This window comes from Lepus europaeus, chromosome 23 (genome assembly GCF_033115175.1).
Source record: "Lepus europaeus isolate LE1 chromosome 23, mLepTim1.pri, whole genome shotgun sequence".
Classification (NCBI taxonomy): Eukaryota; Metazoa; Chordata; class Mammalia; order Lagomorpha; family Leporidae; genus Lepus; species Lepus europaeus.
Genome location: NC_084849.1, coordinates 18705402 through 18988861, shown reverse-complemented (window position 1 = coordinate 18988861; position 283460 = coordinate 18705402). Strand labels below are relative to the sequence as shown.

At 56.3% G+C, this 283460-nt stretch overlaps 3 protein-coding genes and 1 pseudogene across 6 annotated transcripts; 1 reads left to right on the top strand and 3 right to left on the bottom strand.

Annotated features, from left to right (window-relative positions):
- The first annotated feature begins 48891 nt into the window (after nt 1-48891).
- Nucleotides 48892-56125, top strand: LOC133752027 (PRKR-interacting protein 1-like; annotated as a pseudogene).
- A 4893-nt stretch (nt 56126-61018) lies between these two features.
- Nucleotides 61019-70065, bottom strand: CRYBB2 (crystallin beta B2). The gene is made up of 5 exons (XM_062182587.1): nt 70012-70065; nt 66500-66618; nt 64465-64597; nt 62864-63006; nt 61019-61187 (listed from the first exon to the last, which is right to left on the bottom strand). The coding sequence occupies exons 1-5, from the start codon at nt 70063-70065 to the stop codon at nt 61019-61021; spliced, it is 618 nt and encodes a 205-aa protein (XP_062038571.1).
- An 8922-nt stretch (nt 70066-78987) lies between these two features.
- On the bottom strand, nt 78988-84071 carry CRYBB3 (crystallin beta B3). The gene is made up of 5 exons (XM_062182419.1): nt 83713-84071; nt 82280-82398; nt 81206-81338; nt 80354-80496; nt 78988-79153 (listed from the first exon to the last, which is right to left on the bottom strand). The coding sequence occupies exons 1-5, from the start codon at nt 83785-83787 to the stop codon at nt 78988-78990; spliced, it is 636 nt and encodes a 211-aa protein (XP_062038403.1). The 5' UTR covers nt 83788-84071.
- A 3403-nt stretch (nt 84072-87474) lies between these two features.
- Nucleotides 87475-280526, bottom strand: KIAA1671 (KIAA1671 ortholog). 4 transcript variants are annotated; one of them, XM_062182721.1, is made up of 13 exons: nt 280481-280526; nt 227502-227644; nt 223975-225441; nt 221856-221943; nt 215878-218472; nt 209871-210005; nt 110565-110683; nt 103779-104031; nt 102132-102306; nt 99683-99810; nt 95350-95495; nt 93719-93801; nt 87475-91801 (listed from the first exon to the last, which is right to left on the bottom strand). In XM_062182721.1, the coding sequence occupies exons 3-12, from the start codon at nt 225384-225386 to the stop codon at nt 93723-93725; spliced, it is 5130 nt and encodes a 1709-aa protein (XP_062038705.1). In that variant the 5' UTR covers nt 225387-225441; nt 227502-227644; nt 280481-280526; the 3' UTR covers nt 87475-91801; nt 93719-93722. The 4 variants fall into 4 exon arrangements, with proteins under 4 accessions (XP_062038705.1, XP_062038708.1, XP_062038707.1 ...); XM_062182724.1 differs by lacking the exons at nt 209871-210005; nt 215878-218472; nt 221856-221943; ... (1 more) ...; nt 227502-227644; nt 280481-280526 and adding an exon at nt 195840-195947; XM_062182723.1 differs by lacking the exons at nt 209871-210005; nt 215878-218472; nt 221856-221943; ... (1 more) ...; nt 227502-227644; nt 280481-280526 and adding an exon at nt 162049-162568.
- Between the last annotated feature and the right edge of the window lie 2934 nt (nt 280527-283460).

The window sequence follows — 283460 nt, the reverse complement described above, 5'->3', positions numbered from 1 at the left end:
TGCCAGCATCCTACCCGAGTGTGCCAGTTCCAGCCCTGGTTACTGCACGTCCCATGCAGCTTCCCATTAACACCCCCTGGGAAAGCAGCAGCAGATGTTCCAAGGACTGCGGCCCCTGCCACCCACCTGGGAGACCTGGATGGAGTTCCTGGCTCCCGACTTCAGCCTGACCCAGATCTGGCTGTTGTGACCATCTGGGCACTAAACCAGGGCACGGAGGCTCTCTCCTTCCTCTAACCCCCACCCCCTAGACGCTCTGCCTTTCAAAGTAAATAAATCTTTAAAAACAATGCTCACCTACCAAGATTATGTCCTTCTTCATCTTCCCCTCCTCCACTCACTGGAATAGCGGCTCATCACATTACGCCCCCAATACTGTGGCTGTACAGGGGCCTTTGTTACGTGACGAGCTTTGATTTTCACGGCCACTGTAGAAATGTCTGCTTCAAGGGGATCCACCAAGGCTCCAAAATTCACCAGCACATGCAGAGGCTTGGAGCAGTGGCTATCGAGCTCTGGAGGGGAGCTCTGGGCAGGAAAGTGCTGGGCTGGGGGCAGGGGAACGGACTGGTTAAAGTGCAGATTCCTGGCCCCAGCCTCAGAGACTCTAACTTGTACCTGCATCTGGGACAACTCTGAAGCAAGAGTGGAGTGGTCATTCAAGGGTCTGACCTAGAAGCTCTGAGGACGAGACCTTTCACTCAAAGACACTCACAGGGGCCGGCGCCATGGCATAGCAGGTAAAGCTGCCACAGGCATCCCATATGGGCACTGGTTCAAGTCCCAGCTGCTCCACTTCCAATCCAGCTTTCTGCTATGGTCTGGGAAAGCAGTAGAAGTGGCCCAAGTCCTTGGGCCCCTGCACCCATGTGGGAGACCCAGAAGAAGCTCCTGGCTCCTGGTTTCAGATCGGCGCAGCTCTGGCTGTTGTGGCCAATTGGGGAGTGAACCAGCGGATGAAAGACCTCTCTCTGTCTCTCTTTCTCTCTCTGTGTAACTCTTTCAAATAAACAAATCCTTAAAAAAAAAAAAAAGACACAGAAGCTACTCATGTGTTTATAACATGGGGATGTACTACAGGATAACATGTGCTGTGAACTAAATGCTTGTGCTTCCCCAAAATTCAGAGCCTGAAGTTCTACATGATGCTATGTGGCAGGTGCAAGGTCTCCCTTGGTTTAAGATAACGTTGTGAGGGTCGGGCCCTAGTGATGGGATCAGTGTCCTTCCAAAAGGAGCCAGGGCTCTTTGTCTCCCTGCCATGGGGGCCACCTGCCAGCTGCAAGGAGAGTCCTCACTGGAGAAGCGGATCTGCCAGCACCTTGACCTTGGGCTCCCCAGCCTCCACACCCCTGAGAAACAAACTCCTGCTAACTTAAGCCACCCAGCTTACAGGATTTGGTTATGACAGCCTGAGCTGACCAAGACACTGGGGGGTGTGAGTATGGGAATGACACAAAAGGAACAGAAGCCAGCTAAAATCTGTGACAGGGCCATATCACCTAGCAATCAAAACTCCAGGGTCAGGGGCCAGCACTCTGGCATAGTGAGCTAAGCCTCCGCCTATGCCACCAGCATCCCACATGGGCACTGGTTCTAGTCCTGGCTCTTCCACTTCCAATCCAGCTCTCTGCTATGGCCTAGGAAAGCAGGGGAAGATGGCCCAAGTCTTTGGGCCCCTGCATCCATGTGGGAGATCTGGAAGAAGCTCCTGGCTTTAGATCAGCCTAGCTCCAGCTGTTGCAGCCATTTGGGGAGTGAACCAGTGAATGGAAAACCTCTCTCTGTCTCTCCCTCTACCTCTCAAATAAATCTGAAAAAAAACAAAATTTTTAAAAAATGACTCTCAAGTTCAGGCCATATAATACAGTCAGGGATAACTGTTTGCTGGTTTTATAGAAAATACCTTCTCTGAAACTCAAGTTTGAAAACTCATGACTATGCCACTGTGGCAGAACTGTTTAGACTGCGCATTTTGTAGAGGAAACTCTTGTTCGATCAATACATTCAGGCTCCGATTCTGATAATCAAGGGCTTAACTTCTCCTCTGAGCATCTTAGAGCAGAAACATCCATCGATGCTGGGGACATCTTCGGCTGTAATTCTCTCAGACTCCCAGGCCCACACAGGCACACGCGCTCCAGACTGCAACCAACACTTCTCGGCACCCCCGGGACCCCTGGCCTCTGCCGGCCTCGGGACCCTTGATCACCGATTCCATTTCGGCTCCTAGAGGCTGAACGCCGTGCCCGGGCTCTGACCACCTCCACGTGGGGAGGGCTCTGCAGCCCTCGCTCACCGCCCTGCTCATGCTGAGGCTTAGAAGCAGTGACGTGGACTGAGCAGGTTTAGACAAACAGTGCCTACCTTCTGCAGCGAGCCTGTGACCGCTGTAGATCAGGAGTTGACACATCAGTTCCTCTCCACTCATCCTTCCAGGCAGCTGGTCTTAAAAAAGATAGGGGCCGCCATTCAACCCAGCAGTTACGATGCTGCCTGGGACACCCTCGTTCCATGTTGGAGCGCCTGGGTTTACCTCCACTTCCAATTCACTTCCTGCAAATGCATACCTTTGAAGACAGCAAGTGATAGGCTCAAGTACTGGGGTCCCTTCCGTGCACATGGGGAATCCAGAAGGAGTTTCCAGCTCTGGCCCAGCCCTGGCTGTTGCAGGCATTTGAGGAGTTAACAAAGATCTCTCTTTATCTCTCAAGTAAATGGTAATTATAATTGTCCATCAGCATCCACAGGGGATTGGCTCCAGGACCCCCGCAGATGTTCAAGTTCCTCTTATAACACGGCATAGTAAGGGCATTTACATAGAACCCACATACATGTTCCCATACACTTTTTTTTTTTTTTGGACAGGCAGAGCGAGACAGTGAGAGAGAGACACAGAGAGAAAGGTTTTCCTTTTCCATTGGTTCATTCCCCTAATGGCCGCTATGGCTGGTGCACTGCGGCCGGCGCGCTGCGCCGATCCGAAGCCAGGAACCAGGTGCTTCCTTCTGGTCTCCCATGCAGGTGCAGGGCCCAGCACTTGGGCCATCCTCCACTGCCTTCCCAGGCCACAGCAGAGAGCTGGACTGGAAGAGGAGTAACTGGGACAGACTCCGGCACCCCAACCAGGACTAGAACCTGGTGTGTCAGTGCCACAGGCAGAGGATTAGCCTAGTGAGCCACGGCGCCGGCCCTAAGCTCCCATACACTTTCAATCATCTCTAGATTACTTGTAACACCTATCACAGTGTCAGTGCTATGTAGATCATTGCTGTACTATTGCTTAGGGAGAATGGCAAGAATGAAAGTCTGTGCCTGTTCACTACAGATGTAATTTCTTCCAAATATTTCAACTGTGGTTGCTTGAATCCACAGAACGAACCCATGTGTTTGAAGGGGCAATTCTTTTCCTGCTTCTTGCTGAAACCCCATTGTCTGGTACATAATTGGTGCTCAATGAAGGTTGGATTTGTATATGCAGGGTTGGTCATCCCCTTCTCCCATCATACTCTTTTGCTAGCCTAATCCAGGCCTCAGAATTCCACATGTACAAATGGGAGCCCACTGATGGAAATAAACACATGCCAACTCTTCTGTGTTTTTCTCCCCACTGGCTCTTAAAGACCTCAGCTCTTATAATCTCCCCACAGCCAAGTCTTTAAGCTCCTCTTCAGGGTTGGCTCAGATGGGCTTACAAACACAAGCAGAGTGTCCCTTGCTGAGCAGGTGGGAACTGCTGTCCTCACCCAGGCCCATGTCTTTGCTGGGTCCTTGTGGTACCATCTTTGGTCTCTCCCAGCAGAGTGGAGGGCACACCCTTCCCCTTACGGTTGACAGATGCTGAAACAGTGGGCTTGGCCCCACTAAATCAAAAGGTCTTCTTGGAGCCCTCTCACCAACTCCCACTTGCTGCCTTCCCCACCCTGGATCCCGGACATGAGTCCACGGACTTGGCCAAGGTAAGAGACCAGAGACGGTCATGTCACTCCACTAAGAATCACATCTGCTGTTTGGTTCTGTGATGTGGGACTGGAGCCGAGCTTGCCCTGCCACATCCCTGACTATGTCCAGAGACTCCTGGCTATACCCAGAAATGGCCTCACTGTGTATCAGACCTGCCTGGAAGTATAATTGCTTCTCAGTATCTCTGGAAGACTGGTTCTAGCGGCACCTGCCATGGATACCAAAATCCAAGGTTGTGTAATCTCACACAAAATAGCGCAGGGTCTGCATAACCCATGCAATCCTCCCAGATACTGAAAATCACCTCTAGCTTCTTACAATACCTGAGACAATGGAGAACTACAGATAGTTGTGATATTGCATCGTTCAGGGAATAAAGACAAGGAAAAAAATCTGTGCACACACTTTATAGATGCATATACCTTCCCAAATTCTTTTTGGTACATGGTTGGTTGAATCCAAGGATATAGAATGCATGGAGATGCAGGGTTGATTGTACCTGGGCCTCTGCAGTGCGCACATCTGAGGCCTCACCTGTGAGGGCTACACCAGCAAGAACGCCTTGGAGGTGTCAGGTACCTTCTTGGTGGACAGGGAGGCTGATCAGTCCACGCTGATTTATCCAGGCCTTCTCTTGCTAAATCTGTGAAATGCAGCAATTCTTCCAGTCCCTCGGGGTGGTCCAGAGGATGAAATTGAATAAAGGATTTAAAAGTGCACACATGAGAGCTCTCATCTCCCAGGTTAACTTAGGCCCAGCACGTTAATAACCCACAGTGCTTATAAACACCTCCTGAGAACCCATCTAATTACCTAACACTCCTGCTTCTCCCAGGAGCCCGTGTTCTCCTGAGAACCAAGGCTAAGGACACTTTATGTGCATTTGCGTATTCAGTCCCCAAAGCACGGTTTGTTCAGAGTAGACCAGAGTGATTGATCACCGAATCCAAGCTGAGGCTCACTGTGCAGATACTATCTTCCCACAAGGCTTTGCATCTGGTATGTTCTGTCCATTATGTCTTTCAGTCTTCGCAGTCTTGTTACAAAGAAAGGACTAATTTTCTTCCCACGTGAGGAAACAGGCCTAGAAACCGGTTCTGGGTTCCTCAGCAAGCAGGTAGCAGAGGTAGCATTTGAACCTGGCCCTCCCTGTGAAGGGCACATAAACATGTTTCCTACCGACAGATATTATTCATCTTTGAATCCATAACCTGTGACAGTCCCTCCCGGCACATAGAGGATGACAAGTGCATGTTTAATGAAATGAGTACAGAAGAAGAATTGCTAGCAAGTAAGAGACGCAGATTAAGAAACAGATTGATGTTCTTGAAAGCTCTGCCGGGGCGGGAACAGCATCTTATACTTCTTCTGAAGCTCAGACATTGATCACATAACCAAGCAAACAGTAGACACGCTACTCTTACTGGGTTGGAGCAAACAGACTGCTATGTGTTAAAGTGAAGGATTCTTACTGATGACCTTTCTCCCAAGGTCATGCACATGACCTTCAAGCATCTCCAACAACATCCGTTTAATGTCCCTGGCACAGAAAGGCCAACAGGCTCAACATCGAGGTGACATTCCCATGGCTTGCTTGTTGCCAGCACTGGCTGTGACTTATCCCATCTTTCCCAGGTCAGCTCGCGTTAGAAATCCAAGAAGCTCAACCATCCTCACAGACGAGAGTCTGAAGGCCAGCAGGATTTAGAAGCTGGGGTGGGCATGTGGCCTAGTGGTTAAGATGCTGGTTGGAATGACCGTAGCCCATATGAGTGGGCCAGGGTTTGAGTGTCAGCTCTACTCCCGGTTCAAGCTTCCTGCTTACACACCCCAGAGGGCAGCAGATGAAGGTTCAAATGGTTGGGTCCCTGCCACCCACAGGGGAGACCCAGCTTGAGTTCCAAATCCCTGTTTTCCGGCTTCCCAGTCCCTTCCATCTCATCAAACTCGGAGAGTGAACTGGGGGAAGTGGGCACCCCTTCTCTCTATCCCATCAAATTTTTGTTTAAATCAGAGGAGCTCTCTGTTAAACACAAAGAAGAACTTAGAAGCCGCACTGCATAGTGACAGGCAATCCAGGTGGGACGGGACTGGAAATCGGGGCACCTCCTTGTCAATATTCCCCAGGCAGGAGCTCTTCCACGTGACCTTATTCAATATAACATCAAAAGGGAGGCTGGCCTATTAGATCTTAGTTAAAAGCACTGATTATTGCAGGCACTCAAAAATTTCATTATGTGGCCATTTTGCCCGGAAGGGCAGGCCCCATGGCAAGTTCAGAGAGCAGTCTAAAGTGGAAAGTGATCAGACCGGGAATGAGGCGGCTTGCACCCCAGTCCTAGCTCTGCCACTAAAAGGCTGCATGAACCTGGACCCAGGGACTCGGTTTCCCCATCTACTCAGCAAGAGGGCTGGACCCGAGTGAATTCTTCATTGGCTTTGAGTCAATAACTCTACTCAGGATTTGGATTTGGGAAGGGGTAGGAGAGAGAGAGGAATAAAGAAGGGAACAGTGGTGTCCTGGAGTCAGCACGTTCCAGCCTGTGCTCATCTCAATTCCAAAATGCTGTGACATCATAAAAAAGAGAAAGAGAGAGAGAGCAAGCTTGACATGGGCCAAGGTGGCAGTGTTGACTCTACAGAAACTACCACCTTCCTGGTACCAATTTTCCATGTTATTCAACTTGCTGGAACATTTGAAGCAACTAGCTTGTTTTATATTTGGTTCACAGTTTTGGAGGTTCGAGACTGGGCAGTTCCCCTTGGTCTGGCCCAACAAAGGCAGTGAATGGGACTGATGGAGCAGAGAGAGAAGTTGAGCCCCACTCAAGCCTCACAACCGACCATCTCTCAAGAGCTTCCTTTCAAGGGCATGCTGCCCTTGACCTCAGGACATCCCCCGTAGGCCCCACCTCCTGAACTCCAACCCTCTTAGTACCTCTACCTTTTGACTTTGGGGTTTAAATCTCAACATGAGTTTGGGAGCCAACCATGTTCAAACTGTAGTGTAAGGTTTCGTTTATGAGAACCAATTGTTAAACACGTACCAGCAAGTCACAGAAGCGGCAAACGTTGACTGTGCACCTGGCGTGAGCCCAGCACCTCATGTACACCACTCTTCTAGTCTTACTTTTGCATGATGAATGTTGTAAGGCTTGAATGGGTTCAGCAACATCCCAGCGGCTCTCAACAATTAAGAGATTGAGGCAGGCTTAACCGAATCAGAAGTCCCCGGCCGTTTCTCACCAGGATCCTGGCGTCTCTGCCCTTGGAAAGCCCCACATGCAGCTGGGCTGCATCCCTGAAAGGTACCCTTAGGGGTAGGGGGATGTTGGATGACAGAAAGCGTTCGTTCCTCACGTTTCTCAACCCAACTGAAACACTACGATCTTCAGCTGCCTTGAAGATTTCCCAGCTCACTCTGTCCATCTCAGATGGGCCTGGGTTCCGCTTTTAAATTCCATTCTCCTGGCAGCTTGCCATGACATGAACTTCAGCCCAATTATTTTGAGTCTTTGCAAATGTCAATTTAAGGGGATTACTTGGATGCTGAAGGTCAATACTATCATAAACTTACTACTGTGAAAAGCTGCTAGATGGATGTGCCGTGAGCCAATCAGAGGGCATCGCCATGGGAAACCCATGGTTCCCGTCATGGACGTTGTTTTTGATGAATGGTTTCACAGAAGCCCATTCAGGAGGTAACTAGATCCTTTCCTGTGAGCACACCACTTATTAAGGGCTTACCTCCCCAAAGACCTTCCTCCTTTTTCCTTCACCAAGAGAAAATAGCTCTCAGCTGCCTCTTGGATAGCAACTAAAGAGAAACATGTGATGTGGGTCTTTTATCAAAGGTGTTTCAGATAGAGTGCCCCAGGCTTGGGACGGGCGCTTGACCAAGTGGTTAAGACACCAGTTAAAATGCTGGCATCCCACGTTGCAATACTTTGGTTCAATTCCCAGCTAGGAATCCCAGCGTCCCACTAATGCACACCTGGGGGAGTAACCGGTGATGGACTGAGTAATTGGATTCCTGACACTCACACAGGAGGCCTGGGTAGAGTTCCGGGCTCCTGGCTTCAGCCTGATGCAGCCCTACGGGACTTTAAGGAGTGAACCAGGACACAGGAGCTCTCTCTCCCCCGCCATCTCTCTCCCACTCTTTAGTAAGGCAGCACGCCTTTATTAAAATAAATTGAGCGAGCAGCAAGAGTGATTTTGTTTTAATGGTCCCTGTAAGCGCAAGGCAACTCATGCACCTGCTACTTATTCAAGATTGAATCAAGGTGAGATTATTGGTTTTTCCGTGGCTACGAGGACACTCTTCTCACTTCACACATGACCGACTTTTAATCTATGGCCGACATTCGATACCTTTCCAGCAGAAATGGTTCAGTAAGAAGTCAGGCGCTCTCTGGGAAATGTCTCTCTGGAAGCGTACTGGGGATTTAATTGAGTAACATTCTCCTTGTACCCTATCTCTTAAATTATGTTCCATTAAGCTCGACGAGCCCAATTAAGTCCATGTGGGCGGAAATGTACATCACCTGCATTGTCTCCTGGCCACTGTGGCTGGAGGCCCATTTATAGCATTAGCTTGGAGGGTTTTAAAGAGAAGCAGTCTCTGGCTCCTTGGTAATGAGTGGAAATATTCAAGGAAGAGAATTTCAGCTTGAAAGGTGTGTGGCTTGTGGCTGGAAAGGGCTTGGGGTGCACCCCAAGCTTAGCGAAGAAATACGAGGACTCTAAATGGATTTTGTCCCAGACTTGCTGTGGGGGTATAGCCCAGGCACCTACACGTGATCAGGATCTCAGCTGCTGTGTCTCTAACATGTGGGGGCTGGACTTAGCAAGGACGGAAAAACCAAATGCTTTGTGGCAAGGCAGGGAAGTTAATGAGCTCAGAGAGCTGGACTTCTTAAGGAAACCAGCAAGTCCGCATCACCTTACAACAGGAAGAAGTCGACAATGATGACCACACAAATGACAGTAGGGATGTTTGTTTCTGTTTTGAAGGTATATTTGAAAGGCATGGTGGGGGGAGGTGTTAGCAGGGAATGAATCTTTAATCTGCTCATTCACTCCCCAGATGGCCACAACAGCTAGGGCTGGGCCAGGCTGAAGCCAGGAGCCCAGAGCTTCACTGGGTCTCCCACATGGGTAGCAGAGACCCAAGCACCTGGGCTACCTTCTGTTGCCCTGCACTAGCAGGGAGCTGGATGAGAAGTGGAACAAGCAGGACACAGACTAGCATTGCAGGCAATGGCATCACTCACTGTCCCACAACACAGGCACCAACAGTGGTGACCCATTCCAGGCACTACCCTAAACCTTTCACTAACTCAAGGGTTAATGAGTTAATAGGTCCCATCCCCCTTTACAAATGAGGAAACCGAGGCACAGAGCTGTCCCAGAGTCCTCTGCAGGCAACATTGTGAATACACTGCCAAGTTTCAACCTCTGCTCTCAGCGGTCTTTAAAGTCCTTCCAGCCCTAACAGTCCAAATCTCAATGAAAAGCAGTCTGTGCAAAGTAGGTGCTCAACGAAGGTCAGTCAAGCAAGTATCCAGGAGTCAACACTAGGGAACAGTAGCGTTTGGTGAGCAGTTAAGGTGTCGCGCTCTATGTTAAGGACCCGCAGACATTCGTCTGATAATCTCTCCATTCCCTTTTGCAGTTGAACTGGAGGTTCTGTATACGACTGACAAGGCCAAGGTCACAGAGGCAGGAAATGGCGAGCTGGGGTTTCACTCCAAGTCTAAACTACACTGCAACCTGGAGAACGGCTTGGCAGCCTGTGGCCCGTGAGCCAAACTGGGCTTGCCTGCCATTTTTCTAAGCAAGGTTTCATCTGAACACAGCCACACATTTATTTATGTGTTGTCTGCGGCTGCTCCTACACAACATTGGCAGAATGGAGTTGTTGCCACAGAAACAGAATGGCCCACAGAGCCTAAACTATTCCCCATCTGGCCCTTATGGAATGGGCTGCTGACCCCTGGACTGGAAATGCAAAGGGACCGGCAGAAAGCAGCAGAGACTTTAGCAGGGCCCTGTGAGGTCCGTGATGGTATCTTTAAGAAGTGCATAGAGAGGAAGGGGGTGGGGAGGAGGCACCGTGGCTTAGTGAGTGAAGCCACCACCTGCAGTGCTGGCATCCCACATGGGCACCGGTTCGTGTCCTGGCTGCTCCACTTCTGATCCAGCTCTCTGCTATAGCCTGGGAAAGCAGTAGAAGATGGCCCAAGTCCTTGGGCCCCTGCACCTGCATGGGAGACCTGGAAGAAGTTTCTGGCTCCTGGCTTCGGATTGGCACAGCTTCCACCGTTGCAGCCAATGAGGGAGTGAAACAGCGGATGGAAGACCTCCTTCTGACTTTCAAATAAATAAATAAATCTTAAAAAAAAAAAAAAAAAAAAAAAACGGAGGAAGAGGGAAGGTATTTGGAGCTGTGGTTAAGATACCTCTCCTTGGAACGCCTGCATCCCACTTCAAGGTGCCCGGGTTCAAGGTCCAGATCTGCCCCCAATTCAGCTCCCTGGTCACGTGCACTCTGGGAAGCAGCAGGTGAGGACTCGGGTCCACCCACACGTGAGACCCAGATTGAGCTCCTGGCTTCTGCCTGACCCAGTCAGGGGCAGCTGCGGAGTGCAGCAGCGAATGGGAGATCTCATTTGCTCACCATTCTTTCAAATACATTAAACTAATTTTTTTAAACTTTTACGGGGGAAAGGGAATTCAAAATTTGGACAAAAACTCATCTTGGGCAAGACAACTGTGGCTGTGGAGGGAAACCAAGCTGCCAGGCAGTTATTCTGGGCAGGAGATGGCATTTGTAAAAGGCAAGAGATTGCATCAGACCCTGGGCTGATGTTGAAAGGGGGGTTCTGGTTGTTCGCTCTGCCAGCCTCTACTGGATGCCCCAGGACGAGCCCAGCGATGAAATACGCTGAGGCTTTAGGAAAGGAAGTGGGGCTTCAGATGGGGGGAGAGCGTTCCTGCATTCACTCACATTCCTCAAACATTCGCTCATTCCCTGTGTGTCAGGCACCAGAGACAGCACTGAGTGGGGGAGAGGGCGGGGACAGCGAATGACGAGAGCAGGGCCTACAGAAACCTGAGAAAGGTCTAGAGTGGGCAGAGGGAAACCCCAGTAGAAGAGAAAGCATCAAGGGAAACATACAGAGGAAAGAAGAGGGAGTGTTGGCCAAGGCCAAGGCCACATGGAAGCTTGAGCTGCGAGCTTCAGCGTGAGTGATCACCCTTCACTACTGATCCTTGCAAGGTTGACCGGCACTGTTCACAGCTCTTAATCCACTATGTATCTTTAAATGCCCAGAGACCACGTCAGCTTCTCACCACTATGCCTAAACACCTAAGACCAGCTACTTATCCAGTAAGGAGGCTTGTTTTGGCTCATCGTTTTAGGAGTTCCGTGGGCCCTGTTGGTTCAGCCACCTGGTAAAGGTGGAGGATGACCAGGGCAGAGCCACGCGCAGGGACACACTCATTGGTGAGCTGGGATACAGAGAAAGCATCGAGGCCCAACTAGGGCTCTACAGCCAGCCCTCCTAGGGGTGGAACCTCCCAAGGGCACGCCCCCAGGGATGGCCGCACCTCCTCCTCAACTCCATAAATGGGTTAGCTTTTCACTCTTTTAAAATATCCTTAACCTATGACTCCAGAGTTTAAACATCTGAGCACCAGCCAAATCATGTTCAGAAAGAGAGACTACGCGGTACTCAGTTCTGAGTAGGAAGTACTCATCTCCTACTTGCCGTGTGCAATCCCGCCCCAGCTGGTGGACACAGAATCAGGCCATGAGCAGAACATTTTCCATCATGGGTATTTAAGAAAAGAATGAAAGAAGGCCAATAGTCTATGGAAATGAGATCTATAGTCAAAGAGCAGGGCGAGCGGTGTGGAATCCAGAGGAAACCAGATGATGGTGACGACAACGATGATGATAACAACTACAATGCCGTGACGGTGGTGGTGACCATGGTGGTGAGCGTAGGGATGACGACGGTAATGGTGATGATACAGCAGTAGCTATGGCAGCAAACCACCCTTTACTGAACACATTCCAGGCGCTATGCTAGCTGGCTTTCCCAGCACCGTCTCTGAACCCTTCCAGCATCCCTGTGAGAGGCATTACTTTTATCTGCAATTTTTGGGGGGTGGGGGAGAGGAAAAAACTGACGCTCTGAAACAAAGCCACTTCCCAAGGTCAAAGCCAGCGGGGGGCTGGGATCTGATTCATCTATGAGCCCTCTGTACAAGCCCAGAACCAGGAAGCCAGTGGCCCTCTTAGGTCCACCCCAAGGCCATTTGCATCATCAACACCCAAAGCAGTGGTTGTTTAAAATACAGATCTCAGGACCCCCACTCAGATACACCAAATCCGTGGGTCTCTCTGAAGGAGAAGAGTCTGAGATCGCACTGAGAACCAGATTCCCTGGATGACTGGATGTGTGCTAAGGCTTGGGGATTGCCCAACACCACTCTGGTTCCAATCCAGTTCTTAAGTGTTCCACAGGCAGACTTCAAAGCGCGCACAGCCTACTGATGATCAACGGGAGTGCAGTTCCCATGTTCTCTCCCCTTGGGGCAGCGTGCCCTTTTCTGCCCCACTGACCTCAGCCTAGACCATTTGATTTACTGTGGCCAATAGAGCGTGAGTGGATGGGATATGTTGGAGCCTTGAACCCTGTTTGTGTAGTGTGGCTGCTCCTCAAACCTCTGCCATCCCCACAAAAGGAAAAAAAAAGCTCCTCACATAGTAGCTGTCCCATCTGGACTCCAGAATCAGACACATGGAACACAGTTCAACGGTTCCGAAGCCATACACAGCCAACCCACAACCTGGAACAAACATCAAGCCAACTCCTATAGACACACGGGCAAGAACAACAAATGCCTGTTGTTGGCCATCGAGTTTAGGATGATTTGTCACCTGGTATAATTGTGGCAACAGCTGACTAACACACTTAGAGTTGTGTACCCTGTACTCATTTTCAGATTGTGGATCCACTTTCCTGGAGAGAGGGTATGTTCACCTTCTAGCGAATTCTCCAGACCAAGGATCCCCAAAATGGCAAAGCCATCGATCTACTTCCAAGTCATTTCCAGTTCTCCCAGACTCCAGGATTTGAGAATGAGTTGCCCCTGCCCCTTCTCTTCTCTCAGAATGCAAATGTCTTTGTAAGCCTTGAACTTGAAGGGGTTCAGCTCGATTACACTACAGAAGTCCTATAAAGAAGGCCTGGGTGCTGGTCCTGGGACCTGCTCACACACCCTTGGGCTCTATCTCAAGGAAATGAAATGAGAACTTAAGAAGGTACAAGGGATCATTCTGCAAGATTTTCCTTCTCTTATACCTTACCCATTTCCGTCTCCAGTAGAAGGAAATTTCTCTCCACCTCTGTGAAATAAATATAAGCAACGGAGTGTTTCACCAGGAACATGACAAATTAAAAATATTACGCCCTAGGCTGGGTTGGTTTCTATAGAAATATATACAGGATCTTTGTTCAGCACATAGTCATGAGAATTATGTTAACATATCACAGGACATTAATTTTTTTCAAGACCACGGGGCAATATTTTTAGGAATCTGTGAATACACGATTTACACGTTTTGGGCCTGTGGGCTGTAAAGTGCCAGCTCCAAGGACCCACAACAGAAGCAGCAGGCCCTGGAGGAGGATGTGAAATGACACAGCCACGGCTCCATTCGCTTTACGTCACTGCTCATATATTACCCCAAGCCGGAGGCCAGGCAAGCCAACCTGTCAGCAAGCCAGTGCCGGCCTCCTCCCATAGGCGGTTATCGCTCAAGTATTTCGACACCGTTGGGTTCTGCCCGGTCAGACACACGCAACTGAACTTGAACCGAGTCCAGCTGGCAGGGACTTCTGATTGCCAAGATGACCTGCTGCTTTCAAGGAGAGAATTGAAACGATGATTAATGAAGCGGTAGGGCAGAGAGTGAGAAAGGGCGGATGAAATCGCACGCTGTAACCCAGGGCGACACTGCAGCTGGAGGAGGGACTCCTCGGGGAGTATGGGAGGACCTGAGAGGGCTTGGATCCTTGTGTCCCCTTAGACTCCGCACACCCCTCGTCCTCCAGAGTTTGGACACATCCTTTGTTTGTTGGTGAGGTTCCACAGCCTAGGTTTGAGTGCAGAGCAGCACTGGGCAAGTTGCTCAACCTCTCTGTGCTCCTGTGACACCTTACAAGATGGGGATAATATGCCTCCAGAGTTAGAGGAACTGGTGAGATGAGCAGCATATGGCCCCGGTTAAGAACTTGGCCTCCTGGGGCTGGCGCCACGGCACAGTAGGTTACTCCTCCGCCTGCGGTACCGGCATCCCATATAGACACCAGTTCTAGTCCCGGCTGCTCCACTTCCAGTCCAGCTCTCTGCTATGGCCTGGGAAAGCAATAAAAGATGGCCCAAGTCCTTGGGTCCCTGCACCATGTGGGAGACCAGGGGGAGGTGCCTGGCTCCTGGCTTCGGATCTGCGCAGCTCCAGCCATTGCAGCCACTTGAGGGGTGAACCAACGGAAGGAAGACCTTTCTCTCTGTCTCTCTCTCTGTCTGTAACTCTACCTGTCAAATAAAATAAATAAAATCTTAAAAAAAAAAAAAGGAACTTGGCCTCCGGCTGTACCTAAATCCCAGAAGACAGTGCACCCGAGGGCAAGGTATATTAACCTGTCTGCTTCAATTTCCTCCTGTGTAAAATGAACACAACCATCCTTCCTATGTTGTTCTAACTCGTCAGGAAGCTTGTCCTGGTGACTTCACACAGTCAGCACCACTGGCTCTTCCCCTAGGACCTGAAGCTTTAGTAAGCCCCCCAGGTGGTCCTGCGGAAGGCAGGAGGAGTACTGTACACCTTTAAGAAAAGCTGCTCTACATACCTGGATAAGCGACTTCTGCGCCAGTTTTCACGTCCATCCAATGGGGTTTGGATGAAGACGGTCTCAGCTGCCCTTTGAAAGCCCTGTGGTTCTGTGAGTGTGCAAGTGGCCCAGCAGACAGCGCCTCCTACCCAGGCGGCTTTACACACACTGCTCCTTCTGTGCAGACCGACTCTCCCCTTCCTGTTTCAGGAGTGTCTGCTGGCCCTCCATGTCTTTCCCTCTGCAAACGCCCTGTAACCCATCGTCCACGTGAAGGCAACGCATTACGACTCTCGGCTCCCCACTCTTCCTTAACCATCAGGTTCTTCTTGCCCTCACCTTCCTGTGCTCGACTCACGGGCTGCACGGGGATAGATTTGCTCATCTTCCACTTTGTTCAGGTGAGTTTGGCTCAACTTTGTTTAATTCTCTAGAGGACTAGGAGATAGGTACGGGGGACAGGCTGAGATGCTCCAGCTACTACTGGGTGAAATGAACAGAAGTACAGGCAGCAAGGAGACCAGCTCGTCTAGCTTGGTGGAGAGTACTGTAAGATCTTATTTTATTCTGGCTTAGGGTTTAGCGCAAGGTAAGTGTTCAATTAGTTTTCAGAATGAAGGAAAGGATGGATGGGTGGGTGGATGGATGAGCGAGCAGATGGAGAGATGGGGATCTATGTGAGCATATGGATGGGAAATGGAGGAGGATATGGGTGGGTGGGTGAATGGGTATATTGGTAGATGAGGTGTGTATGCGTGTGTGTGTGTGTGTGTATGTATGGATGGGTGACTGGGTAGATGGCTGGATGAACACATGCGTGGATGGCAGGATGCATGTATGTGTATAAATGTGTCTAACTGTGTATGTGAGTGAGGGGCAGAAGGGTGGGCAAGGGGTAGATGCGTGCCCAGGTGGGTGGGCAGACAGGTGGATGGGAGGGTTATATATGTGTGTATGTATACACGGATGGATGAGGGAAGGGGTGGGCAGGCAGGCACGTAAGATCAGGGAATCAGGATGAAAAATGAGATGTAAGGAAGATACCAGGGCCCAGGGCAGTGATCAGAAATGCAGGAAGCCGAGACACCAGAGAGGGATGGTTCACAGTGTCTGAGCAGCAATTCAGAGAATCCAGTGAGCCGATGCCAATGACGGCACCATGGTGAGGTCCAGGGTATGCTCTTGCTCATGGCTGATGAGCATGGTCCAAGGTTCACAAAATGGGCCGGGAAATGGGCTCAGATCAGTCTTGGGGGAAGTCAGTTGCTGGTTCCTTGCAGTCCAAGATAACAGCAGAGGTGAGAACAAAACCACCAAAATCCTGGTGATCTCTGCCCAGAATGCCCTGGCTCCAGTCCTCAAGCTCCACTTTTCAGATTCCAGTTTAGACCTTCCGTGACTACCCACACCCCCAACCCCAGCCAGGAGAGGAGCCCCTGTTCTCTTAGCACTTCTTACCCTGCCATCATTGCCTTTATGCCAAGAGTAAATGATGCATTTTTATGTCAACTGCTTTCCAACTCATCTCGTGCCACAAATCCCATAGTGCAAAGGTCCTGCCTGCAGTCCCCTTGCTGCATCCCTGGCACCAAGAACAGCACCTGCAGTCCAGTGGACCCTCGTCACACACTGTTGCCAACATCTGCATAAACACCCAGGCCAACCAACGTGGCCCAAGAGCTAGATTGCAGGACCGTTTGTTAATGTTCAACCATACGACTTTTCCAAAATACATCCTTCCCTCTCCGTGAGGATTCTAGCCACCCCCACGTTCAAAGGCAGTGATTTTCAATCTTTGCTGCATACTGGAATCTCCCAAAGGGTTTGCCAACCCAGAGTCTGACTTCCGGGGTGCAGCCTTGGCATGGGGAATCGGAGCTCCCCAGGTGATCCCCAGGTGCAGAGGGGAATGAGGCCCACGGTGCTAGAGACACGTCATCTCTGACCTTCTCTACTCGCATAGTCACTCAATGCCTACTTTAGAGATCTGGGCCTCCAATGTTTCTCATGCACTTATTTTGCTACCCAAATCATGGAATGAGGGTTGCAAAATAGCAGTTACATAGCCTTTTTGATCTAGGTGTATGATGAGTTTTCAGAATTCTTTCCGGGGACAAACATTCTCTTTGAATAAAAAAAATCCACCTCACTCCAACCCCTTCCATTAAAAAAAAAAAAAAAAAGACACTGATGAGGCCACTCCATGAACAGCTATAATCAGAATACATCAATTTGCACACAAAATTACTGAAATCACTCCAGCATCTTTCATCACAGTGGGAGGTGGAGGGGTGGGGAAGGGGCAGCTGCAGGGGTGGACGTAAAACCAGGGCTCGAACCCATGCCGGAAGCAGGTACAGTGCCCCTGTGGCCTTCAGCCACCAGACATAAGCTAGGACGCAGTCAAGTGGCTGGGGGTCAGTAGCAGTTCCCTTCCTCCTGTGGGTCCCAGATTCTCCCCATGGTCTCCCGTGAACGGTCTCAGAATCAGCTCAGGAACACCAAGGCTAACAACGAACACCAGGAAAGACATCGGAAGCAGGGGTTTTCAGCATGCATGTTTACAGGGGTGGGGGAAGCCAAGTCTCAGTGCTTATTTTAAAAAATTATTTTATTTTATTTATTTGAGAGTGAGGTCTTCCATCCACTGGTTCACTTCCCAGATGGCCGCAGCGGCCGGAGCTGCACAGATCTGAAGCCAGGAGCCAGGAGCTTCCTCTGGGTCTCCCATGTGAGTGCAGGGGCCCAAAGATTTGGGCCATCTTTTACTGCTTTCCCAGGCCATAGCAGAGAACTGGATTGGAAGTAGAGCAGCCGGGACTCGAATCAGCACCCATATGGGATGCCGACGCTTCAGGCCAGGGCTTTAACCTGCTGTGCTACAGTGCTGGCACCTCAGTGCTTATTTTTTGAAATAGGATTTTGATTTTAGGACAATTAGATTTTAGACAGTCAGGTTTAAGTGAGAAACACATCTCCAAGGCCATTTACTGAACCCAAATTGGGTAAAATGTCCACTAGGAAAGAAAAGGAAGTGAACATGGATTTGTAGCCTATCAAACCTGAACATTGTGCTAAATGACTGACAGGCATCGACCCATGGAATGGCCCACCACCACTCCAAGACAAAGCTACTACCACTGCCCCATTTTATGGATGGAGAAACTGAGGCTCAGAAAGCTGAAATGGCATGCCTATCCTCCTGCCTGCCAAGCCGCACTCAGCACTGTTTGTCAAACAAGGAAGACAACAGGTACCTCACATGGCCTCAGCATCCAACACCGCAGGCTCTTGACTTTGTTCTTTGCCTGGAACAACCTTGGACAACTGTTTCTTCAGAACTCCTTTCCCAGGTCTGCGGGGCCATGGTCATACTGCTCACATGGCGGGGTGACCCTGCAGGGCAATGCCTGCCAGCACCCCAGGCACAAGGGGGTGCACAGAAGATGTTATTACAAATGAATACCGGGCAAGACCTTGGGAGTGCAATTAAGACCTGGGTTGGAACACCTGCACCCTGTAGACCGCCTGGGCTTGAGTCCTGCCTCCACTCCTGATTCCAACTTGCAGCTAATGCAGACCCTGGGAGGCAGCAGGTGATGGCTCAAGAAATTGGGTTCCAGCCAGCCACATGGGAACCTGGATGGAATTCCTAGCTCCCAGGTATTCAAGGACTAAACACACAGATGAGAGCTCTGTCTGTCCATCTCTGCCTCTCGAATACAAATTAAAAAAAAAAAAACGAATGTGGTCAAGACCTTGAATGCTTAAGAAAACAGCCGCACACTATCTCTTCGAGCTGCCACGTACGGTAACATGTGAGTAGGGAAGACACAATTTCTGCCTTCTAAGAGTTCACAGCCTGGAATATGAGAGAAGGAAACCCCTGGAAACACAGCAATCAAAAGAGACCATAGACAATCACACATACAGCTTAAGAGTCTCAGGTCAAGGTAATGATTAAAAGCTTGAGACAGATACAGCTTCAGGTCTGGTTTGATGAGGGGATATCAACACTCTAAAACCCAGTTGCATCCTGTAACAAAGGATTTGTCGTGCTATCTTTGTAATTCTGAAATCAAAGGTACAATTTAACCTACCCACCACGTAGTTTAGTGGAAAACTCAATAGAGTGTCCAGTCTGCAACATAAAGGATTTAAAGTAAAAATGTATATCTCACTATATAAAGGTTGACATACAACTCCACTAGAAGATATAACAAAGAAATCAAAACTTGGATCTTTAAGATGTGTGGCATGCCGGCGCCGCGGCTCGCTAGGCTAATCCTCCGCCTTGCGGCGCCAGCACACCGGGTTCTAGTCCCGGTCAGGGCACCGGATTCTGTCCCGGTTGCCCCTCTTCCAGGCCAGCTCTCTGCTGTGGCCCGGGAGTGCAGTGGAGGATGGCCCAAGTGCTTGGGCCCTGCACCCCATGGGAGACCAGGATAAGCACCTGGCTCCTGCCATTGGATCAGCGCGGTGCGCCAGCCGCAGCGCGCCAACCACGGCGGCCATTGGAGGGTGAACCAACGGCAAAGGAAGACCTTTCTCTCTGTCTCTCTCTCTCTCTCTCTCTCTCACTGTCCACTCTGCCTGTCAAAAAAAAAAAAAAAAAAAGATGTGTGGCATGATACTTAGCTGAATATTGTCAGCAATTTTATTTATATTTAACAAATTAAAAGTTTAGTGGAGGTATATTTATATATCTGAGTACACCCCTCCATCTGTCTCGCAGGAAATTAGCATTTCCTGTTAGAACATCTCCTGGTTTTTTCATACTCAGAACTTCTTGGAACATATGTGTCTCTCAATATATGTTGATGTTTATATGGGGAAAATTGTATTTATGTCTCCAAAATTTGATCCAATGTTATAAACAAAATGCTACACACAACTCTGATGCATGGAATCACAGTATGAAGACCACACTCAGTGTCCACAGAAGAGACACGAATCTCCTACATCGCCACTGAGACAAGCCGTGTCACCGCGAGCACACCGCGTTGTTTTCTATCACCTTTGTTGAAGCATAGTTTACATACAATAGCCTTTACTCCCTTGCAATTCAAGGAGTTCTGACAAGCATATATGCCTAGGAAATGAAGTCCCAGAGAGCACACCCACCTCCCCCGAGACGTCCTTATGCCCTCTTGTGGGCCATCTCCTACTCCAGCCACTGAGCCAAAGCTATGGATTCCCAACAATGATACTATGGGGGGATGTTTTAGGCATTTTATATCCTGAATGAGCGTTTGTCATACATATAGTCATATAGTCATTTTAATGGTTTTAGTTACATTTTAAGAATTGGTTGGAGACTTGGGGTTGGTATATAATGCATTATAACACATCATAACTTTTTATTTTAAAATAATGGAACTAGGCTTTCTGCTTCTGGGAAGATGACGTAGACACACTTTTCCCCATTCCTATCATGATGTCCAGTTTAAAATGCTGGTCGTTTATGTAAACCAAATGTCAGAGGACTTTGGAAGGCAGAGAAAAAAGGCAGACTGGCAAGAGGACTTGAGAGTTGGGTAGCAAGTTCTTGGAGGTTGCTTGTGGCTTCGTATATCCAAGAGTCTAAAATGAAGAAATGGACAACTCAAAAACTCAAAAAAAAAAAAAAAAACAAAAGTAAGAAGCCCCAACAAAATCCTTTTCTTCCTACTCAAAGGACCAAGGACCAGAAAAGGGGCTGCCTAATAAGACAAAAGATGTTTAGACAATTATCACTCTGTTGCATGCAAGTTTAGAAAAGTCTGAGACCTAATCCACCAGCAAAGACCAAGTGGGGAGCCTAGACTTACACCTCCTGAGGCTGTGACATGGTAGGGACAGCCACAGAGGAGGCCTAAGGATGGTCAGGACTTCTGCCCTTGTCCAGTGGTGGTAATGAAGCCACTCCCACCTCAGTGCTAGTAGAGCCCAGAAGGGAAGCTGTAACGCCTAGCACTATCTGGTATTAACAAGGAAGCCATCCTCCTTGGGTGTCAGGGCTAGGAAATACAAGACTTCTTCCCTCTTTGGGTGATGACTTGGTGGTGCCACTTATCCTACCAAAGCAGTAGAGAAATACAGCCAAAATAGGGGGTTTTTTTAATGAGATAAATGCCCAGGTTTTCATTAAAAAAAAAAAAAAAACCCTCACTGGTATGGGCATTTTGCCTAGTGGTTAAGCTCCCTGGTGGGGCACCTACATCCCATCTCAGAGTGCCTAGGTTAGGGTCCTGCATCTGTTCCTAATCCCAGCTTCCAGCTCATGTGCAGTGTGGGAGGTCAGGAGACCTGGATCGAGTTCATGCCCCCAGGCCTCAGCCTGGTGCAGCCCAAGTTCTTGAGGACATTTGAGGAATGAACCAGTGAGTTAGAGCACTACCTCTCTCCCTGGTTCCCTAATAAGTAAACTACTAAATAAAATATTTAAAAATCACTTGTTACACCCGGAATCAGGATATCTCAATGTAAATGACTAAAGACAATAAATGCCAACACCAAGATGAGAGATGTTACAATTGTCTCACAATGATTAAAGAAATCATGATAAAAATGCCTTGATGAACAAGTACAAACATGCTTGAAGCAAATGAAAAAACCAGAAAAGGAGCAGATATAAGGAAGTAACAGATGAGAATTATAGAACTAAAAAATGCAATAACTGAACTAGAAAGTTCAGTGGGTCAACTAACATCAACATGGAGGAAGCCAAGGGAAGAACCAGTGAACCAGGCTACCACACAACAGAAATGACTCAATCTGAACAGAGAAAAAGTAGACTGAAAAAACCATTGGGGTCTCATGGACTTACGGAACTATAACAAAATTTTAACGTTTGTATCTTCAAAGTCCTGGAGGACAGCATAAAGAGAGGTTAAAAAAATACTCCAACGATGGTTGAAAGCTTCACAAACCAGCCAAGGGACACAGGTATACCAATTATAAACAAAAGATGTCATAATTAACTGAAAACTAAAGATAAGGAAAAAATTTGAAAGCATCAATAGAAAAATGATACCAACAAATGGGTGAAATTTTTGTAATGACAAATTTCTCAAACTACATATACCAGAAGAAAATGGCATGGTATTTTTCAAGTACTAAACAGAAAAAAAACCTGTTGACCTAGAACCCTATACTCCGCAAAAAATATCCTCCAGAAATGGAGGAGAATCAATAACCTTAGATGAAGGGAGATGAGGAAAAGCTGTTATCAGAAGACCTACCTTAAAACAATGAATGGCACACAAATTTTCTAAGAAACAATAAAACAAGGAATGTTGGAATACTGAAAAGGAAGTACAGTAAGCAAAAACATGAACAAAACAATAGGCTTCCTGTCTCAAGTTCTAAATGGTGTTGGCAATCGAAGCACAAGTTATACCACTTCTAAATGCAGGTAGAAGAAATAAGACAATTCGAGTCCTCCCTTGGCATCCACAGGGGATTGGTTGCAAGACTCCCTGTGGATATGAAAGTTCACAGCATTTTGAGCCATATATAAAACGGGGTGAGGGTAGCCTATAAGCTACGCGTATCCTCCTGCATCACGTAAATTCTGTCTAGATCACTTACCGTGCCTAATGCAATGCCATGTAAATCATTTTATACTATATTGCTTAGGAAATTATGACAGAGTCTTGACATCTTAACATGTTCACTTTTAAAATACTTTTATGCAGGGTTGAACGTGCGGATTGTAGTCTGTGGAAATGGAAAGGGGCTGACTGTCCACTGTGAGCCGGGGAATGAAGGAGCATAGGGAGAGGCAGGGTTTCTACACAGCACTCAAACAGACACAGACTCACGAATGGCACTTTTATACGTATCATCTGATTTTTAACCATGACTGAAATGTGATACATTCATGCACCTCAAGACTCTGGGGCCGGTGCTGTGGTGTAGTGGGTAAAACCACCACCTGCAGTGTCAGCATCCCATATGGGTTCTGGTTCAAGTCCTGGCTGCTCCACTTCCGATCTGCGGTGGCCTGGGAGAGCAGTAGAAGATGGCCCAAGTGCTTGGGCCCCTACACCCATGTGGGAGACCCAGAAGAAGCTCCTGGCTCCAGATTGGCCCATCTCCAGCTGTTGCAGGTATTTGGGGAGCGAGCCAGGAGACAGAGGTCCTCTCTGCCTGCCTCTGCCTCTGTAACTCGGCCTTTCACATAAATTAAAAAAAAAAACTTAAAAAAAAAAAGACTAAGTCCCATTAAGTACAGAACCACAGAGAAATCTCAGATATGATGTTAGGCAGAGGAAGTTGGTGTCTAAGAAGCACAAACTGTAAGGTTGTTTCTAAATTTCATATAAATGCAAACAAACATGACCAATGCCGATAGAATTCAGAATGGTGGTTGCTATGGGGGGTATATTGACTGGTAAGGGCACAAAGGAACTTGATCTGGGAATGAGGGAACTTTCTGTACCTTCTTCCAGGAAGTGGCTATGCAGATGTCTGTATGGATGCTCCTTGACTTCAGAAGGGGCTACGTTCTGTTCGGCTCATCATAAGCAGACAACATTGTAAGACAAAAGGCATTTACTACAGTAACCTGTGGAACACAGCTTAGCAACACAGTGCACTTCGGTGCACAGTTTGCCCTTGGGACTGCTTGGCTGACTGGGAACTGTGGCTCACTGCTGCTGTCCAGCATAGCATAGAAAAACTGTACATTTCACACGTCACTCACTTGGGGAAGATCCAGATTCATAATCTGAAGTCCAGTCTCTGCTGTGAGCATGTCGTTTCTGCACTGTCATAAGTCGGGGACTCTCAACATCCGGAAAAGTGGTTGAGTAGCTGCACTTAGAATTTTTACCACATAAGGATTATGTCCTTACAAAGAGGGGATTACTTGTCAGTCAACAGGAGGTGCCCTCATCCTTCATGAATGTGACAGCCCAAATGCAGACGCACCCAGACAGGCTGTGTCCATAATCCAAATACCAGCAGTGGCATGGCCATGGGGCATGTGGTTTCCCCAGTGACACCTGCTCAGGATAAAACAAGCAATTCTTCGAATTCCAGTTTCCTTTCCAGAAATTCTGTGTAGATTTAGAGTAAGGGGAAAATATGGAGTTCAGCTCCTGGTTCAAATAATTACAAACCAAGGTTCAATCAACTCAACACCTGCTGAGACATTTCAGTGTTCCCAGACAGTTCTTTATCATGCAGGATGCCCGGTGCCCTTGGTCCCCACTCAGGAATGTTGGAATGCTTCAGTACTTCTTTCAAAGTCAAGGTTTCCTAAAATCTAACATATGTACAAAAAGCCCAAGTTATGAAAGAGGCGCCTTCAAAAAGCTCGCAGAAAATGGAATTAAGATCAATTATGGGCCGGCGCCACGGCTCAGTAGGCTAATCCTCCGCCTTGCGGCGCCAGCACACCGGGTTCTAGTCCCGGTCAGGGCACCGATCCTGTCCCGGTTGCCTCTCTTCCAGGCCAGCTCTCTGCTGTGGCCAGGGAGTGCAGTGGAGGATGGCCCAAGTTCTTGGGCCCTGCACCCCATGGGAGACCAGGATAAGCACCTGGCTCCTGGCTTCAGATCAGCGCGATGCGTCAGCCACAGTGCGCCGGCCGCAGCGGCCATTGGAGGGTGAACCAACAGCAAAAGGAAGACCTTTCTCTCTGTCTCTCTCTCTCACTGTCCACTCTGCCTGTCAAAAATAAAAAAAAAGAGAGATCAATTATGGTGGGGGCTGGTGCTGTGGTATAGTGGGTAAAGCGGCCACCTGCAGTGCTGGTATCCCATGTGGGCACCAGTTCAAGTCCCAGCTGCTCTTCTTCCAATCCAGCTCTCTACTATGGCTGGAAGAAGCTCTTGGCTCCTGGCTTTGGAACGGTGCAGCTCCAACCATTGCTGCCAATTGGGGAGTGAATTAGTGGATGGAAGACCTGTCTCTCTCTGCTGTGATCAGAGTCAAGAGTGAGCCGTCTGTGTGCCCTCAGCAGCCCTCCTGTGTTCTTTGCGGTAGCTAAACACAACCTCTGTTGTGACTTCTTTCCCCACGGGTCATTTTTCATTTGGTTTTGGGCTTTATTCAAATACTTAGACTCTTGGCCGGCACCGTGGCTTAACAGGCTAATCCTCCACCTTGCGGCACCAGCACACCGGGTTCTAGTCCCGGTTGGGGCTCCGGATTCTGTCCCGGTTGCCCCTCTTCCAGGCCAGCTCTCTGCTATGGCCCAGGAAGGCAGTGGAGGACGGCCCAAGTCCTTGGGCCCTGCACCCACATGGGAGACCAGGAGAAGCACCTGGCTCCTGGCTTCGGATCAGCGAGATACACCGGCCGCAGCGGCCATTGGAGGGTGAACCAACGGCAAAAAGGAAGACCTTTCTCTGTCTCTCTCTCTCACTATCCACTCTGCCTGTCAAAAAAAAAAAAAAAAATACTTAGACTCCTTCAGCAAATACTCTTTAAAAAAAAAAAAAAAGATTCACTTGAAAGGCAGAATTACAGAGAGGCACAGGCAGAGAGAGAGAGGTCTTCCATTCTGTGGTTCACTCCCCAAATGACCACGGCTGGGCTGATCCGAAGCCAGGAGCTTCTTCCAGGTCTCCCACGTGGGTTCAGGGGCCCAAGCACTTGGGTCATCTTCTACTGCTTTCCCAGGCCATAAGCAGGGAGCTGGATTGGAAATGGAGCATCCAGGTCTCGAACCAGTGTCCATATGGGATGCTGACGCTGCAGGCCAAGGCTTTAACCATAGCGCTGGCCCCAGCATATACTCTTGTGACCGGCTTCTCTCACTCAACATTTTGTTTGTGACATTCCTCTATGTTGTGCAAAGCAGTTGTGTAATATTTGATTGTATACAAATACTGTAACTCCATCACTCATTCTATCCCTAACGGATATGTAATTTTTTTCTTTTTTGGCTGTCAGAGAAAAAAGCTGCTGTGCGCGTTCTTGGGCATGTCCTCGGTGGACATACGAACGCATTTTTATTGGGTATTTACCTAGGAGTGTAATTACTGGATCCTAGGGCAGGTGCCTCTCTGACTTTAACAGAAAATGCCTAATTGTTTTCCAAAGAGGTCCAGTTGGCCACAGCCTCAGGACAACCACAACCACCTGACGTCTTCCAGATCCCACCTGGGAGGTGGCAATGCCTTCCGGAGCGTGCACTGGACAAAGGACGCCCCAAGGACAAGGCTCCCTATTTTTTCCCTTTTCCCCCACTGTGCGGCTTCAGCCCTCAGAGATGCTTCCTGTGTGTGATGGCCAAGCAGTTCTAGGCAAGCCCCAGGTTTTCCTCCTCGCCATACCAAGCTGGTAGAAAGTGAGACCTTTCTTTCCCTTTTCCTCACCCTGCCCCCAGGCTGGATCCAGGGATTGGCTCTTATTAGTGTTTCTCACCTGTCTACATAAACCAATCAGTGACTGGGGCGGGACTAGCACATTTCTCCCCTAGGAATGGGGCTGCCAGTCAACTCCACCTCATGGTCTTCCTCTGTGAGGGGTGAGGAAGGGAACTTAGAGGAGACGCGGGATGGCAAGAACATCACATCCCCTACAAAGGTCATATGCTACACTGTGGGGTGTGGGCAGAGCTCTCCAAGAGCCTGAAATACGGAAGACTTCAGAATCAGGCTCCAAACAGAAGTTAGGAGGCAAATCTTAGAGGCTGACATTTACTAGGAATAAATATAAGGCTTTATACTTAGGTCTTTAAAATGGCACAAGTACAAGGCTGATTTCACAGACGCTCCTATGAGGAAGATAAGCAGGCTTCTGTTCAGGTTACAACGAAGACACCTCAAGAGTGCACTGCCATGGGCACACGAACTAGAGGCTTCTTATCCCCGCGAGCGGACCTACAGGGTCCAAATGAGGGAGGTGACGATGCCATGCTTGGAACGCTGGATTCTGTTCTGGACTTGCTCAGATGATAAAGGAGAGTATCCATGGGGCCAGCACTGTGGCACAGTGGGTTAACACCCCGGCCTGCAGCGCCAGCATCCCTTATGGGCGCTGGTTCGAGACCCAGCTGCTCCATTTCCGATCCAGCTCTCTGCTATGGCCTGGGAAAGCAGCAGCAGATGGCCCAAGTCCTTGGGCCCCAGCACCCACGTGGGAGACCCAGAAGAAGCTGCTGGCTTCAGATTGGTGCAGCTGCGGCCATTGTGGCCAATTGGGGAGTGAACCAGCAGATGCAAAACCTCTCTCTCTCTCTCTCTCTGCCTCTCCTCTCTCTGTGTAACTGCGACTTTAAAATTAAAAAAATAAATCTTTTTTTTTTTAAAAGAGAGTATCCAGGAAAATTAAGGGAGATGTCACCAAACTCGTGAGACGTGGTTGCAGGAGCTCGGAATGCCTCACTTTAACAGAGGGAAGTCCGAAGCCTGGAGAGAGGAAGATACGATCACCGTCTCCAGATCTGGGAGGGGCAGCACCTGCAAGGTCAGACACCTGTCAGTTCTGTAGGAGTAAGGGGCGTAAACTTCGGGCTCCACCTGTTCACGCAAGGACGAAGGTTCTACCAGCTGTCCAAAGAGATTTCTCAGCTCTAGGTGAAGCCCATTGATCACTTATCAAGAACATCACATGTTGGTTCTACACACCAGAACGATGTTTGTGTGAGTTCAGCTTTTCCCAAGGTGTGTTCCACAGAAATATAATAAATGAGGTTGAATATGGCTTTGAACATTAAAGTCCTCATTGTCAGACTTATGCTATATAACGAGTATATAAAAGGCACCAGGAAGTCATTCAGAGAGCTTGTGAAATGTTCATTACATCACGAATTTTGTTATATTACAGCTTTCATTACAATGCTTTGGACCAACATGTCTTCCTCCAGAGCCTCCTGCTTACATCAGCTAATACCTCTTAGAGACAATATCTCGTGTGACAATTTGAGAAACACCGGACTTGACCTTAGAGTTCTGACTGACCCTTAAGACCCACAGCTTGGCGAGATGGCCGAGTCTGTTAAGAACTGTGCATCTCTCTCATTCTCCCTCTTTCCTTTCCACTGTACCTACCGTCCCATTCTGAAATTCCTCCCAAAGCTCACGGCTCACTCCGCAGTAACAGCGCAACGTGCCTCAGCTCATGCTGGGTGCTGCACCCATCAGTTATACAGCAAAGACGTGAACAGCTCAGAAGGAGGATTTGTTCAGCTCCCCAGTCTGTGTATCCGGGGTTGTGACCGGCCGTGTAGCAGGCCAGATAGATTGATCTGGTCTGGTCTTGAGTCTCTGGTGCACTGCTCTCATCCTTTAGTACCCTAGTTGTCATCACAGTGATCCTTTCCTATCCACAGTTCCCATGGTTTCAGCTATCCACGGTCAACTGCAGTCCAAAAATAAATGGAAAATTCTAGCAATAAACAATTCAGATGTCTGGAATTCCAGGCCACTCGGAGTAGCAGAATGGGATCTTGCATTGTCTCGCTCCGTACCTCTGGCATCTGAGTCACCCTCTGTCCAGTCTGTCAGCTGTATACACCACCTCCCCACTAGTCACTCAGTCGCTGTCTCAGGACGGCAGTGTTGTGTTCAAGCAACCCTGCCTGTATTTATGAACGGTCCCATTGCAAGAGCGGTGATGCTAGCAATTTGGATAGACCGAGATAAGCCATCAAGTGGAAAGGTGAAAGTACCATATTTTGAGAGACAATTTGATGATATATGGTTACACATGTTCTGGTTCATTCTAACCACTAACACTGACATGTATGCATAAGAAAACCCACAGTATACACAAGGCGTATCTATCAGCTTTATATCATTTTTAACCTAGCACAAGCTACTTATGAAAGAAAGAGGTCTATTTGGCTCACTTTTTGTAGTTCACAGTCTAAGATTAGACAAGTCCCAGGGGTCCAGTGAGGCCAGAGGCTGTCAATGGTGGAACACAGGCAGAGAAGTGACCATACATCGAGCCAGGACACAGAGAGACAGGGAGCAGGCTCATCACCTGTGTCCATGTGGGCTCTTGTTCAAATCTGCGATGGTCCAGCCCCGGGGGCTCCAGCCTAATGTAGCTGCCATTAACTCCAAACATTAACCCATGAACCATTAACATAAGATTGTAGAGCTCAAGCCTACAACATAGGGGCCTTGAGGGGACACCCAACTAATATCCGAACCAAGGCACAAGCACCCACTGGGCATCTCAGAACACACCTTCCATGGACTACTACATCCACACGGCAAACACAGGATTTAATAAGCAGCAGCCTGCAAGGCCTCTGGAGACCTTGGGCTGTCACAGTTCTTATCCATAGAGTGGGGAAATGGATTCCATTTCTTGAAGCCTGGTGCTTCAAAGTCTCCATGCCAAGAGTGTGGGTACAGGGAAGTCATGATTCAGGTTAATTAAGTAATCAGTCTACAGTAAGCACCGAAGAAAAAATCCCATTAAGTTCCTCCTTTGACTCATCCCCGGCCTCACAGTCACAACCCACGCCCTGTCGAGTGTACATATATGATGTCCGACCCACAGTGAGCTGCCTACTGTGTACCATGCATTGTATCGCATGTAGACATAAGGGAATAACAGTAGCAGCCCATGCCCACAAACCGGGGGGCAGGGCGGAGGCATCAGGCCCACCCACAAAAGCCAAACGACACCTACCGTGAGTGATCACACACACATCGTAGTGGCAGCACAAGGAGTAGGATGCGTCCTGTCAAGGAAGTCAGGGGAGGGGGCACGAAGAGAGCTGGGCTCTGGGATGCGCCAGGACCTTCTGGGAAGACTAGGTGGGGAGGGCATAGCCAGGTAGAGGGAACCACACTCAGAGGTGTGAGGTTCAGAAAGCAGCAGGTGCCGGGGAAGGGGTTGGGAGATGAGCTTAGGAGGCAGGGACCACAGAGCGCTGGGGTGAGGCTCAGGGAGGGGGGAGGACTTGGACTGCTGGTTGGAAGATAACGGGGAAGGGATGACTTCTGCCTGAGATATGCCAAGTGTGAGATGCTGATGGCATCGGGGGTGCATTGCTCCTCAGATCCAAACTGAGGTGGCGGCTCCGAGTGCTGAAGGCGGAAGCTGTTCAGAGCGCAGGGGGCCCGTGGGCTCCTGGAACACGGATTCGGTCCCCTCTGGGAGTTCCCCACTCATTTCTGAATCTCTCCATTGGCATTTCTTTCTCTTCCCACACAGACACCTTGGAAGTCAGAGCCCCATCCTCCCCCTCCCCAGGAGGCAGGCAAATTAAAATATTCCCTGGGAGGGAGAAAGGGGTGGGGAGGAATCTGCTTTTGGAGGGACAGTGCCTCAGACCCCAGCTAAGTGCCCTTGCTCCCCGCCACCCGGACATGCACACAATCCACGTCTCCTGCGGCCACGGACGCCAGCACTTCCCCATCTCTGTGCAGATCTGTGTTTTTCTCTCAGGGCCATCTGTCGCTGACTCTGCTATAAATCTTGCTGTGTTTCCTTGCCATATGGCATAATTAATTACTTCAAGGCACAAAGGACCCCACGGCTCTGCAGGCCGGGAGCCAGCTGGCTCACAGAGGAGCAATTTGCCGTGACGGGGCATGGCATGGCCACTGTGCCCTGTCGACCGGCTCCCCCAGCGGGGCCTGGGCTGGCTGAAGCCCCCCATTCGCTACAGAAGCCTCTGCCACCAGCTTGGCAGAGGCAGGGTCCCTACAGTGACACAGGGACACTCAGGCACATGAAAAACACAATCTATTACCACAGGAGGAAGTGTACATCTATTGATTCCACTGGGACCCCCCCACCAACAACAACCTTATTTATCTGTGTCACTTAACCACTACGTCCAGAACAATCTGTCTAGGCCACTCGGGCAGTGGCTCATTGGACACCCAGATCTTTGGCAAACTGCACAGCCATGGGCAGCCAGGACCTGGAGGCAGCCCCTTCCCCTCTGATGATTTGGCCTTTGCCCCTGCAAACAGGAAGGATGAGAGATCACCCAGTTCCCTCCCAGCGCCACAACTCCTTCAGTCAATCAACAACCACCTCTATACCAAATGTGAGGTGACAGCTGTGATCTGCCAGATGTAGCCCCTGCTCTCAGAGGGCTCTCTCTGACACGATGACCACAAACATGCACGAGCCATGTCATGCAACACACACACACACGTGTGCACACACATGCACGTTCACACACACACACGGACCAAATCATAACAAACAGTGGCCAGTGAGACAAGAGATTGAACAAGGTAGGGACTAATTAACATCAGGGGAACCCCTTCTGGAGAGAGGACTCACACTGAGCTTCTATGAGTATGTGACCGACTCTTTGTTACACACTCCTTCAGCTGTCATTCACATACTGCTGACATCTATCTTTTTAATTTGGGGCCAGTGCTGTGGCATAGCAGGTGAAGCCACAGCCTGCAGTGCTGGCATCCCATATGGGTGCCGGTTCAAGCCCTGGCTGCTCCACTTTCCATCCAGCTCCCTGCGATGGCCTGGGAAAGAGTGGAAGATGGCCAAAGTCCTTGGGCCCCTGCACCTGCGTGGGAGACCAGGAAGAATTTCCTGGCTCCTGGCTTTGGATCAGCCCAGCTCCAGCCATTGCAGCCAACTGAGGAGTGAATCAACAGAGGGAAGACCTCTCTCTTTCTCTCTCTCTCTCTCTCTCTCTCTCTCTCTGCATCTCTTCCTCTCTCTGTGTAACTCTGACTTTCAAGTAAATAAACAAATCTTTAATAATAATAATAATAAGTGAACTAGCAGATGAAAGAGCTCTCTCTCAAAAAGAAGTGTATAATTCAGTGGTCTTTTAAAATTTTTTTTAAATTTCAGAGTCAGAGAGAGATCGATCAATCAATCACATCCACCAATTTTCTCCCTAAATGCTACAACAGCCAGAGTGGAACTAGGCCCAGCCTGGGGCTGGGAACTCCATCCAGGTCTCCCACACGGGTGGTAGCAACCCAGTTACTTGAGCGATCACCTGCTGCTTCCTAGGGTCTGCACTGGCAGGAAACTAGAACCAGGAGCCAGAGTTGGGAATTGAACTTGGGCATTCCTAGGTGCGATGCCAACATTTAAAACTCTCGGCTAGGCCGGCACTGCAGCTTAATAGGCTAATCCTCCACCTTGCGGCGCCAGCACACCGGGTTCTAGTCCTGGTCGGGGCGCCAGATTCTGTCCAGGTTGTCCCTCTTCCAGGCCAGCTCTCTGCTGTGGCCAGGGAGTGTAGTGGAGGATGGCCCAAGTGCTTGGGCCCTGCACCCCATAGGAGACCAGGATAAGCACCTGGCTCCTGGCTTCGGATCAGCGAGATACACCGGCCGCAGCGGCCATTGGAGGGTGAACCAACGGCAAAAGGAAGACCTTTCTCTCTGTCTCTCTCTCTCTCACTGTCCACTCTGCCTGTCAAAAAAAAATAATAATAATAATAACCTCTCGGCTAAATGCCCACTCTGCCACTGTTTTTTTTTTTTTAATGTTTTTGCAGGGCTATGCCACCATCCCCACAATCTAATTTTAGAAGAATCATCAAGCTCCAAAAAGAAACCTTGTAACCATTAGCAGTCAACTCTCCATTCACCACCCCTTACCCCCCTGCAACAGTGAACCTTCTTTGTCTCTATGGATTTTCGAGTGTATTCTGGACATTATAAAGGCAATCACATGGAACACAGTGTTTGGAGACTGGTTTCTCTTGGGTTTATTCACACAATGGCATGTATGCAAACAACCTGTGATTCTGGGTCAGGATTCCTTTGTGTGGATATAGCACATATGACTTTTTGGGCTTTTGTACTTTTCAGCTATTTTGAATAATGTTGCTGTAAACATCTGTGTGTGAATAAATTCGTGTTTCTTAAGGCAACAACACTTAACCTGAGAGCAGCAGGGTAGGAAAGAAGCAGTGGTGCAGAGGGCTGGGAGAATTATCCCCTGCTTAGAGAACAGATCCCTAGGTGGGTTCCTTTTATGTCCCTGGGAGCCTTTGTGTCTCACAGCCTGCAGAGGAAGGAAAAGAGCATCTTTAGCGAGCTGCACACAACTACCTCTCTGCTGAGCCGTGTAATCTGTTTCTGTTCAAAGGGGCCCTGGTCAGAAGATTGGGCAAGTTGGGATGATTCCTGTGGTCCCCACAATTTTGGGGGGAAGGCAGACAGGACCATGAGCTGGAGGAACTGAATGGAGCTGTTCCAGATGACAGCTCTCTTTGGAGCCAGTGGGGTTTGAGTGACAGGGCCTGGCACTGGCATGTGTGCATGCAACTACCCTCCAACTCCCACAAAACTCAGCCTGGTTGCCTGGCATCAGGTATCTTAGCTTCTCTACTGCCTTGGCCACCACTGAGGTCTCGTTCCCTGGTCCCTGTGTTTGTGTCTAACGCAGCTTTCCCTGGATCAACCGGGCATGGGGGCAGAGGGCTGAGCTCGCCCTGGCTAAGACGTCTGTGTGAGGGTCCCGAGGGTGGCCTTGCCAAGTGCTGCTCCAGGGAGGGTCTTGCAGAAGGGTAGACCCACCCAGCTGGCCTCGCAGAGCCTGGAACCAGATCATAAAGCCAGAAAGAGGCACCTGGCCCTGGAAAGTGAATTCCTGGGCTCCCTTCAGCAGCCTCGTGGCCCACTGTGGACCCTTTTCATAGTTGATGCTGGCAACACCAGCTAACACATCAGCATTACAGGCAGGATAAAGCAGGAACTGGCAAAATGATTCACCTCCAAGTCGAATTTGCTTCTTTGAAGGAACTTAAATGGGATGTCCACTTAATTTTTACTTACATCACTATTTGTAGCCAAATCTCTATTTCTTGGGAAGCCAGAACACGTGCTTAAATTGCCAGGAATATTGATGAGCCCTTCAGTAGAGGGTGGCTGTCACCCAGGGATAAGGGAGGGATGGCCAACAGGAAGCCAAAGCCTTTACCACAACATCTTAGTCTGGTCAGCTCCTTTGAGGGGATTCCTTCACTCACCCAACCTAAATTAACACTCCTCATGCTAAACCTTCACTCTGATAGTGTTTCCTAAGACAGCTCAGCCTGGGACTACTTATGTATTATTTTCTTTATTTATTGGTTGACTTCTCCCTAGAACTAAGCTCAAAGAGAGAACAGAAAGTGTCTTAAGTCCTCATGACTCAAGTTAGAGATTCATGCAGATCTGTGGGTGAGCATTAAACAGCCCCTCTCCCAAAGGGTAGCTGGGAGCCCCAGATCAACTCCTGAGGGTGCTTGTTGAGCCCAAAGCCTGGCACTGGCTGGTGGTTCACTGCACCATCAACCCCTCCCTGCTGTCAGCATGGCTCCAAGACCAACTTCTGCCAGTGGAGTGAATCAGGAGTGACAGGAGCCACTTCCAGGCCCACCCCCAAACCTCCTGGGCGCCTTCCAGCCCTCTCTTTGGCCAAGGACTCGGCAGGGGCATCTTAGAACATGGGGAAGTCTGGTTCCTCAACCTCTGCAAGGAACAGAAGCCCTCCCCACACCGGGCTAGGACAGGGATGAGGAATGAGCCTTCATAACGTGACATCCCCCCACCCCGAGGTGTGGCAGACCCTTGCAACGCAAGCACTCCTCAAGCCTTTCCCGCATCACCACCCACCCCAGATCGCACTTTAAGACAGCCACGCCTTGCTCCACGAGCCTTTGGGTCGCTTTTTGCAGCTCCTCTGCCAGCTCTGCCTGTTCTCATTCACACGGCTACATCTGGTCCACGGCTGGCTGAGCGGCAGGGTCCAACACAGCCACGCTCCGTGGCCGGCAGTGGGTGCGGATGTTTGGTGGGACGTCCCATTTCTTCCATGTGGCCTCTCAGCCAGCAGGCCAGAGTAAGCTTCTGTACTGCCTGGCAGGCCCCAAGTTCCCAGAGGGCATAGAAACTTCAGCGCCCCCTAGCACCTGGCCTGGGAAAGCACGCGGCATGGCCTGTGCCACACCTGGCTGGGGAAAGCAGAAGAGAGACCTGAGATGGGGAGACTCACACAAAAGAGCGTGCACCCAGGGGCAGAGACTCTCGGGAGGGGGGTAGGTGGGGTCATCATTGCCTTGGTCAGCCACTACATAGGCTGAGTCTTCTCCCCCAGCCCCACGTCACCCTCACCTCCAAAGCCTTCCTTTGCTAACACTTGGCAGCAACCCAGAAGTTAGTGGGACCCGCAGACAAAGCTCACGAGCGAAGGGACTGCCCTCCCGGGCTTGGCTCGGGGCCCGGCACTCAGAGGGAAGGTCAGCTGCTCCTGCTGGCGAGAGGTCTCAGACAGCTGCTAAACCAAACAAACGCACGCCCACCTCCACTGCCACCCGCGCCGTCGGGACCGCGTCTTTCCCGGAGAGACAAAAGGCTTCTCTCTGCCGTCTGACATTCTGTCCTGTATAGCACAGAACCCAACAATAACAGAGAGAGGGAATGAATGAGACATGTGTTCCTCCTGTGTAGCTCCCGTTCAGCCACCCATGCCTTGCACACCCAGACTCTGAGACACGCATAAAGGGCAAGACTTGAGATCCAGGTCTGTAGAAGTCAGAGTTTATCTTCCTTCCACAAATCAGCCCACCCCTACACCATGAATGCACCCATCCACCCACCCACCCCTGGTGCTCACATCCGTGCATCCGCCCACCCTCCCATCTGCCCACCCATCCACCACCTATTCAATGTTTGGCAGTGCCTTCTACCTGCCAGGCACCATGTCAGGAACTCACTCACAAGCAGACCCATTAGCAACCTGCCTGCCCTTATTGAGTTTACAGTCTGGAGAGAGATTCAGACAATAGCAAAGTAAACAAAGCAGTCGATGTTAGAATTGCTTTGGGGGAACATAATAAGCCCCTGCCCAGAGGATACCGATTTTCTGGCGGCAGATAAGTGCTGTAAACACATTTACCGTCTAAAATAACTCTCATCGCTACATTATGAGGCTGTTACTTCTGACATTCCTGCTTCACAGAGGGGCACTTGGAGCTTCGGACTAGTGAGGCAACTTGCCGTAGGTCACACAGCCGGCAAGTGGCAGGGCTGGAATCAGTACCCAGGTGCACCTGCTGGTCACAGTAGAGCATCGGGAGAAGAAATCTCTGCATGTGGAGCCTTCTGCTCCTGCCTCTGTCTGAGCCATGTAGAACAGCAGCGTTACGGCGCACAGTCACCCTCTCTCTGCACCTCTTGTTCTAATGACTCAAACCTCCAGGAATGGGAGAAACTGAAACCCAGCTTGTCTGTGCCAGGCCCCAAGGCAGCCATGCCTTTTGCTGGACTCCTATCCCTACCCCCAGCTCAAGCCCTTCACAGCCATCAGCAGGGCAGCCACAGACGCTCAGAAATGGCCCTCACAAACAGCACACACAGGAAAAAGGGGCAGGCAGGCACCACCAGAGCCCATCGGGACACCTGTCCGAATTCCAGAATCAGATACCCACACCGTCACGGGCTTGCTGTGCAACCCTGGGCAAGCCACTGCCTCTCTAGATCTTTGGTCCCCACATGCAGAGCCTGCTGATGGGGCTTGTGCCAGGGGAACTCCCTCATCCAGATGTTTCTGAAGACCCGTATGTGCCAGGTTTTATGACGGGCACTAAAGAAGTGACTGTGTCTGGAGTTACAGTCCCAAGAGAAAGAGCACCCAGTGCTATGGGAATTAAGAATGGGCCACCTAGAGTAAGGGCTACAAAGGACTCGCCGAGGCGGTGGCATCACAGCCGAGACTTACAGGAGGGTTAGAAGATAACAAGGTGCAGACAGGGAGAGGGGATCCTGGGCACAGCATCTGCGAGGGTTCCGAGAGGAGAAAGCTTGCTGGGGACAAGGACCTGGGAAGCCACCTGTATGGCTCTCGCGTGGAGGGAATGACGGGGCCACTCACAGGGAGGGCAGGGTCTGAGTCGTGCAGGGCCTTGGAGACAACGGTGGGATTTGGGGGCTTAAGCAGAGGGAGGGCCAGAGCCACGGAATCCCCGGTGGCCCGAATCCTCACGAAACGGGCATCAGAGTCCTGCTTGTCAGGCAGGGGCTGAACAGAGCGAGGCCAGGTGGGGCTTCGGACTGCAGACAGGAGCTTGACCCGGGCCGGCCTCGAGGCCTAGCAGGCTAAGCCAGAGCTCGCAACATGGATTTGGTCCTGGCTGTTCCGCTTCTGATCCAGCTGCCCGTTACCATGCCTGAGGAAGCATATGACGGCTCCAGTACTTGGGCCCTGCCCCCATAGGGGAGCCCCAGATGGAATTCCAGGCTCCTGACGTTGGCCTGGTTCAGTCCTGTCTGTTGTGGGCATTTGGGGAGTAAACCAGCCGATGCAAGATCTGTCACTTTACCTTTTTTAAGATTTTTATTTATTTATTTATTTATTTGACAGGCAGAGTTACAGACAGTGAGACATTCCCCATATGGCCGCAATGTCCGGAGCTGCGCCGATCTGAAGCCAGGAGCCAGGCGCCAGGTGCCTCCCCCCAGTTTTCCATGTGAGTGCAGGGGCCCAAGCACCCAGGCTGTCTTCTACTTCTATCCCAGGCCATAGCAGAGAGCTGGACTGGAAGAGGAGCAGATGGGACTAGAATAGGTGCCCATATGGGATGCCGGCGCCACAGGTGGAGGATTAACCCAGTGCGCCACGGCGCCGGCCCCTGTCACTTTACCTTTTCAAGAAATCTTAATAAACTTGCTTGACCTATTTTGTGATGTCCCCAGGGTTGAGTTCATCTGCTGGTTCTTTCCCCAAATGGCTACAATGGCTGGGGCTAAGCCAGGAACTCCATTCTGGTCTCCTACATGGGTGGCTGGGGCCCAAATCCTTGAGCCATCTTCCCTCTGCTTCCCCAGGAACAATACCAGGGAGCTGGGTCAGAAGTGGAGCAGCGGGGACTTGAACTGGCACCCATTTGGGATGCTGGCATCACAGGCAGAGGCTTAACCCACTGCACTACAACGCCAGCCTCCAAGATTGGGTTCTGTAAGAAGCCTGGCCTAGTGGACGGGAGAACACGGGCAGTGGCTTTAGCCAGAGCTAGGGCGTTCACACTACAGCAGAACAGGACCCAGAAGGAACAACTGTATAATTCATCTACCCTCTCACAGTCGGTCTGGGCCCTAATCTGCTGATGCATCAACTGCAGGTGACAGAGAGCCTGATTGAGAAGATGGAGTATACTCAGTGTCTGTGTTTGAACAGCCTGGAGGAAGGCCTTCAGATACAGCTTGATCCAGGAGCCTCAAATGATGTTTCTGTTCTCTGTTTCTCAGCTCAACTTCTTTGGAGCTGGGCCCATGTGCAGATCCCACATCAAACATAGCATTGGCAGCCTGGCATCCCATCTTCATCCCCCTTCCATCAGAAATGAGGCCCCTGCCTCTTCTCAGGGCCTCAGGCCACACATAACCTGACCGACCCATACTTGCACATGGGAGACTGATCAGTGGCCAAGGGAACAGAACGGGTTCATTGGCTTAGCCTATGTCCTACCAGCGTGTCCCACTGCCTCTGGGAGGTGGGGTCCCCATTCTTCAAAGAAGCATGTGGGGGCCAGCAAGCGAGGTGAGAAGAGCCACACACGTGGGCCCCGAGGAGGGCGAGGATTCCAGGCAGGGCCTCCCCAGCAGAGAACAGGTTGCTTGGTTGGTGAACTTTGAGATGAAAGGCGACATCATTGCCCAGGGCCAGCAGCTGGTCAGGAAGACAAGGGCAGAGCGAGAAGAGCAGAGTTGCAGGCCGGGGAGTAGAGGGCTGGAGGAAGCGCCGGCAACTGGGGAAGCTCTGAAGTCACGTACTGAGCTTGGGGAGATCAGGAGTGCCCCACGCGGACAGGCTGCTCACAGCGACTCAGGGGAGCATCCGAGGCAGAAACAAACAGTACCCTGGGGACACCAGAGCTCCTGGATCAAGCGATACCTGCAAGTCCACTGCCTACGGGACAGGCAGTGTCACATGGTCCCTGGGTGCTCCAGCATCGCCCTCCAGCCGCCCAGCCCTGGACTCAGGAACCCGGCACTTCCCAGGCCGCCGATGCCCTCCTTGGCCTCTTCCAGATCCGGGTGCCCCTCTCCCCATCTCTTCCTTCCCAGAATGACCACACATCCAGTGTGCCTGGCCGGCTGCCGTCCACGGCTCGTGCTCCTGTGTAACTCCCCCTTCCATTCTCAAAGTGGCCCGGCTTGGGCGGGTGATGAGCTGCAGTCACCCCACACGCTCTCCCCCTTCCAACAGCCATCGCGCGCGCCGCTTCTCTCACAATAGCCCTGACCGTCCCGAGAGCGTGAAGACGCACACCCAGACAACCCGCTCATTCTTTCCTGGCAGGCACAGCCCTCACCATCCCTCTTCATTGATCCTCCCGGAGCCTTGTTTATCAGGCTTGGGAAGGGGCCTTTCCTACAGGGACAGGTGCAAAGACCCCTCCTATGGGGGCCAAGAAAGGACTGCCTCATGCAAACACTACAGTCCCAAGAGTTGCCCTGCCTCCCCCCGTGCCTGCCCCGTCCCCATTTTGCCCCACAATAAGTCCCCTGTTGTAAGGTAACTTGTGTGGGCCTCTTTTTTTCCTGCAACAAAAAGAGGTGCACCTAAAATAGGACAGGGCCCGGGCCCACGGCCAAGTTCGGATGAGAAACTGGGTCAGGCAGGGGAGGGAGCAGCAGGCCGGCTCCTTGAGGACGGGGCGCTTCCTCTGTGCCAGGTGCTGAGCTGCACCCGGGGCCGTCGCGATCTCATGACACCCTCCTTCTGCCCCGGGAGGCAGGCACGATGACCTCTAGGTCACAGGAGAGAGGACACAGAGGCGGACAGAGTGGGGATTTGGGGCTCACGTCCCCGGCCTCTCAATCCCGAGCTGCACACTGGGGCACCGCGGCAGACGGCCAGGCTGCAAACGGGGAGCTGGAGTCTCAGCCATCTGGCATCTGAAGCTCCGTCCGTCTCTCTTGGCCCAAGCTGGAGCCCCCTGGCACAGACACGGCTGTCCTTTGCTGCGCTGTTTTATTTTATAAAGCGAGTTTTAAGAGAAGCAGCCACAGGGTAGAATTTCAACGCAAATGGGCACGAGCAAGACACAGACACGTTCGCTTCCTTCAGGCATAGCTGGATCCAGTGCTCACGTGATGGCTCCCCAACCCCACGCGGCTGGCCCTCCATTCTGTCTCCACACCTGTCTGGAGCCCTCTATGAAGCAGTCCCAAGCCTCATCCGAAGTGCTGGCCTAGCTCTACCAGCTACCATTCATCTACCTATCGCCTACCCCCTACATAAGGACTGACATCTTTGTACCAACGATCTCCAACCTTCTCCCTGTCCCTCTCTGTCCCCTTCTCTATCCATACAGGAATCTAGGGAAGGATTTGGAGCAACTCTGATTGACACACCCACCCCAGAACCAACCACTGGTCCAAGAAGACGAGGACAAGGGTGTTAGGATTGGCTCCGCCCAGCCACGGGCCCTCAAGGAGCCTCAGGGTGCTGTGGGGAGGGTGCGAGACATGATTCCATCAAGGGTGGGCTGTGAGTGGTCAAAACCAATCCATCCACTCTGCTTGGAAAGATACAGGACAGGGATAACCAGTTTATAAAGAAGATCTTAATGCACTTTTCCTTTTGTTTCCCTGAACAAAGCTTTTGAGCAGTCAAGCCCTAGGCACCCATTAGTCTGGGAGCGATTACAATTTATTACCAGACATGCATGCCTCGTGCAAAGACAGAGGTGATGTCCAGCTTTTTGACATTTCAAATTAGATTCCGCGCCAGGGTGCAGCCTGGAGGAAGCCGTCTCCAGGGTCCTCGGCGCTCAGCTCATCACTAACCGTGCCAGGCGACTTCGCTGTCCCCTGGGTCAGAGAGGCCATTCCATCTAGGAGGACCATTCGGCCAACTCTCCAGTAAACGGAGACCAGGGTGCAGCCCACGTGGAACTTAAGTCAGCCCATTTCCAACATTAGCTTTGTGGGGAGAAAGGGGAGCTACGGGAAACACCTGTGCCCGTGAGGCTTCTCCACAACACACATCAATCATTTTCATTTCTGAGCACCTGTGGGCTCCTGGCAAGAATCCTGTGCAAGAACTCCCTCGTCTTTCACTCTCCCCCCAGGAGATAAGCATCTCCATCAATCAGAACTCTTGATGATGAACACAGTCTGGTTTATGATACTGGGTGATGCGACTGGGATCCTATGGGGGTTAACTTCATGTCCCACCTTGACCGGGCCACAGGGCGCCCAGATGTGTCTGATAATGTTCTGAAGGAGACAAACACCGGGGTCAGGGGACTGAATACAGCATCCAGCAGGCTGAGGGCCTATGTAGAACCAAAAGCCGATCTTCCCCCAAAGAAAAGCGAGCTCTTCCCTCGGGACCGGTCGAGCAGGAACACAGATCTTCTCGTGGCCTTGGACGTGAGCCGAAGCATCAGCTCCTCTAGGGTCCTGAGTCTCCTGGCTTCTGGGCTGGAGCTTCCCCTGTCAGCTACTCTGGCCGTCAGATCTTCATACTTGGACTGGAACTACACCACCGGCCTGGTCTGCTGGGGTCTCCAACGTGTTGGCTACAGATCTAGAGACGTCTCAGCCTCTATAATCATGGAAGCTGATTTCACTCACGTGTGTATGCACACAGATGTTTGTTTCCCTGGGGAATTCTGGCTACTATAGCACCCCCCTCCCCAGTACAAAGGATATCAGTATTCAGGTACAGCTGTATCCAGGAACTTAAACAACATCTTAAGGCTCTATCACCTCTTGGCAGGCCTTTGACAAAATTCCTTCATGTAGTGACGTGACAGTTAACCCTGGCAAACTGTCTCATGTGTTTCTTTTTTTTTTTTTTTTTTTAATTTTTGACAGGCAGAGTGGATAGTGAGAGAGAGAGAGAAACAGAGAGAAAGGTCTTCCTTTGCCATTGGTTCACCCTCCAATGGCCGCCGCGGCCGGTGCGCTGCAGCCGGTGCACCGCGCTGATCTGAAGACAGGAGCCAGGTGCTTCTCCTGGTCTCCCATGGGGTGCAGGGTCCAAGCACTTGGGCCATCCTCCACTGCACTCCCTGGCCACAGCAGAGAGCTGGCCTGGAAGAGGGGCAACCAGGACAGAATCCAGCATCCCGACTGGGACTAGAACCCGGTGTGCCGGCGCCACAAAGTGGAGGATGAGCCTGTTGAGCCACGGCGCCGGCCTGTCTCATGTGTTTCTAAACACAGTGTCTATCTGATGGGCATCACCTGGGTCACATGTCTATCCCTGAACCAATCACTGCGGCCGAGACAATGCACTGCAACAGCAGGACAGCTGTAGGCCGTGTGGTGCAGTGAGAACTGGCTCAGAGAATCCAAGCCACAGGTCTCCTAGAAGCCCCGCTGTGAGTGAGCATCATTGCCAGGATTCAAATCAAGGTCTGTCCAGGAGCTAGCCACTGCTCTCCCCCTCGGTCCCCACTGCCAATGCAGCAGCTTCCAACACCCCCGACCCTCAGTCACTGCGTGCAGGAGGCAGTGTGTTAACCACTCACCATGCGCCTGGCCCCGAGCAGGGGGCAGTTCGGTGTGAGCACCCCCCCCAAAAGGGACACCATGCTACAAGCAGCCCTTTTTCCAATGGCCCCTCAGATCTTTATCGGCATCCATCTCCCTACCGCAGCTCCGAGGACTCAAGCGACAAGCCGAGTCCGCCAGGGAGTTGGCTCCAGTCCCCACACAGCTGTCCCCATCCTCTGAGACGTTTTCATTCCCTTGGAGAGCTGCTCAATTTGGACAGCTCAGGAACAGATGTTTCTTAACTACAGTTTACCAAGAGTATTTCTGGGCCTCTAATCTTGGTAAATTGCTGGTGCTCCGGGAAGACGACAAAGCAGCTTCTATCTAAGCCTCGATTGTCACAATGGGCCTTGAAATGACCTCTGCAGGCCGCGATCAGCTGGGCACTGCATGGAACCATAGCTGCCCGTCAAAGCAGCCCAGAAGTCGGCCACCTCGACAACGATCGTCTCAAAGTTTCTAGAAATCGGCAGTTCAGGAGCACTGCGGGGCTGTGTGGTTCTGACCCACGGTCCCTTAAGTCACAGGATGGCAGCCTCAATGCTTTCTGGCCAAGCGGCTTTGGGCAGTGACTACACCTCTGTTTCCTTAACCATAAAGGGGGCATCACCATGGTACTTACCTTATCAGGCGGCAGGAGGGATCTGGTCCTTTGAGCCAAAGTCAAACCCCTATGCCTGACCTACTTAAAGTGATTGACGTTAGCTAGCATTGGGACTACAGCCAACCTTTGCACCCTAGGGGGATCCTCAGATGCCCAAATGCCTCATATATAGAAGGGTATAGTATCTGCATAGAACCCACACACACCTTCCCACACAGTTGAAGTCTTCTGTAGATGATTTACAAGGCCTATGCTATGTGAATAGTTACATTGTATCATTTAGGAAACAAGTAAAAGTCTGTACCGGTTCATCGCAGACACCCACTGCGGACCTCACTGCCTAACACATCAGCGACAATGAAACACTTTTCCCAGCATTTGCCAGCTGTGGCTGGAGGCCTCGTGCAGTCCACAGAGAGGGAGGCCACCTGTGAAGGAACGGGCTGGATCCGAACTGCTGTTCCTGGCGGCACCTACAACGGAAGCAGACGCTAAAGGTCTCCCACCTCCACCCCAATCCTCTCCTGGCTGCTTTGCATACTGGGATATCTTAGGGAGGTCACCCAGGAAATAACGTCTTTGCGTTGAAAGCCAAGTTTGGGGCTGGCCACCTGGTGCAAAAATTAAGACGCCACTAGGGATGCCCACGTTGCACGCCACAGCACTGGAGTCTGCCTCCCAGCTCTGCTTCCCATCCAGCCTCCTGCTAATGCGCGCGTAGGGGGGCAGCGGGGGTGGCTCAAGGACTTGGGTCTCTGCCACATGTGCCGGAGGGCTGGACTGGGCCTCCAGCTCCTGGCTTCAGCCTGGCGCAGTTCCTGAGTGCTGCAGGCATTTGCAGAGTAAACAAGCAGGTGGAACTCTCTCTCCCTCTGCCTCTCAAAATAACTTTTAAAAATACGAAGTCATCAGAGCCGATGCTCTTCAAGAGCCTACCAGCTCTACCTCTTGGGATTGTATCTCAAGGACTCAGCTGAGCAGTGACTACCAAGTACCAAGGTGACAAGCACAGCCCCCAGAGGCTTCAAGGGCAAAACCAGAGCCACTCCCCGGCTCCAGGCCCGGCACTGAGCCGGCTGCACTGAGCCGCCCCCAGAACACCGCTCTCTGATGGTTCCTCTCCTCCATACCTCGCCACACTCCGTTTCCTTTTGTTCATTGGAAACCCTGCTTCTTGGCTCCCACTCGCCATCTGCCAGGGGAAAACCTCCCAGGGGTGGGGTTGGGGGCGGGGATCCCTTTCAATGGGGAGATGTACCATGAAGCAGGGCCACTCCGCAGAGGCCTCCCTGCAGGAGGGGTCACCACAGGGGTGCTGGCTGGGGGAAGGGGCTTGCCGCCACCCCCACTTTGATCTTTGATTTAGAGCCATTTCCAGTCCGCAGCTACCACGCTACAGGAGCGTCTGGCGGCTGCTCCTGGGAAGTCACGTGCAGGACGTTTGTGCCGGTTCCACCTGACCGCATGAACACTGCAGGGGCCAGGTGTGGGGTCTAAGCTGGGAGGGTGGGACAAGGGCAGGCCCTGGAGAGCTCCAACAAGGGCCCCAGGACCCCACCTGGGACGCTGCCCGTTCACGCGCTGTGTGACCTGCAGCCTCTCCACCTCTCAGGGCTCCGAGGAGGTGACAGAAGTTGCCTGAACAACCTCGCTAGGTGGAGGACAAAGATAAAGAATCTGTGCCGAGGGCCGGCGCCTTGGCTCACTTGACTAATCCTCCACCTGCGGCGCCGGCATCGCATATGGGCGCCAGGTTCTAGTCCTGGTTGCTCCTCTTCCAGTCCAGCTCTCTGCTGTGGCCTGGGAAGGCAGTGGAGGATGGCCCAAGTGCTTGGGCCCCTGCACCCATGTGGGAGACCAGGAGGAAGCACCTGGCTCCTGGCTTCGGATCGGCGCAGCACCGGCCGTAGTGGCCATTTGGGGAGTGAACCAACAGAAGGAAGACCTTTTTTTTTTTCTCTCTCTCTCTCTCTGTCTATAACTACCTGTCAAATAATAAAAAAGAATCTGTGTCGAGTGTCCACTCTGCATCGCCCATCCCATGTAGTCCTTACAACCACCTCAATTTGCAGAAGGTGAGACCAGAGAGGTCCATGGATGTGCTCAAAGTCACACAGCCCAGGAGAGGCGGTCCACCCACAAGTCCATTCGAATTTTCTCCTGTGCTCACTGGTAACAGCATGATAACTAGTTATTTTCATTTTATTTGAAAGTCATAGAGACAGATCTTCGATCCACTGGTTCACTTCTCAAATGCTCACAACAGTCAGGGCTGGGTCAGGTTGAAATCAGGAGCCCAGAATTCCATCCAGGTCTCCTACATGCATGCCAGGGACCCAAGTACTTCAGCCATGACCTGCTGCCTCCAGAGTGCACATCAGTAGACAGCTGGACAGGAAGTCAGGTAGTTAGGACTTACCCCAGGCACTCCAACAGGGGAGGCGAGTGAAGCAAGTCACGTCCTAACCGCCGCACCAGATGCCTGCCCCAGCGTAACCCGAATTTCACGTCTTGGCACCATTCTGTGTGGTTCAGGTCCACCAACATGCTAGTCCTCACAACAACCCTATGACATCACTACTGCCCGGTCTCATGGAGGAAAGGAGCCAAGTGACGTGCTTGGTGACCGAGCCCACACATATTAGATTTGGGATTTGAACCCGGCTGGCTCTCTGTGACACAAGCAACCATACACTCAAGGAGAGGCTAGATTAGGCTTTGTTCATATGTGGGAATTTATTGCAACACACACTGGAGCAAACCTAGGCGCCCACCAGTAGAGGGCTGGATGAACACCTTGCATTGTGTCTAGTTAACCAAACACTGTGCCCCAGCTCAGGGCAGTGACCTCAGGCTCTGTGTTATGGTAGATTTAAGCCTTGTAAACACAATGAAGGAAAGGAGGAATCTGCTCAATGATATGTGGAATGTGTTTATGGAAAATCTGGAAGAACTATACCTATGGTTTAGGAATAGGCTCATTTATAGTAAAAGTAGAAAAACATACCAGGAGTTGCTCTAAAGCAGGACAATGAAAATGAATGGTTTTGGGGTGAGGAGGAGGAACACAGGGACTTCCACTGCATCTGTAACATTTGCTTATCAAAGAAATGTCTGAACCAAGGAGTGGGCTCACGTGCCTTGACAAGTGTCCAGCTCTGGGCTACGAGGCACACTGCACCTGGACAGGAATGCTGCAAGTCCCCATGGGAACACACTGGGGAAGCCCCACCCATCCCCAGCAGTCCCCTGCCTGAAGTCCCCACCCTGGGCACACACAGCCAGGGGTAAGGACTGCAGGTACCTATTGCACCAAGTGATGCCCCTGCTCAGGATCCTCCCATGGCTCCCACTGCGCTCAGGATCAAGCCCCTCCCCCCCCCCAGTGTTAAGAACCTGGTCCTTGTTGCCTCCCCAGTCCCACCTGCAGCAGCCACACCCAATGTCTTTTCCCCCACCTGGATAAATATGCGTGTGACCCCCCCTCCCTGGTGTGGAAAGCCCCCCATTGCTGCCAGCCTCGTTAGTCCAGTGCCTGGAGCCAAACCCCTCACCACAGTGTGACACTCTGAAAGACTGTGCCATAGAGGGACCCCTGCTGCCTCCGGCTGACTGGATGGGCACTTTTTTCTACTTCCTCCACCTCTCCTGCACTTGTTTGATTGTCATTATCTTTCACGTAAAACTGAGGGGAAAATGCAACTCTTTATTCAAAAGCAAATTAACGCTACCACAACAATGTAATAAGACAAAAGGACAAAATGGCGCTGTTCTCATTTAGCTGACAAACATTCGCTCTGATAACCAAGTGATACCCAGTCCACCAGCACTGCCGGCCCTGCCCCCTCCTCTGACAGCTTCCAGGCCAGGAGACAGGCAGACACACCCAGACTCTATCCACTTCCTCCTCCCAGGACTCACAAAGAGAAGAGCCCTGGGATGCATGTGTGGATGTAGGTGCCCGTGCAGGCACACACAGGGAGAAATCTAGAATCCCATTCCTATTTGTGCCCTATGTCCACCTTCAGTCGAGTTGCTATGTATACAAATGCATAGCCAATGCACATGGACTTCCTGGGTGTGTTTTTAGGTGTCCATGTCTCAACACCAGCTCAATGACTAAGTCTTACCCTCCAGACCCAAGTCCCCCACCTGTAAGATGGGGAACTGGACCCCTCCAGTCCTGGCCATTTGTAACACCTGCCTTCTGTACTTCACCCTGAAGCCTCACCTCCCTGTCTGCAACACTGCCTGAAACCCCACAATTTGTGACCACACCCACTACCCTCTCTAAAACCATGAGGGCTGGGGCTGGGGCTGGGGCTGGGGCTGGGGGTGGGGTGCACTGCAGCCCCACTTCCATTCCCAGCTTCCTGCTTGTACACGACCTGGCAGGCAGCAGCTGACGGCCCAGGTATTTGAGTCCCTGCCACCCACGTGGGAGCCCCAGATGGTCTTCTGGGCTCCCAGCTTCGGCTTGGCTCATCCCCAGCTGTTACGGGCATTTGGGGAGTGGGCTAGAGGATGGGAGATCTGTCTCTCTGCCTTTTGAATAAGGATTTGTGAAATACGAGGACACCCCAAAAAGCCCATGGGAAAGAGATCGAGATGTACGTTTATGCTGGTTCAGCAGAAAATCTGCAGTCTGTACAGAGCCTTTGTCCCCACACACACACTTGCCCGTGCACGTTTTTAACACCCCTCATGTGGCAATGCCCGATGCCTACAGGTCTCTGCCTGGAGCGACTTTGCTCCCCAGGAGATGTTGGGCAATATCTGAAAACATTTTTGGTTGGCACCAACCTGGGAGTGCCCCGGCATCCATGGGGGGAGGCTGGGGAGTTGGACACCCACAGGCCCCCAGGAAGGGTGGGGTCGAGGAGCCCCGCCTCGAATGAACGTGTTCCTTAGACGCCTTCCTCTATCCACGGCTGGCACGTCCCAGGGGCACCCAGGGCAGCAAAGGGCATGAACCACCTGCAAAGAGGGAAATGATGGTTCTTCTGCAGCAGGTAGCGCACCCATCACCTTGCATCTCCCGCCTCATGTGCCCCATTTCCACATGGGAACATCCGGCACCAAGAGCCGCTGGGATGGGTTCCAGAGCCTGGCTCTGGTTGGTTCCAATGGGGACCGACTTGAGCAGGAAGCATTTGTGCCACCAAGTCGACCTCAGAGGATGAAGGATCAGCACAAAGCAAGAGGGACAGGAGCTTCCATTCCACTGCTGGGTCCTTGCGAGACCAAGCCTGACCTCCCCACGACCAGTATCCAAGAGCTGGCCTGTGAGCCCACGTGTGAACACTCGCCCACCGTCCATCCACCCAATCAACATCAACCCTCAGCTATGTGTGAGGCTCAGCAGATACACCGACTGGAAAAATCAGGCCTGCTGTATCCCCTAAGGAGACCCCAGTCCAGAAAGGAGAGGAAAATGAACCAAGGCAACCATGAATCTTTTTTTTTTGACAGGCAGAGTTAGACAGTGAGAGAGAGACACAGAGAGAAAGATCTTCCTTCCGTTGGTTCACCCCCCAAATGGCTGCCACGGCCAGCGCACTGTACCAATCCGAAGCCAGGAGCCAGGTGCTTCCTCCTGGACTCCCATGGGGTGCAGGGCCCAAGGACTTGGGCCATCCTCCACTGCACTCCCAGGCCACAGCAGAGAGCTGGACTAGAAAAGGAGCAACTGAGACAGAACCGGTGCCCCAACTGGGACTAGAACCCGGAGTGCCGGCGCCGCAGGTGGAGGATTAGCCTAGTGAGCTGCAGCGCTGGCCCAAGGCAACCAACTCAATACCAAACAGTGCTCGGGAGCAGGGGCTCTAAGAGAAGAAAAGCACCCTGCATCAGAAAACCGGCCCAGCCTGCGGAGCTGAGGATGAGGCTGGGCTGAGATACGCTGCTCGCCTAGGGCTACTTAGGCCATCCAGGGAAGGAAGGACACAGCTCCAGGCAGGGGACACAGCTGTGCAAAAGCCCTGTGGCTAGCAGTTTCATCGTGCATACAATGGACCGAGAAAAGCTGATGTGGCAGGAGGTGGAAGAGACCAGGTGAGGTTTAGCGCACACACGCAGTTCTGTGGGCCCATGACTGGGGTGACGGGGAGCCACGGCAGGTTTAGGCCCGTAGGGGTTCAGAGGTCATGACATAACAGTGAGGTGTGCCTCAGTGGGTTTTCAATACAACAGGGAAATCACATTAAATAAGTCACCCAGGTAGGCACCCAACCCAGCAACTAAGGTGCCTGCAGCCTGTATCAGAGTGCCTGGGTTCAATTCCTGGCCTTGACTCCCGAGTCCAGCTCCCTGCTGATGGACCCTGGGAGGCAGGAATGAGGGCTCAAACATTTGAGCTCCTGCCACTCCCACAGGAGACCTGGTTTGAGTTCCTGGCCCCCGTGGGCATCTGGGCTGTGAGGCAGCAGATAGGAGCACGTAACTCTCAAATAATCCCACTAACCACTGATGGACCATCATGGGGAATGCCACGCGCGCATTTGCAGGGGTGTTGATGGAAGGAGAGACCCTCGGGATGAAGAACGACACAGCTGGGGCTCCCGCTCGTGCCCAGGCCTCCATGCAAGCACTCACTGCGGCTCTACCTGCACCAGGTGCGGGAGAAACACGGGCAGCGCCGAGCCCAGCTGCACGGAGGCCAAGAACCTGAGCGCAAACGCACAGCGCTTCTCATCACCGGGCTCTGAAGCACTTGAGGGCTTCCCTGGAGAAAGAGGGTTCTAGAAGGTTCCTTTTAAAGCTGGGGAGGGGCATTCGCGCACCGGCTGCGTGCGGCTGCATGAGGGATGGGGGTGCAGAGTGGCAAGCCCACAGCATCTCTGGCCTCGGGAAGCAGATTGCGAAGAATCGAAGAATCCCAAGAGCAAACAGGGCCAGGGCTGAATGGCAGCTGGCGTCTAACCGCGGGGTATGCAGGCTCTGCAGGGGATGGGGTCCAAGACCTCCTCCACCCCCACACAAGAAAAACCGCGAACGCTCAAGTCTTTCACGTAGAACAACATAGTAGTTCCCTAGGACGCACATGCGCAATCCTTCTCCCCGCGGTGCCCAACGCCACGCCCACGCTCGGTAAAAAACAGTTACACCGCATCACTAAGGGAATAATGGCAACGAAAGCTAGCCCGTCTGCGTTCAGCACAAAAATGCGGTTTTGAGTTTTAAATGTTTTCAACCCGCGGATACAGTGGAGGGAGTTCAAGGCTAATGACCACGCTGAAGCGCTCGCTCCGAGGCTGGAAGAAAAGCCCCTGCCCCATGGGTTGGGCATGGCACTGCTGCCTTGGAAACCGGCGACGCGGCCCTCGGGCTGGGCTTTGCTGGCTCCCGGGTGCCGGCAGAGAGTGGGAATGCACACCCAACCCATTTAACTTTGCTTCCTTTAATGGAAAGAAATCATCACTCCATGCAAAACCGTGTTAACCATCGTGTGCATGGAGGGCAGCTTTTCGCAGACACACTAAATACCCGACATGAGTGACCAAGGAAGAAACAGGGTGCAGCTTGACTCGTGGTTCCTGAGGCTCACAGACCAAGACAGGACGGTCATGTGGGCCTGGCGACCGCCGAGGACAAAGAACAGCGGAACAGAAGCGGCTGGAGGCTCCCCCCCCCAACCTCGTGAACCCCGGAAGCAGAGCGAGACAGGAGCCCGCGCCTCTCGGCTTTTATAGCAGCCTCTCGGGAGCTCCACCCACCCAGGACCTCCCAATCGCCATCATCGCGTGAAGCCCCCACTCTCTTTAGCGCTGATGGCTAAGGGCCTGGGGTGACAACGCCTGTGTGCGCTCGGAGCCCAATCCCGTTCCTGAGCTCTGAGAATGCCCAGAGCTGTGGATTCCAACCCCTAGGCCACTGGCACTCAGGCACAGGGTGCAGGTGGGTGGGGGGCTCGCTGAACTCAGATCCCTGCCAACGCCCCGCCCAAACCCAAGACTCTGGCTGAGCAGGTCTGGGAGGGCCTGAGAACTGGCATTTCCAGCCAGCTCCCTGAGGAGGCTCAGGATGGTGTCTGAGGACCCCAGGCCGAGGAGCACAGCCCTGGCGCACCCAGAAGCCCCGGCGCACCCAGAAACCCCTTGGCTCCTGACTGTCCTGCCGCCCTGCTGCACCCGGTCTCCCTAGTCTCACAAGAGGAGCAGGCAAGTCGCCCAGGGCCACCCCCAAGGTCAGAAGCCTCTGGACTCGATTGTGCTTGGGAAGAACGTGGTGCGGCCTCCGAAGAACCAGCTACGCCAGACTGCACTTGTGCATCGCCACCTGGGAGGTGGTGGGCACACCGCAGAGCGCCCAGATCCCGCCCACCTGCGGTGCCTGTTTCCCCCGCCAGCACTGCACTGTCAGGGGTAGGGGGGTTATACTTGGTCAGATGTCACCCAAGACAAAGTGCTCCTATCTGCTCTTACTTCCCCCAGTGATTTATTTATTTTCACAAACGTGAATACCATAAATTTATATTAATAAAACAGCTTTTTTTTTTTACAACTTTCTCTGAAAAGCAGAATCTCAAGAACAGAGACAGAGAGAGAGATCTTCCATCCACAGGTTCACTCCCAAGATGCAGGCAACAACCGAAGCTGAACCAGGCCAAAGCCAGGAGCCAGGAACTCCTTCCAGGTCTCCACATGGGTGGCAGGTGCACGAGTACTTGAGCTAATCAATAATTAATCAAGGCCGGCGCCGTGGCTCAACAGGCTAATCCTCCGCCTTGCGGCGCCGGCACACCGGGTTCTAGTCCCGGTCGGGGCACCGATCCTGTCCCGGTTGCCCCTCTTCCAGGCCAGCTCTCTGCTGTGGCCAGGGAGTGCAGTGGAGGATGGCCCAAGTGTTTGGGCTCTGCACCCCATGGGAGACCAGGATAAGCACCTGGCTCCTGCCATCGGAACAGCGCGGTGCGCCGGCCGCAGCGCGCTACCGCGGCGGCCATTAGAGGGTGAACCAACGGCAAAGGAAGACCTTTCTCTCTGTCTCTCTCTCTCACTGTCCACTCTGCCTGTCAAAAATAAAAATATATATATATATAAATAAAAAATATATATAAATAAATAATAATCAAAATATAAAATTCTGAAAATGTCAGAATCTGCTCTTACAAGCTAGGCGTCGCTTCTAGAATTCCCCAAGACACCAACGAAAATCCACAGATGCCCAAGTCCCTTGTGAAAACGGCCTAGCCTTCCCACAGAACCTGCACTAGCTCCTCCCTACTGAAAACCACCTCCAGGTGACTCAGAACTCCCAGTACGAGGTAGGCACCCTGCATTGCATTCTCTGGAGAAAAGCAAGTTCTCACATGTCAAGTACGGACACACGATTTTTTAAGAAATTATTTCCAACCCGTGGTTGGTTGTGTCCACAGGTGTGGGACCAGTGGAGAGGAAAGCTGACTATGTGAGCCGGCTCCAGCCCCCACCGCCCAGAGTTCAGCTGCAGCCCCAGCAGAACCCACAGGCTCCCACGGACAAATCCCCGGGTGCTGGCAGCCACGTGTGTCTAAGAAATGCAGTCCCGTGGGAATTGGGACCTCCTACTCCCCAGCTCAGGAACAGGCTGTGTACAAGGCCAGCATGGCCTGGGCTTCCTGCCTCTCAGGGTTCAACATCGCTCAATTCACTGCTCCGCCTCCTGCCTCCACTTACCCCTGCCTCTTCCTGAACCGCCCTCCACCCCCAGGTACAAACACCGTCCTGCTCTTCAGGGGCTGAAAGCCACAACTGGTGATTTCTGATTTCTGCCCATTTTCCAGTGGGAAGACTGAGGTCAGGAGAGGCCGGTGATGAGTGCGAGATGGCCTACAAGTTCGGGGCAGAGCAGGACAGGGAACCCCAAGGTTTGGGTCCCCAGGGCAGGGTGAGCCAGGGCTGGGGACACACTCATGTGCCACTCTGCACCCGCACGGACGACACCTTCTCCTTGTCATTTTTTTTCCCCAATAATCTCCACAATCCTGCCCTTCCTCCGCTTCCTTTGGCACTGTGCTTCGTTTTCTTATTTAAGTCTTTCAATGTCTCTTATACCATCTGACAGACGAGGCTCAGAGAGGTAAAGTGACTTGCTCAAGATCACACAGCTGGGAGCAGCAAAGCCAATATGAAACCCAGATCTGTGAGAGACAGGAGCCCTAGTAGAAGGGAAGGTGACGTCACTGTCCTCTTTACAAAGAGCATGGACTCCAGGGATGGGCGTCGTGGTACAGTGGGTTAGGGAACCTCTTGGGACACCTGCTTCCATGTCACACAGTGCCTGGGATCCAGCCCTGCTTCCAATCCAGCTCCCTGCTAGTGTTTCTGGGAGACAGCAGATGATGGCCCAAGTCCTTAGGTCCCTGCCAGCCCAGTCGGAGAATCAGATGGAGTTCTGGGTTCTGGGCTTTGAGCTGGTCCAGTCCCAGCTTTTGTGAGTATTTGAAAAGTGAATGGAAATAGAGAAGATATCCTTCTGTCTCTCTGTGCCTTTCAAATAAATAAAATGGGATCTTCAATTATTCTGTATGTCATATTCATTAGAAGGCAGTTGTCAAGGAGCTAGCATTGTGGGCTCGCAGGTAAAGCCGCTGCCTGCAACTCCAGCTTCCCATGTGGGCATCGGTTTGAGTCCCCACTGCTCTACTTCTGATCCAGCTCCCTGCTAATGTGTCAGAGAAAGCAGCAGAGGCCACTCAAGTGCTTGGGTTCTTGCCACCCATGTGTAAGACCCCAATTAGTCTCCTGGCTTTTTTTTTTTTTTTTTTTTTTTTTACAGGCAGAGTTAGATAGTGAGAGAGAAAGGTCTTCCTTTTTCCATTGGTTCACCCCCCAAGTGACTGCTATGGCCAGCGCGTTGCGCTGATCCAAAGCCAGGAGCCAGGTGCTTCTCCTGGTCTCCCATGTGGGTGCAGGCCCCAAGGACCTGGGCCATCCTCCTCTGCACTCCCGGGCCACAGCAGAGAGCTGGACTGGAAGAGGAGCAACCGGGACAGAATCCGGCGCCCCAGCAGGGAGGGACTAGAACCCCGGGGTGCCAGCGCCACAGGTGGAGGATTAGCCTAGTGAGCTGCGGCACCGGCCTAGTCTGGCTTTTGCCATTTGTGAATCGAACCAGGAGATGGAAGATCTCTCTCTGTCTTAATGAGACGGCTGCTTCCAGGCATCCTATTGTGTAGACCCTTACCTAAGGGATGTTTTTCCAATGCATCCCAATAACTCAGAACCTAGCAAAGTGAAGCTAGACTTCCCCCAATAAAGCTCAGGTTTCTAAGTAGAAGGCAGATCCCTAGGGCCATATTCTAGTCCCAGAAAAGTGCTCTCTCATTCAAGAGAAAGGAAGTCACACTGTGCATAGGGTCACCACAGGCTAAACAGTAGCTAAGGACATTTCCAGGAGTGGTAAGATTCTGTGGAATGTGGATTCCAGGAATTAGACTGCAAGCCTCTGTGTAAAAATTAGAAGGCCCTGACACAGACACTGGTGGACAGGGGAGCTACAAAAGATGTTCCGAAGAATTCTGGAGCTTCAAACAGAAGGTCCAACATTAGGAATCCCCGAATAATCCCCTTCAGACCAGTCGCAGCCTAAACGCAAGGGACCTTAGCAGGTGCTACTGAACCCAACTATGTCGGCGGAAAAAAGGGCTAAACTTCTACATCTTGCGTCTTCACAGGTCAACTCAAGAGCTGCCTGCTTATGCCTGTGACCTCTCCAAAAGACAGAGCATTAGCGAAACTTTTGCTTTTGTCACATCCAGACGGCTGCACCTTACGGCAGACAGGCTGTACCTGCCTCTGTTGATTCTCTGGGAGCTGATATTGGCAAGACAACTCCTTAACGGGTTCTTCTACTATAATTCTCTGTGCTCAGGCTAAATGGTTCTCTAATCCAAAAAAAGGCAGCCTATCACCACCCACTATCTGGGGGCTTCTAAGCTCTGTTCTTTCCATCTTAAGGGGCACTAACTTACAATCGGTTTTGTTCGATTTTGCTTATGCTAATTGACAAACTTGTAGGTTTCTGAACCCAAGGACTTCTCAGAGTAATGATGAACATGCAGGGGACACAGCCATTGGCTATGACTGGGAGCTCCAGCTCATGAAACAATTAGATGAGATAGAGATTTCCAGACCCAAGACAGGCAGGGCCTGCGCCTCTGATCAGCAGGAAGCAGCTATAGGAAATATGTTTCTCCCCGCCCCGCAACGTCACCTTAAGATTAAGGCAGGGAATCTCTGAGGGTGGAATGCTATAGGCAGGGAGACAGGATTAAATTGATTAGATTTGTGAGCTGGAAGAGCACGCCGCCCCCACCCCCTTTTGTGATCATAGGCCCCTCCCTGGCCCACCCAACCACCAATCAGAGACCATAACCACTCGCTTTGGAAGTGAATACAAGGAAGGCCTGGAGCACCTGGGCACATTCTTCATCTGCCTCTGGCTGATTCAAGTCACTGGGGCCCTGAAGCTGCAGCAGCCACAGGTGAGCACCTGGGGAGGGGGTAGGGGCCAGCATAGACAGGAAGGAGGAGGTGGGCGGGCTTTCCCCTCCTGCCCTTGGAGACCCCGGCCACCCCTGTGGTCCGGCCCTGCCAGAGCCTGCTAGGTTGCCGTCAAGGACTGACAAGACAACTCCTTGATATAAGTGCGCGCCTTTGCCACTACTCACCGCGGGAAGCGGGGGGAATCTGTCGTAGGGAGCTCAGCCGACCCCTGCGTGCGACCACCCAGGCCCAAGGAAGAGCCGCAGACGTTAGTTATGCCCAGGAATGGGGCAGAGGAGCAGAAGCTCACGCTGGAGAGGCTCACGAGGAACCCGGATAAACCTGTTCCAGCTCCTGAGAGGAGGAGTGAGTGGGCGCCGCGACCTCCCCTGGAGTTTGTCCGAAAGGTGATGGGTTCGAGCGCCGGGGCCGGCAGTGGGGAGTTCCACGTGTACAGGCATCTGCGCCGCAGGGAGTACCAGCGACAGGACCACATGGACGCCATGGCCCAGAACCAAAGATTGGATGTGGAGTCTCAGAAGAGACTGGAAAAGAATAAAATGGCTGCCGAGGAGCGGACAGCAAAGCGTTGGAGAAAGCGCCAGAAGTTAAAAGAGAAGAAATGATTGACAAAGAGGATGAGACTGGGAGCGAAAAAAAAAACAGAAAGAAGGAGCCGGTCAGGCCCAGGCGCCTCGGTCCAGGAGCTCTGAGGAGGCGTCAGGAACAGAGGAGGAGGGAGAGGAAGACGAGCCCAGCTTCATCATGGGGCGATGACAATGCAGCTGTCTGGACCTGGCTCCATCGTGCCCAGGGCTCAGAGCACCCAGTACTGTGCTGGGTACCGGCGCACCGTCCTGATGGGTACCGGCGCACCATCCTGATGGGTACCGGCGCACCGTCCTGAGGGTACCGGCGCACCGTCCTGATGCGTACCGGTGCACCGTCCTGAGGGTACCGGCGCACCGTCCTGATGGGTACCGGCGCACCGTCCTGAGGGTACCGGCGCACCGTCCTGATGGGTACCGGCGCACCGTCCTGATGCGTACCGGCGCACCATCCTGATGGGTACCGGCGCACCGTCCTGATGCGTACCGGCGCACCATCCTGATGCGTACCGGCGCACCATCCTGATGGGTACCGGCGCACCGTCCTGATGAGCGAGGGCAGCACAGTGCAGCTGTTCCTGAGGAAGGCACTCGCGATCTTGCGCCAAGACTAGAGAACTCGGGTCGGTGGGCGCGGAGCAGATCCTGTTCGTCCAAGAGGACCTGGTCATCCCTGCCCCTCCCCGCAGCTTCTACGACTTCCTGGTCACCAAGGCCCAGGGAAGGAGCGGGCCGCTCTATCTTTGAAGTCCAGAGGGACGTGCGGCTGCGGGAGAAGGCCCAGCCCCACGCCCGCCAGGTGGCGCTGAGGAGCTGGTAGAAGAACAAGCACATCTTCCCCGCCAGCTGCTGGGAGCCCTACGTCCCCGTGAAGAAGTGGACAAGGGCAGGATCCGGTGAGCGTCCTGGGAGGCGGCGTGGTCTTCCTGCCTCCGTCCTTAGGAGGTCGAGGGTTCAGCTTGGCTCTCGGTTCTGGAGCACAGTGAGCCAGGAACTCCCAACGCCGTAATCAAGTGAAGCCCCCAATCTTTAGCTCAGTGGTTATGGGCCTGGGGTGGCAACGCCAATGTGCACTCTGGAAGCCCAATCAAGTTCAAGAGTTCTGAGAAAACTCTGAGCTGTGGATTCGAACCCCTAGGCCACTGGCGCTCAGGTGCAGGCGGGTGGCAGACGCCCTGGGGGGCTTGCTGAACTCAGATCCCTGCCAACGCCCCGCCCAAACCCAAGACTCTGGCTGAGCAGGTCTGGGAGGGCCTGAGAACTGGCATTTTCAGCCAGCTCCCTGAGGAGGCTCAGGATGGTGGTCTGAGGGCCCCAGGCCGAGGAGCACAGCCCTGGCGCACCCAGAAGCCCTGGCGCACCCAGAAACCACTTGGCTCCTGACTGTCCTGCCGCCCTGCTGCACCCGGTCTCCCTAGTCTCACAAGAGGAGCAGGCAAGCCGCCCAGGGCCGCCCCCAAGGTCAGAAGCTTCTGGACTCGTTTGTGCTTGGGAAGAACTTGGTGTGGCCTCCGAAGAACCAGCTACGCCAGACTGCATTTGTGCATTGCCACCTAGGAGGTGGTGGGCACACCGCAGAGCGCCCAGATCCCGCCCACCTGGGCTCCTGACTCCTGGGCCAATGCTACATCATCCTGGGGGTGGGAGTGGGTGTTGTACTTGGATCTCCCTGCAGTAGATGTCACCCAAGTCAAGGCCCTTCCCGTTTTTTCTTCCCCCTAGTGATTTATTTATTTTCACAAATATGAATTCCATGAATTATCGTAATAAACACAGCTGATTTTTTTTTACAGTGTTCTCTTATTTATTTGAAAGGATGAATGACAGATTGGAGAGTCAAAGAGAGAAAATGTTCCCTCCACAGGTTCACTCCCCAAACGAAGGCAACAAGCAAGGCTGGGCCAGGCCAAAGCCAGGAGCCAGGATCTCCATCCTGGTCTCCCACGTGGGTGGCAGGTGCACAAGTCCCTAGCTGTCCTCTGCTGCTCTCCTGGGCGCATTAACAGGGAGCGGAATCGGAAGCAGAGCAGCCAGGACTCGAGCGGCACTCACCCTCTGCCCCACCACCTTGCCCCTGAGCTTATGTTTGTAATTGACACAAGATCTGTGCATCCTTGGGAAGCCCAACGTGATGTTTGCTTCATGCCTGTATCAGGCAATGCTTAAACTCCGCTAATTAGCATATCATAATCTTCAGATGTTATCGTCTCTTTAGCGTGAGTCGGTTCCAACCCTTCTATTCTGATAGCAACAGCGCATTATTGTGAACTGCATCCCCTGACCTCTCCTCGTGCTGAAACCCCCTGCTCCCTGGAGCTCAGCTTGGCAGGTGAGCATCCAGGACACACTCCTGGCAGCTCCCTTCTGTCTGCCAAGGGTGCTCCCAGCGAAGCAAGCACACAGGCGCCACCTGCTGTCCATACACAGCAAACGCCTGACCAACATCAAATGCATAGCAGAGACCAGGGGCCGAGCCTTCCCCTTCTCCCTGCAGGCAGCTACCCCTCCTCCCCCACCTTCATAGGGTCCCTCTCTGGGGGCTTGGGCAAGAGTGGGACCTCTTATGGTGTACACGCAACAGCTTGTTAGAAATGGGGGGCAGGGCGAGGCTGTGGTGTAGTGGGTAAAGCCACCGCCTGCAGGGCCAGCATCCCACATGGGCACCAGTTCGAGTCTCAGCTGCTCCACTTCTGATCTGGCTCTCTGCTATTGCATGGGAAAGCAGGGGAAGATGGTCCAAGTGCTTGGGCCGCTGCTCCTGCATGGGAGACCAGAAGAAGCTCCTGGCTCCTGGCTTCGGATCAGCGCTGTTCCGGCCATTCGGGGAGTGAACCAGTGGACGGAAGACCTCTCTGACTCTCCCTCTCATTGTCTGTAACTTCAAAATAAATAAATTCTTTTAAAAAAATGTTTACCTGGAGCTCACTCTCAGGCCCTGGGTGCTTCCCTAGGACTGGCCTTGCTCCCCAACACCACCAAGAATAGGGCCCCCCCAAACTCAGAGCTCTACAGCCCCTCAGCCGGCTCCTCCTCTGCCAACTTGGAGTCCCCCAGTCCAGCATCAGGGAGTGGGGAGTGGGCCTGGGCTGGGGCTGGGGCTTGGCCGAGGTGCTTCAGCCAGGAGGGAGCCCCATCTGGGGACTTGACAGTGTAGGCGGTGACAGAAGAAATGAAAAAAGTGAGGACAAGCAAAGGTGGGGCCAGAGCAGGACCCCCAGCTCCAGGAGGACCCAGGGAGAGGGAGGGCGCAAGGGAAGGAAGAGGCAGAAGGAGGGGAGAGGGAGGAGAGTCAAGAAAACTTGGGGTGAGGTGGGTGGGCACTCAGCTTCTCCGCTTCCTGCGAGTGCACCCTGGGAGGCGGCAGGTGGAGCCCCAAGTCCTGGGCTCCTGCCACGCATGTGGGCACCTGGACTGAGTCCCAGTTCCCAGCTTCAGCCTGGTTCCGTGCCAACAGTTAGGGAAATTAAGGGAGTGAACTAACAGAAGATGTCAATAGCTCATTTCCCCTTTCAGGAAATAGGTAGAAGGGAGATAGATGATTGATAGATGATAGATAGATAGATAGATAGATAGATAAAAAATTATCATAGAGTAACCAAACACCCAGCAATTATCCTGCTAGGATTTCCCTAAGAGAAGGGAAAGTGTGTGTGTGTGTGTTGTGTGTGTGTGTTTGCGGGCACACGTAGCAGATTCACTCACAATGGCCCAAGGTGGTGTCCACCCAAATGCCCGTCAGCTGGGGCACAGTTGAAGGCATGAGGCACAGCCATGGTGGCCCGGCCGGATGCTACATGGAGGACCCTGATATGGTGCTGTGCTGCCACCTGGTGCCAGGAGGAGGACGTGGCTCCTGAGGCACAGAAGGAGGGTGCTGTCCCCAGTGAGGGGACAAGGGGGGGAGAGGCCATGGGACCCCCACACCCGTCTGCATCAGGGAGGGACACAGAGAGCTGGCAGAGACTGAGGGTGAGGTGAGAGGCACAGGAAAGAGAGAGGCCGGGACGCAGAGAGCCTGCGTGGGAGATGCCCCAGGTGGGGCTGCAGAGAAAGACAGTGGGGGGGGGGGGGGCGCTGTAGAGAGAGGAGAGAGAGAGAGCAGGTGGGTGACGTGAAATCAGAGGCTGAGGGAGGTGGAGAGAACAGGGGAAATGGAGAGGCTTGCAGAGATAGAGACAAGTGCAGGGAGACCGTGAGAGATCGGTGTCCCACACCCGCACCCTGCCGTGTGGCTCACCCCGGCCTCTGAGCCGCCCTCCACGACTCCACTGGGAGCAGGATCCCACCGGGCCATGCCCGGGCTACACATGTGTGAGCACAGGACATGGTGGCACCAGCTTTACCACTCAGTTTGGTGTGGGTGCTAGGCAGAGTAATAGACAACTGGGACCTCTTGGCGCCACCTGCTGTCCATACACAGTCATCGCCGTTCACCATCCTTTGATCATCCCCAGTCTCCCTGGATCTTGCCCTTGATCAACCCTTTGATTTTTGGACCCTAAAGTCCTCACCCCACCTGGAACACGGGAACACACACACACACACAGACAAGTTACTGTGACCTCTCCTTGGGGTGGGGAGGAGTCACGGGATTCTTGGCATCTCTGGCAGAGCCTTGAGGCAATGATTCTCAGAACAGGGAGAATGGCAGGAAGTGGATGCAGGCCCCTTGGGGTCACTCTGCCCAGCACCACAGAGAGAGAGCCCAGGGGTGAACCAAGACAGCCATGCAGGGGACAAGAGGTTCAGGAGTCAGGTGAAGAAGCAGAGGCTCAGAGGGGTTGGATGACACATCTGAGGTCACACAGCCACGTTGCTGCAGAGCTGGCTCAGGGAGAGCCCTGTTTCCCTGCGTAGCCCAGACACAGCTACATCTGTGTGTGTGTGTGTATGTGTGTCTGTGCCTCTTTGCACTCACACACTCATGCCCACACCGCACCTCCCGCAGGGGATGAGAGACAGGCAGCACACAGGTTGCAGGTCACACTTTATTCGCTCGCTGGGAGCTCTGCAGGGTCCTGGCTCCTGGGAGGGAGGAATGGCGGAGGCGTGGGGGGGAGCCCTAGTTGGTGGGATGGAAGGCGCCCCGCTGGTGCCACTGCATGTCGCGGATGCGGCGCACGGACTGCACCTGGGGGTGGGGGGCCCCAAAGTCACTGCTGTCCTTGTAGTCTCCCTTCTCCAGGAGGTACTGCAGCCCGCGGTAGCCAGGGTACTGGTAGCCAACCCACCTGCAGGGCCGGGGGGGGGGGGGGAGGGAGAGAGAGAGACTCCTTCAGGCAGTAGGAAGGGTGATTTCCCCCTGATGCTGAGCAGCACGCCCCTCTCAGCCCCTCCAGCACCAAGCTTCTGCTCTCCTCCTTCTCCTGATGGGGAGCTCACTCCCTCCTACAGTGAATTTTGTCTGAAGGCCTGAGGGTAGGATCAGACCAGGAGCCAAGGTGCTCACAGAAGCTTAGAGGCAGACAGGTGCTGAACCGCACAGTCCACCGCGCCCCGGGCCATCTCCGTAGACACCTCCAGCTCAGCGTCTCCACCTTGTGCCCCTCCAGCCTGCACTCCTGCCCCGTGGCCTTTGTGGACTCTCTCCCACTCCCCCCAGGGCCTTTGCACACCCTGTCCTTGCTCCCTGAGAGGCCCCTCCTCAGCCTCGGCAGCCCTGCGGTTCCTCCTCCTCTGGGAGCTCAGCTCAAGCGCGTCTTCCTTGAGAAGCAGCTTAGATCGCTGGGGGTTCTTCCAGTGACAACTGTCGCTCCCTCCAGCGTGTCAGCTGCCCAAGCAGCCACCTGATTGCTGTCGCCTTCCTTCACCTAACCTAATGACTGGCACACGGCAGTACTGGCAAATCAAGCCAATGAGTGAGTGAATAACGGGGGACAATCAACACAGAATTTGGGGCACTATTGCTGGTGTTTGACAAATGCCCAGAAGCCAGCAGCTGTGACAATTGTGGCTCTTGGGGGTTGCCAGGGAGGAGATTGGAGGGGGTGTGGGGGCGATGGCGGGTGGGAGGTGAGCCCTGATTGGTACTATCTGCCCATGGCTGTGGTGGAAAGACTTCTCCTGGGGCTGGCCTCATGCAACCGTTGATTCATCAGAACTAAAACTCTGAAAATGTCAGAATCTGCTCTTACAAGCTAGGGATCACTTCTGGAATTCCCCAAGACACCAAAGTCCACAGATGCCCAAGTCCCTTATAAAATGGCCTAGCCTTCCCACAGAACCTGCACCACCCCTCCCTACTGAAAACCACCTGCAGGTGACTCAGAACTCCCAGTACGAGGTCGGCACCCTGTGCGTGAGGACTGCATTGAATTCTCTGGGGAATAGCAAGTTCTCATCTCTCGAGTACGGGCAAAAAAAAAAACTATTTCCAGTACATGGTTGGTTGCGTCCACAGGTGTGGGACCAGTGGAGAGGAAAGCTGACTATGTGAGCCAGCTCCAGCCCCCACCGCCCAGAGTTCAGCTGCAGCCCCCACAGAACCCACAGGCTCCCACGGAAAAATCCCCGGGCACTGGCAGCCACATGTGTCTAAGAAATGCAGTCCCGTGGGAATTGGGACCTCCTACTCCCCAGCTCAGGAACGGGGTGTGTACAAGGCCAGTGTGGCCTGGGCTTCCTGCCTCTCGGAGCTTCAACATCGCTCAATTCACTGCTCTGCCTCCTGCCTCAACTTACCCCTGCCTCTTCCTGAACCGCCCTCCACCCCCAGGCCTGCTCTTCAGGGGCTGAAAGCCACAGCTGGTGATTTCTGATTTCTGCCCATTTTCCAGTGGGAAGACTGAGGTCAGGAGAGGCCGGTGATGGGTGCGAGATGGCCCACAAGTTCGGGGCAGAGCAGGACAGGGAACCCCAGGGTTTGGGTCCCCGGGGCAGGGTGAGCCAGGGCTGGGGACGCACTCACGTGCCGCTCTGCACCCGCACGGACGACACCTTCTCCTGGTAGCCGTGGGCGTGGAAGCTGGGCACGTCGTCATCTATGATCTCCATCTTCTTGCCCGTGAAGTTGGGGTTCTCGTAGAGGATGATCTTGTGCTCCTGGCTGTCCTGCGGTGGGGGTGGTGGGGAATGAGTGCAGGGGCTCGGGGCTCTGCCTCCCCACCTGATCCTCATGGCCCAGAGCTGGCCTCAGCATGTCCCACCTGGGACCCTCTGCCCAATACGCCTGCATGGGGGCCCCTACGACAACTGCCTCTGGACAGCGGCTGGTTGCTGAGCTACGGGGACATAGCACACGCAGCCACGTTCTACACTTGGGGAATGGCGGATGCTGCATTGTCCTCCTCCCTCTTACAGGCTCAGCTCCCTCTGTGGTAAGCACCGGCCATGATGCACTCACACACACGCCCCGTACGTTCCTGCACAGGCTTATGGCGCCTCCAGCAGACACGAGAGGTCATTTTTTTCCCATCGTTTCTGCATCTCTGTCCTTCCTCAGCTTCCTATGGCATTGCACTTCATTTTTAAGCCTTTCAACGACTCTTACACCGTTTGGCAGATAACAAGACGAGGCTCAGGGAGGCAGAAGGAGTTGCTCAAGATCACACAGCTGGGCATGGCAAAGCCAATATAAAACCCAGATCTGGGCCGGCGCCGCGGCTCAATAGGCTAATCCTCCACCTGCGGCGCCAGCACCCCAGGTTCTAGTCCCAGTTGGGGCGCCGGATTCTGTCCCAGTTGCTCCTCTTCCAGGCCAGCTCTCTGCTGTGGCCCGGGAGTGCAGTGGAGGATGGCCCAAGTGCTCGGGCCCTGCACCCCATGGGAGACCAGGAGAAGCACCTGGCTCCTGCCTTTGGATCAGCACGGTGTGCCGGCCGCAGCAGCCACTGGAGGGTGAACCAACAGCAAAGGAAGACCTTTCTCTCTGTCTCCCTCTCTCTCACTGTCCACTCTGCCTGACAAAAAAATAAAAAAATAATAACCCAGATCTGTGGAATGCTGTGTCCAGTGGTCCTCCTTCTTCCATCCCAAACTCTGGGAGGGGCTGGCCTGGGCTTGGGAGATTTGGGGATCACAGCTGAGAATGAACACCCCAGTGAGAATCAGGACCAGGCATCCCTGAGCGCTCACCCTGGCCTGAGTCTCCCTGCTCCTCCCCTCCCCCAGCATGTGTTGTACTGTTTATGACAGCTATGGTAGATTTTTGAGTGATTTCTCCATGACAGGCGTTGTACGATCCTAGGGATCCCCATCTGCATGGAATAGGATGTGAACAGTGCCCCTCCCCCAACCCGGAGCACCTGTAGTCCTGTGAGTGGAGCCCCCTGGAGTTGTGCAATGTGACAGCCCTCAACCCAAGCCTACTGCCATCTCAAGACAATAGCTACGAATGTGCCCGTGTCTCAGAAGTGGAGACGGAGGCTGGCTGCAAGCGAAATGACTGTGGCAAGGCCGCATGGCGGGGAGCTTCAATGTTAGAGGCGATGGCTCCTTTCTGGTCCTCGGACCGGACCGCTGGCCCCAAGATAGCAAAGAGACAAAGTGGGACGAAGGGCGGGGGCTCACCACTTTGATGGGCCTCAAGGAGCTGAGGGAGTCCGTCCTCCGGCTGCTGGTCCACGAGTCCCAGCGAGGGTACTCGCCCTTCTCAAACACAAACTGCTCGCCCTTGCAGTTGGCTTGCTCGTAGCCCACCCAGCTGCAAGAGAGGCCAGGGGGAGGGGCAGGTCATTCCCATCCCAAGCATCCTTGGATACTCACTCTGCCCGGCCAGCAAGGAGTAGCAGCCCCACCTAAAACGGAACACAGGGATTCCAAGTGCAGGGTCGGTTCAGTTCTCCAGAACCCGCTGCCATGCCACCTTCAACCATCTGCATCACAGCTCGAATGCCGAAAACACTGCCCCTCCCAGACCCCTGGCAATGAAGCCCGTGGGATGCTGGCAGATCAATACCTAAGATACCGATGACTCGGACAGGTGGCATGTGCCACCTCCTATGGTGTCCATCTCGCAGGATGGCAGCTGTCAAGCTGGTAGTGAGACGTCGGTGAGAGCAGGGTTGGGACGAGACGGGCACAGCTGAGCACCGGCTCCAGCCCCACACTGTGTCTGAGCCTCTGCCCGTCGCCAACCCCAGGCCCTGTCGCTAGCTCAGCTTCCTCTTCAGTTCCTGTCATTGGTCGCCTGACTCACGCTCTACACAGAAAGCCGCCTGTCTTTGAGATGCCCAGTAGATGAGATGTGGGAGACTTGCTCTCCAAGGGGGATGGGTTCCAGGACCCCCTACAGACACCAAAATCTGCAGGTGCTCAAGGCCCTTAGGTACCAGGGGGCGGTGTCTGTATGGAACCCAAGCACACCCTCCAGTGTACTTGAAATCCTATCTAAAACGCCGAAGACAAAGCAAGTGCTACGTAGACAGTGGTTACTCTGTGTTACCTGGGCAACAGGGACAGAAAAAGAAGTCTGCATTGTTAGCCCAGAGGCAAGGGTGTTTCCCCCAACAGCTTCAGCTGGCAGGTGGCTGAATCCATCACGTGGAATCTGCAGCCACAGAGGCAAGGGGGAAAGAGGACACAGCAGGCACGAACCTAGCATTCTGGGGCCGGTCAGCACAGACGCAAACATCTCAGTGTGGCACAATCAGGGCAACCCAGAATGACCATCCGGGGCCCTAGTAGAAGGGGAGGTGACGTCATTGTCCTTTTTGCTAAGAGCTTGTACTCCAGGGTCGGGCATCGTGGAACAGCGGGTTAGGGAACCTCTTGGGACACCTGCTTCCATGTCACAGTCCCTGGGATCCAGCCTGCTGCCAATCCAGCTCTCTGCTAATGTCTCTGGGTGACAGCAGATGATAGCCCAAGTCCTTAGGTCCCTGCCACCTTGTCAGAGGCTCACATGGAGTTCTGGGCTCTGGGCTTTGACCTGGTCCAGTCCTAGCTGTTTGAGTATTTGAGGAGTGAACCAGAACAAGGGAAGATTCTCTCTCCCTCTCTCTTTAGAAAAAAAAAGAAGAAGAAGAAGAAGAAGAAGGAGAAGGAGAAGGAGAAGGAGAAGGAGGAGGAGGAGGAGGAGGAGGAGGAGGAGGAGGAGGAGGAGGAGGAGGAGGAGGAGGAGAAGGAGAAGGAGGAGAAGGAGAAGGAGAAGGAGAAGGAGAAGGAGAAGGAGAAGGAGAAGGAGAAGGAGAAGGAGAAGAAGAAGAAGAAGAAGAAGAAGAGGAGGAGGAGGAGGAGGAGGAGGAGGAGGAGGAGGAGGAAGAAGGCAGTTCCAAAAAGTGCATGCCCCTGCCTCAGGGCAGCGGCCCACCCCGAGTCTGGCTCTCCCCCTTTGACGCTTGGAGGGCTTGGCCATCCTCACCCTGCAGAGGAGGGAACCGAGGATCAAAGGGGACTCTCTTTCTCCAACGTCACACACTCCAGGGCTGGACCTCAGATTTGAACCCAGCTCCAACTCACTCCAAACCTGAATTCTCGCCTTGGCTATTGGACGCAACTCCCGAGCACATGATAGCACAGCGTGAGAACACAACAAGGGCCGAGTCCCCCAACTCCACAGCCCGATTGCCCCTTCCTGGCCAGGTGAGGCCACCCAGGTACGTACGGTCCAGCCTGCACCAGGACAGAGCCTGCCTTCTCCACGCCCGTTTCCTTGAGGTTGGGGCAGGGTCCATTGAGCTCATGCGAGTGGCCCTGGAAGTTCTCTTGTTCAAAAATGATGATCTGCAACAGGAGGAGAGAGTCAGACCCCCGTCGCGATGGCCGGGGAGGGAGAGCAGAGCCGGGTGAGTGAGGAGAGAGTGGGGAGAGCCTCGGGAGATGATAAAGTGTTCGGCTCTTCGGAGTCATGAACCAAACACAAAGTCAGACAGTCCTGGCTCCGCTCTGAATCCTTAAGCCAACATTTCTCCTCTCTGAGCCTCAGTCTCTCCTCAGTAAAATGGGCAAATTCACAGGGTTGTTGGAAGGGTTCAAGGGAGCACCAAGGTAAGCAGCATTTGATGGGCAACTTTCTTTACCACGGCATAAATTAAGAGACAGATGGGGGAGACCAGGAAAAGCACCTGGCTCCTGCCATCGGATCAGCGCGGTGCGCCGGCCGCAGCGCGCCGGCCGCGGCGGCCATTGGAGGGTGAACCAACAGCAAAGGAAGACCTTTCTCTCTGTCTCTCTCTCTCTCTTACTGTCCACTCTGCCTGTCAAAAATAAAAAAAAATAAATAAAAAATAAAAAGTAAAAAAAAATTATAAAAAAAAAAAGAGACAGATGGGATTAAGAGATGCCTGGGAGTGGGTAAGTGGCCCAGCTGATCCTGGGGCCCAGGCTTGTCTGAATAGCACTTTGCATGCCCTCCCATGAGCTCCAAGGCTCTGGGACCCTAACATATTTCCCACCAGGTGCTAGTGCTACCAGTCCATCGACCACACCATGGGACACAGGTACAAAGGCTCATGGTCTGGGGTCAGGGCTGTACCCAGCGGGTAAAGCCACCACCTGTGATGCCAGCATCCCACTGGGGCACCAGTTCAAGTCCCAGCTGCTCCACTTCCAATCCCGCTCCCTGCTCGTGTGCCTGGGAAAGCAGTAGAGGATGGCCCAAGTCCCTGGGTCCCTGCACCCATGTTGAGAGGCCTGGAGGAAGCTCCTGGCTCCTGACTTCAGCCTGGCCCAGCCCAGGCTGTTGTGGCCATCTGGAGAGTGAACCTATGGATGGAACATCTCTCTGTCCTTGTAACTCTGCACTTCAAGTAAATAATCTCATGGTTTGAACTTTCCTTGCTCAAACTGGACCAAGGCCAACACACACACCCCCTACTGCCACTTCCCCCACAGAACTGTGCATGCCCAAGCCCTGTCTTCACACCTCCAAGGATAATCCCCGGTCCCTGCGGCCCTCCCTCCAGATACTTCCTAAGGGGTCTTCACTCCCTGGGCCTCCCCTGGTCCATTCACCAGCCCCTGGAAAGGGGCTCGCGGGACCCCTGTGTGCAGAGCAAAGGGGCCCAGCTTACATCTTGCAGCCAGGTGCTAAGTGGGAGGTCACCTGGCCCTTGTCAGGATTCCAGTGAGAATCTGGGGACAGAGCTCCCCCAGGCCACCCAGGGAGCTGCCTCGGCTGGGGGTAGGGGGCAGCACTGGGTCCAGGGCCGTGGACTCCCAACAGGGGTGGCTGCAGAATGCACGGTCAGCACTGGCTGGGCGGGTGAGCCTCTCTCTCCCAGGCCAGGGATTAGCCAGATAAAGGCAGCGAGGGGAGCGGCCCACAGAGCTTGGAGACACATTCCACGGGCTCAACACAGCGTCCAGGGTCACTGACCTGGCCAGAGCCGAGGCTGGGATGTCCCCCCAATTCTGAGAGCGGCCTCACGACTCTGAGCCTCAATGCCTTCATCCTAAAGTGGAGGTGCGTGCCTATTTCCCAGCGCTACTGAGAAGTAATAATAGGGGGACGTGGGGGCTCCCTCACTACGAGGGTACTTCCAAAAGTTCCCAGGAAAAGGGAGACATGAAGTGTTCATTTGGGTGCAAGAAATTCGGAAACCCAGGCATGGTTTTTCTACCATGTACATATTTTTTTTTCCATGAATTTTTTTGAAGATTCCTCATATGCATGGACTTCAAAAACATGTTTACAACAAAATAAACTGATCTATTGATTGAATTCTGCATGAGCTCTTTGGAATGCCCTGGTTCTGTCCTGGCCTGGGGTGGGGGCTGTGAGGAAGGTCGGCCCCCCTGTGCCCATCAATGACCTCGGCTTCCGGGGGGCTCTGTGCTATTGTTGTTACTCATCCATGTAACAGGCGCTTGCGATTCCCACGTTACCTAATTCCTTCCACCTGCACTGCCCCACACGGCAGCCGTGAGTCACGAAGGACCACCGGGCGCGTGATGTACAGTCTACTCTAGTTCAGGGGTGCTATCAATATAAAATACACAGCAGAATCGAATAAGCGAAGAGTCCCCAAATCATTGTCATAGTATCTACACAGTACAATGCTCACTTTTGAGACTTTAGATTTAACAACGTATAATAGGAAAATGGACACCCCTGTTTTATTTTTACCTTTCCGAAGGTAGCTACCAGAAGGTGTGAAATCACACACGTGGCCCACGTGATGCTGTTGTCGATGGTCTCTGCTTTCCACCTGGCCTCCACACTGTCCTTCAGCTCACCCAGTTCACGCCCACCCTAAGGCCTTTGCATCTGCTGTGGCCTCCGCCAGCATGCTCCCCCGACCTCCACCCACAGTGCTCTCACAGCTGCTCCTGCCCGGATCCAGGCCTCCTCCCTGAGGCCTCCCCTGACCACCTGAGTGAGCATGTTTTCTGATTCTCCCGACTCTCAGGAGCCTGTCTTGCCACAGCACTTTTCCTCACTGCCACACTCACTACCTGGAGTCAGGTGCGCCTTCCCTCGATTGCTCTCTGTCCTCTGGGGAGTGGGCCCTGCAGGCACAGAGTGAGCAGGGGCGGGGCTACATCAGCCTCGGTTTCCCCAGACAAACAGGCCGCTCTGGCTGGAGTCGGTGCCCAGGACTCCCGGAGCTGAGGCCCGGCAGCGCAGCCAGTGGGCATATGGCTGTGGCTAGAGGTTTGGAGATAGCTTGTAGATGAGAAGCTACTGGCCCGGGGACAAGATCCCGCACCCCTGCAGGAGGCAGGCAGGGGGAGACAGCAGAGACCCTTGGTGGGCATCAGGTGCACTCACGCCACGGACCGGGGCTTAGGCTGCGTCTCGTTTCGTGGCCTCTTCGTGGCATTTTCTGCACAGTGATTCCGACTCTCCCCGTTTTATAGAGAAGCGACAAACTGAGCCTCAGAGAGATCAAGAGACTGGCCCGGGTGACACAGCAGGTGCAGCGCTGGGAGCCACGCCTCACCTCCCGATGGGACCGCCCCACCTTGGGGAGCCCGTGGGCGACAGGGCGTGCAGCAGCAGGCGTGGCAGAGACACCCAGGTCTCCGAGGCCCACAAGGACCTCCGGAACCAGCTGGGGAAACTGAGTCACACAGAGGGAAGTGAAGACAGGGCACGCAGCAGGAAGGTGACAGAAGGGAAACCGAGTCAGGGCGAGGGGCACGGCTTGCCCCCCACACACACACAGTACTCACCTTGGGGTTGAGGGGCTGCGGCTTGCCCGCCTGGGTCTGGTGGTCTGAGGCCATGGTGGACTGTCCCGTGCAGGAAGGACCTGGAAGACACAGGAAGCGGCAGTGAGGTCACCGCTACATCCTGGGCTTTTCTGCCCCTGGGGGGCCTCAAGGTCACCCCCACTGGTCCTGTTCCTGGTCCCCTGGCTTCAGGCCAGCCAGGCACTGAGGGGCCAGGGAGCCACCGCCTGAGCGTCCATCCTCGGCGGCACCTGTCCGTGTCCAGACCAGCTGCGGGGACAGGAAGTGAGGTCCCCAGTGCACCCCGTCTGTCAGCTCGAGCAGGGGTCACACAGCTCGCGGACCTGTCGCAGGACCAGGCTTGTGCCCCAGGACAGACATTTCTTCGTGAAAAGCAAACCACGTCGGGTGAACGGAACCCATGTTCTGGCCGTGTCCAACCATGTCCCAGCTGCCAATCTGGGGACTCAAATGCTTCCCTCTGCCCCCTCCCCCTTGTCCCCCACCAACCCCAGCCCAGAATTCTCCCCACTACTCTCGTTCTTCCTGCCCTCCCCAGCCCGAGAGCCCATCAGTGACAGAACGCATGGTAGAAGAAGGCAAAAAGATGGCAGAGTGCCGGCATTCCAGGCACCACGGCGGGCCATGGGACAGAGCGGGCTCAGCCCCCACCCGGAACCCTGTGTGGTCATCATTGCTGTTCTCAGACCAAAGAAGGTGGCACTCAGTTGGTCCCCCACAGGGCACCATCCCTGCCACGGGCCAGCGTGGAGGCCCCTGGCAGGTCTCCCCTCATACTCTGCCTCAGTGTTCTGTCCTGTGAAATGGGGCCAGTAGCATCTGTGATGGGGTTGCGAGGATTCAATACCTGATGCTTCCCAAAACCACCACGCACTGCAGCCACTGACAGCCAGGTGGCGCTCTTGGGGTCATTCCCACCAAGCTTTGGTGGTAGAGAAATCACCTGTAGCTCAGAGCTCCCGGAGAGAGCTTCTGTCTGGGGCTGGGCACACCTGGAGGTGCCTGGTACTGTCTGTGGCTGTGCAGGGAGCTGACTCACCAGCCTAGAACCCACCACCGATGCTGAGCACCGTCCAGCTCTTGCACACTCCTCGCCGGCTGCTGGCAAAACTGGGATGCTGAAAATCTGCTTAAAATTAACACAGAGCACTGCCCAGGAACCCCCTCTGCACGAGGCCCTGAGCCGGCCACATCACCCACCTTACCTCTGGTCCTCACAAGTGGGGACGTTTAACGAGCCCTCTCCCCATTTCACAGAAAAGGAAAACTGAGGTTGAGCACGCTGGAGTTTCTGCCCAAGGTCACCTTGTCAGAAAACGGCAGCATCTGGACTCGAACCCAAGACCCCCATGCTTTGCCACAGAGGCCAAGGATGAGAAAGAGAGAGTGAGAGAGCAAAGGCAGGACGAGGAGAGGCCTCCTTACCAGCAACACCAGCCCCTGCGAGTGCCCGTGAAGCCCAGCGGCCTGGAGGTGGCATTTATACCTTCCCCAGGAGCGGCCGTGCCAAGACGGGTGACCGCTGCGTCCCCGTGGAACGCAGGCGAGAATGCTGGACTAAGCCCGCACCCAAAGCCCGGTCAGCAAATGCCTGCAGACATTGTGTCTCTGCACAATAATGTCATTAGCTTTCAGATCCGGCCGCGCCGGGCTGGTCAGGCGGCTGGGAAAGGAGAGCCCGCTTTGCACGCTCAGCCGTCCGGCTGCCAGCGCCGGGTTCACGGGGGCGGTCAGCCAGGCCCCGGGGCGCGGCCCACAGGGGTGATCTCAGTGGCTCCAGGAACAACCGAGCACAGGAGGCTGGCTTGGCAGACAGCGTCCCTCGCCCAGCCAGCCGATCACTCGGTCAACAAATCTTTGTGGGGTGCGCACGTGGTGTGGAGCTCTGTGCTAGGGGTAGGGGTATGGGTTCGGGTCAGGGTGGGGGAACCTCGTCCAGCCCAGGTTGCCCAAGAAAGCTCCAGGGAGAAGGAGAGGCATCAGCAATGAGGAGAACCTGGCTTGGGGTACTGGGTACGGGTCGGGAGGGTTCGGGGTACAAAGGGTCACCATGCAACAGGATGCGAGGTGGGGCAGGACCCAGGAGGCCAGCAGAGGAGCATGACCTTGACCTTCAAGGCCGCTGGCTGCCCCACATCCGATGTCCTGAGTGGGTTCCTTAGGTCTAGAAAGACCTCTCTGATCCCTACCGCTGACCCCTTCTCTGCCTGTGGCCCCTTAGCTTTGACTGAAGTCCCTCCAGGGCACAGGTCATCCTTGCAGCCCAGGTTATCACTTGACCTTGAACTGCTGGTCAGGTCAGCCAGGGAAGAAGGCACAGCCCTGAGGCTGAGAAATTGGGACAAAGCAGAGACTAGCAGCTGTCCGCCACCTTCCCTTCCCTAACACACACACACACACACATTTGTGATGCACTGGGGTGTCTGGGAGAGGACCACGCCCTTTGCCTCTTGCAGTTTCTGGGATTTCCTAAGACCCCGGGGTGCTCCCTGTCTCGGGAATGCAGCACTGCACTCTCGGCCGCTCCTCCCCTCCATGCACCTCCGCCCACTGTGCATGCCTCTTCCCATGCCTCAGTTTCCAAGTCGCTTGGGATCAGGGTCTACGCCAATGACCTCATCTGAATTCAATACGCTTTGGGGGGCCAGCACTGTGGTGTAACAGATAAAGCCACTGCCAGCAGTGCTGGCATCCCATATGGGCACCAGTTCAAGTCCTGGCTGCTCCACTTCTGATCCAGCTCTCTGCTATGGCCTGGGAAAGCAGTAAAAGATGGCCCAAGTCCTTGGGCCCCTGCACCCATGTGGGAGACCCAGAAGAAGCTCCTGGCTCCTGGCTTCAGATTGGCACAGCTCCAGCTGTTGCGGCCATCTGGGGAGTGAACCAGCAGATGGAAGACCTTCCTCTCTCTCTCTCTCTCTCTCTCTCTCTCTCTCTCTGCCTCTCTGAAACTCTGCCTTTCAATACACAAATAAATTTTAAATAAATATTTTTTTTCTTTGACAGGCAGAGTGGACAGTGAGAGAGAGAGACAGAGAGAAAGGTCTTCCTTTTTCCGTTGGTTCACCCCTCAATGGCCGCTGCGGCCGGCACACCACGCTGATCCGATGGCAGGAGCCAGGTGCTTCCTCCTAGTCCCCCATGCGGGTGCAGGGCCCAAGCACTTGGGCCATCCTCCACTGCACTCCCGGGCCACAGCAGAGAGCTGGACTGGAAGAGGAGCGACCGGGACAGAATCCGGCACCCCGACCGGGACTAGAACCCGGTGTGCCAGTGCTGCAGGTGGAGGATTAGCCTATTGAGCCGTGGCACCGGCCAATTAATAATTAAAAAAAAAAATCTCCTCTGGAAAGACGCTGATCTCCCATGTGGCTCCTGTGCTGCTTTCCCAGGCGCATCATCGGGAGGGGGTGGGGGGGTGGATCAGAAACAGAGCACAAATGGGATGTGAGTGTCACAAGTGGGGCTCAACTCTGTGCCACCATGCCAGCCCCATAACCATCTCTGTTTTCTTAAAATTTATTTATTTATTTGAAAAGCAGAGTTACAGAGAGAGAGAGAGAAAGTCTTCTGTCCGCTGGTTCACTCCCCAAATGGCCGCAACAGCCAGAGCTGGGCCAGTCCGAAGCCAGGAGCCTGGAGCTTCCTCCGGGTCTCCCACACAGGTGCAGGGGCCCAAGGACTTGGGCCATCTTCTACTGCTTTCTCAGGCCATAGCAGAGAGCTGGATCAGAAGTGGAGCAGCTGGGACTTGAACTGGTGCCCATATGGGATGCCGGCACTGCAGGTGGCGGCTTTACCCGCTATGCCACAGCGCCGGCCCCTTCGCAACCACCTTTGAGGTAGGCGTTGTTTAGTATTCCCCGATACAGGTGAGGAAGGTGAGGGCCAGAGATGTTAAGTAACTTTTCCAAGGTCACACAGCCAGGAAGTGGGGGGACTGGCATTCTCACTCAGCTCCCTCTGACTTCAAAAGAAATGCTTGTAACCTTTAAACTGTACAAGCAGCCTATGGGGAAATGGAATTAAAAGATGAGGTTGATTTTCTGTGAAATTGTTTGAGCCTCTCAAAAATTCTTCCCACTGGGCTCCGGGGAGTGCAGAGCAGCCCCTGTCTCCTCCTGCCCTCAGTCTCCCCATCAGAGACGAGGTCCTTGGTCCCTGCACCTTGCACCCTCCTCCTGCAGGAAGTGGGCAGGGCTCCTATTGGCTGAGCATGGCAAGGCACGCTGGGGATGAGTGGGCTTCTTTTTCTCATCCATTTTCACAGGTAGGTAAACAGGCTCAGAACATGCCCCCCCCCCCCCGAAGTCTCACATCCAGAGACTGGTGGAGATAGGATTCGAACCCAGACCTCAGGATCTGTAGACTACAAAGCTTTCGCCCTTCCCTCCTCCCTCCCTCCTACCCCAGCTTCTCCCCCTGCAAGCAGGCTTGTGGCCATGTAAATATCTCAGCCCACGGGTCCATGGCATTCATCCTTAATGCTTGTCGTAAAACGAGCTGATTGTCTGAAGCCCTCGGCAGAGTTCCTGACCCTTAGCGCTTGGGAACTGAGCTGTTAAATTATCCATCCCAGGACATCCGTGTCGCCTGCTATGTTCTCAAAGCCTCCTTCCCATTTCTTGGTTTCCCATCCCCAACCTGAGTCGGTGCCAGTGCCGCCCAGGGCATTTCTCTATTCTCTCCCACTCATTCATTTCTGTGTCCTCGTCTAGACCCTGGGCTCCGTGAGAGCTGAGCCCCAGCTCGGTCGTCTCCACCGCCCCAGCGCCCGCTCAGAGCTGGGCACAGGGTGCTCAAGGAGCATGCGTGGACTGGCTCGATGACCTCCTACAAAGGAGCTGGAGGGGGAAAGTGTGCCCTGGGCGCCACCAGAGCAGACCCTAAGACGAGAGTTCGGGTGCAGGCAGCTTAGGGGGCAGGTGACCCCGGGAGACACCAGGAAGTGCGGAGAAGGGAAGGGAGGCAACTAGGGGCGGCAGCCGATGCAGGTATATCCGGGCGTGGCAGAAAGTTCATGGGAAACAAGAGGGAAAATTGGTGTATATTTTTGTGGGAAACTTTTTGAAATCCATGCAGTTGAGAGAGTTCATGGAAAATGCATAAGCTACGCATGAACTTAATTTTTGCACCAAAACCATCTTAAGCTACTTTTTCCTTTTTAAGTCATTTATTTATTTTCATTGTATCTGGAAGGTACAGAGACAGACAGACACAAAGAGATCTTCCTTCCACTGGTTCACTCCCCAAATGGTCACAACAACCAGGGCTGGGAACTCCATCCAGGTCTCCCATGTGGGCGGCAGGGACTCAAGCACTTGAGCCATCACCTGCCACCTCCCAGGGTGCACATTAGCTGGAAGCCAGATCAGAAGCAGGGCTGAGACGGGAACGCGGACACGCCCGGATGGGGTGCAGGTGCCCCAAGCAGCCTCTTGGCTCTGTGCCTGTCGCACAGCCCAGCACACGCACTCTGACCCTTTGTGCTAAGCACTTCGTGCAAAGTGGCCTCATGCTCATAGTTGCAACAACCTTACGAGACAGGTGCTCCTTGACCTCCATGCTACAGGCGAAGAAACTGAGGTTCAGGCAGCCGAAGTGATTTGCCCAAAAATGACCAGCTAGTGGGGGAGCCTGGAAAGGTCCCAGGCAGTGTAGAGCGAGCTCAACCCAGTCATCACGCCTCCGGCAGCCTCGGTTCACCCTACTGCCCTGACCACTAGCAAACCCTGCCCCCCCAATTACCCTGCAAAAGCCACCTCCTGGCCCCAAACATCATCCTCCTACAACTGAGGGCACTCTTGTTCTCTGTCACACCCAGGCTCTGCATAGAAGACACAATCTGGTCCAGGTTAGAGGCAAGAGCAGGCCTTTGGAGTCAGGTCAAATCCCAGCTCTGATCCTGGCTGGCTGTGTGACCCGGGCAGCTGGCATCCTCTCTCTGAGCGAAAGATAACAGGCGGGAGTAACTTGTAGAGAGCAGAGAGAGGGTCACTGCAACTTTAAGACTTTGTACAGAATCCCTCAGGCATCTGTGGCCACCGGAGACTGCCCTGGGTATGGGGGTGTCCAGCCGACCCCCTCACTGCCTAGAACACGTGACCCTACAGTGAGTCAGCCTCCCTGCACGCCTTCCCTTCATGCTGATACCCAGGAGCTGGTCCTGGGCATCTTTGTGTTAACTGAGAAGGGCGTGGATGGCTCCCGGCCCAGGGCCTAGAACGCGGCAGGTGGCCTGCACCGGGAGCAGCGGGAGAGTCGGCAGCATCAGGCGGGCTGAGCGCAGCATCGGTAGCTGCAGAGTGCAGAAACACGGGCTTTGGCGTCAGCCCTGGTGTGAGTCCTGGTCCCACCCCCGCGAGCTCGCTGGGCCTCGGGTTCTCTCTCTCTGCAAGTGAGGGCCCTACCTGTCTGTGGATTAGCAGGTGAGACAGCGTGATTGTGGCTCAGCAGCACCCTCTAGTGGCGAGTATTATTACGGTGGAAACAGCTGTGTTTTTCCTACCCTATTTCCCAGGTGAGCCCTTGTCTCCAGGCAAACCTCAGTGTGTGGGGCTCAGAGAGACGTTCAGCACCCAGGGTTCAGGTCTCAGCTCTGCCACTTGTTATCTGTGTGGCCCTAGGAAGAAGACGCTGCCTCTCCGAGCCCGGTTTGCTTATCTGTGAAATAGGATGAACCGCCATGCCTCCCTCCCAGTGACGTTCTTAAGATACAACATACAAAGCCCTTGGCACTGGGCCTGGCACCCATCAAGCACAGATATGTAAAGCCTAATAAAGTCACCTCCTGTGAGAGAGAGGAAGGGAGTGTCCCTGGGGGGAGGCAGGGGTCAGAGGGGGGTGCTGACATCCTCACCTGGGGTGGGGGTCACCCCTGCCTTTACCTGTAGCATTGCTGGGCACCTCTGGCCCCTTCGAGACAGACGCCCACCCCAGCTGATACCACTGAAGCAAAAAGTCACGGTGGCTTCTCAGCTGGACCCATTTTTCTTAACTGTGAAGTTGGAGTAGCTGAAAATGGCCGCCCCTGCTCCAGGCTGTGGAGGCTGCGGTGGCCCAGATGGGGAACAAAGTCTGGGAAGCAATGCAATGCAAGGTCCCCCGTAGAGGCAGGGGGTGGCAGGAGGGAGGGTGGGGTGGGCTGGCCCGGGAAGCCAGCCTCAGCTGTCTCAGGTGGGACATCCCCTCCTCTCCCCAGCAGGGGGCAGCAGTGACTCACTTAGGCCTGGCACGGCCCCCGATGACTGCCACCGTCCACGTGAAGCCACGGAGGCCAGAACAGTGGTCAACGGCGGGGGCCAGGATGGGGGCTCAGTGCCAGGCCACAGAGGACCTCGGGTGGGGAACGGAGACACCGAGGCAGGGAAAAAGAGGCTGGGGCTCCCGGCACCTGCCCTGGGCACCACAGCCAGAGAAGACCCCAGCTCACGGCACTCAGATACTCCACAGCTCTCACGTACCACAGAGAAGACAGAGCCCATGGCAGCCGGGGACCCCGCCCCTGTCCTCTCCCTCCCACACCAGCCGGCCTCTTTACCGCTTCTCCACCACCCAGGCACACTCCTGCATTGGGACCTGGGCACCGCTACCCGTCTGCCTGGAATGTTCTCAAGTCTCGTTGCTGTCTAGCTCAGATGTCACCTGCTCAGGACAGAGTTCCCTGGCCGCACCCCCATCACCTCCGTGGTCCTGCCTGGATCTGCTGCTCATCTGCTTCCCACCGTGCTGTGTTCCAGATCTCCTTGTTTGTTTCTTTTCCATCTCTCACATTGCGGGTGAGAAGCTGGGGACCCCCAGATGGGACCTGCCTTTCGCTGACTAAATGAAAGGCTGCAGGGGTCAACCAACCCATGGAGAGAGGAAGGGAGGAATGATGAATGACGGGTGAATGAGAGAAGGGAAGGATGGGTGGGAGGATGGATGGATTGAATGAATGGGAAGATGGAAGGGTGAGGACGTATGAATGTATGGATGGATGGGTGGATGGGTGGGTGGGTGGATGGGTGGATGGGTGGATGGGTGGATGGGTGGATGGGTGGAGAGGCAGGTGGATTAGTGGATGGATGGATGGACGGGTAGATGGGTGGGTGGGTGGATGGATGGATTGAATGAATGGAAAGGTGGAAGGGTGGGGATGTATGAATCTATGGATGGATGGGTAGGTGGGTGGGTGGGTGTGTGGATGGATGGGTGGTGGGTGGGTGGGTGGGTGTGTGGATGGATGGGTGGGTGGGTGGGTGTGTGGATGGGTGGATGAGTGAGTGGGTGGATGGATGGATGGATGGGTGAGTGGGTGGATGGGTGTGTGTATGGATGGATGGATGGATGGATGGATGGATGGATAGATGGCTGGCTGGGTGGGTGGGTGGATGGGTGGGTGCATGGATGATGGATGGATGGATGGGTAGATGGATGGGTGGGTGTGTGGCTGGGTGGGTGGGTGGATGGGTGGGTGCATGGATGATGGATGGATGGATGGGTAGATGGATGGGTGGGTGTGTGGATGGATGGGTGGATGGGTGGGTGGGTGTGTGGATGGGTAGATGGATGGATGGAGGGAGGGAGGGGCAGATGAGGGATGGGTGGGTGGGTTTATCAGCAGATGTTCAGACAGTGGCCCAGATGCAGACAAGCTCAGGATTTGGGGGGAGACTGATGGGTGTGATTCCACTTGGAAGGAGTGGCGAGCCGAGCCTGAGCTCAGCTGTTGGCCCTTTCCCGGAGTCCTGAGTGCCCTGGAGCCCCTGTGCCCCGCCCGCAGGCCTCGCCCAGCCCAGCAGGAAGTGACGCAGAGGTCCATGGCAGGTGGGGGACTGGCCCCAGGCTTTATTGAGCGGATCCCGGGGGAGGGGGGACAGGCCGGCCCGAGCCCCAGCCCTGGAGCCTCCTCTTCTTGCCCTCGCTGCCGCCCTGGGCAGGCGGGGGCCTCTGGGGCCTGGGGGCCGGGGCCCTTCAGCTGCTGAGGAAGCAGCCCCGCTTGTGCCACTTCTGGTCGCGGATGCGGCGCACGGACTGCAGCTGCGGCTGGTTGGCGTCCCACTCGTTCCAGTGGCGGTACTCGCCCCGCTCGAACACGTACTGGCGCCCACGGTAGCCTGGGAACTCATAGCCAACCCACCTGCCGGGGACAGCACCACGGCGGGGTGAGCACCGAGCCTCCTACGGCCAGCGTCCCCCACCTGCCTGGATTCCTCCCTGGCTCCCCGGTGCCCGTGGCTGAATCTACTCCCCGTGCCTTGCTCACAAACCTCATCTCCCAACACGGTTCCTTCACACGCTACAGCTGCATCAGAGCACACGCTACATTCTACGTCTCCACACTACACACCTGTACTCCATCTCACTCTGGCTTCTCCTATCCTGCTCTCCTCAAACCTCTGAGCCTTGGCACGTGCTGTTCCCTCCGTCTGGAACACTCACCCCTACTTCGTCCTTATCCTTGCCCCCTCGTTCGTTTGCATCCTTTTCAGCTCTCTCCTCCCCCAGGAAGCCCTCCCTGACTCCTCCGAGCTGAATTAAGAGACCCTCCTCCCCTCACCCCAGTCATGTCCATCACAATGCACTGTGAATGCGTGCTCCTTGCCTCTTGAAGGCAGGAGCTGCTAAGCTCTGGGCACACACACCCCTTCCCTGTACCTGGCACGTAGTTGATGCTCAGTACAAAGTTGTTGAATAAATTACCATCAGGGAGAGGTGGTACCTCGCAGGGCCCAACTCCAAGCCACAAGCTCATAAGTGAGATGCAACCACTAACAAGTGAATGGTGACCTAAGGTTGCATCGACAGTGGCGTGAGGTCTAGAAGGAAGGAGGTGATGGGCTACTCTCCCGCGTACCAGGGTTGTGATAGGAAAATAATCCCAGGGGTGCAGGAGGGTGGGCACCATGGGGGCTCCCGGTGGGGCTCGGGGCAGGGCTGGGTGGGCAGAAGGGGCGGCTAGCCCTGGGGACCAGGACGCGTCAGTCACAGAAGCTGTGAGCATCAGGCAGCCAGGACGCCCGTGCCCTGTATCAGAGCACCCAGGGTTGATTCCCAGCTGTGTCTGGCTCCTGGCTCCAGCTCCCTGTTAATGCAGAGCCCCGGAGGCAGGGGTGATGGGCTCCTGCCACTCACACAGGAGACCCGGATGGAGTTCCCAGCTCTCAGCTTTGGCCCCAGCCAGGAGCCACAGCGAAGCCCTCGGGGAGAAAGTCTGATGGCATCTGCACCTGTCTCTGTCCCTCTACCTCCCGCACAGGAAGTGGGGGGGGGGAGTGTGTGCCAGAGGCGTGGCCAGCTGGAGGAGGGGTCAGGGCGAGGCTGAGGCTGGGTTCCTTACGTCCCGTTGATGGCGCGGATGCTGGCCACGCGGTCCTGGAAGCCATGAGCCCACAGGCTGGGCACATCGTCGTCCACTATCTCCATCTTGCGGCCGCTGAAAGCTGGGTTCTCGAACAGGTGCAGCTTATGCTCTGGGCCATCCTGGGGGTGGGACAGAAGGCTGAGCGGGCGGCTGCTGTGGCCTGGACGGGGCTGAGGGAGGTGCTGGGGACAGGGAGGACCCCATACATCACCACCAAGTGGCCCCCAGCCCCAGGCCCGCTGCGGAGGGGTAGGGGACTCCGGGTCCCTGCCAGCCCTGGCCCGCTTGGAAGTCTCAGGGTACGAAACTGAAAGGGGGGTGCCGGGGTCTTGCTGGTCCCTGTCACTTCACAGATGGGGACACCAAGGCCCAGGCAGGGCAGGAGGCGGCCAACAGGATGAGGTGTGAGCATGACCCACGCTGGGCCAGTTTGCCCCTTCCGTCGCCCCCTGGGGTGGTGTGACAAGGAGAAAGGGCTGGAGCAGCCACCGAGGTGGACCAAAGTAGGTGGCATTTTACAAGGCATCATGGGAGGAGTTGGAGAAGGCAGGTGAAGAATGGACGTGGGGACCCCAAGACTGCAGCACGTGGCCTCTGATCGTAACAGGGTGGCACGTGTGGTCCCACGGCCAGGCAGCCCGATTCAAGACGGGGACCCTGGCACCCCAGCACCCAGTCAAGAGCTTGCTCCTCCTGGTCCCACTGCAACACGGAGGCCACAAAGAGGAGGGGGTCTTAGTTCAAGGCCAGGTCCTTGGCCAAGCCCACCCAGGAGCGCGGCTGCCCACTCGCCCCGCCGCCGGGCCCCGGGGGCAGGGAGGCACTCACGATGTTCAGAGGCCGGAGGGACAGCAGGCTGTCGCTGTGGCGGCTGTTGGACCAGGCGTCCCAGCGGGGGTAGTCTCCCTTCTCCAGGACAAACTGCTCCCCGCGGAAGGCTCTGCGCTCAAACGCCAGCCACCTGCAGGGCGAGGGACCCGGGTCAGCCATGGCAGGGGACGGCCCCAGAGCTGCTGCTGCTGCTGCTCTGTGGATCGGCACCCCCTCCCCCAACCGATGCCGGGTCCTGCAATTGGAGGGGTTGCTGGGACATCTGGGGAATTGTCCAGGACCCCGGGCCAGGAAAAGCCAATCTAGGGAACAGCAACTGAGAAGCCGTTTCACGCCCAGCCTCTGGGGGAGGTGTGGGGTGCACCCCTCGCACCAGCCACACCCAGGAAGCATTGCACAGGCTGTTTGCTCCTCCCTGCCTGCTCCCTCATTCCCATTCTTCTTCTCTCTCTCTATCCTCTCCCCTGCCTCTCCACTTCCCTCCCTCCCTCCTCTCTTCCTTCCTCTTTCTCCATCCTTTCTCCCTCTCCTCCTCTTCCTATCTCCCCTCCCCCGGTCATCCTGTTCCTTCTCACAAAACTCTGGAAACTGCACCATTTTTATGCCCATCAGACAGCAAACCAACTTGTGCACCGTCACCCTGCAGGGGAGCGCCAGGGCCCCGGCACCCCCGTCTGAAGCTGGGAATGCAGAGCCCAGCTGGGACACCTGCTTGCTTTGTGTGCATGGACAAGACACGTCACCTCCTTGGCCACTGTTTGCTCACCTGTAAAACACAGCTGAGGCGACAGAGTGCGGGTGACATGTTAGGTGTGAACAGGGTCCGGGCTCACTCGGCAATCACAGAGCTGCCTTTCTCTGTCCTCGCCCCACGGCCCCCTGCTCTGTGTCACAGACTCCAGAGCCACTAGGATGCTAAGAGAATCCCAGCCCCGGCATCCCATTGGACAGAGGGAGAAACTGAGACCAGAGAGGGGAAGGGAGCCGCCTAAGACCTCACAACTGATCCAGAGCTGCAGACTCCCCAGAGGCTCAGGACTTACAAGGAGGGGCTGGGGCCCCGGTACTCACGGTCCAGACTCCACTTGGATGGAGCCCACCTTCTCCAACAGGCTGTCCGTCAGGTTGGGGCACTCGGCTGTGATCTCGCACCGCTTGCCCTGGAAGTTCTCTAGCTCATACACGATCACCTGCAAGAGCAGCGTCCTCAACGTCCCGCCCTGGCTGGGCTCCCGGCCCCTGCCCCTCCTCTGGGCCTGAGAGCCTGGTGCCACCTGCTCCAGCCATTCTGCTTTGCAGCAGCCTGGAGCAGGCATCGCGGCAGGGCTGCACTGCCCCCTGGTGACCAGAGAAGGAAATGCTTCTGGGAACCTCCTTTAAACCAGAGCTTGCAACTCAGAAATTGCTGGTGGGAGAGGGAACCCAGCAGGAGAAGCAACCCAGGAAAAGATCACTGGGACACTGCGTCGTCGCCTCTGGCCAAACTTCTCACCCCCCCCCCACAGGTCAAAGGACACTCCCTAGTGTCCCCTAGTGGCCACCTCATCGTTGACCATCACCTGCCCGGTGCTCAGACCCGGAGTGTGCCTCTCTCACCTGCCCAACAGCACAGGCTGTTTTGGTATGAGGTCCCGGGGGAACATATGTTCTGCTCATTTAACAGAGGTGGGGGGCGGGGAGAGACCCAGAGCAGGTAAACCACTTGCCACAGGCTGCGCAGCCGGGTAAGTGGAAGCACTAGGGTTCAGTGAGGGGCCCCAGGGGTCCCCACACTCGCTTGCACAGGCACAGGCCCACAGCTGCCAAAGGGACAGCAGCAACTTGTATCCCCCTGGTGGACAGCTGCCTCTGGGGGGGTCACCAAGCCTGCCCGGTACAGCCCCCGTGATGGAGCCCAGGGCCCCGGCCAGGGCTTGTCCAATTTCACCCCAGAATCAGGCCCAGAGAGAGGGGCGGGCCTCCTTGCTGCTGTCCCTCCCTGGCCCCCTGCGCTCTTGCTAAAGCCGCCAGGACACCTTCAGAGGTCTCCATGGTTTCGGGAAAGGCGCCGAGGGATGGTCTGGGAGGGGCAAAGCCAGCACGTTCTGGCACCACCTCCAGCATTCCATCTGCCACCCTGGGCCCCTCGGCCACCTTCTGGGCTTTGCCATGGAGCTTTCGCACCAGTGCTGGGGTCCAAGGAGGGTGGCTGCTGTCCCCATTTTAAAGGTGGGGCTGTGGAGGCCCAGAGAGGGCGTGAAAGGCAGGAGAGTCGGGGCTTGAAGTCACATCCCCTGAACCCTAGTGCGAGACAGTAGGACGTGGGTGGCCAGCTACATGCGGCTGGCCCGGCCGTGGAAGGGGGAAACTGGAGCACGTTTGTGGGGTGGGGGTCTCCTGCTGGCCCACTGGCTGGAAGCGCTGCTGCTGTCTCCTGGGAAGACAGCCTGGCCGGGACACCGACCCTGAACCCGGGAGCCCCCCCGCTCCGGCTGCAGTGCCCGGCTCCCCCTCCCGCCCAGTACCTTGTAGCTGCCCCCAAGTCCGCCGTGGCTCTTGCCCGCTGCCGCCTGCTCCGGCACTCCGTGCTGCTCTGCCATTGCCCCAGGTACACCTCTGCCTCAAACCAAAGGACATGGGGTCACGAGGTTCACCCAGGCACAAGCGGGTACTGCCATGCCTGGGGTCTACACTGGTGGTCCATGAGACACCGGTGTCACTCATGGCCGACATGCTGTCACTCATTCAACAAACACCCACTGAGCGCCTACTGTGGGCCCTGGGGAAGTCCGTGGGGTCAGGGTCCCATTTCACAGAGGGAATCGCCGAGGCCCAATGAGAGGGGGTGGCTCATTTCCCTGAGGCACACGGGGAGGATGTGGCCCAGCCCGGGGCCTTCTCACCCGATGGTTCCCCTGAAATCCCCTGAGGGCGGGGGTCTCTGCCGCAGCCTCTCCCACCTCTGGCTTTGTCCTTCACCGTGAGGACCTACATAGTCCCAGGCCATGCACCCAGTGACCAAGGTGGACAGGAGGCCATGGGGCACAGAAGTGGGAGGTGGACAGACAGACAGACATCTAGAGAAAGCACGTGTGAGACCCGGTCCTTGGGCCTCCGCCGCAGGCCAGTTCCTGGGCCATCGGTTCTTCATTCTAAGAATGCTTATTGAGCATTTCCTGTGCACCTGCTGCGCCAAGAGGCACAGCCACAGATGGACGCTTCTCCCTCACCACTCAAGGGGTCGCCATGCGCCCACAGGCCACTGCAGTGGTCATGTGGCTGGAGTCTCAGGACCATTGCACACATGTGCACATATATGCACACACACTCCCCTGGTCATGGGACAGCACGCACACACACGCACACACGCACACAGGCACACACACCCTTGCCCACTCAGGCCCCCACCGTGGTACCCACTGCACCCACATCTACACCCCACATGGCCCTGTCCCCCTCCGCAGCTCTCAGCATGCCCCCTGCTGGCAAGCACAGCTTCGTGGCCCCTGGACTTGACAGACCCAGCCCTGTCCGAAGCCTGTCTGCTCTGTCTGTGGCCAGCCTCGGCGTGAGACAGCGCTGGGTCCAGCCCCTAGGTGACGTGAAAAGTCCCACATTCATCCGCTTCCCTTCCTCAGAGTGGCTCAGTCGGCCCCAAGCACACGCCCAGGGGCCCAGATCCTGGCCACGACCCCCCGACACACGGACGGTGCAGGTCCCCAGCTCCTAGCCTGGGCTTCCAGGCTGTCTGGGTTCTCTTGCTCGTCCCCAATCCCCAAGTGACCCCCCCACCCCGTTTTGGCAGGGGGCCAGCCAGGACCGCCCCATGGAAACAGCTGAAGGTCTGGGCCCGCCAGGGCAGCTCCGGCCTCCCCAGCCCCGGCCCGTCCCCCAGGGAACCTGCTGCTGTCGCCTCGGGAGGAACACGGGAGCCAGGAGCGTCCGCAGACCCAGTGCCCTGGCAGGAGCGGCCTATTTATGGGCGCTTTCTGACAGGCCAGCACATCCTGGCCTGCTGAGGCAGCGCCCTGTCCACCCCATTCTGTCCAGGCCATTGCACTCCAATAGTGTGTCCAGAGAGGCCCCAATGACTTCCTGGGGGCAGTGGACCTCATGGGCTCCGCAGGGAGCTCAGCAGGGCCGGGCTGGGGGCGTCAGGGTGCAAAGCCCTCCGGGGCTCCCCTCCCCACCACCAGCGCTAACCCCCATCCTGGCTGTCTCAGTGCCATCGTCTTTCTATTGGGGTGTCGGGCACCTCTGGGAAAGCCTGGGTTCTGAGACCAAGAGACCCCAGGCCTCTCCACTTTCCTCGAGCCACAGGCTCTGGATTTGATGTCCGATCACCCTAAAAACACACCCTCCGATTTCATATAATCCATGCTTTTCCCAGAACGCTGCATCAATCCCCCATTGATTTTCTACATTATCTGCAGACAGCAGCTGCCACTTCGTGAAGACCCTCGACATGCAAATCACAGCGCCAGCCTCCTCAGTGTATGTTCAGTCCCCATGGAGACGCGGTTCTTCTTTAGGATGTAATTATTTATTTGAAAGGCAAGGCGAGAGAGAGAGGGAGAAAGAGAGAGAATCTTCCATCCACTCAGTCCCCAGAGGGTCTCAATGGCCAGGGCTGGGCCAGGTTGAAGCCAGGAGCCAGGAACTCCATCCAGGTCTCCCCCGTGGGTGTAGGGGCCCAAGCCCTTGGGCCATCTTCTGCTGCTTTCCCAGGCGCATTAGCAGGGAGCTGGATCGGAAGTGGAGCAGCCGGGACTTTCTTAATCCACTGCACCACCACGCCAGCCTCCCTCCCCCACGGCGAGCCATCTTTAGAGTTAAGATCCCCATTTTATAGATGGAGAAACTGAGTTCAGAGAGGGGAGGTCATGTGCCCAGACACACACAGCAGGCTGTTATCCTCCACAGAAGATCATCAACATCACCTTGCTCTGCTCCCCCCAGGCCCCCCAAAAACTCCATAGACCTGGGCGTTTTTCATGTGCCTGGCAAAGTACAATGTGCCTATGGCAGAGGTATTATTGTATTATTGTAGATGGTCACTGGATGGATAGTGATGGAGGAACAGGAGGGTCTGAGGCTCAACAAGGTTTTCTTTGGTGGCTGAAACAGGTTGAGTATCCCTAAAAATGCGAAAGTACAAACTGCTCCAGAACCTGGAACTTTCTGTGCCCTGTTGTCCCCCCCACACAGACAGTGACAGGTCACAGGCAAAACACAGGTGCACTAAAAACACCGTACAGCATAGCATTCAGGCTGTGTGAAACAATGACCTTGGTGTGTGGACTTGGGTCCCATTCCCCAAGAGATCTCATTATATAAAAGTCAGTATTCCTGAATCTGGGGGGAAAAAAAAGTAAAATCCAAAACACTTTCCGGTCCCAGTGTTTTGTGTAAGGGATGCTCAGTCTGCATTAGCTTTGGGGGCTAAAAACACCAGAGTCAGCATAAAACCCAGTGAGCCCACCTGCCCTAGAGTGGTGGTCGGCCATGGTGGGCGATGACATCTGGGGTCAGGCAGACCGGGGTGACCTTGGGTGTCTTAGAGCCACAGTCTCCCCAGTCCTAGACAGAAATCTTCTCTCTCCTAGAGCCACTGGGAGACCAGGTAAGCAAAGCACTGGACCTACTGACAGTCACTTTGTTCTTTTACCTTCCGAGGACCCTGCCCACTCCCTCCCCTTCCTTGGGATTCAGTTGTCTCGGGCTGGCGATGTATGGAGGCAGGCAGGGGTGGGGACCCCATGGCATCCTCCTGTCAGATCCTTTAGGACCTACTATGTGCTCAGCACTTTCATGTACCATGTCGCCTTAACCCAGCACTCCCAGCACTACCGCCTTTGGGGTGGATCGGTCTTTGTACTGGGGAGGTGCCGACTTGTGCACCTGCAGGAGGTAGAGCATTGTTCTTAGCTGCTACTCACTAGATGCACGAGGTACCTTCTCCCCTCCTGGTGACCACCTCACGTGTCTCCTGAGGGCACAACAGCTGCCTTAGGCTCTTGCCACTAAGGCCACTAGCACCACCCCGGCTTCATCCCTAAGGTCCCAGAGCCAGCAGGTGGCAGCACAGAGATTCAGTCTGAATGGACATCCTGCTTGGTTCCCACGGCCCCCTAATAGGGTGGCCTCCCCTCTGCTAGGACCCCAGCCACCCCCTCCCACCACGCAGCCCACAGCTCAGCACAGAGCGAGCGACAGCCAGCCAGCGGCAGGGCGTGCGTGCCTGGGAGACTCCATTCACTCACACCCGGACACACTGCCTTCTCCAGTGCAACTCCTGTCAAAGCTTTATTTGCTGTTTCCGCAGTCTGGATGCCACATCTCTGTACATGCAAAGGTCACCTCGATTCCTCGCAGCCGGCCAGTTCCCCAGCTGCTCCTCTGTGCATAGGAAAGCTGTTTGCAATTACAAAATAGAAAAGCACTTAAGACATCCAATACCCTGTGAGGTCCACGGAGCCCCCACGTATTTTTGTTTAACATTAAAAATAGAGGTTTTTTTTTTTCCCCATGACTTCTCAGTCGTACGCTTAGGGGTTCTTTCTGGGACTGGACAAAGTGCCTCTGGTTCAGAGTTCCGACAGCTTGTGGATTCCTAAGGCAAGGACGCTGGATTTTCCCACACACAGAACTCAAGTGTGTTTTTTCTGTCATGACTCAAGTCAAGGGACTGAGCAAAAAAGTTAGGAAAATATATACCGTATTTATATAGAGGCATTTATATAATTTCCACCTCCCCTTGTCTGGAGGATGCCAACCATCCGAAGTGCAGGAATTCCAGGGGAGTGGTGTGAAGTAGGAAACAACACAGTAGAAAATATCTTCTCTTACACAATATATTACTTCCGTGAGCCCCCTCTGTGCGGGATCTGTAAGGCCGTGTGGCGTGAGATCATTAAAAAACTCAAGTTCTCCTGTAGGCAGCAGTATCACGTTCTGCTGGCGTGGACACCATGGGGGCTGTCGAGGGACTGCTGGTGCCCGAGCCGTGGAAGCGACGCGACAGCGCGGGTGCTGACGTCCAGGGCCCTGTGACCGAAGACCTCGGGCGACACCCTGGCTTTCTGCCCCACTCTCTTTCAACAGGAGCCAATCCAGACGGCAGAAAATTCTAGAAGGGGATGGGTGCCGAGGGAGACGCAGAGTGGTGAAGATTCAGCCCACGTGTGCTTGCGGCTTTCTTTGTGGCTCCAGCTTCCAACGCCTTGGCCTGCCTGGAATTCCAGCGTCGCACACATGCTACAGAGGCCGAGCCCAGGGGAGAGCCCCTGTGACACCCGGAGCGGGTCCTGCCTGCTCCCAGTGGCTCCCTCCTACCCCCACGGGATGGCTGCTTTCACGTTCTCACACGTGGCAGGGGGGGAAGGCACATTCCAGGCTACCCCACAGCTCTCCATCACCATAGGGACTGCCCCCAGCTTAAGCGTCCAGACTGGGGGGGGGGGGATGCATTGTTAGCTCTGTAATTACCCAGTACCCAAGGTCACCTGGGGGCATCACGGTGAAAAATTGCCAAGTGCAAGAAGACCGCATTAGGATTTTCCCAAATCCGCGGTTCAGTCTCTAAGGCTGCAGAACCCTGGCTTCTGCCCATCTCTGTCCTCGCTCCTTTGCAATAACCTGACATTGGCTCACTCCTGGGGATGCACCAAGGAAAACTCATTTGCCTAAACCCACGTGCCTTGGTCTATCCTCCTGAATCCTGAAGCTGGGGCTGCTGGGGGGGGAGGGAGAGAGAGAGGGAGAGGGAGAGAGAGAGGAGAGGAGAGGAGAGAGGAGAGGAGAGAGGAGAGTGAGTGAGAGAGAGAGAGAGAGAGAGAGAGAGAGAGAGAGAGAGAGGGAGAGAGAGATCGTGCATACATAAGAGTTTGCCTTTTGCATAAGATTCTCATTTGTGGAGATGAAAGCTCCAGGGTGGGGGTGGGACAATTGACGTGATGGGGCCCAGATGATTAAGGCATATTAAGTCCATTTAAAAGGAGACATTTTCCCAAGGGGGCTCCAGACAAATCTAAGAATGCTTAGCCCCAAAGAGCTCACCCAGTGTAGAATGAGGAGAAAGAAGGAACCTATCTGACCAGCTATCTACAAAGGCCCCAGAGCGTCAGGGGCTGCTAACGTCACTGCACTGAGCACAAGCAGGAGGCACCCGTGTGCAGATGGCCACTCCTGACCCTGGGATCGTCTGCTCTGTGTGGCTGGAGGGGACGAGGGTGCGAAACATAAAAGGAGGTAAGGACTAAAGACCTTCGGGACTTTCCCCAGTCAGGTTCAAGGGGTGGACCCGATGCATCCTGATTTGCTTGGAATGAAATCTGTATATCCCATCAAGGTGTGAGGGGCTCAGCAGAACACCTGCAGGTTAATTTCTCCAGGCAGGTTTCTTTTTCTATCAGGGTACTTGGAGGCTTCAGAGTCTGCACAGCGGGGTATCAAGGTGCTCCAAAGTAGGCTTCACCCATGGCCCCGGATGGACTGAAGGGGCCTTTTCCACTAGAATGATGGAAAAGCAGCAGCCACAAAAAGAAGTCAGGGTTCCAATAGTGAGGTGCATGTTCAGTGAGGGGGGGGGGAGCCCACTGATTCAAAAAGACACTACCTCGAAAAGGTGACAAACATGACCTGATCTTTTTAAGATCAGTAAGCAACAGAAGCGGTTCCTGAGAACTGACTGGCTACTAGGGGGATGAAGAGAACACAGAGTTTTCCCCAAAGCAGGAACAACACATCCCCCTACAGATGCTGGCAGTCCAGATGCAGGCCCCATCCTGGGACAGCGGCCAGCTAGCAGCCATCAGTAGCCAAAGCTGAGCCAACAGGACTCAGGTCCCAAGGCTGCTGTCCCTGGTGCTGAACACCAGCTCCTCTGTGGATGTACAAGTGTGGGAGAACCTGGAGGGACCCAGGATTGCTCTCCACCCCTCAGCTCAAGACAAGAGGCAGCAAAGGGAGATGCGTGCAGGGTGGGGGAGAAAGATGAGATCGGTTAGACAAATAAGGAGGAGGGAGACAGGTCTGACACCATTTGCAAATAACGAATCTACCAAGAAAAACCTCTACCTCTAGGGAAGTCAGCGAGGGGGACACTCGGGCCCCCTCCTCTCCCAGACAAGCCTGTGTTGGATGTGGATCTACAGGGAAACTCAGCCGAGGGCCCCTCAGCAAGCATGTGCTGCCCTACGATCTGTTGGGGGTTATCACCCCTGGGTGTCTCCTGACAAGGTTGGCTCAGGCTCTATGGCAACTGCAGGCACAGCAGAGGCCAAGTACAGCCAGGCTGTCTGCTGCTGCTGCAGGGGGCTCCAGGAGAGGGGACTGGCGCTGAGGATTTCCAGAGAGAAGGGCAGAGCGGAGGGTGTCGGGAGCCCTCCGAGGTCTTGGAGGGTCCCGGGAAGGATATTGACAACAGTAGGAAAAACAAAAAACAAGGTAAGGCAAGGCTTGCACTTCGTCATTCATCACCAGCATCCAGCATTCCGGGTCCTGTGTCCCAGGATGGGGCGGGGAGGGGGGTTCCCTCCAGCAAGATGACCACTTGGACCAAGAAAAGCAGAGCTGGGGCAGGGGCGAGGCGTGACTGAACAGGAAGTATCCCTCACTCATGCACTTGTTCCGAGGTGGACCTGCAACGGCTTAGGCCAGGCTGCGTTCAAGACCAGACCAGAGCGGAAGATTCGAGGGCAGGTCTGACGTCTGAGGGCCGTGGGCACCTCCAGTCGGGCTGTAGTTTATGGACCCTCGAGGCCTAAAGAAGCCAGAGGTCAGATGAAAAGAAACCAGGGAAACAGACACAAAGCTGGGCTGGGGGCTGAGAGAGTCTGAAGGGTCCGGGTACTTGGAAACTACGGATGCACCTGCCTTCCTGCCTTCGATATAAACACATACACAGCCCAAGGTCGAAGAGGATGGCCTGAATCATTGCTGGATCACCTTCGAAAGCACACCAAAGTGACACACAAATGACTTGAGTTCAGCTACGCACGCACGCGGCCCCCACCAGAAGGAGAAATACACTTAAAAGAATCGGGGGCAGGGGATGTGGTGTCTGCTGATCCCTTGAGGGGAAGAACGGACTGGTCAAACAGAGCAATCAGAAATGGCACCCCGTGGGGGGCGCCTCCACCAGCCCCAGCAGGAAGCGAGCGGTGTCATGTTCCTGGGAGACAGCCTTGCTGAACATCGCCGGGCCCTGGGCTCAAACAGGAGCGGTCACGATTCGGGTGGGTTGTTTTCCTCCCCCCACCCCCAGAACTGGAGGGGATGAAGCAGCCTCCTGCGGTGTCCCTGGAGCAGGGGAAGGGGTCTCAAGTGAGTCGAGATGCAAACGTTCTCATCGGGGGCGAGGCCACCGGCGCCCGTGTCTGGCCGGCGGGGCTTCGTTCCCAGCTGGAGGTGCCGTGTGGGGCAGGGAGCAGGTGCTTGTGGAGGGCGGGCCTTCCTGTCCAGATCCACGGAGAACCTGCTGAGGGCGGGGGGCTCCACCCGTCGGGGAGGGCCCAGGCACGTAAGCGTGGTGCAGGAAGGGTGGCAGCTCGGCCTGGTTGGTGAGTTTTGACACTTAAGGCTTCTGTTAGTCAGATGTGACATGGTCTCGGCCTGCAGAGGAAGGGACAGTGCTGTGTCAGAGGTGGGCACGGGTGGCCTCACTCTCCCCACCCCCAGGCCCTCCAGCCTGTGCTGATCTCCCCCAAGACAGCCATGCCCACGTGCCAAGGGCCAGGGTAAGGACGTCTCAGGGGAGAGGTGGGCTGTAGGGAGCTTGATGCAATGCATCAACTGGAAACTTAGGGTCAGGTCAGGGTCCCTGGCTCTGCATCCATGGAGCCAACCAATCTTGAATGGAAAATATTTAGAATGAAGAACTGTGTCTGCATCAGAGCTGTAGGGTTTTGTGGTCATTGTGCCCTAGACAATATGGTATAACACTTATCTACATCGCATTTGCACTGTATTAGACATTGTAAGTCATGTTGGGATGACTTAGAGTGTAAAAGAGTGTTGGGAGCCACTGGGTTGGTTTCCCTGTATAGGCCTCTGTTTAGATTAACCTTCAACTACAAATCACTAGAAAGCCCTGTTTGTACAGATCACTGATGTGGTTGGCACTTGGCCTTCTGGCTTCGGCGCCCCCTGACCTCACGACCTCTTGTATCTTGATAAGAGTATTTGGTGGCTGTAAAACCCCGCGGTAACTGCCCTTGTCAAACTGATGTGGATTTAAAACTCCTGTAAAACCATTCCTTCGACCTATGTTGTAAGAGGACCCCTGCTTGCCCTCGACTGCCACAATCCTTGCCTTGTACCCTAGAAGCCGCCTCCTTCTCCAATAAAGTGAGACCTTGATCAGAATACTGCCTTGGTCTCCCTTCTCGTGTCTGGTTTGTCTCTCCATTCAGGTCTGCCCTCCTCGTGTCCTAGTTAATTACCCCGCGGGCCGGGGCAAAAGAGGATTGTGGAGGTTATGTGCAAATGCTACCCTCTTTTATACAAGGGACTTGGGCATCCTGGAGTCTGGTTATCTGTGTGGAAGAAGGGGGCCCTGGAACCACCCCTTGCTGATACTAATGGGCGACTACATTTCCAAGTCATTCTTTTTTTGAGAGACAGAGAGAGAGGGAATCTCTACCCACTGGTTCACTCTCCAAACGCCCACAGCAACCAGGCTGGGCCATGTCAAAGCCAGGAGCCAGGAACTCAGTCCGGGTCTCCCAGGTGAGTGGCAGGGGCCCAACTCCTTGAGCCATCACTGCTGCTTCCTGGGGGCCACATAAGCAGGAAGCTGGCGTCAGAAGCCGCAGCCCAGTACTGGCCCAGGTACTCTGACACGGGATATGGGCATCTTAACCACCAGGCCAAACTGTCACCTCCGACTCGTTTTTTGATTACACAGGATGTACGTGAACATGTAACGGCCGAAACATTTCAGGTCAGGCTAAACTCCCATGTCTGTTTTTTATTTTATTTAGTGAAAATTTTTTTATATTTGTTTTAAAAGTATACATTTTATTTCTCTGAAAGGTAGAGAGAGAGAGAGAATCTTCCATCTGCTAGTTCACTCCCCAAATGCCTACAACAACCAGGACTGGGCCAAGATGAAGCCAGGAGCCTGGAACTCCATCCGGGTCCTCACGTGGGTGCAGGGACCCAGGTACTTGAGCCGTCAGGGTCCACGTGGGGTGCACGTGGCCCAAGTGGCATCTTAACCGCCGTGCCGTGCGCTCGCCCCACTCTGTCATTTTAGAAAAGAGAACTGAGATGCAGCAGCAAAGGCAGGCCCGGGGCGCGAGACCAGGGCCCGGGCTGTCTGCCCCTCTGCCCAGTGCCCGTTCCGCCCACCGCACATGGCCCAGCTGTCTGCCAGTGAAACCGAATCATCACCAGTCCCTTGGGAGGAACGCAGCACGCCCCGCCCCCGCCCCTCCCTTTCTAGAGCCTTCCCCTCCTCCAGGCACAGCTCCCAAGTCTCCAGCCCGGGCCTGGGCCCCCCGGTGTCCCCAGCGGAGCCCCTCATACCTGGTCAAGCTTGATTGTCATACAGGCTTTGCCTCTTCTTGGATTTCAGCTCCCTTAGCCACTGCGGGGAGGGCTCCTCCGAGCTGAAAGCACAGAGCCGGGGAGAGTCAGCTGTGAGCAGTACTGGGGGTCCCTGCGGGTGGGGCTGTGAGCCCCCCGGCCCTCCACCCACCAGGCCAGGGCTGGGCTGAACCGGGCACTCACAGGTGGCCAAGATGCCTGCTCCCGTGGTCGACAAGAAAGATGCGGAAGTCAGCCACGGCGTTCCACAGTGGGGAAGGCTCAGTAAACCTGTTTGTCCACCCCCACTCTGCTGGCCCGGGAGCCCCTCTGAACGCCTTCCTGCCTACAGTTTGCTAATGAGCCCTTCGACTGCCTCCAACGGAGGAGCGGACCATGGGCCTGAGAGGACCGGCTTTAACTTTGCCGGGTGTGGGTCAGCTGCGGCTCTAAACTGGAAACAGCCACCCACCGCTGACACCTAATCGGAGGCCCACTGTGTTCCAATAAAGCTTTATTTACAAAGCCACACAGTGGCTGTCGTCTCCTGCATTAGAGCCCCAGTGGCACAGGTAATCCCCGGGCCCCTGTGCTGCAGGCACCCATAAGAAGCAGGGGCAGGCGTCTGGGTGGTGGTTAAGATGCTGTTGGGACGCCCGAATCTCACATCAGAGCGCCTGGGTTCAAGTCCTGGCTCCGCCACCAAGTCCAGCTTCCTGCGCACGTGCACCCTGGGAGGCCGCAGGTGGTGGTTTGAGTACTTGGGTCCCTGCCACTCACACAGAAGGCCCAGGCTGGGTTCTCTGCCCCTGGCGTCAGCCCAGTCCAGTTCTGGCCACTGAAGGCATTGGGAGAATGGCATGTGGGACAGGGGCCCTCCCTGTCTGTGTCTCACTGATGTAAGACACAAAACAGAAAGAAGCCCCTCTCCCCTCAGTGAGCGTGTCCTCCCATTCAGTCCCACACAGGGGCGTCGGGCAGGTGCATGGCTTGCTTCTGCCTCCCCAATGCCCAGAGGGCTGGGACGAGGGCACCCGTGTCGCAGACAAGGAGACAGGCTCAGCGTGACCCAGTGACTTTCCCCAGCTCACACAGCTCTGGGGCCACCTCACCACCAGACTGTGTAGCCCCTGCTCCTCCCCCGGACCCCAGCTGCTGAGACGCCGCGGGGAGGGGGCAGGAGCCATGTGTGTGCACCCCCAGCCAGGCCAGCAGCAGCTGTCCCCACCGAGGGCGGCTGCCCGTGCTGCCCTGCCCTCACTCTGCCTGGCTGCAGCCTTTGATCCACCTGCCGGGGTCTCCTGAGCCTCCTCAGACAAAACGGGGGCGGGGGGAGGAGGAGGAGTGAGAGTGCCTCAGTTTCCCCACCAGTGCAGGGAGGGCCAGACAGGAGCAGTAATGTTCCCATGGAGCCTGATTTCCTGTATAGGGGCCGGCGAGCGGGCAGAGGAGAAGCCGTCGGCCCCATCCCAGGTCTCCAGCCCGCCTCTTAGAGACTGGGGGGTCACAAGGCTGATAATTAGGGTTTTTAAGAGGCTGGAAGTCTCTGCCCACCTCTCAAGCATGGGAGCCCCCTGGAAGAAGACCCTGAGCTTGGAAGGGGAGGAGCCCCCGCCCCCGAGGCTGCTCACCTGTCATCCTTCTCCATGCTGGAGGGCAGCACTCGGCTGCCCAGCACCCCCGGCTGGAAGGGGGTCTTGGGGGTCTTGGGCTGGGGGGCCCAGCTGGGGGTCTCGCCGGGACCATCAGACACCTCGGGCCTCTTGTGCAGCTGAGCCTAGGGAGAGAGGAGAGAGGAGAGTCGAGTATGTAAGGGCCTCCTGAAGGGGAAGGGTCACATCTGGTGACCCCATCGGGCTGCAGCCGACTTGGGCAGAGAAAAACCAGAGGCCGTGCTGGCGATCCAAGCCCCTGACACGCCCAAGGTCAGCCGTCTCCTGTGACGGACAGAAAGCCACTCTGTGTGGCGTTCCCAGGGCCCACTGCCTGTCTACCTCCCTGACAGCCCTCCGCCCTGCAGCTGAGCCCCATCCCTGTGGCCAAACAGAAACCTCTGAGGGCCCCAGGTTCCCACTGGAAAGCAGCAGAGAGCCTGGCTGTGAACCCGCGTTGGAGGGCATTGCTGGGAGCACAATGAGTTCAGATGTATATAGAGTGCCTGGGGGGCCGAGGGGCCAGCGGTGGCTGGTGGCATTCGTGTCCCATCACCAGCTTCCTCACCAGGCTGACTGTTCCCGCATGCTCACCAGGCCCCGGGGGACGGTGCCCTGTGTAAGGAACGTGGCACCTGTCTGCTCACTCCACGTGCACAAGACCCTCCGGGGAGGTGGGGACTGGCCCACCCATCCCACAGAGGCAGCCCGGAGTTCAAGGGCTGAGCGTTTGGCCCAGAGTCACGCAGTTTTCCAGGTCGGTGCTTAGCCTAGCAGTTAGCACAATGGCTCAGATGCCTGCATCTCATAGCACAGAGCGCCAGGGTTCAGTTCCCGGCTCGGGCCTGACTCCAGCTTCCTGCTAGTGTGGACCCTCGGAGGCCGCAGGTGATGGCTCCATGGGTTCAGTTTCCATGACCCACACGGGAGACTTGGAGCTCTCCGCTTCGGCCAGGCCCAGCCCTCCCTGACGACCACAGGCACTTGCAAAGAAAAGAACTGGGGTTCAGCCCTTGTCTGCCGGGCTCCCAGCTCCCGCGCTGCTTCCAGAACAAGGCCCGCTGCCTCCTTCGGTCGGAGGGGAGCCCCGAGCGCTGCCAGCGGCAGAGCGACCACAGCAGGAGCCTGAGTTAGAGGCAAAGGAGGGCCAGGGCCTGGCTTTCACGGGGCGCATTGCATTCAAGCTGTGCGCAGTCCCTCAGGGATCCCCCAGGGGGCGCCTCCATCACCACAGCCTGTCCTCTGCCTCCCTGGCAGGCTGCCTCCTAAGATCATTTCGTCCTGATGCTTTAAAAAAGCCAAAGCCAGAAAGCAGCTGGAAAACGCGCGCACGAGGGGCCTGAAGCGGATTCAGAGCCGGGCGTGCACCGGCTCCTTATTTACCCAGGTTTTGGTCTTGCTGGGGGTGAGACAAGAGGCCCAACCCCATCAGAGGTTTCAGTGGCCTGCGAGGATATCTAGGACTGACACCACACAAATGACCTTCATTTCTGCTGCCTTCATTTCTCCTTCAGCAAAATGAGACAAGAGTGACCTCGGGGGCTGGCGCTGTGGCATAGCCGGCATAGCCGGTAAAGCCTCCACCTGCCGCACTGGCATCCCATATGGGTGCCAGTTCAAGTCCCAGCTGCTCCAATTCCCATCCAGCTCTCTGCTATGGCCTGGAAAAGCAGTAGAAGATGGCCCAAGTGCTTGGGCTCCTGAACCCACGTGGGAGACCTGGAAGAAGCTCCTGGCTCCTTCCGGAATGGCACAGCTCTGGCCATTGTAGCCATTTGGGGAGTGAACCAGCGATGAAGACTGCCCCCCCACTTCTCTCTCTCTGACTCTGCCACTCTGTGATTCTGCCTCTCTGTAATTCTGCGTTTCAAATAAATAAATCTTTTTTTAAAAATGACCTTGGGCAGTTTGCTGGGGACATACAGCATGTCTGCAGGTACCTGACGCCTGGCGCAGAGCAGGGGCATGCACGGCCCCTCCTTTGTCTACATTCGGTCCCTTCCCATCCCAGCACTACAGGATAAGCCCCCAGAAGCCTAGAACAGGGAGCGGGAAGGTGGCTCAGCCCTTCCCCCAAGATCCCGTAATCTGGTCAAGAGTAGAGTGTGTCGCGACTCAGTGCTGGCTTCTCATGTCAACTGACACTGAAACCACCACTTCCGGCACCCAACTCCACTTCCTGCACCCACCTCTATTTCCTGCACCTGCCTCCACTTCTTGCACCCGCCTCCACTTCCTGCACCCACCTCCACTTCCTGCACCCGCCTCTACTTCCTGCACCCGCCTCTACTTCCTGCGTCCACCACCACTTCCTGCACCCACCTCTACTTCCTATGCCCACCTCCACTTCCTGCACCCACCTCTACTTCCTGTGCCCACCTCCACTTCCTGCACCCACCTCTACTTCCTGTGCCCACCTCTACTTCCTGCACCCACCTCCACTTCCTGCACCCGCCTCTACTTCCTGCACCCACCTCTACTTCCTGTACCCACCTCCACTTCCTGTGCCCACCTCTACTTCCTGCACCTGCCTCCACTTCCTGCACCTGCCTCCACTTCCTGTGCCCACCTCTACTTCCTGCACCCACCTCTACTTCCTGCACCCGCCTCTACTTCCTGCACCTGCCTCCACTTCCTGTGCCCACCTCTACTTCCTGCGCCCACCTCTACTTCCTGCACCCGCCTCTACTTCCTGCGCCCACCTCCACTTCCTGCACCCGCCTCTACTTCCTGCGCCCACCTCCACTTCCTGCACCTGCCTCTACTTCCTGTACCCACCTCCACTTCCTGCACCAGCCTCCACTTCCTGCACCCGCCTCTACTTCCTGTACGCACCTCCACTTCCTGCACCCACCTCTACTTCCTGCGCCCACCACCACTTCCTGCACCCACCTCTACTTCCTGTGCCCACCTCCACTTCCTGCACCCGCCTCTACTTCCTGTGCCCACCTCTAATTCCTGCACCTGCCTCCACTTCCTGCACCCGCCTCTACTTCCTGCACCTGCCTCCACTTCCTGCACCTGCCCTCTTTCACTTCCTGCGCCTACCATCACTTCCTGCACACCCCTACTTCCTGTGCCCACCTCCACTTCCTACACTCAGTTCCACTTTCTGTGCCCAGTGTTGCCTCCTATGCCTACCATTACTTCCTGTGCCTAACTTCACTTCCTGTACCTAACTTCATTTCCTGCATGCTTCCACTTCCTGCTCCCACTTCCACTGCCTACACTTAGTTCCATTTTCTGTGCCCAGTATTGCTTCCTGTGCCTATCATCACTTCCTGTGCCTACCATCACTTCCTGCACGCCTCCATTTCCTGAGCCTACCACTTCCTGTGCCCACCTCCATTTCCTGAGCCTACCACTTCCTGTACCCACCTCCACTTCCTGAGCCTACCACTTCCTGCGCCCACCTCCACTTCCTGTGCCCACCACTTCCTGCACCCACCTCTACTTCCTGCACCCACCTCCACTTCCTGCGCCCACCTCCACTTCCTGTGCCCACCACTTCCTGCACCCACCTCTACTTCCGGCACCCACCTCCACTTCCTGCGCCCACCTCCACTTCCTGCGCCCACCACCACTTCCTGCACCCACCTCCACTTCCTGTGCCCACCACTTCCTGTGCCCACCACTTCCTGCGCCCACCTCCACTTCCTGTGCCCACCTCCACTTCCTGCACCCACCTCCACTTCCTGTGCCCACCACTTCCTGTGCCCACCACTTCCTGTGCCCACCACTTCCTGCACCCGCCTCCACTTCCTGCGCCCACCTCCACTTCCTGTGCCCACCACTTCCTACACCCACCTCTACTTCCGGCACCCACCTCCACTTCCTGCGCCCACCTCCACTTCCTGCGCCCACCACCACTTCCTGCACCCACCTCCACTTCCTGTGCCCACCACTTCCTGTGCCCACCACTTCCTGCGCCCACCTCCACTTCCTGTGCCCACCTCCACTTCCTGCGCCCACCTCCACTTCCTGCACCCACCTCCACTTCCTGCACCCACCTCCACTTCCTGCACCCACCTCTACTTCCTGCGCCCACCTCCACTTCCTGTGCCCACCTCCACTTCCCACACCTACCTTCCTAGCAGCCTGACTCCTCAAGGGTCTCAGGATGCCACAGTGGTTCCCTCCTGCTTCCCTGACTCCCAGCACTGGGTGCCTACAATGGATGATTGGCCCCATTTCACAGCCGGGTCCACTGAGGCCCAGCTATGAGACCGCACAGAGCCGCAGAGGAAGGGGAGGGGGTCCCTCTGCAGCCGCAGCTGGGGAGCAGCCCAGGTACAGGCGAGAGCTGCGGTACCTTCAGCACTGCTGGATCCACCCCTGGGAACATGGGCATTCTCTGAGGGCGGCTGACAGGCATCCTCTCGGCCCTGGGCGGCTTCTCCTCCTCCTCGTCGGACTCCTCCCTCCGGGGCGATTTCTCTTCTGTCGCAAAGAAAAGGGCCCTAGAGTCACTGGCCGCTGCCACTCAGGGCGGTCCTGTGTGCCAGCTGCTTTGCACACGGCACCTCCTGTGCACCCCGCCACAGCCCAGCACGACATCACAGGCCCATCTTACAGACGGGGCCGTGCAGGTGCCTGCCGTCACAACCGCTCTTCCTCACAGCTCGGCCTCTTGCCAGAGATGTTGAAAAGAGGCAGGGGGGCCGGCGCCGCGGCTCACTGGGCTAATCCCCCGCCTGCGGTGCCAGCACACCCGGTTCTAGTCCCGGTCGGGGCGCCGGATTCTGTCCCGGTTGCCCCTCTTCTAGGCCAGCTCTCTGCTGTGGCCCAGGAGTGCAGTGGAGGATGGCCCAAGTGCTTGGGCCCTGCACCCCATGGGAGACCAGGAGAGGCACCTGGCTCCTGCCTTCGGATCAGCGTGGTGCACCGGCCGCAGCGGCCATTGGAGGGTGAACCAACGGCAAAGGAAGACCTTTCTCTCTGTCTCTCTCTCTCTCACTGTCCACTCTGCCTGTCAAAAAAAAAAAAAAAAAAAAAAAGAAAAAGAAAGAAAAAAAGAAAAGAAAAGAGGCAGGGTGGTTTACTCCTAGGGAGGGCTCAGACAGAGCCACCCAAGCCGGGGAACCAGCAGACAGACAAAGTGCAGGGCCCACGTTCTCAGCGCAGGGATCTTCATGAGCATCACTGGAGGGCTGCCCAAGGGGAAACTGGACAACGGAACACCTGACTCCAGCCCTCCAGGAGTGGAGGGAGAGGCACTGCATGGACGGGAGAGGGGCTGGTCCCCGAGGTGTGGACGCTCACACGGACGGGGCATAGGGCTGGTCCCTGAGGTGTGGACGCTCGCATGGTTGGGGCACAGGGCTGGTCCTCTGGAGTCCCCAGGCTCAGCAGGGAGCTGGCTATTGCTCAGAAAGTGTAACTCCCAGCATCCCCTGGGCCCTGGCTGACTCATCGAGGCTGATGGGAGCCCATGGAGCTGCTGCCATGCCCCGTGGGGGATTTGTGTGCCTTTGTCCCTGAATCATCCTCACTCGCTCCAAGGAGCTTGGGGAGCTTGGTTCAGAAAACCAAGAAAATGTGCAAGGAAAGCATCACTAGGGCACTTGGCATTTCCTTGAGAAAGAGAAACGCCAGGGTCAGTGCTGTGGCATAGCCAGTAAAGCCACCACCTGCAGTGCCGGCATCCCATATGGGTGCCGGTTCGAGTCCTGGCTGCTCCACTTCCTATCCAGCTCTGGGAAAGCAGTAGAAGATGGTCCAAGTCCTTGGGACCCTGCACCCATGTAGAAAGACCTGGAAGAAGCTCCTGGCTCCTGGTTTCAGATCAGCACAGCTTCGGCCATTGCAGCTAATTGGGGAGTGAACCAGCGGATGGAAGACCTCTCTCTCTCTCTCTCTCTCTGCCTCTCTGTGTAACTCTGACTTTCAAATAAATAAATCTTAAAAAAAAAAAAAAAAAAGGAGAGAAATGCCACGGGGCAGGGGAACAATAACCCTCCATGCATTTGTTTAAGGTACTTGGTCAGAGGCAAAGCCCCTTACCCAGCTCAGAGCCAGGTCTGACATCCAACTGGGGGCCACGTCAGACCCCACAAGTGAACAAAGGCACCTGTGGTATCCGTGTATGCAGAGGCTGGGGCGGTCAGCCACTGGTTTCTGTTACAGGAAGAGATTCTTCTTCTTACCCACGTTCTGTGGTTCCCCATCTATGCATGAGGTCCAGCTCCTCAGAGAAGCACGAAGGGCCTTCACGCTCTGCCCCTGCTCATCTTTCCAGCCTCAGTGACAATGAAGTCCTGGAGGAGCCACTGCCACTCACACGCAATGTTCTTTCTACATCTCTGCCCCTTTGGTTCTGGTGATATTTCCACCTGGAATGCCCTGCTCTAGCTGATTTGTATCTGAAAAATGAGATCCAGCTCAGGTGCTGAAGTGGAACACAGCCAAAGCAGCACTTTGAGGAAAATTAATAGCTTTAAATAATCAAGAAAAAAAAAAAGATTGATAATAAATGAACTGATCTTTCAACTCAACAATCTAGAAAAATGACAGCAAAAGAACCTGAACAAAGTATAGGAATGAATTTAATAAAAATACAAGCAGGAACAGTGACACCCTATTAAGTTCTATCTTTGTCTCTCACAATTCATGAGTGTCAATATCTTATCCCAGAAATGTTCTTTTACTAATTTCTGATAAACTCTGCAAAACAAGCAATCAGCTTCCTATGTGACTGTACTCTCGTGTCCAGCCTCTGACTTAAATTCTCCCTGCTGTTCCGTGAGGAGGCACGGCCATACCTGTGGAGTCCTTGAACATCCACATGTTGTCAGTCTCTTCCGCCAAAGGACAGCCACTCTCCGATTGGCTGAACCGGCTGCGCCGCAGGGCGTGGGAGACGGGAGCCCGGTGGCGGCGTCTCTTGCTGAGCTGCACCCGGGTCTTGAGAGCACTTGAGTCAAGAACGGAGGTTTGCTTTGGGGGCAGAGCAAGGGAGCCATCAGCCGGGGGTATCACAATAGTGGGAGTGGGTCGCTCTATGGAGGGCGGTGCCCGGGCCAGCCTTCCCACAATTCAACAGTCAGCTAAACACTACCTGAGCCTGACCTCCCCCGGGAAACGTGCTGCACAGGCTGCCACGAACCCAAGGAGCTGAGTGCCCCAGCACAGTGGCTGGGCACACAGTGGGCACACAGTGGGAATGCCGCTCGCCCCCTGGTGATACACGAGCACGCGTGCGAGCTAGACCAAGGCTTGGAACACAGCAGGAGCTCAACAAACGTGTATTTGCTTGTTGACCAAATAACTGAATACATCATCTACCCAAATCCTTACAAGTTTTTGTACAGAGTTCACAGGCAAGGAGGCTCTCGGTATGCACCCTCCCCCGCCCACCATCACCAGGCTGCAGGAGGCAGGAGGCAGGGGGTGGAGCAACCTGCTGAACATCAGGTCCCCAGGGCTCACAGCCTGAGCAGAGGCTGGCAGAGGGTCACTGGGGTCCTCCACAGTGGCCTCCATTCCCAGGGGAGCTGGGGGATGGGTAGCACCTGCCCTGTGCTGTCCTGCGAGATGGGAGTGAAGCACTCACGGGGCTGCGTCTCAACCCTGCCCCATTCAGATCCCGGCTGTGTGTCCTTGAGCGATGAACGTACCTCTCTGATCCTGGCTGTCCCTACTGATAAAACAGGGACAAGCTGTGTGTGTCCCCTTCCCAGTGGGGGTGAGAAAATCCTTGCCACCCTCGCTTCAGGCAGCGCCCGACCTGCTCACAGCTGAGAGCCGCTCCCACGGTACACCGGTCTCTCCCTGGCACACCCCTGTTCTCGTGTGAAGTTCCCTTCTTCCTCCTAGGTCTACCCTGGAGAATCCTGCCACTCGACGCCTCCCAGATCAGCGCTGATGGCTGTTTTCAGTGCCCTGCTCCCTGGAGGTGGCAAGTGACGGACACCCTGCTGGGGGCTGCGGAGAGCTGACATTTGCCCAGCAGCTGTGTTCTCCTAGGGGCTGCTCCTGGGGACACCCCCCCCCCCCATGCCCATGCTTGGGGTGCAAGGGCTTTCCCTCTTGGAAGAGCCACACCAGGAAACGCTGCCTACAGCAACACACCCAGCAGCAGGACCCTGAGCCAGCCCCAGGCTCCTCACGCTCGGCATTACAAGCCTCGAGGCAGGACCTCCCAGGGCAAGACACCAAGCTTCCTGCCTGGCCAGCCAGTTCTAACTTGCACGCACTGACTGTATTGGAGCCTGTGAGGCCAATCGTGCTGCGTACAAGTGGACAAGGAAACAGGCTCAGTGAGGGGAAGACATTTGCCCTAAGACACACAGCTCACGCACAAGCAAGTCTCATCTCTGCCCCGAGCACAGAAGTCCCTCATGTACAACCCCCCCCCCCCAGCAGACACTGGGGCCTCCCTTCGCTGCTCCCCGGGCCTCAGAACTCACATCGATGAAGGAGAAGTCGTCGGCTCTCCTGGCAGGGCCGGTCTCTGGGCCGGGCGGCCCCTCGCTCCCGTCAGTGGAGTCCAGCTCGGCGCTGGAGCGGTCCACGCTGGTGCTGCGCTGCTCCCTGGACGAGTCGTGTGGCTCCGCAGCCGAGGCGGTCTCCGTGTGGGAAGACAGGGAGGACAGGCGGCTGCTGGGGGGCTGCTTCCACGCCGTGGCGCTGCTGTCCGGGGACGGGGACTCGGAGGCCACGCTGCAAGGAAGGGAGCGAGCAGAGAGCTTCCAGTACAAGAGGTGGCAGCAAACACAGCCTCAGGCGTGCTCCCTACGCCAGCCAGCAAGCGATGGACCGAGCATCCCAGCCCCACAGCCTCTCTGGCAGTCGCACACAACGTGCCAGCCAGGTGCGGGAACACCTGGACAGGTGCAGAGTGGGCGGGGTCAGTGCTGTGCCACTGCAGACCCCCTACCCCGGGGCTGTCCAATACAGGGGGCTCCTGGACCCTTGTGCTTGGACCATGCTCCGCTGCCGTCCCAGGCGATTTGCAGGGAGCTGGATGGGAAGTGGAGCAGCCGGGACTGGAACCGGCGGCCGTACGGGATGCCGGCACTGTAGGCAGTGGCTTTACCCACTGTGCAACAATGTGGGGCTGCTCCTGGACCCTCATCACATGCCAACAGCTGAAGTGTCCTGTGACTATCACGTACACACTGGACACTTTGAAGGAAAACCAGAATGCAAGCTGTCTCTTTAGTAACTTTTCATGCTAACTGTATGGCTAAATGATCATACTCTGGAACTGCTGGTTTCAAAAATACACCATTAAAATTAATTCCATCTGTTTCTTTTCCCTCTTTGATATGGCAGTTTTGGGCCATTTTATTATTTTTTATTTTTATTTAGTTGAGAGAAAGAGAGCTCCCACCTGCCACTTTACTCCCCGACTGCCCACACCAGTGACGGCTGGGCCAGGACAAAGCCAGGAGCCAGGAGCTCCTCCCAGTCCTCCGTGTGGGAAGCGGGAACCCAACCCCTTGAAGGAGCACCCGCTCTGCCTCCCCGGAGTGCACAGCGGATCCGGAGCAGGGCTGGGACTCAGAGCCAGCATTCTGCCGCGGGCCGCGCTGTCCCGCGTGGCGCCTGAACCCCGCGTTCAACATCCTCCCTTGAGGGCAACACTTCCTTTTGTTGCAGACTTTCAAGCAGAGTTTCTGACACCCACATCCCCTTGTGTGGATGGAGTCTGGGCCAACAAGGACCTGGGCAGAATCTGGAGTGAGCGACATGGGGTGGGGGATGGGGAAGAAACAGCTCCTGAGCGGGTCAGGACAGGCTACACAATCCACAGGGTCCAGGGACGCCCAGACCAAAGAGCTCCTCGCTCCACAAAACCAAGACACTCAGAGGAGGCTGCGTCTGGCCCAACCGTTGGACACCTGCATCAGTGCCTGGGGTCCATTCCCAGCTCCGGCTCCTGCCTCCAGCTTCCCGCCACTGGGGACCCAAGTTATCATGTCCCTGGTACAGAGACCGGGACCGAGTTCCCAGTTCCTGGCTCCTGGCTTTGGCCCCGGTCCCGCCCTGCTGCTGTGGGCATTTGAGGAGTGAACTGGGGAATGGGAGTTCTCTGTGTATCTCTCAAAAGAAGAAGAGAAATGAAAACCTTCAAGATGATGCCAGCAGAGCAGGAGCGCCAAGTGCAGTCCTGCGCACCTGCCTGGGCTCCCTGCCCTGAGGGTAGCAGAAGCGACCCGATTTTGTGGATTCAGGAATCCGCAACCTGGCACACTGGGGAGAGACGCACCTTACCCTTAATCCAAGGGAAGTTGGGTCTCTTATGCATGGCAGGTGGAAAAAGACCCAAGCCCATTTCATTTGAATTTTTAAAAATAAGATGATCCCAGCTGACACGGGGTTATAAGCATTTTAAAAAATGTGTCTTAAGCGCTCTTCCCTAAGAGCCACATCATCCTGTCCTGGACTCTGATACCCACAAGGTGCCTGGGCTGCAGTCTTAGGATCAAGGGACCCTGGGTAGCAAACGGCCTGACCAGGGATGCCCCCAGCAGCGGGCGGTCACGGCCCACACTGGCACCCACTCGCGACCCCAATCCCGCTCAGCCCAGACAGACGAGCTCCAGCCACGCAACGAGCCAGGTTGTCTGTGCTCATCCTAGGTTTCAGCCCGGTTCCTCACAACCTACACTCGAGCCACCCAGCCATCCAGAGCCCCCGGTGCACGCCGGGATGACACGGACAGGTGCACTCGCACGGTGCACGCCGGGATGCCACCGACAGGTGCACTCGCACCGCCAGAGCCTTGTCAGGAAGGGGCTAGGCCTGGGAAAAGTGAGGGCGGAGGGGAAGGACCCACTGAGGCCAGGGCACGTGAGCGCGCTGCAGCCCGGCCTTCTCGGGATTCTGCACCTGCTACGGGAGGTGCCCAGGCCTGGCCGGGATGCGCACAACGACCGAGAGAGACGCAGCTCCTACACTGAGGGGGCGGGAGCTTCAATCCTAACGCGGAAGAAACATTTCCAAGTTGACCAAAACGACTGATGGGCACTGGCCAAAAGTAGCTCGAGCCATCGGCCCTCAGTGGGTCCCGCGGGTGGCCGTGGGCTTTATCGACAGCCCGGGCGGCATCGGAAAGCAGCGTCCAGCCCAGGGTGAGGCGGTTCCCAGCAGGGAGAACGTGGAAGCAACGAGGATGGAAGGCGGTGGACGAGGTGCGTGGCACTTGTCCATTTTCCTGCTGTGTTCTCGCCTCCACTTCCGGTAACAGAAGCTCCGCCCCATAGGAATCCTGCCCAAGATGGCGGCCCACGCTGCTCCTCCCACAGTTCTGGTCACTGGGCTGGACCTCGACATGTGACCCAACCGAGCCAATCACAGCAGCCCTCTCCTGAGCTGCGCCACAGTGATTGGTCCAGGCGTGGTCATGTGACCCAAGCCTGGCCAATCCCGGATGGTCCTACCAGAGTTTTTTTCTTATCCTTTTGCTTTCCTGGTATCCAAGCCCTAGTGGGTAGAGTTAGTGCCACCCATGGCCCCGAGACTGAGGCTGCTAAGCAGAGAGGAGGAGAATTGAGAGGGTGGGGAAGAGACAGGAGGACACCCCGGGACAGCCCAGCCTCCTCCCTCGCAGCTCCCCGAGTGAGTAAACCTCCCATTTCCCGCCTCCCATCAACCTCAGTTTCTAGTCTTGTGGCCTAAAGCATCCCTATACAGGGTGCGGGGACCGTATCCCTTCCGTGGGCTGTGTGACACCAAGGGGGCTGGGTCATCCTCGGGACGCAGTCTGCGGCCCACTGTGCCTGCCGCCCGGCAGGAGGAAGCTGGGGCACTTCATAATTTTCTTTTTTTTGTTTGTTTGTTTGTTTGACAGGCAGAGTGGATAGTGAGAGAGAGACAAAGGTCTTCCTTTTTGCCGTTGGTTCACCCTCCAATGGCCGCTGCGGCCAGCGCATCACGCTGATCCGAAGCCAGGAGCTTCTCCTGTGTGCTTCTCCTGGTCTCCCATGGGGTGCAGGGCCCAAGGACTCGGGCCATCCTCCACTGCCTTCCCGGGCCACAGCAGAGAGCTGGACTGGAAGAGGGGCAACCGGGACAGAATCCGGCGCCCCGACCAGGACTAGAACCCGGTGTGCCAGCACCACAAGGCAGAGGATTAGCCTGTTGAGCTACGGCGCCAGCCCATAATTTTCTTTATCTCGGAGACTAAGGAGGCTGGTGAGAGAGCAAGCCAGAGACAGCTCCAACCCGCTGGTTCATTCCCCAAAACCCTGCAGTGGCCAGGGCTGGGCCAAGGCCAGAGCCAGGAGCCGGGAACCCAACCCAGGAACCCGGGAACCCGGGAACCCCACCTAGTGGCAGGGACCCAGCTCACTGAGCCATTACCAGTGACTCCAAGAGTCATGTTAGCACAATCAGCAGAGCCAGGATTCGAACCCAGGCATTCCGACATGGGCCATGGGCGTCCACACTGGCGGCTACACCACCATGCCAGATGCCCCACGAGCACGGGTGTGTCTCATGGGAGCCATGTTGCATTCCTGTTGGACAACATGGATGCAGAACAAATGACTGAGGATGAGCAGGGGTTGGGGGGGGGGGCGGTCTCCTGCATCATCCCATCTGCTCATTCATTCACTCACTCAACCCTTCAGTACAGGGTTTACGGAGCACTCACTACCTGCCAGGCGCCGCTAACCACCATATCGCACGTCCTCTCCACAGTCGTATAAGGAATATGTTGTAATCCACAGTCCCACGGGGTAGGATTACATCATGAAATTAAATCTGAGCCTGGTTAAAGACAAAGTACAGAGATGCAAAATCATTCGCCCAATGGGGCAGAGCTGGGGCGGAGTCCAGGCCCTCTGCTATGCCTGAACTCTTCCCATGAACACGCCCTCAGAGAAGTGGAACTGCCCACGATAGAGCATTCATAAGCAAACCAGGCCAGGAACTGTCCCTGCCCAACACCTGCAGGAAAGAGGCATGTACCAGCTCCACGGCTCACTAGGCTAATCCTCCGCCTGAGGCAACGGCACACCGGGTTCTAGCCCCGGTTGGGGCGCCGGATTCTGTCCCGGTTGCTCCTCTTCCAGGCCAGCTCTCTGCTGTGGCCCGGGAGGGCAGTGGAGGATGGCCCAAGTGCTTGGGCCCTGCATCTGCATGGGAGACCAGGAGAAGCACCTGGCTCCTGGCTTTGGCCGTAGCGGCCATTTGGGGAGTGAACCAAAGGAAGGAAGACCTTTCTCTCTGTCTCTCACTGTCTAACTGCCTGTCCCCCCCTACAAAAAAAAGAGGAGGTGAAGCCCCTGGGGCGTGGGAAGCCCATCCCTTGAGAAAAGGGCGGGGGGGGGGGGGCTCACCTGTCTGGTGAGCCTGACCTGAGACCTCCAGCTGCGCTCTTGAGCTCAGCTTTCCCCCCAGGTGCACTGGCACTCCACCACGCTTCTGTAAATGCTGCAGTAATTTCATTACCTGGAATACTGGAGGCCGCTGGGGTTGTAGGGTGGGATTTAGTTAATCCACAAAGGACAAGGGAAGTACCAGAGCGGAGGCAGCAGAGGGCGCCACTGTCCAAGGTATCACTGCGCGGTAATTTCCCAGGGACGGTCCAGGGACGGCAGGCGGCAGTGCCTCTGGCAGACAGCAGAGGGCGCCCGCCCCAATAGGTCCGGATGTGCGCTCCTGGGTGTAGGGTGGCCCTTCTCCTATGAGACCCTGGGAGCCCCTCCCTGCCCCGGCCTCCATCCCCTCCAGGTCTCCAGCCTAGTGCTCTTGCTGAACCCAAGAACGTTCACTAACTAAAACCCCTGTATTTCACGGGTTAGTGGGGAAAAGACTTTTCTTAGTAGCCTAAGAAACTTTTGTTTCCATTTTTATCTTTCCCTTTTTCAATTCCCTCAGTTTCAACCCAACTGTCAGCCACAGCTCTGGGACGTAACCCGGGTGCAACCACTCCTGATAGCAGGGGACACACACCGTGCCCTGGACCGGTCCTTGCCTCTGTCTGAGCCTTGGTCTCCTCTCCTGGCGTAGGAGACTGAGTTGCAGAGAGACCTGGCCTGGAGCCATCGGCAGAGGAAGGCAGGAGCTGCAGACACAGTGGATCCAGCCCAGGAGGGTCACGAAGCCATCCCCTGCCCCATCCCACCCAAAAGGGAGAAGAAAATCTATACTGGGGGATGATGAAAAAGCTCCCACTATGTGCTAGGAACCAGTGGCCACATGGGTTACCCTAGCAACCACCCCAGCAGAGTGGGAGCCTCAATGTTCTCTCCGGTGAGATGGGGTGAGAGGATCCAGGTGTTAGTCGCTTCACTAGCCCCGCCCCTGTCTGGAGCTGCCCAGAGCCCCCTCCTCGCCAGGCTGACCCTGAGGGCCCCGAGCCAGCCTCGCTGGAGGCAGCCACGCAGCGTGTGTGTTACGAAGGCGCTTCAGAAATCCACAGGAAGTGCATTTCATTTTAAAGATGGGGCTGGCTAGGGCTGGCTAGGGCTGGCTAGGGCTGGCTAGGGCTGGCGCTGTGGCTTGGTGGGAAAAGCTGTTGCCTGTGGCGCCAGCATCCCATGTGGACGCCAGTTCGAGAACTGGCTGCTCCACTTCCCATCCAGCTCTCTGCTGTGGCTTGGGAAAGCAGTAGAAGATGGCCCAAGTCCTTGGGTCCCTGCACCCACGTGGGAGACCCAGAGGAGGCTCCTGGCTCCTGGCTTTGGATCAGCTCAGCTCTGGCCGTTGTGGCCAATTGGAAAGTGAACCAGCAGATGGAAGACACCTCTCTTCTCTCTTCTCTCTCTCTCTCTCTCTCTCTCTCTCTGCCTCTCCTTCTCTCTGTGTAACTCTGACTTTCAAATAAATAAATCTTAAAAAAAAAAAAAAAAGCGATGCCTGTGTGTGGGGAGCAGGGGTGGTTTTCATTCTGATTGTTCTATGGTGGTAAAACGTGTGCACACGACACTTGGTTCACCATGGGTGATATCTAGGGCATCTACCATGCTCTGCAGCCCTCACCACTACAGTGTTCTAGAACATTCTCAGCATCCCCAAAGCAAAACCAGGACCCACTCAGTAGTCACTCCCAGCCCCTCAGCTGCTTCCTGTCTAGGGATTCGCTCACCTTGGACAGCACACACATCCTTGTCATTATAAACTTTTGAGGACTTTGTAAATTTCCAGTAAAATAGAAATCAGGAGACGAGTGGGTTGCATCAAGCCCCCTCTCTCACCCCCCACTCCTCCCGGGAGCCAGGCCCCCAGCACGCACGGCCTACCTGTCCCGGCCTTGGCGCTGGTCTGTCCACGTCCCATACTGGCTGTCGGCCTCGTTGACGAGGGTGTCGGTGTCCTTGGCCTCGGCTGTCCTCCTGGAGAAGCATTGCTTCAGCTGGCCCTGCAGGGGGCGCACACAAGAGGGGATGCCCGTCAGGAGGCGCCCAGAGCCCCGGGCTGCGGGCACAGCCGCAGCTCACTCCCTGCCACCCTCCCAGGTGGGCCCAGCCGGCACGTGTCCATGGAGCTGCTGTCCTGGGCTGTCCCAGACATCCCCGGGAGTGGTCACCGCATCTGGCACGCAGGGCCCTGCTGGGCATTCACTGCCCCTCGTCCAAGTTCCTGGCGCCCCCGCACACCCCAGGGCAGCCTGACCAAATGTCTCCCACATCAACGTCCCTATGACCCACGCGCCACCACCACACATCTCCCGTCAGCGTCATCCAGGGCACTGAGCTGTTGACATGGGATCACCTCTCCAGCCTGCTGCAGTCCTGGGCTAATCCCAGGAGGCAGAGCAACCCATTTTACAGATGATAAAGCAGAGGCTTAGAGAAGAATGAAGTGACACGCCCCATGGGAGGATTTAAACAGGGGTCTTGGACCCCACGTCCCAGATGGGAACCCCTGCGCTCCCCCACGGCTTTGGTGCTGGGCCCCTCAGTGCCTGGTCTGTTCTGGGTCCCGGCCCCGGGAGGGGGCAGGCAGGAAGTGCGAGGGCTGAGCCAGGACCTACCTGGCACCCAGCAGGTAACCTGAAAGCCCTCACCAGGTGACTGAACCCCAGGGTTTCCTTCTACATCCCGTCCACAGAAGGAAAGCCATTCCATGAACCTCAGAACCAGCTGCCACGGAGGCGATGGAGTGGGGAGAAACTGGGAGACGCTGGAGAAGCTGGGATACGGGCTCTTGGCCCAGGGACAATGTAAATGGCCTTGGTGGCCTGGGCATCGGATGGCACTCCCAGTCATTCTCCCCAGGACGGATGTGGAGATGGGGGCCAGGGGTCACAACCGCCTTGGCCCCAACTCCAAGAGGACCACCTGGGAGCATCTTCACTCCCCGCATCCCACTGGCGCTCAGGAGGCAAACTGGGCTGGCTGGAGCTTCTCCCTCTCTTCTCCTGCTCAAGAACCTTCACAAGCTCCCTACTGTCTTCCCACTGAAAGCCAAGGCCCCACGGCTCCTGCCCAGCCCCATCCCTCAGCCTTGCTCCAAACAAACGCCTACCCCACCTCCTCCCTGGCCATACTCCCCTCTGTATCCCGCACAGGCCTCGCACGTCTTGGCCTGCATGGCTTTGCTTGAGCCCTTCCCCCCTTCCTGCCCGCCCCCACCCAGAGCCACTGCACCTGGCCATGCCTCTACTTCCCCCTGGACGCCTCATCACTTGCACCAGGTCCAGTTTTTACTTACAAACTATTTACCCAACAAGGATTTACTGCGCACCTACTGTGTGCCAGGCATCAGGGAACCGGAAAGGGGCGGCGTCACAACACACAGCCCCAGAGGCACCCTTTAGGGCTGGGGTGTTCTGCCACCTTTGCTCCCCACGTGGCGTCTGCCTGGCACATAGTAGGTGCTTAGCTGGTGGAGTTGGGATGATTGACGGGGGAGCCCACTTGCTGCTCAGCTTCTCTGGATGCTTAGCTGCGCGAACCTCTGTGGAGGGCGTGTCGGGGGAACAGCCTTGCTGTGTGGCCTCAGCGGGGCAGCCTCCCTCTCTCAGCCACAGGGAGGCAGTGGGGTCACCCCAAGGGCATGGATGGCCCGGCACTCAGCAACCACCCAAGCACTGCCCGGCTCCTCCCCTGTTCTTTATCTCACTTTCTGGGGATGCCCGTGTACCTCTTGCCACGATGGGAAGTGGTGGCAGGGATGAGAACTCAGGCTGAGCCCTTGGTCACTGCACCAATGCAAGTTCCAGGTAAACACGCAGGAATTCCCAAGAACACTTGAGAGTGACACAGAATAACTCCCCGCCCAGACGGAACCCCGGGACAGTCCCGCTCGAAAATTTCCCTGGGTCAATTCCACTACACCCTCGTCGTCATCCCACGGCTGAGACGACTCCGCTGCACGGCTTCGGCGGGGTTCACTTAGCGCTATGATCAACAACTCGACGCACATCCCAGAGGCGAAGCCAACACAGCCCCGTGCTCCCTCCCATAGGAGGAATTCCTAAGTACAGACGGGCCGGCCACAGGGCAGTGGACTTGGAAGACTTTGCCTCCTGGTGAGTTCGCCAGCCTTGGGACAGCCCCCAGCTCCCAGCCGTCTCAGGCAGCTTGTGGGGCTCGGGATGGAGTCAGTGCCCATGGCGGGCACCTTCCGTGCCTTTGCCTTGGAGGCATGGCACCCTTGGCAGGATCCTCCCTGGAGCTCAGGAATGGAAATGATCGCCCGGGAGTGCTCCCAGCTGCTGGCTATTTTTTTTTTTTTTTTTTTTTTTTTGACAGGCAGAGTGGATAGTGAGAGAGAGAGAGAGAGACAGAGAGAAAGGTCTTCCTTTTGCCGTTGGTTCACCCTCCAATGGCCGCTGCGGCCTGCACATCTCGCTGATCCTAAGCCAGGAGCCAGGTACTTCTGGTCTCCCATGCGGGTGCAGGGCCCAAGGACTTGGGCCATCCTCCACTGCCTTCCCGGGCCATAGCAGAGAGCTGGCCTGGAAGAGGGGCAACCGGGATAGAATCCGGCACCCCGACTGGGACTAGAACCTGGTGTGCCGGCGCCGCAAGGTGAAGGATTAGCCTGTTAAGCCACGGCGCCGGCCCGCTATTTTTAAAGAGGTGATGGAACCGGCCACTCAACAGCTTAATCCCCACCAGGGGTCAGGTTCAGAGGCCAGTGGCGCTTCCAGTCCTTTGTAGTGCTGCAAGCTGGACCCTCAGCCTGCCCCTGTGTGTGTGTGTGTGCGCTAAGCCCAGGGGGAAGGCAGAGAAGCAACAGCTTGGAGCCATTTCACAGCTGGGGCTGGGGGCAGGGAGGGGGAGGCGGGGCTTGCTGTCCCTACTCCGCCCCAGCTGGCCAAGTGGCTCCACCCATCCAAGCCTTGGTTCTCTCAGGCTAAAGCGAGGGCTCTGTGGAGGCTGCAAGGAGAAAGATCTCTGGAAAGTGTGAGGCCCAGCGCCTGGCCTGCAGCAGGTGCTCCTAACAGGTGCACCCAACGGGAGCTGCTATTTTTAGAACACCTTCACGCCCTCCCCAGAGTCAGGCAGGAGAAGCGAGACTTGGCAAGGTGTGCTTCTTCCTGGGACCTCACACACCCTCCCCTGCCACCCCCAGGATGGAGATGGCCCAGGCCCAGTGACTGGGGAGGGGACCCACAGGTGGGGCTCTGGGTCAGCGCAGGGTCTGTAGGATCCCGAGGGTGGGGTCTGGGCTTGCTCTGGGCAGCCCTGGGCCCTGTGGTGGCTGGCCACAGTCTGGTAGATCCTGGCCATTCACCCAAGGGCTAGGATTCAGGCTCAGGAGTCCAACATTCCTAGGGCAGGGAAGGACAGGTCTTTTCCCTCCACGGGCCTGGGATTCCCGAGGGCAGCATCTCTCACCACCTCTGTCTGGAATATTCCACCGGCCCCAGGCAGCTCGCCGCTCCTCTCCCCACCCCTGCCTGCCATGTGCCCTATCCCCTTTCTCCTCCCCTAGACGGCACCCTGAGCCTGCAGGGCCCTGCTCCACACCCTGCTGGCCTGGCTCCCCGAGGCACTCGGGGTCAAGTTCAACACCATAAATGCCACCTACAGGGCCCTCAATAGTGGGGGACTTGGGAGGTCTTCTGCTCCTTCAGGGTCACTCTCCTGCCTCTCCTCTCTCTTCTCACCCTCTCCCAGGGACCACCAACAACCACCAACATCAACAACTACCAACAACCACCACCAACATCAACTACCAACAACCAACAACAACCACCAACATCAACTACCAACAACCAACAACAACCAACAACATCAGCTACCAACCTTTCTATAACTTTCAACAAGTCAGATTTTCAAAAATTAGCTTGAAGGCAGTAAACAAGACAGCCTGAAAACCCTCAGATGAAGGGAGGCAGTGGAGCTGTATTGGATCATTCCCCGATTTGTCAGCCATCCCTGGTCTACACACCAGCCCTGTCCGTTGGCAGACAAGAAATACCGAGTCCTCTGAGACCTGGGAGCCCCCACTCCTGAGTCCGGGCAGCCAGCTCTCCTTTGCAGACACAGGAACTGAGACCCCGCAATAGCAGCGGAGAGCTGTGGCTCTTGGCTCTCACAGCGCGGGAGACACGGAGCTGGGAGGTGGAGCCCAGCCTCTGCCCAGCTCCTGACATCCTCCTGGCCTGGCCTGTTCAGGAGGCGCTGATGAAGGAGTGGACGTTAAATGCTCTGAAAAACCTCAAGAACTCGGCAGGCTGCACACCTGCTTGCTTGGTCATCCCCACGGATGCAGAGAGAGCACTGGGTAAGATCCAGCACCCCACACCCTTCGTGATGAAAACCTGCCACAAGTCAGGTACAGAAGGAACGCCCCTCCGAATGATAAAGGCTGCATGCCACAAGCCAACAGCCAGCACCCTGCTGGATGGGGAGAAGCTGAAAGCACCAGTCTGGAACAAGACCAGGGTGTCCACTCAGCCACTCCTATTCAGTAATGTACTGGAAGTTTTAGCGAGAGCAATTAGGGAAGAGAAAGAAACAAAGGGCGTCAGAATCGGAAAAGAGGAAGTCAAAGTATCTGTGTGTGCAGATGACAGGAAGTTGTACGTGGAAAAACCTAAGCACTCCACCAAAAAGCTGTTAGAATCGATAAACCAATTCAAGTTACAAAATAAACATTTATTTTAAAAAAGCATTTTTGTGCACTACTGATGAACTCACAGAAAGAGAAGTCAAGAAAGAAATCCCATTCACAATAGCCACACAAAAAAAATCAAATATTTAGGAATAAATTTAACCAAAGAAGTGAAAGATTTCTACAATGAAAATGATCAAACATTGATGGAAGAAATCAAAGACACACAAAAAAAAAGGAAAGATATTTCCTGCTGCATCAGAAGAATCAATATCATTAAAATGTCTTTAGTACCTAAAGCAATTTACAAATTCAGTGCAATCCCTATCAAAATACCAATGGCATTCTTTACAGAGTTAGAAAAAACAATCGTATAGTTCACATGGATTCATTAAAGACCCCAAGTAGCCAAAAGGATCCTGAGCAAGAAAGCAGAGCTAGAGGCATCACAATATTTGAGTTCAAAGCTACAGTAATTAAACAGCTTGGTACTGGCACAAAAACCAGAGATCAACGGAACAGAACAGAGAGTCCAGAAATTAACCCACATCCATACAGCCAACTGATGTTGACAAAAGTGCTCAAACCATATGGTGGAGTAAGGATAATCTCTTCAACAAATGGTGCTAAAAAAAACTGGATGTACATTTGTAGAAGAATGAAATTAGATCCATGCTTCTCACCATATACAAAAATCAACTCAAGATGGATCAAAGTCCTAAACTTAAGATCTGAGACTGGGGCCGCCGCTGTAGCGCAGCAGGTTAGAGCCCTGGCCTGCAGCGCTGGCATCCCATATGGGTGCCGGTTCTAGTCCCAGCTGCTCCTCTTCCGATCCAACTCTCTGCTATGGCCTGGGGAAGCAGTGGAGGATGGCCCAAGTACTTGGGCCCCTGCACCCACGTGGGAGACCGGGAAGAAGCTCCTGGCTCCTGGCTTCGGATTGTGGCCATCTAGGGAGTGAGTGAACCAGCAGATGGAAGATCTATCTCTATCTCTACCTCTCTCTGTAACTTTTTCAAATAAATAAAATAGATCTTTTTAAAAAAAAGACCTGAGACTATGTGATTGCTGGAAGAAAATGCAGGGGAAACAGTCCAAGACATTGGTGCAGGGGACAACTTCTTGGACAAGACCCTCAAAGCACAGGCAGCAAAAGCCAAACCAAACAAGTGGGACTATATCAAACTCAGGAGCTTTTGTACAGCAGAGAAAATGACCAATATAGCAAAGAGATCTCCAACAGAATGGAAAAAATACTTGCAAACTATCTGTCCAACAAAGAATTAAAATCCTGAATAATCAGCAACTTAAAAACTCAACAACAACAAAAATAACCAGTCCAGCTAAGAAATGGACAAAGGACTTCAATAGACAGTTCTCCAAAGAAGAAATACAAATGCCCACAGGTATATAAAAAAATGCTCAACATTACCAGCCATCAGGGAAATGCAAATCAAAACCACCATGAGATACCACCTCACCCTTGTCAGAACAGCTAAAATCCAAAACACAGAGTAACAAATGCTGGTGAGGAGGTGGACAAAGGGGACCACTAACCCACTGATGGTGGGAATGTCAATTAGTTCAGCCACTGTGCAGAACTGTGTGATTTCTTTACAAACTAGAAACAAGCTTGCCATATGATCCAGCAATCTCACTACTGCACGCGCGCACATGGGTGTGTGTGTGTACACAAAACCCCTGCACACAAAGTACCCAAGAGTTACCTGCACCACCACATTTATAGCAGCACCGTTCACAATAGCCAAAATTTAGAACCAACCAAGGTGCCCATCATCAGGCGAACAGAAAAAGAAAACATAGTGCTTATGTGTGTGTGTGTGTGTGTGTGAGTATACAATGGAATATTATTCAGATATAAAAAAGAATGGAATTCTATCATTTGCAGCAAAATGGATGCAACTGGAAGACAGCATGTTGAGTGAAATAAGCCAGACCCAGAAAGACAAATACCGCACGGTTCTCCCTCGTGTGTGGGAGCTAAAGTTTAAAAACCAAACAGACAAGGAAGAAAGAAAAAAGAAAGAAATGTCTGCTGTGTGTATCAGTATTGCCGCAAATGTAGTTTTGTAAAACTTTCCTAAAAGTCTTGTCAAACCAACGGTTAATAAAGTTATACTACTATAGCTTTAATGATCTCTGGTTACCTTAAAATTTACTGTACATGGGTGGAATGGTCATTTTTCCATTCAATTATTGTTGATAGCCTTTGTCTATATTCCCACTAAACGAGGGTCTTTTTGCTTTTTATTGGTTAGACTTCCTAAGTATTAGCCTTTTTACTGTAGTGTAATTTTAAAATATGGTATTTTAAAAACTAAAACAAAAGAAAGGGAGAAGGAAAAATGGTGAGAAGGAGAAAAGAGGGGGAGGGAGGAGGGAATATCATTATGTTCCTAGAACTGTGTCTACAAATCACACTGAATCTGTTAAAAAGCAATTCAAAATTAAAATAAGAACCATTTGCTTGGACTACCTCACCAGTCCCCCTCTGGGCCCTGTCTTACAGGCAAAGGGGCTGACTTGGCCAGGCCCTGCTGTGGCTGTAAGCACTAGGTTCAAACAAGCCATAACGCGGGTTCTCAGACCTAAAAGGTGCATACCCTTGGCTAGGCAAGTTTAATGCTTCAAAAATACTTATTTATTTGAAAGATTCAGTGATGATGAGAAATCTATCTTCCATCGGCTGGTTCACTCCCCAAATGCCTGCATCAGCCAGGGCTGAGCCAAGCCAAAACCAGGAGCCAGGAGCTCCACCCTGGTCTCCCACACAGGTGGCAGGGAGCTGGATTGGAAGCGTGGAGTAGCTGGGATTTGAACCAGCGCTGACACAGGATGTGGATGTCCCCAGCTGTGGCTTAACCTGCTGCACCACAAGGCCGACCCTAAAGCAAATTTAATTCCAGAAATTTTTCTCAAATCATTTTTGCCAAGATCTATGAACACAGACTGTTCTGGCAAGATGGGTTATCACTGCAAAATACTGAAACCAATCTACATGTCCAGTAATGTGATTCCTAGTAAAACAGGGATTTGACATAAAGGAATAAACACAGCCAAGGAAGATAACTCTTGGGAAGAATATTTACTGCACACAAAGATGTCTGTCATATACATTTCTCAAAGCTCTGGAAAGATAGAGATGAAAGATAACTTTATGTTGACACAGAAAGTTTTTGAACTCTGTGCATAATTTTTTATAATATGTCTTCAAAAATTTTAAGCCTTTTTTGCAGGCACAGATCCCAAAATTTTTTGCACCAAAATAAACTTATCTTCCCCTTCTATTTTCCATAACTTTTTAAATTACCCTGGTACTAGCAAAGGTAAAACATTGTAAAAGGTAACAAAATAATGGGTGTTGTGATACCAGATTTGAAAAGGCAAATACCTGAGACATACAATGAAGCAAACACCTGGGGGCTTCCTGGCCACCTGTCCCCAGGGGTGCTGTCTGGGGGTGACTTCTTGGGCTGTCATTTTATTATTGACGGCAACTCAGCTTTGTGTCCCCACTGGTAAACTTTATATGCCAATATGATCAGGTGATAGAACTGAATCCTAACTCCTTGTACCGTCCTGTTGTTCACAACAGCAACTCAGGACAAATCAGAAGGGCAGGCGTTGTGGCACAACGGGTTAAGTTGCCACTTGCAAAGTTGGCATCTTTTTTAAAAAATATTTTTATTTATTTATTTGAAAGTCTGAGTTACACAGAAAGAGGAGAGGCAGAAAGAGAGAGAGAGAGAGGTCCTCCATCTGATGATTCACTCCCCAATTGGCTGCAACAGCCAGCCAATCCGAAGCCAGGAGCCAGGAGCTTCCTCTGGGTCTCCTACGCAGGTGCAGGGGCCCAAGGACTTGGGCCATCTTCTACTGCTTTCCCAGGCCACAGCAGAGAGCTGGATGGGAAGTGGAGCAGCCAGGTCTCGAACCAGCGCCCATATGGGTTGCCCACACCTCAGGCCAGGGTGTTAATCTGCTGTGCCACAGTGCCGGCCCCAAAGTTGGCATCTCTTTATGAGCCCTGGGTTGGAGGGCCGACTGCCCTACTTCCTACCCAGCTCCCTGCTAACATGCCTGGGAAAGCAGCAGAAGACGGACCAAGTGCTTGGGCCCCTGCACCCACAAGGGAGACCCGGATGGAGTTGCCAGCTCCTGGTTTCAGCCTGGCCCAGCCCTGGCTGTTGTGGCCATTTAGGGAGTGGATGGAAAATATCTCTCTATGTCCATTCCTGTCTCCCTCTCTCACTTTCAAATAAATCTTAAAAAGAAAAGAACAAATCAGAAGGGGGCCCCTGATTTGTTTGTCTATCTCAGAGCTCTATAAATCATTTCCTAGAGGTGTCAGTGCTGTGACATAGTGGGCTAAGACACCACCTGCAGCACCAGCATCCCATATGGACACCGGTTCGAGTCCTGACTGCTTTCTGATCCAGCTCTCTGCTATGGCCTGGAAAAGCAGCAGAAGATGGCCCAAGTCTTGGGCCCCTGCACCCGCATGGGAGACCCAGAAGAAGCTCCTGGCTCCTGGCTTCGGATTGGCCCAGCTCCAGCCGTTGTAGCCATTTGGGGCAGTGAACCAGAAGATAGAAGACCTCTCTCTCTGTCTCTCCCTCTCTCTGCCTGTAACTCTCTCTCTCAAATAAATAATAAAAATCTTGTAAAATACCATTCCCTGGAGTGGCACAGATTTGGACTTTGTGGGCCACTTCTGCTGTTCCCACAAAAGCAGCACAGAGTAATCTGTAAACGTGTGGCTGTGTTTCAATAAAACTTTATTTACAAACGAGGCAGCTGGCGAGATCTGGCCTTCAGGCAGCAGTCCACTGACCCCTACCTGGGACCCGAGGGTTAAGACTGCTTGCTGCATGAAGACGCTGGGGCCTAGAACACGCCTCCAGGAGCGGTGGACAAGCATCCGCCGGAGAACTACGTTTCAGACAGAAGTGTGTTTCATGCCGTGAGTAGGGGTGAACTTCTTAACCAGAATAAGGCAGCGATAGGAAGCGTCTTTGGAACCTTTGTAGAAAACACATATTATGAAAAACCTATGCTTGGGGCTGGCGCTGTGGCATGGCGGGTAAAGCCACTGCCTGCAGGACTGGCATCCCATATGGGTGCCAGTTCAAGTCCCGGCTGCTCCACTTCCAATCCAGCTCTCTGCTGTGGCCTGGGATAGCAGTGGAAGATGGCCCAAGTCCTTGGGCCCCTGCACCCGCGTGGAAGACCAGGAAGAAGCTCCTGGCTCCTGGCTTTGGTTAGTGCAGCTCTGGCTGTTGCGGCCAACAGGAGAGTGAACCATCGGATGGAAGACCTCTCTCTCTCTCTCTCTCTCTCTCTCTCTCTCTCTCTCTCTGCCTCTCTGTAACTCTGACTTTCAAATAAATCAATCTTTAAAAAAAGAAAAAGAAAAAACTATGTTACAAAAAATACTATGCCTGGCCCTCAAGGTTTTTACTACTAACTTTTAAAAATTATTTGAAAGGCAAAGAGACAGAGAGAGAGACACAGACAGAGATCTCACATCTGCTGGTTCACTCCCTGAACGCCCACGACAGCCAGAACTGGGCCAAACTGAAGCCAACAGCTGGGAACTCCATCCGGGGCTCCCACATAGGAGGCAGGGACCCAACTCCTTGAGCTGTCACAGCTGTCTCCTGGGGTGCACATTAGCAGGAAACTGGATGGAAAGCAAAGCCGGGACCCAAACCCAGGCACTCCCATATGGGATGCAGGCGTCCCAGGCCGCATCTCGAGCAGTCCGCCCAATGCCTGCCCCAAAATAAACTCATCTTCCAGCTCCATTTCTCCACGAGCTATTTGAAGGGCCCTCGGATAGCTGGGCAGCGGCTGGGGAAAGAGAATATCATGCTCGCGTGTATCTTGGGGTGCTTGACACGTGCACCTAGGGAGGCACCCTGGGTGAGGGCAGCACAGGGCGACCCAAGCTGACAGAGCGCTTCCGAGCAATTCGAGAACTCCGATCCCCTCCCCCAAGCGACTGCATCCTCCCAGCAATGCCAGGAGCTCTGAGGCCTCAGGGGCCAGGCCTGGCAGGGGCACTTGCCCTATCTCAGCGCAGTGTCCCTGAGGCCCCACAGCCCCTTCCCCAGCCATTGTCAAGGTCAGTCTTGCCATGGAAAGCCATCCCAAACCCTGAGAAGTAGGAACCGTCGTGGACCCATTTTACAGGGGTGGAGACTGAGGTCCGGACTGGCATGCCCAAGTCACAAGGTTAGAAAACGGCGGGGCTGGGATTGGAACCTGGATGTGCCTGATGCCCAAGCTTGTGTTTTCCGAGGGTGAGATTCTGTCCTGGCTCTAGCCTGACACTTTGCTGGGCTCTGGGGGACCATTTTTCAGGTGGGAAAACTGAGGGTCAGGCAGAGAAAGATGCTCAGTGCACAGTGAACACTCAGGAAGGAAGGAAGAAGGGAGACGGGGAGAAAGGACAGAGGCAGGCAGGAGGCAGGTCGGGAAGAAAGAAAAGAAAGGAAGAAGGGGGCTGAAGGGTGGAGAGGGGAGGTGGTCGGGTGAGAAGTGGCCTGGGCGGACCCCTCAGGACCGGCTCCCATAGCTGCCAGCACAAACTCAGGAGGCCCGCCCCCGGCTTGGGTCCAGCTGGGAGAGGACTCGGGGCATTTGATGGCTTCTGGGCAGACCACAAAGTCAGTCCACCTACAGCACAGGCCCCGCCTCACCCATGGCCCTGCTCAGTGGGCTCCAAGAACCGTGCAGATGTGGCCAGGCACAGTCAGGTGTGGGATGGTGCGGCCAGGTGTGGGCAGGTATAGGCAGGTGTAGCCATGCCGTGGTGGCTTGGATAGGGGCCCAGCTTGGGGGCTGTGCTGGTCCCAGGCAGCAGTGCAGCAAAAAGGCATTGAGGCCACCTCTGAGGTTGGCAGCAAGTTCCGGATGGAGGGAGGTGGGGAGAGAGAGCGACAGGCAGGGGAACAGGGGCAGAGAGGAAGAGACATTGAGAGAACAAGGCCAGGACTGAGCAACACATGGAGGTGGGCGCAGAGAGAGAGAGACGCAGCGCAGAGTGACAGACAGGTACAGGCTGCGTGCTCCAGTCTCAGCAGAAGGGGCCTGGGAGTGGGCGCTGTGGTGCAACAGGTTAAACTGCTGCTTGGGACACCCCCATCCCATACTGGAGTGCCAACAAGTCGTGGCTAATCTGCTTCTGATCCAGCTTCCTGCTAATGCATCCTGGGAGACAGCAAATGTTAGCTCAGGTACCCGGATGGAGTTCAGAGCTCCCGGCTTCAGCCTGGCCCAACCCCGGCTATTACAGGCATTTGAGGACCGAACCAGTGGATGAGAGATCGCTCGATCAATCGATCTATCTATCTATCCATTTATCTATCTTTTCTTCCCTGTCTCTCTTTCTGTCTCTCTCACTCCCTGCCTTTCAATCACATTAAAAATATAGGAATAAGGGGCTTAACAGGCCCACCTGGCCTGTGGCGCCACCTGCAGGGAGTACACCTGTGTGCATTTGCACACAGGGGGCTGGGCTCCACCTCCCGAACCTGTGCCAGCCTCAGCTCTGGCATCACTCAAGACAACCCGCCCCTCTCTGAGCCTGTGGCCTCTCTTGGTCAGTCAGTGACATGGGAAAGGAGGTCCCAGTGGCCCTTTGCCTTGGCACGACCTTTGACCCCAGCTAATGCCCAGCATGTCTAAATCCTCCTGAGCAAACTTGTTATGCAGTGAGAAGGGCTTGGGTCATTCCCCTTTAAAGGAGCACGCACTCAGATGGTTCACACCATTGACGGCCTAGTGTGAATAAAATCCGCTTCTATAAGCACTCGGTAGAAAAGCCAAAAGCCCTGGCGATGAGCAATCTAGACCACAAGTGTTTAGGAGGCAGGTGCAAAATCTCATACATACATACACACACACACACACACACACAAGGAAGGGCTCTACGCTAGAACAGTCTGGGTAAATCCAGTTCTGCCATTTGCTAGCTGAGACCCAACCTCTCTATTTTCCCATCTGTATAATGGGGTGAGAAGGGTGCTGGGGAGGATTCTGAGAAGCGTCTGGTGGGGCTTGCACAGACATCAGTCACGCGACAATGATGATGTCTCCATCTAGTTCCCCAAACACATCACTATAACAAACACTGGATAACGCAACAGCCCCACAGCTCAGCTGAGAACCGAGCAAAAGGAGCCCAGGCCCCAGCTCTGCGGGGCACTGAGGCAGCCCTGGCTGTCTCCATGGGGCAAGCGTCACTCAACGTGACGGGCACACACGCTTGCAGCTGATCAGCAGGAGGCGTGTCTGGCTTCCCGGCTGGGAGCGCCTGGCCAGACTCAGCAAGGTTTCCTGTGCGGCTATAAACAGACATGACAGCTGCCCTGGAGGCCCCGGCCCTTGTCAGCCTCAGACGCAGGGTCCTCCAGGGACTGAGTGACCCAGAAGGCACCCTGGGGCCTGCACGCTGGGTGGTGGAGGAACGCAGGTGCTCCGGGTCTTGCGACAGGGTTGCATCCCTAAACAGCCATGCTCAGGCGAACAGATCCTGGGTGGAAAATGCCCTTAGGGTCCGGGTTGGCGGTGCAGTCAGTTAAGCCATCGCTTTCAATGCCTGTACCCACATCGGAACACTGAGTCCATTCACACAAGTCCCGGCTGCTCCACTTGCCATCCAGCTCTCTGCTAATGCGCCTGGGAAACCAGCAGAAGACGACGTGAGTGCTTAGGTCCCTGCCACCCACAGGGGAGACCTGGATGGAGCTCCTGGCTCCTGACTTTGGCCTGGTGCAGTCCTGCCTGGCTGTTGGGGCCATCTGGGAAGTGAGCCAACAGATGGAAGATCGATCTCTCTCTCTCTCTCTCTCTCTCTCTCTCTCTCTCTCCAACAGATGGAAGATCGATCGATCTCTCTCTCTCTCTCTCTCTCTCTCTCTCCCCTTCCCTCCCTTCCTCCATCACTCTGCCTTTCAAATAAATTAGTCTATGCAAAATGCATTTAATACACCCATCCGATTGAGTATCCTACCTTAGCCTACTGTACTCAGACCACCAACTTTATTTGCCTGTAACTTGACAGCACCATCCTACACAGGGCTTCCTTTGTAATAAAGTGTCGAGTGTCTCCCACGGATTACTGAATGCAGTATTGATGAAAAAAACAAAAAAACAAAAAAACAGAATATGGCAGGATGCTTCTGTGCCATCATAAAGTCAAAAGTCAGAGCCAGAGTTGTAGCGTGACAGATTAAGCCGCTGCCTGCAACACCAGCATCAGAACACCGGTTCAAGTAGCACAGGTCCCGGCTGCTCCACTTCTGATCCAGCTCCCTGCTAATGGCCTGGGAAAGCAGCAGAAGATGACCCAAGAGCTTGGGCCTCTGCACGCATGTGGGAGACCCAGAAGAAGTTCTTGGCTCTGGGTTTCAGCCTGACCCAGCCCTGGCGTTGCAGCCATCTGGGGAGTGAACCAGCAGATGAAAGACCTCTCTCTATAATTCTGCCTTTCAAATAAATAAGTCTTTAAAAAAAAAAAAAAAGTCAGATGTTGAGCCTTTGTAAAGTTCGAGACCACCAGCACTGAAGAGGCACTAACTATGGGCCTAGCACCGTATCAAACTCCTTACGGGTTCTGTCCAGCTTAATGCCCGTGACAAATACATTTACATCCCCAGTTCCCAGGAGAGGGAGCTACAGCTCTGAGAAGCCCAGCATCAACAGCAGCAGCAGACACTTCTATGGCGCTTACTGTATGCCAAGCTACACAGTGCATCGTCCTTAGCGGCCCTAGACATAGGGCACTGTCTCTACTCCACTTTCCAGGTGAGAAGACTGAGGCACAGGCTGGGAGGACCCCTACTCAAACCCAGGCAGTCCGTGGCCTGGACCTCCCCAGCCCACCAACTCCTGGTGCACTCTCACCCAGAAAGTCTCCTCGGGGGACTTGCTGACACAGTGCGTCAGTGTCTGGCCAAAGCCGGTCCCTGGATTCTTGGAATGTGGCCCCGAAACATAGCTTAGGAAGCCTCTCCTGAACACTCTGGCCCCTGAGTGGGGCTAGTCCCTCCTTGGGACCCCCATGGAAGCCCCTGTGCTCGCCCCATCCTGGCCCTCATCTGAACTGGGCTGTGGCTATTGTTGGCTTGGCCGCCTCTCCGAGCCGGGGATTCCCGGGAGGGCAGGCACTGGGACCGGCTCACCCTCAAGCCAAGGATCAAATTCAGAAACAGGCACTGAGGCTCTGTGGAGGGGAAGCAACTGACGATGACAGGTGGATGGGTGACCCCTGACCCCTTGATGCCTATGAACAACACACCAGTTTACCCAAACTCCTAGGATAAAGCACGGCTCCAGCCATTTTTGTACATGCCCTTAAATGAAATTTCCATTGCTTCTGAAAACAGTTAAACCAGTTTTTATAAAATACTGTTGAGGGCCGGCGCTGTGGCGTAGCGGTTAAAACCACGGCCTGCAGTACCAGCATCCCATAAGGGTGCCAGTTCAAGTCCTGGCTGCTCCACTTCCAATCCAGCTCTTTGCTATGGCCTGGAAAAGCAATAGAAGATGGCCCAAGTCCTTGGACCCCTGCACCCACATGGGAGACCCAGAAGAAGCTCCTGGCTCCTGGCTTTGGATTGGCACAGCTCCAGCTATTGCAGCCATCTGGGGAGTGAACCAGCAGATAGAAGACCTCTCTCCCTCCCTCCTTCCCTCCCTCCCTCCCTCTCTCTCTGTCTCTCTAACTCTGACTTCCAAATAAATAAATAAATCTTTAAAAAAATATACTGTGCAAGCACTGATCAACACTGAACTGGTGAGGCCAGTATGACACTTTTTTTCGTTTTTATTTAATCGACAGGTAGAGACAGCGAAAGAGCGCTTCCATCAGTTGGTTCACTTCCTAAGCACCTACAAAAGCTGGGATGAAGCCAGGAGCCAGGAATTCCATCCAGGTGTCCCCTGGGGGTGGTGGGACCCAAGTGCCTGAGCCATCACCTGCTGCCTCCCAGGGTGTGGGTTAGCAGGAAGGTGGAACAGAGTCAGGACACTGACCTAGCACTAACTCCAGTGTCGGAGTCGTAACTGCTGCACCGAATGCCCATCTCCACACATTGTGTGAGGAACCACAGGGGAGACTGATCTTAGGGGATTGGAGAAAACTCCCCAGGATAATCAGGAACCGTCCTGTGCAAGAGAGGGGAGACGCAGAGAACATTCTGCCTCTCAGATCTTAGCTGCCAACCAGGCTGGTCCCGGGGGCTCAGGGAAGAGAGAGGACAGGTTAGCAGACACCTTGGGGCTAGCCTGTAACCCTGGCTCCTGGCACTTGGAAGCTGTGTAGCCTTGGCCGAGTCACTTCAGGTCTCTGAACCTGAGTGATAGCAGAGAACTGTTGCTACGCCCAGCACCGAGGCCAACGAGGCCCAAGCTGATGATCTCCGAGCTGAGAGCTGGGCCTGGCAAACAGGAAACAACAGCATTTTGTTGGCACTCGTGCGTCAGAACCATCTCTTGCTGGCTTTGAGACCCGCAGGGGCCACCCAGCCAAAGAGGGGGGAGCAGCTTGGAGGAGTTGGATGCTTCCCGATCACCCCCATTGCTGCTCCCCTTAGTGGGGGTGGCGGAACTGATAGGAATCATTGCAGCCATCACCGCCCTTGGCTTCCAGAAAATCCAGCCATGGCCGTAAGCACCATTTGTCCTCTGGGGAGGAAAGCAGAGCGATTACAGAGCAAGCCGCAAATGGGACAGGAGGGAGGGTGCAGAGCCCCAGCTGAACCCATCGCCATCCCACCAGGAGGAACAGCGCCAGGTGAGCCGAGAGTTCCCAGGCTGGCGTCCCCGTGGTGCGGCTGCACCAGGTCCAGGCTCCTGGCCTCAGCGCTCGGCGCTCGCTGTGCCCTGGGCAGCTCTCAGGCCCATGGTGGCTGCCCCTCCCGGCTCTTCCTGGCCCCAGCAAGAAGGGACTGCACCACGGTGGTCCTGGAAGTGCCCTTCTCTGCCTCCACTGCTGGACTCCTACGCCACCTTCAAGACCCAGCTCTCCTCCCCTGACCGAGGAGCCTGGGCAGCAGGGGTTCGGGGCCCGCTCGGACCACCCGAGCCCCCTGGGGCTGACTGAGAGCCTCAGTGGAAGGGCTACAGCCAGGTGGGGTAGAACCCCCTCTCCCCACAGCCCCATGCAATGCAGGTGATCAGTGAACCTCCGAGGAACCAGGAACAAAAGGAAAGGAGGAAGGAGGAAGGGAGGGGGGAACAGAGGGTGCTGCCCCCTGCATGTTCCATCTCCTGGGCTGCAGACCTGCCTGCAACCCCAAACCCACTCCCCTCCCACGCGGAGCCACAGCTTCTGCAGAGGCACCAGTCCGAACCAGCACAAAACAACCAACACGGCCGCCACCTACATCCCCGCGATGACCTGTGAGCTCATTCAAGGCCATTATAATAAAACCGCCAAGGCCAACACTCCCACTCAACACAGGCCTTGACGCCATGACATCTCCCCCCAGAGGGCACAGATAGTACTCAAGCCCCGCCCCAAGCCCCGCCCCCTTTGAGTATTCAATTAAGCCCCACCCCCAACACGACCCCCGTGCCTCTGGTTCATAGAAAGGGGTGGAGCTCCCTCCTGAGTATGTAATTCCTCTTTGCATGCACACAAACCTCTCTTCTCTGCTGACCTTTGCCCATCTCCTCCTGAAAGTCTTGCCTTGCATTAGAGAGAAGAGCCTGGACCCAGTCACCCCACAACAGAGGACAGGTCTGACCACGTCCCCAGGTTGTAGTTAATAATACAAATGCCCTAGGATACCAAGTTGCAAAGCCCCCATCTACAGAAATGGAAACACAGATCCCACCCTCCAGGGAGCTTTCATTCTCGAAATCTGAGTTAGAAATTATTTCCATTTGTTTACTTTCATTTTTGAAAAAGAGAGAGAGAGAGAGAGAGAGAGAGAGAGAGAGAGAGAGAGATATCATCCATCCACTGGTTCACTCCCCAAATGCTTGCAACAGCCAGGGCTGGGCCAGGAGGAAGCCAGGAGCCCGGAACTCCATCTGGGTCTCCTACATAGGCGGCAGGGACCCAAGTGCTTGAGCCATCACCGCTGCCTCCCAGGCTGCACGCCAGCAGGAAGATGGGATTGGAACCAGAGCCAGAATCCAAGGTAGGCGCTCTGGTACGGGATGTGGGTGTCCCCAAGCAGTGGCCCAACAGCTGCACCGTTGTTACAGACATAATACCAGAGAGCGGGCAAAGCCTGGCACACAGGAAGCACCCCCTTCCGTTCCGTATCATCAACGTGCCTACTAGGTGCAAGCCCTGGGAGGCGGCAGTGTATACAACGGGTAAATCCTTGCACCAACAGCGCTGCCATCGTAGCCTGGGAGATGGAACGGAACAGACCACAGTCTACACTGCAGGTGACACCTGCCACGCAGGAAAGTGAAGCAGGCATGCGGGGCTGGGGAGTGCTGCAGGGGCAGCCTCTCTGAGAAGGTGGCATTTGAGCAAAGAGGAGAGGGTGCCATCCAGGCGGACATTCTGGAAGAGGCATCCCAGGAAGAGAAAGGCAAGAGCGAAGCCCGGGCGGTGAGAGCTCCTGTGACAGATGATAAGGATGGATGATGAGGGTGCTGTGGCTGGGGTCTTTGACACTGGGCACACGGATCACGGAGTGGGGGAGGGAGGCTGAGGCATCCCCCACCCTCCCCCTCCGCTCCCCCCGCATCACATTCTGGACCCACAGGCCCATTACCCACGCGTCAACCTCGAGCTCCTCAAATCAACCGGCTTCGGCTCAGCAAGTGCAGTGTGCTCACTCGGTCCCCACAGTGGCGGGAGACGAGCCACTGCGGGGGGAACGGTGGCCCCAGGAGAGATGACAGCGGCAGGAGGCCAGCACTGCCATCTGCCCGGCTGACTCGGATCCCGAGTTCTCCAACAGGCTTCTCCGTACCTTGTTCTCTTAAACATCAATTGGGCACCGACTGTCTACCTGCAAGACCCTTTGCTGGGTACATTTATAAATGTGGTCTCCAAATGTGAAATTGAAATTGGGAACCTTCAAACATCTTGTACCTGCCGGAAGGAGGGGACACATTGTCCCCTGTCTCCATTTTCTAGATAGGAAAACTGAGGTTCAAAGTGGCCTGCCCTGGAAACGCACATCTGTCCAGCACAGCGGGGGAGTCAGACCCAGGCGGCCCAGACTTGATGCTGCTTCCTGGGTACAGCTCTTGTGGTGACAATGGTAGCAAACCTGGCCCTGGGAGCTGCCACTGTCCCCTGTGTTTCCACGATAAATACTACACCAGGGCTCTGTGGGCGAGGCCTGCGGACAAGGCCAGGAAAACAAAGAGGTGTGGGAAAGAACTCGTTTGAGTGACACATCCCGCAAAGCCTGCATCATGCGCAGGTCACTGCAGAGCTGAGGTCACACAGGCTCGCTCTCTGCTGCCCACAGCTGCGCGATCCTGGGTGACTCACTTCACCTCGCCGAGTGACCCCTAGAGCTTCTGCCCTTCCCGTTGGTTTTCTTGCTAGAGACCACCAGACACTGCCCACCAAGGGCCTTCCAGCCAGCGGGCAGCTCTGAGCAGAGGGGACCTCCCGACTCTGGCTTTCAAAGCGTGATCCGGTAAGAGAATCCCCCCGCCACCTCCAGCAGGAGCCGGCCCTGCGCCCCAGCCTGGGTTCCCCAGCAGGTGCTGTGATGCTGCCTGGGACTTCCTCCAGGGACCAAGACTCCAAGGCCCATCGAGGGGATGTCCCCAACCCCACACGTGCCCTTGGGAGCACAGCAGTGAGACTGGGCTAGAATGTGACCTTGGGGAAGGCACAGGCAGTGTCACTCCCTGCTGTCCCCAAGACCACCTTTTAGCCTCGCTACCCTGGGGCTCTCCCATTCTTAGTTGCTGCTGTTCTGAAGGTTTCCAACTCAACCCACTCCCACAGGCGACCAGAGCCAGCGGCATTTTTAACTTCTTCTTCCAGCTCCCTATTTATAGAACGGAGGGCTGGTTTCCAGCCACAATGAGGGAGCCCCCAGGGCCCAGGCCTCAGGGGTGCCTGGTGGCTGTCAGGTGGCTGTAGGACCGCAGGGAGCCACTGACCCCAAAGGGAAGGGATTCCCAGCTGCACCTGCTTGGCTGGGGGCAGGGCTTAGGTTAGTCCAGCACTGGAAGAACAAAGGGGCGTTTTCCGCTTGAACTTGGAGGTTGCAGACCCACCCTCCCCCCAGCGCAGGACACACGTCCGCCTCCCTTTCTGTTCTTGCACAGACTGCAGCCACACTGGGACCTCGACACGACGGGCCGATGACCGTGCCTGAGGAGGAGGGGAGGTTCGGGGTGGGAGTCCCTGCTATGTACAGGCCTGAACCCCAGGCCCCTCTCTGTCTCCACCCGGCAGTGGGGACCCAGGCAAGTCCCTTTGTCTCACTGGGCCTTCGTTTTCCCACCTGTAGAAGGGGAACAAAGACGATATGACGTCTCTCAGTGGCTATGACTCAGAGATGAATGGTCTCAGGTCTGGCGAGGTTGCTCCTCACACAGGAGGCCACGTGACCCGGAAAGACTGCCCAGCCCCAAGTCCACTCTGTGTTACGAAACTCGAAAATTGCGTCATGTGTTCATCCTGTGGCCTCGGGGTGGAGGGTGGGAGGGGACATGTGACTGCTGAACCTGGCCCTGTGGCCCTGAACCCACGGGGAGCTGGGAGCCAGGAGGACATGCCCCCTCCAAAGGAGCATGGTGGTGGTGGGTATTAGTTTGATGGATGGGAAACAAAGCAGGGAGGGCTTCTTGGAGGAGGGCAAGACTGCACGGAAATGATGAAGGCGGAACAACTCGGAACATTTAAAAAACAAGTTGATACCACGAAAAAAAAAAAAGGAGAAAATATGTGTGCATACAGGAGGAGTTCAAAAGGTTTGTGGAAAATGCAAGTAAAAGATGAGTTTATCTTAGCGCAAAAAATGCTGAAATCCGTGCAAAGTTTTTCCTTCATACGCTTTTTCCGTGAGCTTTCTGAGGACCCCTTATGTGTGCTGTGCTAGCTATAGTCCGGCAGACACTTCCGCCATGAACCCCTTCAAAAGCCCTGTGGCGCAGGTCCTACCATTATCATTCTCACTGTATAGGCGAGGAGATGGAGGCTCAGAAAGGTTAAGTCACTTGCCTTGGGTCACACAGCACCAAAGTGGCAGAAGCAAGATAAACATGTCCCAAGTCCAGGTTTCTGTGTGCCATCAGGACTCGGCGTGGGGGCTTGGGCGCAGGGTGCATGGAGTCTGGCTGAAGTGCAGAGGAAACAGGCACTGGCATCACATCTCTCAGAAGAGAAGCTGGGACCAGGGACAGGCGGTGGCCTTGCCAGGCAAGATGTCCCCTGGGACTTGCACATCCCATATCAGGATGCGGGATTCCAGCTTCCTGCTAACACAGCAGTGGGAGCAGCAGGTGATGGCTCAAGCAGTTAGATCCCTACCACCCCAAGTGGGAGACCTGGGTTGAGATCCTGGCTCCTGGCTCCTGGCTCCTGGCTCCAGTCTGGCCCAGCTCTGTCGGTTGTGGGTACACGATGGGTGGACCAGCCAATGTCTATCTCTGCCTTTCGAACAAATAAAGATTTAAAGACCAAAAAGAAACAGGGACCATATGTGTATTACCCAGCATTCTGCGTTTCGCACACCCATGGCAATCTGTGCAAAGGGGAGTGGGGAGGGAGGCGGAAGGACAGACAGACAGCTAGTGGGCCGCCCTGGGCTGCCGGCTTTGCAGAGCGGCGATTTTCACTTTACACCGATTCATTCCAGAATGGACATGTTGACATTGTAATATCCTTACACGACAGCCGTCAGCTCAGAAGAAAAGGCAGCTGCGGCTTTCCCACCACCTGCCGCGTGTTCCGACGGCATCCGTCCGTGCGTGGGCTCAGACCGCTGACCTCTGCAGCTGGGGCCCGCCCACCCGGCACCCACGTTTCCCTCCTCGCCCTGTGGACTCGTCCCCTGGCTGACTGGTATTACCATCAAGGGGAGTGAACATCACTCACCCTTGTCTCCCTGGCGCCTTGCCCAGCGCTGGGTATGAGGAGAGCTTAGAGAAATACCAGCTGGTCCCCGACGTCCCATGGCTACACTTACAGCGGTTTGACTTAACGATTTTCCAACCTCGCGACGGTGAGAAAGCATACCCACACACCACCCTGTTTCACGTTCAGAGTGCGCTCCATAATAAACCACACGAGACAGTACAGAAGAGGCCGTGCTACACGTGTGTGCTCCAGTGCGGGCACCTTTAAGGGGGCCTACACCAAGGGACGGCATCGGCCAGGTCAAGTGGATGGAGTGCATGTCTGACGTAGGGCGCTTTCACCTTAAGGGTGGGTTTATGGGGATCTAAGCTGAGGAGCAAGCATGCATAAACACACAGGCATGGGGGGGGGAGGAGGAAGAGAGGAAGAGGAGGAGGAGGAGGACAACGGACGATTCAGAAACTGTCCAGGGACTGGGATTCCTCCCACGGAGGGATTCTGAGCTTGAGAACCGAGCTGAGACTGCTCAATGCCCAGGGGTGGCTCCTGGGGTTGTAGCCACCTGCGGTAGGGGGAGCCCAGGCCGTGGAGAGTGACAACGTCCCACAAACCTGGGACCCTGGGGGACCCATACAGCTGTTCAGAGCCGACCCCTCAGCCTGGATGGCAGCTGAGACGGGTTCGGGGGACAGTGCTGGGGACCTCGCACTCCTTGTGGCAAAAGAACCAGCTGTGTGACTCCATGGTGGACTTGGAAACTGTAGCTACCCCAAGGGTTCCCTGCTGGAAGACAGCTCCATGCTGTTGACGTTCCCCTCTTCCCGTAACCTAGCACAGCACTGGTGGATACGCGTTCCGACAAATCAGAGGACCAACTGCAGTGGATTTCCTGTTGCTAGGCAACCTGAGGCCAATGTTCAAGTGCAGTCCCTGGGCCCCCAGGGTTTAGAGTGGAACTCCGGGGAGGGGCAGGCGGTGAAAGTCAGCTAGCAGGAACAGGAGAGGGAAACGTGCAGCCGATTAATTCTTCTTCTCGAACAAACGACCACCCTTGTGGCGTCTCACCACTTACAAGGGGCTTCCCAGGGATCTGCCCGGTCTGGTTTCTCCCCTCACTCCTCTCTAAGGAGGAGATGCTATCGCTATCCTTAAAGCTGAGAAACTAGAGGCCCGGATGGGACAGAGCTTGGCCAAGAGCCCAGAGCCACCACGGAGTACAGCCGCGGTTCCGATTCACGTTCACTGAGCTCCAGGCCTGGGAGACGCCAGACAAAACCAGGGACTTGTGGTCCACAGCAGAACCTCTGGACCTCAGCTTCAGGGGGCTGGGAAGCCAAAGTCCGGTTGGCTTAAAGTGATGTGGGGAGTGTGCGGCCACCTGGGGGTGGTCCCCAGCAGCCTGGGAGGAGGGCAGTTAGAAGAGGGATATGCCACCCAAGAAACCCTGATTAAAGAAGATACACATATTAATAACCACCATGAAGAGGAAAATAAAGATTGCTCTCCATCCCACCGTGGCAGAGAATTGCTGTTAACATGGTCAGTGCACTTCCTGTGAGACCTCCGACTGTCATTTTATAAATTGAGGATCAAAAGGGCGGGGTGGGGGGGACACTGTGGGGTAGCAGGTAAAGCTGCCACCTTCAGTGCCGGCATCCCATGTGGGCACCGGTTCGAGTCCCGACTGCTCCACTGCCGATCCAGCTCTTTGCTATGGCCTGGAAAAGCAGTGATAGACGGCCCAAGTCCTTGGGCCCCTGTACCCATGTGGGAAGACCTGGAGGAAGCTCCTGGCTCCTGGCTTCAGATAGGCGCAGCTCCAGCCACTGCAGTCAGTTGGGGAGTGAACCAGCAGATGGAAGACCTCTCTCTCTTTCTCTCTCTCTCTCTCTCTCTTCCTCTTCTTCTCTCTGTGTGTAACTCTGACTTTCAAATAAATAAATAAATCTTTAAAGAAAAATGCAAGGGCAGGGCGGACGTGTGGCACAGGGGTTAAGGTGCGGCTCGCGACACCTACCTCCTACGTTGGAGTGCATGGTTTCCAGTGCTGGCTCTGCTCCTGTTTCTAGTTGCCTGGTAATATACACCGGGGGGGGCGGGGGGGCGGCAGCAGGTGATGGCTCAAGGACTTGGGTCCTTGCTGCCCAAGTGGGAGACAGGGACTGAGCTGCAGGCTCCTGGCTTTGAAGTTAGCTGATGTGGCAAGGGACCAGTGGAAGAGATTCTCTCTATCTCTCTCTCTCTCTCTCCTTCCCACACTCCCTTCCTGTCTCTATGTTTCTCTTCTTTTCAAATGAAAATAAAATTAATGTATGGACAATTTACCACTACAAGTATTCATTTCACATCTGAGTCTCTGTGTGCTGAGCCCTGTTCCTTATCTATAACCTCATGAAGGACCCAGGCTCAGGACATAAGAGCCTGGTGGAAAGTCCCACAGCAAAATCCCAGTAAATACCTACAAGGAAATGCTTTGGTTTGGGTGCTCAATATTCCCCAAAGGCCCAGGTGCTAAAGGCTGGGTCCCCAGGCTGGTGCTACTGGGAGGAGGTAGAACCCTCATGGAAGGTCCTGAGATCATTGGGGGTGTGCCCTCTGAGGGTCATCCCATGCAACCCTGGGTTCTTGCCAGACGGTTGTTAGAGAAGCCAGCTTGGGCCCAGCTTCTCTCTCTGCCTCCTGGCTCGCCAGGGGGTCCTCCCTGTGTATACCCATCTGCTACCCATCATCTGTCAGCCACCACCCACCATCGGGCATCTGCCAGAGCCTCCATCCTGCTGTCTGAACGTCCATGAGCTAAATAAACCTCTTTGCTTTGTAAGTAGCTCTCCCAGATATTTTGTTGCAGTCATGCAACGCTAACACAGAGATCTCTGTTTTTCCAACCCGCCCCGCTACCTCTCCTTCCCATACATGTCTGACCAATGTCCCAACCAGAAGCGGGAGGAGCTGTGCACATCAGTGACCACGTACGGAATGGACGCTCGGATGCAGGCCTGATCTCTCACGCCACATTTCTGCTCAAGAATCTCCCACGGCGGCTGCCTGTCACTCCTGGAATAAACCCCGACCAAAGCTCTCACTGTGCGCTACCAGCCTCACTCACTGCCCCACTCCCCACCTCTGCACCAAACCCCTCACTCACTGCCCCACTCCCCACCTCTGCACCAAACCCCTCACTCACTGCCCCACTCCCCACCTCTGCACCAAACCCCCCACTCACTGCCCCCACTCCCCACCTCTGCACCAAACCCCTCACTCACTGCCCCCCACTCCTCACCTCTGCACCAACCCCCCCCCTCACTGTCCCACTCCCCACCTCTGCACCAACCCCCCCACTCACTGCCCCCACTCCCCACTTCTGCATCACCAAACCCCCCACTCACTGCCCCACTCCCCACCTCTGCACCAAACCCCTCACTCACTGCCCCCACTCCCCACCTCTGCACCAAACCCCTCACTCACTGCCCCACTCCCCACCTCTGCACCAAACCCCTCACTGCCCCACTCCCCACCTCTGCACCAAACCCCTCACTCACTGCCCCCCACTCCTCACCTCTGCACCAAACCCCCCACTCACTGCCCCCACTCCCCACCTCTGCATCACCAAACCCCCCACTCACTGTCCCACTCCCCACCTCTGCACCAAACCCCTCATTCACTGCCCCACTCCCCACCTCTGCACCAAACCCCTCACTCACTGCCCCACTCCCCACCTCTGCACCAAACCCCTCACTCACTGCCCCCCACTCCTCACCTCTGCACCAAACCCCCCACTCACTGCCCCCACTCCCCACCTCTGCATCACCAAACCCCCCACTCACTGCCCCACTCCCCACCTCTGCACCAAACCCCTCACTCACTGCCCCCCACTCCTCACCTCTGCACCAACCCCCCCACTCACTGCCCCACTCCCCACCTCTGCACCAAACCCCCCACTCACTGCCCCCCACTCCTCACCTCTGCACCAACCCCCCCACTCACTGCCCCACTCCCCACCTCTGCACCAAACCCCCCACTCACTGCCCTCACTCCCCATCTCTGCAGCACCAAACCCCTCACTCACTGCCCCACTCCCCACCTCTGCACCAAACCCCTCACTGCCCTCACTCCCCATCTCTGCAGCACCAAACCCCTCAGCCCAAGGAACTCAATCCTGCCAACAGCCTGAGTGAGCTTGGACGTGGGTTCTCCCCAGGTCAAGCCTCCCAGTGAGACTGCAGCCCAGCCAACACCCAAGCTGCAGCCTCATGGGATGCTGAGCAAGGGACCCAGCGAGGCTGCGCCCGGATTCCTGACCACAAAACCGTGCGACCGCAGGCGGCCTCTATGCCGCTGCCTGGGCTGCCCACATTCCACAGCTGAGAGCCTGGGTTCAGATCCTGGCTCCACGCTCCCAGCAGTGCTCACTCTGGGAGGCAGCAGGTGAGGACTACGGGAGACCCAGGTTGAGTGGCTGTTTCAGGCTCCTGGCTTCGGCTGGCTGTCGGAGGCATTTAGGGAGTGAACCCGTGGGTGGGAAATCTCTCTGTCACTTTCCTTCTCTCCTTGTGTCTGTCTGCCTTGCAAATAGCTAGCTACAAAGACAATACAAGCGTCTGGTTTCAAGCCACAAAGTTTGTGGTCATTTGTCACAGAGCAGAAGCAACAAATTCCCCCACTTTGCTTCTCAGCTTTCACCCTGCCCCTTACCCACCAACCCCGGCATTCAAAGACCTCTGTGTGGTCTCCCAGGTAAGGCAAGCACAGCACACGCCCACCTCAGAGCGTCCGCACTTGCTCTTCCCCATTCCAGAATGTTCTTCCTTTCCCCCGATTCCTGCGTGGCTGTCTCCTTCACTTCATTTCTCTGCTTACAAGCTTCCTCCTCAATGAGGGCACCCCTGGCCTCTTGGGACATGGGACACACGCACCTCCCACCCCCTTACAGCCTCACCGGCACCTGACAGCCAACAACGTGCCTTACTGTCGACCGTACCGCTTCCCAGGGTCTCCCTTCCCACGCCCAGATAGAAGGCAAACTGTCTTGCTCTCTGATGGAGCCCCAGTGCATTGCGAGCCTGCCACACGCACCTACTGAACATGCAGACGGTTTCATCAAATCTGTACTACACCCTGGGTGCTGGGAAAGTGTCACCGTTGAGTGATCTACTCAGGGTCCCACAGCCAAGGTCAGGGTTCAAGGCCAAGTCTGCCACACCCAGCCACACAGCCTCCCCTCCCACCTCCCTGCAGAAACTGGGGGCTCCCAGCACCACCTTCCCCCAGCCCTCCCAGGTGAGCCCCTGCAAGGCGCCCTCGGCTCCCACTTCGTATCCTATAATTGCCTCTCTGTGTACCCCAGGCAATGAGTGTTTCTTTTATAAACACCTTCCAAACAGCATCCCCAGAATTCCGGGCCGAGAGCGGATGAGCTCAGGAGACCCCTTCCCACCCGTCTTCCCACCTCCAGCACTTCACGGTCGGGGTGGGGCAGCCGGCAGGCTGGGGGGGGGGGGGTAACTTCTGCTCTGAGCATAGAAATCAGCTTTCCCCTCCCCTCGGAGGGAAGGCCAGGCAGAGGGTGGGATTCTCAAGCCCCCAAAGACAAGGCCGCTCCCTGGAACCATCATTCGTGGCCTCTTCCTGCAAAACAGTTATACTCCCTTCACGAAGCCCAATGCGGTCATGTGACTCTTCCTAGCCAATGAAATCTGAGTGATGTCACTTACACCCAGGCAGAAACTTTAAGCACCAGTGACTGCTTGGCCATGGCTTCCTCCCATGCCATGTGACCAGACACTGCTGTCCACCCAACCTGGGCCGCCGAGTAAAGATGGCAAAACCAACATCAGTGAACGTGCAGAGAACTTGGGAAGGAAACCCACGTTTATGTTTTAAGCCACGAAGTGTTGAGAACTGCTGGCTACTGCAGCACAGCCGGCCTCTCCTGACAGATACAGAGGCCAGCAGTTCTCAGGACAAGGACGAGAACAGTGAACCATCATGCACGGAGCTTGTACTGCGGGGGACAGCCATTCGCCCGGCATGTTTAAGAGCAGCAGCTTGCAAGGCAAACGGACCTCGGGTCTAGTCCACTCGATCGCATTTTAGCTATGTGACTTGGGCATAAGTGTTTGAACCCCTCTGCGCCTCAGTGTCCCCCACTGCAAATTGTTCACTTGTTTGTAAAGTTCCAGCTATGGGCAGGTCCTGGCAGGGGGACAAACTCTTCCAGGAAGGGTGAAGTAAGCCATACTTTGCTTTGCCAGGACATCATTTGATGAGGACACGCGAGTTAATAATAATTGGACAGAAAGAGAAACAGATAGAAGGTGATAGACTATCCTGATTCCCCAGCACATGTCTGATTCACCCATCAGTGATAAGCTCTGAGAATTAGGTAGGTGCAGAAAAATGTCCCCAATGGAACAAAAGACAAAGTGCACATTTATTTACCACTTCGGTTAACCTGGCTATGGGTAGTAAAAGACCAGATTCATGAATAACAACCATTGTCTGATTGCTTGACACTTTCCTAACAACTCCAACCTTTATACAGACATCCTATGGGTCTGGGAACACAGGACAAAGATTTCTGGGTGTGGGAGCTGATGGATGCTGTTACAAGGGTGGCCAACAGGGGTTGGAGTTATGATACAGCAGGTTAAGCTGTTGCTAATGCCATACCCATATAATGCTTAGGCCACACTTAGGCCACATCCTATATTTGAGAGGCGGTTCGAATCCCTGCTCCACTTCTGATCCAGCTTCCTGCTAACGTGCCTGGAAAGACAGCAGATGATGGTCTAAGTGCATGTTCCCCTGCCGCCCATGTGGGAGACCAGGATGGAGGTCCTGGCTCCTGGCTTCAGCCTGGCCCGGCCCTGGCTGTCACAGCCATTTGGGGAGTGAACCCACAGAGGGAAGAGATCTCTCTGTCTTACACATAGACACATAGATATAAAGATACATAGAATCATAGATAGAGATAGATAGATCAATTTTTTAAAACATGTGATTGCTGCCAACATCCAGGCTCTCTCATCCCCAGATTTTAAAAACGTAGTAATAATTTCACTCTGGAGACACATGAGGGTTACTCTTTGGAAAAATAGCAACGATAAAAGGAGAAAGAGAAAAGGATAAAAGGTGGGCCTTTGGAGCACGGCTTCACAGCACGCAGGCGCCAGGTCCCCTCTCAGAGGACCTGAGTTTGAGTCCCAGCTCCACTCTGATTCCTGCTCATGTGCACCCTGGAAAGCGGTGGTGATGCCTCACGTAGCTGAGTCCCTGCTACCCACATCGGTGACCGGAACTGAGTCCCGGGCTCAGAGTTCATGGAAAATGATTATCGAAAAAAAAAAAAAAAAACTATGCAGGAATTTTAAAAAATGTTTCGCACTAACATAATCTTATCTCTTAATTCCATTTTTCCATGCACATTTCGAAAAAACCCCGTGCCACGGTTTCTGACTCCTGGTCGAGGGCTGGTTCCACACTGCTGGGCTCCGGACCAACATTTTCCTTCCTCCTGTGTGGGGACAAAGATCACTGTGGAAACAAACATGGACTCAGGATCAGCCAGACCTGGATTCCAACTCTGATGCTCACTGGCTGTGTGAGCTGGGTAAGCCCTCGGGTGTCTCTGAGCCCCGACGTCTTCATCTATAATCAGAGAACGGAATGGTGAGGGCGTGTGTGTCGGGAGGCTGCCATCCAAGCCCAAGGCCAGGTGCTGAGTCTGTGTGGCGCTGAGCAGGTCACGTCCCCTCCCTGAGCCTCGGCTGTCACGACTCTAAACTGGGGGTCACAACTCCAGCCTCGCAGGGTGGTTGCACAGAAGCACTCGAAGACGCGCACGGTGAGCGCCCAGTCCACTGGGTCTCACCGCTATGGGTGCGTCATCGTCTCCTGACTGCTGTCAAACTCTCCCCAGGGAACTGGAAGACGCTGGACCAGGGAGGGCAGCCCCGAGGAAGAATTCTCACAGCGCCTTTCCAGAGCTGCCACCCACCTGCCAGCCACGCGAGGGGCACAGTCACCATTCTGTTTTGGTGGCTGCCATTTTAATGGCATCTAAAAGGTCATATTTCCCCCAATGAAGAGGTGTTAATTAGTCACACGTTTGGCTTTGATTTTTTAGACTTAAAGAGTGGGAAGGAAATTGCAAAAGTGTGAAAGCAGAGCGGAAAAACAGGCAGCGCCTGCTACTAGGAGCAGCGCACAAAAATCCACGCAAGGGAGAGACGTGGACGGGCCAGGGTGCTACGATCTCACGTCTCTGAGTTGTCTTGTTCCCAGCCCAGAACCCACAGGGCATTGCTTCCAGGACCCCCTACAAGTATCAAACCCACACAAGCGCCAGTATTTGCACAGAGCCTATGCACATCCAGTGATAGACTGGAAATCCTCTCTCGATGACGTAGCACACCCACGACAATGCAGATGCCACGCACATAGTGGGCATACCAGGCTGTGCAGACAACAATGGCAAGAAAGGTAAGTCCGGATGTGTTCAGTACAGACACTTCTTTTAAAACTTTTTTTTAACTTGGAGGGCAGAGAAATAGAGACCTTCCGTCATCCGTTGGTTCACTCCCCAAACACCCACAACAGCCTAGGCTGGGCTGGGTGGAAATAGGAGCTGGGAACTCCATCCAGGACAGGGACCCAAGTACATGAGCCACCATCTGCTGTACCCCAGGAGGTGCAGGATCCGGGAGTTGGGCCAAGACTCAAACCCAGGCACCCCCAAAATGGGATGTGGACACCCCAAGTAGCAGCTTCACGGCTGTGCCAAACTCTCACCCTAACAAACACAATTTGTAAAAAAAAATAAATAAATCTTTTCTTTCCGTGGTTGAATCTGTGGATGTGGAACTGACAGGTATGGAACGGCAGTTACACAAGGAAACGTGGGAGGGGCCATCACAAGCGTCTACCTGCGAGGTCATGCTAACTCTGAGGCCCATCACGCACCTCCCCAGGACTCAGGTCTCCCATCCATAAAATGGGCTGCACATAATGAGGACCGGGACGACTACTGCCGTCAGGGGGTTGCTACAAGACACCCTGCTAAGTGCTTCACCTCTTTATCTCCATCTTTACATCAAGTCTGCACGCTGAGTCTGAATATTTGTATATATTATCCTCGTCTTACCTAAGAGGAGATGAGATTCAGAGAAGCTCAGGAGACTGCCCCAGGTGACAGAGCAGCCAAGCGGCCAATCGGGGTTGAGCTCAGGCTCTGTCCCGCCCCCAACACCACACTGCTCTGCGAAGGTGCAGGCGCGAGGCTCGGCTCAGCAGTTTCCAGGGCTGCCTCCCCTCCCTGGGTTCTCTGCGCACCACGCTCATCTCAGCTTTCACAACCCCAGCCAGCTCGTAGGTGCTGGATGACAGAGCAGACGGCTAAACTTCCACTTAGGTCTGCCCACGTCAGAGACGCTCATCTGTCACTTCCAGGTTCTCTGGGGGGTGATGCTGTTTAGACAAATGGATAAAGAACGCTAGAAACAAAACACTCGTGTGTTTAAAAACGATCAAGAAAAAGCCTTATGCAGTCACATGATCATAAAGGGGATGGAAAAATCAGATTTCTTTCTTTCTTTCTTTCTTTTTTTTTTTTGACAGCCAGAGTGGATAGTGAGAGAGAGAGAGACAGAGAGAAAGGTCTTCCTTTTTGCCGTTGGTTCACCCTCCAATGGCCGCTGAGGCTGGCGCATCGTGCTGATCTGAAGCCAGGAGCCAGGTGCTTCTCCTGGTCTCCCTGCAGGTGCAGGGCCCAAGGACTTGGGCCATCCTCCACTGCCTTCCCGGGCCACAACAGAGAGCTGGCCTGGAAGAGGGGCAACCGGGATAGAATCCGGCTCCCCAACTGGGACTAGAACCCAGTGTGCCAGCACCGCAAGGCGGAGGATTAGCCTGTTAAGCCACAGCGCCGGCTGGAAGACTCTCTCTCTCTCTCTCTCTCTCTCTCTCTCTCTCTCTCTCACACACACACACACACACACACACACACACACACACTTCCAGGAGGGCAAACACGAGGAAAAGGGCCCCACCCTCCTCTCAGTTCTTCCTGCACCGCCAGCCAAGTCCATGGTAAACACAGGATTCCAGCTGCCAAGCCCTCTGGCACATTCATTAATTAAACTCTATGGATTTGCTCTGTTCCCGGAAACCTCCACTCATTTACTAATATCTGGAAGCCAACCAGGCTCAGGCTGAAAAGACAGCATGCAAGGCACTCAGCCATGGTGGAGAGCAGCAAAAAAATGCAACAACCCCAAACCCTGAAACCAAACACAACTCAGACAGGAAGCCTGCTCCCAAGAGGGGCTGGGGGACCGGGACAGAGTCACTTCTTCCCCTGGGGCTTGAGTCCCCTCTCTGAAAAAGGGGAACCCTAGGCTCAACGGAGGAGTCTCTCTTGTGGACTTGGGGGCCCCCTCAGGCCGGTTCCTTCGCTTGGGAGGGGACAGTGATGCCTGAACAGGAGGGGAGTGCACTTTGCTACACACACCGCACCGTCCCCTGCCCAGCCCAGGGAAACAGGGGCGGGAATGAGCTAATGTTGACTTTAGCAAGGCTGCTTGGAGAACAATCTTGTGAGGGAAGCCAATCTATCTAATTCTATGCAGGAGGTGGAGGGGGGGTATGACTGGACGCATTTCCTGGAACGTGTTTGTGCAAGACAGCAAGGCGTGGTGAATGCTATAGGTCGTGCACGCTATCAAATTCCTCCACCGGGAGGCAGCTCTCCCCTGACATTTAGCCTTTCTGAAAAATAGACGTCCCACCAGTGGGTGTACATTCATGGGAGTGAGAGCCCCCACTTAGGCAGGAGCCCATCTTTAGCACGTTTCCCAAGGGACATCTCAGAAACACGGCAAGCCGAGAACCCTCTCTGGAGGAGGCTCCCAATGCACAGGTGCACGGTTAAAGGCTCTGAAAAGTTCTGCACTAAAAACACTGTAGTTTTACTACACCAGCGCTGTGGTGTAGTAGGTAAAGCCTCCGCCTGCAGTGCCAGCATCTCATGTGGGTGCCAGTTCGAATCCTGACTGCTCCATTTCCAATTCAGCTCTCTGCTGTGGCCTGGGAAAGCAATAGAAGACGACCCAAGTGCTTGGGCCCCTGTACCCACGGGGGAGATCTGGAGGAAGCTCCTGGCTCCTGGCTTTGGATCAGCCCAGCTCTGGCCATTATAGCCACCCAGGGAGTGAATCAGCGGATGGAAGTCTTCTCTCTCTCTCTGCGTTTGCCTCTCTGTAACTCTGCCTTTCAAAAAATAAATAAATAAATCTTAAAAAAAAAATCAAAAAAACATTTAACCAAGTAGTTCTTTAAACGGATCCTCTCTAATATTTTTTCTACTTTGTCTTTTTTATTTTTTTAATTTGACAGGCAGACAGACAAAAAGAGCTTCCATCTGCTGGGTCTCTCCCCAAATGCTTGCAACAGCCAGGGTTGGGCCAGGGCAAAGCCAGGAGTTGAGAATTCAATGCAAGCCTCCTATGCGGATGGCGGGAGCCCACTTACTTGCTGTCTCCCAGTGTCTGTATCAGCAGAAGCTGGAACTGGGAGCCACAAGCACTCCCGTGGAGGCCGGAGGTATCCTAACCAGCATCTTAACCCCAGGCCAAGTGCCCACCCCATCTGGCGGTCATCAGTCATGGGGCATCTACCAATATGTCCAGTGCTCCAACCAAGAATCCTAGCAAACTTCCAGACTGGAAAAGAGAGGGGAAAACTGTAATGCACACCTGTGGTAGAGCTGGGGGGCGGGGGCTGGCCGGAAGGGTGAAAAGGCCCCTTCCCAACCCTGACATCCAGGGATAAATCTGCGCAACGTCCACCCTCGGACTCATCTGCCTCCGAAGAGGCACCATCCCCCAGAATCTCGCGGGCCTGCCCCCCCCCCCTGCCCTCCCACGCCTCCTGGAACAGCATCCAGGACAGGGAACCGAGGGTCCGAGAGGTGCGAGCTGGCCAGGGGCTCGGCTGGGACTTGAGACTGGGTCTGTCTTATGCTGAGGCCTGGGTTCTTTTCTCTTTTAAAATTATTTTATCTATTTGGGTGGGGAGGGGAAGAGAGAGGGAGAGAGGGGGAGAGAGAGAGTGAGAGAGAGGGAGAGAGAGGGACAGAGTGGGAGAGAGGGAAGGGGAAAGTGAGAAAGGGAGGGGGGAAGAGAGAGAGAGAGAGAGAGAGAGAGAGAAGAAGAGAGAAGGAGAGGAGGTGGAGACAATAAGCACGTTTTAGAAACAACCTGTCAGGTACCTCCCACATGCCAAGAGACGTACAGCAGCCCAAATCCAAAATTCCAAATTCTGAATTCTAAAATGCCCCCAAATCCAACACTTTATACAGTAGTGATACTTTTGCTTTCTGATGGTTCAATGTTCACAAACCTTGTTCCCCACACAAAATCATTAAAATCTTATATAAAATTACCTTCAGGCTCTAGGTAGAAGTGTCTCTGAAAGACAAACAAAGTTCATGTGTACACTTGGGTCTCTTCTCCAAGATGCCTCATCGCCTATATGCAACTATTTAAGAATCTGAAAAAGAAAATCTGAAGTCTAAGGCACTTCTGGTCACAAGAGCTCTGGATGAGAGAGCCCTCGCCTGTCTACTCTTTCCTCCCTGTGAGAAAGAAGGCACCTGAGGCCCGGAGCTGCGAGTCACCGGGTGAGGGGGCTGCAAAGCGGAGCTCCCAGCAGAGGCCATCTGGCCCTGCAGTCTGCGCTCTTGTCCTAGACGAGCTGTTTCTAACAGCAAGGCAGAGAGCAGCCCCTGTTCTCGTGGGAAGAGACATGGCAACCCAGTCCAAAGAAGCATCCAGAACCAGCAGGGAGAGACTGTGGCCTGCCTCCCTTCCCAGCTACCCTCAGGCCACTTACACGGGCCGAGTAGCAGCCAATGTCAAGTACATGGGCGCACTTGGTACCATGTCTGCACACAGTAGGTCCACACCAAGCAGTGGATTCCAACCCCACACTGCCACAGAAACAAAGATTTGCGAGCTAGTACAAAGAGATGGCTCCTGGGGGCCAGGGGCTTGGAGACAGGACTGGGGTGTCCATGGAAAAGCCAAGTGGCCTGGAGGGCACCAACTAGGGGAGCAGGACCCACAGTCACAGGCCTTAAAACTTGGCTACAAGGGGCCCTGAGTTTCCTGTGGTCCCGAGGGACAGCAGCCTGCCTCCCCTCCAAGGGGACAGAGCACTGTCCAGATGTACAACCTTGAACTCTCCAAGCCATGTTCCTAGCAAGAAAGCTGTGCTGAGCCCTGAGTGATCTATCCAAGAAACCCTGCTGGCGGCCACCCAGGAGCCCACAGGCCATTCGTGCACTCGTCCGTCTGTCTGTCCATCCCTCCATCCATCAGGTACTTATTGAGTGCCATGCGACTGCCAGGCACAGCGCTGTGCTCAGAGGACAAGAGATGGCCAACACTTCTCAGCCGCGCTCTGTGATTAGCAAGAATTGCTGGAAAGAGCTGGGAAGGAGGTGCAGAGACGCATCTCTGATCAGAGCAAGCCATGTGCCCGTCACATCCCCAGGAGAGAACGAACAACTCAAAGGGCTCACTCGTCTGTTCAGTCACTCATTCAACCATGAGATGTTGACTGCAGCAAACACACAGCCCGTGAGGGCTGAGCCCTGCCTGTCCTGTTCCCTGATGGCTCCCCCAGGGTCTCAGACCACGGCTGGCACACACAGAGAATGCAGCAAATGTGTGCTGATGGAGTCAACATCAAGAAACGAAGGGATTCTTCTGGGGTGGGCGTTTGGTACAGCGGGGAAACTGTCACTCGGGGAGCCTGCGTTCAGGTCCTGGCTCCCCTGCCAGCTCCACCTTCCTGCTATTGTGTGCCTAGGAGGTTGAAGGTGATGGCACCTGCCACCCATGTGGGAGACCCGGATTGCTCCTGACCCCTGGCTGCAGCCTGGCCCAGCCCCAGCTATTGCAGCTATTGCATTATGTCCTCGCCAGAATGACCCCCACCCTCAAGAATTGCATTATGTCCTCACCATCAGGAGAGGGTGGAAGGAGAAGGCAGGGACCTGGGCAACAAGGACGAAGAGCCAGCCCCTCCCCCTCCCCCAAACAATTTCTTCCTTGAAAGGTGGTGCCCACGTGACCATCTCCACCCGGGGCTCACCTGAGGCTCGTGCTGCACAGGCAGATGTCGAGTTCCACCTCCGACATGAGAGGCACCTGCTAGGACCTCTCACTGAGTGAACCAGGGCCCAAGAGGTACCTGACACCCACCCCAGTTTGAGTTTGCACCTCACTCACATCCTTCACCGCCTCTGGTAGCCATGGACACCACAGTTCAGGGGCCAAGGTCCTCTGTCAGGTCCTAGATGTAGATGTTGTCCCTGACAACGCTCAGGTCCATCTGAGCACCCCGTTCTTTCCTCCCTCACTCCCCCCCACCACGAAGCAATCAGAGATCCCTGAGGCAGCGCAGCAGCTTCGCCCAAGGCAGCTCAGAAACTGGAAGGGTTGCATTTTTTCGACTGATCGCCCTGGGTTGCTGCAAACCCTCAGGGCTCCTGCTACACGTGCACATTAGTAAACTCATAAGCGCAGGTCTAGACTCCAAAAGGACTTGATCTGCACAGGAGAAAAGCACAACATTACCGAATACAGGATAGGAACCCCGCCCGCTGTTCTGCCCTCAGTCCTGGCTCACGATGTCTCTTTTGGGCAGCAGTTAACGCCTCCCGTATCTGCATCCCACATCCGAGGGCCTGGGTCTGAGTCCCAGCTCCAGCATCCTGCTCACGAGCACCCTGGGAGGCGGTGGGGGTGGCTCAAGTACTTGGGTCACTGCCACCCACCTGGGAGACCTGGATGGAGTTCCTGTCTCCTGGCTTCAGTCTGGCCCAGCCCTGTTTATAAGGCATCCGAGGAGTGAACCAGCAGATGGGAGAGCTCTGTCTGCCTCTGTCTCCCTGCCTTTCAAATAATAAGATAATTTTTAAAAAGGAATGTCTCTCACTGAATCCTGCATGGCCCCTTCCTTCCTAATTAGCTATGGCTGTTAATGACCCCAAATCTGCTGTGGGGTGGGGAATGGGGAATGGGGAAGGCACGTGGAAGCAGAAGCGATGGAGGCTGGGAGGGCGATGGGAGGGGCTGGCTCTTCGTCCTTGTTGCCCAGGTCCCTGCCTACTCCTCCTACCCTCTCCTGAGGGTGGGGGTCATTCTGGCGAGGACATAATGCAGTTGTAAGATGCTTAGGGCTGGCACCGTGGCATAGCAGGTAAAGTCGCCGCCTGCAGTGCCGGCATCCCATGTGGACACCGGTTTGAGCCCAGGCTGCTCCACTTCCCATCCAGCTCTCTGCTATGGCCTGGGAAAGCAGTGGAAGATGGCCTAAGTGCTTGGGCTCCTGCACCTGCATGGGAGACCTAGAAGAAGCTGCAAGCTTTGGATTGGCACAGCTCCAGCCATTGCAGCCATCTGGGAAATGAACCAGTGGATGGAAGACCTCTCTCTCTCTCTCTGCCTCTGCCTCTCTGTAACTCTGCCTTTCAAATAAATAAATCTTAAAAAAAAAAAAAAAAGAATAAAAGGCTTAACCTTCTTGAAACAAGAGCAGAGCCTGAGCCACAGCTCTGCCCCTCCAGGCAGAGGGAACAGTGCGTGCAAAGGCTGGGAGGCTGGCAGAGCCCAGAGCAGCTCTGGGGATTGGGAAGGAAGGGCCAGGCAGAGTGAAGCTACTATGATCCACACCTCCTGGCTACTGAGCGCTTCTGTGCCCGGCGCTGGGGCTGCTGGAGTGTTTCACACTGTGGAATCGTCACAGCCGCGAGATGATTGAGTCCGAGTTGGCAGACAGGCAGGCTAAGGCTGTGCGGTCACACAGTGAGGAGACAGGGGTACAGGGATGTGAATCCAGGCTCATTTCCCTGGGGCGGCTCTAGCAGGTCACACCCGTGCCACCGTCTCCAGCTGGGGAAACAGACTCACAGCCAGCGTGCTGGACAAGACTGCACAGCTGGGATACGGATGAGAAGTCAGGAACCGTGTCTCAATTAACACAGCACACAGCTGAGTACAGGGTTTTGTAAACAGCAGGCGCTCCATCAACGTCTACTGCCCAAGTCTGAAGGATGCTAAGGTTGAGAGCTGCTTGGCTTCTGAATGCCTGGTCTTTGAATTTAGAAACTCAAGCTGCAGGCCTGGGGCTGCGTGGTTTTGAGGTCTCTATCACTCTCTCTAACGTGAATGGCATGGGCTGGGACAATCTCTGTGTTGTGACCCTCAAGGCTCAGGACCTCCTGCTAAAAAGAGACCCCCCTCTCCCCCACCCTTGCAACCCCTGCCCCTCAGAGACCTGTTCCCAGCAGGTCCCAGGGTATACCCAAGGTCTCCTGTGGATCACGACGCTGTGATTACCTATCACCCACCAAGGTGGCTGCAATAGAAGTTCCAGAACCTTCCGGACTTCCTGCCAAGATGTCTTCCTCAGAGGGCAGGAGTGGGGATAGGCGAGGCAGCTGCCTCAACACGCCCCCCACACACACACACCCCGGCCTCCCCACGGCAGAAGGCAATTACCAAGAACAGATAGTCTCCCCGCTACTAACTGAGGAATCAGGCTGCAGGTGTGCCCAGGGAGGGCCCCTCTCCAGAACCAGGCTGGCGAGTGATGGGGACGGGGGCTGCCGGGTAATTTCTGGCGCTGGCAGAAAAAGCCAATATTTGGACGTGGAGCCCGGAGACGCGGCACTGGGAACTCAGCAGAGCGTGAAAAGCATTTCCGGATGCACCCCCATCCTCTCAGGCGGGAACTGGGGTGACAACACAAGCCATCATTTATAAAGTGTCAGGCACCGCCTGGGGGCGTGGCAAGCCTCCCCGCCATTCCTACGCCACGTGCTCCATCGTGCACACTGGCAAAAATGCTTTAGCCAAGTGGAAAGACTCGCCCCAAAGCACACCAGGCACAAAAGGTCATTTTTCTGAAAAGGGACGCAATTCCAAAGCCCTACTATGAACGACGTGGTTCACTCGGGGTCTGCTAAGGCCACCTGTTCCCAGGGCCTGGCAAGGACTTGCACTCCGAGCTCCTGGCTCCCACGTTGGACTCTTGTGATCTACGTCAGTGGCTCTCAACTGAGTTCTGGCAAAGTCCAGAAACAGCTCGGCTGGTGGTGGGGCAGGGTGCTCCCGGCCCCCGGGGGCAGAGGCCAAGGAGGCAGATCCCACCCTCCAGTGCCCAGGACAGCTCCTTGCCACGGAGAATCACCAGCCCCGATGTCAACACTGCCGTGACCTGAAGCCCTGGTCCACACCACGGCACCTTTCGGGAATGGTGCACCACTTCCCCGATGGGGAGGGGGCAAGAAATGAGGCAGAGAGCAGACCTGGCCTGGAGTCTGGTCCTGGCCGATTCTGACCCCGGGGACTTTGAGCACGTCATTCCTTCTCCCCAGCTCTCACTCTTATCACTTGTTCACAGCAATGACTACTGTGACAGCCACCTCCCCAGGCCGCGGCAAAGATAGAAGGTAATCTCAGCTTAGTGGCTGGCACACGGTCAGTACTTGAGCCGAGTTCTTCTTTGAGCCTTAACTGCCCCCATCTATAAAATGGGACAATTAAGGAGAGCCAGTGGGGCGCCAGCAACCTTGGCATGAACAGGAAAGACACCCCTTGGGGTGAGCTGTCCAGCGGTGCTGTGTGTTTGCTACCGGCCAGGCTATCGAGGTTGGAAGGACCACAGCACAGCTCCTGCAGGCACTCTCCAGGCACACCAAGTGCTTCACCAAGGCTCATGGAATTAAAGTCTGTCCTATGGCTGGTGTTTGGCACAGGGGTTAGGATGCTGCTCGAGACGCCCACATCCTTTATCAAAACCTCAGCTCTGGATTCCAGCTTCCAGACAATGTGCACCCTGGGAGGCAGCAGGCGATGGCTCAAGTATCCGGGTCCCTGCCGCCCACATGGGACACCCAGGCGGAATTCCTGGCTCCTGGCTTCAATAAGGCCCAGTGCTGGCTGCTGCGGGAATTTGTGGAGTAAACCAGTAGGTGAGAGAGACACCTCTCTTTTTCTTTTCAAATCGAATGAATGAATGATCGATGAGCGGATGAATAAATAACACTGAAGACTGTGGCGTGCTGTAGCTGGTTGGTGGCAAACCCGGAACTCAGACTCGGAACCCCCCAAAGGGGTGCACAGCATTCAGCTCACCCCTCTACAGAGCCGCTCCCCTGTCCTCATCACAAAGCTACGCGAGATACCAAGCCTACGTCTTTATAACGAGCAAAAACCCATGGCCAACGTCGCGGCGCTGGATTCCTACTAACAGCACGCATGTCCAGGTCCCCCCTTCAAGGGAGCTGGGTCATGTGGTAGAGCTGCAGTGACCCGACCTACGGCTGAGAAAAGCCGCTGTCGCACACACACCACGCGCCCTCCCGTCCCTGCGGGGTGCAGCCCTGACAATGTTTGAGGGGTTAACCAGGTGATGGCTCCCAGCTCCATACCAAGCCCCCGGTGGGGCAGCTGTTCACATGCCCCCGGGACCCGGAAGCCAGGCTGGCTGAACAGCCTCCTTCCCAAGCGTGAACCTGCGAGGCGACAAAGGCCTCCCTGGGGAATGCCAGGTCACCTGTGAGCTTCCCATCTCAACTGCCTGGTCTGTGATCAGGCACGGGACGGGTCACGGCACTCCCTGGCCATCGCCAGGCCATTGGTGTAGGACTCAGTGGGCACAGACTTGCACTGGTCATCTGCGACATAACCAATGGACAACCACAATTTAACACCCGACGCACAGTCACGAAGTTAGGGACCCAGTGGGGCTCAGCTGAGAGGCTCCTGCCTCCGGTCTCTCGTGAGGGTGGGGTCCAGCTGCCAGCTACAGGTGCAGTCTCTGGGGGGATCTGCCTCCGAGCCCACTCACAGGGCCGCCGGCTGACTTCGGTTCCTTGCTGGCCTTTGACTGGAGGCTACGTGGGCCTCTGTAGAGGGCCATCTGAGTATCCTCCACACAGCCGCTGGCTTCCCCTAGACGAATGATCCCAGAAAGAGCGAGAGTGACCAACAGGGAAGCCACAGTGCCTCCCAACCCTACTCCCAAGACACGAGTATCCTCCTGGTTATGTAGGCCACCCTGGCAGACTACAAGGGGGCCTATGAGTCCCTTCTCTGCTGACTGCTCACACACACCATGACCTGGGTATGTCTTAAGGAGGTTTATTTGGAATCTTGGCTCTGGAGGTTCAAGGTCTAAGAGTCGGAGGCTCCACTGGCCCAGCCTCTGGTGTGGCCTCCCTGCTGGCAGAGCCCAGAGGTGGCTCGGGGCAGCACAGGACAAGTACAGGGAGCATGTATGTGCGTGCATGTACGTTTACGTGTACGCATGTGCATGTGTGTGTGCTTGCCTGGTCTCCTTCCATCTTCTACATCTGCCAGGATCCACCCTGGGGGCTGCAGCCCTAGGACCTTATCTAATCTGAATCACTGTCCAAGGCCCCACCTCTACGCATCATGGCAGGGAGGAAGCCCTGGGGACCCAGGAAAACCGCACCCAAACCTCCACGGAGTTCCGCCCAGGCCGCCAAGGTCATGCCCTTCCTACAATGCTGAGCACAATCATCCCATCCCCAGTAGCCTCACTCGCCCTGACATCAATGCCAAGTCCAGAGTTTTACCTGAGACCTGCCCATGGATGCCAGAAAGCAGGAGCCACTGGGAGCCACCCTGGAGGCTGTGCACCTGCAGGTAACTGGGCCTCGTCACCTCTGGGCTACCAAGCCAATAACGGTGATGAAGGTGAAAGCCACTATCTCCCGAGATCGTACAACATGCCCACGTGCGCCACCTTAACACGGCCCCTCCCACACACGGAGAGGGAAGGCATGTCCCCACTTTATAGGAGAGGAACCTGAAGCCTAAAGCAACGAGGCAGCCCACCCAAAGTCACACAGCAAGTGGGAGGCAGAGCCAGGATTCCAACTCGCAGCTCCTGGACCCTGTAAGTCACTCTCCCAGCCAATGGCAGTGAGCTGCCGCTGACCCACCTGCACCCCGCCCCAGTGCTCAGGAGCCAGCTGTGGTTCAGGAGTTAACACAGCCACTACTAATAATTCAATTATGTAAAATTACAACTAGGTGAATCACATTAGCGGTTCAGACACCTATTAGGATGCCCACATCAAAGAACCCGGATTCATCCCCAGCTCCAGCTCTTGCCACCCACGTGGGAGACCATGACTGAGTGCCCGGCTCCCAGCTTCAGCCCCAGCCCAGCCCTGGCCATGGCAGGCATTTGGTGCCTCTCTCTGCCTCTCAAAAAATAAGTAACTAAGTCATATTAGAAGGAGAGTAACAGGAGTGAGTTTTGGGGGACAGCAGGTGCAGTCACTGCTTGGGATGCCCACATCTCTCATCAGAGTGACTGGGATGGAGCCCCGGCTCCTCCACCTCCAACCCAGCTCCCTGCTAATGTGCCCTGGGAGGCAGCAGAAGAGGCCTCAAGTGCTCGGGCCCCTGCCACCCACGTGGGAGACCAAGATGGAGTTCCTGGCTCCTGGCTTTGGCCTGGCCCAGCCAGCCCTGGCTGTTACAGGCATCTGGGGAGTGAACCACTAGATGGACACTGCCTCCCTCCCTCCCTCCCTCCCTCTCTCTCTCTCTTCATCTCCCTCTCTGCAACCCTGCCTTTCAAATAAATAAATAAATCTTAAAAAAAAAAAAAAAAAAAAAGCATGGCCGTCACCGCAGCTCAATAGGCTAATCCTCCGCCTTGCGGCACCGGCACACCGGGTTCTAGTCCCGGTCGGGGCGCCGGATTCTGTCCCGGTTGCCCCTCTTCCAGGCCAGCTCTCTGCTATGGCCTGGGAGTGCAGTGGAGGATGGCCCAAGTGCTTGGGCTCTGCACCCCATGGGAGACCAGGAGAAGCACCTGGCTCCTGCCATCAGATCAGCACGGTGCGCCAGCTGCAGCGCGCCAGCTGCGGCGGCCATTGGAGGGTGAACCAACGGCAAAAAGGAAGACCTTTCTCTGTCTCTCTCTCTCACTGTCCACTCTGCCTGTCAAAAAAAAAAAAAAAAAAAAAAAGCAAGCAGGGGCCAGTGCTGTGGTGCAGCAGGTTAAAGGCCTGGCCTGAAGTGCTGGCATCCCATATGGACGCTGGTTCTAGTCCTGGCTGCTCCTCTTCCCATCCAGCTCTCTGCTGTGACCCGGGAAGCCAGTGGAGGATGGCCCAGGTGCTTGGGCCCCTGCACCCACATGGGAGACCTGGAAGAAACTCCTGGCTCCTGGCTTCAGATCGGTGCAGCTCCAGCCATTGCAGCCAGCTGGGGAATGAACCAGCCGATGGAAGACCTCTCTCTCTCTCTCTCTACCTCTCTCTCTGTAACTCTGTCTTTCAAATAAATAAATCTTTTTAAAAAGGGCAAAGTAATGAGTCCAATCATCTAAGCCTCACTTCCTGATTTACTACATTTTACTGTTGTCAGGGCTCTTGGGGTCGCGGTGTGCATCTGCCTGGGGAAGAAGACTGCCAAGCAGTCATGCCCTGTCCATCTCTCTCCAGCTCTGTGTCCAGTGACAGCCAGCTGGAGCGTGCCCAGGCTGAGGGTGTTTACACCACGGGAATCGGCACAAGCTGAGGTTCCCCCCTCCCCCCGCCGATTTCTGCCAAGGACCTGACTTTTTTTTTTTTTTTTTTTTGACAGGTAGAGTGGACAGTGAGAGAGAGAGAGAAAGGTCTTCCCTTGCCATTGGTTCACCCTCCAATGGCCGCCGTGGCCGGCGCACCGTGCTGATCCGATGGCAGGAGCCAGGTGCTTCTCCTGGTCTCCCATGGGGTGCAGGGCACAAGCACTTGGGCCATCCTCCACTGCACTCCCGGGCCATAGCAGAGAACTGGCCTGGAAGAGGGGCAACCGGGACAGAATCCAGTGCTCCAACCGGGACTAGAACCCGGTGTGCTGGCGCTGCAAGGCAGAGGATTAGCCTGTTGAGCCACGGCGCCGGCCAAGGACCTGACTTTTAAACATTCACCAGCATGCAACTGTAGCTCCCCTCACACATCATCTCTCTGGGGAGGCATACTCAGGTTGACTCCCTGCTACGGACCCCTCTTCTATGAGATCCCAACACACAGCATGCCCTGTGACAGCGCCAGGGCAGACTTCCCGCCTGGAGTTTCTGACTTCCGGAGGAGGAAGCAAGAGGGGCATTTGAGCAAAACATCTGAGATTTGCAAACACTGAGAGAGGCAGAGAAAGTGAGAGTAACCAACGGGCATGCATGCACACGGAGGGACGTGAGTCACAGGGCTGGCAGAGACCCAGAGCCACGGCCACATGGCCCCCTCTCGTCAAGGGTCACCCTGATGGCGACCCTTGGGAAATGACCTAAATGTCCACCCAGACGTGGTTAATAAATCGCAGGGCGTGCACGCGCCCAGCCGCATGCAGTGTGGGCCTGACGAGCGCTTACTAAAGATGCATAGAACTATTGAAAAGTAGGTTGGCGATTCACTTTGGGAGAGGGAGGGGAAAAAAGACAGGAAGGAAACACATCAAATGCCAAGAGTGGTTTGCATCGACATAGGAAGCATGGGTGGGTTTTGCATTCTTTGCTTTTTTCTAGATTTTTCCAAATGTAAAATGAGCACATCCCGTGTTTTGAGCTCAGGGAAGAAAGAGATCAGCTCCGGTCAACACAAGCAGTCCGGGGGCACAGCCGAGTCCTTTGTCCTGCCACTTCCCATGTCACCACAGGTCTCTCCCAAAGGCACCTGCTCTGGGGCCCAGCCTTTGGCCCTGGTTAGAGGCATAAAGGGACCATTGTTCACCGAGTGGGTGACATCATTCGGCCACCAGGAGGGTGGAAAGGAAACCTGAAATCGGGTGAGGCCGGCCCGGCCCGAAAGAAAGCAGCCTGCCCTGCCCAGGGACACCTCTGACGTCATGCTGCCTTCGGGGATGAGCTCAGGTCCAACAGCAGCTCCACACCCCAAGGTGTGGCCGGAGGCCAGGGCACCTGGCGGTGCGGTGAACAGGCGGTGGCAGGCAGCACTCAGCCCGGACAGCAGGAGATAGGGCAGGGGCCGGGGCTGCGGGACCCAGATCCTCTGAAGCTCCAGTCTGCAGCAGAATTGTTGTTTAAGATTTCTTTATTTGAAAGGCAGAGTAACAGAAAGAGAGGGGAGGAGAGAGGGAGAAGGAGGGGGAGAGGAGGGGGAGGGGGAGGGGAGGAGGGGGAGAGAGAGAGAGCAGGCAATAGCACTCTCATCCACTGGTTCAACTCCCCAAATACCCACAACAGCCAGGTTGGGCCAGGTCAAACTCAGCAGCCAAGAGCTCCATCCAGGTCTCCCATGTGGGTGGCAGGGACCCAAGTGCCTGAGCCGTCACCTGCTGCCTCCCAGGGTGTGCGTTGAGGCACAGAGCTGGGTCTCGAACCCAGGCCCTGTGAAAATGGATGTAGACAACCCAAACAGCGACTTAACCACCGGGTCAAACGCTCACCTGCTCTACAGAACATCGAGGCAGCAGGGAAAGCAAGTGGAAGCACAAGGAAGGGGTAGGGGGTTCAACAGTGCCCCCCAAAAGATGTACCTACAAGTACATCCTAACCCCCAGGGCCTGTGAATGCAGCTTTAGTTACAAAAGAGGTCTTTGCCAGGGCAGGCGTTTGCCCTGGTGGCCGAGACGCTGCTTCTCCTGTGGGAGTTCCTGGGTCCAGCACCCATCTCACTCCTGACGCCAGCAGCTGCGTTCCTGCTGCCCACGCGGGATACCCGGATTACATCCCTGGCTCCCAGTTTCGACCTGGACCCAGCACTGATGGTAGTGGGCATTTGGGGATCAGACCACGGCATGGAAGCTCGCTCACTCGCTCTCTGAAATGCATAAACACTTTTTCTTAAAAGAAGCATGGTGTTTGCAGATGTAATTAAGGAGCGCTGGGTGAGGCCATCCTGGGCTACCCGGGTGGGCCCTGAATCGGGTGCCAAGACCCCAAGGCAGGGCCTGGAAGGGCGCGGCCCTAAGCCAAGGAATGCCTGGAGCCACTAGGAGCTGGGAGAGACCAGGAGGGAGCCTCTCCTGGAGAGGCACACGTCAGCTGGAACCTTGACCTTGGAGTTCAGGCCCCTGGCACCATGACAGATATATTCCTACAGTTTTAAGTCCCCAGGTCGGTGGTGATCTGTTAGGGCAGCTGCAGGACACTTGTGCAAGGGTTGAAATGGGGCTGCTACAGACGGGCGTCATTAACATCCCCAATTCCTACTCACCTGCTAAAAAAGTGGGGGTTGGGGGCAAAGCTGAAACGCTGAATAACCTATGCATCCATCTCAACCCACAAGCAACGCAGAACCAAATTCTCCCACTCAGCTGTCAGCAAAGAACCGAACACTCAGCTCAGGGGCCAGCAGCTATGACGCGTTTCCCAGAACAGGTGCCGGAGGCCCAGCCCCTCCCAGCACAGCCGGGTGGCCCCAGGCCCGTGACTGCACCTCTCCACGGCTCAGGTTTCTCTTCTGTGAAACACAGAGTGACAGGCGCCCCCATTTCCCAGGGGGCAGCTGTGCGGATTGGAGGGGACCAGTTCCCAGCAGGCAGGAGGGCTCGGTGTAAGTGAGACCCTCGCCCTTCCTTCCCACACGGACAGGAAGAAGTTACCGCACCCCGCACCCACCACAGCCGCCCTCCACACCCGCAAGTTCTACGTCTGCGGATTCAGCCGACTGCACGTCGAAAATACAGGAGCAAAAAACTGCACCTGTGCTGCCCACGGACAGACTCACTGTTCTCGCCATCACTTTCCAAACGCAGGGCGACAACACAGCACCGCCATCGCACGAGGCACAGTAGGTCGCCCAGAGATGATTGCGAGTAGGGAGGAGGGAGTGCACGGGTCAGGGGCACAGAGGAGCAGCCACGGATTTTGGTGTCTACACGGGGCCTCCCAGGGCACCCTGGGCAACATCTGGCAACACTGTTCTTTATCACAACTCGGGGGTGCCACTGGCACATGGTGGGCAGAGGCTGGGATGATCCCACGAGGCACAGAATTGCCCCCCGCCATCTCCCACTCACTGAGACAAAGACCCCTGGCCCATGAAATGAGCAGTGTTGAGGCTGAGCAACTGCTATATAGCAACGGTCTGAGGCTGCAGACAGGCTCTGATGGGCTGGGATGGTCCCTCACGCCAGCGCTCCGTGCATTGCACAGTCACAGGCGGACGTATATTATCTGCCCCCCGAGAAAGCAGCCCGTCTGGTTTGCAGCCACTTCCACTGTGTCTGCTATACTGCCCAGTACTCAATACCAGCGGAATGAGAACGTGAGAGAATGAGGCAGGGGGTAGGGGCATCGGGCTTAGTGGTTAAGACATCAGGTAAGACACCTGCAGCCAGCACCCGCTCTGAGTTCCAAGTTCTTTCTAACACAGATCCTGGGAGATTCAAGTGCCTGGGTCCCTGCACCCACGTGGGAGACCTGGATGGAGTTCCCAGCTTTGATCTGGCCCAGCCCTGGCTGTTTTGGACATTTGGGAAGTGAACCAGCAGAGGGGAGCTCCCTGTCTAGTTCTCTGTGTCTCATGGTCTCTCAAATTCTATAAAGCAGGCGAACAAATGGGGCACAAATCCCAGGTATCAAAGGCTGAGCCCAGAGCCCAGCACACAGGAAATGCTCATGAAACGTCAACCAGGTCCTTTTTCTCCTTTCTTTCTTTCTTTTTTTTTTTTTTTTTTTTTTTGACAGGCAGAGTGGATAGTGAGAGAGAGACAGAGAGAAAGGTCTTCCTTTTGCCGTTGGTTCACCCTCCAATGGCCGCCGCGGTAGCGCGCTGCGGCCGGCGCACCGCGCCGATCCGATGGCAGGAGCCAGGTGCCTATCCTGGTCTCCCATGGGGTGCAGGGCCCAAGCACCTGGGCCATCCTCCACTGCACTCCCTGGCCACAGCAGAGAGCTGGCCTGAAAGAGGGGCAACCGGGACAGGATCGGTGCCCCGACCGGGACTAGAACCCGGTGTGCCGGCGCCGCAAGGCGGAGGATTAGCCTAGTGAGCCGCGGCACCGGCCTCCTTTCTTTCTTAAGACAAGCAGCCTGGCCTTCCAGGCAGGTGGGACTCACATCCACAGAGGCTGAGCCCCCCAAAGCAACCTGAATCGTCATTAAGCACCTCCTACCCGCCAAGGCTATGCAGGTTCTTAGCGGACTCTGTCCCAGTAAACCACCCACCAGACAAGTTCAGTCAAATGCCCATTTGACAGATGAACACACTGGGGCTGAGTTGATTTAACTTGCCCACGGTCACCCAGCCAGCACCCAGTGGGGCTGAGACTGGGACCCAAGTCTGTCTGATTCCAAAGCTCTTTCTGTGCCGCCACCCCCCCCCACACACACACACACACACAACTTCCTGCTTTTATTCCAGCTTGGCCTCTGCAGCATGGCCATTGTTCTTTGGTTCTGGAACTTTCTATCTGGCCTCTCAAGGGGGTCCACCTAGTCTCCCTGGCTAACCGCAGCATGTACCAGGCCTCTTTCCCAGGCTCGCGGCGCGCAAACGTGCCTCTTCCTGCCTTTGTGGCCCAGAGACAAAGCGTCTGTTTTCTTTCTTCCCCCTTGTCTTCCTGGACTCAGAGGTAGGCCTTCGGCAAATGACTCCAAGGCCAGCTACAGAAAACAGTTCAGGGCACGCCTCCGAGCCTTCTTCTACGCCTGCGTGGATTCTCCTGAGGAAGCACAAGCCCCGGGCAGGGCCCAGGATGATTTGGATAAACCCTGCCCAAGTATGAGCCGGAGAGACCCAAGTCCTGCCCCTGCCCGCCCCAGCCACGGATTCTGTCCATCACCCCGGGCTTCGCGAAGGCTCCTCCCAGAAGACAAGCATCTCAGTGAGGCCGCAGGGTAACAGGGGCGTGTGTGGATTTTCCGGTCCATTGGAAATCTTTGAAGGGACGGTTTGAGAGGGGAGGCCTGCTTGTTGAGAGTAAACTATTAAGGCGCACAAACCCCACGATGGGCATGGCCACACCCACGTCGGCGCACGGTGGTCCCTGTTTCACAGAGGTTCCCAGAGGTCCCACAGCCGGGCAGTGGCAGAAGCGGGACCATGAGGTTCTCTGCGGGGGTGCGAGTGTTCCCGTGCCAACTCCACCCTCACACGGGACATCTCTGCCCCCTGAGAGGCGCTGTCGAGGGTGCACCTACTACGCACCTGCACCAGGTGGGGCGCTCCCTCCAACCTCGTAGCAAGCCCGGGCTGCTCCCCAGCCAGGGCGCGGCAAGCCCGGCTCCAGCTCTCCACCACAGCGCACACAGGCGCCCACCCCTCCGGGCATGGCAAACACTCAGTGGAGAAAAGCCCAAAGCCCCTGGATTACCCAGGAGTCACCCTGTTGGACGTGCTCCGATGCAGCAGGGAATGGTGCTGCCCTGCCTGGCTTCCTGCATTTGGTCTCCAAATCAGCCGGGGAAGCCTGGTCCTGCTGGTGGCACCAACAGGTGACACAGGGCAGCGAGCTCCAGGAGGGTCCGAGGCCAGGCCCAGGGTCACACAGCACACAAGTGACACACAGGAAGTCATGAGCAGGGCCTGAGTGTCACAGACCCCACACCCGTAACAACGATGCCACCAAAGTGGCAGACAGAGCAAGGCAGAGAAGCAGAGATGGACAGACACCAGCAGAGGAGTAGACCATTAAAGGACAATTCTCTTGCTGGGCCAAGTCCTTCCTTCCAGGGGCAGGGCCGGGGTCTGCTCATACATCCAAGCCACCACCCCCACCCCCAGAGGAGTGCAGGCCCCCGGGAGACGGAGACGTCCTATGAACAAGATAAGCACCATGCTCACAACCTGGCCTTCTAGCCTGGGTTTGCACCTGTCTGCTCCAGCTGCTGTGTGGCCCAGAGTGAGTCACCACACCTCTCTGGGCCAGCTGAGGGCTGCGGGCTCCCTGCACCTGGGAGATCTCAGGGACCTCAGGGCTCAGAGGGCTGGCTCGTGGCTCCCTCCCTAGGTGCTGTTGCCCTTGGGGCCAGGATGGACCCAAGGAAGGAGCTGCCTGTGCCCTGGCAGAGGCTCTGTGAACTGGGCAGACCGAGTCATAGGGCAGAAGTATGAGACGCCAAGCCCTCTCTCCACGTCCAGCCCTGGCAGCGATGGGCTGTCGCTGACGTTAATGGGAAGTCTGCAGAAAGCATTTGCCAGGAGCTGGGCTGGATGAAGTCCTGGCCCTGACTCTGCCACTCTCTCGCTGTGCATCCCCAAGCCAGTGTCTCTCCCTCTCTGGGTCCAGCCCCACCTCTATCAATCACAGCTAAGTCTGGCTTGTCAACCCTTGGCTGGCCTCCCAAGCCCCAGGGAGCCTGCCTGAGTGAGATTTAGACCACTCTCGCCAAACCCGCGGTTCATGGCCAGCAGGCAAACCCACCCACCACCTCGGGTTCCCACGGCCCCTTCCTTTGGCAAGCATATGAGGGCCTCGCCTTGGCTCAGTGACAAATGCAACATGCACACAGCAGGGACACTTGGGCGTCCCGGGAGAGCGAGCGCAGACGAAGCAGGTGCCGGCTAATCCTCCCTAAAAATAGGCGGCAGGGAGCATTTGTGCCGGGGGCCGGCGCGGCCGCGGTAAGAGACAAATCTACGGGCGTGACAAGGCCGGTGCACGCGCGGGCCCATGGAGACGTCCAGTACACACGTCCTCCTGCCTCCGGAGGCAGAGTGGCCGGGCGGCCAGGGCGCCGATCGCCCCGCGCGGGGCACAGGAAGTGCTGGGGCTTTGATTGACAACGATCCTGGGAGAAACAACTCCCCTGGGTTCACGGATGGGAGCCCCTGCTGCTCTAATGGTTTAAGAAACATAAGAGGCTTACGAGGTCTGGCGGCTCCGAGTCCGGCTGCCTTTTCCTTAAGGAAGAAAACCGCTGTTGGCTGCGGGCGGAGAAGCGGCGGAAAGATTCCCGGCCCCGGGAAGCCAGGTGTCGGAAGGAGGAGGTGCGCTTGAAGCCCGGCCGGCTGGGGGGCTCTCCGCTCGTCCGTTCGTGGCCCACCGTGGTGGTCACCAAATGCAGAGCCTCCTGGAAGGACTTCCTCACGGTCCCCATCCATTGGGTCACGTGGGTCTGGGCCACCGTGAGTTTGTCTCCCAAGTAATCCATGGGGCCAGCCGGGAGGAGGAGGCAGGCGGAGGCGAGAGAAGGAGAAACGCGGCTGGGACGCCAGCGTCCTCTCGCCTCTTTCTAGGACGTTCCGCCCGTGTTCGCCCGGCTCAGCCCAAGCAAGGGTGAGTAAACATTGCGGAGCCGGCAGCCGGTGGCGGTGGCGGCGTCGGAGGTCTTGCTGGGAACGCAGAAGCGCTGGGAGGCTGCCCCTCCGGAGTTGTACACCCGCCAGGCAGTCCTGCCTCCAGCTCTGAGACAGCGCTCGCCAGGCTGGATCCGTGGAGCTTGGAGGAATCCCAAGTCGGGAGCCACACTGGCTCCGGGCGGGCGGGCGTGACAGTCCCAAGAGGTGGGAGGGGGAGAGGGGGTGACGGCCGGCACCCCTGGTCTCACTCTCCTGATTCAGGTAGGCGGCCCCTAGGAAGCTCACACAGCCAGGTCCCAGGCGTGGGCAGGCTGCCCCCCACCGACACTCCCTGGCTGCCCCCCCCCCCCAGGCTCACCTGACCCGTGCAGGTTCCCTGCCTTCTGGCTGGAGACTTCAGACCTGACTGGCGGCAGGCAGCTGGCTCATTTCCGGAGGCAGCGGCCACCAGGGCCCCCAGGTCCCCTGGCTGAGCAGCCTCGGATGACATCAGCCCCCTCTCTCAGCGAGGGGCTCCAGCTGCCCAGGAATGCGGGAGGGGCCTCGGCGGCGAGGTGGCCGCCCAGGGAGCTGACGTCTGCCCCCATTCCCCCCCCCCCAAGTCCCAACTCGCTCAGTGTCCCTCGGGGCTGATGGTGACTTCACGTGCCCCGCAGCCTCCCCAGGGCTGTGCCTCCTTCCCCGCGGGCGCAGACGGAAGCGCAGGGGCACGTGTGTGCCTGTGCGTGCGCGTGTGGGTGCGTAGATGTCGGGAGCTGGCAGGCCGGGGAAGGCTGGAAGAGTTAGGGACCGGCTTCTGCCCCTGGGGTTCCAGGCAGCGTCCTGGGACCTGGGCCGGGCTGTCAGTCTCGCTTCCCTCTGGCCGCCAGTCTCTCCGCCTCGCCCCTCCCTCTGCCCGTGTCTCAATTTCCATTCGCTCCTCTCTCTCTCCCTGGCTCCTCCCCCACTCTCTTTCGCCTCCCCAGCTTTCTCTCCCACCCTCCCTGGGAGGCAACACCAAGCCAGGTGACACAGCCCCCAAGGTGCCCCCAGGAAGCATTGGGGAGTGGGGGGACCTGTGTTTCAGTAGAGGCTGCGTTGCCATAGCAACCCCGGGGCCCAGCATCTGCCCCATCCTAGGCAGGCAGGCTCTCTCAGCACAGGGAGCAGTGGGAGTGATTCATGGTTCACACCCAGATCACGTGAGCTCACTGGGTTTTAACCCTTATGACGCTGGAGTACTTGGGGTGGAGGTGGGGGTAGGGGATGACAAGATGGCAGCCCCCGGTGGCTGGGGGCACCACGCACTTGTTGGAGAAGCCTTCTGCCTCCTGCAGGGCTCTGCGCCCTCCTGAGGACTCAGAGAGGTGGACTGACTTGCCCGAGGTCACACAGCAAGCACTCCAGCCCCGCGTGTTCAGAAGCTGCTCCCTGCCCGCCTGGCCCAGAGTCTGGGCTCGGTAAATATTGATTGTGTGAACGCTGAGCCCAAGTCTGAAACCCCAAGCGGTGCATCCGCCTCCTGTGTTCTCACCGCCAACACCTCACCTCGGCGCTGAGCAAATATTTGTCTCTAGGCCGGCCAGAGGGCTCTCTTCCCTGGACCCCTCGGCCTCTGCCGGCCTCTGAGCTTATTCATCCCTGCCCTCGTGCACTTAATGGACATTCAGAGAGGGCCGGCACTGGACACAGATCAGGAGGGTCTTGCTATGGGGGTGCTTAGAGCCCAGCAGGGGCCGGTGGCTCCTATTTACCAAGAAGCTACCTGAGCACCCAATAACACCCGCAGCATTCATGAGGATTAACTCATGAATTCTCCCATGAACCCACTTGACAGAGGAGAAGACTGAGCCCGAGGGCTGAAGTCATCTACCGAGGTCACCCAGCCGGAGAGGGGGCCACACTCTGGTGTGTTCCCCTCTCTCACAGCCCATCTAGCAAACTGGTCTCTGTCCCCAGAAGCGAGAGGGCGAGACCTCCAAAGCTGGGGCGTAAGAGGGGGCACAGCCGCCCCAGCTCTCTGAGATGTGAGCCGCCGCCATGTTGTAAAGATGCTCAAGTAGCCCACTGGGGAAACCCCCAGGGAGGGAGGGAGACGGAGGCCCCCAGCCAGCATGGCTCCCCTGTCCCCTGCCAGGCCCTGGGGTGACCGCAGCCCTGGCCAATGTCTGCACCACAACCTCATGGGAAACCGCAGAGGCAGAGCCGCCCAGCCACACTGCTCCAAAATCCCAGTCCGGTAAAAACCACAAGAAGTACAAATGCCCGGGGGGCAGCGGAGCAGCTGGCCCAGGGGGAGGGAGGCAGTTTCCAGGGGTGGGCGAGGGGCCGTCCCAGCAGCCTGCGCGCTCAGTATGCTAGAAGGCACAACCCCGTCGCGCAAAGGAGGAAACACCCACCGGCCCAGACCCCACCTCCACCCCCACCCAGGACCCAGGGCTTCCAGCTGCCCCAGGTGACCGCACAGCCCTGCCCCCGGGTGGAGTGGGGACAGACACCAGAAAGAACTGAGTCATCCCCACCTGTGCCCAGGAAAGCCACACCTGAAGCAAGGCGGGCGCTGGACAGGCACACAGCTCTGGACACAAAGAAGAGGAGTCGGGAGGCAGGAAGGCGGTACCTCACAGCCACAGGTGGAACACCTTTGACATAACCACGCCCAGGGCTGGCGATGCTGCCGCGACCCCGTCACACACCCCTCAGCACGCAGAAATGAATATTGGTATCTATTTCCTAAAGGAAGTGCAGCACCCTGGATCAAAGTCTTAAAAGTTGGGGTGAGGGCCCGGCACCATGGCGCACTAGGTTAATAATCCTCCGCCTGCGGCACCGACATCCTATATAGGCGCCGGTTCTAGTCCCGGTTGCTCCTCTTCCAGTCCAGCTCTCTGCTGTGGCCTGGGAGTGCAGTGGAGGATGGCCCAAGTGCTTGGGCCCTGCACCCGCATGGGAGACCAGGAGAAGCACCTGGCTCCTGGCTTCAAATCGGTGCAGCACCGGCCATAGTGGCCACTTGGAGAGTGAACCAACGGAAGGGAGACCTTTCTCTCTGTCTCTCTCACTGTCTATAACTCTACCTGTCAAATAAATAAATAAAATCTTTAAAAAAAAAAAGTTGGGGTGAGCATTTGGTGCATTGGGGAAAATGTTTCTTGGGACCCCCGTACCCCACCCCAGGGCCCGTGGGTTGGAGCCCAGGCTCTGATTCTTGCTAATGCACACCCTAGGAGGCGGCACTCACCTGACCCTCACCACAGCTCTGGACTTGCAGTCAGTACATCGCGATGAATGGGGTGGAGACCCGCCTCTCGCGCTTACTAGCTGGGCGTCCCTCGCGGGTTACTTAGCCTCCCTGCTTTTCAGAAATGCGTCACCACGCTCGTCACCAGCACCGATCTGCTGCTTTTCTAGCAGGTGGACCTGTCCGGCAGCCGCCGCAGTGCCGGCTGCGGGAGGCTCCCACGTTCACCCTGCCCCGGAGCGCTTGCCCTGGACGACGCTAACCCTGAGCAGCACACGCCGCGAAACCCTGGGCTCCTGCTTCACTCCAGAGCTCCCCCTGCCTCGGGCTGAAGGCTGCGACCCTGCCCGGGCCTCAGGGCTTCTCCATCAGTCCCTGTGCGAGACTCCCCCGGCCACCTCTGCCTCCAGGGCGCCCCAGCTAGGACCACCCCACCTCCACCACCAGCATGTACGCATCAGACGACATCACCGGATGACATCAGCTGCTCCTCTCGGCAATGCCTGAGGTTTGTGCAGGGATTCCCATTCCCATTGTGCAGATGCAAACATTGGGGCCCAAAGGCATTAAGCCCCCAGACTGGCATCACACAGCTACTAAGCCTCAGTGTGCGCCACCCCCAGACTTGTACCCCTGCTGAGGTGGGAGGAGCCCCGGCCTCAGCCAAGTCAGCCTGATGACAGACAGGTGTGCAGGACCGCCCGGCTCCGCCTCCTTCCACAAGGAGGGAAAGGGGAGCCGAGGAGCCGGCCGCGTGCCGGCTCCCCCGGGCCTCCTTCAGGTCTGGTGTGATCTGGCAGGGTAACTATAAATAGCGCCACTCCTTGAAAACTGGGGCAGCGCGAGCACTGCCCCCCCCCCCAGCACCACCCCTGGGAGCCGCTTCTGCAAACCCTTCTGTCCTCTCCAGGAAACTTGGGATACTGCCGGGCACCAAAAAGGAAAGGAAACAACTCTTACATAATTAATCCGAAAAATTAAAATAAAAACCCACCACACTGAGAAGCTGCTGAGCTACAGGAAACAAGAGAATTCCATCTGGGGCCGGCGCTGTGGAGTAGCGGGCTAAGCCTCCGCCTGCGATGCCGGCATCCCATACGGGCGCTGGTTCTAGTCCCAGCTGCTCCTCTTCTGATCCAGCTCTCTGCTATGGCCTGGGAAAGCAGTAGAAGATGGCCCAAGTCCTTGGGCCCCTGCACCCACATGGGAGACCCGGAAGAAGCTCCTGGCTCCTGGCTCTGGATTGGCCCAGCTCCGGCCATTGTGGCCATTTGGGGAGTGAACCAGTGGATGGAAGACCTCTCTCGCTGTCTCTCCCTCTCTCTGTCCGTAACTCTGCCTCTCAAATAAATAAATAAAATCTTAAAAAAAAAAAAAAAAGAAAGAGAATTCCATGAGCACTGTGAGGTGGGCACAGACACCCAGTCCCAGACAAGCATGTGCCATTACAGAAATTGGCACGTGCAGGTCATTCATTCATTCAACAAACGTTGTGCAGGTCTGTGCTGGCCCTGAGGGGACCTGTGGTCTGTGAAGAGCTCAGTGGACTCGTCTGATTCTCAGCCAGCAGGGGGCAAGGGAGCCCCAACAGACCTCACACCCGAGCCACGCCAGAAGTCTGATACAAGCTTGCATGCTTTCAAAGATCGCCAATGAGGTAGAAGGAAAAACAAAGAACAGTTGCAATACAAGTGCCAAGGGCTGTGACAGGGAAGTGACTAACGCGCTATCAGAACAGAAAATGAGAGGATAAACTTCACCAAAAAGGTAGAAGGTTAAGGGAAGAACAACAAAGGGAAGATGATGGCTTATTGAGGCCTTTGGACTGTGAGAGGCACATCTGTGTGGGGCTTTGAAGGATGAATAGGAGTACTCTGAGTGGACTGAAAAAGAAAACAGCACAGGCTAAGGCCAGGAGAGGGCACCACACGCAGTCTCACCTTAGGGGTTCTGCACACTCTCTCTCCCTGCCGAGGGGGCCCTCCCCCTCCTCTCCCATATCTCCTGGACCTTCCCCACCCCTAAGCCAACCGTTAGCCTTGGCCAAATCTCCCGTAGGAGGCCTCCCTTCTAGAACCCTCTTCTCATCCTGCTTCCTAGGAGACTGGACATTCCCAGACTGCGCATCCTGGGTGCCCACACAGCTCCCCGCAGGGAAGCCTCCGTGGGGCAGAACCTGTCAGTAGCCATCCCCGACTCCGCAGAGGAGGGTGCTGGGCTTAAAGAGCTGAAGGCACGTGTCCAAGGCCACCGAGCTGGCAGGTGCAGCTCTGGGCCTGAAGCTGGGTCTGTGTGACCCCCAAGTCTTCAAGGAGCTCCTCCCGCCACATCCCAGGGTGAGGCCTGACCCGACGCATCCTCTGCGACCCTCCCAATGGCCAGCCCCGCCCCCAGGCGTGCGACTGGGGTGACGTGGGCGACTCTCCTCCTCCCCGCTCTGGGCTGGCCCCTGGATCTGCTGCGGGGTCAGGAAACACCTCCAGAAACACCTGCCCGGCTGGGTGTCCAGCAGCTTCCTTCCTGGCCCGCTGGCCTGGAGAACAGTTCCTGGGACCACCCGCAGCGAGGGCTGCCTCCCGACGACCCTCGACAAGGCCGGTGGCCTCGTGTCTCACTCGTTCCCCTGGCTTCTCTGGGCACCCCAGACAAACCGGACAAACTGTCAACCTAGGGCGTGCTGCGCCGTCTTCACCCAACCCTTGGCACATGCTGTTCCCTCTGGCTAGGACACACCATTCCACGCCTTCCTCACCTGTTTCCTGCATAACTCGGCTGAAACACGCCCTCCTCCAAGAAGTCTCCCATGATTCCTTCTGCCCATGGGGGACCACCTAGGGGTTCCCACCCTGCCTATGTTACCCGCAGTATGCTGGGCTGTGACCCAGTTGAACCTGTCGGTCTCCCCCACTGAGACGCTGAGCCCACAGGTGACAGGGATACAGCCTGTGCACCCTTGGGGCCCAGCACCCGCGGCAGGAGCTCGACCTGACTGACTGCCCCTGGAAGAAAGGCGTTACGGAGGCTTGAACCCCAGACACAGAACTCTCGGAATTCCTCTCGCTGGGCTTGTTTCCAAGGCAACAAGGAAAAGAACTCTGATAAGGGGGGAAAAAATAGAAATGGCTTCAGCTCGCAAGTGAATCCCAGATTATTTATAAACCAAGCCCAAGACCAGCTCCTTGTAGCCATTTGTCACCCTTCTTCCGACAGCCGTTTGCACGACCCAAGGTCTCCGTAATGAACCTTGGGAGGAGGCTCACCTGGAAAGGGAAGCGTTCTAGAAACAGCCAGAAACTCCTGGACAGGCCCACTCAGAGCCCGTGGGGAGGAGCGTCGGCAGCCCCGGCCCGGGGAGGCCCGCCCGCCAGGGCAGCGCCTCTCCAAACAGCTGTGCGCTAAATGAGGCTGCAGGCAACAGACGGCTGAGGGCCCTGCCCTGGCCCATGACCCCCGGGCAGCTGGGGAGCCGGGCTGGGTTCTCCATCTCGTCCACCCTCTCTGTCCACTACAGCACCTGCGCATCCCCAGCACCACACAGCAAGATGTCCTTGGGGAACGAGGAATTAGAACCAGGATGAGCAACAGAGGATGTACTCAAATAAACTGACTTTAAAAAAAAAAAAAAGATTTATTTATTTTGAAAGGCAGAGTTATAGAGAGAGGGAGGGAGAGAGAGAGAGAGAGACAGACAGACAGAGATCTCCCACCCACTGGTTCACTCCACAGAGGGCCAGCAGCCAGGACATGATCCGACACCTGACGCCCATGTGGGATGCTGGCATCGCAGGCGGTAGCTTTTCCCACTACGCCACAGCGCCGGCCCTGGAAATCTACTTCTAGCAGCGAATTTGTATCCCTGGCTGAACAGCCCACTCTGCAGCACCCCAAGATTTTAAGGGTGTCTGTGCACACAACAAAAGACAGGGAGAATGGGCAGAAGGTCTTCCTGTCCCGGCTCTGTCCCTTCCCTCCTTTCCAACTCCAACAAGCACTTTGTCATGCACCTGCCAAGTGTCAGGCGCTGGCGAGACCATGAATGACAGAGCCAGCGTCCGGCCTGCAGAGCCGTTTCATGGGGGGGGGGGGGTTGCAGTGACACCTGGCGCTCTCGTTGGCTGAGGGCCTGCCGCGTGCCCTGGCTCACCTCGCCGGCTGAGGTCCAAGTGCATCCCTCAAATTCCACAGGTTGGAAACTTCATTCCCAGAGCAACAGCGGGGGAGCTGGGGCTTTGGGGGAAGGTCTAGGTCAGGCGTGGATCCACGTCGCCGTGATTGGGGCCCGTGGGCACGTTCTGGCCACCTCTTCCACTCCGAGAGGATCTACTGGGCCTCTTTTGCCCTTCTCCCTTGCCGACACGTGGGGAGACAGCGAGACGGCCCACCCCACATCCGACGTCTCTGTCCCGTCCACTCCGCCTGCGGAACGGTGCGGGCCACGGTTCCGTCCTTTATACACTCCTGTCTCAGGTGCTCTGTGACAGCGGCACCAAGAGCAAAGATGGACAGCCAGGACAGACACACTGCGCGGTGCAGATGGAGACACAGCAGCTCCGAAAGCTGCCACGACCAGTCCAGGTTCCACGGCTGTGGCCACGAGGACCCTGGCCTGGCTGAGCCCCAAACCTGGGTGTGCTCCCAACCACCAGGCCAGGCTGCCCCTAGGAGCACCCCAATGTGTGCCAGCTGGAATGTGGGGTGCAGCAGATGGGGAGACAGCAGGCAGAGCCTTGCCCTGTGTCCTACTCCCCCTCTTCTTTCTCCACTCCCCACTCCTGGCATTCAACTTGGCCATGGACCTCGATTAAAGCCCGAGAGGGTGAAAAGCAAGCAGTTGGGTGGGGAGGATGCCCACAGCGCCAGTGCTCACATTTTACAGGAGAAATGGCCCCCTCCAAGGCCAAATTAGCTTTCAATCAAATGCTGCAAGACCACTCTTGCTGACAGTGAGCCAGGCCCCACTGCATCTCATGCCCCCCTCACAAGGCAGCACAGGTTAGGGCAGGGCTCCTGAGGCCGGCTGCCGGGGCTCTGCAGCTCCTTGCTGTGTGTCCCTGGGTAAGCGGCTTGCCTTCTCTGAGCCTCAGCTTCTTTATCTTTAAAAAGACACAAGACAGTCCCCTCCTGGGGCCAGCATCGGGGCGCAGTGGGTTACGCTGCCACCTACGACACTGGCATCCAATATGGTAGCACCAATTTGCATCCTGGCTGCTCCACTGCCAATCCAGCTCCCTGCACCTGGGCAAACAGCACAAGGCGGCCTGACTGCTTGGGCCCCTGCCGCCCACATGGGAGACCCAGATGGAGTTCCAGGTTCCCGGCTTCAGGCCTGGCCATTGCGACCATTTGGAGAGCAATCCAGCAAGTGGAAGACCTCTCTCTCTCTCTCTCTCTCTCTCTCTCTCTCTCTCCACTCTGTCTCTGCCTCTCAAATAAATAAATAGATCTTTAAAACAAGAAAAAGTCCCGTTCTTGCCAGGGGTTGGTCACGTTGCGTGTCCTGACCACCTCATGGACACAGAACAACTGCCCATTGCACAGATGAAAAAACCATGGCAGAAAGATGGAAGGCGGGAGGCTGGGCGGCCATGCAGCGGCCAGGTCTCACCTGGAGGCCTCTGCTCTGCACCGCCCTCCTAGCAGCCGTGGCTTGGAGGGCAAGGGACTGGGCTCCTCTGGCCTCCCACGCCCCACCCGCCTCATTCCCACCATCCTCTCGTCGCCAAGCTGCTGTGAGTGACAGCAGTGCCGCCTCCGCCCAGGAGCAGCTTTCTCCTGACCCAGCTGGAGGCCCGCTGCCTTGTGCCCGAGTCCCTGTACCACCCACGCTGCTCTGGGAGCCACGCTGTGCTGAGCAGGCCAGGCAGAGAGGGGGCGGCCAGGCAGCCTTGGCACCTGGACAAACAGCCCCAGGGGTGCCGCAACAGCCCACGGCTCAGGTGCAAGGCATCACCCGACAGCCTCGGACCTTAGGCCAGCCCGGAGGTAAACCCTTCTACCCAGCTACATCCTGCCACAGAGATCACCCCCCACGCACACCCCAGCGACCCCAACACCTGCAGCTCCCCACAGGCCCTGCGCTTCTCCACCTCCTCGGAGAGCAACCCCCCCCCCCATCCTCCAAACACAAACCCTCCCTATCACAGCCCCCGCCCATTTGCACAGCAGTCATTCTCGCTCCTGGTGCTTTGCCAGGAGGCTCACACAAGCAGAACCTCAGCTTGCGTGGTTCTTACTCTGTACGGCTGCCCCCAGGCCCAGCACCCGGAAGGCGCTCAGGGTTTGCTGAATGAATGGGCGCTGAAGAAGAGAAGGCCAGGGAGGGGAGGGAGCCCTGAGAGGCAAGGACGTGGGGCGGGTGGGCCTTGGCCGAAGACCCAGAGATGAGCGGAGAAGCAGCGGGGGGGGCTGGGAGCTGGAGGAGCCAGAGCCCCCCAGACCCTGTGTGTCTCCAGCGAATCTAAAGACGTTCCTGTCTGCACCACAACACAGCTGGGGACGAGCGGGACCCAGGTCCCCGCCACGTCCCCCTTGGTGGCCAGGACACACACGGGCAGCCTGGAAGATGAGGACGGTGGCCCTCACCACCACTCCGGCCCCAGCCGCGCCAGCGTGGGCTGTGCTGAGCGGGAGCTCCTTCTGGAGCTCACAGGTGCCGGAGCTGATGTGGGGGTGGGGGGTGTCAGGCTCACCACGCACCCCGCAGAGGCTTCTGTCCTCGGCCGAGACCCAGGGCACGTGCCACGGTCCCCAGAGAGCTTCAGACGTTCTGTCCCAAACCCATCTCCGAGAGGACGGGAGGAGCCCCCAGCTCAGCCCGCCACCTCCCAGCTGCGGCAGGCTAGGGACAAGTCTGTGCCTGCAGCAACAAATCCTCCTCCTCCCTCTGACCCCAGGCACACCTCCTCCTCCCTCTGACCCCAGGCATGGTTCGAGGGCCGACAGCCTCAGCAGAAAACCTAGCCTTCCTCTGTTTCCTGTTACTATAACTCTGTTTCCTGTTACTATAATGAAATACCTGAGGCTGAGCATCTTAAAGAGAAAGGGGGCTTATTTAGTCAGGGAGGGTCAAAGGCAGAGCCCGGCTGCTGTGAGGGCCTCTGGCTGCATCACCAGGCAGCCGGCGTCACAGTAGGAGACCATCACACGGCAGCATAGGAAGTCAGAGGAGGACAAGACAAAGGAATCTTTTGGTACAACCTGCTCTGGTGGGAACTAATGGAGTCCCGGGAGAACTACACTAATCCCTTCCCAGGGCGGTGCCCCATTGACCTAATCATGTCCCACCCCCCTCAACACAGCCACACTGGGGCCCAGGCCTCCAACACAAACCTTTGGGGAACACTCTCCAACAGGTGCTTCTACAGGGCTCCATCTGGGTCCAAGATCAACAGACCAGAGACAAGGGAGGAGCAAGCCAATGGCTCACCAGGGAGTTAGGTCAAGCGAGATCATAAAGGGCCGGGGAGGAGACGGGAGCCCAGACAGGAGGGCAACCTGGCTTGTCCAGGGGGAGCTGGGGAGGTGGGCGGGACTACAGGGCACCAGGCTTCCTGGGGCTTGTCCTTCACACACTCCTCCACGCTCCTTTAGACACACACACAACACTGCCACTTTTCTGTCCTGCTCCTGAAGCAGCAATGCGATGACACACACAAACTGGACCCCAGGGAGCTCCCACGTCTCCCAAGAGCCACACGTGCCTCTTCTCAGAGAATCGCCAAGGACACAGCGCAGGGTGGCAGGGCTCTGCCACTCACAGAGTGGGAACAGAGGCTCAGGGATGTCCGGGGCCATGCCGAGGGTCACGGGGCTGGAAAGCTGCAGAGCGAGGCCTGGCCCTGGGTGTCTCTGGGCTGCAGGTCGATGCCTGGAGGGAGCCTCCATCAAAGTCTGGAGAAGCATCACCCAAGACCCGGCACCTCACAGGTATCTCTCCTGTTAACCACGGGACCCCTGCCCTCAGGACCCCCCGTAAATAGCTGGTGAGCCAACGAATGGGTCTACAGGGACAGCGGTGCTCAGTGGAAGGAGGGAGGGGCCGGGTCCCCATGGCTCCCAATGCAGCCAGGCCACAGGCACAGGCCACGACCACTTTGGAAGGCAGGCAGGCACCTCACGGCCACAGGGGACTCGGTGAAGCATCTTCTGCAGCATTGGTTTTTATTTTCATGGTGGCCTCTCTCCAGGACACGAGACACAGCTTCTTACAAGAACGCCCTGAGCTTCGCCCCACCTCCCTCGGTCTTTCCAGAAAGAGGACGAGGCCGGAGAGGCCACGGGGACAGGGCGAGGGGCTCGGCTGTGTCAGCCTTCAGGAAAATGAATGTGCAAGTGACTGGCAGCCCCTGTGTGGCTCCATCTGGCCGGGCTTTGCGGTGCGTTCCCTTCCCACCCACACTTCTTACCCCATGGGCTGTGGGGCAGGGGCCTTGGGCAAGTCCAGGTACTACCTGGGCCTCTGTTCTTCCAGCCATGAGAGGGGTGGCCACGACCACCACCCCCCACCCCGACCCTGTAAAGGCCCTTCCAGTCACTGGGCAAAGGCACCCTGGGCATCTACGTGGGCCAGGTGCCCCCCCCCCCAACATACCGGCTCCCTCTAGGGGGCTGGCAGCCCACCCTGTGTTTATTTTGTGTTTAAAGACTTATTTATTTATTTACTTGAAAGGCAGAGCCATGGGCGGGGTCGGGGGCAGGGGGATCTTTTATCCACTGGTTCACTCCCCAAGTGGCCACAACAGCCAGGGCTGGGCCAAGCAGAAGCCAGGAACCTAGAACTCCATCCAGGTCTCCCAAGCACTTGTGCCATCTTCTACTGCTTTCCCAGGTGCATTAGCAGGGAGCTGGATGGGAAGTGGAACAGCCGGGACTCGAATTGGCGCTCTGAGACGAGATGCTGGTGTCACGTGTGTGGCAGCTTAAACCCCAGCGCCACAACATGGACCCATCAGCCTGAGCATGAGCTGGGCCTTTCTGCTCCTGCCTCCCCAGCCTCCCCGGCCTCCGGCCTGCAGCTCCAACACCTCACGGAGGCAACAGCAAGTGGCCTACCCGGAGCTTGTACAGAACAACTCCCATCTCGAGATTTGAGCTGATGGCTTGCTTTCCCCAAAATAGGCATGAGCTCAGCTTCGTCAGATTCCACACAGGAGGGAAATCACGTGGTGCCTGTCTTCTGAGACCGGCTTATCTCATGGAACCAGCGAGCAGGACGGTGGCTGCCAGAGGTCGCCAGGGAGGGCTGGCTGGCGGGCGTGGTCATCACCCAGTTAGAGCCACCGATACGTGTCATATAATCTTGGATGTTCACATCATAAAGAAACCATCCTGACTGATATGATGACCTGGGAGGGCCGTTACACACCCGCACCCTAAATCACACCGTACCCCAGAACGGGTTCAACTGCTGGCAGTAAAAAATAAATAATAAAACCTGGAAAAGATAGAGGTGAGGAATCGAAGGCCGGAGCTGCCGCCTTTGTGTGTGGATACAGATGTCAGCAATGAGCGCCCCGGGGTGGCCCCCGTGTCTGTCTCCTGCCTCTGTCCCTTTTGTAACCAAAAACTCCCAGGTTGGGGCAGGCATCTGGCATGGCCGTGGGCTGCAGCTGGGGACACCCGCACCCCACATCCGAGCCTGAGTTTGGGTTCTGGCTCTGCTCCCGATGCCAGCTCCCTGCTGATGCACACCCTGGGAGGCAGCAGGTGAGGGCTCAAGTACTTGGGTCCCTGCCACCCATGGGGGAGACCCAGAAGGAGTTCCCAGCTCCTGGGCAATTAGGGAAGTGAACCAGTGGGCGGGAGCCTTCCCTCTATCAATACATAAACAAGATGTGTAAAACTACCGGGGAGTGGGGACTGACAAGGTGGTCAGAAGCAGTGGGCAGGGACAGTGCCATGTGTGCGTGGGGGGCAGGGACGGTACTGGGCCTCCCCCAGCACACTCAACAAGTTATTTTCAGAGCAGAATAATAACCGCCTCCCCCCGCCCACCCCCCCAGCACTGTTCTCATTTCAACACGGACTTAATGAGGCCCCTCTAGAAAGGCCTCCTCGGAGCGACTGAACACAGAGTGTGGTGATGAGCTGCCAGCAGCAAGCGTCACTTAATGGGAACTCAGCCACAGAAGCAGGTCAGGGGAGGGGCGGCCTGCAGGAGCCGGGCGCGGCGGGAGGCAGGAGGCAGGTGCCGCCGTCTCCGGTTGCCCGAGGTTCTGCAGGCGGCCCTGGCTGATCCAGGCTCCTCTTGAAAGAGGACGAATCTGAGCCTCAGAGTTGGTTCTCAGGCTGGGGAGCACAGCTGGCCTCCGTCTTCTCCTCCATAAGTGGGAACAGTGACAGGGACCACTGCAATGGGTTTTTGCAACGGTTAGGCAAGTCGCTGCCTTGAGGTGGCCTAGCGTGGACTCAGGGCCCAATGACTCACTGCCGGTCACCCTGCTGGCGGATGCACGGCTCGGTCTGAACCCAGGAACTCGCCCACTTCTGAAGCTTTGTGAATTCTCATCCCACCGATCTCAGATCCCCAAGGGTCTCCCCGCCCACACTCAGCTGGCATCCTCGACCCCACCCTCTCCTGGCCGCTCCATCCGGGAGCCCACCCTGGCTCCCTCCAGCTGCAGGGGCAGAAGGGGCCAGCCCCCCTTCTTGTGTTCTGATGCCATCTCCCCTGCAGACCCAGGGACAGCACCCCTACATCTGACCGTCACTCTACGCCCTGCACCACCCAGGCCTCCCTCTCTGCTGGGCCGGCCCCACCAGCATCACCATCTGCACACCCAGATAGAGACGTCCTACCCACCTGGGAACCAAATGGCATCCAGACGGAACCCATCCGAACACAGCCCCTGCCCCGGCTCATCGGCTCCCTCCATATTCTCCTCGGAGTGGGGAAATGGGGCCGCCCCAAGCCATTCTCCAGAACATCTGCCTCAGGTCCTCCTTAGCTCCTCTCTCCCTCACTCCTCCCCTACATTCTCACAACAGCCCCAACCCGATCGCTTCTCTCCTGTTCCCGCCCAGTGCCAGCGCCTGATCCAAGCCCCCTTTGCCTCTGGCCTCCCCACTCCTCCTCCTCCTCGCACAACCCCCAGCCCAGGCCCCACACAGCCTGCACGAGCTTTATCCTCCACACCCTGTCAGTCAGCATCCTCTGGCACGGCCAGCACGAACTCCAGACCCCGCCCTGGCCTTACGGTGCCGCTCTGTGCTCGCGCCCACCCCAGGGCCTCCGCACGTGCTGTTCCCTCTCTCCCAGATCCCACACGGTTGGCTCCTTCTGTGAGGTCTCCACAGAGGTGTCAGCCTTCCTCCCAGCCTCTCTCTCTGCCTCGCGCTTTTTGACTGTCTTCAAATGATTTCATCTTTCACAGGGGAGAACTTCAGAAAGTCTGTGCAGAAGTGAAGCTAAAAGATTGGCTTGCTAGGCCAGCGCCATGGCTCAACAGGCTAATCCTTCGCCTAGCGGCGCCGGCACACCGGGTTCTAGTCCCGGTCGGGGCACTGGATTCTGTCCGGGTTGCCCCTCTTCCAGGCCAGCTCTCTGCTGTGGCCCGGGAGGGCAGTGGAGGATGGCCCAGGTGCTTGGGCCCTGCACCCGCATGGGAGACCAGGAGAAGCACCTGGCTCCTGGCTTCGGATTAGTGCGATGTGCCGGCCGCAGCGGCCATTGGAGGGTGAACCAACGGCAAAGGAAGACCTTTCTGTCTCTCTCTCACTGTCCACTCTGCCTGTCAAAAATAAAATAAAAAATAAAAAAAAAAAGATTGGCTTGTTTTGCTGCAAAAGGATGTTGAATTCTGTGCAGCTTTTTCAAGATTTATTTTATTTATTTTAAAGACGGAGTTACAGAAAGAGGTAGAGACAGAGAGAGAGGTCTTCCATCTGCTAGTTCACTCTCCAGATGGCCACAACAGCCAGAGCTGCACCGATCTGAAGCCAGGAGCTTCCTCCGGTCTCCCATGTGGGTGCAGGGGCCCAAGGACTTGGGCCATCTTCTACTGATTTCCCAGGCCATAGCAGAGAGCTGGGTAAGAAGAGGAGCAGCCGGGACTAGAACCGGCACCCATATGGGATGCTGGTGCTGCAGGCCAGGGCTTTAACCCGCTGGGCCACAGCACTGGCCCCCCCGTGCAACTCTTTCATAAAATGCATCATTTATGGCATTTTTGAAGACCCCCTCACATGTAGTGGAGACCCCGTGAAAGGCTGCGATTCTGTGTTACGCCGTAGCCATGGCAACCGCAACCCTCAAGTGTGAGTGTGCAGAGGTCTAGAGGAAGGGGGTCCATTCCTTTCTCGGGGGACATTCTTCTAGAATAGGCATCCTCATTTGGCTCCCAGAGGAAAATGCAAAATGTCACAGACTCCAGCGAAGCACACCGGCTGACAAGAAAAAGCAGCTTTTATTTTTAAAAGTGTGAGCTCCCGTCTGAGAGCAGGAAGCAAATCATGGTCTTCGTCATCATCAGTAAACAGCACCTCTCGTGGAATGGCCCAGTCTTCACCCGGTCATTCACCAGGCAGCGCCTGGGCTAGGCCCTGTGCTGGGCTCCGGGGACACGACCGTGAGTGACACACAGGACGATCCCGGCCCTCAGGGGGCACGCAGTCCTGCAGGGCCGACATCCAAGGCCAGAGCAATCCCAGCACGGAGCAGCAAGACGCAACACGGTAGGGAAAGGACTGGCCCGAGGGGTAACAGGTGCCCCATCCACTGGCTGGGTGGCCCTGGCCAAGTCACTGCCCCTCTCTGGCTCTGTGACAAAATGACGCCAACGATACTGTTTGATGGAGGTGCTGCATGGACCCAGTGAGATGACGGAAAAGGTACCTTGCACGGGCTCTGGTATACAGCAAGCGCTCAATAACTAGTCATTCCTTTTGTCTTACAGAGCCAGTTCCTGCCTGCCTCTGTCCTGGAGAAGGGTGTGAGGTTTCCCCCAAGTAATGCCCAGGTTCTGGAGGCCCCAGGGAGCCTGGGAGACACATGGCGGGAAATGGCAGGGAGCTGGGCACTGGTTTGGTCCCCAGCCCCCGGGGGAGGCAGACAGGGCTGGAGCCTGGGGCACGTTCAGCCTACACAGGTCCAACAAGCAGGACAAAGGGGTATGGGGAGAGCCTGCCACAGTGGAATCCTGGGAGGGGGAGCCTGCAGGGCTCAGCACCCCCATATGCAATCCCCGATGTTCAGGATGGGCCAGACCCCAGTGAGGAGCCTCCTGCACCCCCGGAGTGAACCCCGGCAGACAGCACGGCCTCTGAGCCTGAGGATCAAGCCTGGGTACCAGGAGCCGGAACTCGTTCGCCCCAGCGAGCAGGACAGCCCGTTCCAGCTTCCAGCCCGGCACACACACGGGCCGCCCTTTGTGCCCGAGCGTCACTCCAGTCCCCACCTCTGCTGCCCCTGCCCCGCGGCCCGGGAAGGACCCTCGCCAACCTTCACACGACCCGGCAAGCTCACGGCCAGGCATTTCTGCCGCAGATGACACACACAAGGACGTCCTCTGCAGCAGCGTCTGAGGTGCACGGCCCCGGAGACGAGCTCCACGCCTGTCCAGAGGGCACTGCTCCACTAACTCTGGGGTGAAGAAAACACACGAAGTGGCCAGGAAGCGTGACGGAAACTGGTGCAGATACGGAAAATCTCACCATACTGACAAAAAAGAAAGTCAGGATGTTGACCGTCATGTATACTGAGAACTGATCGGGTTTTTAAAAATTACATATACAGGGAGCCGGCACTGCGGGGCGGCAGGTTAGGCCGCCGCTTCCAATGCTGGCATCCCACACGGGCGCCGGTTCAAGCCTCTGCTGCTCCACATCCGATCCAGCTCCCTGCTAATGCACCTGTTGGGGGGGAGGGTGGGCCGCGGCAGATGGCCCAAGTGCCTGGGCCCCTGCACCCACATGGGAGACCCAGACGGTGTTCCAGGCTCCTGACTTTGGCCGGCCCAGCCCTGCCCCTTGCAACCATTTGGGGAGTGAACCAGCAGATGGAAGATCTCTCTCTCTCTCTCTCTCTCTCTCTCTCTCTCTCTATCTCTCCCTATCTTTCCCTCTCCCTCTCCCTGTAACACTGCTTTTCAAATACATAAATTTTAAAAATGTATGTACACTTGGTATTCCATGTGCATTCATATTCAACCAATCTCAAATTGAAAATAATCCAGGGAAAAATACATCTGTATTGAACATGCACATGTTTTTTCCTTATCACTATCCCCTAAGCCACATAGTATAACAACTGTTTACACACATTAACATATATTAGGTATTTTTCAAAGATTTTATTTATTCATTTGAGAAGCAGAGTTACAGAGAGAGGGAAAGACAGAACCATCTGCTGGTTCACCCCCTAAATGGCCACAACAGCTGGAGCTGGGTCGATCTGAAGCCAGGAGCTTCTTCCGGGTCTCCCACACAGGTGCAGGGACCCAAGCACTCGGGCCATCTTGGATTGCTTTCCCAGGCCATAGCAGAGAGCTGGATGGGAAGTGGAGCAGCCAGGACTTGAACTGGCGCCCACATGGGATGCTGGCGCTGCAGGCAGAGGCTTAACCTGTCATAGCGGCAGCCCTTATAATAGGTATTATAAGTCATACAGAGATGACTTATACAAGAGAATTGCATACGGGAGATGCTAATACTAAACCACTTTTTGAAAAGATTTTTTATTTGAAAGGCAGAGTAACAGAAGAAAGGTGGGCAAAGAGGAAGAAGAAGAGGAGAAGGGAGAGGAAAAGGTGAGGAGGAAGGGAGGTAGAGAGAGATCTGCAACCATTGGTTCACTCCCCAGATATCCAACAACAGCCAGGTCGGGTCCAGACTGAAGCCAGGAGCCTGGAACTCCATCCCGGTCTCCCACATGTGTGCTGGCGCCCAAGCCCTCGGGCCATCCTCTACTGCTTCCCATGCCTGTTAGCAGGGAGCTGGATCGGAAGCAGAGCAGCCAGGACTCCGACTGGAATTTCAGTTCGGGATGCAGGCATCTCGTCTCAAGTAGCAGCTTAATCTGCTGTGCCACAGCGCCGCCCCCACTCCCCCACCTCCTGGTAGGGACTGGGGCGTTGTGGATTTTGGAATTTGCAGGAGGCCCTGGAACCAACCTCCTGAGCACAGCACGGGACAAGTACGTGGAGAAATGGGAGACGCAGACGCAGATGTTGTACAAACGCAGAGCCCAGCACCCTTGGGAGCTCCGCAGAGCGCGAGGAAAATCGACACAATTAGCACCAATACATCCACCTTCTTAAGAGCTGTGCATGGGGCCAGTGCTGTGGCGTAGTGGGGAAAGCCACCGCCTGCGGTGCCGGCATCCCATATGGGCACCAGTTCAAGTCCCAGCTGCTCCACTTCCAATCCAGCTCTCTGCTATGGCCTGGGAAAGCAGTCGAAGATGGCCCAAGTGCTTGGGTCCCTGCACCCATGTGGGAGACCTGGAAGAAGTTCCTGGCTCCTGGCTTTGGATCCGTGCTGCTCCAGCCATTGCGGCCAACTGGGGAGTGAACCAGCGGATGAAAGACCTCTCTCTCTCTGCCTCTCCTTCTCTCTGTGTGTAACTCTGATTTTCAAATAACTAAATATGTATTTTTAAAAAAAGACATTTCCTAGCAAAATTATAGCAATTTAGAGAAAAATAAACATAAAAATCCTTTAAAAAAATAAAAAGAGCTGTGCATGTCACTGCTCACTGAGAGTTCAGGACCCCACGGCCACCACTGACCCCAGCATCTCCGTTACAGAATGAGCCTTGAGCCTGCCTGGGGCGCCCAGCACCCCCAGTCCCAGGGCTCCTGCGGCTGCGGCTCACGGCTCCTTCATCTCCAGGCTCTGGGCCGTGGAGGTGGGACTCACTCCGGTGTTTCACCATCCAGAGCTCCCGGGGGACCAGACAGCCTCAAGGTCTCCATCACCAAACCCCACCCACAGCAATCTCCATTCCAGGTCGTGGGAACCCAGCCTGAGACACCACCTCTCAAAATCAAATGGAGAATTCAGTTGTCTGAAAATCTACCAACTCTGGGAATCCACGGATTCCTGATTACCTGCAAGCAGCAGCCTCGGCCTGAGGAGTTTGAAAAGGCAAGCCGTGTAGGCCAGGTTGGGAAACAGGATCTTCGGGGAAAGGTAGGTGTATTATACCCATTTTAGAGATGAGAAAAACTGAGGCTCACGTTAGTGATCTTGTTGTGATTCTTGTTGAATTTAAGGAACAAGAGGTAGATGTGAACCCAGCCCTGTGCCTGCTGCTCAGCCGTGGGGGTTAACAGCGCTGGCCAGCATCAGGGCTTGCCTGCCGCAAACCGCTGGGCTGGCTCTAAATTTAGAAGCTCGAATGTGGGCAGGAAGAGGGGTCCCTGGGTGGGGACTGTTCCATAGCCAGACGGCGCTGGAGCTTGGCACGGTGCCCCGGCCCCCGCTCCAGCCCAGCCCGGCGTGAAGGGAACAAGGGAGGCAGCTCGCGGGCAGGACTCGGGCATTTCCTGCCCACCTGTGCCGATGGGAACAACAGGAAGATTCTGCACTGGGGCTGGGCGTGCGGAGCGGGGGCCAGGTCAAGGCGGCTGAGGGACGTCCACATGGCAGGCAGCCCCTTCTCCATCCCTCTACACGGACAGACAGTCCCACAAAAGTCAGGGCAGCACAGCAAGCAACTGCTGAGCACCTGCTGTATGCCTGGCCAAGACACTAGCTCAACCCTCAACACATGTATTGATTTGCACACTCATTCAAGGCAACACACACTTATTAAGCACCCACTGTATACCAAGCATTCTTCCAGGAACTAGGGAAACACTGAAGAACTGTGCCTGCCTGCCGAACTTCAGGAAATTTCACTTCTTTCCTCACCCACGGATTCATTCAGTTTAACATTTAATAAGCACCTACTGCATGCAATACTTTGTTCTAGGAACTAGAAAGATGGAGTAAGACCTGGTCTCAATGCACAAAAGTTTCATTCCTCCTTCATTTGATTCCCTCTTTCTTCCATTCATCCTACATGTAACTATTGAGCACTTGCTGTGTACCTATCCCTCTACTAAGCACCATGATCAACAGCGAGAAGAGATGACCAGCTCATTCATTCGGCTTAGTGTCCACTGACGGAGACCCCTCGGGTGCTGGGCACTGGGTTACGGGACAGGGGTGCAGTCACTGCTCTCACACTCACTCATCCACTCATGTCTCATTCATCCAGTGTGGTGAGCGTGCAAGCCGTGCCTGCTCTGAGAGAAGCCGTGCGCCGGAACAGCCAGCCACCCTGCCATCCGTCACCACTCAGCCATTTGGTCCGCCAAACACATTAGATACCAACTGTATGAGGGCACCTCAAAATTGTAATGGAAACATGGGATGAAAAGACTAGTTTAGAAGTGGGGTTTAGCCTAGCAGTTACGACGCCCACAGCCGGGACTGGCGCTGCGGCGTTAGGAGGTTAAGCAGCGTTGGCATCCCATAGGGGTGCTGGTCGGAGTCTCAGATGCTCCACTTTCGCTCCAGCTCCCTGCTAACGTGCCGTGGGAGGCCCAGAGGACACTCCTGGCTCCTGGCACCAGCCTGACCCAGCCCCGGCCACTGCGGCCATTTGGGGAGTGAATCAGCAGATGGAAGAGATCTGTCTCTCCCTGGATCTCTGTAAATCTGCCTTTTCAAATAAATAAATAAAAACCAGCTCACACAGCGAGGTTCCCCTGTCCGGAGCGCAAGACCCCGCCCCCGGCTCCACAGCACTCCAAGAGGCAGAGGGTCAGGTCAGAGCTGCAGGTGGAGTGGGGCTCTGGGGTGGGGGCAGGGTGGGTGCCTTCAGCACCCAGGAGGGAAACTGCTTGAAATAAGCACCTAAGGGAAGACGCGGTGTGCGGGAGATGACACAGACGGCTGAGTGCGAGCTCCCAAGAACTCCAGGAATATTCTAAGTTTAGCAGAGGAAGGGGAAAGTGAGCCCACAGCTTCCGCCTGCAGCACGTTCCGCACCAAGCACCGAGCTGCCGGGGCTCTGTGGACCTGGGCCCTGGGCCCGGCCCTGCCGCCTGCCTGGGACAGCATCCCCTGGAGTCCCCTGCCCGGGGTGGGGGTGGGGCAGCATTGCCTGGCAACGTTTCCTTTCCTTCCACGTGTGCTGGGTTCTTTAAATTTTATTGTTTGTTTTTTACTTCAGTTAAAAAGGGAGAGAGAGAGATCTTCTGTCCACTGGTTCATTCTGCAGGTGGCTGTACGGGCTGGGGCTGGGTCTCCCACGTGGCTGATGTGGATCTAAGGACCCGACCCATCGCCTGCTGCCTCCCAGGGTGCTCATCGGCAGGAAGTGGATCTGAGGCAGAGGAGCCCAGGCTGGACTCAGGCGCTCGGACAGGAGACCGCACTAAACACTTGCCCGGGTGCTGGGTGAGAACGCGGCGGCACCGTCTCGGCCCCTTCCCCCCTCCCCCGCGTGGCTGCCCCCAGTGACTGCAGAAGTGACTTTTCCTCACAAAGAGGGAGGTGCACCTGCCTTCTTGACCCCAACACCAGCTCGCGTGGCCAGCGCTCCAAGCCCCAGCCCACAGGGGCGGCTCCCTTTAGGAGCCCTGGGCAGCAAGTCCCAGAGAGGCCCCACCTTGGAATCAACACAGGCACCAGGCACGAAGGTGAGGAAGTCTCTAGAAGATTCTAGCAGTCAGCTTCTCAGGGCCCCTCTGCGGATGCCCAGACACTGAGCAGCCATCTCCGCTGAGCCCCGCCTGACTCCCGACCCACGGAAGCCAGGAGAGCCATAAACAGTCCGTTCAGCCCACTGGGCTCCAGCGTGGCTGGTTATTTAAGATCAGAACCAACGCCCTGGACCCTCCCTCTCCACGTCCCTGCCCTGTGGGCCCTACAGAACCTGGGGAGCTCTGACAAGCCACAAAGCAAACTGTGTCGACCCTGTGCACCCAGGAGGGTTCTTGGTAACCCAGGCCGCCCCCTTGCCCCATCAGCCTGGGAGACAGCCACTGGGGCTGACCCGCACTCAGGAGGCAGGTGGCCCCGTTCTTTCCAACTTGAAGCTTAGCTCATCCCCCCAGGGCAACGCACAGGAGCACAAAGGCTGCTTTCACTGGGCGAGGCTGCAGCTCAGGCAGAGCTGGGAGGGGCAGCCCGGCCTGGCCCAGAGGCAGGTGGCCAAGCAGGCTGGGCCGGGTAGGGCCTGGGCAAGCCGGGACAGCACTGGGGGGCTGGCACGTTCCCTCTGCCTTCATCTCTCCCAATCCAGGCCTTCCATGGGGACGGGGCAGGTCCAGAGAGGCCCTGGGGAAATGCTGGATAAACTCATTAGAACATGAAAGGCTTTAAAAAAAAAAAAAAAAAAGGCAAGCCCCAGCCAAGATCAAATTATACATGTGAACTAACACAGGGCAGGCTCCTGGGCTAGACAGCTGCACCGCCGGCCAGCTGTGTGCCTTTGTGCCGGTGGCTTCACCTCTCTGAGCCCCGTCTTGCTCACCTGCAATGCAGCGGGGAACAGTGGCCCCCTCGCAGGGCGGCTGCGAAGTTAAACTGCAGTGCTACCAACTGCTTTGCCCAGCGCCTGGCTCTCACGGGCTGCACTGTGTCCCTAACCCCTAGTGCTCTGCATGGGGCTGCCCTCAGAGAGGCTCTGAGGGTGGACCCCAACCCCAGGCGGCCACTGTCTTCCTAAGAGGAGGAACTGTGGACCCACTGACGTCCGGGCGCACAGACGCAGGAAAGACCAGGGGAGGACCCAGCAAGCTGGCAGCCACCTGGGAGCCCAGGGGAGTGGCCTTGGCAGAAACCAAACCAGACGACATCCAGATGTGGCACCTGTGCGCTCCAGACCTGTGAGCGAATCGATTTCCTGTGTTACACCCTCAGCCCTGGCAAACCACGAGACTGGCCCACAGGAGGAACAAAGTAAAAACCATTACTCTATTCCCACATCTCTATCACAACCACAAAGCATATTGTGTCGGGGCCGGCATTGTGGTGCTGTGGGCGACGCCACCAGCAGCCTGTAGGGGCACACGTTCAAGTCCTGGCTGCTCCACGTCCCATCCAGCTGCCTGCTAATGCGCCTTGGAAGGCAGCAGAGGGTGGCCCAAGTGCTTGGGCCCCTGCACCCATGTGGGAGACCTGGATGGAGTTCTGGGCTTCTGGCTTCAGCCTGGCCCAGCCCTGGCTGTTGTAGCCATCTGGGGAGTGAACCAGAGGATGGAAGACCTTTCTCTGTAACTCTGCCTTTCAAACACATTTTTTAAAAATTTTTAAAAATAATAAAATTGTATCAGCATAAACCTGTTATAGCCTATTCATGTCAATGTGCTTGACATAAAATAGTAACGTAATGTTAAAGAGAATACATCTTCAGTTTCCTATCTCAGCTCCTCTCCATAAAACATCTGGCTTTCTCAAACCTGTCAGGGGTTTTCTTAAACCACAGTAATTCAGACCAAATCCCTGGACAATATTCTCAGCCATGCTTCACTGCACCCTAGAAATATTTAGGTGGGGCCGGCACTGTGGCGTAGCAGGTAAAGCCGCTGCCTGCAGTGCCAGCATCTCATATGGGCACCGGTTCACATTCCAGCTGCTCCACTTCCCATCCAGCTCTCTGCTGTGGCCTGGGAGGGCGGTAGAAGATGGCCCAAGTCCTGGGGCCCCTGCACCCACGTTGGAAACCCGCAAGAAGCTCCTGGCTTTGGATCCGCACAGCTCCGGCCATTGCAGCCAATTGGGGAGTGAACCAGTGCATGGAAGACCTCTTTCTCTCCTTCTCCCTCTGTGTAACTCTGACTTTCAAGTAAAATAAATAAATATTTTTAAAAAATAAATATTTAGGCTGTGTCTTTTGGGTGTCAATCACAGTGACAGGAACAAAGAAACCCTCAAATCCCCCACTTTTTCCGGAGCCGCTGGGCCTTTGCACATGCTGGCCTGGCTACCTCGTCCTTCTCACTTGTCCCCTCACACCTTAAGGCCCAGCTCAGGAACTGGCCAAGACTGGGCACTCATACAGGAGCATAGCTGACCATGAGACAGGATAACCCGAGAAGACGCTGGCCCCACAGAAGAGCTGTGATGGGCACAAGGTCACACAGACAGGACCAGACCTCAACTCTGCCAGCACAGGCCACCACCCCACTCACCAGCCAGAACATGAAAACCAGGTGTCCCACTCAGCTGGAAACCTACAAATCTGGGTCCCCTTTCCAGGCCAGTGATGAAGGTGCACCCTTCATCAAGCCGCTCATCTCTCCCTCCAAGTGGTCTGAAGCCAAAGACCCAGCTGTGGCTTCTCTCCAAATACCAACAGCCTAGGGTCTAGCCAAACACCACGAGCGACATGCCACACCACGCCAGCTCCTGCTGCCACACTTCCCATCTGCAAGCACCGGGGCCAGGGCTGGCCGGGGCTACCCCAGCCAACGAGACCCTGCTGGGTCCTCCGCTCCCATTGGCCTTGGGACTCAGGCTGCAGGGGGGGTGAGGGCCCTGAGAAAGTCTGATGTGTCCCTGCTGTGGCCTCAGGCAGGTCAGGGGCCGCTCAGTGTCCTCATCTGTGCAATGGGGACAATCTGAGCACCTCTCCGGGCTGCTGAGAGGGTCACACAGGCTCAGGTGTGAGAGAACGGAGCCCTGCACCTGCTTTAAGAAGGCAAGTGCTCAACAAGGCAATTTGCTAGAACAGGGGCGCCCTCTAGTGTCGCAAACTGGAACTCAATCTGCCAGAGAGGCAGCAGACAACTTGGGACTGGATGGGTCAAGATGGCAACATGCCTGGGCTGGGCTGTGAATGATAGCACCTCCCACTTATTAAGCACCTCCTGTATGCCGAGTGCTCTCTCCCTTGGTCTCCACAATGAGATGCTGGCATCATACACATCTGAGAAAGGGAGATCTCCCACCTCCTGATGAGAAAAGGGGCTCAGAGACACAGCGCTCGCTGGGGTCCCAGGGAAGAAGGGCTGGGGCCGGGGCCGGTGCCGTGGTGCAGTGGGCTAAGCCTCCACCTATGATGCTGGCTTCCAGTATCTGGGCACCAGTGCAAGTCCCAGATGCTCTGCTTCTGACCCGGCTCCCTGCTAACACACCTGGAAAAGCAGTGGAAGATGGCCCAGGTGCTTGGGCCGCTGCAACCACGGATGGAGTTCCAGGCTCCTGGCTTCGGTCGGGTCCAGCCCTGATTGCCATGGCTATTTGGGGAGTGAACCAGTGGATTAAAGATTTGTGTTTGTGTGCATTTTTCTTTCTGTCTCTCTCTACATCATGCTGCCTCTCAAATAAACAAATCTTTTTTGAAAAAGAATTTATTGGGGCCAACACTATGGCGTAGTGGGTAAAGCTGCCACCTACAGTGTCGGCATCCCATATGGGTGCCAGTTCAAATCCCGGCTGCTCCACTTCTGATCCAGCTCTCTGTTGTGGCCTGGGAACGCAGTAGAAGATGGCTCAAATCCTTGGGCCCCTGCACCCACGTGGGAGACCCAGAAGAAGCTCCTGGCTCCTGGCTTCAGATCGGCACAGCTCCAGCCGATGTGGCCATTTGGGGAGTGAACCAGCAGATGGAAGACCTTTCTCTTTGCCTCTCTGTAACTCGGCATTTCAAATAAATGAAACGTAAAAAAAAAAAAAAAAAAAAAAAAATTATTTATTTGAGAGGCAGAGTTACAGACAAAGAGAGGGAGAGACAGAAAAAAAGGTCTTCAGGGGCCGGCGCCGTGGCTCACTTGGTTAATCCTCTGCCTGTGGCGCCGACCTCCCAAATGGGTGCTGGGTTCTAGTCCCGGTTGCTCCTCTTCCAGGCCAGCTCTCTGCTGTGGCCCGGGAGGGCAATGGAGGATGGCCCAAGTGCTTGGGTCCCTGCACCCGCATGGGAGACCAGGAGGAAGCACCTAGCTCCTGGCTTCGGATCAGCGTAGCTCCGGCCGTAGTGGCCATTTCGGGGGTGAACCAACAGAAGGAAGACCTTTCTCTCTGTCTCTCTCTCTCAATGTCTAACTCTATCTTCAAATAAAAAAAAAAGAAAGGTCTTCCATCCACTGATTCATTCTGAAGCCAGGAGCCTCCTCCGGGTCTCCCACGTGGGTTTAGGGGCCCAAGGACTTGGGCCGTCTTCTACTGCGTTCCCAGGCCATAGCAGAGAGCTGGATGGGAAGAGGAGCAGCCAGGACACAAACTGTCACCCATATGGGATGCTGGTGCCATAGGCAGAGGTTTGGCCTACTACACCACAGTGACCGCCCCAACAAATCTTTACCAAAAAAAAAAAAAAAAAAAAGGTTGGGTGGCGCCACTGGGGCCACCAGCGTCTGGCTGACCCCAGCTCTGCATCACTGGCCGACTCCTGCAGTTGGGGACCGCGCGGGAAGCAGCACGAAAGGGACTCCAGTCCAGCCCTTCTCTACACCCACAAGGAAGCGGGGGCTCAGCGAGGGTAAGCAGCTGCTTGGGGTCACAGGTCAAGGGCACCCAGACTCCTGGACCCCAGAGGTTTTCTGAGCCCAGCCCACCCCCCCAAAGCTTCTACCCTGCACTTGTTATTCTTGTCAGCAGTCACAGGATTGGCATGTCCCTTGTCACTGCTCCACGCCCTGGAGGGTCTGTAAGGCAGCCATGACCACTTGTGGTCAGCCAGGGCTGCAGCCTAGAGGAGGCACTTCCGCCACTGACCCCAAGCTCCCACCAGCACAGACCAGAGAGCGCGCGACCAGGCCGGCAGAGCTATCCGCACCATGTGCTGCACTTTTCACTCGGGGCAGGAAACACACACTCTGCATTGTCAGGGACCGTGTGGGGGCCGGCGTGGGGCAGAGGGTTAAGCCGCAGCGTGCAAGGCCCACAGCCCACACCGGAGCGCGGGTTCAAGTCCCAGCTGCTCAGCTTCCCCCCAGCTCCCCACTCACGCACCTGGGAAAGCAGCAGACGATGGCCCAAAAGTCCTTGAGTCCCTGCTGACCACACGGCAGACCCAGATGGAGATCCCGACTCCCAGCTTCGGCCCGGCCCAGCCCTGGCTGTTAAAGCCATTTGGGGACTGGACAGTAGATGGATGATCGGTCTCTCATCTCCTCACCTCACCGCCACACCCCTTTTCTCTGGCTGCAGCCACCCTGCCCTTCTTCCTATTCTGCAATTGGCCTGTGCATACGCGGACCACAGGACACTTGCACCATCTATCTGTTCCTTCTTCCTCCTATGCTCTCCTGGCCTATCCCTGCTCCTCCTTCAAAGTCTCCATTCAAAGATCACCTCCTCCAGGAGGCCCCCCAAGCCTGCTTCCTCCTCCTTCCCATAGCACAGCCCACCTGCCTGAACTGAACACCAGAGCGTGAGCCCCTGTGGCAGGAGCCCCGACCGTCTTCTCCAGGAGGGGGTATTCCAGACACCCAGAGCGGGGCCTGGCCCCAGCGCCTGGGTTGAGTCGGGGGTCCAGCGCTGGCATCAGCTGCTAATGCTTACGCAGCACCTACTGTGTGCCAGGTTGTCCCACGGGGAGCCCAGCACCACTATTTCCATTCTCCATATGGCCAAACTGGTGTCGGAGAGCTTGGGAGACGGGCCAGAGGCCCAGGCGCCATCAGGAAGTGCCCCAGTGGGATCAGAAGCCTGACTCCCAGCCGCCGTCCTCTGCTGGACCTGAGCCTAACAAGGCTCCTGCCACGCAAGGCAGAACCGCAACCGCCGGTGACGCACGCCGGCCCGCGGCCCAGACCGCAGGCCGGCTCACACCGCACAGAAATAGCCAGTTCGTCTATTTCAGCCTCACATACTGAGAGCAGACCCCGAGCGCAAAGGGAAACGCAGGGAGCTAGGGCTGGAACAGCAGCCAGGGCAGCTGTGCGCGGGGTGCACGCTGAGCCACGGCTCACGGCCCTCCCAGGCCCACAGCCACCTTCACACACACCTCCACTGGGCGCCTACTGGGTGCCAGGCCCGGGGCTGCGGGCCAGGGCCTGGAGGGCGAGCATACGAGCGGTCTTCCTGCCTGCGGGACGCTGCGTGCCATCCTCAACCCACCAGCTTGGGAGTCCGACTTCGCAAGTTCAAGTCCCAGCCCTGACCCTTCCGGCTGCCCACAGCCCCAGTTCCCTCATCTGCCGAATACGGATGGATCTGCTTCTCGGGCTGCTGTGGGGGTGAACAGGGAGCCCCCAGGCTGCCCGCTCAGAGGGAAAGCAAGCAGAGCATGTGGTCCTGTGACGGTTACCACCAGTGCCACCTGCAGGTGAGCACCGGCTGCAGGGGAGGCCAGCTAAGTGGACAAACAGCACGGGAGCCTGGAGGGGAGGTGCCACACTCGGGGCGTTCAGATTTATTTCTTTATTTGAAAACCAGAGCGAGAGAGAGAAGGATCTTCCATCTGCTGATTCACTCCCACCAATTGCCCACAACAGCCAAGGCTGGGCCAGGCCAAAGCCAGGAGCCAGGGACTCCATGCAGGTCTCCACATGTGTGCAGACCCAAGCACTTGAGCCATCCCCTGCTGCCTCCCAGTACATCAGCAGGAAGCTGGATCTGAACTGGAGCAGCCAGGACTCAAGCCAGGCACTCCGATATGGGGGTGCAGGCATCCCCAACAGCGACTTAACCACCGTGCCAAAGGCACCTGCACATCTTCCCACCAAAAACAACTCCAGTCAAGGAGCGGGGTGTGCAGGGGAGCAACGAGGTTCAGTGACCACAGGGAGGAACCGAGGCTTTCCCCACCATTCCCTGCAGGGAGGGGTCTGCTGGGGCGGGGGAGGGGCCTGAAGCCAGGGCGCAGGGGCACAGCCCTCCTCCTCGGCCTCCAGGACCAGGGACACGTTCCTGCAGGAGCTGTCAGAATCCTCTGGGGGGCTCCCTTCCCCCAGGCCACCCTAGCCCCAAGGCCGCCAGGTATCTTTGTGACCCGCAGCTCCCAGGGACGTGCGAAGCCATCCCTGCCCAGTGCTGTGGGTGACACAGAGCACAGGATACCTCAGAGCAGCTGGGGGTGTGGCCTGGGAAGGCAGGGGGAGAGGCGGGCCCTGCCATTGGATCAGGGCCCTGCCCACCACCCCACTCAAAAAAGATGATGGACATCCACGCTCAGTCCTGCCCCATGCCAAGGAGCCTAGCGCCTCTCTCTTACCTGATCCTCAGCACAGCCCTGAGGGGTGGTGCTGACAGATAGGGAAACCGAGGCTCAGAGCACACACAGGACTCACTCAGCCGCGGGGAGCCACCGCCCCCTCCCCACCAAGTGCCACTCGGCTCAGTGCAGCATCCTCCCGCCATCACCCAGCCTGCACTGCGTGGAAACCCTTCCTACGCACTGGCCCACGGCCCCGACCCTGAGAGGCTCCATTTCCCTACCTGAGAAGCCAGAAGGAGCCCGTGAAGTGACAGAAGCAGCCCCAGGATCAGACCCGAGCTCCCATGCGTCCAGTGAGCTAAGCCCTTCCGGCCTCGGTTCCCCAACTACAAAATGGGAGCAACCAGGAGATTTAGGTTTTCTTGGGAAGAGGTAAGGGGACACCTGCGAGAAGCACACAGTACGGATCAGGGACTTTGCAAAGGCTCAGCAAACACCATGGTGGCAATGGTGGCCGTTATTATTATAACCAAATTACAACGGACAGCAACCAGCTGGAAGCCAAGGCCCCATCAAGACCAGGCACCACAGGGCCAGTGCTGTGGTTAAAACCCCTGTAGCGGGTTAAACCCCTGGCCTGCAGTGCCGGCATCCCATATGGGCACCAGTTCGAGTCCCGGCTGCTCCACTTCCGATCCAGCTCTCTGCTGTGGCCTGGCAAAGCAGCAGAAGATGGCCCAAGTCTTTGGGCCCCCGCACCCGTGTGGGAGATCTGGAAGAAACTCCTGGCTCCTGGCTTCGGCTCTGGCTCTTGTGGTAATTTGCTAAGTGAACCAGCAGATGGAAGACCTCTCTCTCTGGCTCTACTTCTCTCTGTAATTCTTTCAAATGAATAAAATTAAGAAAAAAAAAAAGGGCCAGGAGCCTGGGACTGCGAGGCTGGGTGATCTCATCAACAAAGGATACAAGAGCAGAGCAGCGCTAGCAGCCGCCGGCTACAGTTACTAATGATTCGAAACAGAAACTCCATCTCCCTCCCCCACTTCCCAGCTGCTGCGCCACAGCCGGCTGAGGTCCTCCCCCAAGAACAGCCCTGCAGCTACCAGCACGCCTCGGGCCGCCCACAGGAAGCCACCGGCACCCCGAGCCACAAGCGAACACTTTGCAGAAACCTGCTGCAGCCCACGGCCGGCCTCACTTCTAAGAAGCCGCCCTGGGACGTGGCCCCGAAGGTGGCTCAGGGCTGCGCATCTTCATCAGGGCCACGTTCCATACCTGGGGACCACCCGAGGGTCCGATTGCGGGAGACTGGCTCGCGAGTCACATGGGAACACAGTGCAGGCGCTACACACCGTGTTTACAAAGCATCCCCACGTGGGCGGGCAAACGCTCACGTCAGCAGTGGACACACCCAGAAACGGGTACCGCAAGCCTCATGCACTCATTCACACAGCGGGCAGCCACGGAGCCCCTGCCGCGGGTAAAACCTGCCATGGCGAGATGCAGCGAGGAACCCTGGATCGCACGGCGGCGAAAACTGAAGAACGGAGCTTCTCCTCTTCGGCACCACGGACAGCTGGGCCAGGATCGTTCTCGGTGGTGTTGGGGAGAGGGCTGGTACCTGCAGGACACTGAGCAGCATCCCAAGGAGCAACCCTGAGATGTCCCCAAGTATCCCGTGGACGGCAAGAACACCCCCACGAGCACCAGTGGAACTTAGTCTGGAGTAAGACCAACCCCAGGGGTAGTTTCTGTGTTGTTTTTTTTTTTTTTCCTTTCTCTTAATGTTTACTGACTTATTTTCATCTACTTGAAAGAGCAACAGAGAGATCTTCCATCCACTGGTTCACTCCCCTCCCAATGCCCACAACAGCCAAAACCAGGTTAGGCCAAAGCCGGAAACCAGCAACTCCATCCGGGCCTCCCGTATGCGTGGCAGGGGCCCAGGCATTTGAGCCAAAACCTGCTGCCTCCCCGGAGGTGCATTAGCAGGAACTGGAAGCAGAACCAGGACTCAAAGCCCTGGGATGTAGGATGCCGGTGTTCCAAGTGGCATCTTAGTTGTGCCAAACGCAGCCCCCACTCCATACAATTTTTTTTAAATTTATTTATTTGACAGATAGAGTTAGACAGTGAGAGAGAGAGACAGAGAGAAAGGTCTTCCTTCTGTTGGTTCACCCCCCAAATGGCCGCTACGGCTGGAACTATGCCAATCCAAAGCCAGAAGCCAGGCACTTTCTCCCAGTCTCCCATGCGGGGGCAGGGGCCCAAGCACTTGGGCCATCCTCCACTGACCTCCCGGGCTGGACTGGAAGAGGAGCAACCGGGACCAGAGCCTGGCGCCCATTTGGAATGCCAGCGCTGCAGGCAAAGGATTAACCAAGTAAGCCACGGTGCCAGCCCCTCCATACAATATTTAAGTCTCTTTAAAACACTAGGACAAAGGCTCGAGGCAGGGGTGGGGCTGTTTGGGAGTGGTTGGGAAAGATCTCCATAAACAGGTGACGTCCCCAGAGTCCCGAGAACAGCGAGGAATGACAGTGCTGACAACATGACGATGAACACACAAAGCTACGTGGGGATGTGGAGGGCTGGCCACCCCCAGCCTGCTCTGCGAGATAGGACAGGGCCAGCCGGTCACTCTGAATCTGAAGGTGGCCTCCTGGGAAAACGGGCCAGTCGACATTCTCCAAGCAGCTCCTGGGTTTCACAAATAAGCGAGGGACTCTGCAGGAATCGTCCCAGGCAGGGAAAGAGGCAGAAGGCATGGCCCCACCGTGCAGATAAGGAACCTGAGGTGCATGGCCAAGGCCACGTGACCTCACCGCCGTCCCGATCCAAAGCCAGGCTTTCCTGGGGGCCCAGCAAGCCAGAGTCTGCGCCCAGCACTGCGGACACAGGGCTAACCCAGGGACTGATTCCTGGGACAGGGATGCTGGTGTCGTGGGCAATTGACAAAGCCAGCAGGGAGCCCCGTGGGGGCCTCCATATTCCAGGATCTGCTCACCCAGGAGGAGCAGGTGGCCCAGTGGAAACTGCTCCCCGGATGGACACTTCAGGAAGACCTTCTAACCTGCCTCACCTCCACCACTTCAGGGTCCAGACGGGGAAAGGAGGCTCCGAGGGGACAAGACGAGTCCGAGGTCCCTTGGAGAGTCGAGGCAAAGCGGGGTGGGAGCCGTGACTGTCACAGGGAGGCCGAGCATGAGCACCGCCCCTCCCACCTCCCTCCGTTGGTTGCATGGGTGTCCACTGCTGGAACTGGCCGTGGGCACGCCTGCTTCTCTTGTTCTCTCTGTCACCCCAGCCCTCTGCACATGGTGCGCCCTCTGCCTGGCACACCCCCCCCCCCCGGCCCCCACCTCAGCCTCACCTGCCAGCTTCCACAAGTTCTCCGGCACAGCCTCCTCGGGGAGGCTCTCCCAGACCCCGGACCCTGCACCCCGGCGACACCGGCTTCCCTGTCGCACTGTGCGTCACTCCCATCCTAACACAAATACGGTCTTGGCTCCGGGTCCACGTCCCACTGGGCCAGACTGTAAGTTCCATGGAGTCAGGGGGCCCTCCCTATCTGGCTCTCTCAACCCTGTGTTTTGAATACCTGGCTTCAAACGGTTAAGTGTGTGTTGAGTGACTATGTGATCGAGTTCCAAGTTCCTGGGGAGGGTGGGCTGTATCTTGGCCATCTCCACCTGAGGCTGACACACAGCTGGGGCATTAGGTCATCAGGACCTGAGGAACTGCACACTTCAAAGATTCGAGTGACTATGGGTGACCCGGGCTCTCGGGGCTTTGTCGAATTTCCTACCCCAACAGGACAGACCAGCAAAGCCTGCCTGGCGTGGATTCCACGAGAAGGCCCAAATGTCCTTCAGCAGAGGACGTGGGCCGGGAGGGGCTCCTGATTTTTAGCTGCGCCAGACGGCTCAGGGGGAGGGGGCAGCGCCGGGGGAGCGGCGGCCGCAGGACGCTTCCTAAAGTTGTATTTTTAGGAGCTCCGGAAAGTTCTCTGGTGAGAAGGCATCTGAAGTATTTGCAAACACTCAGAAGGGGAAAAATAATATTTTCCAAGACTTTTCTCAACCCAGGGGCAAAGGCTCTGGAAGACTCCAAGACCAAATTGTGACAACTCCCCACTAAGCCCCCCAGGCTCACAGAGCTCCAAGGAAGGTCACATAACCCACAATCGGCTAGGATGCAGACAGAGAAACCCAGAGACGGCCGGCAACCTGCCCAGGGACACACAGCCCAAACAAGATCCGAAAAGCCACCTGCACCCCCCCCCCCCCAGGGCAGTCCACGCGCAGCTCCCGGACCTCGGCGCCCGGGCTTTGTCTCTTACACAGGGGTGAGAACGCGACGTGGCGGGCAGCAGTGTGTTTGTGTTCCCGACTTGGGGTTTTCGCTGAGTGTGGGGGAAGTGAAATCTCTCCTCTCACCTCATAAAAGACCGGGCATTTCCACAGGCTCCGAAAAACACAAGCGGGGTCTGATTTCAGCACAAAGAAGTCAAAGAAAGGAGCCTTTCTGAGAACTCCAAGCGCTGCCCTGGCTTTCCTTGTTGGCCTACACACACACACACACACACACCCAGGGATGGCACACACACGCACACATGCACACACACACGCACGCCTGGGGACAGCCCACACACATGCACACACACACACGCACACGCACGCATGCCCAGGGATGGCAGGAGACCTCTCCCCACCCCTGATCTGCTGGGCCTTTCCCCGGTGCTCTCTCCCCGTCTAACAAATGAGATCAGAGAGATCAGAGATGCCGCTGAGCAGCCAGAGCCCAGGAGGAAACTTGGTGCGCAGCTCGGGGGCAGGGGGAGGAAGGGGAGGGCGCGGAGGAGCCGGGGGCCGGGGCCGGGCCCCTCACTCACCCACAGGTACTGCAGGAGCTTCAGCAAGCTGGGGCAGTAGTAATACTCCATGCCTGGCGCCCCGCGTTATGCTGCCGGCCCTGGTGGCGAGGCCCGTTTCCCTCCAGAGGGGGCGGCTCTTCCCGCTCCGCCTGTCACGCTGGAGTCAGGTTCAAGGCGGCATGAATCATTCACCAGGCGGCTGGCGGCCAGGGGAGCAGCCAGCGGGCTTCTGGAACTGGCCACAGCCGCAGCCACAGCCGCCCTGGGGGCGGAGAAGCCGCTGTCCGCTGCTGTTCGGTCCATGAGCCCCGCCCTGCAGCACCTCTGGGGCAGGCCCAGGGGCCACTCCTCCCGGACTCGAGGTTTTGATTGCCTGGACTCTTTGCTGGGCCTCCCCCAGGGGAAATAAGGCTTAGAACCGGGGAATGGAGGGCGTGGGTGTGGGCACGTGTGGGCGTGTGGGCCAGGGAGGGAGCATGAGTGTGTACAAACACCTGTGCTTTTACGCACGTGTGTGTGTGCAAACATATATGTGAACATAACCACAACTGTCTGTGTGTGGAGCACGTGAGTGATGTGTGCGTGGGAATGTTTGTCTGTGGGACCACAAGCTTCCTCCTCCCACAAACCATGGAGGAGAGGGAGGCCCCCTCCCCCTCCCTGCAGGAAATAAATCAGCTCGGGACCCCACAGGCTGCCCCTGCACCTGCCCTCACCTGCCACCTTCCTCCCACCCTCAGCTGAGCTTCTGGGAGGGCCTGGGTACCTGCATTGTACACAGAGGGGAACCGAGGCCCAGAGAGGGCCGAGACTTGACCAAGGTCACACAGCGAGGCAGGAACTAGGCCAAGCCTGGACCCAGGCCTCTCAACTCGAAGTCCTGGGTCCAAGCATCTTTACTAAGAAATGGTGAGGGGAGCATCGATCTTCAAACATTAAAAAGGCAGATCCCAGCACACAGAGGGCCAACCCCAGCCACCTCGGGTGTCCCCCCCGCCCCGTCAGTGGGCCTCAGCGATGCCTTCTGTACAATGGGATGAACTAGCCGTGTGTGGCAGGGTTCTGAGGCTCTGGGGAGGGAGACGAACACTGAGGCATGTGTTCAGCCCTCGTGAGGGTGGTGTGACCATCACATGTGTCCGGACTCAATGCAGCCATGCAAACCCAGCCCTGACGGCCCCAGGGGCCTCCCCGACACCCATGCCACCGCAGAGCCACAGCACAGCCAGGAGAGCAGGGCGAGCTCGCCATGAAGGGCGCCGTGCCCGCAAGGACTCTGCACGGGCCCCCGTCTTGGAGAAGGCAGAGCGAGGTGGGGGGGGGGGGTACAGGCAGAGGAGCCAGGTGCCCCACCCCGCTGGGACCCCCTGGGCCCATCTGTGCTGCACCCCTCGTGGCAAGGCCAAGAGCCAACAGGAAATGCACTTGAACCAGGGGGGCTCTTGCAAAGTGTACCTTGATAATTTTCCGATTCGCCACTGCTCCCTGTCTGGCTGGACCTCCTTGCACTTCCTGGAGCAGGTTCAATGGCCACCCCCAAAAACCTACATCCACAGCGGGACACCTATGGATGTGACCGTACCTGGAAAGGGTCTTGGCCTCTGTAACCAATGTCAGGAGCCTGAGACATGAGCTGAGCTCCTGCTGCCTCACTGGGTGCCATTGCTAAACATCTGTGTCCCTCCAAACACGGAAACTCGGGGGCCAGCACTGGGGCGCAAGCGGGTAAAGCTGCCGCCTGCAATACCAGCATCCTATGTGGGTGCCAGTTCAAGTCCCGGCTGCTCCACTTCTGATCCAGCTCCCTGCTGATGGCCCAAGTGCTTGGGCCTCTGCACCCATGTGGGAGATCCGGAAGAAGCACCTGGCTCCTGGCTTCAGCCTGGTCCAGTCCTGGCCATTTAGGGAGTGAACCAGTGGATGGAATATCTGTCTGTCTGTCTGTCTCTCTCTCTCTCTGTATAACTCTGCCTTTCAAATAACTAAAATCTAAAAAAAAAAAAAAAAAAAAAAAAAGGTTGGAATTTGACTCCTAAGATGGCGAGACTAAGAGGTGGGAGCCTTGGCAGGTGATTAGCTACGGGGCTCTGCTGAGCACCCTTGGGGGACCAGGTGCACCCCTCGCCTGCCTTGTGCCACGGAAGGACACCCAGAGGGCACCGTGCAGAAGGAACAGGCCCTTTCCCAACACCGCACCGCGGACACCTTGACCTTGGAACCGCCAGGCTCCAGAGGTGAGAGCGGTCAACCTCGGCTGTCTCAGGTGTGTAGTGAGAGCACCCCCAATGGGCCGAGACCCCGGGTGACCCCACATCCAGTGACCAGTACCCGGATCTGAGGCAGGAGAGCACGGGGCAGAGGGCCAGGTGAGGGCAGAGGCGGGGACGCCTGGGCCCAGCGGAAGCTGCAGAGGCTGGGGAGGATACTCCCGGAGCCTGCGGGGCACGGGGGCCCTGCCGAAGCCTCGGTGGCTGCCTCTGCCTCCAGGAACCCCAGGGACCAGGGATCGCACATGGGGTAGGGGCAGTGGCCATGGCAACCCAGCAAACAAATGCACACGCCCTTCTTCCTTGCCTGGGTGGCTCCTGCCCACGTTGAGGCCTCCACGTTCAGTCCTAACCACCCTGCCCCTCTGCAGCCTCCTCTCAGGTCAGGCAAGCATCAGGCCAAGGTCATTCCTCATCCAGCCGTTCCTCCTCACCGAGGGCCCTGCCTGGTCAGCCTGGTCCCACCTCCTCCCGTCACACCGGTCAAGAAGATCCTCAATTGGCTTTTCGTCTGGCTGTCATGGGGGCCGGGGGGGGGGGGCAGGAGAGGGGGCGAGCGGGGCGGGATTCTCACCCTTGAGGAGTGCAAAGTCGGCAGGCACGTGGAAATAAACTATAGCACTGGAGGCCAGTGGGTTTGGAACGGAAGAGTTCACAGGGAAGGGTGCAACCTGGGAGGACTTCTTGAAAGAGGTGGCAAGGTGCGGAAGCTCGAACGTGATTTTTCTCAGGTTCAAATAAAGGACTCAGCACCTCTGGAAGCACACCTGCTTGAGTCGGAAGCGCCCTTTCTATACCCATAAGGCGCTCACCACGGGCTGTGCGTACCCCAGCCCCTTCCTCCCTCTCTCACACCCACCCTCCTTTTACAGAGAAAATAAAAACAGATTTTGTTTTCCAAAAAATTTCTTCCTAAGAGGAATATCAGTGAGAACAAGCAGGGCAGCCAGGGCAGGGGAGTGGCAGAGGCGCTGGCCCAACCCCAGCTGGGTGGCCCGGATGCCGGGTTCTGGAAATAGAAACCGGCACGGGTTGGGTGGGACCCAAGTCCCACTTCAGGGAGCTCTGCAGAAGCAAAACCCAGCAGGGAAGAAGGATTTGTGAGGCCTAGAGGAAGGCCCTGGCACGGAAGGGGTTAATAGCTAAGCACAAAGAATGAGCGATGCTCACTCGCCTCCACACTGCCCCCTGGTGGTCGTTCCTGAACATTGCCCAAGGAAACCGGTGCCTCCCTTATTTATTATTTATTTATTTTTCTTTGAAATGTAGAGGGAGGGAGGGAGAGATATGGGGGAGGGGGAAGGGGTTAGGGAGAAGGAGAGGAGGGGAAGGGGGAGAGGGCTCTCCCATTCACTGATTCGCTCCCCATATGCCTCCAACGGCCAGGGCTGGGCCAGACCAACACCTGGAGCCAGGACCTCCATCCAGGTCTCCGGAGAGGGTGGCAGGGACCCGGGTACCTGGGGCATCCCCTCTGCTCCCAGGTGTGCACTATCGGGAGGCTGGGGTTGGAAGCAGAGCCAGGACCCGAGCCCAGGCACTCTGACGCAGAAGGGGGGGTCCTGAGTGGGTCTTAACACCTGCACCAAATGCCTGCCTTAATTAGGAAGAGAGGTGGGGAGCGACAGAGACCCCTCCCCACTAGAGGGCGCTCAGGCAATCAGTGACGCCACAGGAATGCCGGCGCTTCCAGAAGAGTCCCAGGGCCCTGAGCCCAGTCCCAGCGTGAGGTGCTCACTGCCTGGGCCCAGGCCAAGCCACTTCGGTCCCCAAGCCTCAGGGGCTTCCCAGAGCTGCAGCAAAGATTCAGCCAAGCAACATGTGAGAACACCGCCCTCAGTGTGTGCACCCACCCATCGCCTTCCTGAGAGTCTACACTAAGCAAAGAAAAAAAAAAAAAAATGAGGGGCCAGCCCTGTGGCTAGGTGGGTAAAGCCACTGCCTGCAGCACTGGCATCCCATATGGGCCCTGGTTTGAGTCCCGGCTGCTCCACTTCAGATCCAGCTCTCTGCTATGGCCTGGGAAAGCAGTAGAAGATGGCCCAAGACCTTGGACCCCTGCACCCGCGTGGGAGACCTGGAAGCTCCTGGCTCCGGATCGGTGCAGCTCCAACCATTGCAAACAATTGGGGAGTGAACCAGCAGATGCATAGACCTCCCTCCCTCTCTCTCTCTCTCTCTGCCTGTCCTTCTCTCTCTGTGTAACTCTGACTTTCAAATAAAAGTAACTCTGACTTTCAAATAAATAAATCTTTTCTATAAAGATTTTATATGTTTAATTGAAAGTCAGAGTTACAGAGAGGCACAGAGACAGACAGAGAGGTCTTCCATCAGCTGGCTCGCTCCCCAGATAGCCACAATAGCCAGAACTGAGCTGATCTGAAGCCAGGAGCCAGGAGCTTCTTCCGGGTCTCCCACATGTGTGCAGGGGCCCAAGGACTTCGGCCATCTTCTACTGCTTTCCCAGGCCATAGCAGAGAGCTGGATCAGAAGTAGAGCAGCCGGGACCCAAACCAGCATCCATATGGGATGCTGGCACTGCAGGCGGCAGCTTTACCCGCTATGCCAGAGCGCTGGATCCAACAAATAAATTAAAAAAAAAAAAAAAAAGAAGACTCCAACATACAGGCTTGGTGAGATTTCACATTAAAATCAAGCTCATCAGCTTTGTTTGAAAAGCTGGACGCTACGGCCACACTGGGCCAGTGAGGGTTGGGATGCACCACGGCTGTCTGCCTCTGACAAGCACTGACCACCGGTCCCTGGCTGGCCTGGCTCCTGCAGTAGCTCCCGACACACGGTCTCCAGGGGAGGTCCTGACCAGGGGAGTCAGACACCCGGGGTGACCAGGTGTCCCCATGGGAGGCATCTAGGGAGACTTTGTCCTTGTACTCTGCCCTCGGCTGATCCCTCCAGCCCCCTCGCCCGATCCCTCCAGCCTCCTCGCCTTACCCAGTGGCACCTGGAGAGCTCCGAGCCCCCTCCCAGGGACCAGGCGGCAAGCATCACAAGTCCTCCTTCGAACACAGGCAGTCCAACCTCCCGGCCTTGAACCCAGCCTTGAACCTCTGCCCGGTCAACTTCTACCCACCTGCGAAACCCAGCTCAGGCTGTGCCCGGTGCCTTTCTGGCTCCCACACGTCAGGCCGAGGGAGCACAGATCACTCCCACCCCCATCACGGGTTACATACGTGTGCACACGCCTGCCTCCCGCACTGGGCTGTGCACTCACCCACTCACTCGGTCACTCAACAAATATTCATTGTGCGTCAATTCTGCGTGGACAACCCCAGGGCCCTGGGATCTGGCACTTCCGGCTTGGTGGGGGGGTGGGGCAGACAGGAAGTCAGCAAACAAGTAAATGGTGAGTGTAGGTGGAGGCTGGGATGGCGAAGAAACCGAAGCAGTGGAATGGACTACACGGTGGGGGTGTCGGTCAGAGACCCAAAGTGAGGACAATACAAACACCCAGCCCCGACAGATGACACACAGAAACGGCATGCAGCAGAGCGGGTGCTTGGCCACATCGGAGCGCCTGGTTCGAGTCCCAGTGACTCCCCTTCCCGCCGAGGCAGGTCCTGGGAGGCAGCAGGTGACGGCTCAGGGACCCAGCTCCTGGCTTCAGCATGGCCCAGCCCTGGCTGTTGCAGCCACTTAGGGATTGAGCCAGTGACTGGAAGATATCTCTCTCTCTCTCTCTCTCTCTCTCTCTCTCTCCTTCTATCTCTGCCTCTCAAATAAATAAATAAATCTTTAAAGAACAAATTTTTTCATCAGGCATTCCATGCAGTGGTTAAAATACTACCTGGGACGCCCTAATCCCGTGTCAGAGTGTCTGGGTTCTAGTCCTGGTTCTGCTTCCAGCTAACGCACCCCCTGGGAGGCAGCAGGTACTTTTAAGACTTAGAACGGAGCCGGCGCCGCGGCTCACTAGGCTAATCCTCCGCCTTGCGGCGCCAGCACACCGGGTTCTAGTCCCGGTCAGGGCACCGATCCTGTCCCAGTAGCCCCTCTTCCAGGCCAGCTCTCCGCTGTGGCCAGGGAGTGCAGTGGAGGATGGCCCAAGTCCTTGGGCCCTGCACCCCATGGGAGACCAGGAGAAGCACCTGGCTCCTGCCATGGGAACAGCGCGGTGCGCCGGCCGCAGCGCACCTACCACGGCGACCATTGGAGGGTGAACCAACGGCAAAAAGGAAGACCTTTCTCTCTGTCTCTCTCTCTCACTATCCACTCTGCCTGTCAAAAAAAAAAAAAGACTTAGAACGGATTCCTGGCTCCTGGCTTCAGCCTGGCCCAGCCCCAGCTGTTACAAGCATTTGGTGGTGGTTTTGGGGGGTGAACCAATGGATAAAACATCTCTCTCCATCTGTCTCCCTCTCTCCTTCTCTCTCTCTCTTTCACTAAATAATTAAAAGGATAAACTATTTAAAAGGAATAATGTAGTGATTCAATGCTTTAAAAAAAAGTTTGGAAACCACAGTCCTAGAAGAAAAAAATCCTGCACTGAGAAGCTAGGAAGGGTTATAAATAGTCAGGGAGATGTGTAGAAATAGACGGAAAAGGCTTGGGCTGGTGGAACCACATATATATAATTATATAGACAGAATTTATACATATATAAATATAAATTCTGGGACAAGAGCTCTTGGAATACAAGGGCACTTTACAAAGTTTGTAGAAAAAGGGAACTAAAAGTAAGTTGAATTTGGTGAAGAATTTGAAATCCGTGCCTATGGGGGGGGGATTCAAAAAAGCTCATGGGAATGCATATCACGCATGGATTTCAAGGTTGTGCACCAAAATAATCTTGCCTCTTAATTCCATTTTCTGTGAGCTTTGTAAAGTAGCCTTGTATCTCTGAGATGGGGAGAGAAATCAGCGGAGGCTTTCAAATCATCTTCCGAGTGTGTGCGCGCATGTATGTACGTGTGCACACATGTGCACATATGTACATACATGTACGTGTGCTTATGCATGTACTATGTTACATATATGTACATGTGGTCGTGCATGTGCTGTGTACATGCATGTGTGTGCTCGTGCATGTACTGTATGTACGTGCATGTACGTGTGCTCATGCATGTATTATGTGCAGGCATGTACGCTGTGCACGTTGCACATGCATGTACGTGTGTGTGAGTGCACACGTGGGTCTGTGTGCAGGCACTTGGGTGTGCCTGTAGGACAGGCCTCAAAACCAGGACTAGCAAATATTTATCAGGCTCTGTGACAGCCCCAAACCGGAAACAACCCCGACACGCAGCAACAGCACAACAGATAAACCCGTAGCAGACACGGCGATGGAAAACCACAGGCTACTGCTCCTGCTCCACGCAAGTGTCGTGCACAGAGCTGGCACGCACCACACTGCCCCAAGGCAGCCAGCCAGAGAGCAGGCACTGGGACTCCACGTGGTGATGCCCTAGGGCACGCAACGCTAAGCTGTGGTGGTGGAGGCTAGGGCTGGGGAGTGTCAGGGAACTTTGAGAGCCAGCATGCTCTCTGCCCTGCACAGCAGCGAGTGATAAAAATGCACCCAGCCGTAGACAGGACTGGGTTGGCACACTCCACCGGCGTACAGTATACAGCAGGAAGAAAGGACGTGGGAGTGGACGCCTGGCGCCGAGGCTAACACGCTGCTCGGGATGCCCACATCCCACACCACAGCGCCTGGGTTCAAGTCCTGGCTCTGCTCCCGATGCCAGCTCCCTGCTATGCACAGCCTGGCAGGTGGCAGGTGACAGCCAGAGCGCGCAGGTCCCTGACACCCAGGTGGGAGACCCCGATGGAGCTCCAGGCTCCTGGCTTCAGGCTGGCCCAGCCCCAGCCCCAGCGGTTGCAGGCATTGGGGGAACAAACCAGTAGATGGGGAATCCCTGTCGCTGCCTCTCCGCCTTTCACATAAATGAAAATAAACAAACTTTTTTAAAAGAAGGAAATGTGAGAGGGGCCCAGTGCGGGAAGGGCATGGGGCAAGCAGAGTCGGTCTGTTTCCCTGCTGCTCAGAGCCTGTTGGACACCAACCAGGCAGAGTGGGCCGTGCTCCTGTTAGCCACCCGACAGCACAGCACACCTCCACGGCCTGGCCGCCTCCCTCTGCCTGTAGCCCACCCTGGAAATCCCCAGGACAAGGGTGGCACCCACTCCTCCAGTCTCCCAGGACCCTCCCTAGGAGGGCCTCTCATCCGCTCCACACCCTCTGATCAAGTGTCCAGCAAGGATGCCTGGCAGCCCCCGGCCTGGCAGGTGACGTCACCCCTCTGGGTCCCCATTTGCCTCATGTGTGGAGTGGTGGAGATGGGTGCTGGGGCTAGAAGGGTTGATGACACGGGGGCAGGGTTAATGCCCTCTGGGATTGCATCCCTCCCCTCCCCCACCTTCCAGGACCTGCAATCCCAGAGGGCTCCACAAAGAGGTGACCTTGTGCCAGGAGGTGGGGCAGGGTCCCACCAGGGTGGCTTCCAATTGAGGGGGGGGCGGCGCACTGTGGCATAGCGGGTAAAGCCACTGCTTGCAGGGCAGGCATCCCATATGGGCACGGGTTTGAGACCCGGCTGCTCCACTTCCGATCCAGCTCTCTGCTGATGGCCTGGAAAGCAGTAGAAGATGGCCCAAGTCCTTGGGCCCCTGCACCTGGGTGGGGAGACCGGAAGAAGCTCCTGACACCTGACTTCAGATTGGCACAGCTCCAGCTGTTGCGACCATCTGGGGAGTGAACCAGCAGATGGAAGACCTCTCTCTCTCTCTCCTTCCCTCCTCCCCTCCCTTCCTCCCTCTCTGTAATTCTGCCTTTCAAATACATAAATAAATCATGTTTAAAAATAAAACAAAGTGAGTGGGTGCCAGTCTCTGTCATTCATTCATCTGGCTTCCGGCGGGGGGATGGGCACCCAGCTGGAGTCTCTCTGGGCCTTGGTTACCCCCCCCCACCCCCCGCCTGAAGCCCACAGAGCCCAGGGGAGCTGCAGGCGGTACTGCTGAAACCAAACCCAGCTTAGCAGGACTGGGTTCTTCCACCTGGGGACCTGCCCCGGGACAGCCCCTCCCCCCGCCAGCTGCACTAGAGGAGTCTGCAGGCCAGCGTTCCCTGTGTGACCTTGTTCTCAGATCCAGGTCCCAAATCTCTAACGGGGCATCTTGCCGGCCCCTCAGAGACCGGGGATCACCCGGAAGGGGGAGAATGCCGGAACACGAGACTCAGCGCCTCTTCTTCATCTACAACACGGGATGATGAAGGGGTTGGCGAGGATGCAACGGGCTAACGTTGGTACAGCCAGCACGCACCATCACCACGAGCAGCGTCTGTGACGGCACAGCACCGTGAATGTGCTTAACTACACCGTACTGGATGCTTCTAAACGGCCAACGTGGTAAACATTACGTTCTTTGCATTCAAAGTTGCATTGTCTCCCCAGATTGCTCCAATAACCTCAACTAGTCTGCCTGCCTGCTCCCAGCTGAGCCCCTCCAACACCTCTGCACAGTGTCCACCAGGGGGCGCTCCAAACCACACCTCTGATGCCCGTCCCACAACCCTAACTTTCCCGGGCTCCTCAGTGGCTCCAGAGGACATAAAGCCAGACCACTGACCCTGACCCTGTGGGTCGCCATCTCCACTCCAGCCCCAACTGCTGCAACTACTCGGTACAGAACGTGTCCCAGGATCCCTGCACCTGGGTTCCCTCTGCCTGATGCTCCCCTCCTCTGATGCACCTGTGGGCCTGGGCAGTCCCAGTCCCTTCCTCCGAGAGGCCCTCCATGACTGCCAAATAGCAAATCACCCCAACTGCTCTCTCCCCAGTCACTCGTAATGCCCCAGCCCCGTTCCCTTCGTAGACCTTGGTAACAGTGCAGAGTCTCTCTCTCTTGGAGCCTGGCTCCTTGGTTAAGATCTGTCTCTCCCCACCACATGATGAGCTCCAGGAGGGCAGCTGCCGCACACGTCCTCTTCACTGCTGGCCCTGAAGGGCCCAGGACAACCCAGGAGCCATGGCAGACGTCAATCAATGTCTCGGAGGCATGAATGGGGGGAGGAACCAGTGGCTAGTATTTATCATCCTGGATTGCGTAATTACTTGTTTACAGTCTACTGAATGTGAGCAGTTTTAAGCCAGAGACTAAATTACTCATCTGTATATTCTTACAACTATGGAAAAATTTTACTAAGTGGGTAAAAGATGCATGGATAGTAGATGAGTGGGTGGGTGGATGGGTGGGTGGATGGATGGGTGGGTAGATGGATGGGTGGGTGGATGGATGGGTGGGTGGGTGGATGGGTGGGTGGGTGGATGAATGGATGGGTGGATGGGTGGGTGGGTGGGTGGGTGGATGGATGGATGGATGGGTGGGTGGGTGGGTGGATGGATGGATGGGTGGATGGAGGGGTGGATGGATGGGTGGGTGGGTGGTTAGAAGACTGGATGGTAGGTGCACGCATAGATGGATGGGTAAATGGATGAATACAAAATATCCCAGTATAAAAGTCTCAGGCACAATTGATGCTATGCATGGAAGACCCAGGAAACAGAAGTTTTCGATCTGTCTGGCTGGTTTCAATCCAGAAAGAGAACTTTCATCGGCTGAGATATCAGTTGCTCAATTCCCCTGCACTTTCCAAGAAGCAATTAACCGCAGGAGTCCGCCACGTTTCAGGGCATTCCCGTGCTGACCAGGGGCCCGGGGCTGCCGGCGTCTGCACACTCACTCCCCTACACGTCGTCCACCGCCCAGACTCACCGGGCAGACGGGCTCACTCCAGCCGCGGCACCAGCCCCACCCAGCCTGTGTCTCCCAGCTCCCTTCGTGCCCCACCGCCCAGCAGGCTCGGATGGCAGGGATTGTGTCTTCTCAGCACAGAAGCCCAGGTCCCGGGATACACGTCACATCCCAACACACAGGCCGTCCTCTCGGCCCATCCCCCCGTCCAGTCCTCCCACGTCAAGGACCGACACCCCCTCCCCGGCCCTCAGCTCCTCTGGTGATGTGCAATGTGCAGAGCTGTCTGTCCAGGGACCGGACCAAGGCTGCAGCCCTCAGAGGCCGCCTCCCGGGCTCCTTCTCACCCCCACCCAGCTGATGCTGTCAACACCTTCCTACGGTGGTCAGCAGAATCCATGGGCTCCCCCTACCCTCCCACCATGCCAGTCCCTGGCACAGAGACACCCAGGCTGAGCACTTTCCAGCCGTCCTGCGAGCATCCCAAGGACCCCAGGTATAAAGACGGCGACGTGATGACAATGGGGTTCTGCTCGGGAAAGCAAGGGGCAAGACTTCTCCAGCAAGCGGAATGGGGAAGTCGCCACACAGCGTGGAATGGCCAGATCACCTGCTTCATCTAGAAGCTTCCCGCACCTGCACCGCCACAAGAGGCCCTGCAACACAGCCGTCCGTCCAACACCTGTGCAACCTTCAAGACGGAGGACGAGCATCCCCAAGGGAGTCTCCCCTTCCTCGGGGGAGGCCTTGGCCCTTGAGCACCTTAAATGAGAGCATGAAGCAGGCGTAGCTCGCGACACAGCGCCTGGCGCGCAGTACGTGCTTGGCAAACCACAGCTGTCGGAGCCCAGCGCCATTGACCATTACGTCCTTACTTCTCTGCCTCGTTCTAACTGTCGCCCATCGCTCAGCACTCAGCACGTGCAGACAGGGTCTGTCATCAAAAAGACTGACGCCCCCAAACCTCCACCTCAACCAATCCCGATCCAGACCATTTGCTGTGGCCCTGCCTCCTGGCTGGAGCACCCTCCTCTCCTCTTCCTTCTTCCAGCTAACCAGGCCCTCTCAGGCGCCCCTGGATGGGATGGGGAGGACCTCCAGGGCCCCCTCACGTGGGCCTGGCGCACAGTAGGCCCACAATGGAAGGCACTCAGGACTACACGGGCCAGCAGATACTGCCTGGGGAATTCTCATGGTCACCAGGGGTCAGCCCCAGCCCACCACCACCCACGGCTGCTGGAGCTGCACCTGCACCGTCATGGTCCACAGCTCAGTCACCGCCGTGGGTCACGATCCCTGCTCCAGTGCACACCAAAGTTCACTTTCTCAGGGGGAAACGAGGGCCCCCGGGGAGGCAGGAGGCCCGGCAGGGACGCGGGTGGCCGCCTGGCCTCGAGGTCCTCAGGGAGCAAGGTTGGGGCGGGGGAGCTGTGAGCACCAACCAAGGGGTCACCAAGGCTCAGTTCCACCCCCAGCTCAGCCACCTGTGGCCACAGGTCCTTGAGCAACCTCCGTCTCCTCCATTTCTGGCAAATTCCTGGGGCCGAGGAAGACTTCCTCCCCATCAGCTCCTCAAAAGCACACAGGAGAGGACCGCAAACAACGAGGGCCGCTGGTCCCCAGCGGCTCCACTGCACCGGCACCCGGCACCCTCCTCCCTGGCAGCTCCTCCTTCCTCCCACCTCGCCGAGTCCCGGGGCAGATGGGAAACTCAGCTGATGTCTGCACACGCGCACACAAGTTCAAGTACAATCAGATAAGCAGAGCTGGTGCAGCCTCAGAGGGGCTGAAAGAGTAGAAAAGCAACCATTTTAGAAACAATAAATAAATAAATAAATAAATAAATAAATAAATAAAAACAGGCGGGTTTGAAATGTGTGGGAGTCTGGCGCTGGGATCTGTGACCCTATGGGGCTGCCCAGCACACGTCTCCCTGAGGTCCAATTTCTTGCCCCGCCCTGTCACCCCCAGCCCCACGGTCAGGCTCCTCCCCCTCTCGCACCCACTGCCGTGCCAGGGCCTGCCCAGCCGTCTCCTCCACCCCCACTTCACAGAGGAGGAATCGGAGGCTCAGGGAGGTGCCGTTTCTTGTCCATGGCCACACGGCTGGAAGGGACAGTTCCAGGACCTCTGTGCAGGACCCCACATCTCCCCCAGGAGACCAGGCCCAGACCCCACAGACACGCACAGAGCCGTGCATCTTAAAGACCCCGGTGAGCACAGCTGACATTGCATTAAAGATGCCCCCTCGTGGGACCCGGCCCTGGAACTCACCCAGGTACACGGGGCTCCCGGGGGGAGGGGCAGCTTCCCCAGGGTCCCGCGTGGCATTTATCCACCTCTGCGTCCAAGTGAAGAACCGGGGCAGGGAGAGGAGTCTAGCCACAGGAGAGAGCCAAGCAGTAACCAAACAGAGACGCAAAAATGAGACCGGCGAGCAGGACAACCACCAGGGTAATAATTACCAGGACAAAAACACCTGCTAAGTGTTTGCCGCATGCCGAGGACCACGCTCGGCGCGCCACGCACTGTCGCACGGGAGGCCCACATCAGCCCTATAAAGTGGATGCCATCATTATCCCTATTTTATGGATGAAGAAACTGAGGCCAGAGGCCTCTCCAAAGTCACTCACGAATGCATGCAGAGCCGGGATGTGACCCCAGCTCCACGTCACCGCACCTAAGCACATCACCACACGCAGTGCGAGCGCATCCTCACAACAGAGCCAAAGAAACAGGAATCGCCGAGCCGCTTTCCAGGTGAAGGGACGGAGGTGCAGAGAGAGGAGGGAACTCGCTCAAGATGTCAAAGAGCCCGAGAAGAGACGGTGCTGGGACTTGAACTTGGGACTTTCAGCCCCCGGAGCAGGTTGTCTTTCCCGCTCTACACCAGGTAGCTGGGGTTCCCCAGCCACACAGAGCCAGCACCCGCGCCCTGTCCACGCAGGGCGCCGGCACAAGTAGGCCAGGCAGCACCTGCTGGCCGGCCAGTTGCCCACGCGCATCCCAAGTAGCCATGACCAGCTCCGCCCGGGACCGCTTCTACAGCCCCGCCGCGGTCACTCACCATGAAGGGCCCGCTCCTCTTGTCCTTGTGGAAACTGTGGCTTCTGCGGGGGCCCAGGGCTGTGGGGGACGCCTGTCGGGGCTGCTGCTCGTCCTCGGGGAAGGCAGCCCCTCTCCCCAGGTCTCGCGGTGGGACCTGAAACACAGCACACGAGAGGACTTCCCTGGGGGTTTGCCACTGCAGGCTGGGCAGTCTCACCCAGAGAGGCCCTCCTGTGCCAAAAACACAAGGACATTGAAGCCACCAGGAATGCCACCTGGAGGGGCCCCAACCTCAGCCACTTCATAATTAACACAAGGAGGATGCAGCGGGTAAGATGCCAGCTGTGACACCCACATCCCATGTCAGAGTGCCTGGGTTCAAGTCCCGGGTCCAATCCCAATTCCAGCTCCCTGCTAATGCACACCCTGGGGGGATCAGGTGATGGCTCAAGTACTTGGGTTCCTGCCACCCACATGGAAGCTCCTGGGCTCAGCCTGGCCCAGACTTGGCAGCTGGAGAATGAATCAGCAGATGGAAGACAGGGCTCTCACTCGCTCGGTCTGTCTCTCAAGTAAATAAAAAATAAGCAGCTGTGTGACCTCCAGTGAGAGTCTTAACCTCTCTGAGCCTCAACCATCTGGGAAAAGCACAGTAGTAACAGTAGCCAGCTGCTAAGGGGGATGGGAAAACCAACTACGGAGCAGGGCACTCTGGGTGCATGACCCAGTGCCGCCACCAGGGGGCAGATGTGCGTGAATCCCAGGAGCCTGGCTTGGTTCCTCTAAGCCTGTGCCATCCTCTGCAGGTGCAGGGGCAGATCAGCCAGCCTCCTACCACCAGGGGGAAGTCTTGGTGACCTTACTTTTAAACAACTCTGTGCATCCAAACACACGTGCACAGAACCGGGCACGACTAGGGCACTCTAGTCTGCGTCCTGCCATTCTTCCCCACTCAGTTCCGTGTAAGGCAACCAGTCACAGTGCCGAAAACGGGGGCTCTGGAAATTTATATTTTACCCCATACATGGACAGGAAGGCCCAGAGAGGAGAGGCACCTGCTCAGGGACACACAGCATCAGCAAGAACAAGGCTGGGTTCTTGACCCCTTCCTTCTTGCCTTTCTTTCTTAAAAGATGTATTTATTTAGTCGAAAGGCAGAGTTACAAAGAGAGAGAGAGAGAGAACGTCCACTCACTGGTTCACCCCACAAATGGCCGCAACAGCTGGGGCTGGTCCAGACTGAAGCCAGGAGCCCAGAACCCCATCTGGGTCTCCCACGAGGATGGTAAGGGCCCTAGGACTTGGGTCATCTTCCACTGCCTTCCCAGGAGCATGAGCAGGGACCTGAATTGGAAGTGGAGCAGTTGGAGCTGGAACCCATGCTCACGTAGGAAGCCGGTGCTGTGAGCAGTAGCTTCACGCACCGTGCCACGACGTCGGCCCCTTGCCTCTTTGCTTGACGCCTTCCAAGACTCTGGTTTTCCTCCTGCCCCGCCCCCCCACCGTTGCCACCAGCTGCAGCCACGTCCTTTCCTCCGGGTCTCTCCTCATGCCCCATCCCTTGGGTTTAAATCAATCCCACGTGCACCCAGGCGGCCCCCAACTCTGTCGCTCAGGTGGGACTCACCATCTCCACCTGCCCAGGACAGGCCTCTCGATTCAGCTCTCTGAAAAATCCCTCAGCCCCCTCTTTGCTTGTCTTCCAGCTGGGCCGGCCAAGGCCCTGGGGTCTACTCCGTTCTCCTCCTCCTGGCCACACCACCAACAAAGCCACGGCTGTGCCTGCAGAGTGTGCTGCAAACCTCACAGCCCGCAGGCAAGTCAGCTCACAGATGGACTTGCATGAGCTAAAAACAGTAAAACTCCCGGAAGAAAATACAGGCATAAACCTTCATGACCTTGAACTAGGCAATGGCTTCTAATGTAATGACACCAGAGCACAAACAACAACAATGGACTTCCTCGAAATTCAAAACGTTTGGGAGCAGAGCTGTGGCACAGCAGGTTAAGCCACCGCCTGAGTGCTGGCATCCCACGTGGGCATGGGTTCAAATATCGGCAGTTCCACTTGCAACCCCGCTCCCTGCTAATGTGCCTGGGAAAGCAGTGGAAGGTGGCCCAAGGGCTTGGGCCCCTGCCATGCACATAGGAGACCTGGAAGAAGCTCCTGGCTCTGGCTTTGGCTTGGTTCAACTCTGGCTGATGCAGGCATTTGGGGAGCGAAACAGCAGATGGAAAAGCTCTCTCTCTCCCTCTTTCTATAACTCTTTCAAATAAATAAATCTCTTTAAAAAATTAAAACTTTAGTGCTCCAAAGAACAATAAGAAAAAAGAGTCAGGGCCAGTGCTGTGGCGTAGCGGGTAAAGCCGCTGCCTGCAGTGCCGGCATCCCACATGGGCGCTGGTTCGAGTCCAGGCAGCTCCACTTCAGATCCAGCTCTCTACTATGGCCTGGGAGAGCAGCAGAAGATAGCCCAAGTGCTTGGGCCCCTGCACCTGTGTGGGAGACCTGGAAGAAGCTCCTGGCTCCTGGCTTCAGATCGGCCCAGCTCTAGCCATTGTGGCCATTTGTGGAGTGAACCCCAGTGGATGGAAGGCCTCTCTCTCTCTCTACCTCTGATCTCTGTAACTCTGCTTTTCAAATGAATAAATAAATCTTTTTAAAAAACGAACAAGAAAAAGGAAAACAAGTCGAGTTGCATGCTCCTCTGGGAACAGGCTGCGTGTCTATGAGAGCCGTGGGAAGGTGCCTGTGCCGCGTCTGTGTGTAGACCAAGGTCCCTCGGCCTCCGAGCCATGGCCATTTGGGGCTGGGCCCCCCTGCGCCTGCTGAGGATGCCGACCGGCAACCTTGACCTCTACCCTTGGACGCCCGGAACAATCTCCTCCTATTGTCACAACAACAAAACTTGCATGCAGACTTGGCTGAAACGGGCCCTGGGGTGGGGGGTAGCGCCGCCCGTGGCCGAGCAGCACGGAGGGGCTGGGCGGGCGCCCTGCTGAGCAGCACGGAGGGGCTGGGCGGGCGCCCTGTCCAAGCCGTCATCATTTCAGAAAGGTTTTCTTCCCTTTCTTCCGTGGCATATAAAACTCACACACGATTACGGGGCACCATGGGGCGATTCCTTCCAGTGTTCATGGAGTCACGTCTAACCAAGTGAATAGCTCTGTGTCCTTGGACACCCAAGGATGCTTTTTGGTGAAAACATCCCAAATTCTGTCTTCTAGTTTGCATTCTTTAAAAAGAGAGAGCGAGAGACAGAGAGAGAGAGACTCGAACTCAGGGGCTCCGACATGGGAAGCGGACGTCCCCTGCAGTGTCGCCCCTGCTGTGCCCAGTGCCTGCTCCAGGTTTGAATTTCTAACAGGCAGTGCTTCGGGATCGGGTTTGTTTTGGTTACTTTGGGGGTGGGGGGCAGGAGTTAGCTCCATAACCAAAGATCTTCGATCCACAGAAAACAGAGACAGGGAGCTGGGCCAAGCCTTCCCCATAGACGTGGCGAAGAAACAGATCCCCTGACAACTAGCACTGCCGGGGCCCGTGTGCTACTCCGGGCAGGCGGCCAAGCCTGGGCTGGGGGACAGAGCCGGGCCCAGGCGTCCCCTCCACGAGTCCCAGGCTCCGAGCAACCACGAGTCACGTTTCCATGGCCGCGCCCCCCACTGCTCCCACAGCAGGCTGGAGGGGGCAGGCACAGGTGGACCCCACCCTGGGGAGCCTGCAGGCTGGGCACTGCCCCTCAAGACAGCCCGAGAACAGCCCTGCAAGGCAGGCAGGAGTCACTGCTCACCCCGGCGAGGAAACCGAGGCTCGGACAAGCAAAGTGAGCGCCTGAGACGCTGCGGGCACGTGGCAGACAGGGCAGTCAAACCCCATGCCATGGCCAAGGCCACATGCCGGGTGCTTAGTCCCCAGAGCAACAGGGTTGGGGTGGGGCTTTGAAGAGGGGATGAGGTCACCAGGGCCCTGCCCCCATGAATGGGTTAATGAAGGAACAAGGGGCTTCCCGGTCTCCAGACCTGCTGAGAAAAGCAACTGTGCCTCAGCGGTCACCCCACCTCGGGGACCGCACGGCACAACATAGGGATGGGCGGTCAGCAACGCCGGGCCTGGGCCCCGGGCTCTGGCCTGCCACATCACGGTGCGGTGCTGTTCCCACACGGCCGTGACCTTCCCACCTGCAAACCCCCATCTGTGCTGCGCTCCTGCAGAGAGTGCCGGCACCACCCCCATCAGCCCTGCACATGCACGCGCACCCCTCGAGGCCGGGCTAGAGCCGGCACCTCCTCTGGGCCCCGGCCGGGCCTCCCTTCCAGCACCAGGCACTGACTGTTGTTTGGCTCCCTAGCCTCGCCCCAGCCTCCTCCTCCACCTCAGAGACTCTTCGTTCAGCAGAGTGGCCCATTGCAAAGCAGCCCACTGCCCACTGGGTACCAGGCCAGTCCCGGGGCCCAGCGCTCGCGCTGCCACTTGCTGCTCTGTGGCTGGGCCAAGTTCCTCAGCTTCTCTTAGTCTCCATTCTTGGCCTCTGTAAGGGAGCTGCTCACAGCCACACTGGGTGCCGTGGGCCCAACGCTCAGGTACGCGCCTGTGGCCCAGGTATCCTGCTACGTGAAGATCTCCCCCCGCCGGAGCACACAGCCAGCGAGGGTGGAAGAGCCCGCGGATCAGTAACCCCAGAAACATCCTGGGGCAAGCACAGGAGGAAGTGGGAAACGCAGACGGGACAGCTCCAGGGAAGTTCAATGCCAAGATCAAATCCAAGCCCGAGCCCTCAGGTCCCCAGCAGGACTTAGCCTCAGGGGCCCACGTGATACCTGAATGACTGCCTCGCTTTGACCTTCATCCAGTTCTCAGGGATCACCCCCTAAAAACGCCATTTGCAAGGAGTTCCTTGGATGGGAACCCATCCTCCGAGGACGCCCTTGTGGGACTGTCTGGAGGCTCACGTGAGAGTCCCTGTTCACCCATTCAATACGCAGCTCCCGGACGTTCACAAAACGCCCAGCACGATGCTGCTGGGTGCTGGGCAACAGGAGTGGATAGAACACAGCGTGCTGTATACAGCAGTCGCTCCACAGAGTTGCTGTGGATACCTAGGGGATACAGGAATGCACACATGGCAGCATGCTGTATACAGCAGGTGCTCCACGGAGCTATTATGGATACCTGGGGGATACAGGAATGGACAACACAGCGTGCTGTATACAGCAGTCACTCCATAGAGTTGCTGGGGATACCTAGGGGATACAGGAATGCACACGTTACAGCATGCTGTATACAGCAGGTGCTCCACGGAGCTACTATGGATACCTGGGGGATACAGGAATGGACAACACAGCATGCTGGTATACAGCAGTCACTCCGTAGAGTTGCTGGGGATACCTAGGGGATACAGGAATGCACACGTTACAGCATGCTGTATACAACAGGTGCTCTACAGAGCTATGGGTAACTAGGGGATACAGGAATGCACACGTTACAGCATGCTGTATACAGCAGGTGCTCCATGGAGCTATTATGGATACCTGGGGGATACAGGGATGGCCAACACAGTGTGCTGGTATACAGCAGTCACTCCACAGAGTTGCTGTGGATACCTAGGGGATACAGGAATGCACACATGACAGCATGCTGTATACAGCAGGTGCTCCACGGAGCTGTTATGGGATGCCTATCATTATTGTCATTCTAGGCCCAAGATTTGAGACCGGTGGCCCAGAGGCGGCATGGAACCAGCAGCCGAGCCTTGTTCAGATGGATCTGTACTTTTAATGAGTCATTTCTTGCGAGGATGGGGGTCGGGTGAATGACACATAAAAATCTGGATTTTCAGATCTCTCGTTAAACGAGGTAGTGAGGCTGCCGAGAGCCAGCTGGAAGCAAGCAGCATGTGCCGCAGTCCCCACCACTCCCTGGAGTCTCCCCCCAGCCCAGCCCCTCTCATGTGTGAATCCACGTGGCCCAGTCAGAGCTGCGTGTTTGCAGAGTCACTGTGCAACAACTCAAGAGCCTTTGCACTCACCTTGTGAGCATCTCGAGTCCTGGGCTCCCACGGACCGGGCCCTGTTTTGGCTTCCACGTTCTCTGCAGGGGGGCTGGGCCTGCCGGTGGGCTGCTCTTGCCTCCTCTCTCGGGCATCCTGCATGACAGCCAGGCCCTCTCGGATTCGGGCAGGGTGGCCCCTCTCCGAGCTGGCCCTCTTGACCTCCAGGGGTGATCTCACACCGTCACGTGGGTGGTCACCCCACTGGGCCGCACTGCCTTCCTCCTCCGCCTGCCCGGCGGCTGTCGTGGAGGTCCCTTTCTTCCGCTCTGCAGGGGGCGACCTGGGGGACCCCCTGGCTCCGCTGCCCAGGTCCTCCCGACCGGAGGGCTTGGTCTCAGCTGGGGAATCCCGACCCACAGCCTCGCGGGGTTTACTGGCAAACGCCTGCTTTTCATCCACCACGATTCCCAAGAGTTTCTTCCTGGGACCCTCGGGGGCAGCGGGGGACCCTGGGTGCTTTTCGGGAGGAGCTGGGTGGGGAAGAGCCCACAGGGGAGGGCTGGACTTGGCACTGGGGGCTGCCCCCGGGGTCTCTGCGGGCTGCCTGCCTAGGCTGAGAGTAGGAGCAGGAACGTGGCTGGCATCAGTGACACCAGTTTCTTTCCAGAGCTGCTCAGCTTCGGGGGGCTCCTTCCAGCTCCTCCTCCTCCACGCCAGCCCACCGGGCGGGCCGGACTTCTCCTGGGCCTCCTCCGAGACTCTCACGGCCTGCTCCCTGTACTCGGCCATCAGCACGTCAAGGTCCACGACACTGGATCTGTAGCCATCTCGGACCTTCCCCGGGAAGGTGTCACTGACCACCTCCGTCCTCCGTCTCCCCTGCACATCCCTGGCTCTGGGGTGACTGTGTGGGGTGGGCGTGGCCTGGGGCAGGCCGCCGCCAGGGGACACCTTATGAAAACCAGAGTCTCGTTCTGACCCCCGCTGGAGCCTCAGAGCGTCCACGTCGATGATCCTGTCGCCCGCGGGGGCCGGATGCTCTATAGCCGGCGGGGTTTTAGGAACACTGATCACGTCCTCACACTCTCGTCCCTCAGCCCAGTTCTGACCGCCTGTGGTCTCCAACAGCTCCTCGCGGCGAAGAGAAACCAAAGGAGCCGTTGAAGAGCGAGGAGACGGAGGTGGGGGGGTCTTTCTAGAATGTTCCAGCACGTGTTCGGGTGCTGGCTTCACAATGCTCTTTGCCTTTTGGATGTCAGGGATCTGATAGGTAACTGCGAAAAAGGTGGCCTTGGGCTCCGCAGGGGACCCGTGCCTCACGGCCGGGGAAACTCGGTCCTGGGCAGCACCTGCGTTGATCACCTGGGTCTGTGCCCGAGGGTGAGGCTTCTTTGAGGCATTGGCCGTGGGGGCCGAGTCGCTTGTTCCTCGCTGCTCTGGCTTCACCGAGTTCTCGGCGGGGAGGAAGCTGAACGTGTCGAACTTCACGTCGTGGGGCAGTGTCCGCCGCCTCCACCTGTCCGCTCTCTGGTCCGTGGGCCCGGCTCGCCGCAGCTGGACTTCAGGTTCCAGGAGCTGGGCCAGCCTCGGGTTGCCCTCGCTGGCAGGTAGGACGAGGGATCCTCTCTGCACAGAGACCGAGTCTGGAGGCTCTCGCGCTTGGGCGTCAGAGGGCTCAGCCTTGGCCTTCAAAGCGGGGTCCAGAGAGCCACCCTGGGGTGGCCCCCTTTCTGTGGCTGAGACGCAGCCTCCCGGCTTGGTGCTGGCCCTGCCAGGGCCCTGCTGCGGGGACTCCCACAGGGCAGCTTCAGCTTTGACAGCCCTGGCAGAGCCGGCCTCGGGAGCGCCCGGCTCCTCGCGGCCCGTCAAGGGCGCTTTCTGCCAGTTCAAGGTCACCCCCGCCGTCCACTTGGGAGACGAGCAGCCAGTGCCCCCGCCGGCCTCCTGCGTCCCTCGAGCTTCCCAAATCAGACTGGCCTTCTGGACAGCCCCCGCCTGGCCTCCCGGGTCAGCAGGGCTGGCAGCCTCCTGGGACAGCTGGCGCACGGGCAGCGAGAGCCGAGACGTGCGGCTCCGGAGTGTCAGGGCTGTGGCCTCGGGCGCCGTGGCCACCGCCTCGCTGTGCGCCCGCTCCCCCACCGTGTGCACGACATCGAACTTGGGCTCGACCCTCTGGGACGCCGGGGGGCTTCCCGAGTGCTTGCGGAAGGGGTACCGTCCTGGGTCTCTGTCCAGCTTCTCTGTCTCGGGATTTCCAGGCCACTTGGAGCTCTTCCTGAGGGGGGCTGTTTCAGGGGGGTCCCTCCCCAGCCTGGGTCCTTTCTCGGGCCTGGCTCTGGGCTCCTCCGGGCTTTGGGTGCCGCCCAGGTCACTAGGGGGCGTGGCTGACAGACAGCGTCCTGATTGGTCAGCCACGCTGTGTTTCTCCACGTGATGCTCAAACACCGTGGCCCACACTGTCTGGAAGCACCTGTCGTCTTCCGGGGTGGCTTCCCAGGGCCTCAGCGAGCGGCCTGGCTCTTGGGTGGAGCTGTCTTTCCTTTCTGTCTGCCTGGACTTCTCCCACAGGGTCCCAGGCTTCCAGGGGCTTCTCGGGGCAGATGCTCCATCCAAACCGTGCCCCTCTTTGGGCTGGAAAACAGAACAATACAAACGATCCCATGTTAAAGGATTCAAACCGGGGAGGAAGAAGTGAGGCGACTGAAAAGACCGGTCTCATCACTGGCAGGACGAGACACCAGAACACAGTGCAGACTGCTGAGGTCCAGGGTGGGCGAGCATGGGGGGAAATGGACCCAGGTGCCCCCTGGGCAACAGGGCAGGCACACCTACCGCGGATTTAAGACTCCTTTAGGGAAGTTGCCTGGTCCCAGGGGTCAGAGGCTGCCCAATATGCCTGCATCGCCTGTCAGAGTGCTTGGGTGCCATACCAGGCTTCGCCTCCAATTCCAGCTCCCTGCCAATGCGCCCCCTGGAGGCAGCAGGTGACGGCTCAAGTACTTGGGTCCCTGCCACCCATGTGAGTTCCGAGCTCCTGGTTCAGCCTAGCCCTGCTCTGGGTGTGGTGGGTATTTGTTGAGTGAACCAGTGGATGGGACACATCTCTCTGTCTCTCTCAAATAAATAAAATTAGTTAAAATAAAAGACTTCTTTTCGCCCAGGACTTTCTTTGCCCACATGTACAAAGCAACATGAACGAGACAGTTTGAGCAGCTCTGTTCATGAAAGCAAAAGGGAGCAGAAATAGGGGCCGGTGTTGTGGGGTAGCAGGTAAAGTCGGAGCCCAGGATGCCAGCATCCCATGTGGGTACTGGTTCACGAGCTGGCTGCTCCACTTCTGATCCAGTTCCCTGCTAATGGCCTGGGAAAAGCAGTGGAGGATGGCCCAAGTGCTTGGGCCTTGCACCCGTGTGGGAGACCAGGAGGAAGTACCTGGCTCCTGGCTTTGGATCCGCGCAGCGCCGGCTGCAGCACACCAGCTGTGGCGGCCATTTGGGGGGGTGAACCAACGGAAGGAAGACCTTTCTCTCTGTCTCTCTCTCACTGTCTAACTCTGCCTGTCAAAAAAAAAAAAAAAATAGCATTGACTTGTAGGGAGAAGAACAGGTTGCAGAACTGGATTTTTTTTTTAAAGATTTATTTACTTCATTATTTGAAAGAGCAACAAAGAAGGGGAGAGAGGGGGAGATCTTCTGTCCGCTGGTTCATTCCCCAAATGGCTCCAACAACCAAAGCTGCAACAGGCTGAAGCCAGGGGCAGAGAGCTCCATCCAGGTCTCCCAGTGGTTGGCGGGGACCCAAGGACTTGGGCCACCTTCCGCTGCCTTCCCCGGCGCATCAGCAAGGAGCAGGATCGGAATCAGAACAGCTGGGACACAGACCGGTGCTCTGATACAGGACACCACAGCCACAAGCAGCAGCCCGTCAGAACAGGAAATGTATGAGACAAGTATAACACGAGTGTGCATGTGTGTGCGTGTGGGGGTGTGTGTGTGCGCACATGCAGACCAGCAGTCTGAAGAAAAGATACAACTCCAATGGAGGGTGGGAAGGAGACCAGCTTCCTGTAGCCTTACACGCTCCGGTTCTGTCCGACTTGTGTAACACACACGTATTACTTAGTAGTCTTTCTCTGTTAGAAATGTCCGCGTCAGCAGTTTAAACATGGAGTTACCACGTCACCTACCAATCCCACTGCTGGAGAACACAAAAGACCTAGCAGTGTGATTGACAATCACGAAAGGCAGGGACAGCTCAAACTGTTCATCAATGGATGGACAGATAAAATGTGATACATCTTGGGGCTGGTGCTGTGGTGTAGCGGGAAAAGCTGCCGCCTGCAGTGCCGGCATGCCATATGAGCGCCAGTTCAAATCCTGGCTGCTCCACTTCCGATCCAGCTCTCTGTTGTGGCCTGGGAAAGCAGTAGAAGATGGCCCAAGTCCTTGGGCACCTGCACCCATGTGGGAGACAGGGAAGAAGCTCCTGGCTTCAGATCAGCGCAGCTCCAGCCATTGCAGCCATTTGGAGAGTGAACCAGCGGATGGAAGACCTCTCTCTCTCTCTCTCTCTCTCTCTGCCTCTCCTTCTCTCTTTGTAACTCTGACTTTCAAATAAATAAATACATCTTTAAAACAAAATATGATCCATCTAAACAATGGAACATTACTCAGCAGTGAAAAGGAATGAAATGCTGATCCATGCTGTCATGTGGACGAACCTTGAAGATGTTTTGCTAAAGAAGTCAGATCGTCACTGGGGCAGGCACTGCAGGTGGAGCTGCAGCTCACCACACTCAGTCCATGTCAGAGGGCCTGGTTCGAGCCCTGGCTGCTCTGCTCCCGATCCAGCTCCCTGCTAATGTGCCAGGGAAGGCAATGGGTGACAGCCCAGGTATTTGAGTCCCTGCCACCCACATGGGAGACCAGGATGGAGTGCTCAGCTCCTGGCTTCAGCTTGGCCCAGCCTTGACTGTTGCGGACATCTGGGGAGTCAATCAGAGGACGGAAGATCTTGCCCTCTCTCTGCCACTTTACCTTTCAAATAAATAAATCTTTAAAAAAAAGGAACAAGGAGGGCCGGCGCCATGGCTCACTTGGTTAATCCTCCGCCTGTGGTGCCAGCATTCCACATGGGTGCCAGTTCTAGTCCCAGTTGTTCCTCTTCCAGTCCAGCTCTCTGCTATGGCCTGGAAGGGCAGTGGAGGATGGCCCAAGTGCTTGGGCCCTGTACCCCATGGGAGACCAGGAGAGGCTCCTGGCTCCTGGCTTCAGATTGGCGCAGTGCTGGTCATAGTGGTCATTTGGGGGGGTGAACCAATGGAAGGAAGACTTTTCTCTCTGTCTCTCTCTCACTGTCTAACTCTGCCAGTCAAATAAATAAAAAAAAAAAGGAACAAGCAGCAGCAACCAGTCACGACAGGCTCCACGCTGTACCTCTCCAATTATGTGGAGTATCCAGCACAGACAAATCCACAGAGACCAGGTCTGGCGCTGGGCCGCAGTGAGTTAAGCCACCACTTGTGACGCCAGTACCCCACGTCGGAGCGTCGGTTTGAGTCCCGACGACGCCGCTTCTAATCCAGCTCCCTGCTAATGCGCCCGAGAAGGCAGCAGACAACGGCCCAAGTGCTTGGGTTCTTTTCATCCAGCTGAGAGTCCCAGATGGAGTTTGTGGTTTCTGGGCCAGCCCTGGCTGTTGCAGGCTTTGAGGGAGTAAACCAGCAAATGGAAGATCTCCCTCACACTCTGCGTTTCAGGTAAATACATCTTTAAACACCAGACCATCCCATGTGTAAACAGCACTTAACATGCAGAGTGGCGCCAGGAGAGACACCATCATGTCCAGAAGACACTCTAAAAGTCCTCAATGAGAGTGAAAAAACACTCTGCTCCTGACTCGGTTCTGATCCCCTCTGCCTGGGCCCAGCAGACTCTAGGAGCTCATTTTCCAGGAAATGCAGCCGCTCCCCCCACCCCCGAAGCCAAGATGCACCCAACACAGCGGCTCCTCACCTTCTCTCTCCGTTCCTTCGGAAGCTCCCCGCTCGGCTCAGAACTCTTCTCATATTTGACCTCGTGTCTTGAAGCGGAACTTGAAAACCTGGTGCAGAAACCCAAGTGATTCTTAGTAGGGAGCCGGCACCTGTGCCTCCCCTGGAGCCCACACTCAGTGAGGCAGCCTTGACACTGTCAGAGCCACACTGCCCGTTTGTCAAAAGGAGGGGGCCCAGCGGCCGGGGGTGGGGGAGGGCAGCACACCTTAAAGGCAGCATCCTGGGGTGGACGGGCCTGGAGCTGATCCAGCTCCCAGCTCCTCCCTGCCCACGCTTGGGTCGCCTTGTGACTCTCCTGAGCCCCTGTTTTTTCATCTATAAAACGGAGATAATGAACACCTTCCCCACCTCTTTCATAGGGCAGCTGAGGCCACCCAAGGCCCTGACAGCTCCAGGAGGGCGTTTAAGGAAGAGTGGAGATGTCCTGGCAGGGATCAGCCGTGGTTGCCGTTAGCAACCCCAGGCTCACAGCAGCCACATAAGGGTTGGCCGCAGGTCTCAGGAGACGGGGGGAGTCACAGAATGTGTAGGGGCTCGGGTCTGTCCCTGGCCCCCTAGGCCTCAGTTTCCCCACTTGTAAAGGGGAAGAGGGGGTGGAGCTGGAATCTTCCCATGCCCGCAGAGTGCAGCAGGTGCAGGCGCTTAGGGGGTTTGGAAGGAGCGGGAGGAGCAGACAGCTGGAAGCACTTGACTTTGATCACACCTAGCAATGTAGGGGCTGCCCCCCCCAGGTTGGGGGGGGGGCCTGGGGCCACAAGCCTGTGTCTAAGTATGGAGCCTCCGTTTCCCTGTCTGTCAAAGGCACTTTAAGGACGCGGTGAGAGGCGGCTTATATAGGGCCTCGGCCCAAATGCCCCTAGCTCTGTTGTCTTAACTCAGGGTTGTTCGGGCCTCCTGGCTGTATATGAGAATCATTTTGGAAGCTTTTAAAAACCTCTCAAAATAGAATCCCCTCCCCACACCAGCTGAATCAGCTCCTCTGGGGGTGGGGCCCAGACACGGTTGTTTTTCCCAGGTGACTCTCACGTCGCTCAGAGTCAACTCTGGCCCGGCTGGCTACCCTGGTTCCCAGGCCTCCAAGGACCGTCTGCCCGGAGATCCTGCCCCGGAAGCTCCACCCCAGACGAAGTATGCTGGTAGCGTGCATGTCATTAACATGCCAGCAGATCATGGCTGGTGGCATCTCCCTCTGCTGGCCCCTGAGGGTAAACGTGAAGCCAGAGACCTCAGACCAGATCCGTCATCTCCCTGGGAGCCACTGTGCACCGAGGACCTCCCATGGGCACGGCAATTCTGCATTTTCCATCTGAGTCTTTGTCTCAAGGCTTTAAGGAAGGCTGTAGTATTATTTCCACTTCATTTTTTTAAAACAAATTTTATTTATCTGAGAGACAGAGATCTCCCATCCACGGGTCTACTCCCCAGTTGCCTACAACAAGGGTTGGGCCAGGCTGAAGCCACGAGCCAACAACCAGCCCAGGTCTCCCACGTGGGTGGCAGGGACCCAGCCACCTGAGCCTCCCAGGGCATGCACCAGTCAGGCGCAACCCCGGTCCTGGAACCCAGGCACTCCAGTACAGGATGTGGCCTCTTAACCACATATCCATCGTACAAGTCAGAGACCCCGAGGCTCAGTGACTGGACGCAGCCCACCACGCTGTCCTGACGCCATCTTCCAGGCCACACACGGAGGCTTAGGCCCAACCTTTAGCATCTTCTGACTTGAGGGAAGGAGGGCTTAGCCGAGCTGGTACTGCACCCGGCTCCCAGCTTCCAGTCCTCCCTCCACCTTTCCAACCCCCACCTGTGAAATGGGAACAGCGCCCCCTACTGTCCTCACACTGCAGAGGCAAAGCTACAAAGGAGTCAGGGAAGAGTTCCAAGGTCCACTCCACACCTCGACTTCCTCATCTGAGAAATGAGCTCCTCTTGGGGCTGGGGGTGCACAGAGATGGGGGAGCAAGGAGCCCGGCACGCAGCCTGGCACCCGGCAGTGCTCTTTCCCTCGGGGTCTCTGGTGGGGCCACTGAGGCGGGGGTGGGGGGTGGGGATGAGGCCTGTAGGATGCGCCCACTTACAGTTTGGTCAAATCCGCCGACAGTGGCCGCGCCTGGAACGTCCTCCTCCTGAGCTCCGGCTTCGCCTCGGCGCTCTCAGCAGCCCAGCCCTTGATCCGCTCCTGGACGCTCAGGCCCCCTTTCTCGGGCTCTGGCACTGGCGCTGGGGGCTCGGGAGTGGCCAGGGGGGATTCGGGCCCTGCTGCTGCAGCCAAGGTGCTCTCCTCCCCAAACAGGCTAAGGCGCTTCCTGACGGAGCCCCTGGCAGTCCACGCTGCACCGGCCACGCTGCACCGGTCCACGCTCTCCCCATCAGCGCCTCTGCTCTTGAGCTCGGCAAGGTCTGGGCCTTTGCCCGGCTTGGGCAAAGGGGAGGGGGGCGCCCTCTCTGGCTCCTCACCGTCCGGCCTGGCTTTCTCTTCCCAAGGGCGCTGCTCATTCCTGGGGATGACCCTGGCCGAGCCCCCCGGGCTTCTGGGGCTGTCTGGGTTGGGCCTCTCTGGCCCTCGATTCTCGACGTTGGAGCCCAGGGGGCCCCCATGTCCCTCCTCGGCCGCCTTCCTCAGCAAGGCCTCTCTGCTCTCGAACCTGGCTGTGAGGTCCACGGACAGGGGCCTGGGCCTCCTCTCCCAGGTCTTCTCGGGCGGGGTGGGGGGTGCTTTCCCCACCCCAGCCAGCCCGCCCGGGCCCGGCTTCTGGGGCTGAAGGGCCTCCATGAAGATGGCAGACACGGGCCTGCGCTTGAGGCGAGGCTTGGGCTCTGGAGCGGGCCCGGCCGCATCCTCCACACTGCTGGCCGTGGGGCCAGGCTGGTCTAGGTTGGTCCCTTCTAGGGCCGCAGGCGGCTTTGTGTCCTGCGGGACGGAGGCCGGCCGAGGAAGGGGCGCCATGGGCTTGCGGGCGGGCACGGCGGGCTTGGCGGCCACCTCAGGCCGGGAGCCAGAGGGGGGCTCCTGGGGCCCATGGCCGACCCCCTTCCCTTTCCTCTGTGTGCTTTCAAAGAGAGTCATGGCGGAGGGGCTGGGCCGCAGGAACGCGGTCTTGCTGAGCACAGCCGGGCTCCTCTGTGGGCCTCCCCCGCCGCCCACCTCCTGCCCCACCTGACTCGGTACCCTCCTGTCCAGGTCCTTTGCAGCCCCCTCCTCGGACGGGGCCGGCCTGGGTGGGCCAGGCCACAGAGAGGGGACAGGGGGCTTCGCATCCGGGGCTTGCTCCTTGGAGAAGGGCTTGGGGGCGAGTCTCGGCAGAGGGAACAGGGGCCCTGAGCTGCTCAGGATGCCTTTCCCCTCCAAGATCCGGGCCGTGGGAGCCCCCGGGGGGTCAGCAGCCTGGCGGAAGTAGGCCCGCTTCAGGGTCTCCTCCTTGCCAATGTCACCGAGGCCCGGCACCGCCGTCAGGGACGCGATGGAGCTGACCTCGACCCGCGTCGCCATGGTTACAGTTGTGGCTCCATGGGGATTAAGGACATCGGAGATGGAGGAGCAACAGCTAAAAAATAAGAAGCAAATTCAGAGACCATTTGTGGGGGAGAGGGAACTGAGGGACTTGGGCCCTGGCTTCTGGACCCAGCTGGCCCTCCACTGATCTGCCCCGGTGTAAGCCTGGGCCGAGCTGTCCGGCCCTCAGAGCTCAGGGCAAGGAGTGTGGACTAAAGCCCACTCCTGAGTTCCTTGCAGCTCACCCAAGGGTGCAGAAAAGGCGCCGGCGTTTGCCAGGACTTTCCTGACTCGGAAAACCACCAGGCCAGCTCTTAGGGTAAAAAGTGATGATCTTTGCTGACCAGACAAGGAAACAGCTCAGAAAGGTTAAGCAAGTGGCCTCAAGTCACTCAGGAAGCAAGAGAGGGAACTGGGATTTGAACCCAGATTCCACTGCAAACACCAGGCACTTGCACCTTAGCAAGCCCCAGTAGGGAATGCCCTCACTTGTCCCTCCCTCCTGTTGCCCCATTATTTTCTCATTCTGGAGTCCACCCACATCAGGCACCCCTGCTGACCCTCCTCACACCCTTGTGCGGCATACCAAGCCCAGAGAAGGTGAGTGACCAGCCACAGCTCACACAGCAACCAAGGGCTCAGCAGTCCCTGGACTCCCAATGCCAGTCACCCTGGAGCCAGCCCTGACAGATGGCCCCTTAGTCTGGTCTCTTTCCCCCCTCCCCTGCCCTCCTAGATCCCAAGTTAAAAAAAAAAAAGAAACAAAGAAACAAAACATAAAGATGGAGGACAGCATTGTGGCATAACAGGTAAAGCCACCTCCTGCAGCGCTGGCATCCCATATGGGCGCCGGTTCGAGTCCTGGCTGCTCCTCTTCCGATCCAGCTCTCTGCTATGGCCTGGGAAAGCAGTAGAAGATGGCCCAAGTGCTTGAGCCCCTGCAGCCGCATGGGAGACCCAGAAGAAGCTCCTGGCTCCTGGCTTCAGATCTTCCCAGCTCCGGCTGTTGAGGCCACTTGGGGAGTGAACCAGCGGATGGAAGATATCTCTCTCTCTCTCTCTCTCCCTCTCCCTCTCCCTCTCCCTCTCCCTCTGCCTGTTTTTTAAAAAATGGTAAAGAAGAACCATCTCTATGTCTCTTGCTCTGCCCACGTCTGATGTCCACTGACCCTGGGTTCTTCACTGTTCTGTCTCATTGGCTGCCTTTGTGTTCTTGACGAGCCACAGCTAACAGGAGCTCGCTCCAAGTGCACGCTCTCCCGGTACGCCAAGAGCTCTGCGCTTTCAATGCCTCCTCCTCACACTCTGGGGGAGGTGGCTACCCCACGCCACGTGCTGCAGCAGCCCAGGGCACAGCTCCTGGTTCACCGGCCAGGATATCAGTTCCCTCCCGGCAAGAGCCCTCTGCTCTCATCAGCCCCCGCTGAATAGCCCCCCGAGAGGCTAAGTGAGCCTCATCTCCCCTGTGGAGGTGACCCCGAGAGGTCACCTGATTTGCTCAACCTCACACAGCACCAGCCTGGCCTCAGGCTCCTGACCCGTTCCGCCTGCATTTTTCAAAATCGTCTTGTTTCTTTCTGGACTCGGGAGTGCCAGACGAGTCCCTGGAATCCACACCCCACCCCTTCATGCCTGCATCGTCTCTCCCTGCAAAACTGCCCCCCTGCCAGCTCCCGCTCCATGAACTAAAAAAGTCGAAGGTATTTTCGTTAAACACACGCCTCCTGCTTCCCTCCGTGGGGGCTCTGCTCAGCCCCCCAGGCCCTGACGCACGCAGCAGCCCCTGGCAAAGAAAGGCAGACAGACTTCGATATTTTTCTCTTCCTTACACGCTCAGTGGAGCTAACAGATTCCATCTTCCAAACCCGAGAACGCTGTCTAGACAGAGAGAAGCGGAATGAAGGGACAGACTTGGAGAATCCACCTGCAGAGACACCCCCGACAGACCCCTGAGGTCCCCAGGGTCACCCCTACAATCAGCCCCTAGGACCTCTTGAACCCTTGCTCCAGGACACAGGACAAGGACAGGATTAGGAGGACAGGAACCCACAGGCACCCTCCAACCCCACACACGCCAGCCCCTGAGCCCAGGCGAGCAACCACCCCACTTACCCGAGCCGGCGGGTCCTGGGCGGGGAGCAGGGACTGCCGGGGAAGGCCAAGGGTGTCACCGTCACATCTCATCGCCAAGGAGGCCGTCTGCACACGTCCTGGGCAGACACGAGCCGCGGAAGGGAAGCCCAAGTTTCCGAGGTCTGGGGAGACACAAGGCGACAGCCTGGGTCCCGAGTGCCCGCACCGTGTGCACAGACGGCGGGGAGCTGCGGCGCTTCCAGCGCAGCCGCTGGCATCTCCTTCGGCTTTGCAACTCACGCTCCTTTTCTGCTTTTCAATTTCACAGCCTTACATAGGCGTGTGCTTACATAGGGCTGGATCTACGATCGGTGCTCAGAAAAATGTGACCAATGACACTACAGGAGCTGGGACATGAGTGACTCTGGCTGTGGCTAGGGCTCCTGGGTGACAGACCCCAAGGCTGTGAAAGCTCTCAGCTGTGAGTTCAGCTCCCAACCCCCACCCAAAGGCCCCTGGTCAGCTGCCCTGGACCCATGGGCTTGCTCCTTGCTCCACTCCCTAGGACAGGCCACCTGCTATGCCCACATCCACCTCAAACAGTCCCTGCCCCAGTGTGGAATGAACACAGCTCTGCACGGCTTTGCCTGGAAAAGAAGTCTCCAAGGGCGAACGTGGCTACATCAGAGGCAATGGGACGCGAACACTGGAACATCGTTGCCCCTTGAGGGGTCGGTAAACCTGCCCGGGTGCCCGTGCTGCAGAGAAGGCAAAGGGGAAAGGTGGGAGGAAGACTCCGGCCCACCGCTGTGACACAGGACAGCGCCCCCAGGATCTGTCATCGCCTGCACCACCTCTCAGGGTTCCATCTCAAACTCCAAGCAAATGCCTGCTCTACAAGTCCCACAGACAGATCAATGAATGAATCTACAAGTCAATCAAACGTCTGCAGAATACGCCTAGGTAAGATTTTCAAAACCTTCCCAACCGTGGAAACCCATGATTCTCAGGTTTCCATTGCACCTGTTGTAAAAGACACGGAACCTGCTTTCAATATATGCTTTCCAACCTGACATTAAATGGAGCCCATATGTTATGTTTGCTTTAAGGGATGAGTCTCATCCAAAACATTCCGGAAGCCCACTCACACAGAAGCCGGCTGCTACTTATTCCTGGGGTGGTCTCAATCACTCTCGTTAAAGGCATCAGCTGAGCACCACGGCCAAAGTCAGGTCATGGGGGAGCTCCCCGAAGAGCAAGGGGAAACCGAGTCAGAGCCGGCTCTGGTTGTGTAGACACATATACATCATGGGCGTGGGCCTGGGGCACAGACGGGAGGAAGGTATCAGTCTGGGAGCTCGGGAGGCTGTGGCAGACCAGGACGGACAGGGGGACGTTAGCCTAGCCACAAGCAGTAGTCGCAGCCATGGGTATTTCTCTGCCAGGCTTGGTCTCCCCTAACTGATCCCCAGAGCTTGCAATCCTCATTTCCTGCAGATTCATGCGGAGAAAATCGCTTGCCTGGAAAGGGAGCCGCTAAGAACAACAGGTGCGGGGATGCGGGAGGAACACACTCGTCCTTCCAGCCGCCTGACAGCCTCTCACCACCGCCCCACGAGACTCCAGGCTCCGAGTGCGCCCGGGGATGGGGACGCAGCCCACGGAGCCCGCAGGCTCCCGGGGAGTCCAAGAGACCCACACGGGCAAGGCCGGGGAAGCGCTTCCATTCAACACCCCACGGCCTGGCAGCTTCCCTCTCAGATTGAGGCGTTGATTCATGCTAACAGCTGCTGACGATCTCTCATAATTACACCCTTCACTCGGGGCTGGGCGCTCACCAGCCATTCGCTCACTCAGCCGTCCCTGGCTGCCACTTCCTGGGAAAGCTGCAATCTGCTGAGTGGCGTGGGCGGGTCCCGACACCTTCCAGCGCCTTCCGCAACGTGGCCCCAGCCCCCAGATCCGCAAATCCATCCCATGGGGGGCATCGCACCGACAGCCAGGCACGGATGGGCAAAGTGCGGGCTGGTGTCCACCCCGGTGTACATGCCCCAGATGGACAGGGCCCCACCGACACGTCACCCTCTCACCTCCCCGCTGTCCTGCAGCCCTAGCTCGCTCATTCATTCATTCATTCATTCATTCCAATGCACAGCGAGCAAGCACCTTATATGTCCCGGGCTCTGGGCCAGGCACTGGGCACAGGGCAGTGAACAAAGCATATAGAAAACCCTGTTCCCATAGAGTTGACAAGCAAGACACAAACATACAGGACTAAGTATGTAGAATGTGAGATAAATGACAATAGGGGAGGGGACTAGAGATAGGCTGCCCTGAGAAGGGACATTTAAAATCTGGCTTCTGGCTGATCGGCCTGGCTGGGCTGGGCCTCCTGCCACTGTCGTAGCAGCAAGCTCGGTGGTTCACCAAATGCAAGCACCAGGCTGGCGCGCCCCAGCTCAAAGCCCACGCACAGCTCCCCACTGCCCTCTGCAGCAAGATCAGGCCTTCCCTGAAGCCAGGCAGGATCCAGTTCCTCTTCCTCCAGTGTCAGCCCAGTGATGGCCATCGCCCCACCCGTCCCTGTCACATGTACTGCCAGCACAATGAACCGCAGCCACATCACAGGGTGCACTCTGCCTTCTCCTCCACCCCTCTGCACTGCCTCTTCCTCTCTGGCTGGCGAATCTCTCCCTCAGTTCCTACCACCTCAATGCCACCTCCTCCAGGAAAGCGCCCCTGATACGCCAGGGCTGAGTGAGGAGCTCGGGTATCTCAGCCCTGTGCTTGTCCCCAACCCAGGACGGATGGGCTCCGTGGTGCTTGCCCCCGTCTCCTCCACAAGGCTCCCAGGGCCCGTAGACGGCTGTGTCCCTGCAGCAGGACACGGGGATGGGCAAGTACTTGAGAGAAGGAAACAGAACTTCTGCAGGTGTGGGTGGGAGGAATGGACACGCCCACCTGCTCCCAGAGACCTTGTAAGTGAGAAAAGTGTTGGGCCTGGCAGTTGAGGCGCCTCGGGATGCCCACACCCCACGTCGGAGTGCCAGGGTTGGGGTTCCAGCTCCAGCCCTGTTTCCAGTGTCCTGCTAATGTGCACCTTAGGAGGCAGCAGGCGATGGCTCCAGTAGCTGGGTCCCCTGTGGGAGACCTGGACTGACTTCCCGGCCCCTCGCTTCTGCCTGACCCAGCCCAGGCTGTTGTTGGCGTTTGGGGGGGGTGAACCAGAGGATGGATGGGAGCGCTCACGCTCACTGTCTCTCTCTCTGCCTCTCAAAATAAAAAACGAAAAAGTTTTTTTTTCTGAAAAGCAATTCAACCAAATTCATTTTTTCTTTCTTTTTAAAAAAAGACTTATTTATTTATTTGAAAGGCAGAGTTAGAGAGAGATAGAGCTTCCATCCGCTGGTCCACTCCCCAAATGGCCACAATGGCTGGAGCTGGGCTGGTCCAAAGCCAGGAGCCAGGAACTTCTTCCAGGTCTCCTATGTGGGAGCAGGGTCCCAAGCACTTGGGCCACCCTCTTCTGCTTTCCCAAGCTCATTAGCAGGGAGCTGGATCAGAAATGGAACAGTTGGGACTCGAACCGGCGCCCATATGGGATGGCAGCATCGCAGGTGCTGGCTTTACCCGCTGCGCCACAGTGTTAGTCCCACAGTGTTAGTTATTTCATTTTCCTTGGTTCTTTTTTTAATATTTATTTATTTGAAAGGCAGAGTTAGAGAGAGAGAGAGAGAGGAAGATATAAAGACAGAGATCTTCTATCTCCTGGTCCATTCCCAAAGGGCCACAGTGGCTGGAGCTGATCTAGTCCAAAGCCAGGAGCCTCATCCGGTCACCTCTGTGGGTGCGGGGCCCAAACACTTGGCCATCTCCTGTGCTTTGCCAGGCACATTAGCAGGGAGCTGCATTGGAAATGGAGCAGCCAAGACTTTACTGGTGTCCATACAGGATGCTGGAATAGCAGACAGCGGCTTAACCCACTAGGCCACAGCGCCAGCCCCTCCCAGATTGATTTTCAACTCAGATTTTTGAAACCCCATCAAGAGCCAGGCAGCATCCCAAACAATTCTGCGCCTTTTCTGCCTCCCGTCTTCAAGCCTCTGGACAACCTGTGCCGTTCAAATCATCCCCACATTGTACAGATGGGGAAACGCGGCTCACACTGAGCCGGTCCTGGGCCGCGTTGCCAGTGAGGAGCAGAGCCGTAGGGCCAGGGCTCCCGACTCCATACCAGGCATTTTCACCCCCCTCCCCCACAAAAAAAAAAAAAGATTTATTTTCAACTCAGTAATCCCACTTCTAATATCTTATGGAAGTAAGCTAAAAGAAAAATCATACAGAGATGTCCACTGCAGGGTGCTCTGGGCAGTAGCTACCGAGTTGTCTATAAAGTCGCGGGAATCCACCCCGCTGACACCCCCTGCATGAAATAACCTGCACCCCTACGTCATCTGAAGATGTCACAAGGACAGCAGTGCATGGCGGGGGTTGGGGAGGGGGCTGGGATCCAGACCTCCAAAGCCCAGCACCAACATTGTGCCCCCACCCCCACCACCAAGTCCTGTGCTTGGGATCAGAAAAGACAGATGCCACGTCTACAATACAAAAACTTAAAAACAAGGTGAACTCATTGCAGGAGAGTTATCTCGGCCAGGGGCGGAGCTGTGGTGCCCCCAGGCGAAGCTGCCTCCTGCAGCGCCGGCATCGCCTATCAGAGCAGCTCTGTGAGTCCCGGCTGCTCTGCCTCTGATCCAGCGCCCTGCTAATGTGCCTGGGAAGGCAGCCGATGATGGCCCAAGTCCCTGGGACCCCTGCCACCTACGTGGGAGACCATGATGGAGTTCCTGGCTCCTGGCTTCAGCCATTTGGGGAAATGAACCAGTGGATGGAAGATCTCTCTCTCTCTCACATACCCTCCTTCCCTCCCTCCCTGCTGGTCTCTCCCTCAATCTCTGTAACTGTGCCTTTCAAATAAAAGGAAAGGTGATCTTTAAAAGGACAACGTGTCAGCCCCAGGCCCCAGGCTGGAAGTGAGGGCAGGGGTCGGCAGTGAGGTAGGAAGTGAGTGCTTCCGGGGGCGGGGGAGGGGCAGGTGGGATGACTTCTGTACTGTGACAAGGACACATGACTGGGTCTGTGAGAGGACACGGAGGAGTGGAGAAAACCAAAGGCGCGTCCAGTTCTGGGGGAAGCGGTGGGTACTTTTTTTTGTTTGTTTGTTTGAGAGAGAGAGACAGAAAGAAAGGTCTTCCTTTTTCCATTGGTTCACCCCCCAAAAGCCGCTGCGGCCGGCGCGCTGTGGCCGGCGCACCGCGCTGATTCAAAGCCAGGAGCCAGGTGCTTCTCCTGGTCTCCCATGCAGGTGCAGGGCCCAAGCACTTAGGCCATCCTCCACTGCACTCCTGGGCCACAGCAGAGAGCTGGCCTGGAAGAGGAGCAACTGGGATAGAATCCGGAGCCCCAACGGGGACTAGAACCCGGGGTGCTGGCGCCGCAGGCGGAGGGTTAGCCTACTGAGCCGCGGCGCCGGCCTTGTGGTACATTTTTAAATCGCTTTGGATTCCCAGGAACCGGGTTTGTGCACACCAGTTTCTTTGGGAATCCTCCCCACCAGAGGTTTCCCTCTGAACTGCATTCGCCCCCACCAGTTCAGGCCGCCCCGGCACTAAGGGGCCTGCCCACTCCCGGAGCTCACGGGGTGGAGTGGAAACACCTGCTATTCACACAGCAGGCACAGTGGGCTTGGCTCTGTGCCGAATGCTTGGCCAGTGTAGACACCCGAGGAGAGACAGGTGGAGACCCCTGGTTGACAGAGGAGGAGACTGGGGCTAGACGACGATGTCATGCGTCCCCAGGTGGCTGGAGCTGTGGACCCCACCCTCCTGCCCAGTCCCATTTCTTCCAAAGTCCACACGGGCTTAACTGGAATCACTGCTTTTTATGACATGCACAGGTAAAAGGCAAACCACGCCCATCAGGGCGGTTATGATAGGGGAGGGGGAGAGAGAAAGGGAGGTGTGAGGGAGGGAGGGAAGGGGTGGGGAGAAAAGGAAAGAAAGAGGAAACAAAAAGAAGGAAGGAAATAAACAAGGAGATAGAGACACGGGCACCTCCTCTGTCACTGCCGCTGTGTCACTGGGGTGACAGTACAAGGTGGCAGCCACCACGGAAAAAAACTGTGGGCGTTCCTTGAAAAATCTAGCGAAGAACCCAGCAATCCTGCCCCCTGGGCATACCTCCCCAACAGAATTGAAAGCAGAGACTCAGACAGATGTTTGCACACCCACATGCAAGGCAGCCTGATTCTCAACAGCCAGGAGGTGGAAACCACTCCGGCGTCCACTGACAGGCGAGTGGGTAAACACGACGTGGTAGAACCGCACAGTGAAATACTGCGCAGCCTTCAAAAGGAAGGGAGTGGGGGCTGGTGCCGTGGCGTAGCAGGTCAAGGCGCTACCTGCAGTGCCAGCATTCCATATGGCCACCGGTTCGGGCCCCAGCTGCTCCACTTCTGATCCAGCTTTCTGCTATGGCCTGGGAAAGTAGAAGAGGATGGCCCAAATCCTTGGGCCCCTACCCCAGCATGGGAGACCCAGAAGAAGCTCCTGGCTCCTGGCTTCAGATTGGTAGATTGGTGCAGCTCCGGCTGTTGTGGCCAATAGGGGAGTGAACAAGCAGATGGAACACCTCTCTCTCTCTCTCTGCCTCTCCTTCTCTGTAACTCTGACTTTAAAATACATAATCTTAAAAAAAAAAAAAAAAAGGAAGGGAGGGAGGGGCCAGCACTGTGGCACAGCGGGTTAAAGCCCCGGCTTGCAGTGCTAGCATCCCATATGGGCACTGGTTCAAGTCCCGGCTGCTCCACTTCCAATCCAGCTCTCTGCTGTGGCCTGGGCAAGTAGAAAATGGCCCAAATCCTTGGGCCCATGAACCAGGAAAAAAGCTCCTGACTCCTGGCTTTGGCTCAGCTCAGCTCTGGCCGTCGTGGTCATTTGGGGAGTGGACCAGTGGATGGAAGACCTCTCTCTGGCTCTACCTCTTTGTTACTCTTTTTTTTTTTTTTTCTTTTTTTGACAGGCAGAGTGGACAGTGAGAGAGAGAGAGACAGAGAGAAAGGTCTTCCTTTGCCGTTGGTTCACCCTCCAATGGCCGCCGCGGCCAGCACACTGCACTGATCCGAAGCCAGGAGCCAGGTGCTTCTCCTGGTCTCCCATGGGGTGCAGGGCCCAAGCACTTGGGCCAACCTCCACTGCACTCCTGGGCCACAGCAGAGAGCTGGCCTGGAGGAGGGGCAACTGGGACAGAATCCGGTGCCCCAACCGGGACTAGAACCCGGTGTGCTGGCGCCACAGGCGGAGGATTAGCCTGTTGAGCTGTGATGCCGGCCTCTCTTACTCTTTCAAATAAATAAATATTAAAAAAGCAGGGAATTCTGCTACCACACTAAGGACACAATGCCAAGCAGAATGAGCCCATCACACAAGGACAAAGCCTGCTGGATTCCACTTAGAGGAGGTACTTGGAGTCATCGCATCCATAAAGATGGAAAATGGAATGATGACTGCCCAGGGCTGAGACCAGGGAGTGGAAGTTAATGTTTAACGGACACAGAGTTTCCCTTTTTTTATTTAAACATTTCTGTACTCACTTTGTTTGAAAGGCAGAATGACAGAAAGATCTTCCATCTACTGGTTCACTCCCCAAATGGCCACAAGGACCAAGGCTGGGCTAGACTGAAGCCAGGAGCTTCAGCCAGGTCTCCCATGTGGGTGCAGCGGCCCAAGCACTTGGGCCATCATGCACTGTCTTCCAGGTGCATGTGCAGGGAGCTGGATTGGAAGTGGAGCTCCCAGGACTCAAACTGGCACTCTAAAATGGGATGCTAGTATCCCAGGCAGTGGCTTAACTCACCGTGCCACACCACTATTAGTCCCAGAGTTCACCCGGGAGAGATGCCAATGTCCTGGAGACGGCTGGTGGTGATGGCTGCCCAACAGTGTGGATGTGTTCAGTGCCACCAAGCTCCAGGCCTCCAGCTGTTAGGATGCCTGAGTCCCACCCCAGAGTACCCGGGTTTGAGTCCCGGCTCCACACTTGTCTCCAGCTCCCCTGCTAATGCACACCCCGAGAGGCAGCAGGTGATGGTCCAAGTACCTGGGTCCCTGCCACCCATGTGGGGGACCTGGTTGGAGTTCCCAGCTCCTGGCTTCGGCCTGGCCCAGACTTGGCTGTTCAGGGCATTTGCGGAGTGAACCAGAAGATGGAAGATCTGTGTGTGTGTGTGTGCGCGTGCCTCTCAAATAAATAATTGTTTAAAAACAGGTTTGGGGAATGCCGGGTCCCACAATGATAAACCCTCAGCGCCTTTAATAAGCATGGATTTGCCTCTTATACCCCTCCCCCTAAAGCACAACCAAACTGTGCCTCCCACTCCCCTGGGCCAGGTGGGACCGCTGATTGGAGAAGGAACCTCTCAGCTTATCTCTGCCCTCTATGCAAACATCCGCCTTTTCAATTTTCCCCTGGCCGGTTCCTTCCTCCAATTTGTGCTATTTTGGGACAGCTGACCACTCACTGAAACCTTTCATCAAGCTGCTTTTTTTTTTCTCCCTCTCTCTTGTTTTTTCTCTTGATCAAGGGGTGGCAGATTATCGCCCAGGGGCCAAACGCAGCCCGCTGCCTGATTTTGCAAATAAAGTTTTATTGGCACATAGCCACACCCATCTGTGTCTATGTGGCTTCTTCCAGGAGCCTTTGTCTAGGGCCCTGTCTCAGCAACACAGGAGTTGTACAGATGGCCCAGAAAGCCCGAAACGGTTCCTGTGACCGCGCCCAGCCACAGGCTCCTGACCCCGGCTCCCAACTGTGCAAAACTCAGTGCCCTGAGAGATGACTCCCTGGCAGACACACCACCCTCCTCTAGGACACACCCAAAGCTCTCTCCTGGATTCTGGCTGAGCCTCTGCAGGTATCCCGCCTGCTAACCACAGAAACATTCCAGAATGCAGACAGGGGGCGGGCTTTGCTCTGCTTAGGGTGCCCACACCCCAAGTCGGACAGAGGGCCTGAGTGAGTCCCAGACACAGGTGATGGCTCCAGTACTTGGGTCCCTGCCCTCCATGTGGGAGACCAGACCAAGTTCCAGAGTCTCTCTCTCTCTCTGTGTTTCTTTGTCTTTCAAATAAACAACAAGGGGCAGGCATTGTGGGGTATCGGGCAAAGCCACCACTTGCAGTGCCAACATCCCATATTGGCGCTGGTTCAAGTCCCAGCTGCTCCAATTCTGATCCAGCTCTCTGCTATGGCCTGGGAAAGCAGTGGAAGATGGCCCAAGTTTTTGGGCCCCTGCACCCACATGGGAGACCCGGAAGAAGCTCCTGGCTCCTGGCTTCGGATTGGCGCAGCTCCGGCCGTTGTGGCCATTTGGGGAATAAACCAGAGAATGGAAGACCTCTCTCTCTCTCTGCCTCTGCCTCTCTGTAATTCTGCCTTTCAAATAAATAAATAAATCTTTAAAACATAAATAAACAAACAACAAGATGTTGAAATATAGAAGAGCAAAAGCATTTTTATTCATCCTAAATCCCACCATCCAGTGCCAGCTCAGAGCCCCTCCTGGCACTGAACCTGGGCCTTCGCAGAGTGCATAGGAGCTGCTGGTCCAAGCTAACATGCAATGCACTCACAACGCCATCTAGGAACTTGATTGTGTTGTTGTTGCTCATGTCAAGGGGGCCCTGAGAGTCTTTCACATTAACAGACACCTGGAGCATACCTAACAAGCTGAGAAGCTCACAGCCCATCCCCCACTCCTGGACCTTTAATGGCCAACTTTCCAGTCACTGAACACAAGAGTCCACCCTGCACGGGACACCCACACGCGGTTCCTTTCCCAAGGGTGTGTGCCATTTGGCAAAGCGCTGGGTAGATACGTGCGGAGTGCGGAGTCACACCCCAGGGAGCCTTTCCCAGGCTGACTCAACGCCCAGCCCCAGAGGTCGGGGTGTTCAGCCCGGCCCCGGGGGCAGACCTAGTCAAGGGTGACCCCTGCCCTGGCCCTCGCCCTGCACGCAGCAAGATCCTGGAACCCTGGCTTGAAGGTTTCCAAGGGCGATTCCAACAGCTCCCCGAGATAAGAGAGTCTGGGGCCAGCCTGGAGGTGGTGTCCTGCCCGGCGTCTTTACAGGGGGCAGGAAGGAAGACCCAGGCCTGGTGTGACGTCCAGGGCACAGGAAGCTCGGCCTGGAAGCTCAGTTCATCGCTATGCACAGAAGCACGAGGCTGGACGGGGAGAGGGGACCCCAACGGGCTCTTGGTGACAGGGAGAGGGGGACCCCCATCAGGCTCTTGGCGACAGGGAGAGAGGGACCCCCATCGGGCTCTTGGTGACAAGGAGAGAGGGACCCCCATCGGGCTCTTGGCGATGGGGAGGGGGGAACCCCCCAATGAGCTCTTGGTGTCAGGGAGAGGGGGACCCCCATCGGGCTCTTGGCAACAGGGAGAGGGGGACCCCCATCGGGCTCTTGGTGACAAGGAGAGAGGGACCCCCATCGGGCTCTTGGCGACAGGGAGAGGGGGACCCCCATCGGGCTCTTGGCAACAGGGTAGGGGGGCCCCCATCAGGCTCTTGGTGACAGGGAGGGGGGAGCCCCCCAATAAGTTCTTGGTGACAGGGAGAGGGGGACCCCCATTGGGCTCTTGGCAACAGGGTAGGGGGACCCCCATCAGGCTCTTGATGACAGGGAGGGGGGAATCCCCCCAATAAGCTCTTGGTGTCAGGGAGAGGGGGACCCCCATTGGGCTCTTGGTGATAGTAGAAGGGGACTCCAATGGGCTCTTGGTGAAGAGGAGAGGGGGACCCCCAACAGGCTCTTGGTGCCTGACAGGTGCCAACACATTCCAGGAAAAGAAAAATAGTAATCCTGTCCAGGACAAACCGATCTCCAAAAGAATTAGCTCAGGTTGGCCCGAGCTGCCTTTTGTGTACAAATCAAACTCTGGGAAGGTCCGAGCGTGTCACACACACACACACATACACCCCCCCCCGCCCGGGTCCAAAGTTATCAACAGCTCCCACTGTTCACGGCAGAGCAAGGGGGGCCCGACTCACAAGAGCTAGCCTCGTCTACGCCACAGGCCCTAACGCCCCAGTTCTCACAGGAGCCAGTCTCATCTACACCGCAGGCCCTAACACACTCCAGTTTTCATAGGAGCTAGCCTCATGTACACAGCAGGCCTTAACATGCCCCAGTTCTCACAGGAGCCAGCTCTGTCTATACCAGGCCCTAACATTCCCCGATTCTCATAGGAGCTAGCTCTGTCTATACCGCAGGCCCTAACACGTCCTGGTTCTCACAGGAGCTAGCCCCGTCTACACCGCAGGCCCTAACACACCTTGGTTCTCACAAGAGCTAGCTCTGTCTATACCGCAGGTCCTAACATGCCCAAGTTCTCACAGGAGCTAGCTCCGTCTATACCACAGGCCCTAACATGTCCTGGTTCTCATAGGAGCTAGTCTCATCTACACCGCAGGCCCTAACACGCCCAGTTCTTGAGTGTGCTCATCCTATCCCCTCCCCACAGATGACCTTTTGTCCTCAGCACAATTTCCTTTTCAGAGCGGTTCAAGCAATGTCTCTTCAGGAAGCCCACAAAGTCACTTCCAACCCATCTCAGCAAGTCACCTGATCAAAACGCCGGGATCGGACCGGTGCTATGGCGTAGTGGGTAAAGCATCCCATATGGGCACTGGTTTGAGTCCCAGCTGCTCCTCTTCCTGTCCAGCTCTCTGCTATGGCCTGGGAAAGCAGTAGAAGATGGCCCAAGTGCTTGGGGCCCTGCACCCACGTGGGAGACCCGGAAGAAGCTCCTGGCTCCTGGCTTCAGATTGGCACAGTTCTACCCATTGCGGCCATTTGGGGAGTGAACCAACGGATGAAAGACCTCTCTGTCTCTCTCTCTGACTCTGCCTCTGCCTTCAAATAAATAAATAAGTCTTAAAAGAAGAAGAAGAAGAAGACAACAACAACAAGAAAAACCACGCTGGGATCAGAGAAAGAAGAGGCTGCCTGGGTCCACCTCCTCCCATACAGACCCCTCCACGGGGACCCTATTGGATGCTCGCTTAGGAAACACTGAAGCAAACAGGCAGCCCCGGCGGGCCATGAGGCAGCTCCTGGTTACCATGGGGACATGCAAAGGCCCAGCACGGTTGGCTGCGAGGCGCCTGCACTGGATGCTTCCGCTCCAGTTCTGCAGGGAGCCTCAGGCAGCCCTTGGGTGGTGCCTCTGGCACCTTAACACCCACATCTCCCCACCTGCTCATCTCCCAGTGCAGCCTGGCGAAGACGGCCTCGGGCGCTGTGGTGGTGAAGTCGCCCGCGGGCATCCCGAGTCTGACCGCCTGGGTCCAAGTCCCGGCTCGGCTTCCAATGCCAGTGTGCACCTTGGGAGGCAGCAGCTGACGGACGGCTCAAGTGGTTGGGTCCCTGTCACCCACACGGGAGACGTGGATCAAGTTGTGGGCTTGTGGCTCTGGGCTGGTCCAGCCCTGTTTGTTGTGGGCATTTGGGGACTGAACCAGCAACAGCAGATCTATGTCTGTCTGTCTGCCTCTCTCTCTCTCTCTCTTTACCTTTCAAAATAAAATGGAAATTAATAAAAATCCAGTAAGGCGCAGCCTCAAGTTGAGACCAGCAGTGGTAGTGGCAGAAGATTTAGCAACATTGCTTTATTTTCTTTGTATTTGATTTTTGTTGCTATTTTCTATTTAAAGCCAGCGACATCGGTTTTCTAATCGCAATAGAGATTTTTCTAAAAGGTCCCGTCTTCAAGAAACTGATCTAATTTTTGAAAACCGGAAAGGCTTAGACACAATGGTTCCAGGGCGATGTGGATTTGGTCAGGGCTCGTGCTTTTGTTTGCTTGTTTCCTGCGAAGCAGGAAATTATCCGGAAAGTGCAGGGCAGCGGGAGCAGCGCCACAGATGCGGGCTCTCGGCGCTTCCTTCCTCTCGGCCATCAGCACGGGCTCTCGTTCCCAGCTTCCTCTGCGGCTTGGAGTGGCTGCGTGACCCACGGGAGCCCAAAATACATCAGCACCCACGCGGACACAGGCAAGACTTCGAGGGAGGCACTTCCTTTGACGATAAACAAACAGATGACCCTTGCGGCACCGCCTCTCCTTTTTCCTGCCTGGAACAGGATGTGATGCCTGGAGCCATGGGAACCATCTTGAGGACAAGAGACCACACGCTAACGCCTTCAGAATAACAACGTGGAAAAGACCTTGAGGGCACAGTTGAGCCACTGCACGCACTCAGAAAACTGCTCTCCTCCAGCTTTTCTCTTGATGGAAAAAAGATGACACGAACATACTTGTTCGAGCACTGTGAGGGTTTTTGTTACATGGCAGGCAAAACCCTTCCTCATGTACACAGGGAGGTTGCATGGAATTGGTCAAGCGGACGAATGTCAGACACACTCGGCCATGCCTGCCTTGAGGAGGCTGAGAACCAGGGGGGAAATGCAGGCAACACCGACCAGCGGAGCTGCACAAACGTGCGATGAGTACCCGTGTCCATCAACAAGTGACACAAAGCCTCGCAGGGGTATCTGTGGCTTGATGGGAGGTTTTGAGGGTAAGTGGGATTGGCCACAATTTGCAGAGCCAAAGGAATAGCTCTCTAATGGAAAAATGAGAGAGAGACAGAGAGAGAGAGAGAGAGAGAGAGAGAGAGAGAGGGAGGGATTAATTCATGGGCATCTTCCTCCTCACCCACTCTCAAACTGCCCCCCAGTGGCCCGGCTGGGGAGAGGGGAGAGAGGGATGCTGGGGACCGGCGAGGCTGGGCCATGACCTATCCCAGGCTGCCTTCTGCACAGGCGCAAACACGGTGAGGGTGGGGGGACACCACAGTGCAACCGGGGCCACCCGCCCCCACGCCAGCATGCAAGCGGAGCCGGGGTACTGGCCACTGAGCAACGTCACCGCACAGTGCCTGCGCCACCGTATCCCTGCCGGCCGGCTCTGCCTCGGCGATGGCCACTCAGAGAGGACGGCTGTGCTTCCCACACCCTGCAGGCATCAGCTCCTCCTCCTCCTCCTCCTCCTCCTCCTCCTCCTCCTCCTCCTCCTCCTCCTCCTCCTCCAGCATCCCAGGGCCCCTGTGAACCTGTCAGGGCCCCGCACTGCCAGCCTCGGGCATGGCAACAGGCCGTCTCCCAGCACAGGACCCGCATCTCCGTGCAGACGAAGAAACACAGCTGCCCCGACGGCCCGAAAGGGAGCAGAGCACACTGCTCCCTGTGTGTGCAGCTGCTTTGTCCCTCGACTTCGTCGTGTGCCCTGGGAAGCCTGGTATCGGCCATGACCCCGCGCCGCCTCGGCCCCGGACGGTGCACGATAGGACCTGCTCAGTCCCCCTCTGCGATGGGTGGAACTGGGCCCATCTGACGGATGACAACCGCCAGGGAGGCTTAGCAGGTGGCCCAAGTGGGGAACCAGGGCTTGAACTTAGGTGGCCTCGCTGGATTCCCCCCACCCCAGTTCATGCTCCCAGGGTCGGCTGTTACAGTTACCAATGCTGGGCCAGGTGCCAGTGGCCGTGAAGACCTCCAGCGAGTTCCCGGGGTTGACACTCTTATGAAACCCATTGTGCAGGCAGGTAAACCGAGGTTCGGGAAGCCAAAGTGATTTACACAGGTCGACCGCTCAGGAAACCAGCAGGGCTGCCAACTGCAGAGCCCGAGCCCTCTGCCCGACGCAGGCCCCACCTGGCTCAGAACATGCTTCCTGGCACGTCTTCACGCGTGGGCTGCCGTGGAGGCAAACTGGTGGCTCAGAATCATGGCTGAGACCCACAGAAAAAGGAGCTTAGAGCACACAGCATAATACCCCCAAAGACGTCAAGTGATACGGGGCCAATCAGGGAGATCAGGCCCACCAGCTGGAGGCCACACCCCCTGCCCCCCCCAGGTGATCTCACCTGTATCCACCTGCCTGTCAATCAGGCTGTATAACCACTCCCCTTTTGGAAGTGGCTAAGAAGCTGGAGCCGCTGAGCCCGCCCCCTCTGGCAGCATTGGCAGGCACTCCCCACCTGCTCTGGGGGGTGGGGGGGAATCCCTGAAAGGCTGCCATGGAACCCCCTGTTCCCTCTTTCTGACCCACTGTTCCTTAACAAAGCTCTCACGTTCCTGTGTATTTCTCTGTTCCCAGATAAATCCCGACTTTACCACGTTGTCCGTCTCACATGGGTGGTGCTTAGAATTCTTATCTAAGGCCGGCGCCCGTGGCTTAACAGGCTAATCCTCCGCCTTGCGGCGCCGGCACTCCGGGTTCTAGTCCCGGTTGGGGCGCCGGATTCTATCCTGGTTGCCCCTCTTCCAGGCCAGCTCTCTGCTATGGCCCGGGAAGGCAGTGGAGGATGGCCCAAGTGCTTGGGCCCTGCACCCGCATGGGAGACCAGGAGAAGCACCTGGCTCCTGGCTTCGGATCAGCGAGATGCGCCGGCCGCGGCGGCCATTGGAGGGTGAACCAACGGCAAAAAGGAAAACCTTTCTCTCTCTCTCTCTCTCTCTCTCACTATCCACTCTGCCTGTCAAAAAAAAAAAAAAGAATTCTTATCGAAGTAAACCACAAGAACCCGAAATATTAAATTTTGGCTTCAGGTAAAGGTAAACCCTAAGGCAAGTCCTTACTCTCCAAACCTACTCGTAAGTTTTAAGGGGACTTTGCAGGTGGCATTAGTTAAGGCTCTTGAGCCCAGAAGATTACCCTAAAGGGTCTGGATGAGACCAACAGCACCATCAGGCTCCTTGCAACCACGGGCAGAAACCCCGTGCAGACAGGAACAGAGGTCAGAGTGACGTGGCCACACGCCAAGGACTCTGGAAGCTTCTAGAATCCCTTAGAGCCACACAAGGATGCACCCCGCCAACCCATAATACACTTCCGACCTCCAGGGCTGCAAAGCGAAAAACCACCCTTGTTTAAGCCACTAAGTTGCAGCCGGTGGTGTGGCATAGCAGGTACAGCCACCACCTGCAGTCCCGGCATCCCATATGGGCACCAGTTCGAGTACTGGCTGCTCCACCTCCAATCCAGCTCTCTGTTATGGCCTGGGAAAGCAGTGGAAGATGGCCCAAGTCCTTGGGCCCCTGCACCTACGTGGGAAACCCAGAAGAAGCTCCTGGCTCCTGGCTTCAGATCAACCCAGCTCTGGCCATTGCATCCATTTGGGGAGCAAACCAGAAGATGGAAGATCTCTCTGTCTTTCCCTCTCTGTCTGTCTGTAACTCTGGCTTTCAAACAAATAAATCTTTAAAAAAAAAAAATTAAACCACTAAGTTGGGATCACTTGTCACAGCAGCCATCAGAAGAAACACAGAGCTTCTCTGGGCTGGGGAGAGAAAGGGGGAGGGCTTCCTGGAGGAGGCAGCATGGAGCGGACCCGTGGAGCTCTTTGCCCGGGTTGGTCCTCTGTGCCTTGAGTGCATCCAGTACGATGAGGTAGGTCCTGGCATTGAGCTCTGCTGGCAGCCCCTCAAGTCTGAGTGTCAATGGTCAGCGAACTGAACTCAACACAGCCTGTGCCACCCCAGCCCCGTGCCCAGCGCTCAGGAGGCCGGGCACCCTGCTGGACAATGCGCAGTGGACAGCAGACAGTGAGAAACTGAGGCTGAGAGAGAAGAAGTCACGTGGTGGGGAAGGGGCGGAGCTGGTGCCCGAATCCCTCATCTCAGCACCTCGGTCTCACCCTGCTCCCCACGGGGAGACGAGGGCCACACGGTTGGCGACCCCTGCATCCGGCCTGATGCAAGGCAAGCGCTGGTCACTCCCCGGCTGGGAGGATGAGTGGGGCCCTCTTCCTAAACGCAGGGGACACCCTGAGGCGAGGTTGGGGGCTTGGGGTTAACAAAGGGTCCTGCTTACAGATACCCCCACCCCTAGCAACGAGGCACAGCTCACGGGCACAGCGTCGGCGGCTGTTTCCACTGGAGCCCACCAAAGTGTCTGCGACCACCCCTCCCACTCCCAGACCCCAGTCCCGACAGGCACGCGGGGCGCCAGGAAACCCTCCATCCACAGGGCCAGGGTTATATAGAGACCCGGCAGAGCGACGCCGGGTCCTGTACAGGCTGGGCGGAGCCACACAGGTCAAGGTTGAAGGCCGCCTCCGCAGCCCGCCAAGATTGCTCCTGGGATTCTGCTGGTGCAGAGACCGGATAAAAACGAATAGAACCAACCCTTCCGCACGTGTTGCTCTGGCTCTTACAAAGGGTTTCGGGGCGAGAAACATAAAACTTAACTGAAGAGTTTTAAATCCATTCTCGGGGGCGGGGCCAGGGACGGGGGCAGGGAGGGAGGGATGGGAGCCAGGGTGTCCACGCCTACACTCGGGGAACTTGAGATGATGCCGCCTGGCCAGATAAACAAGCCAAAGTTCAGTTTTAAGGTGGGCGGGCGTTAGGTAGAGCGGTTAAGACACGGGCTGCGAAGCCTGCATCCCCCATCAGAGTCCCTGGGTTTGATCCCCAGCTCTGGCTCCTGACCCAACTTTCCTACAAATGCTCACCCTGGGAGGCAGCAGGTGATGGCTCAAGGAGTCGGGCCCCTGCCCCCAACGTGGGAGACCCAGATGAAGCTCCAGGCTCCCAGCTTTGGTCATCCCAACCCTGGTCACTGTGGGCATTGTGGGGGGCAGTGAATCAGGGGATGAAAGATCTCTGTCCCCTCTCTCTGCTGTTCTGTCTTTCAAGTAAGTAATTTTAAAAAACTAAATGAAGCCTTCCCAAACCAGGCAGTACTCTTTTTTTATGATTTAGTTTATTAATTTGAAAGGCAAAATGATACAGTGACGGGATATACACAGAAAGAGAGAGGTCTTCCATCTGCTGGTTCACTCCCCAAATGGTCATAACAGCCAAGGCTGGGCCAGACCGAAGCCAGGAGCCAGGAACTTCTTCCAGGTTTCCCACGTGAGTACAGGAGCCCAAGGACCTGGGCCATCTTCTACTGCTTTCTCAGGCCATTAGCAGAGAGCTGGATTGGAAGTGGAGCAGCCAGGACTCAAACCAGCACTCACAGGGATGCTGGCACTGCAGGCTGCAGCTTAACCCACTATGCCACAGCACCAGCCCCTACACTTCTCTTTAGAAAGTTCTCTTTTAAAAGCGGTATAGGAAGTAAAGCCACCACACGAAGTGCTAGCATCCCAAATGGGCGCCAGTTCGAGTCTCGGCTGCTCCACTTCCAATCCAGCTCTCTGCTATGGCCTGGGAAAGCAGAGGAGGATGGCCCAAGTCTTTGGGCCCCTGCACCCATGTGGGAGACCCTGAGGAAGCTCCTGGCTCCTGGCTTTGGATCGGCTCAGCTCCAGCCACTGTAACCATTTGGGGAATGAAACAGTGAATGGAAGCCTTCTCTCTCTCTGTCTCTCTCTCTGTCTCTCTGTAAATCTTTCAAATAAATAAATAACTACATCTTTAAAAACATTAATAAAATCCTCTTGTGCAAGTCTCACGTGAGTGACATCCCTGTGAGGAACTCAGGATGCCACGCCAGGAGCCCAGCCAGAGGCAAAGCAAAATGCCGCGATGCTCACGTCGGGGAGGGTCCAGTCTCCCCCACACCCAAACCCTTAACTTAGATCTCTGTAAGAGACACACAAGGACCCGATCAAAGCATCCTTGCTGTTCTACCGCCAGCAAGGAAGCTCTCGAATGTCCGCGAGTCCTCGGAGAGACCTCCAGGGGACCTCTGGCCCTGCCATCTGCTCTCGGAAGAGCCCCCGGGAATGCGAGCGTCCCTGGCCCTGTGACAGAAGACGCTGCAATGTCTCCTCGGGTCGGATAAACACCGGCTGCCTGCGGTTCTCCCAGACCCTCACTTTGCCCGGCTTAATCACCAGTTACTAAGATCAGCCGGGAGCCCCGGGCTCCTCGCCCTGCCTCTGTCCCTCTGTAGAACCTTCCAAACCCACACCCCCAGAGACGGCCATCTCCACTGCTCCTAGCTGCCACGTCAATCAAAGGGAACCCAGGCGGTTAAGTCGCTGCCTGGCATAGACGCACCAGGGGGCCTGGGACTCGAAAGTCCCAGTTCTGCCCTGATTCCAGTTTCTTGCTACTGCGCACCCTGGGAGACAGCAGGTGATGGCTCAAGTGCTTGGGTCTCTGCCGCCCACCTGGGAGACCCGATGGAGTTGCTGGCTTCTGGCTTCAGCATGGCTCAGCCCCGGCTGTTGCAGGCATGAGGGAGTGAACCAGAAGACAGGAGCTCCCTCTGCCTCTCCCTTTCAAACAGTAATAATAGTAATAGTAATAATAATAGAAGGCAGAACCAAGGGGCTGCACCTCACATGTTTTCATGAGGCCTCAAAGCGATCACAGATGCAAAGAGCTGTGCAAAGCGCCAGCGGCCACCGAGGGCCTCATCACTGGTGCAATTATTAATCATTTAGAGACCCGGGGAGGAAGCAGCAGCCCCACAGAGCCAGGCTGCTCAGCTGCTGTGCAAGTGAGGAGAGCACCAGGGGAGCAGGAGGAGGGACTGCTTTGTCCCCAGCTCCCCACCCAGTCCCCAAAGGACACCAGGAAGCAAAGAGGCCTGGAGAGTGTATACAGCAGGTGCTCGGATCGCTGTAAAATTCATCTTCAGAAGGTGAACCCAAGAAAACAACCTTCCTGGGCTCACAGATTCTCTTGTGTCCACCTAGGTCTTGGGCGGGCTGACACAGGGATGGGGACACCACTCTCTCGTCACAGCCTCTGAGCTCTGGTTCACCTGCGCCACAACTGCTCTCTGCCTGCTGGAACCAGCCAGGCCCTCATCAAGTGCGCCCCCCCCCCCAACCCTGTGCACATCACCCACCAGGGTCATGGCAGGCCCAAGCAGCACCGGTAGACAACTTCCTGCTGCCGGGGGACAAATTCCCCAGCTCCCTCCCGCTCAGGCGGGACCACTGGGAGGCTGTTACACAGTCCCTGGCCAGAGGTTCCCCGCACAAGTGGGCTCCAGCTGCCCACAGAGGCGCCAGCTCCTTAGCACACCCTGGTGGGGTTCCCCACACACACCCACCCTGAGAAATCGCACGCCCTTGGCTCCTCCCTCCAGTCTTGCTTCTGGTTGGGCCCAGGCCAGGACACCTGCTTTCCTGGAGCCACTGACTCACAAAGAACGCACCTGCTCATAATAGCAGCTCCTCCCTGAGGTGTCCAGACACCCTGGTGAGACATGTCCTGCTGTGAGAGGGGCCTGCCAGCCACTGACGACCGAAACAGTGTGAGGCTGCCGAGTTTTGGAAAGCTGCATATTTTTATAATTTGACCCAAGAGATTTCTTGCCCCCATGTTCAGTGATGGGGAGACAGTGGTGAACTTGTATGCTGGGGTCCACATTGACATGGAGCCCAGAGTCTAAGCGGGGTACCGGAGAGATGGACAATGGCTGAGCCAAGGCAGTGAGACACAGGTGGCCGCACGTGACAAGGGAGGTGACCAGAACAGAGTCTGTGATGTGAACCAGAGTGCCCACAGTTTGGGACGCTTCTTGGAGAAGGTGATATTCCAATGGAATGACCCCAAGGATCAGAGGGAGTTGGCCATGGGAAAACCATAATCTCAAGTCAGAAAACAGCTCAGAGTATGGAAGCCATAGAAATGTCTGCACAGGGCCCAGCACTATGGCGTAGCAGGCTAAGCCGCCGCCAGTAGTGCCAGCATCCCACATGGGCAGTCCTGGCTGCTCCACTTCCTATCCAGCTCCCTGCTAATGCGCCTGGGGAAGCAGCAGAAGATGGCCTAAGTGCTTGGGCCCCTGCACCCACGTGGGAGACCCAGAAGAAGCTCTTGGCTCCTGGCTTGGGATAGGCTCAGCTCCAGCCACTGCAGCCATGCCTTTTAAATAATAAATAAATAAATCTTAAAAAAAAAAAAAAAGACAGCAATGTCTGCATTTATGGTTGGACTGAAGGAGGGCAGCAAGGGCAGATCTCGCAGGGCTGAGATCACACACCGGAGCATCTGAGGCCCCCTGCCTCCCCCTGCCTCCCCTGCGCTCTGATCTGCTTCCCTGCGTGGGGAGGGTGGAGTTGCCGCCCGCCTGCCAGGAGCTCTGCAAGTCCCCACTCCCCAGGGAGCGCGTCTCACATGGCAGCGGCCCCCGTCCTGCTCACCCAGGTGAGAACGGCTGGCTTCCAGGCAGGTGGCAGGAAGGGCAGGCAGGGCTGTGAGAGATGGAGCCGTCCCTGGCAAGGAGATAGCCTTGGGGAGTGGCTCGCGTGGCTCAGGCTCCCATCCAACCTCTGCCGCGTCAGTGACTACGGCCCGGCACTTGGCCCTGCAGTCCAGTCGCCACCTGGGATGCCCACATCCCATATCAGAGTGCCCGGTTTAAGTCCTGGCTCCTCCATTTCCAATCCAGCTTCCTGCCAGTGTGCACCTAGCGAGGCAGCAGATAGTGGCTCAAGGACCTGGGTCCCTGCCACCCACATGGGAGAGCTCGACTGAGTTCCAGCATCCTGGCTTTGGCTGTTGTGGGCATTTGGGAGTGAGCCAGCAGATGGAAGATCTCTGTCTCTCTGCCTTTCAGAAAAAAATGAAAATCAATAGATTTTTAAAAATAACGATTCTAATGGCCTGTGCTATGGCAAGGCAGGTTAAGCCTCCCCCTGCAGTGCCGGCATCCCACATGGGCACCGGTTCACATCCCGGCTGCTCCACTTCTGATCCAGCTCTCTGCTATGGCCTGGGAAAGCAGCAGAAAATGGCTCAAGTCCTTGGGCCCCTGCACCCACATGGGGGAGTCAGAAGAAGCTCCTGGCTCCAGGCTTCAGATCAGCCCAACTATGGCCATTGCGGCCATCTGGGGAGTGAACCAGCGGATGGAAGACCACTCTCTCTCTCTCTCTCTCTCTGCCTCTGCCTCTCTGTAACTCTGCCTTTCAAATAAATAAATAAATCTTTAAAAAAAGAAAGAACCCAGTTCTTCAGGAACCCCTCAGCTCAGCCCCCTGCCCTCACCCCATGAAGCCAACATCCCTAAACCTCAGAGCCAGCCACTCATGCCCAGGGTGGGGTCTTGCTGGAGCCCTGGTCCCCCAGGCCCAGCCCCTAAATGCTGACGTCATCATGCCCAGGAAGGGACAAGAACAGGTGGGAGGGGACGGGAAGGGGCAAGGAGACCCCCAGGGCCCAACAGCCCCCAACACACACCAGAGGAAACAACTCAGCAAGGAAGCCAGGCTGTGCTCCATGGTTATACACATCCCAGCCCTAAAATAAGCCTGGCACCAACATCTTCCCGATCCCCTGGGGTCACCCAGTGACTACAAGTATTGTTATTTTTCCTACTTGAGGAAGAAGGAAATTGAGGCTTAAAGAGACTAAGTGCCTGGTGGCAGGTGACGCAGCTTGTCAAATGCCAGGGCCCAAAAGGCTGAACCGCTTGGGGTGGGGGTCTGGCAGGAGCGAGGAGAGGGGACCGGCCTCCAAAATAAAGTGGGGGGGCTGCCTGCAGTAGGCGGGGCGAGGGGAGACTCTGACCCTGGCGTGTGACCTTGGCTCTGTGACCTGGGCCTCACTCAGTGTCCCCAGCCAGCCAGGAGCTCAGTGTCCAGCTCACCCATCAAGCCCCGGGCCCTGCCCAAGGTGAGAAGAAGCAATCCAGCCCATGGCCGAAGTCCAAGGCCAGAACTCACTCACCAGGCCGGGTCACCACGGGCGGCTGTCCTACTCCACCCTGCAGCGGAGGGCAAGGCTGGGCAAGGTGCGAGCCAGCACCTGCTGTGCCACGCTTGTTGTCGCCCCGGAGGTGTCCTCATGCTGGGACCACAGCTCCGCAGCCCAAAGCTGACGCTACAGTGCCAGGCTACAGCCAGCGTGGACATATGCACACCCCCGGCACGCACTGGCTTGTGTGCGTATGGAGCGAGGACATGCTTCCAGGTGGCTGGCTGGACAGAGGACGCATGTGTATGCTTGGACACACGCGTGCACAATGGCCGCCATTCGCTGGTCGGCTCTGCCCGTCAGGCTGGGCGTGGCGTGCGGGGTGGCTGGGAGCTGAGCGCCTCTGTGCTTATGAAGGGCCAGAGGAGTGTGGAGCCGTGGATGGTGAGGAAGACAGCGAGTCGGGGTGGGGGGTGTGAGCGAGGTGTGTGGCTTGGCAGGTGCGTGCATTTGTGGGGTGAGGCGGGGAGGGCACAGACCCCAGAACATTCCTGCCTGGACTCCCATCCTGCCTCGGCCATGTAGAAGCCGTGTGACGCAGGGGCAAAGGCACACGTCTCTGGGAGCCGCCGTGTCCTCTGCTGCATCACCGGGGGGTGTTAGCAGCCTCTCAGGGGGTTGCTGCGATGATTAAAAGAGGGAAGGCGTGCAAAGCGCTTGCACGGTGCCTGGCACACGGTAGGCTCTGCTCATGGCAGGGATGCCCTCCGTGGCCCTCCATGGTGCCTGCCATGGTCATGTGACTCCGTCAGCCTACAGGGTGTCATCGCCAGGGCTGGAGGACTGGGGCGTGGTGTGTCTGTAGGGGTCATGGTCATCTGTGCCCCATGCTCCGGGGGCTGGAATCAAAGTTTAGTCTCCCACCTATGTCTTCTAAAGACAAAGGAAACTGAGGCCCCCTCTTCTCAATGCAAGAATGAGCGTGTAGAGGCACGAAACCAACTGCCCTGGACAGCTCAGGGTCCTGGAGCTGCAGGCAGGTGCGCAGGCAGGCAGCTAATGCCCCCAGCCTCAGGTAGCTCCCAGAACTCAAAGAGAAACCAAAGAACGGTTTCAGCACAAATGACAGTGATGGCAAGGGGGGCACAGCAAGAAGGTACAACGGAGAACCAGAGGCAAGAGCCTATGCAAAGATCCTGGGGCAGGAACACTGACAAACACACAGCACCCCAGGGCGGAGAGCTGGGAGCAGGGGGCACCAGGGGCACGGGGCTAGAAAGAGGGACTGAGAAACCTGAAACAAGCTAAATGCCCAAAGGCCGGGGACTGTTGGAACAGATCCTGGCATTCTCCTCTTTGGCGACCATATGCAGAGGTCCCATCTGAGGTTTACAGAGCTGGGAATGCAAGTGTACCACCCAGCTATCCGCATGATTGTTTTAAGTGAAAAAAGCAAACTGCAGAGCTGTATATACATCTGTGGTTGGATCACAACAAAAACACAAACAATAAGAAAATTAATCATCGCAGGGAAAACAAACACACCCATCCCCACCCGGATCCAAAACCAAGCCCCTGCCAGCCAGCCCAGCATCTCCTGGTGCGGGTCTGAGAATCCTGGTTCTGGGTGACGCTTCTTCTGCCTGCTGTCGGGAGCCTGTGACCTTGTCTCGAAAAATGTTTTTGAACGTTTAACAAAGAGCTAGAAAAGCGCCCTGCCAGGAGCCCAAAGCCCCCTGGAGGACGTCCCCTGGAGCTGCGCTTTTCAGAGCACAGCCCTATTTTTGTTCAAATCTCAGAAAAACAAGAAGCCCCTTGGCTGAAGTCCCTGTGCACACTCCCAGCACCGTGGACGCTGGAGCTGAGACAACAGGGCGTGGGGAGGGGGCCCTGGGGCTAAGCTTCAGGAATGCATCCCAAATAGCTGCTTCCCCACCCAGCGCCCCTCCCTGCCCTGCGGCTCAGGGTCAGCTCCCCGCCCACTGGTGCCCCCAGAGCCCTGGCCAGGCCTGAATTCCTGGGGCTCAGAACTCCAGAATCTCACTGGAACTGTGGTTAAGATGCAACTTGGGACGGACGCTCACCATCCATCGCAAGCCTGGGTTTGAGCCCTGGCTCTGCCTGCTGCTGGTGCACACTGCTCAGGTACTTGGGTCCCTGCCACCCGCGGGGGAGACCCAGATGGAGTTCTTGGCTCCCAGCTTTGCCCTGACCCAGCCCAGCTGTTGTAGGCATTCAGAAAGTGAACCAGGGGACGGGAGATGTCTCTCTGTGTCTCTGCCTTTTAAATAAAATGAAAATATATTTTAATAAAAACCAGACAGCCTAAGCTCCCTGGTTACACTTGCAAGGAGTGGGAGGCGGGGCAAGGCCCGCACTTGCAGCTGGTCATCCTCACTAGGATCAGTCACTGCGCAAATACGTTAGCCAAGTACCTACTGTGTCCCCGGTGCTGTTCCAAGCATGGGGGACACAGGGACAAAGCAGACTGTCCAGGCTGCCCGGGGAGGCAGCACTCAGATATCAACCGAAGAATCAATGCCAGGCCAGCATCTGCAGAAGGAGCCTGGACTCCCTGCTGTGAACCAGGGGAGGGGGCTTCAGCAGAGTTGGGGCCCACGAGGAAGCACACTGCACACAGGCCAGGAGGGAGGCTGCGAGCCAGCAAGGAGGCCCCTGCACCCTCCAGGGGTGGCCTGGACAAGTTCAGTGACAATGGGGACAGCAAGGGAGGGCAGCGTGACTCTCAAGACACAAATACTGAGCTAGCCAAAGAACTGAGTGCCACGGCGGGTGTGTGTATGTGTGTGTGTGTGTGTGTGAACACCCCTGCTCCTTTCAGGGGGAAGTGGGGAGCATGCTGGGCCAGCACCACGTGTAGGGAGTGAGGAAGACCCAGGTTCAAATCCCAGCTCCGCCAACTTCCAGTTGCTTGGCTATGGACAAGCCAGTTTCCCTCCTGCAACCTCAGTTTGCTCAGCTGCGGAATGGGGATCACAGCCGAGTTGCTCCTGGCCTCTCGCCCTCCCTACCTTTGGGTCTGATACCCAAATACGTTGTCAGCTGAACTACATCAGCAAAGCCAAAAACGTTCCCTGCCTGGTACTTGAAGCTGGCTGACCCCCGCTCTGGGCTGTGATCTCCAGAGGGCAAGAGGCATCTTCCTCCCATCTCGTGGTCTCTGAAGCCTGCCCAGGACCAGGCCCACGGCAGGTGCTCAAACAACAAAAGGTGGACGATAATATGAGGGCCCATCCACATGAGGCTGTACATCATCTGGGCTTGCCGTGGAGAGATGGACGCATGGATGGATGGGTGGATGGACAGGTAGATGGATGCATGGATGGATGGATGGGTGGGTGGGTGGGTGGGTAGGTGGATGGATGGGTGGGTGGATGGGTGGATGGGTGGGTGGGTGGGTGGATGGATGGGTGGGTGGATGAATGGGTGGGTGGATGGGTGGGTGGATGAATGGGTGGGTGGATGGGTGGGTGGATGGATGGGTGGGTGGGTGGGTGGATGGGTGGATGGGTGGGTGGGTGGGTGGGTGCATGGATGGATGAAGTGAATACACTTATACGGTGTCCTTCAGTAATCATGGGGGATGGGTTCCAGGACTCCTGAGGATACAAAAACCCTTGGATGTTCAAGTCCCTTATAGGAAATGGTATAGCGTCTGTACGGCACCTGTGTCGTCGGCCTGTGTGCTGTCAGACGTCTCTGGACCCCACACGGCACCTGGTGCAGTGTGAACGCTGTGTGAGGAGCTGTGATAGAGTACTATTTAGGGACTGGTAGCAAGAGAAACGCGTCTGCACATGTTCAGCTCAGGCACGGCTGTTCTCCCAAGCACTTTCACCCACAGGCGATAGGATGCATGGATTTGGAACCCGAGGACACCAAGGGCACCATCTGCCGCAGAGCCATCCCTAGGGCAGCCCAGCGTCCCTCCCTCCACAGAGCCATCCCTAGGGCAGCCCAGCGTCCCCCGCTCCGCAGAGCCATCCCTAGGGCAGCCCAGAGTCCCCCGCTCCACAGAGCCATCCCTAGGGCAGCCCAGCGTCCCCCGCTCCACAGAGCCATCCCTAGGGCAGCCCAGAGTCCCTCCCTCCACAGAGCCATCCCTAGGGCAGCCCAGAGTCCCCCGCTCCACAGAGCCATCCCTAGGGCAGCCCAGAGTCCCCCGCTCCGCAGAGCCATCCCTAGGGCAGCCCAGCGTCCCCCGCTCCACAGAGCCATCCCTAGGGCAGCCCAGCGTCCCCCGCTCCGCAGAGCCATCCCTAGGGCAGCCCAGAGTCCCCGCTCCACAGAGCCATCCCTAGGGCAGCCCAGAGTCCCTCCCTCCACAGAGCCATCCCTAGGGCAGCCCAGCGTCCCCCGCTCCACAGAGCCATCCCTAGGGCAGCCCAGCGTCCCCCGCTCCACAGAGCCATCCCTAGGGCAGCCCAGAGTCCCCCGCTCCACAGAGCCATCCCTAGGGCAGCCCAGCGTCCCCCGCTCCACAGAGCCATCCCTAGGGCAGCCCAGCGTCCCCCGCTCCACAGAGCCATCCCTAGGGCAGCCCAGCGTCCCCCGCTCCACAGAGCCATCCCTAGGGCAGCCCAGCGTCCCCCGCTCCACAGAGCCATCCCTAGGGCAGCCCAGCGTCCCCCGCTCCACAGAGCCATCCCTAGGGCAGCCCAGCGTCCTCCGCTCCACAGAGCCCCAAACCAGAGTCTGAATGTCCACAACGGAACCAACATGACCTTGAAATTCTGGGGGCCCAGAGCTCTACAGGGAGGCTGTAATGCCTTCCGGTCACGGCCTTTCACCCAAGGAGAAAAGAGAGCAGCGGTCAGATCCAGACCAGACTCAACCCCTGTCTGCCACGGCACACCCCCGTCCTCATCTCATACACACACACACACACACACACACTGCCTGTCCCCACTGCTAGGTGAACAGTCCACACCAGCGGGAGCTCAGCCTCCCCCCAGAGGACGGCCCCACACCCTCTCCAAACACAGCTGGAGAAAAACCCTCCAGGGCCAGGGTCTTCCAGAGGGCGTGGCTCCTGCTCGTGCTGGAGAGGAGCAACATCGGTCCCGCCTCCCATCCCATTCTCTCTTCCTCCTGCTCCTCTCCTATCTCTGTCTCTCTTTGTGGGCACTGAGACGGAGACCCACAGAAACCAGAGGCTGAGCGGGAAACAAGCACCTCACCTCTCACCCCGCAGCCACCAGGTGGCTCTCTCGGGAGGCCATCAGAATCCTCGCTCCCTTCCCAAAGGCACCTGATTGATGTCCCCTTGGTGGGAAAGTGGACGCGTTCACACTTTGGGATGTGTCCTCCTAACAGATACCCATTGTGTCTTTCCGACAGGAAGAAAGTTCATTGCCAAGTGAGTGTCGGTTCAGGAAGTCCAAACAGCAGCACCCCCCAGGGCCTGGGCAGCCACGGTGACTCTGCCACTTCCCGTGGGCCTGGAGCCAAGAGTCCACCGCAACCCTCTGATAGGCGGCCAGGTCAGTGCTGGCCGCTCTTGCCTGCTGCTTCTGCTGGGGACCTCTGTTCTGAACAGGAAGGCTGGCAGCCAGTCACATGGAGTGGGGAATTAATTCCACACTCACCAAGTGGCTGAAGCTGCCATACTGCTCGCCCAGTCGCTACCCCACCTCTGAGAGGGGGCAACTAAACACCACAGTTGATTTTACACCTGCACCCCATCCTGGGCGTTTCCATGGAAACCCAGCCATCCTTGAGGACGGCCCTCACCTCCAGGTGTGCCGAGCATTCGAGACACGAGCGGGAGACGGGGGCCTGGAGCTCCGGGGGCCTGGAGCTCCGCACATGTTTGCTGGGTGACCTTGGGGAAACCGCTGACCCTCTCTGGGCCTCCGGTTCCTCAACAGCCAATAGTATTGCCCTCCCTTCCTGCAAGGGGTCTCAGGACACAAACACAGAAGGAAACTCAGTATGCCTGGGGAAAACCCCGAAGCGGAGCCCTGCCAGTCCGTGGCATGGCCCTTCCCAGCTAGAATGACATTTTTCCAAAAGGATATCCAGTCCCATCCTGCCTCTCCTAAACCCCCGACCCCGATCGCGAGGCATTTATAATGAGGTCCAAACCCCTTTCCAGGGCTCTGTACCCCAGGCCCCCAAACCCAGCCCCTTCAGCCCCCACCAGCCCCTCTGCTGAACCTGCTCCAAGTACATGGGCCTCTTGCTTACGCTCCCGCAGAAAAGCTTTTGCACATGCTGTTCCACCCCACCACACACACACACACGCACGCACGCACGCCCGGCCCCTCCTCGGGAGAGGGGGTGGAACGGTGTCCCCACCACCACCACCACAACTCACATCTGCCTGGAATCTCAGCACATGACCTTGGAGTGCTGTCAGGTGCTGTCGTTTAGGCCTTAATGAGTCCATACCGGATCGGGGCCGACCCTAACCTGGGGCCTGGCGTACTCACAAGAAACGGGGAAGAGGGGCCAGCGCCGTGGCTCACTTGGTTAATCCTCTGCCTGCAGCGCCGGCATCCCATATGGGCACCAGGTTCTAGTCCCGGTTGCTCCTCTTCCAGTCCAGCTCTCTGCTGTGGCCCGGGAGGGCAGTGGAGGATGGCCCAAGTGCCTGGGCTCCTATACCTGTATGGGAGGCCAGGAAGAAGCACCTGGCTTCCATGGTGGCCATTGAGGGAGTGAACCAATGGAAGGAAGACCTTTCTCTCTGTCTCTCTCTCTCACTGTCTATAACTCTACCTGTCAAAGAAAAAAAAAAAAAAAAGAAACGGAGCAGACACAGTGAGCTACAGAGGAAGAACACTGAGGACTTCCGGGAGCCGCCGGAAGCAGGAAGAGGAAGGGAAGGTCTCTATTTGAAGCTGCCAAGAGTGTGGCCCCACCAGCACTTCCGGGCTCCACACTGTGGAAGAGCCGATCTCAGCTGCTTCAAACCACCCAGACCACAGTCCTTTGTTACTGTGTGCTCGGAAAAACCTGAGGCGACCCCTCAGCCGGTCTTCACAGCACCCCGCTCTCCTTGTCCGTCATTGCCACGTCCACCGTTCCTCCAGCCCAGAAACCCCAAGAGGGAAGGCGTTTTAGCTGCTGGGTTCCCTACAGCGCCTGCACGGAGCCCGGCCCACAGCAGGGGCCACATGAGCACTTCCCAGATGAATTAATTAGACAGGTGCACCAAGGGACCTCAGAGACATCAAGGGACTTGTCCAAGTTCACACAGCAGGCGGAAGCAGGTGCGGAGCGACCAGCACACAGAACACTGACCTCCACGCCAGGCACCCAAGGATCCAGGACATGGACGCTCACCCCACAAGGACCCTGAAGCAGCAGCTCCCTCTCCTCCCTGGCTGCTCACTGCCAGGCCTGTGCCCTCCGGCTTCTGTGCCCAGCCTCGGAGCTGACCTTGGCAGGGCCCCATCCCGGCTCAGTGCCCTGGTAGATAAAAGCCTCTTTGGTCTTCCTGAGGTTCTATGGGGCAAGGAAAGCCCTGGATTCCAGTTACCCCAACACCTTCAAGCCAAACGCCAGCCTCCCGCGATGGCCCCTCAGACCCCTGTCCCTCTCTCCCTGGGCGCTTCCCTCACCTCTGCTCTGATGGACGTGGAGGGCACACAGCCCGAGGACTGGACCTCAAGAGGACTGATTCATGGAGAGAGAAGCGGCCCAGGCAGGAGAGAGTGTCGCCGAGACGCTGGCCTGACTCCAACCCTTCTGCACCCTGCCCACTGCACAAGGGGACAGCGAGGCCTCCGGCCGGCTCCACACACACAGCGAAAGCAGCACTGAGTCACAGGGAGACTGGGAGTTGCTGGTTTCCTTTGTGTTTCTGAAGCAACCTTGCATTTATGGCCAGCGTGGCTGAGTGTTTCAATTTACAGTAGCAATACACAGACCTGCATACAAAGGTGGTGTGACTTTAAAACATTAGCCGACGGGGTGGGGCTGGGGGTTGGTGGGGGATGGCGTTAGGTACAGAAGGAAAAGTGCTGGGGAGGGCGGAGGCAGCGCTGCCTGAAGTTTCTGCATCCCATATGGGCACAGGTTCGAGACCCGGCTGCTCCACTTCCGATCCAGCTCTCTGCTATGGCCTGGGAAAGCAGTGGAAGATGCCCCAAGTCCTTGGGCCCCTCCACTCGTGTGGGAGACCCAGAGGAAGCTCCTGGCTCCTGGCTTCGGATCGGTGCAGCTCCGGCCATTGTGGCCGTCTGGGGAGTGAACCAGTGAATGGAAGACCTCTCTCTCTCTCTCTCTCTCTCTCTCTCTCTCTCTCTCTCTCCTCTCTCCTCTCTACCTCTGCCTCTCTGTAACTCTGCCTTTCAAATAAATAAATAAATATTTAAAAACATTACTTTTTAAAATTTTAATTTTTAAAAAAATTTTTTTTAAATTAAAATAATTTTTAAAAAAATTTTTTAAAATTAAAATAATTTTTAAAAATAAGTTAATTTTAGGCCGGCGCCATGGTTCAACAGGCTAATCCTCTGCCTAGCGGTGCTGGCACACCGGGTTCTAGTCCCGGTCGGGGCGCCGGATTCTGTCCCGGTTGCCCCTCTTCCAGGCCAGCTTTCTACTGTGGCCTGAGAGTGCAGAGGAGGATGGCCCAAGTCCTTGGGCCCTGCACCCACATGGGAGACCAGGAGAAGCACCTGGCTCCTGCCATCGGATCAGCGCGGTGCGCCGGCTGCAGCGGCCATTGGAGGGTGAACCAACGGCAAAGGAAGACCTTTCTCTCTGTCTCTTTCTCTCTCACTGTCCACTCTGCCTGTCAAAAATAAATTAAGGCCGGCGCCGTGGCTCAACAGGCTAATCCTCCGCCTTGCGGCGCCGGCACACCGGGTTCTAGTCCCGGTCGGGGCACCGATCCTGTCCCGGTTGCCCCTCTTCCAGGCCAGCTCTCTGCTGTGGCCCGGGAGTGCAGTGGAGGATGGCCCAAGTGTTTGGGCTCTGCACCCCATGGGAGACCAGGATAAGCACCTGGCTCCTGCCATCGGAACAGCGCGGTGCGCCGGCCGCAGCGCGCTACCACGGCGGCCATTGGAGGGTGAACCAACGGCAAAAGGAAGACCTTTCTCTCTGTCTCTCTCTCACTGTCCACTCTGCCTGTCAAAAATAAAAAAAAAAAAAAAAAATTAAAAATAAAATAAAAATAATAAGTTAATTTTAAAAAATAAATTAATAAAAAAGTGCCACTTGGAATCCCCGTATCCAATATCAGAGTGCCTGGGATCGAGCTCTGGTTCTGCTTCAGATTCTAACTTTTTGCTAATGCACACTGTGGAGGCAGCAGACAATGGTCCAAGTGCTTGGATCCCTGCCACCCACACGAGGGACCCGGATGGAGTTCCTGTCTCCTGGCTTCAGCCTGGCCCAGCCCTGGTTGTTATGGGCATTTGGGGAGTGAAGCAGTGCATGGACGAGACCTTTCTCTCTCCTCTGCTTTTCGAATAAAAAGCAAAAATACGTAAATAATACTTAAATAAATGGTTATGATGGTAAATTGCATGTTATATGAATTTCACAATTAAAATTTTTTAAGATTTATTTGTTCATTTATTTGAAAGGTAGAGTTACAGAGGGAGAGGGAGAGAAAGAGACAGACAGAGAGAGAGAGAGAGAGACAGAGAGAGAGAGAGAGATTCCATCTTTTGGTTCACTCCCCCAGTGGCTGCAGTGGCTGAGGCTGGGCCAGGCTGAAGCCAAAAGCCATTTACTCCATCCAGGTCTCCCATGAGGGTGCTGGGGCCTAAGCACTTGGGCCATCTTCTGCTCCTCTCCCAGGCACATTAGCAGGGAGCTGGATTGGCAGTGAGCAGCCAGCAACCAGCAGCGGCAACCCATAGGGATGCCAGTGTTGTAGCTACGCCACAATGCCAGCCCCCCAAAATAAAATTTTCTAAAACAACACAGGTGACAGACTTAGGACCCAATTGTCTGGGTTCAAACCCTGGTTCTTAAAAAAAAAAATGTATTTATTTATTTGAAAGGCAGAGTGACAGAGAGGCACACAGATCTTCCACCCACTGGTTCACCCCCTCAATGCCAACAACAGGCAGTGCAAGGCCAGGCTGCAGCCAGGAGCCAGGAGCTCCATCCAGGTCTCCCGTGGGGACAGCAGGAAGCCAAGTGCCTGAGCTGTCACCTGCCGCTTTCAGACACATTAGCACGAGCCTGGATCAGAAGTACAGAGCAGCACCACTCAAACCAGGTACTCTGAGTGGGAACGCCACATCACAAGCAGTGACTTAACCCACTGTGTCACAATACCCACCCTCAAACCCTAGTTCTACAACATACTGGCTAGCTAATGTTACTTTGCCTCTCTGTGCCTCAGTTTCATCATCTGTAAGATGGGTATATAAGCCAGAGCCGCAGCTCACTTGGTTAATCCTCCGCCTGTGGCGCCGGCACACCGGGTTCTAGTCCCTGTCGGGACGCTGGATTCTGTCCCGGTTGCTCCTCTTCCAGTCCAGCTCTCTGCTGTGGCCCGGGAGAGCAGTGGAGGAAGGTTAAGAGGTGCGCATCAGACCGGAGCGGCCTGCACCTGTTCAGTGCGTGCACCATGACTGCTGTGGTGCTGGTCGCATCCCCAGGCGACCAGAGTGTGCGGGTCTCAGACACAGACAGGCCCTCCTGCCCCTCGCAGGCTCCAGGAGGCCAGATCCGAGACTCGCTCCCGAGAAGGAAGATGGAGGGACAGCCCCCTTTCCTGTCTACCCACAAGCTTCGCCCATGCTGCCAGCCCTGCCCCTCAAGAGCCGAGAGGGACAGCAAACAACACAGAGTCCCAGGGGACCTGGGCCAAACATTTCAACCAGAATTCTTGGCGAGGAAGGGTCCCCAGGGTCACATCACCCATCCCCTGCTGCCGCCTTTAACAAAAAAACACAACGCAGACATCACAGGGTAGCCCAGGGAACACCCATGGGTCAGCCTGGTGCTGACGCTGCAGCCACACCAGCGTCACAGGAGCACTGATGTTGCATTAATAGTGAGAGCAGTCAAAGGCATACCCGGGGCTCAGCTAAGAACCCCAAGGGCGGGGCCCGCATGCTGGCACAGCCAGTTAAGCCACTGCCTGCAATGCCAGCATCCCGTGTTGGAGCACTGGTTCAAGTCCTGGCTGCTCCACTTCCAATCCAGCTCCCTGCTAATGCACCTGGGAAAGCAGCAGAGGATGGCCCAAGCACTGGGTCCCCTGCCACCCATGGGGGAGACCCAGATGGAGCCCCAGGATCCTGGCTTCCGCCTGGCCCACTCCCAACAATTGCAGCCATTTGGGGAGTGAACCAGTGGACAGAAGATCAATCTCTCTCTCTCTCTCTCTCTCTCTCTCTCTCTCTGCCTTTTAAAGAAATAAATCTTTTTTTTTTTTTAAATTTTTGACAGGCAGAGTGGACAGTGAGAGAGAGAGAGACAGAGAGAAAGGTCTTCCTTTTGCTGTTGGTTCACCCTCCAATGGCCGCCGCGGTAGCGCGCTGTGGCCGGCGCACCGCGCTGTTCCAATGGCAGGAGCCAGGTGCTTCTCCTGGTCTCCCATGGGGTGCAGAGCCCAAGCACTTGGGCCATCCTCCACTGCACTCCCTGGCCACAGCAGAGAGCTGGCCTGGAAGAGGGGCAACTGGGACAGGATCAGTGCCCCAACCGGAACTAGAACCCGGTGTGCCGGCGCCGCAAGGCAGAGGATTAGCCTGTTGAGCCACAGCGCTGGCCAGAAATAAATCTTTAAAAAAAAAATTCCATGGGCAGTATCTCAAGTCCAGCCCCTCAACCGGGGGCTCTATTACCATTTCCATTGTACAGACAGGGAAACTGAGCAGCAAGTGGGAAGCCAAGGACTCAAACCCGGAGCTCCCGCTCTGCTGTACCCTCTCGCCCCCATCATCTGGTCACTTTCTGGGCACCCACTTCATGCCCAGTTTGCAGGCACCCTGCAGATAGGAACCCTGAAACACAGCAGGTGCTGTGACTGGTGTAGAGACAAGACTGGGAGTCAGGGCTGTTTCCCTGGGGAGCCCTGGTCACCCTCGTGGGGCCCTGAAGGCTGGAGTCCTCACCCTCAGCATTTCCCAGCCGGGGCACCCTACTCCACCGCACTGCAGTCCCAGGCCCAGCCAGAGGAGGGCGCCGCTGGGCTGAGCAGACCTGCTCCTGCTCCCACCAAGGTGCTGGATACACAGAGCATCTTCATGTAGCCACCAGGCCAGCGGGCTCTCCCTGCATCACCAGGAGGAGTGCCCAGGTCTGGCAGGTGAATATGGCAGGTGTTCCACTCCCGGGCTTGGGCGCCCCAAGCACGTCACACCCGCTACAGACGAGCAGTAAGGACAGGTCCCCACAACAACCCGGGAGGAGGGAGGCCGAGAGGGGTGTCAGGTGGAAGACGCATGAAACAGGAAGCTGGTATCTCTTCCCGGCTCAGCTCCCGCCTGGCTGTGTGACCTTAAGCGAAGCCGGCATCCTCTCCAAGCCTTTTGTTCCCTCCCCTGAAGAGGAAGGTATCCAAAAGAAAGGCACAAAAATCCAGACAGCCTTGTTAGGGCAGGGATCCAATGCCCGCCCCCGGGGGATTCTGCTCCCTAAGCAGGGAATTGCCAAATGTGGAGCAAGCCTCTCCCAGCAGGGGGAGGGGCCTGCTGCAGTGTTCCCTGCTCCAGCAGAGCCGGGAGCCCGGAACCCGGGGCGCTGGCTCAGGCTGGGGAAGGCGAGGACCAGGTGGTCTGAGTCCCCAGAGACCAGGGACCTGCACACTTGCTCGAACCCCAGCCCATCAGCTTGCAAGCGCGCGCCACTTCTCACGCGGCTCCCTGGAACCAGGCAGGAAGCCCACGTTGAATGGAGGGGAGGAAGAGTGGTGCAGGAAACCCATCCCCACCGCTGGACAAATAAGCCAAGGCTCCCGTCCCCTGCTGGTGAGTCAGCAGCCGCCATTGCCAAGTGCAAAAGGAGGCCTGGGAAACGAGAGGCGAGGAGCAGGGAATTTGGATCCAGTTCTGCCCGTCTTGGCTGTGTCTCCCCAGTTGAATCACCTCCCTCCCTCGCGGAGGCTCAGTTTTCGCATCTGCAAAAGGGGGTCAATGTCAGGATCATCCCGAGGCTGAACTCCACAGAAGGACAACCTTCCACTCCTGCTGACCAATGCAACAGGCAGGTCCGATGTGGCCATCCACTGCACGGGTGGGAGCAGCGCTCCCGCGTGCGGTTGGCGCTGTCCACGTGTGACCCCAACCGCAAGGCCACATGGGGAGGGGCAGCAGGAAAGACTGAGAGGGAACATGAACAACGCTGTTCCAGAGGCACGCGCCTTTCTCCCTCGCGGGACTTCTCGTCACCCCCCACCCTCTCCCCAGAGAACAATCTGCTTACAGCTCCTCTGGGGGCAGCCTGGTACCGTGTGCTGAGAACGCCAGAGTGTGGGGTGTGCGCCTCCACAGCACGCCGACGAACACGAGGGGACTTCAAGAAGTTCACGGACAATGGAATTAAAAGATAAGTTCAAGTGCCAGAGTGGTGGCAAGAGAGGTTATGCCCCTTATGACACCAGCATCCCACAGCAGAGTGCTAGTTCGAGACCCAGCTGCTCTGCTTCTGATCCAGCTCCCCGCTAATGCACCTGGGAAAGCAGCAGAAGACGGCCCAAGTGCTTGGGCCCCTGCACCCACTGGGAGACCCAAAGGGGGTTCCAGGCTCCTGGCTTCAGTCTGGCCCAGCCCTGGCCATTGTGGCCACTTGGGGAGTGAATCAGCAGATGGAAGATCTCTCTCCCGCTTTATCTCTCCCTCTCTCTGTAACTCTGCCTTTCAAGTAAGAATAAATAAATCTTTTAAAAAGCAAACAAAAAACCCAAAACCACCCAATCATATACTTCAAACAAATGAATTGGGTAATATGTGAATTAGACCCCAAGAGAATTATTTAAAGAGATGAAGGCAAGAAATATATTAACTCAACTGTAGGTGGTACACAAATTAAAAGAAAGTGCAAAGTGATCCAAGAATGATTCACACTGGGGAAAGAACACTGAAGTCAGGCATTAGCTCCAAGTTCAAACCCCAGCTCTGGGGCCAGCACTGTAGCACAGCAGGTGAAGCCGCCGCCTGCACCCCATACGAGCCCCAGTTCATGTTCCTGGGAAGGTAGCAGAGGATGGCCCAAGTACTTGGGACCCTGCCACCCACATGGGAGACCCAGATGGAGTCCCAGACTCCTGGCTTTGGACTGGCCCAGCTCCAGCCTTTGTAGCCATTTGGGGAGTGAACCACAGGATGGAACTCTCTCTCTCTCTCTATCAACTCTGCCTTTCAAATACATAAATCTTTTTTTAACATTTTTTAAACTTTTTTATTTATTTATTTGACAGATAGAGTTAGTAAGAGAGAGAGACAGAGAGAAAGGTCTTCCTTCCGTTGGTTCACTCCCCAAATGGCCGCCACGGCCGGAGCTGCGCTGATCCGAAGCCAGGAGCCAGGAGCTTCTCCCTGGTCTCCCATGCGGGTACAGGGCCCAAGCACTTGGGCCATCCTCCACTGCCCTCCAGGGCCACAGCAGAGAGCTGGACTAGAAGAAGAGCAACCGGAACTAGAACCTGGCACCCATGTGGGATGCCGGCGCCGCAGGTGGAGGATTAACCAAGTGAGCCACGGCGCCGGCCCCCGATAAATCTTTAAAAAAATAAATAAATAACCCTTGCTCCACCACCTCCTGAACAACCATGGGCTTGTGACTCAATCTCACCTGGCCTCAGTTTCCTCACCTGGACAATGGGAACAAGAATGCAACCACCGTGAGACCTGCATGCATGAGCTCAGTACCTGGGGCCAATAGCGGGTGGCAGCATCGCTGCTTTAGCAAACAAGCTCACGGCGGGTGCGGGGCCTGCCCAGGGTCACGAGGCTGGGGAAGTGGGGCTGGAAACCTGAGCTTCAGTCCTCCACTACATCGAAGACAAGAGGCCTCCCCCATCCAAACCTGCCCCACCCAGCCCCAGGTCCGGCTGGCAGTCCTTTCCCGAACATCAGCACAACCTGAACATCGGCACGGCATCTACCAGAGAAACTCCCACAGTCGAAGCAGCACAGGAGGCAGAGGAGGACACGGGGTCAGGGTGGGGGGTACAAGGGGCGGGCGGGAGCCGGGCACGGCCGCTTGGCGCTGGCACGCTACTGTTGTTGTTACGCTTTCTCACTATGATTTTAGAACTCACCCAGTGGAGCAGGTCTGCCGTGTGTCAGCCACTGTACTGGGGACACAGCAGGGAGCCGAGCCAAGGCCCCTAGGACAGACAGACACTGGAGAGGTAACGCACCAGCAAGCACACGGTTGCACAGCGGGCTCTGTGCCGAGTGCGCCAGGAGTCATGGTAACGCACCTGCACCCTGTGCCACCGCCTCCCAGCCCTCCAGGCTGCCACTCCCGCCTTTGGAACTGAGCCTGTTCCCTGCTCAGCGGCCAGAAGGGTCCTTTCACAACCTGGACCAGATCGTGTCAAGATGGACCCTGGCACTTACCGTACACCCCACATGGCCTGGCACAGTCCTCCAGGCCTGAATCAGCCCACCCTGGATCTCTCTCCCTGTTCCCTTTGCTATCACTGCATGCCCCCTGCTCAGGACCTTTGCACCTGCCAGTCAGTCTGCCAAGAACACTCTCTTCTGGGCTCTCCAGGTGCCTCCTTTATCTCCTGCAGGTCTCAGCACAGAGGCCACTTCCTCAAAGAGCCCTTGCTAACCACCCCATCTAAAACACACACTCATCCTCCACATCGTTGTCTTGTATTTTTGCCAGTTTTTCATCACTGCCTTAAATTATGTTAAGAGGCTGTGCATCTATTTCCACAAGAACGTCGGGTCCATAAAGACACCGAACCCTGCCACATCCTCGGTTCCCAGAATGGTACCTGGCACAGAGTAAGTGCTTGGCAGGTGTTGTGGGATGGGAAGGGAGGGAGGGAGGGAGGGAGAGGAAACAAAGGTAGATGGATGGGCAGATGGGCGGAGGGATCAGATGCATGAGTGGATGATGGATGACGGATGGATGATGGATGACGGATGGATGATGGATGACGGATGGGTGATGGATGGATGGATGGGAGATGGAAGAACCAACGCGTGATCAGAGCTTGTGGGTGACTGTGACCATACATACATACTCATGTACACAGTGTCTTAAACAAACCTCTCATGAGTAGTTTTCTGAATGAATGAAAAGAAGTAAAGTGTGCAAAGCAGGTAGTAAGTGCTCCGTAAACATTAACTATGTTTACTCCTTTAGCTGTTAACCACTGTAACTTCTGAGTGGTGACATTTTGGTTGGTCTTGCTTTATTTATTTATTTTTTTTTTTTTACTTTTTTATTTTGGCTAGTATTCCACAATGATTTTTTTTTAAGATTTATTTATTTATTTGAAAGGCAGAGTTACAGAGAGGCAGGGGCAGAGAGAGAGAGAGAGAGAGGCCTTCCATTCGCTGGTTCATTCCCTCAATGGCCACAAATAGCTGGAGCTGGGCAGATTTGAAACCAGGAGCCTGGAGCTTCTTCTGGGTCTCCCACGTGGGTGCAGGGGCCCAAGGACTTGGGCCATCTTCTACTGCTTTCCTAGGCCATAGCAGAGAGCTGGATGGGAAGTGGAGCAGCACAGGACTCGAGCCAGCGTCCATATGGGATGCCAGTGTTGCAGGCAGCTTAACCAGCTGTACCACAACGCCAGCCCCTCCACAATGATATTTTTAAATAAGAACCGCCCAAAGAGTCATATGTCAAGTGTTGCATCATGTTCTAGCCTGATCTTGGACTTCAAAGCCAGTGGAAGGGGGGAAGCCTCCTGGAAGGAGGGGAAGCCAGTGGCCAGCTGGGCTGGGTCCTGTTCCTTTCAGTGCCAACTTTGCGCCCCGCCTTCACACCAGACACCCCAGAGCCGGCAATCCTCGGGACCCTTCTCCCTTTGGAAGCCCCGTTGAAGAAACCATTCTAGAAGCAGTGGCATCTGAAGATTCCAGACTCTTCCAGGAGGCACCCAGGCCATAGCACAAGCCAGCGGCACACGAGAAGCTCGACCTCCCAGCTCTCCGTGGACAAACCGAAGTCCTCCCTCTGTGACCCACTCACCCAAAATGCACTTCCTGGGGGTAAATTCAGAACCGAAATCCCGGCTGCAAATCCCCACAGCAGCCAGATGGGTCCCCCTCCCCGCTGAGAGGGGCTCTGGGGATGTTCTCCATTGTGGGGACCACATTTGCTCTGCGAAGTCTCGCGGGGACCCCCAGGATTGGACAGTAGCTAAAACAGTATGGCCGAGATCGCTCACGGGTGGAGGCAGAGCACAGCGGTATCACGGACAAGAAAAGCAAGCAGGGTTTTCAAGATCAGCCCCAGAAGACCCAGGGGGCAGGCGCTCCATACTGCAAGTGCTGGACCGGCCAGGGAGTGGATTCCCAACAAACACCTCCGGGCTGCACCAGCGACATAACCAGCACCGCCGTGGCTTGATCATGTCTCATCACGCACTCAAAGACACGAAGCCAAGGTTAAAAATACTCCCAGGCAACGTGAAATCGGACAGCTAGGCAGGGAATTACCAACAGCGACGACAGGGAGTTTGGCCTAGCGGTTAAGAGACCCACATCCCATGTCCGAGTCCTGGGTTCAGTTCCCAGCTCTGGCTCCTGCCTCCGGCTTCCTGCTACTTACTGCAAGCTCTGGGAGGTAGCAGCGATGACACAAAGTGACTGAGTCCCTGCCACCATGGGGGAGACCTGGATGGAGTTCCCAGCTCCTGGCTCCTGGCTTTGGCTCTGGCCGGGGCCACTCTGGACATCTGGTCAGTCTACCAGTGGCTGGGAGCTCTCTCAGTGTTTGTGTTGCTCAATCTTTGTCTCTCAAATAAATAAATAAATGCTTTTAGTTTACAAATAAGAATAATAGCAACTATCATCTATTACAAGGATCCAGCGAGATAACACAGAGCGAGCTGGCTCAGTGAATCTTGTTGCTAACATAGCAGATGAGGAAGAGGAAGAAGCACTGTGTATCTGGTTGCACTAGGGGCCTTCACATGGGATGGCACAGCAACCTACTCCTGAGATCTAATATTAACCCCATTTCACAGAGCAAGAAACTGAGGCTGCATTTACCCACCCCAGGGCATGGAGGAAGCGAAGGACAACAGCGTCTCCCGACGCGAGCCCACTCACTTCTGAAACCCAGGTTCCACTGCCTGTGGCCCCTCACACAACCCTCTCCTCTCCCCGGCCTCCTTGCAGGGGCCCTGGCCTGGAAGGGGATCCTCTCCGCCGAAGCCCCTGGAGCAGCCAGCGGAGGTGCTGGAAGACTTCTTGGTGAGCTCATTTTACACGGCCACCTCCAGCCCGCTGGGACCATCCAGCAGCTCTAACTTGGACAACGCCCAGGCCTCGCCTGGGACAGGAAGCATCCCTGAGCGATAGAGATCAGGACTGGCTGGGGAAGGCACCCAGCTCGCTTGGTGTGGGCCAGAGCATCTGGCTGAGCCCTGTTCTGTGCAACCCCCACCGCGGGAGCTAAAGGGGCGGTGCCTGAGACACACACACCCCTCCCCGCCTCCCAACCTGCATCTCCAACGCACCTGCCTGCCGTCAATCACAGCATTCTAGAAGAGGCCGTCTCCCCAAACAAGGAAAAGGCCATGTCTATGCGAAACGACAGCGAGAAGGCCCTGGGCATTTGCTGGGTGCCAAGTGTCTCATTAAGCCCTGCACGGACACCGGCTCCCTTGATCCCCATGGCCACCCCACTTCACGAAGCACAGGGGGCGGCAATGGGCACGGCAGTATAGACGCCCCTTGGGATGCCCACAGCCCACACCCCTGGGTCCAAGTCCCAGCTCCACTTCAGACTCCAGCTTCCCCGGATGTACACCCCGGGGGGCAGCAGGGATGGCTCACGTGATTGAGTCCCTGTCACCCACGTGGGAGACCTGGATGGAGTTCCAGGCTCCTGATGTTGGCCTGGTCCTATACTGACTGCTGTAGGCATTTGGGGAGTGAACCAGTGGACGAGAGCTCTGTCTCTGTCTCTCTCTCTCTAGATACATAGATACATGATAGCTAGATATCTATATAAATCTGTATGTCTATGTATCTTCACCTGTTTAGAAAGACACATGTAGATATCTAGGGATATACAATCCATCATCTATCTGCACGTATCTATATAGATACAGCGATTTATATATATCTGTCTACATCTATCTATATATCTCTTTGCACATATATCTGCCTTTCAAATAAAATGAAAATAAGTAAAAAAATCTACCAAGGAACAGCTGGAGCTCAGAGAAAGGCAGGTGTCCCTGTCAAAAACAGACAGCTAAGCGGTCAGAGATTCGGGCCTGGAATCCAGGCCACCTGAGAATCAAGCCCACATTCCACGTCCCAAGGTAACAGAGCTGACATCCGTCAGCTAACGCGTCCACACGCACGCTGTGATGAACCAGTGTAGACGGCGCAGCACAGGGGGCCCCGGTGCTGTTTAGGACGGGAGACCATCTCCTTTTAGGGTCTGTATTTTTGAGTGTTCAACAGTAAAAAGGTCTGGCCGTATAACAGGGACAGGAAGAGCACACAAATGGCCAATTTGGGAAATAAAAGGCAGCCTAGTGGCACCGCTATCATGAGGCAGCCGGACCTACCACGAGATCATGAAACGTACAGGACACCCACCGTACCCCAGAGACTGATGAGGGCTCCAACCGGCATCACCCCCACTGTCTGTCCACACACCCCTGCACTCACCCCATGACCTCACTGGGAGCTCCCGGCCAGGCTGACGGACAGCAGCACCCCCATCCCAAGGGAAAGCCACTCCTACCTCGGGCAAGCAAACCCAGCCAGCCTGTGAGCCCAGGGCTGCCGCCACCCTCAGCATGGCCACCTTCCCAGCGGTGACTCAGGCCTCGGGCAGGAACTGGGCGGTGCCCGGAGAGCCCCAGTGGACACCAGGCTGACCCCAACCAAAGCCAGGAGGGATGGCTCACACCTGCTAGGCTCGGCCAGCCAGCATTCTGGGCATTCCAAAAATTCCTCCACCCGGCTTTTTTGGCTTTTCCCTGTCTGCCCACAAGCCACCTCCTTTGTTAACGAATTAAAGGAAGGCAAGGCAGAGGGACCAGAGAGGAAGACATCAGGCGCCAAAGCAAGCCTGGCCCGAGTGCTGGCCACCTTTTTGGAGAGTCGACAGCCAGCAGGCACGTGCTATCTCTCTGAGAAGGTGGTCTGCCTGCTGCCGAAGCTGCCGTCACCACAGTCCATCAAGGGTTGTGGGAAGGTGAGGGTCAAGGTCAAGAGCATGGACTTCCACTGCTCTCTGTCCCCTCATTTTCCTCCCCCGTGAGGGAGCTGCCCCAGGCAGCTCTGAAGCCCAGGTATACAGTAGGCACTCAATAACTAACAAAGATAAAAATGATAACATATCTCAAGATGAGCAAGGGCACACAGCCCTGGGACAGCCGAGGGGAGAGACCCTATTTCCCACGAGGTTGGGGCTCTGCAGGAGGCAGACCTGGGTTCCAAGCCGGCGTCTGCCACCCCTGACCCCCAGCCAGCCTCACGGAGCCTGCTCCTGCCCTGGGATAGGGGTTAACATCACCAGTGGCCTCAGTCATCCCCAGATCTGCTGAGCAGGCACACGGACCACACAGCGCCTCCCCAGCAAAGGGCCCAGCCCACAGTGGGCCAGGGCAGGTTGGTTTTTCTAGGCCCAGACTTCAAAAGGGCTGGTTTCCAGTCCTCCCAGAAGGCACAGCAGGAATAAGAGGTTCTGGGATCCACTTCCCCTCTCCCTGCAGAAGAGGCTCAGAGAAGCGAAGCAGCTTACCCAAGGACACACAGCGGGGACACCAGTACTACAACTCCTGGCCCCAAACTCCTCCTAAGGCACTCTGCGTCCTCCCCCCGCTGGCCCAGGACCCCTTCCCGTGCCACACGCAGACCCTGGTTCTAGAGGCAGCAGCGGGAGTCTCCCGGTGCCTGGACCTAAAGTGAAAGCAAGAGACAAACCTGGGCAGCTTCCAGGCCAAAGGGCCCTGGGAGTTCCCAGCCAAGTCACTCCCCAGCCTCACCCAGGGCACCGGGCAGGGCTGAGCAGGCAGCACCTGTGCCAAGGCCTGGGCCTCCAGTCCCGGCAGGCTGGGCGGCAGGAGTTCAGAGAGTGGCCTGCCTGTCCGCCATGCACCTGTGGCCTCCGCCTCTGCGGGGAGGGCCCCTCACCCCAGCTTCCATCCCCACCGCAGGGCCTCGCCTCGTCCCAGGTAAACAGGACAGTCCCCAGGAAGGGTTTTGTCGCTGGGGAATCCAAACAGACAGAAAAGACACACCCACAGCCCTGCCATGAGCCCGCTGAAAACAGAGCTGTGTGGGCCGACCAGGGTCCCCTGCACAGGGCTCGGGTCCTCTCGGCCAGGCATTCCCTGGTCACTCTGGCCAGGGTGCCCCAATTTCATCATCTGTAAGATGGGAAAAGCATTAGTAGCATCTTTCCTCATCAGTGTTATGAGGACTTAATAAAACAAGGCACAGGGGCCTGCGTGTGTACAGTGAGCTACGCTGCCATCCACGACACCAGCATCCCATAGGAGAGCACAGGATCGAGTCCCGGCTGCTCCACTTCACATCCAGCTTCCTGCCTATGCGCCTGGGCAGGCTCCCCTGCAACCCCCATAGGAGCCCCAGATGGAGTTCCTGGCTCTTGGTTTTAGCCTTGGCCCAGCCCCAGCTGTTGTAGGCATTTAGGGAGTGAACCAGCAGATAGAAGTTTCTCTCTCTCCCATTCAAAAAAAAAAAAAAAACAACCTCAATCCAGGTCTTAATATATGTGGTAGGAACACAGTCACTTGAGCCACCTCTGCTGTATCTCAGGGTCAGCTTTATTGAGTCGAGAGCTGGGACCGCCAGATATCTGAGCCCAGGCTCTCTAACGTGGGCCACAAAGAAGGCAAACTGAGGCCGAGAGAAGATGACGGTGACGAGTCTGGTCCAAGTCCACATGGCCCAGTGTCAGAGCTCGGATTTGAACCTTGACCCCGTCCCTCCCACAGCCTCCCCTGATCTTACTACGCTACCGCACGGGCTGCCGGGACCACAGCTTAAAGACTTGTAAGCCAGGGCCAGAACAAGACGCAACATCCGGACTCTCCTCCTGCTCCCGCACACCTCCCAGCACGGGTGCAAACGCCTCCTTATACCCACACCGCACTCAAGCGTCACAGGAGCTCTGCCAGACAGACACACTGTGCCCATTCTCCAGAAGAGGACACTGAGGTTCTGTCTGGTCCCGGCTACTGACCTGAGCCGGGGTTCTGAGTCCACTCCTCCCTGCTGGAATCTGGAGCCATGGGTCTACCAGCCGCTCCAGGCAAACCCTGCACTCCTGCAAGGACCTGTCCCACAGGAGCAGGCTCTACATGCGTCAGCAACTTTTTAACGTCTTATTTGTTTATTTTCATGTATTTGAAAGGCAGAGCGACAGAGACAGATCTTCCATCTGCTGGTTCACTCCCCAAATGCTCGCAATAGCAGGGCTGGGCCAGGCCCACGCCAGGAGCCTGGGATTCCATTTGGGTCCAGCACATGGGTAGCAGGGACCGAGGTACCTGAGCCATCACCTAGAGTGTGCATCAGCAGGAAGCTGGATCAGAAGCAGAGTGGGGAATGGAACCCGGCCACTCTGAGACGGGAGGTAGGCATCTTTTTTTTAATATTTATTTATTTGAAGAGGGGGGGATGGTATCTTCCTTGCTGGTTCACCCCCAAATCCAGGAGCTGGAGAAACAGAGCAGCCAAGACGCGAACCGTGCTCCAATATGGGATGCCAGCATGGCGGGCGGCAGCTTCCCTCGCCACACCACAATGCCAGCCCCTATGTGGGTGCCTGAACCACTGTGCCGCCACCCACCATGCAGCGATTCCTCATGTGGGCTCCAGGAGAGGAGTACGCCTCGGCCTGTTAATGTCGGCCTGGGCATGTGACCCACAGAGGCCCAGTGAATAAGGGCAGAGTGCACCAGCTCCCACCTGAGCTCCTGCACACCTGCTGTCTGGCTCAGAACAGGTGCCCTGGCTCCTGCTGTCCCTCAGCCTGGGCATCTGCACGAAGACCTGAAACCAACCCAATGCCTGCGGTCCAGCCGGCCAGCCAAGGTCAGCCAAGGCCAGCCAAGGTGAACCAAGCCACCTGCTGACCACGCGCATCAAATGATTGCTACAAGGCCAACTAGAACATGGGAGATGTGTTTCACGCACTATGGTCACAAAACACTGTGACTGACACGAGGACCTTGTATTTCCAGAGGGTCTGGTGTGCACATGGGCACTGTCTTCCAAGACACAAAACAAAGATTGAAACCCCAGGGTCAGGGCCAGTGTCAGGACATAGCAGGTTAAACCACTATAATGCCAGCATCCCACATGAGCGCCGGTTCGAGCCCTGGCTGCTCCACTTCTGATCCAGCTCTCTGCTAATGACTTAGGAAGGTAGCAAATGAATGGCCAAGGGCTTGAGCCCCTGCACCCAAACTGGAGACCTGGATGGAGTTCCAGGCTCCTGGCTTCAGCCTGGCCCAGCCCTGGCCATTGCAACCTTTGAGGAGTAAATTAGAGTGGAAGATCTCTCTTTCTCCCTCTCTCTCAATAACGCTTCCTTTCAAATAAACAAATAAATAAATCTTTTAAAAAGAATCCAAGGACCAAAAAATAACATGCAACCCACAGGAGCCATCACCTTCCCTACTGCCCAGAGGCATGTCACGTCCCACATCCGCTGACAAGACAGAGCCAACCCGTCTCTTCTCTCCGAAATCCTGGGGGACTTCAAAAGGTTTGGGGAAAATGCAATTCAAAGAGGAGTTTATTTTGGTGCAAAAACTTTTTGAAACCCATGCATATGAGAGGTCTTCCAAAAGTTCATGGAAAACCCACCATACGAAGTAGGTCTGCATGGATTTCCGAATTGTTTGTAGCAAAATAAACTGATCTTGGAATTCCAATTTCCACAAACATTTTGAAGCCCCTCTCCTATACAAACAGGCTCCTTCTGGCACAGCCATGGGGTTGTGTGGGGTACACAGCAGCAACATTCTAACCACCCTTTATCCCAACAGTTCCACATTCTGGAATCATCCACGCTCCAATCTAGGGCAGCAGGTGGGCAGAGACACACAAGCAGGGGTGTTCACCGCAGTGCTGTGTGTCACAGCACAAACAGGGACAACGCCGTGCCTGGCACCAGGCGGTCACTTCACTAACAGGCCCCTTCGTGTCTGGGAATATTACCCAGTCTTTAAAAAGGATGGTGGGGGTGGGGGCAGGCGTTTAGCATGAGCCTGCTAGTTAAGATGCCTGCATCTCTCCCTGGAGGGCCTGGGTTGGATTCTGGCTTCTGGCTAATGCAGACCCTGGGAGGCAGTGGTGATGAGCTCCTGCCAACCACGTGGGAGCCTTGCACTGAGCTCCCCGCGTCCCTCTTCGACCTGGACCAGTCCTGGCCCTTGTGCTCTGGCACTCGGGGGATGAATCAGCAGAAGGGCACTCGTCCTCCATCTCTCTGCCTCTCAAATACATGCACACATTAACAACAACAACAACAAAGAATGGGGAACTCAACGCATTCCGAAATGGAAAAGTACGCAAACCTATTTTTCATGTATAGATGAGATTCCGCACGATTATCACTACTGCTCTTGCTGTGGAAGAAAGGCCATCGGCAGAGATCGGCTCATTTGCTTGAGCCGTGACTACTAACAGCACCTACTGTGTGCCCTGCAGGCAGCATCAGTGAGAATCACTGGACACAGCAGTGACGACAAAGAGAGATGGAGGCAAGAGCCGAGGCAGTGATAGGACCTGCGCCATGACCACCACTGGCCACAGTAACATAATGCAATAAGCACAATGAACACATATGGACGTGTGTACGTATGGACACATCCTGTCTATCAAGCCCTCCGCATCAGCTCCTCACAGCGACCCTCAGGAGTCACATTATCATCACCGCTCCCTGGTAAAGGAATCAGGCTCAGAGAGGTACAGTCACCTGCCCAAGGTCACCTGCTCGGTCACCTGCCTGAGGTTATGCAGCCGATAAGCAGCAGCACGAGGATCCAACTCCTTCCCCCTGGCTCCAGAGCGGGCATGAAAACAACTCCGAAAATTGGCTCAGTGTAGCAGGGGCTGGCAAGGAAGTAAATGAGGGTGTGTGTGTGTGTGTGTGTGTGTGTGAGTGAGTGAAGTTTCTGGAAGGTCAAGAGAAATTGAGAAGTGAGATTGGGGGTCTGAGCTGGGAGACTTCCTAATCACTACTTCCATTTTGCCATCTTAGAGGTGCTTCGTGTGCTATGTGCTATTTTTTTTTTTTTAAGGTTTATTTATTGGAAGATCAGAATCAGAGAGAGGAAGAGAGAGAGAAATCGTCCATCCACTGGTTCACTCCCCAGATGGCCTCAACAGCTGGGGCTGGATCAGGCTGAAGCCAGGAGCTTCTTCTGGATCTCCCACATGGGTGCAGGGGTCCAAGGACTTGGGCCATCTTCTACTGCTTTCCCAGGTGCATTAGCAGGGAGCTGGCTCGGAAGTGGAGCAGCCAGGACTTGAACTGGCACCCATAGGGAATGCCAGTGTCACAAATGGCAGCTTTACCTGAGCCACCACAAGGCTGGCCCCAATTCTGTTTTTTTCTTAACACAAAATATATACAGACCAATGTTTATCATTCCTGACTCAGCGATGTAGCTTCCAAAGATCACGCTTTGGAAACATTTTATATTCTTGATGCACACAAGGCTACAGAACGATTCAAAGGTCACTGAACTGAGCAATTAACAAATGTAACAGCCATCACGCCTCCCTCCCAGGGGTCAAGTTCATGACTATGTGTAGACTCATCGCACTTTGCCTGGCTCTATCCTTTCCTTCCAGACAACTAACCAGTGGATCCCGGAGCACACGGGGAACTTTGCTACCTTCCCCAGGCCATTTGCACGTAAGACGCTCAGTACAATATCAGTTGCACTGAAGGGAGAAAAACTACCTCCGTGTGTCTGTGTGGGTGTGCCCCAGAGCCAACAGCTGTCAGCGCTCTCTGAAACACCAGCTTGAGTAGAGGGAGCCGCCCAAAGCCCTCTTCCCTGTGTTGGGAACACAAAAACTGAGGAGGGGGCATGGCTCTAAGGCAGATGGTTCTGGGTTCAAATCCCAGCTCTTCCAGGCTAAAAACCCCATAACCTCTGAAAGCCTCAGTTTTCCAAGTTGCAGAGCGAAGCTCAAAAGCACTGCCTGGGTTTGTTGTAAATAAAAAGGAACACAGAGAGCGAGCTCAGCCCAGATCCTGGCGCCACAGCGGCTGCTCTGATGAGCCCTGGGCTCTCCCTGCTTTCTGGCTCCAACCCTCCTCTTCCACGGAAGGAGAATTAGGTTCCAAGGGGAGAGAGTCCACTCCGGGTTCACACTCCCGTGGTCCAGGTGGGTGAGTGGGTGAGGATGCCTCTGGCCCCAAACCTGCCACAGCCTCCGAACCTGCCATCCACAGAGAGTGGCGGGGGACGCAATGCAAATGTTTGCTGCCAACAGTCTTTTATTCACTCAATACACCCTATGATCAGGGCAGAGCAATTAGCGTGCAATTCTCCAAATGAACTATGGCTTAGCCTGAGCTGCTCCTTCCGCCTGGGACGCCCCATCCCACCCTGGCTCCCTGCCTCCTACTTGTTCTTTAAGGCTCAAGTGTCACCTTTGGTCACCTTCCCTCCCTACACACACCAGGCTGGTCAAGGCACCGCCTGCCCAGAGCACATCCTGATGACAGGCTACACTGATAATGACCGTGCCCTCGCCTTACCTAACACAGCCTGGACAGATTCTGCGCCCGCTACCTTCTGCACACTGCTCCATTGAACCCACACAGCCACACAAGAGGGAGGGGAGAGTCGTGAGCCCATGTTAGAGATGAGGAAGCCAGTGTCTCAAACAAGTACTGGGACCAGCACTGCAGCCTAGTGCGTTAAGCTGCTGCCCGCAGCATCCAATATAAGTGCCGGTTCGAGTCCCGGCTGCTCCACTTCTGATCCCGCTCCCTGCTAATGTGCCTGGGAAAGCAGCAGAAGATGGCCCAAGTGTTTGGGCCCCTGCACCCACAGGAGAGACCCGGTTGAAGCTCCTGGTTCCTGGCTTCAGTCTGGCCTAGCCCTGGCCATTGTGGCCATGTAGGGAGTGAACCAGTAGACTGAAGATCTTTCCCTCTCTATGTCTCTGTCTCTGCCTCTCTGTCATTCTGTCTTTGAAATAAATAAATCTTAAACAAACAAGCCAAAAAAAAAAAAAGCCCACAAAAAACAAACAAACAAAAACAAAACAAAACAAAAAAAGAAAAGCCATGTACCATGCCCAAGGCCACAGTCAGGAGGAAGCTGGGCCAAGTGTGTGCTCAGGTCTCCTTGGCTGGCTCCTTCCTTTCTGCCTCCTCCTAGAGCCTCCCTGGGTTGAACCCCAACCCAGCCTCAGCACTCTGTGTTTCTCTAGGACCCGGCCTCGCTGACTGCAAACATCCTATGTGCAAACTGGATGTGAGTTCACATCCCTGACCTGCCACGGGGGCTCACCGCAGCACGGAGCCCTGCACCTGCGAAATGGGCACCACGAGCCCATCCCCCTCTCCCAGGAAGTCGCTGGGGATGGAAATGTTTTCTGGCCAGCCCTGGGTGGCCAGGTAATGAGCTCTCGGGCAGCTCTCTGTGCGCTGCGTGGATTATCCACACTCTCACTCCTCAGGCCACCTGCCACGGGCTCTCTGAGGAGAACACGGGTCACTGTCGGTTCAGCGTCACCACCATCACTCTCCTCCACCCTGGTGCAGCCCACTATCGCCTCTCGCCTGGGTTTTCCCAGCAGTCTCCTTCCTGATCCCCTGGCCTCCCCCCGCCTCACAGGGCAAGCTGGCTGCACAGAACCTACCACGGCGCCCCAGTGCCCTGGAATAAAGTCCAAACCAGCAAGCATAGCAGACATGGCGCCAGCCAGCTCCCCAGACCCCCTCCTCCCTGGCCCCATCCACACAGTCTGTTACAAAATGCTAACATCTCTCCCCCATCAAATCAAGCACCTCCCCACCGGAGCTGCCCAGGACCACCCTCCCTGTGCGGCAAAGCCTCGGAGCCTCTCCCATATCCTGTTCTCTCCTCCAGCACCATTGCTTATTTTCACAAAGGCTTCGGTCCTTCAGCGTGCAACTGTTATCCTCTCCTTCCACACGGGGCCTTGACACTCCTCGAATGAATGAATGAATGATGAATGAATGCACTTATAAAATATCTCCTCCCACCCCACCCCCCCCCGGTGGCGGGGGAGGGTTCTTTCTCTGAGATGGTCACAAAAGCAGTCTGGTGATGCTCACAGCAGAGAAATGCTTAAGACCAGAGAGCCGGCTACTACATTCTCCTGCCTATATCAGCCTTGGTTAAAAGCCAGCCCCTGGGACCTCCCTGGGGGCAAGGGGCTTGTCCCCCTGCCTCAGAATCTGGGGTGAGGACGGCACCCCCAATAGCAAGAACCAGCTCTAGACAGCCTGGCAAGCGGACAGCTCAGCAGCTAGAATGGACTTTCAGGAGCACAGACCCTGAACTCCGGGGGCCACGGCAGCCCCCAGCACAGGTGCACAAGACAAGGGGTGCCCAAGAGCCAGGCAGGCCAGGTGCCCGGCTGGAGCGCCGTCCACGGAGCTGAAACCCTGCACTTCTCCCCAGGTAACTGCACCCCTGCCAAGCACGAAGAGCTTCCAAAAAGGATTCCCCTCCAAAACCACCGAGCAGGGGAGGGGGGTGGGCCCTCACCTCTGCTCAGCTCCCCTGGCCACTGTCCCCAGAGGCAGAGGGAGGAGGCGCCAGCCTCTGAGGGTGATCCAGGGCTTGGGTGGGAGCCCTGATGCATTTCCCCGGGGGGAAGTTGGCCCAGAGAGAAGCCTGGTCCACTTGCCCTGGTTACTGATTAGCCAAACCCAAGAGCAGCTCTCTCGGACCAGGTATCAGAGGGGCAATTAGCGCAACGGGAAGAAAAGCCAAATTCAAATCTCTAACCGTACAGTTTAGACAGCCCAGCCTGCTGGCTCTCCAAGGCCTCCCTTCAGATCCTGTCGGGGAAGTGCAGGGGATGGGGCCGGGCAGACGGAGAGGGGAGGCCCTCACCCTTCACACCGCCCCTACCTCCTCCCCACCAATCGCGCCCCCCAGGAAGGGGACAGTTGCGTCCCTCCCCCCTCCCGCCCCCAGCGTGTGTTATCCGGAGGGGAACCCGGGCGCGTTAGGGGTTCGGCCCAAGGTCACAAAGAAGCTGCAGAGGGAAAGCAACAGGTACGGCCCCTTCCCTTCCCCCGAGGTAATGGCTGCTGCCCGCGCCGAAAGTTCGGCCTGGCGGGCAGGAAGCCCCGGGCACCCAGGTGGCGCGCCGAGGTCGCGCGCCCGGCTCCGGGTTTCAGGGCGCGGTGCCCCTGCCCCCCGGCGAGGGCGAGCCAGGAGGGTGCGGGGAGCCTCGGCTCGGGCGCAGGGCGACGCGCCTCTTCCCTCCCCGGGGGCCCCACCCGCGACCCCGGGCGGCGCCGCCACCGGGGCGGGGAACGGAGCGGGCCCGGCTGGGAGCAGGCGCCGGCAAGCGGAGCCTTAATCCCATCTGCGCGCCTGCGGAGGGGCGCGCAGGCCAGGCCAGGAGAACGCGTCCGAAGCCCCGGAGCCCCGCGCCGGCCCCAGGCCCCGCCTCGCTCCCCGCCGTCCACCTCCGGGGCCTCCAACTTACACGGATGTCCGGGGCCGAACAGCCCCAGGCTGGGTACCCCGGGTCTCCAGCGACGCCGCCCCCCAGATCCCTTCTCGGAATCCACTCCCAGGCTCAGACATGCGTGGGAGAGGGAATCCACTTGCTTCCAGCCCCGATCACCCTCCGCCGTCAACGCCCGCCTGGGGATCCAGTGGGACCCCAGGCCGCCAGACCCCGATCCCTTCTCGGGATCCACTCCCAAGTTGGCAGCCGGGTGGCGCGGGATCCACTGGCTGCCCTGTGCGGGTTCTTCCCGCGGGATCCACTCCCAAGTCTCGGGAGAAATATTCCCTCGGCTGCAAAACCCGGGGTCTCCCTCTCCACCCACGGGCAGCCGGGGGAGACCCACGGGGTCCCCGCCTCCTCCCTGGCCAACTTTGCCAACTTTCCTCCCGTGGCCTCGGCCGGGCAGAAACTTGGCCGCCCCCTCCCGCCGCAGCCCCCCTGGCCCCTTCGCAGGTCAGGGGCCCAAGGCGCACGGCCAGCCCCCGGTCCCCGCGGCCGCCGCACAACCTACCCCGCCGCCGCCGGCTCGCGCCGCGCCGCCACCTGCCCGCAGCCCGCCGCACCTGCCTGCCCGCGCGCGGCCCCGCGCAGCCTAGCCTGCTGGGGGCGGGGCCTCGGGCGGGGACGCGCCCCCGTCGCCATGGGAACGGCGGCCGGCGGCGCCTGCGCAGCGGCCCGGGGCGGAGCGCGGCCTGCCGGACCCCAACCCGTAGCCCCCGGCCTGGGCCTGGGGACTGTCCGGCTCGGCGAAGGCCGCGCGCTGGTTGACCCGGGACGCCCCTGCCGCCCCTCGAGCCCAGAACGCTCCGCGTCCGAGTGGAAACATTGCTCACGTGCCCGCCCTCGTCCCCGGAGCGCCCCCCAGGCACCGGCCGGGATCCCCCGCCACGGGCACCGACCGGCCGTGGCGTCTGCGCCCCCGGGAGTCGTGCAGGCGCCGGGTGACCGCTGGGCCGGGAAGTAGCCCGGGCTGCGGGCGCAGGAGCAAGGCTTGCGCGCGGCGCCGGCGCCCCCTCGCGGCGGTCCGGGGAACTGCGGCCGGGATGATGACTCCACGGGGCGCCTGCTGTGTGGACCACCTGCCACGGCTGTGCTAGGGTGATGTAGACACTCGCGCACGAGACGAAGGAACCCTAGGAAGGCGCCCCTGGGAGAGAAAACGCCTGTTATCTTTTGCATTTGTCTCACTCAGCAGATCTTTATGAAGCTGCGTGCAGCCGCTGCAAGATCCAGGCTTTGTGGGCGCTTGCACATACTCAAAAAAATCTGCACGAGGAGACAAGAGTTGCGCTGGCGATACGTGCTGCTAAGGAAAATGGGCGGAGCGTGAATAACGGGAGGCCCTGACGTCACACGTGCCTTGGGAGACCACGGTGGGGGTGTGTGGCTTTGGGAGCACTGGCGGGGAGCTGCCATCCCAGTTGTCGCAGGGGGTGTGTGTGTTGTGTAAGAAGAAGGGGAAAGTCTTGTTACACAACCTTTACACACTGCAAGCCCCCTCCTTTTTTTTATTCGAGAGACAAGCAGAGCGCCCATCCACAGGTTCTCTCTCCAGCTGCCTGCAGCCGTCAGAACCAGGCCAGGGGCTGGCGCTATGGCACAACAGGTTAACGCCCTGGCCTGAAGCGCCAGCATCTCATATAGATGCCAGTTCAAATCCTGGCTGCTCCTCTTCCGATCCAGCTCTTTGCTATGGCCTGGGAAAGCAGTAGAAGATGGCCCAAGTCCTTGGGCCCCTGCATCTGTGTGGGAGACCTGGATGAAGCTCCTGGCTCCTGGCTTCAGATGGGCGCAACTCTGGCCATTGCGGCCAATTGGGGAGTAAACCAGCAGATGGAAGACCTCTCTCTCTCTCTCTCTGCCTCTCCTCTCTCTGTGTAACTCTGACTTTCAAATAAATAAATCTTAAAAAAAAAAAAGAAAGAAAGAACCAGGCCAAAGCCAGTGTGGGTGGCAGGGGCCAAGCCGCCTGCTGCCTCCCAGGGTGAACATTGGCAGGAGGCTGCGATGTGGAGTGAACCCAGGCACTGCAGTGCGGGAGGCAGGTGTCTTGGGCGCATCCTAATTGTGAGAGCAAACACCCACCCCTGCACCACAACCCTTTAGAAGTTGGGGTGCCAACCCCCTTTTACCAACGAGCAGCCCGAGACTCCCCCACGGTGACAGAACCAGACATGGTGGGGTGGAGCTCTCCATGCCTGGAGACCTTGAGCCGGGTCTCTCATAGGATCAACTTAGATCTTAGGGCTTTCCCATGTGGTCTCCACCCTGAGGGACAGAGAACTGTTGGGTCCAAAGTTAAATCCTTCAGGGGGTGGTGCTGTGGTGCCTAACGGGTTAAGTCACGCCTGCATCCCATATGGGTGCTGGTTCAGATCCCGGCTGCTCCTCTTCCGATCCAGCTCTCTGCTGTGGCCTGGGAAAGCAGCAGAAGATGGCCCAAGTCCTTGGGCCCCTGTACCCTAATGGGAGACCGGGATGAAGCTCCTGGCTCTTGGTTTTGGCCTGGCCCAGTTCCAGCTGTTGTGGCCATGTTGGGAGTGAACCAGCGGATGAAAGACCTCTGGCTCTCTAACTCTGCCTGTCGAATAAATAAAATAAAATTTTTTTTTAAAAAAAAAAAGGCTCTTCGAAATCCAGCTTGCAGCAGGGCTTCTACAGGACGTGGTGCTTCTGAATGTCCTTGGGATATGTGCGTGCACGCCGTTACTGCGCAGTCCACGGCCTCTCCGCCCTGGCTCAACGTCCCCGCGCGCCAGGCTTCTGTTCAGCGGGAGGTCCTGTCTCAGAGCTCCCAGCTCCCGCTGCACCTGCTCTGCACCCCACAACACCCCGCGGAGACCCCAAACGCTCCTGCGCCCTCGGCCGGGACCGCCCACCCTCCTCCACCGGCGTCAAGTATCCTAGGGCTGACCAGAAGCGCTGAACTACAACTCCCAGAATCCTTCATGCCCCAGGAGAGGCGGGACTTCCTGTCTCAGCCCCGCCCTAGCTGCTCTTGGCGCACTCCTGCGCCCTCCCTCGCAAGTAAGAGGCGGGCTGCAAACACCCACGCGGAAGTTGTGTCCCCGAGCGCAGAGGCGCCAGGTTGGACGTTGTTGGCAGGGCCTTAGCTCGTCTCTTCCCGAGGTTGGAGAGCAAGGGCTCTCGCGGAACTTCCCGGAACCCATTCCCTACCGTCTTCCGCCCCCTCCTCCAGGAAGTCCGTCCGGATTTGGGTGCGCGTCCTCAGAGGCTCTGGCCGCGCCGTCCAGTGGTGAAGCCGCCCGGTGCTGGCCACGGCAGGCGTCCGAGCTGGTGGAACCGGAACTGCTCGGCTTCTGTTTGATTTGAATCCACTGCAGCGTACAGAGCCGCTGTGGGGAGCCGGGGAGAGGGTTTTTCCCTTTGCCTCTGAGCAGGCCCGGGACCGGGTTAACCATCACACGTGCCTCACAGCTGACCTGTAGCCGCCAGGCCTCCACGAAGCCCGCCCTGGCTGTGCCTGGAGA

Bases quoted from the DNA above. Each gene is read 5' to 3' on its own strand.
- CRYBB2 (XM_062182587.1), bottom strand. From the start codon at position 70,065: ATGGCCTCAGACCACCAGACCCAGGCGGGCAAGCCGCAGCCCCTCAAC. The intron at 63,007-64,464 runs GTGAGCCCCCGC...CCCCCACCGCAG, and splicing joins CCTTGAGGCCCATCAAAGTG to GACAGCCAGGAGCACAAGAT. The intron at 61,188-62,863 runs GTGAGTGCGTCC...CCGGCCCTGCAG, and splicing joins GTGCGGGTGCAGAGCGGCAC to GTGGGTTGGCTACCAGTACC.
- CRYBB3 (XM_062182419.1), bottom strand. From the start codon at position 83,787: ATGGCAGAGCAGCACGGAGTGCCGGAGCAGGCGGCAGCGGGCAAGAGC. The intron at 81,339-82,279 runs GTGAGTACCGGG...CTCGCCCTGCAG, and splicing joins ATCCAAGTGGAGTCTGGACC to GTGGCTGGCGTTTGAGCGCA. The intron at 80,497-81,205 runs GTGAGTGCCTCC...TCCCACCCCCAG, and splicing joins CCCTCCGGCCTCTGAACATC to GATGGCCCAGAGCATAAGCT.
- KIAA1671 (XM_062182721.1), bottom strand. From the start codon at position 225,386: ATGGCGACGCGGGTCGAGGTCAGCTCCATCGCGTCCCTGACGGCGGTG. The intron at 110,684-209,870 runs GTGAGTGACCGC...CGCCCCCTGCAG, and splicing joins AGAGGAGCGGGCCCTTCATG to GGCCAGCTGAAGCAATGCTT. The intron at 99,811-102,131 runs GTATGGCCGTGC...TCTTTGCGACAG, and splicing joins GATGTTCAAGGACTCCACAG to AAGAGAAATCGCCCCGGAGG.